The sequence below is a fragment of the Hyperolius riggenbachi genome, chromosome 1 (assembly GCF_040937935.1).
Source record: "Hyperolius riggenbachi isolate aHypRig1 chromosome 1, aHypRig1.pri, whole genome shotgun sequence".
Lineage (NCBI taxonomy): Eukaryota > Metazoa > Chordata > Amphibia > Anura > Hyperoliidae > Hyperolius > Hyperolius riggenbachi.
Window position 1 is genome coordinate 341976301 of NC_090646.1, and position 288358 is coordinate 342264658.

Consider the following 288358-nt stretch of genomic DNA (forward strand, 5'->3'; position numbering starts at 1 on the left):
GTGTTAACACTGGAGCGATGTGATTTTGTAAAAATCCCCCATAGCATTGCATTAGCAAGAGCCTTTAAAATCTCTAGCTTTTAAAAAGCTCTTCTGGTGTGCACCAGCCCTAAAAGCTCTTTTCTGAGTGCTTTTTGGCCATCAGAGCTTTCTGAGAGCTTATTAAAAAACCCTCCCATTGACTTACATTAAATTCACAGTAAAATTGTGTGATGGCCAAAAAGGGCTCCGAAAAGCGCTTATAGTGCGTCTGAGCCCTTAGGCCAGGGTCACACTTAGCAGAATTGCCAGCGTTTCCACTATAGAAAACATTGGAAAACTCATGCAATTCTGCTAAGTGTGACCCTGGCCTTAGGGCTGGTGTAAATAGCAGACTCTATTGCCAGGTCTCATCCCTGAGGACACGCCTCCTATCAATCCATGGGTCCCAGGTTTCATAAAAGATCTGAAGTTTATCAGTATCCACAGCATTCATTTTTTCTAACAGGTGTTTAGCGTCCAACGTATTCAAAGCAGGAATAATATCTAAAGTAGGTTTATACCACTGTGAGGCAAGGTAAACTTTGGCTGAAAGAAGTATATGCTGAATCAGTCAATGCTTTGGGTGTTTTGTTTTATCAGCCTTAAACCCATGTAAAAAGATTTTAGGATCTTTGTGGAAGCGGGTTTCGAAAATGAGCAAGTCCATACAAGCTATTTAACTGTATTTAAAAACCATTTTTTCCTATTCTAACTTTAAAATCCTGTTTTTCAAGAACTACATGGACTTTAAAGCAATCTAACATGTATGGGGGCATTGCTAATATTAGCCACTACAGCCGGGGGTATTTTTCATTGCAATTTCACCCTGAAATCTGCCGACGAATTTTCCAGAAATGGTACAGGCGGATTTTAATGTGACATACACGTCAGTATTGCGGGGGGAAAAGCGAATTCAAGTTCAGGAATTTCGCTTGCTCGTTCCTATGTATATTAACATTGAAGCACCCAAATATCTGAATGTGTTTAGATTTCTTGAAGAGTTCCAATGTAAGGTTATCGGAGAACTATAACATATGGCTTACTAAGCACTAATGAGTTTGCAGACCTTGTTTTGTGACAGCTCCAAGTATGCCAAGGGATGTTTGTCCTGTGTACAGTAAGCAATACAGGTTTGCAAAATACCTCTCCCTGTGTAACATAATAACACTAACCTTTCTGTTGGTCACAAGTTCACAGTGAGCAGTAAATACTTGTTATGGCCGTACATTCTTTGAGTACCCGTGTTCTGTATTTCCTTTTAAAAGTAACCTGAGGAGTGAGACCTATGGAAGCTGCCATACTTACTTCCTTGTCAGAATTATCATAGACATCTGATCTGCATGCTTGTTCAGGGTCTAAGGCTTTAAGTGTTAGAGGCAGAGGATCAGCAGGACAGCCAGGCAATGTGCATTATTTAAGGAAATAAACATGTCAGCCTCCATACCCCTCTCACATTGGGTTCCCTTTAAAAAATGTAGGTTGCCTAGCATTTGTGTTAACCTTTTGGCCTCTACCTATTCCAGGTCTCACCTGGAACATGCATGCAACTGGTGAAATCATTCTAGAGCGTTTGCTCTGCATATCCATTTTTTTCTTAAAAAACAAAGATTGCAATGATTACTTCCATTCTCCACTTACTTCAAGTGCACGCCTGAGATGAGAGGAGTATGGTGGCTGCCAATGTATTTCTTTTTTTGCTTGGTAGTTCTGATGATCTCTTTGGCTACAATTGTGTCTGAAACACACCCCTGAAACAAGCATACAGCAAGTCCAGTCAGACTTCAGTCAGAAAAATCTGATCTGCATGCTGCTGTTCCCCCTGCGCTAATAACGTTAAAATTGTTGTGCGCTCCCTGCTCACGGCAACTAGAACAGAGTTTAGTGCATCAGGCCCTTTGTGTTAAATGGACACTTAAGTGAGAAAATATAAAATTCAAAATTGGTAATGTATGTATACACTTATCCTAGAGAAAATGCACTGTAAATTATTCATACTCAATTACTTAGTCCTGTATAGTTGTCACTTACACTAGATGCTATAAACTGATTACTATTATTATTAACTAGATGATGGCCTGGCATTGCCCGGGTATGTAGTTGGCTCCGCCCACTTGTTGTAACCCTAACACAATTACTCAGTGACCTAGTTTGTGAGCTTCGCGGTCTTTGGCATCAATAATTTGCATTGAAATAAAACAAATCTGATTGGCTGTTTTTGGCTCCACCACCTTTTCTGAATTTGAATCAAAAGGAGAATTTAGATTTGCTTTTGTAGGCTCCACCCACTTTTCTGAATATTAATCCCAGTCACCCAGTGACCAATAGTGCAAAGTTTGAGAACCCTGCCATTAACAGTGTAAGAATGGCTGCAGTTTACATTTTCCCAGTGAAATTTGTATTTGTCTTGCCTACTTTTTGGTTATGGGGATAAAAAGTATCCTATATGTTATTCCTGGTAATGTACTGTGTGCATGCCAAATTTCATTCAAATCGGTTCAGCCATTATTGCGTGATTGAGTAACAAACATCCAAACTTTCTCATTTATAATATCAGTGAGATGTTTACACATATTTAAATTTCATAGTTTTGAACAATAGCAGACAATCCAGGGGATTCACTCAGCATCAGGTGGAATGATTTTTAAGGTGCTGCTGCTGCTGTGCATTTATTTTTTTTATATTGTTATTATTATTGATTGATTAATTTAGTGCTTTTATCTTCCGTAGCACTGTACAATATACTGTAATTGTAAGCTAGGGGGCATAAGATCAAAGTGCAACAGAATGACAATCCAAAATGTTCTACAAAAGAAAAACAGTAGTGTCAAGACACCATAGGTTAAAGAGCCCTGCCCTTTGTGAACCTAGAAGGCCACATAATAGCATATTGTAAATGGCAATATTATTTTAAAAATGCTGTGATGATCAAAAACATCATGATCATCATTAGGTAGCAGGCTGTGATTGTCTGAACAATAAGATTCTGTCTTATGCCTGAAATACACGGGTCGACCGGAGGCTCAATTAGCCGCCGGATCGACCCCAGCCACGTCCGCGCGGATCGATTACCCCTCGCACCCGCCGGCACTTCCTTATCAGCGCTCGATTCCCTGCCATTGTCCGCAGGTGGGAATCGAGCGGGCGGGGTCGAGCGGCTTGATCGGGCCAGCTGAATATTATCAGCTGGTCGGATCAGCTGGTCGATACACGGTACAGAAACGTACCGTGTATCACCAGCATTACAGACACATTTTATGCAAATTCTATTGGAATTAGGGCTAACCAAATACACTTCCTAATGATTTTGATTGCCCGAATTCCAAGCTGCTTACAATTTGCATTAACCCTTTCCAATCACCTGATGGACAGTGAATCATTCCCCCTAGCTCCTTCTGCTGGAGATAGTCCAACATGGCACTTAATGGCTGGCGCCAGGCATGTCCGACACTTTGATCCCCTTCGGCACCACACTGAATTGCGTAATTACATATTATGCAGGCGCTTATGCAGAGCAGAGCTACAGCACGTGACCTGCCGGTGGTCCTGCCCCCCCCCCCATATGCTGATTGATGGGTTGCCCCACCGCCTCTCCCTTGCACAGATCACTGAGATCACCCATGTCCCTCTGCATAGAGTGCTGGGGGCAGTGGCGTAGCAATAGGGGTTGTAGAGGTTGTGACTGCACCGGGGCCATAGGGGCCCCATGAGACCTTCCCTCACACACAGTATTAGCTCTCTATTTGTCCTGTGCTGGTAATAATTACTTCTATAGATGTTAAATAGTTGTAATAATTAACAAATTGTTCCCCATCCCCTTCTTGCACCTCTGACACTGTAGTTGCCATTGGCAGGTTTTGATGCACAGTATCAATTGTTATGTATAGAGTGTTTTGGGGTGGAGGCCGAAACGTCGTGTGTTTTATCTTTAGCTATGGGATAATAAATTAAGCATTTGCAAAAAATCCAGGTGGAGACCCAGTCTCTTTTCTTTTCTCGCAGTTTGGGGGTGGAGGGCAATGTAAAACTTGCACCAGGGCCCATAGCTCCTTAGCTACGCCACTGGCTGGGGGGAGGTGGGTGATCTCATAAATGGATTGGAAAGGGTTACATGTGAAATCAATCTAGAATAATTAGCATCTCATTGACCATCTGTAGAGAATAGGCCACGGGACTTGGGCAGTGTTTACATATTCTGATCCTGTGTCTGTCTTTTGATACTGTCACACTGTCACTAGGGGAAGGTAACAGATGAGTAAAATGTGCTTACAAATATATGGCAGGCTGCCTTAATATCTTGTGATTAATAGTACCTAGTCTGGCATGGGTCACAGCCCCATTTTATAGGAGCTCTCTGCCCACCAACAGTTTCAGGAGTGCCAGAGTAAGTGCAGCCTGGGACGTTCACCAATTTCACAAAGGCACTCCAGTCATTTATCAGTTGTGTTACGTTTATGTATTTCACTAGTGGAAACTTTTGTTTAACAGAACACTTATCCATAACTACACCATTAGATAAGTAAGATGTTCACTGTGTCACACAGAATAGGAAGGTGAATAATTGGAAGGACAGATGGAGGAATAGTAAATATTTATTTACCATAAAGGGGAAGTGAGTGTGGACTTTGGTCTCTCATTTACACTCGCAGCACTTACTGTGAGGCGTGTACACCAATGTGTTTTACACGCCTGTTTTTAGAGCAAAAGGACAACGGAAGTGAGAAGCTGCCATAATGTATTTCCTTTTAAACAATACCAGTTCACTGGCTGCCCTGTTGATCTATTTGGCTGCAGCTGTGTCTGAATAACACCAGAAGCAAGCATGCAGCTAATTCAGTCAGTTCTGACAATTTTGTCAAACACCAGATCTGCTGCATGCTTGTTCGGGGTCTATAACTAAAAATATTAAAGGCAGAGGATCAGCAGGATAGCTAGGCAACTGGTATTGCCTAAAAGGTAATACATATGGCAGCCTCCATATCCCTTTCACTATGGTTGTCCTTTAAGGCTCGTACACACACCCAACAAAGTGCACGGCCAGCACCATGACATGACTGACCCCACGACATAACGTTAACTTGACTTGTATTTTCTGCGCACCAACCAACTAAACAACCAACACACACATACTGTGTGCACAAGCAAAATGGTGGACTGCACAACATGGCTGCATTCAAAACAAGTACGTTGTTCAAATGACGTAGTACACACTTTGCCACCTGTACAATATCAGCCCATTAGTCGTATGAGTTGATCAGCTGGATGAATCGGGCAAACTGCCTGTTATCAGTCCCTCATCTAGTCGTTTGCCACATGTACATACACCTGATTGTCTTCCAACCGATCAAAATTAGACGACCATCAGGCAGTTTGGTTGAGCGTGTGTACGGGCCCTTAGACTATATATTCCCCTCCAGCAGTGCACTCTATGCCACAAAGTGATGGTGCTGGCCTACAGCCTACATACATCGCTAGAAGTGTGTTTTTTTGCTTGATGGCTTGCTGGAATCGTTCTTGTGTTGGTTGGATGGCAGGCAGTTTAATAATTCCCAGGCGCAGATCATGACACTGGCTGCAGAAGCTGCACACATGCACAGGCTGAAGACATTCTTAATAGTTGAGTTTATGTCTGTGCAGAAGACAAAGGGTTCACACATGGCTGTGTGACAATGAATTGTCCTTCGGTGTATAAACCCTTCTGTTACTTTATAGAAAGTTAGGATAAAGAGGCCCTCTATAAGAATCCTACTTATCAGTCCTAGAATATGTAATTTCATCTGAACAGTCTTCCTCCTAAGCTGAGCATGCAGCCACCCTTCCTTAGCCTGGTAGCCTGAGCGAGTGAGGAAGGCCACACACATAGCATGTGTAACTAAGGCCACAGTCTGCAAAGAGAATAGATTGAATGAGGAAATTGGTGAAAACTCATCAAAGCAGCTAGGCTTGCAGAGGATTCTTGTGGAGTTGCAAATGAAGTTCTTCTCTTCATCTTGCCATATTGTCCGACAACCAACTAGCAAAAGTCCACACCGAACGCAGAAGAGGACAACTAGGCAAACCCGACTTAAACGTGAGGTGAGCGATGAGGTTCCACTCAGCATGCAGGTGGCCGTTTCCACTTCCTGAAATGCTTCACTGGACATGGCCATGTTGGACTGTCTGGAAAAGAACATAACTATAAATATCATTAACAATATAACATTTTATTTTCTGGTTGAACTTGATGGACGTTTGTCTTTTTTTCAGCCCAAATAACTATGTAACTAAGAGCAATACTATAGACTAGATTAACTATTTGAAGGTAAACTCCAGGAAGGGTTGTGTGCCAGCCAGAAAGTAGAAAGGCATGATTCACAACTTTCTGAGGTGAGGAGGGTTACCTTTCAATGAAAATAAATATTTGGTTAAAAGGCCACAACTCCAGTCCTGTTTCCATAGGTGTGATTTTCTAAAGTAAGGGAAGTGCACAACAATGTAATCCCTCACCATAGTGCTGTTGTGATCACATAAGCACTAGTTAAAGAGGAACTGTGACCAAGGATTGAACTTCATACCAATCAGTAGCTGATACCCTTTTTCCAATGAGAAATCTTTTCCTTTTCTTGAATAGATAATCAGGGGGGTCTGTATGGCTGATATTGTGGTGAAACCCCTCCCATAGTGTGATGTTAGGACCTAGGGCCTGACAGTTTACTGGCTGTGAGCCTCATTGCATTGTGAGAAATAACGGCTTTTTCCAAATGCCAAGCAACCAGTATCTCCCTCTGTGCATATGTATATCTATAAAAAAAAACCTTTTAGCCTATCGTAATTGTCAGTGGGTGTGGTAATAGATAGTGGCAGTTGGTGCTGTCTAGTTTTTTTCATGTCTGTCAGTAGTAAAGATGATTACGTGAAGACTGATCGTGGATCAAACAATTTAAACAAATTACATGGCAAATATCAATGATTTCTTGATCTCTCTTCTATTTTTTTTAATGGCTCACTGTAATGTATTGATTTTTTTCCCCTTTTCGCTAAAATTCCTCTTTAAGTTGCAGTGGATACTGGAAAGAGCAAGTCAAGTTACGCTGCCCATCTCCCCTAGCAGGAAGTTTGAATAAGGCTGTTGTCCAAAGCATTGGAGGAGAAAAAAATGTGGACGGAGGCTTAGGTAGCTTTTGCAGAATGTTTCCCAATGTTATGAACCATCTGGGTTGGTATTACCCTAGAAACAGAGCTCCACCTCAGTGGGTTCTGTAGCCCCTAGCATATGCCAGCTTACACCCCTACAAACTATAACTGCATTATGCAGCACCTTAGCCCCAGGCTTCAGTTTGGACCACCATTATTATTTATATAGCCCTAACATCTTCTGCAGTGCTGTACAGAGTATATTGTTTTGTCACTTAATTTCCCTCCAAGGGTCTCACAATCTAATCCCTACCATAGTCCAATGTATGTATAGTGTAGTGTATGTATTGTAGTCTAGGGGCAATTTTAGGGGGAAGCCAATTAACCACTTCCCGACCGCCTAACGCACAGGGGCGGCCGGGAAGTGGAGTCCGCAAGGACCAGCTCACCCACAGAGGCGGCGGTCCTTGTAAGGGCATGGGCGGAGCGATCGTGTCATCCGTGACGCGATCCTCCGCCGGCGCCTGTCACCACTCACCCGCCGCAACATCCCGCCGGCCTTACGGAAGCGCCGGCGGGATGTTAACCCGACGATCGCCGCATACAAAGTGTATAATACACTTTGTAATGTTTACAAAGTGTATTATACAGGCTGCCTCCTGCCCTGGTGGTCCCAATGTCCGAGGGACCACCAGGGCAGGCTGCAGCCACCCTATGTCGCACCCAAGCACACTGATTTCTCCCCCCCCTGCCCCAGATCGCCCACAGCACCCCTCAGACCCCCCCCCCTGCCCACCCCCCAGACCCCTGTTTGCACCCAATCACCCCCCTAATCACCCATCAATCACTCCCTGTCACTATCTGTAAACGCTATTTTTTTTATCCCCCCCTGCCCCCTCCTGATCACCCCCCCACCCCTCAGATTCTCCCCAGACCCCCCCCCCTCCCTGTGTACTGTATGCATCTATCCCCCTGATCACCTATCAATCACCCATCAATCACCCCCTGTCACTGCCACACATCAATCACCCCCTAACCTGCCCCTTGCGGGTAATCTGATCACCCATCCACACCATTAGATCGCCCACAGATCCGACGTCAGATCACCTCCCAAGTGCAGTGTTTACATCTGTTATCTACCCTAAACACCCACTAATTACCCATCAATCACCCCCTATCACCACCTGTCACTGTTACCCATCAGATCAGACCCTAATCTGCCCCTTGCGGGCACCCAATCACCCGCCTACATGCTCAGATTGCCCTCAGACCCCCCTTATCAATTCGCCAGTGCAATATTTACATCTGTGCTTCCCTGTAATAACCCACTGATCACCTGTCAATCACCCATCAATCACCCCCTGTCACTGCCACCCATCAATCACCCCCTGGCACTGCCACCCATCAATTACCCCCTGTCACTGCCACTCATTAATCAGCCCCTAACCTGCCCCTTGCGGGCAATCTGATCACTCACCCACACCAATAGTTCGCCTGCAGATCCGACGTCAGATCACCTCCCAAGTGCAGTGTTTATATCTGTTCTCTACCCTAAACACCCACTAATTACCCATCAATCACCCCCTGTCACTGCTACCTATCAGATTAGACCCCTATCTGCCCCTAGGGCACTCAATCACCCGCCCACACCCTCAGAATGCCCTCAGGCCCCAGCCCTGATCACCTCGCCAGTGCATTGCTTGCATCTATTCCCCCCTCTAATCACACCTTGAGACACCCATCAATCACCTCCTGTCACCCCCCCTAGCACTCCTATCCATCAGATCAGGCCCAATACAACCTGTCATCTAAAAGGCCACCCTGCATATGACCGGTTCCACAAAATTCGCCCCCTCATAGACCACCTGTCATCAAAATTTGCAGATGCTTATACCCCTGAACAGTCATTTTTAGACATTTGGTTTCCATACTACTCACGGTTTTGGGCCCGTAAAATGCCAGGGCGGTATAGGAACCCCACAAACTGAACCCATTTTAGAAAAAAGACACCCCAATGTATTCTGTTAGGTGTATGACGAGTTCATAGAAGATTTTATTTTTTGTCAAAAGTTAGCGGAAATTGATTTTTTTTTCTTTCACAAAGTGTCATTTTTCACTAACTTGTGACAAAAAATAAAATCTTCTATGAACTCGCCATACACCTAACGGAATACCTTGGGGTGTCTTCTTTCTAAAATGGGGTCACTTGTGGGGTTCCTATACTGCCCTGGCATTTTAGGGGCCCTAAACCGTGAGGAGTAGTCTAGAAAACAAATGCCTCAAAATGACCTGTGATTAGGACGTTGGGCCCCTTAGCGCACCTAGGCTGCAAAAAAGTGTCACACATGTGGTATCGCCGTACTCAGGAGAAGTAGTATAATGTGTTTTGGGGTGTATTTTTACACATACCCATGCTGGGTGGGAGAAATCTCTCTGTAAATGGACAATTGTGTGTAAAAAAAATCAAACAATTGTCATTTACAGAGATATTTCTCCCACCCAGCATGGGTATGTGTAAAAATACACCCCAAAACACATTATACTACTTCTCCTGAGTACGGCAATACCACATGTGTAACACTTTTTTACACCCTAAGTACGCTAAGGGGCCCAAAGTCATTTGGTTTCAAGACTACTCCTCACGGTTTAGGGCCCCTAAAATGCCAGGGCAGTATAGGAACCCCACAAATGACCCCATTCTAGAAAGAAGACACCCAAACGTATTCCGTTAGGAGTATGGTGAGTTCATAGAAGATTTTATTTTTTGTCACAAGTTAGCGGAAATTGATTTCTATTGGTTTTTTTCACAAAGTGTCATTTTCCGCTAACTTGTGACAAAAAATAAAATCTTCTATGAACTCACCGTACTACTACCGGAATACCTTGGGGTGTCTTCTTTCTAAAATGGGGTCATTTGTGGGGTTCCTCTACTGTCCTGGCATTTTAGGGGCCCTAAACCTTGAGGAGTAGTCTTGAAACGAAATTTCTCAAAATGACCTGTGAAATCCTAAAGGTACTCATTGGACTTTGGGCCCCTTAGCGCAGTTAGGATGCAAAAAAGTGCCACACATGTGGTAACGCCGTACTCAGGAGAAGTAGTATAATGTGTTTTGGGGTGTATTTTTACACATACCCATGCTGAGTGGGAGAAAGATCTCTGTAAATGGACAATAGTGTGTAAAAAAAATAAAAAAATTGTCATTTACAGAGATATTTCTCCCACCCAGCATCGGTATGTGTAAAAATACACCCCAAAACACATTATACTACTTCTCCTGAGTACGGCAATACCACATGTGTGGCACTTTTTTGCAGCCTAACTGCGCTAAGGGGCCCAAAGTCCAATGAGCACCTTTAGGCTTTACAGGGGTGCTTACAAATTAGCACCCCCCAAAATGCGAGGACAGTAAACACACCCCACAAATGACCCCATTTTGGAAAGTAGACACTTCAAGGTATTCAGAAAGGGGCATGGTGAGTCCGTGGCAGATTTCATTTTTTTTTGTCGCAAGTTAGAAGAAATGGAAACTTTTTTTTTTTTGTCACAAAGTGTCATTTTCCGCTTACTTGTGACAAAAATTAATATCTTCTATGAACTCACTATGCCTCTCAGTGAATACTTTGGGATGTCTTCTTTCCAAAATGGGGTCATTTGGGGGGTATTTATACTATCCTGGGATTCTAGCCCCTCATGAAACATGTCAGGTGGTCAGAAAAGTCATAGATGCTTGAAAATGGGAAAATTCACTTTTTGCACCATAGTTTGTAAATGCTATAACTTTTACCCAAACCAATAAATATAGGCTGAATGGGTTTTTTTTATCAAAAACATGTTTGTCCACATTTTTTGCGCTGCATGTATACAGAAATTTTACTTTATTTGAAAAATGTCAGCACAGAAAGTTAAAAAAAATCATTTTTTTGCCAAAATTCATGTCTTTTTTGATGAATATAATAAAAAGTAAAAATCGCAGGAGCAATCAAATAGCACTAAAAGAAAGCTTTATTAGTGACAAGAAAAGGAGCCAAAATTCATTTAGGTGGTAGGTTGTATGAGCGAGCAATAAACCGTGAAAGCTGCAGTGGTCTGAATGGAAAAAAAGTGCCTGGTCCTTAAGGGGGGTAAAGCCCACGGTCCTCAAGTGGTTAACTTATCTGTATGTTTGTGGGAGGAAACTGGCGTGTCCAGAGGAAACCCATGCAGACACGGGAAGAACATACAAACTTTGTGCAGATAGTGCCCTAGCTGGGATTTGAACCTGGGAACTCAGCGCTGCAAGGCAAGAGAGCGCTAACCACTTGGCCACCGTACTGCCCAATGATAACAGTTCACCACCATGCACTCGTGGTTTTTGCTTAGTAAATGTGCATACGGCAGTTTTCGGGTACACACATTTACAAATCACACTGCTCCTGTCTTTCATCATCACTTCCTTTTTACATTATAGCTAAGCAATGTGATAATCTAAAGATTGAGGCCGGTTTTACATTTGAATAAAGCGTTTCAGTGCGATGCGCCACCCCTTCGCATCACACAGCGACACCAAAAAATCGATTCATATGACCCTGCGGTTGAGTGCGCCATCAGGGACATATGCAAAGCACCTCCCCGCCCCCCTGCACTCCGCTCGCACATCCCCGCACACCCTTCGCCACCCGTTGCCACCTCTTGCCCATTAATGTACTTCCTGCTGGACAGGAAGTACGTCACTAGGATTCCCGGCTTCCCCATCGTATTTGTGTCATTCTGCGCATGCGTGCCACACCGCTGGCAACAAATTGTTCTGCGTCACCCATTGACTTCCATTCCTTCCGCCACCACTGCATCGCACGGTAATGTGCTGCTGACTTTTGCAACTGGCCAGCAGCAAATCGGAAACTTCCAGTGCAAAGTGAGGTGGTTAGTGCATAGACTGCACTGTCTGATGTTTCCACTCATGCGCTGCGATTCACAGCTGAACTGCAGCACATGGTTGCCTGCATTTCGGGGTGATTCGGCCTGTGATCCCATTCAGTGTAATGAATAGGATAACAAACTCCGCCCACGTTGGAGTGACGCGCAATGCAGAGCCACGCTGAGCGCACGGCTCTGCATTACTTAAATGGAAACAAGCCCTGAGTGTAAACTTTAAACCTGATTGTAGTAGTTTAGTCTCTTACTTTGACCTATAAGTGATATATTGGAGGGGTAAAGAGGGATGCCATTTTCACATGACTCTATAATGGTTATTAAAAGATATTCTCCTTTGAAAGTCTCAGATCCATCATTTTGCATATGGTAAATTTCCAGTTAATTTCCCAATGCTGCATGCTAGTAGTTGGCAGAATACATCAATGAATGCACACAACCCATCAAGACTGTGTACTGGGGCTGGCAAGAGTGGTGCAGAGCTGCTGAATCTGGGATTTTCTGCAGAACAAGTACTTTACTGGCCTCACTGTAGCAGAGTTATGTGCAAATTACATTTCATGATCTCCAAACCAGCTATCATATCAGGCTTCTTGCACTTCATGTGAACAGTTTCTATACTGGTGTTCGAGATTAAATAATATACGTGGCTATAACAGTATTTTACTTTCTCCAATGAACTACATAAAAGTACAGTAAATAAGTAAAAATGAAGAGAGGAAAGTACCTGCTTCCAGTTTTTAAATTACACTAAAAACAGTGATATTAACTGCTTCTGGGACTTGCTCATTGAAATCTACCCCGTGTGTGGGTCAGCTTGTTATTTGGTCAAGTTATCTGTATATATTCTGGAGTTGTGTGAGGAAACTGAATCACACAGAGGATGTCACAAGCATGGAACGGGCATACGAACTCAATGCACATAGTGTGTCTGAGAATCGAATGTAGGCTCTCAGTGGCGCATCATGAGTGCAATCTACTGGGCCACACTGTGTATTGTGGACACTCTACTATTGTTTACAACTTATTGCTGTCCCCTCAAAGGAGTCTTCCAGTACTAAGTACACTTTAGGGGTTGATCACACTAAGGGCGTTTTCCCCTTTTCTCCAGCACAGCCGATTTTCTAAATCGCCTACAAAAAATGCCTGAGCAATGAATCTCTATGAGAAGGTTCATATCAGCATGTTTCGTCCGCTTTGCGGTCCACAAAGTGGTACCTGTACTATTTTTTGAGCGTTTTTGCTATAATGGAAGGTATAGGAAGAAAGCTAAACGCTCACAAAACCGCTTTATGTGGCGATTACATTCGCGTTTTTTAGAATAAATACATTGTATTTATTATTTTCTGGGTCAAAGTTCACTTCGTGACTTGCGCCAAGGAGTGAATGATAAAACCGCTCTGTAAAAGTGCTTAGAAAAGCGCTTTTACCAAAAACAGTAAAGCGCCAGGAGGGGAAAAACAAAACCGCCGCACAAAATCGCAAAACGCTTGCATTTGCTATTACAATTTTAGATGTGAACAAGGCCTAACTGTTGACCTTGTTTTTGCTGCAATACTTGTGAACAGATCGTATTAAAGAGAAATCGTAACCAAGAATTGAACTTCATCCCAAGCAGTAGCTGATACCCTTTTTCCAATGAGAAATCTTTACCTTTTCTCAAATAGATCATCGGTATGGTTGATATTGTGGTGAAACCCCTCCCACAGTGTGATAGTTTGATGTCATGACCAAAGTGCTGAGAGTTTGCTGTCTGTGAACTTCGTTGCATGGTGGGAAATAATGTCTTTTTCCAACTGCCAAGCAAGCAATATTTCCCTCTGTGCATAGAAGAACTTTCAGTAACGAACATTCCGCACAGATCACCTGGCAGAACTAAAGATGTCACCACCTGTGATACTTTTGAGGAAAGACTGTACAATGTGCACTGACTAAATAACTTGTGTGTGTGTGTATTTTTCTTCACAATGTAGTCTAGCTAATGACTATCTGAGAAATTTGATTTTGAAAGTTTAGTTTAGTAGACTGAGAGGATTATGGTCTCTTAAAAAAAATTCTGGAAAAATGTCAGGTATGAAATAGTTCAGTACATGAGAAAGAACAAAGATGAAATGTCACATCCTACATTGGCTAAGTGGGTATAGCACTCTCTCACCTTGCAATGCTAGAGTCACAGCCCGATGGTTCTCCTTGTATAAGGGCTCATTCCCACTATCGCGAATTCGCATTCGTTTTTCGCATGCAAATTCGCATAGCAATACAATTGAATGGGACTGTTTCCACTTGTCAGGATTCCTTTTTCTGTGCAGAAAAAATTCGCATGGCAGAGCCATCAGAATTCGCATACCGCATACCGCTATGCGAATCGCATACAATGTATTTAATAGGAAATTCGCATGCGAAGTCGCATAGAAACAATGGAAAAGCACACCAGCACTGCCATGGTTAAATTCTCATACATCGTCATCCATGCGAATTCGCATGAAAATTCGCATAGACCCGCATGCGAAATTCGCTTCCGCATGTGAATTTTTACCACGGCAATTCGCACTGCACAAGTGGAAATGCAGCCTAAGTATGGGTTTACTTCTGCAGCTAAGATATTGCTGGATTCATCAGCTTCCCTCAGATTTGCCCTAAACTGTAAAGTTCTGCCGGAAGTGTCTCAGCACTATATAAATATGTAATAATAGTAATTCCAAGACTTCGGGTGAAACTACTGCTCTAGCTAAGGTAAGGATTTATAGGGGTCAAATACACCACTGTAGACAATCTACTGTATAAGGCCTCTTTCACAGTGGGACGTTGTGTTTGATGCGACTTTAAGGTCGCATAACGTGCCCCTAATGCAATGCATTGAAAGACTATAACTTGGACGTTATAGTACATTCTTCAGCCCTGCGTTTGGTGTGTCGTTTTTGTCGTACAGTGATGTAACGAAAATGGCGCATGCGTTACTTTAAAAAAAAAACATTACTGAGCATGTGCAACACACATAACTCAGCAGATTTATTGCTAAACACACAGCATGCAGCACTTCTAAATATTGCTACACGTTACACACAACGCAACGAGTGCACCGTGAATGTTGCACAGACGTAGTATTGCTGTGCGCTAGTCCACATTAAAACATTTTCTAACGTGCGACTTTGACGTCGCACTGTGAAAGAGGGCTCAGGGTTGTTCACTTGTGACGCACCACACAATGGGCTCTATTCACAAAACTTCCATAAAAGACTTGTTTATCAACTGACTGATAAAAATAACCTTTCAGCACATTTACAAGCAAAATAATCACTCAAAGTAAGCTGTTCCTTATTAATTTAATATCATTATTACTTTTCTTACCTTAATTATATTATATTTTTGCTCTTTGGAAGCTTAAAGTGTGCCAGAGACGTCTGAAACGCAAGATTTGATACTTACCCGGGGCTTCCCCCAGCCCCATAAGCATGTCTGAGTCCCTCGCCGTCTGTTCAGCCGCAATCAGCCCCGGTAACTGGCTCAGGTGGGGACTTCTGCGCATGCGCGAACTTCCTGCACATGCGCGGAAGACCCCGACTGACACAACTGAGCCAGTTAACAGGGCTGATTGCAGCTGAACGAAGGCACCTGGGATGACGGCGAGGGACTCAGGCATGCTTTTGGGGCTGGAGGAAGCCCCAGGTAAGTATCAAATCTTGCGTTTCAGCTGTCTCTGGTTTCCTTTAAAAAAAGTAACGTAGATAATGTGAAAACAGAGGAAAACGGGTGAAAAAGCTTTGTGAATCAAGCCCATTGTGTGAGATCTGCATGCTAACATGAAAGTCAATTGAACTTATGTAACTTCACAGTCCAGAGAGCATTCCCACACGTTGCGATGTAACACGTCCATTACCATCTTAGCGGATGATGCACACGATTTCCCCTCGGGTTGTATAGTATTGTGGCTACCAACGTCCGCGTTATAAGTTAAGTCACCGTGCATGCAGTGTGGCAGGAAAAATGTATGAAATCGCATCCATTGCATAGTGTAAACAGGCCCTTAAAGAGAAACCGTAACCAAGGATTGAATCCCAATCATTCATCCCAATCAGTAGTTGATACCCCCTTTTCCATGAGAAATATTTTCCTTTTCTCAAACGGATCATCACGGGGCATTGTGGGAAATAACATATTTCCAACTGCCAAAAATGCATCATCTCTTCCCACAGAGATCACCTGCCAGCAGTAAAAATGTCCCCATGTGATAAATGTCAGAATGTAAATCAGGGAGAGGAAAGATTTTACAATGGGAAAACACTGACCACATCATTTATAAGTAATTGTAAAAATTAAGCACTTTTTTTCCATTACATTATTTTCACTGGAGTTCCTCTATAAGCCATGATAGTGAAGCAATATGTAATATTTCCATCATTTCTGTTACTGCTATTTATAAAACCAGTGTTTTAGCTTTTTTACTGGATTATCTCCCTGTCATTTATAAATAGGGGAAGGTTCTCCCTACCTGTAAAGAAGCCACAAGTGATATGGCTGGCTGAATTGCACAGTATTAGTTCTGCCATGGTAAGTCTAGTGCATATTATTATGGAGAAGCCATGTAATCATAAGATCACCAAATTGAATGAACAATGTTTCTGTCTAACATAAAAGGTCATGTATACCAGTATATAGTAATTCTTATGAATGTATTAATACATTATACAGTAATAAGATTTGTGCTCACCTGTGTATATAGAGTAGCCTTCTTGTGAGAGCTCCTACCACAGTGTGGTTTTCCGGCTTCTATTCCTCGGCTATCTAAAGGAATATTATTATCGGCTCTTGTTATGTCTTTTGTGTACATTGGCTGAAGCTGTGTGATTCCCAGTCTCTATGACACAGCTCTTCCTCTTTTCTACCCTGCACTTTTTGTTTACCCACAAACAGAAGCCGCAGTTGGGAGGGGTATGGGCACCAGTAAGCACAGATCCAGAAAGGTGGAGTTTATACTGGATCTCAAACCTACTCTCTGCTTGTTCACCAGGCTATTTGAAGCTATGGCACCTCCAGTCTACTTATAAAGAAGAAACAGACTAATCAGGGAGCAATTCTTCCTAAGGTTAAAGGGAACCTGTCACAGTCCACTTGTAAAGTGATACTATGGGGAAGCCAGTTAGATTTGGCCTGTGCTAGTGTGTGGTGACAATTTCCAAATAAGACAACAAACTGAATACACAGTACACACAAATGAATGTGCTAGTTCCTCTAGGGCAGGGGTGGCCAAACTTTGTAGGCGAAGGGCCATATCACTGTTCTTGAGAGTGCTAGGGGGCCGAACTAGTGCAATTAAGCACACTTTTTGCTGATTGCCGTTAGGTACACTATAATAATAATCCATATACCATGTGCAGTGAACACACTGCCAGCTGCTAATAAGTGGCTGTTAGCGCCCATTCACACTTAAAAGCACAAAACTTCGCTTAGCTCTATGTTTTGCACGGATGATTTTTCCACAATTTAACGCGGAAAAATCACTGGACAAATACACATTCTTAGAATGATTGCGATTAGTGCTTCTATATATGCTAATCGCGATCGCTCTTGAATCACCCAAAAATGCTGTAGGTAAAGCTGGCACAGTGGCAGCTGCTAATCAGTGGCTGTTACTGCTGCTGGGCCCTGACTGCATGGAATTAACAACTGTGGAGAGCTTTGGGGGCCGCCAGAAAGGGTTTGATAGGCTGCATTTGGCCATGCCTGCCCCAGGGAATTTAACCACTTCGATACACTAAAACGCCGCATATCGACAAATCGCCGCAAAAATCGGCCGCTCCCGCCGGTCATGCGCTCTGTCCCCGCCGCAGGCTGCTCTCTCTGAGCGCTGTGCGCCGGTCAGGAGCCGCTTCCATTGGCTCCTGACCCTGTCACTCAATGTAAGCCAATGGGATTGGCTTATAGTAATGACAGGGCTAGGATCCAATGAAAACGGCTCCTGCCCGGCTCACAGTGCTCTGCCGTCATAGAGGCGGCAGGGCAGCACATTGCGGTGTGTAGAAAGTGGCGGGAACGGGCAAAGGAACGCGCAGTGAATGGGACATAGGGCTTACTTCCGGTCAGAACCGCAGTGCCACCCGCCTGACATAGATTTGTACTGCGTCGGTCCGAAATTGGTTAAATAGGCTGAACAAAGGCAGGTTTTTTTTGTTTGTTTTTTTAAATATTATTATAGCATATACAGTACACCCTTATTAATGACTGCATTGATCAAGTAGCCCTTATTGCGGATAACATCATCTCTCGTACCCCTTGATGCATATACTGTACATTTGTTAGGAATAATCCGTAACTGTGTATAACAGCTCTGCAAACATGTCTTGATACTTTTAGGCTTCTTGCACACAGGGACTTTGCACGTTAGTGCAGCCTGTAACGCTCCCCCAACCAGGGGCGTAGCAATAGGGGGTGCAGCGGTAGCGACCGCATCGGGGCCCTTGGGCCAGAGGGGCCCCGAAGGGCCCTCCCTCAACTACAGTATTAGCTCTCTATTGGTCCTGTGCTCATAATAATCACTTCTATAGATACTTTGAATAGTGGTAATCATTAACAAACTGTTTCCCATCCCTTCCTTGCACCTCTGACTCTGTAGTTGCCATTGGCAGGTTTTGGTGCACTGTATCAATTGCTATGTATAGAGTGCTTGGGGGGCCCCATTGTAAAACTTGCATCGGGGCCCACAGCTCCTTAGCTACGCCACTGCCCCCAACTCACAGCAATGTAACACAAGTGGGCTGTTCACACTGCCCACGTTGCGTTACATTGTAACGCAGCAAAGTGCTGCATGCTGTGCGTTCTCCGCAGCTAAGCCGCGTTAGACTGTTTGCACATGCTCAGTCATGTTGGGGAGGAGGGGAGGGCGGCCGGGTACATGGCTAATTAATATTCACTGCACTCAGTGACGTGCAGTGTTTACTTCCTGGAGCGGCCCCTCTGTGCGGCGATTGGCCAGGCAGGACCACGTGATGCCGCATGCGTCCAAGAGTACGCATCACGGCATCACGGACGCCAGAGTGAGCTGCACAACGCGGTTCACTCCGACGTCCACACCAGAGAGCACCAGGCGTTGCGTTAGGGGCACGTTATGTGCCCTATAACGTCCCCTAAACGCAACGTCCTGATGTGTAACTAGCCTTAATTAGCTGTAAATGATCAGGTTTGCCTTTCTTTTTTATGATTTTTCATTTAATTAATCTCAAACCTAACTATAATGGACTGTAACCTAGTAAAAGTGTATATATTATCTGTGTATAATGTACAATATTTAATATTTTTATTTTATCTTTAAAGGGACCCTGAACAGACAAAAACAAAAGCATTCTGTACTGTAGTCTTGACAAAGGGGACCCCAAGGGGCCCCGAAATGACTCGTTGGTTGTGGAATGGTTTGTCACGTGTTTTGAATAAACAGGACATGGTACTTTAGAGTGTGCGGACCTTCTGGAATTTTTTGTGAAAAACAAAAAACAGGAATCTGAACTTACCTGGGGCTTCCTCCATCCCCCCCATAGCCCGTGAGGTCACTTGGCATCTGCTGGATCCCCTACCTTCTCCCGCTGGTGGCTCCAGTAGCGCACGACTTCGCCAGGAGTCGTGCACAACTGCGCATGCGCGGTCCACCCATGCGCCCGGCTTGATCACGTGATCGAGCCGGGTGCGTGGACAGGCCATGCATGCGCAGTTGCACACGACTCCCAGCGAAGTTGTACACTACCGGAGCCACCAGTCGGAGACTGGAGGTGACCAAGAGGATGCCGAGAGCCTCACGGGCTACGGGGGCTGAAGGAAGCCTCAGGTAAGTTCAGATTTCGGTTTTTTTTTTATTCGTTCAGGGTCCCTTTTAACATAAAATGGCAACATAATACACAGCACTGTACAATAGTGGGGGAAGATGATAGATCTGCATGCACAGAACTATAAGTTTTGACCCAGGAGAAGTTGTTTATTTCTGTTTAAGGCTAGATCCACACTTCGCCGTATGCACAACGGTGCATTTGCAGCATATCCTGAGCGGATACGCTGTCCCCGTTGCAGTGTCCTGTCCATCATCTTATTTACATCATGCACTGTTTTGCAGCCTGTCTGCCACCTTTCTAGTCCACCGCTGCTCAGCTCCACTGCACAGGACAAATGTGTGATATACAGATTGGAGCCCTGGCAGAAGCATCAGGTTACAATTTGAATGCAACAGACCAATGGCATTACTCCCTTAAACCAGGGAGGATTCTCATTGGTCCATGACTCCAATGATTGGACATAGGCTCTCCCAGCAGACTTCTGTGTGCCAGTGATGTCACTACGTGTTTCGCGTATCCACACCTAGTGGGAATGGACAATATCAGTTCCCCCAGGCTTTCATTGATTCTATTGCCATCCGCAGCATCTATAGTGTCACGAAAATGTGTGCAGTTTGTTGGTGAATTTTGTTTTTGCATTTTGTTGGGATTTTGCACTAAGCGTACCATAACAAACGGCCTGCTAAAACGTATGAATGTAAACAGTTCCTATACTTAACATAGGATCCACTTGAATGTCCATTCCTCTACTGATCTCCAATGTGTGAAATAGAGATGGCCCGAACGGTTCGCTTGCAAACTTCCGTTGTTCGCGATCGCACACACAAACTTTATAGCGGTTCGACCCGCCCCCTACACTACATCATTAGGGGAAACTTTGACCCTCTACATTACAGTCAGCAGGCACAGGGTAGCCAATCAGGCTACACTCCCTCCTGGAGCCCCCCACCCCCTTATAAAATGCAGGTAGCGTCAGCCATTTCACTCACTCGTGTGGCTGTAGTAATTAGGGAAGGGAGAGAACCTTGCTGCTGCTGACATAGGGAAAGCTTAGTTCGGCTCTTGTGTTAAGCTTGTTAGGTTGCTCCTTCTTGCTGATCTTATTGCTAAAAAGCACACCTCATCCTCAACAGCTCTTTTGAGAGCTAATGTTGTTCTTGTGATCTATTTTTGTGTGTGTGTGTGTGTGTGTGTGTGTGTGTGTCCCACAGACACTTGTGTTGCATATACAGCCCTGTCAGTCAGTCGCAGCTGCTGGTGGGACCTTGGCCCCTTGGTAATTCCTACTGTGCCACTGCCAGGCCCAGCACATTCAGTGACTACCTGTGTGTGTGACAGCTGCACATTTGTAATACCAATCACTGCATACCCACCTGTTGTTCAGTGCACCTACCTACCTACCTACGCACGCAGTGTCACTGCACCTGTTCACGGTACCTGTGTGTGTGTGACAGGTGCACATTTGTAATACCAATCACTGCATACCCACCTGCTGTTGTTCAGTGCACCAACCTACCTACATGAACGCACGCAGTGTCACTGCACCTGTTCACGGTACCTGTGTGTGTGTGTGTTTGTGTGTGTATGTGTGTGTGTATGACAGGTGCACATTTGTAATACCAATCACTGCATACCCACCTGTTGTTGTTCAGTGCATCTACCTACCTACGTGACCGCATGCAGTGTCACTGCACCTGTTCATGGTACCTGTGTGTGACAGGTGCACATTTGTTATACCAATCACTGCATACCCACCTGTTGTTGTTCAGTGCACCTACCTACCTACATGACCGCACGCAATGTCACTGCACCTGTTCACGGTACCTGTGTATGTGTGACAGGTGCACATTTGTAATACCAATCACTGCATGCCCACCTGTTGTTGTTCAGTTCACCTACCTACCTACGTGACCGCATGCAGTTTCACTGCACCTGTTCACGGTACCTGTGTGTGACAAGTGCACATTTGTAATACCAATCACTGCATACCCACCTGTTGTTGTTCAGTGCACCTACCTACCACTACCTATGTGAGCGCACGCAGTGTCACGGCACCTGTTCACGGTACATGTGTGTGTGTGTGTGTGACAGATGCACATTTGTAATACCAATCACTGCATACCCACCTGTTGTTGTTCAGTACACATACTTACATATGTGAGCGCACGCAGTTTCACTGCACCTGTCCACGGTACCTGTGTGTGTGTGTGACAGGTGCACATTTGTAATACCAATCACTGCATACCCACCTGTTGTTGTTCAGTGCACCTACCTACCTACGTGACCGCACGCAGTGTCACTGCACCTGTTCATGGTACCTGTGTGTGTGGCAGCTGCAAATTTGTAATACCAGTCATTGCATAATTGTTCACAGTACCTGTGTGACCGCACGCTGTGTAATATACCAGTTTGTGCATACCTGTTAACGGCACCTGTGTGACAGCTGCACATTGTATTATAATACCAGTCACTGCATACCTTTCACTGCACCTGTGTGACTGCACATTGTTTTAGTCAAGTCAGTGCATACCTTTCACTTCATCCCCCCCCGATATGGACAAAACAGGTAGAGGCAGAGGCAGACCCAGAGGCAGGCCACCCGGCAGGTCTGTTCGAGGTCATGCTGACGTGATTTTGTGCGGCCCTGGCGCAAAGTACAGTGCTCAGAAGAAGGCACGTCCCATCAACTCCAAAGATTGTCAGGATGTGGTTGACTATTTAACACAGAACACCTCATCTTCCGTAGCCACCAGCGCTAGAGATGGCCCGAACGGTTCGCCGGCGAATGGTTCCTGGTGAACTTCCGTAGTTCGCGATCGTGGCGAACCAGGAACTTTTCCGGAAGTTCGGCTCGCCCCCATAGTAGTCAACTTTGACCCTCTACACAGTCAGCAGGCACACTGTAGCCAATTAGGCTACACTCCCTCCTGGAGCCCCCCCCCCTTATAAAAGACAGGCAGCGTCAGGCATTGGACTCACTCGTGTGCCTGCAGTAATTAGGGAAGGGATAGCTGCTGCAGACTCTCATAGGGAAAGCTTAGTTAGGCTCTTGTAGACTTGTTAGCTTGCTTCTGGCTGATTATTGCTAAAAAAGCAGCCCTCAACAGCTCTTTTGAGAGCTAAGCTTGTTCTTGTGATCCATTTTTTTTTGTGAGGCCCACTTACATTATATACAGCCCTGTCAGTCAGTGTTACTGTGCCTGTGTGACAGGTGCACATGTAATACCCATCACTGCATATAGGTATATGCAGTGATGGGTATTACATGTGCACCTGTCACACAGGCACAGTAACACTAACTGACAGGGCTGTATATAAAGTGAACAACAGATAGTAGGTACTACCCGTTGTTCACTTCAGTGCACCCACCTACCTGCGTAAGCGCACGCAGTGTCACTGTGCCTGTCCGGTACCTGTCTGTGTGTGACAGGTGCACATTGTAATACCCATCACTGCATATACCTACTTCCTGTTGTTCACTTCAGTGCACCCACCTACCTACGTGAGCGCACGCAGTGTGATATACCACTCTGTGCATACCTGTTAACTGCACCTGTGTGACTGACTGCACATTGTATTAGTCAAGTCAGGCCACCTGGCAGGTCTGTTTGAGGTCACACTGTCGTGATGTTGTGCGGCCCGCGACCAAAGTACAGCGTTCAGAAGAAGGCACGTTCCATCAACCCCCACTATTGTCAGGACGTAGATGACTATTTAACACAGAACACCTCATCTTTCTCAGCTTCCGCACGGAAGCGTGACATATCTTCCTCCTCCTGCTCTGATTCTGGCACCACACTTAACACTCAGTCGGCCGCCACCACCAAAGTGCCATCACCCCAGGGCTCAGCGGTGTGGAAATTTTTGTGTGTGTCTGCCTCAGATGAGAGCAATGCCATCTGTACTCTCTGCCACTGAAAATTGAGCCATGGAAAGACCAAGCCCCGCGTAAGGACAACTACCTTACGAAGGCACATGATTACAAAGCACAAACTGCAATGGAATGACCACCTGAGGAAAAGCAGCACACAAAAGCAATTCCACACACCGCAGTGGAAAATATGCAATTATTTCTCAAAAACAAAATACCCAAACTGTACCGTGATGTTGAAAGGCAAGTGGTGTCATCCCTGGCACACAGCGTTGGGTCAAGGGTCCATCTGACCACGTGGTCTGCAAAGCATGGTCAGGCCTGCCCGAAGACTGTCAGTCCCCACACACAGCATCTCTGCCTGCACGCCGTGTGATTGCCTGCCCCAAGACTAAGTCGCTCCCTACACAGCATCCCTTCCTGCAAGCCGCTTGACTGCCTTCTCCGTCACCACCAACAGGGTCCAGGACTCCAGGTGGATTCCTGAATTTTTAAGGCCGCTACTACAACGGCCGATACAAAAAAAATTTCTGGTGCGTGTACATGCCTGCCTTATTTTTCTGGCTGCACCAACAAAACAAAAGGCATGTACATGTGCCAATTCCCCTTCGTGATCGTTACCTTGCCGCGGTGAAGGAGCTTGCCGCGGTGAAGGGGGGAGGGTGTCGGCACACCCACGATAATAAGGTCGTTGCTTTATTGTGGACAGACCAAATTTGATCAGCTGGACAGTCACTGTTCTGTCATTCAGCTACCTCAGCCCGGCGACCATATGGGCTTGAAAACCGCCATGGCCTGCACTCTCTCCATGGTGTGTACCAGTCCAGCAAGGCCGTCACTACACAAGCAGCTGTTTGCGGTGCGTTACACAGTGAGTTTGGTGTGTCAGTGTGAAGCAGTACACTAATTACACTACCTGATTGATGTATACACATGCAAGATGTTTTAAAGCACTTTATGCCCTTAAACGCTGCTTTGTGTCAAATCCAGATTTTTTTCCCTGGGACTTTTGGCATGTATCCCACTCCCCCATGCAAAAACTCAGATGTTAGACCCCTTGAAACATCACTTTTCTGGCCAGCATAAATGTTTCTAGTTTTCAAAGTTAGCCTCCCCATTGAAGTCTATTGCGGTTCGCGAAAGTTCGCGCGAACAGAACTTTTGCGGAAGTTCGTGTTTGAGGTTCGCAAACTGAAAATCGGAGGTTCGAGCCATCTCTAGTGTGAAATGGAAGATGTTTCCCTCCAGTGTGAGTCTAGTCTGATTTATTTTTATAAGGAATTTCCTTGTTGTGTGTTTTATTTAGATATGGTATAGATTGCATCTCTTCCTCACCCCAGGATATAGCCGATACCATATGTGCATACAATGCTGGTTATTTGAAAAGGGATCATGTAATGCGAGCCTCTGATGTAATTTGTGAGATCATGTGTTGGCCTTTGATTATGTTTTAACCACTTATCCATCGCCCGCCATGCGCGCTCCCACACATGTTCTCATTGCCGCCCGTACACTGATCCATGAATGGGAACACATGTTCCCATTCACCAGTGAAAGTTCCTGAGATCAGTGTTCACCAGCATCAGTCGGATGCCGGTGGTCATTGACAAAATGAAACTAAAAACATGTATAAAAGTGAAAAAAAAAACCCACAAAACACTTCCTGTGTACTGTTTACTGTACACAGGAATAAAATGGGGGGGACATCTACTGGCCAAGAAGTAAAAAGAAACCTACATACATTAAATTAAATCAAAATAAATAAAACCCCCATTAATTGATCCCTTACCCCCTCCCCTCTCATAAAATAAAACACGGGTGACATTTAAATTATGTCATGACATGTATGTTATGAGGGTACATTACTTTTATTTTTGCAAATAAGGGCTTGTAATTAGTTTTATGGTGTAAACAAACAAAAGTAAAAAAAATGCACCTTTATTTCCAAATAAAATATTGTTGGCATACAATAAACATAATTTAAACATTGTAGTAGCCAGGACAAATAAGCAAATAAAATGTGCGGCTTTTATCCACAGTAGCACGTTCTATTTTATTCTATTTTAAAACTATAATGTCTAAAAAATAAGAAGTAATTAATTTTTTCAATTTTTTTCTTATTATTTCTGTTAAAATGCACATAGAATGAAATAATTCTTAGCAAAAAGCACAATCCAAAGAAAGCCTAATTGGTGGCAAAAATCATTTCAGTATGATAAGTAGTGATAAAGTTACTAATAAATGAATGGGAGAAGCGCTGAAATGTAAAAATTGCTTTGGTCCATAAGGGGGACACCACCTGTAGTGGTCAAGTGGTTAAACTATTTAAAGGGACTCCAGGAGTGCCCGAATTTAAAAGAATACACTTACCTGGGGCTTCTTCCAGCTCACCAAGGGCGGCGAGGTCCCACGGCATCCTCCTGGCTCCTCTCCTTCAGCCTCCGCTGTCCCCCGTTACCGGCGACACCCGGGTCGGGTGTTGGGCCGGCTCTTCCTGGTTAACGCCGGCCGCTTCGCGTCATCACGGCGGCCGGCGTGACAGGTCTGCACATGCATGGAAAACCCGCACATGTGCAGAACTGTCACGCTGGCTGCCGTGGTTACGCGAAGTGGCCAGCATGATGACGCATTGCGTCATTAACCAGAAAGAGCCGACCCGGTTGTCGCTGGGTGACGCCGGTAACGGGGGCCGGCAGAGGCTGAAGGAGAGGAGCCAGGAGGACGCCACGGGACCTCTCCGCCTATGGTAAGCTGGAAGAAGCCTCAGGTAAGTGTATCCTTTTAAATTCGAGCACTCCTCGGGGTCCCTTTAACATGTAAGACCTGCCTTGCAGGCCATAGTGGGTGTGGTTTGGGGGTCAGTTGGGCATTAAAGTACCCCTGAATCAGGGAAAAATAATTTGAATGAAGCCCATGGTAGGCTAGATTACTTCCTCCTGAGTTTCTTGATGCTTCTTATTGTCTTTGGGGTCCCTCCTGTTCTCTATCCCCGGTCCTACAAGTATTCAACTGCATCCCTCCATCAAATACTTTTCTTGAAGTTTCCCCAAGCAGTGCCAAACAATTCAGAACTGTGCAGGTGCGAGCTCCGAACTGCTAGTGCACAGCTAAGGTAAGTTTTCTTACAAACTCGCGCATGCACACTCCAGAATCGATTTGTGCTGCTCGGAGGAACTTCCAGGAGGCTTGGGAGATAACAGGACCAACCACGGGGAACAGGAGGAACCCTGAGGGCAACAAGCAGCATCTGGAGATTCATGCTGGGCATACATGGGTCGATCCGGCGGCCGATTAGCCGCCGGATCAATCCCCGCTCATCCCCGTGGGCGCTCCTAATCAGCCGCTCGATTCCCCGCTATTGTCCGCCGGCGGGGATCGAGCGGGGAATCTATCCGGCAGGTCATCGGACCTGTCGGATATTATCAATCCAGCCAGCCATCAGGCTCGATTGATAAGCCTGCCCAGAATGCCGTGTATGCCCAGCATCAGGAGGAGGTAATCTATTCTAGCACACCACAGGCTTAATTCAGTAATTTATTTTTATTTTTTTGGCCTGATTCAGGGGTAGTTTAGGTTTTTGCTGTAAGGCAATTACACTTTGTGCTATTGCAGGCAGTTGTGCCACTATAGGCTCCTGGTACTGAGAGGCCCCCATTGAGCCCTGCTTCAGTCACTGCATTAGCTCTTCAATGGTGCTGTAGTGGCAATGATCACCTCTGTTTGTGCTTTGAATAGTGGTAATCATAAACATTCCTTTCCTCTGTTCACACCTCTCTCACACAGTGGCTGTCCATGGAATGCTGTTTTTCATGGTCTGTATCACGAGACCATTATATATACAGTACTGGCGGGAGGAAGATTTGCGCTAGGGCTAGTGGCTCTGTAGTTATGCCACTGAGCAGCGGCAAATGTTAGGGATACAGTTAAATCCTCAGCAAAATAAGACTGTTGGGTTCCATGAAAGTCTTATCCAAGATTAGTCCTATCCAAGATTTTACTGTAGGTGAGCCTTAAGCAAACTAGTACCATAATGGTGCAAATGTCCATATCATAGCCATTCTGTGCCACTGTTCTATGTTTGCATCTCGTTGACTCCAAAATTCTTTTCACCAATTTAGTAAATCTGCCTCTCATTTCTTTCAGTGTGTGTTTAATTCTTTAAAGTTACAGTAGTCTTCGGAGCTTGCTGATATGGCCCAGTCCAGCAGTCAGAATTTACACAGCTCAATATCGAGTGCACTTAAACTTCTGACCCAGCTACTCAACCGCAGGAAGCTTTTAAATGTTCTAAACATGTTCTACTCCAATGAATGTAGGAGCAAAACACCATGCTGGCCCTCCCCTGGAGCAATACAAGCTATGTCCTCAGCTATAGGAGCTAGAAACGAGCATAGAGAGACCCCTGTAAGCATGGGGGTCCCTCTCAATCCTGCCTACCATCTACTATGGCTATCAGCAGAGGGGCAAGGGTTTATGTTGCTATCAGATTGCCTTAATAAGTCATTGCTCAGATAGGACTGTAGGTGCAAAACACCATACTGGCCCTCCCGTGGAGCAATACAAGCCATGTCCTCAGCTATAGGAGCTAGAAATGAGAAGAGTGAGACCCTTGTGAGCATGGGGGTCTCCCTCAATCCTGCCTACCATCTACTATGGCTATCAGCAGAGGGGCCGGGGTTTATGTTGCTATCAGTTTAAATGAATAGCATTCATTGGCTGTTTTTCCTATATAATGTTTTATGATGCAAAATACGTCATTTTCTCCTTTATAACCACCAGAAAGGTAAATACACCTTTGAGTAAGCTTTGGACATACATACTGTTGTGTGTTCTTCTCTTATTCCCAGTGCCACTGATTGACCAACTACCGAAGCTGACTGTGATGTATGCATGTATTGTGTGATTGGAGTCTCGAGAAGAACCCACCATTGTTTTTTAAAACCTAACACCATGCTTGTTGGGTTTTATTTTGTTGTTTTTAATACCTGTGGCATGCTCAACACTGAAAAATACCACCAGCCATTGCATAGCTCCGCTGCTGCTAATTGGTTATGGTAATTGGTAAATTATGCAAGTGCCTGTCCTCTTTTCTCTGCAGTGGCTGGTAAACAGTAGGGAAACGAGGCCGCAACATGCTAAGGGAACATTATTTGTCATTCTTTGGCTTGTTAAACCATGAACAAAACATCACAAAACATCACAAGCATAAAATGTAATTGTTTCACCTTTAATAACTCCCCAACACAAAAAAAAATGGACTTACATCAATGATTTATGGGATGCAATGATGTGTCAGCTTGTTATTATATACAGGGTCTTCTAAAAAAATTAGCATATTGTGATAAAGTTCATTATTTTCTGTAATGTATTGATAAACATTAGACTTTCATATATTTTAGATTCAAATACACACAACTGAAGTAGTTCAAGTCTTTTATTGTTTTAATATTGATGATTTTGGCATACAGCTCATGAAAACTCAAATTTCCTATCTCAAAAAATTAGCATATTTGATCCAACCAATAAAAGAAAAGTGTTTTTAAAACAAAAAAAGTCAACCTTCAAATAATTATGTTCAGTTATGCACTCAATACTTGGTCGGGAATCCTTTTGCAGAAATGACTGCTTCAATGCGGCGTGGCATGGAGGCAATCAGCCTGTGGCACTGCTCAGGTGTTATGGAGGCCCAGGATGCTTCGATAGCGGCCTTAAGCTCATCCAGAGTGTTGGGTCTTGCGTCTCTCAACTTTCTCTTCACAATATCCCACAGATTCTCTATGGGGTTCAGGTCAGGAGAGTTGGCAGGTCAATTGAGTACAGTAATACCATGGTCAGTAAACCATTTACCAGTGGTTTTGGCACTGTGAGCAGGTGCCAGGTCGTGCTGAAAAATGAAATCTTCATCTCCATAAAGCTTTTCAGCAGATGGAAGCATGAAGTGCTCCAAAATCTCCTGATAGCTAGCTGCATTGACCCTGCCCTTGATAAAACACAGTGGATCAACACCAGCAGCTGACATGGCACCCCAGACCATCACTGACTGTGGGTACTTGACACTGGACTTCAGGCATTTTGGCATTTCCCTCTCCCCAGTCTTCCTCCAGACTCTGGCACCTTGATTTCTGAATTACATGTAAAAGTTGCTTTCATCTGAAAAAAGTACTTTGGACCACTGAGCAACAGTCCAGTGCTGCTTCTCTGTAGCCCAGGTCACTCGCTTCTGCCGCTGTTTCTGGTTCAAAAGTGGGTTCATGCTTCCATCTACTGAAAAGCTTTATGGAGATGAAGATTTCATTTTTCAGCACGACCGGGCACCTGCTCACAGTGCCAAAACCAATGGTAAATGGTTTACTGACCATGGTATTACTGTGCTCAATTGGCCTGCCAACTCTCCTGACCTGAACCCCATAGAGAATTTGTGGGATATTGTGAAGAGAAAGTTGAGAGACGCAAGACCCAACACTCTGGATGAGCTTAAGGCCGCTATCGAAGCATCCTGGGCTTCCATAACACCCGAGCAGTGCCACAGGCTGATTGCCTCCATGCCACGCCGCATTGAAGCAGTCATTTCTGCAAAAGGATTCCCGACCAGGTATTGAGTGCATAACTGATCATAATTATTTGAAGGTTGACTTTTTTTTGTTTTAAAAACACTTTTCTTTTATTGGTTGCATCAAATATGCTAATTTTTTGAGATAGGAAATTTGGGTTTTCATGAGCTGTATGCCAAAATCATCAATATTAAAACAATTAAAGGCTTGAACTACTTCAGTTGTGTGTATTTGAATCTAAAATATATGAAAGTCTAATCTTTATCAGTACATTAGAGAAAATAATGAACTTTATCACAATATGCTAATTTTTTGAGAAGACCTTGTATATCCACAATAATCCAACATGCATACAGACTGTTTCAGATTGGTTGACCCTCATCAGTGCATGGCATTGGTTAATGTGGCTCTATAGGACTTGAAACACCCAGAGTTACAGAGTACCCAGCAAGCTCATGGTGAACCAGAACTCCCAGGAGTGTGTAAGGGGCTACAAAGGACCAAAACGCTTTCTTACTAAAAACGCTATTAAAACAGAATAATTGCAAATGCCTTCTATTCTAAGAAGGCAAATTTTTGTATTGTATAGCGTAAGGGATTTTTGGTCCTTTTTAGCCCCTACACTCCAATGAGTTCTGGTTCACTATGAGCTTGCAGGGCAATCTGTAGCTAATACAAGAATAATGTTTAGCTTTTGTGCCACCTATTGGTTGAAATGAAATACTACATGCATAATTAGCAATTAGCAGTGCAACAGTTCAACTCCCGATCTATACTAAATCCTTTCAATACCAAAGTGTCCAGTGCACATAGCTCTTATGTTTCTAACTTGGAGAGTTCTCGGACTCAGTTAACTCCACTTTATTGTTCCAGTTCTCTCTCAATCCTGCAAAACATTAAGGCACTTAGATCCACATGATGATATTTTATAAAATGTGCTGATAATGAATGATCTGTGCAAAAGAAACCCTTCCAATGTTAAAGTGACACTGAAGCGAAAAAATAAATAAAATATAATGTATTGTATGTGTAGTAGGGGTAATTCATAGAACAAAGAAAAGTGTCTCATATTCTTATTTTCTGTTATATAACTTTTTAATATAACATTGCATCATTCTCTAATGTTTTCAGTTTTTCAAACTATACTCTGTATTTTAAACTATGAAACAGAGCAGGAAAGTGCAAAGGGTCATTAGCTCTGCAGTAAAACCTTACACAAACAAGAAACAGTGAGAGACAGATTGATAAGTTCTTCAGAATATAGCATTGCTCTCTGACTAAATTAAGGTGCATACACACATCAGACTATAGTCTTTGGAAAATGAAAGATCACAGACCAATCTTACCACCCTTCATGTAGTATGAGAGCCATACGCTACACATTCTTTTCTATGGAGCTGAACTCCACATCAGAAAAAAATCTTTGCAAGATGCTGCACACACAGATGCTGTACAGACACAAAAGATCAGTATCTGCAAAAGATCTGTTCCTGCCAAAAATCCATTCCTGCAAATTGCAATGATAGTCTATGATATCTGCAGATCATCATACACACATGATTTAACTGACATTCATCTGCAGATCAGATCCACCAGGATGGATTTTCAGATCTGCGGATGATTGCTTGATCTGCAGATGAATGTCAGTTAAATCATGTGTGTATGATGATCTGCAGATCTCATAGACTATCATTGCAATTTGCAGGAATGGATTTTTGGCAGGAACAGATCTTTTGCAGATACTGATCTTTTGTGTCTGTACAGCATCTGTGTGTGCAGCATCTTGCAAAGATTTTTTTCTGATGTGGAGTTCAGCTCCATAGAAAAGACTGTGTAGACTATCGCTCTCATACTACATGAAGGGTGGTAAGATTGGTCTGTGATCTTTCATTTTCCAAAGACTATAGTCTGATGTGTGTATGAGCCTTAAGTCGGAAAGCTCAGATAAACTCTTTTGCATGGATAGCAACTGAAGTTCTTAAAGAGACATTAAAGCAAAAAAAAATGATATAATGAATTGATTGTGTAGTACGGATAATTACTAGAAAATTAGTAGCAAAGAAAATATTCTCATTTTTATTTTCAGTTAGTTTTTTTATTCATAACATTGCATTATTCTCTAATATTTGCAGTTTATACACTACTCAGCATTCTAAATGATTTTTACAGAGCAGGCAAGTAAACTTTTGAACCCTGCAGGACCCTTCTCTGCAGAGAAAAAGAAAATACATTGACAGACACTTGAGATAATAAGCTTCAGAAGACAGAGCTCTCTGCGACTTTGAAAGTCTTGGCGCTCAATGGCTCTTTTGCATAGATAATAATTGGAGTTTCTTAACGCTTCCTGTACTGGAAACAATATTAGACTCCTGTCTCTGCTCCTAATGTTTTATTTATTAGCTGTACTACACATACAAATCATTTTATCATAATTTTTATTTTCACTTCAGTGTCTCTCTAACTCTTCCTGTACTGGAAATAATATGAGACTCATATCTTTGCTACTAATGTTCAATATCTTAGCTGTACTACACATACAAATTATCATATCATAAGTTTATTTTCACTTCAGATTCCCTTTAAGTAATATGTTCCTGAAGTCTATTTTAAGTGGTCTTTTATATTTTTTTTCATTTATTTAACCTCCTTGCCGGTTATCCCAAGCTCAGCTCGGGGTAACCTGCGCAGGAGGATATCTCAGGCCCCGCTGGGCCGATTTGCATAATTTTTTTTGTTACAAGCAGCTAGCACTTTGCTAGCTGCTTGTAACACCCGATTGCCGCCGCTCGCTGCTGATCCGCAGCTATCCGCAACATCGCGCCGCCCCCCCTCCAGACCCCTTGCGCAGCCTGGCCAATCAGGGCCAGGCTGCGCTGAGGGGTGGCCCGGGATTCCCTGTGACGTCCCGACGTCCATGACGTCGGTGACGTCATCCCGCCCCGTCGCCATGGCGACCGGGGAAGCCCTGCAGGAAATCCCGTTCTCAACGGGATTTCCTGCATACTCTGATTGCCGAAGGCGATCGGAGTGGGTAGGGGGATGCCGCTGCTCAGCGGCTATCATGTAGCGAGCCCTGGGCTCGCTACATGATTTTAAAAAAAAATTAAAAAAAAGTTCCACGCTGCCTCCTTGCCAGATTTTTTAGTCCGGCAAGGAGGTTAAAACCATACAGCACTTTACATGGCTGTCACAAGTACCTAAACAGGACCTAAACTCTTCCACAGGAGAGAAAGAAAACACAGAGAAACCCACGCTTCATGTATTTAGAGATAACAGCCTGTCTAATTCTCCCTTATCTGGAAGTAATGAGCCACTGTAATTTGAGCTGTCATCTCTTTCTGATATGTGCCATTCAGACAGGCTACCTGTAAATACAGGCGTTTCACCCTTTCTGTGCTACCAGCAAACCAGGTAGCAACTACACTGCAGCATCTCTGAAGGAGCTCTATAAGCTGTAACAAGGAACTGATTTTCTGCAAATGTTATTATGCTGTTGATTATCTTTTAGAGTAGAGAGGAGGACCTGGGTTACCTCTGCTTTAATTGTGCATACTACAATTAACTGATCCACTAAGATTGATTTTTAGATGTAAATAAACAATTTGTATGAATATTGTGCTTCTTTTATCTGTAAATCTAGCTTTCACCAAGCTATAGGAGGATGAGTGGACCATTATAGTTATTGTAGTTTTGGAAATGGTAATGGTGATTTACTAAGTAAATGTAAGTAAGTATTGTAAGTAAGTAAAAAACCTAGCATTCATACCTTTTATAAATCCAAAACTAGATGTGCACCATAAATACATATGGCCTGTGATGGCTGTCCAGAAAATTACCTTGTGCACTTCTGAGAACAGGTAACATTTGCTATGCACAGGTGCAACTCCATGGGGGGATCACCTTTCCACCACCCATCCTGAATGCTGGCAAGCACCTGCAGCTGACAGGTGGTGAATTCACTGCTTTTAGCTGCTTATGGAAAAGAGGTCAAAAGGGGTACATTTTTATCTCCTACCTATAACCATAAAGCATTAGCTGGTTAGGTAAAAATACACAAACTAATATATAATTTGAAATATAATTCTTTTTTTTCTATTCTTTTTTTCTTATCTGAATAAATCTTTACTACTTATTTTATTATTCTTCTGTAAATTTCTATCTTCTGCCATGTGCTGTATACTTATTTTTCTTTATATCTTCTGCAAATCTTCATAAATTCTTCTGTCTTGTTCTTTGTTGTTTTGTTCCTCTATTTTAATCTTGATTCCAGCACACCATACTCCTTCTGTCTTCACCACATCCCACTGCAAGACCGATCGGCCTGTTATTGGCTCATAGTGAGACATGATGTCAGGAAAGATGGCAAGCAGCTTGCTCCAATCAAGGTTACAGGATGAGGGAAGAATAAGAAAGAAGAATTTCTGAAGACTGACAGAAGATTTTATGATAAAATAAAGAGTATATTAAGAAGGAAGAAGTATACAGATAAAAAAGAAGAGAACAGAAGACTACAAATGAAAGTAAGAAATACGTTTTTTCTTTTTTTTTTTTTTACTTCATTTTAATAAAATATGTTTCAAATCTATATTTCTGTTGTTGTTTTTTTTATTTTTTTTACAGAACATTTTATTGTATATATGTTAGGGTAAAAAAAAATCCCATTTTCCTAATCCAGTTAAATACTGTAAATTGGTGAAAGCTACTATCTTGGGGTCGTTGTATTATTAACTAGTTGAGGACCGTGCTAATTGAAATCTACACCCTGTTTTGATGGCTATCTGGCTGCCATAGCGTAGATTTCAAAACACCGACGCCACACGTTCTTGCCGCTTTCATCGCTCCCGACGGTCTCGCCGCTGTCTTCCCGCCACAGCTCACTCGCTCTGCCATCTCTATAACGGCAGAGCCCTGTGAGCAGGTCAGAAGCTGATTTCATTGGCTCCTGACTCTGTCTATCAACGTAAGCAGCTCCCTTACATTGATAGGCAGGGACTGTCAGAATCCGCTCTGCTGGCCTTGATTCTTTGGACAGTTTGTTGGTTTTTTTATGCAGCCTGCATAGTTCAGTCCAAGGAAAAGAGGCCTTTTTGTCAGCTTGCAAGATTTGGGAGGCTTGCTGCTGTAGTGAATGATTTGCATTCACTTATCTTGCAATTTGCATTTCTGCTTCCCTTGAAGGCTTTCAGTATAAATGTCACTTCCTCCCAGAATTCCTTGCTCGTCATAGGTTCTGTTTTGTGAGACTGACCTTAGAGCCCCAGTCTCTTTGTATCTTGTTGTTAAAATATCCTAGTATAGTTAATTCTTGGGGAGTGCATTTTGCACTCCTACTAGTGCAGTCAGTTTTGTGTATTATTTGTACTGCCTAGTCTTGTCTTGTCCTGTCCTTGCGATTGCACTACCTCCAGCGGTGGCTGATAGTGAATCGTTCTGTCCTGTTCCTAGATCGCATTCACCCTAGCTCTAGAGGTTGTGGATCTCCCTTGTCTGCTACTGGTTACTCCTTCAATCTGTTTTGTCTGGAACGAATGCTTGCTGTTGTCTGGTGTTAGGCAACCGATTAGCAAGCGCTCCTGCTATCTGTTTGTCTTTGTTTTCCGTGTTCATTAGTTAGTCAGAGTTGGTACGTTTGCACTGTTGCGCTTCTCGTGCGGTGACCGTACAATTAACGCGCTTGTCACTGTTGCGCTTCTCGTGCGGTGACCGTGCTATTAACGCGCTTGTCACTGTTGCGCATAACTTGCAGTGACCGCGTTTAGTTCATTTGTTATTTTCCTTGGCGTTCGGATTGTAGTTCTTTTCTGTGTCTTCCTTTACTCAATTCATGCTCTGTCTTTGCTCAGTCTTGTGTTTCTGATAGCAATCGCCTCTCTTGCGATTGGCTTTCTCGCTCTGGTCTTTTCAGTTGTTATATGTCTACCGTTGCCGGGTGGCGACTAGATTGGAAGACATTCATATAGTCTGTCTCTGTTCTTGCTCTCTATTGAGTTGCTACCTTGTTTATGTTGCCCAGTGCTGCTTCACGTCGTGCAATTTCAATCTGGCATCTGTGGTTGTACAGAGGTCTTGTTCCTCTGTACTCCACAGCTCCACGTGCCTGGTTGGAATTCCCCTCTACAAAAGTATTTGCATCTACTGGGTAGTCTGCTTCTGTGATTGTGGGGATTCCCATCTGCTTCAGCGCACTTGACCCCAGATCATTACAGGGACAGGAGCCAGAGAAAGTGGCTCCTGACCAGCTCACAGGAACTCTTCCATAATAGAGACGGCAGAGTGGGTGACTAAAGTTCCCGGCGTGGACGGCGATTGCGGTGGGTATGTGCGGCTATTTGTCGGTATTTGTCGTTATTCCGCCGTTTGTTGTACCAGCAGTCTCTGGTCTTTAAGGGGGCAGAGACCGCTGGTACTTAGGGGACGTCCAGCTTCCCACATCGTTCCCCCATACTATCACCCCTACCTCTTCCTGGGCAGCAGAGCTGTGAAAGATATCCATGTCTTCAACAGTGGGAGCTCTGCACAGATGGAGGCGTTTACAGAACACTCCCAATGGACCATATGGGCTGCTATCACTTGGGGGAGCCCCATGTTGGTGAGCCATGAATTCCCTGAAAATATTAGTCTGTATGGAGGATAAGGGGGTGACAAGTCTTGGGGAGGGGAACTTTGACAATTTCTAAAGATTTTGTTTAATTTAAAATGAAAATAAAAATATGAAAAACATATTTTGCTCTACGGCCCTCTTTTAATACACTGCAGATGCATGTGCACAATGCTGTCAAAGGTGTGATTGCCAGTTGCACGCTAATTTAAAAAATGCGTGGCTGCATTAGCAGCGGGGCACAGCTCCAGAAGTGCTCATACTTTTGGGTTTCTGCTGCCACTTACCTCCTGCTTGAGTAGTGTCAGCAGCATTATGCTGAAGCATCGCAATGTGCAATCCTTAGTACCATGTATTAGGGTGTAAGTATACTAGCCATCTGCACGGAAGACCTGGTGGCAGCAGGGGGAAAGCCTCAGGTGTTACGTGTTGTCTGAGCACCATTGTGTTTTATTAATCCAAGCCAGATTAGTTGGATCTGTAATGTTTTCTTGGGTTATTCAGCTCAGGATATCTATAATATATCAGACCATATGCTTGAATATTCACCCAACATTGTCTGAGTGTCACTGATTCACAGGAATGCATTTGCAAAGTAGAAGATATCAGCGGATAGGGTTAGGTGGCTAGGGGTGCTCTGGGGGGAGGGGGGCTTAAGTGTTATATGTTGGTGGTTAAGGTTAAGCACCACCAGGTGAATTTTAAGGTTAGGCAGCACTGGGGGGGGGGGGGGGGGGGGTCTGTAGTTTTAGGCACCACAAGGGGGGTTTTAGGGTTAGGCAGAGTTGGTGGCGGTGGTGGAGAGAGGGCCCTAAGTGTTAGGCACTACTTGAGGGGTTTAGGGTTAGGCGCCACCAGGGGGATAGGTTAGAGCTAGGCATCGAGAAGGAGAGCCAGTTTTAGGATAAGGGTAGGTTACAGTAAAATATAAATAAAGATTACTGATATTCTACTAGCTGCTATCTCTAGTGCCCCCCCCCCCCCCCTTTTTTTTTTTTTTTTACCAGGGGCACATTTACATGTACGCCTTATTTGAACTGCTCAAAATGTACAATATTTAATGTTATTATGTGTTAAGTATTTATATATTATTTTGGACACAACAGATACATTTCTTTACTTTTTTCACAGACAACAATAAATTGTTATCTAAGCAGAAGGATTTTAACGACCGTTTCCCAGTCCTCTTCTACTGTTAATAAATGAAAAAATAGTCTGACCTCACCTAACAGCAGAGAAATCTGTGGAAGATGAGTACCTGTCAGTGGCAGCCTATTCCACTACTGTGTTATACATTTATTTTATAGTTCACTCACAAATGTGAATAACTGTCTGATGACAAAGCGTGTGGACTTGGTGGTTGGGAAGCAATGGGTGTAGCAAAAGACACCTTGTAATAAATAAACTGTATATATTTATGTAGGAGAAGAACAGAAAAAATAAAAATATGCTATTAAAATTCCCAAAAAGAAACCGACATACAAATTTCAATCCAATAAATAAGCAGATGAAGGGATATTAATAATGAAACAATACGCTATAGAGACAGCTATAGCAACACTGGGAGAGAGGAGGAGAAATATGTACAGGCAGAGAGGAGGGATTGAGCTTACAGGGAGGGGGAGGTGAGACGGGTGGAGGGAGAGATACAGAGGACGGATTCATGGAGGCAGCAGAGAATACCACATCTCTCAGCATCCTTCCTACACATCGCTGCATCCTAGCAGGTGAGCTAAAGCAGGTAGATGCTTCTACATTTTTAGACTGTGCACAGAAAGGATCGATGGTCTGAATAGAATGGCAGGGTATATTCATATATTGTTGTAGATTTTATTACGATGAGCTTGTCTGAAGCTCTGCCTGTAAAATCTCATCCATGGAAGAGGATGATGTCACATTCTTATCAGACAGCTACAGTAGACTCTGTAATGCAAAATAAAATATGTGGGGAAAATGATGGAAAATACAAGGTTTAGCTTAGTTTGGGAGTGGGTGGGCTTAGTGACGCTCTTATTGAACCAATTTATCTTGAGATTAAACAAAGAAATCGAGAGGTGAGGAAGGGGCCTCCAACAGACATAGCAATAGCGAGAGATGCTGCAGGGTCATGGCGCGCCACAAGAAAGCATTAGATAGCAGAGCATGGTCTGTGTGTTTATTTAGATGCGTGCCTCTCTGGTATGGGGCGTGCAGAATACAAGTCACCATGAAATGGCATGCATAACGGGGTACATATTAGCTGGAATGACAGACATCCAGCAACATAACATCCATCCGTTTCCAATGACGATGGAATGGCATACTTGGAAGTGTCTTGCAGATAATGAAGAAATCACTGAATAGGCTGAGAGCTATGAATACCAAACATGACAGTATAGCATCCTGTCACAAAGAAATAACAGATCATATGAATGTGTGAGAGAGCACAAATCTGTGGTGGCAGGTAATGGTATACGATTATCAGACACAAATTTTGAACTGCTCCCAGGTTACAGCATAGACAAGTCTAATGTCTATGTTAGGGCTGTATAATACAGCAGTTGTTGCTATGTGTAAAGTTGTTGCTATGGATGTAAAGTGTATGTAACATGTTTTTACATTTGTGGTACTTTTGTCTCCAGAATGAAGGCCCTGACAGATTCACTTTGGATTATACGTTGACAAGCTGATTTCTTCTGTCTACAATGGAGGTATGAGAGTATTGGGATCAATCAGAATGTTTTTGTTTAAGATCACCAAATTCATTGAGTTTTAATCTCATGTGCAAATGCTAAGACATTTCTACCATGTATTTAGGCCTTACAGTAATGTGATTTTACCGGTAATTTAAGGTTTGGAAGGGATTTCTCATATTTTTCAGTACAGTTGGACATAAGCATCATACATCAATCAGCCACAACATTAAAACTACGTTAAAGCGAAGTTAATTATATTGATTATCTCATGCAGTGGCATCTGCCAAGGGGTGGAATATATTAGGCAGCATGTAAACAGTCAGTTCTTGAAGGTGATACATTGGGGAAAAAAACAAAAAACAAAAAAGGAGAGCAATTTTGACAAGGGACAAATTGTGATGTCTAGATGACTAGGCCAGAGCGTCTCCAAAGTTGCAGGTCTTGTGTGGCATTCCCACTAAATATGGTCCAATGAAGGCCAACCGGTGAACTGGCAACAGGGTAAAGGGTGCCCAAGGCCCATTGATTCCCATGAGAAGTGAAGGCTAGCATGTCTAGTATGACCACACAGAACAGCTACTGTAGCACAAACTGGTGAAATGTGTAATGCTGTACATTAGAGAAAGTTGGAAGAACACAAAGCGATCTGATCTGCTGCTTCCATCTTGGTGGCAGATGCCATAGCATGGCTCCTGTTTGCAGTTTTGGATGCACAAGTGGAAACCACAACAACATTAGGCAGGTGTTTTGTTTTAATACTAAATAATAATAATACAGGTGGCAGCCTCCATCACTAATACTTTACTTTAGTGTTTCATAGTGTGTGTGTATGTGCGTGCCAGACTGTCCCCTGGACATGCATTAGGCCCTACACACCTAGCTAGGATGCAGAATTTACATTTGAACTATAAAAAGGACTTTGGGGTCAATAAAATTGTATTGGGCTGTTGTACTGTGCACACAAAATGCTACAGGGTTCTGCACACCACTGGATGCTTGATTCATTAAACTGCCATTAGATTTATCTCTCATTTGAGTGGCCATGCTAAAATATCTGCTTTATGTATTGTCTGATAAATCTGAGCATATCAGTTGATTTACTACAGAACAGGAGATTTCCAAGGTGTTGAATATTCAGTGAATCTACCAGTCTATAAAGACAAATAAGGTTGTACAGCAGAAAAACTGTAAACCTCTTTGACAGCAATACAGTACTGGTATCAGCAGGTGCCAGGTCAAGAAACTCACCCGCTAGCCCATAATTCTGTATTATTTTGAAACTCCACACCCTCTTCATTGGCAAGACCCCCATGGCCATTTTAATGTTTCCAAAGCAGTAGCCACCTCCACCTGCTTTGCACCTGGCACCTGCTGATACTATTATCACTGTCAAAGAGGTTTACATTATTAATGTATTGTTGATTTTACTGGAGGTCATCTTTGATTGTTTGAATTGGAATTATGTAGAGAGCCACCTCTCAAAATGTATGTACACATAGAGGTCAGAGTAGTGCAGGAAGGCAGTGACTTCCTGCTAAATCAACCAGCACACTGGGAATTCTGTCAGCATTGGGGAGTGCCAACACTCAAGGCATATATTGTAATGTACATAAACTCATACACAAACATGAATATATTAAATACATACACAACAATTTACGTGTGTGTGTGTGTGTGTGTGTGTGTGTGCGTGCGTGCGTGCGTGCGTGCGTGCGTGCGTGCGTGCGTGCGTGCGTGTGTGTGTGTGTGTGTGTGTGTGTGTGTGTGTGTGTACACCCACATGACATGCATTCACATCTGGCATGCATGTATACACTATACACAATCACATAGACTATAGACAAACATACAGTACTTACATACCCTGACACTCAGCACATACATATGTAATTGAAACACAGTACTACTGACTGCATCTCACATGCATACATTTTATCTCTTTTCTACTCCCGGCTAGTGCAATGTGTAGGCTTTCAGTCCCCTCCCCACAGCTATCAGCTTCCACCGTATTGTGCACCCTGAGAAGTAGGTGATGCTCAAGTCACATGCCTAGGTGGACCATGCCTAGAAATGGCACTGCTCTCTTGTCAGTAAGGCTCCTTTGGGATACACTTTACATATTGACTACAAGAGTAAATAGTAATAAAAACACTATTATAATTGAATAGAATACAGACTTGCTTGCAAAATAAAGTTCATTTTTACACTTTTTTTGATTTTCTAATATTGTGCTTCAGAGGTCTCTTTTCTCATGAAGACAATCCCCAGCCTCTTCTGTGTTGACTGAAGTTTCTTGAATGATGGTGATCCCTAGTATTTTCAGGGGTATTTTGGCTTGGTAAAAGTCCTCACTTATGAGACTTGGGGCCATATGCAATTCACTTTTTCACCTGAGTTTTCTCCTAGGTGATATTTTTAAACTTGTCAATAAAATGCCTTTTAAGCCACCAGAAAGCAAGAAAATACTCAAAATAACTTTGATTGTACCTTTTCACCCACTTTTTAGCACTTTTTTAGTTGAAAAGTGATGAAAAGTTATTTTAAATCGAAGATAAAAAATTATCTCCTAGGAGAAAAGTCAGGTGAAAAAGTGAATTGCATATGGGCCCTGGAGTTGTAATTGAAGATGTATCTCTGGTCTAACCTCGTACCACTTCCAGGTGTCAGGTCTAATTGACTTAGTGCAAAATGTTCACCACTCTTCTTCTTCTTGTGTACCATGGTGACATTAGCACTGCCTGGCACCAGATATTTTCTGTTATGAGCTTGTATTGCTTGCTTGAAGAAATTTGTAATCTTGCTTATGTCCTCTGTGATGCTTGAAGTATTTTTATAAGTATTTTTCCACATTGATTCTTGAGACGCAGTCTCCAGCATCTATCCTTTTTAAATTCTGGTGTCCAATTAATGTAATCCTTCTGGCCAGGATGATGCAGCTAGGTTTTTATTATTGGCAACAAAATATTTCTGATAAGCTTGCCAGGCTAATTATACACACCTCAGCAGGTTGCATTGGGATGATGTGGCTTGGTACATCATCAAGTAGGCAATTCAGCTTCCTATGCAAAATGAGAGATTTCCCCTCACTTCCTGTCCCTGAGACCTTCATGATGCATTGTGGTTTTCATATGTCAGCGAGTAGTCTCTGAAAAAGGAAATGCGGGGAAGCAAAAAAAAAACTTGTCAGTACTACTAAGGTTGCTTTTACACTTGGTGCGGTGCAATTGTGACCAGGACTGGCCCCACCACGACTCACCGCGCTCAGTGTGATAGCCCCATAGCGCTATCACTGCTTCTGCTGCGGGATGCAGTGTTTTTGGCATGCAGCAACACCGTAAGTGTAAAAGTGGCTTAACTTTTGCCTTTTGTACCAAAGATGTTTTTTGTTTGTTGCTGTCACTCTGGGGGAGATTTCCCCACTTTCTGTATGAAGTAGTGGTGTGTCACAGGAGACATTATCCAAAATGAAAGTGGTAGTGGCTGGAACAAATAATGAAGCAACACATGGAATGGTGGCAGCCAATGTAGGGAAGCATAGTTTTCCCCCTTTTTGAGAGAAAGGGTTTGAAGAGAGGTATGTCCTGGAATTGATTGGCTGATCTCATTTTTAAGTAGTTTTCTGTTTCATGCCAGCTGTCTGGTTGGGATTACAGAGTATGTAAACTCTTCAGAAGAGCTCTGTGGTGCCAGTTTTAAGCTGTAGGCACTCCCTCCCTACTTGTGAGCCTATTTTATGTCACACCTACGGGGGGGGGGGGGGGGAGGAGGAGGAGGTAACTGACTGCACTGAGGTGGTCAGCAAAATGTTACTTTAAGAATTACCGAGGAAAGTTGGCTTTGTAATTTTTTTTGAAAAACTTTAGCCCTAAACTGGTGTTTTGGTTTTTGTCGTTTTTACCATGTATCAAATATTTTGTCACATCAGGAAGAATAATTTAACACATGATGGTCAGGACTGCTGACTGAAAGTGGAACGACAGCTGTGAAGTCATAGTCACCGCCACACATTCACAGTGAGGACATTATTGCTGCAGGTGTTGCACAGAACTGCAATCACATGACAGACAATATGATCTCATAAACCCAATGCTTGCTGTGTGGTCCCAGATAACTTGCCTGTTTACAGCTGCAGTGAAGCATGCTTCACAGTATGCTTGGCATCACATGCATACCACATAATGTGACCTTTCCCCTCAATTGCAATGTGATTCTGTTGTACAATACAATGCCACAGTTTGAAACTAGCCTTTCGCTGTTCTTTCAGCAATACCTACTCTAACCCAGCAAGTTTTGCAAAAATTTGCAGATAAAAACCATACAATTTTTAATATACTTAGGTCTAGGTAGCAGAGCTACATATTAGGTTCTCCACTGTTCTCCAGCCCTGGTGAAACTTAAAGAGGAACTCCAGTGAAAATAATGTAATAAAAAAAGTGCTTCATTTTTTACAATAATTATGTATAAATGATGTAGTCAGTGTTTGCCCATTGTAAAATCTTTCCTCTCCCTGATTTACACTCTGACATTTATCACATGGTGACATTTTTACTGCTGGCAGGTGATGTCAGTGGAATGAGATGCTGCATGTTTTTTGGCAGTTGGAAACAGCTGTAAACAGCAGTTATTTCCCACAATGCAACAAGGCTCCCACAGTGTGATGTCATAACCATGGTCCTGACATTACACCATGGGAGGGGTTTCACCACAATATCAGCCATACAGAGCCCCCTGATGATCCGTTTGTGAAAAGGAAAAGATTTCTCATGGGAAAGGGAGTATCAGCTACATATTGGGATGAAATTTAATTCTTAGTTACGGTTTCTCTTTAAGCTATGTACACACATCCAATAACTGTTAGCTGAAACGGCCGTTAACAACCATTTCAGATGACGCTCCTTATGTGTGTACAGTGGCCACAGATCACTATTGCTCGGGCATTGTTTAGGATCCGTCCTCTTGGATCTTTAGTGACCCCGGATGCTCGAACATTACCTATCACAATGCTATTTTCAACCCGTGCCGATTGTCATCCCTCCGCCCCCTTCCATAGTAACAGAACACATCACTAGCCTCAAGGCTAAGGATGTGTCTGTACAGCATAATTTACCAAACTTGTGTGAGAATTGTCACCCATCGGGGATCGGGAAAGATCCTACGAGTGACAATTCTTGCATGTGTGTACTTAGTGTTAACTTAATGTGTCAGGGGAATCTGGGTCAGGTTTATCAAGTATGCAAGTAAAACAGAAGCACACCTGGTGCAAAGATGTTGCGGAAAATTAAAATTGGCCGCTCTGTGCACCTGCTCCACTTGCATAAATATATAATGAATACTAATAAGTAATATGTGCTGTATAAACACATAGCCACTGGTGTCAGTAACACTAGATAAGTAACATGCTTTAAACCCCAAATAAGCCTATAACTGAAAAAAAGAAAACTCAAAGCAATAATATTCATTAGTGCATAAAGGTTTGCAAACACTAGTTTTAGTATTTCTGGAACAGTTATGTTGGACAGGTGAAACTCGAAAAATTAGGATATTGTGCAAAAGTCTATTTATTTCAGTAATCCATCTGAAAGAGGGATTGTCAGCCACAAAATCAAATTCCTTTTACCTACTGCAGTGTGTTCTTTATGCAGCCTAGAACATGACTCTGCACTGAAATCTTTCTAATCTAATCAGAAAAGTTTCTACTGTAATAAATCTCATCTGTCAGCCTGGCTCTATTTGGTCCATTGCCAACGGGAAGCTTGTCATCACCCCTCCCGCATTCCTGCTCCTCACTGATTGGCTGAGGGCAGTTCAGTGTGAAGCTGTGTGAAATCTGATCTTGCTCTGCTCACATGTTTACAAAGCAAGCCGTTATGACAGAGCAGATTCTAGGAGAGAAAAAAAAGAGTAAGGAAGGAAATTACATCAGAATTAGCTTCAGTGAGAGGGAATCAAAATGGAAAATGCTTGAACCGAATTCCCTTTATTTACTATATAACATTCACTGAAATCAAAACGTGGACAGTATAATACATGTGTTATGTAAGTAGATCAAGTAGTTATCTATAGTAGTATGGCCATAGTATGGCTGACCATGCTGCTTTAAAAGGTGAAACTAATATATGAAATAGACTCATTACTTGCAAAGCAACATATTTAAAGCCATCATTTGTTATAATTTGATGATTATGGCTTACAGCTTATGAAAACCTCAAAATCAAAATCTCAGACCAGTAGGATATTGTGAAAATGTTCAATATTATAAGCTCAAAGTGTTAGACTCTAATCAGCTAATTAATCCAAAACACCTGCAAAGGGTTTCTATTTCATATATTAATTCCAGGTTTCAAGTTGAATGGACTTTTACACAATACAGTATTGTAACTTTTCAGGTTTCACCTGTATGGCTACCACAAAAATTACAGTGGTACAATATTTGGTTTAAAACACACACGCACGCGCGCACACACGCGCGCGCGCTATTGCAGCTTTGCTGTGAGCTTCAGCAGGTATTTCCTGCATGCAGGGCCGGATTTAAGCCAAGGCCACAGAGCTGGGACAAGGTCCTCCAGCACCCAAGGCTGAGACACCAAAGTGCGCCCCTCCATCCCTCCCACCCCAGCCGTCACACACTGATTGCTATTAGACTAAGAGGCGCCACAGGGCCCACAACCTCCCCAACACCTTAATATCTAGTTATCTGGCTTGCAGTCACTGCTATGTATCCCCTTTTCTTATTTCTTTCTGCTTCAAACACTATGAGGAATGACAGCTGAATGAATTGTGCGCCCCCTCCTACACTGCGCCCTGAGGCTGGAGCCTCTCCAGCCTATGCCTCGGCCCGGCCCTGCAAGGCCACATAGACTATGGCCTAGGGCACCACAGGATCAAGGGGTGGGTGGGCAGCAGGCTATACTAGGGTCACCTGGCTACCTAAACTGGAGGGAGGGGTGGTAATCAGGCTAACTAGAGGGATGGGGGGGGGGGAGAGGTCATCAGGCTATCTAAACTGGAGGCGGGGGAAGGATTATCCGGCTACCTATACTGGAGGTGTCGCGGGAAGGGTCATCTGGCTGTCTATAATAGCGGGAAGGGTCAATGGGCTACTTATACTGGAGGGAGGGGGAAGGGTCATCTGGATACCTAAATTGGAGGAGGGGACATCTGGCTACCTATACTGAAGGTAGGCGGCTGCTGACACTTGCCTTGGGCGGTAAAGAGTGCAAATCCAGCCTTGCCTGCATGGGATCCTTCAGACATTTCCTTCATGGGATCCTGCTTCCTGACTGTGTGCAACTTCATAGTGGCTATTAGGTGGCAAATGTATTACAGGCCTCCCTAGGTCATATGCAATTATAGTAAGGATTGCTAAAAGGTTAATAAAATAGCAGTCGTGTCATAATGGACAAATGCATTACCCAATGCTACGTATCCAGGTAGTCCTGGGTTTATTTCAAAAGATGCTACTGCAGTTGTGTGATCACTAATTTACTTGCCTTTTACCAATCTTCACAATGATCTGATAAGACACAGGTGAGGGTTTTAGGCTTTTTCCACCTAACGGCACACACTTTTTAAAGGGACTCCGAGCACCTCTCATAGGCATGCCTTTAAGCCAGGTGACTTCCAACAAAGTTATGATATGACCCCTCTGGAGGAGCCTCTTGCAATGGCCATGCATGTTACTTCCTCCTCCTGCTTCATTCAGTGACCCGGAAGTTATAACATAGTCAAGATGGCAGCTGTGATTTTTAAATTGAAATCAAACTAAAACTATTTGGAGTAGAATGGTGATTCATGCATCAAATAAAAAATGAGAGCACAAGCTACAGAAAGGTTTGCATCTTTAAGTACTTTGCAGTACTGGTCGGAGTTTTAAAGGCATACCCATGAGAGGTGCTCAGAGTCCCTTTAAAAAATTGAATCAAAATTTGCTAAACCACACAGTTTCTCCACAGCTCTTCAGCCATAGTAATGCTGGATACACACCATGCATTTCCGCATCGAATGCTTCCGTCGATACGCGTCGATTCGATTATTTCCGAGCATTTCCGAGCGCATTTCGATGATTTTTAGGTCGATTGCCATGTAAAGTATGACAAATCGACCTAACGATCCATCAAAACATGAATCGGACATGTCGAAAATAAACGAATCGATGCGTATCGACAGACGCATCGAACGCGGAAACGCATGGTGTGTATCCAGCATAAGTCAGGGCAAGAATCAGTCAACACTTCTTTGTATTTACCATAAAAAAGCAACTTTATTCCACACAGAACTCACCAATAATTTCAGTTATTCACCAATCCAACGGAAAAAAGTACAGGAGGTGCTCTGTCAGTTGTAAATGTTGTGATAGCTTGTTGTTGTATAATTCTCTGTACCGCATACAGAAAGGGACTCATAGCCTACGTGTAAGCCGATATAGCTGCATGAAATAACGATACACTGGCTTATGATTGCAGCCCATGAGATGATATTAGATCACATTTGTAGATGATTATGTTATGTATGCAACAACGAAAACTCTGCAGCTTGTCAATACATGCAGCTTAAAAAAAAATAGTTATCATATATCAAGCTGCTAGTGTTCTTTGTATATTCATCATTAAAGAGACACTGAAGGAAAAAAAAAATATGATATAATGAATTGGTTGTGTAGTACGGATAATTCCCGTACTAGAACATTAGTAGCAAAGAAAATATTCTCCTATTTTATTTTCAGTTATATATATATATATATATATATATATATATATATATATACTGTGTATATATATATATATATATATATATATATATATATATATATATATATATATATATATATATATATATATTTTATTTTTTTTATTTTATTTTTTTGTAACGTTGCATCATTCTCTAATATTTGCAGTTTACACACTACTTAGCATTCTAAATGATTTTACAGAGCAAGCTATTGAAGTTTTGAACTGTCCTCTGCAGAAGAAAAAAAATACAGTGCCAGACACTTGGGATAATAAGCTTCAGAAGACAGAGCTCTCTGCGACTTTGAAAGTCTTGGAGCTCAATGGCTCTTTTGCATAGATAACTGGAGTTTCTTAATTCTTCCTGTACTGGAAACAATATTAGACTTATGTCTGCTCCTATGTTTTATTTCTTAGCTGTACTACACATACAAATCATTATATCATCATTTTTTTTCCGCTTCAGTGTCTCTTTAATTGTAATGCATAACCTACCCATTTCCCTAATTCATCATGTAGTTTATCCAATGTTATATAAAAATGCATAGAAGACATACTTTGTCATGAAGCCTGTAAGGCTGGCTCATTCGTAGCCCTCAATGCTACTTGCTTTGCTATCTTGGGTCCAAGATCTCAAACGACCTAAAATGGGACAACAACACTGCCACTATTGTCAAGAAAGTGCAACATAGGATGTACCATCTACGGCAGCTGAAAAAGTTTGGCCTACCTCAAAATCTAATGGAGCAGTTCTACATTGCAATCATTGAATACACCATAACATCATCTATGACTGTATGGTTAGGCTCCTGCTCAGCATTAGAAAAGGGGAGGCTGCAGTGCATCATCCAATCAGCGGAAAGGATAATTGGCTGCAGCTTACCTCCCCTGCAGAATCTTTACACTAGCAGGTGAAGAAAGAGAGCGACCAAAATTGCCTCTGACCCATCTCACCCAGCTCACTCCATCTTCCAGCGCATGCCTTCAGGAGTAAGATTCCGGTCAATCGCTACCAAAACCTCTAGACACAGGAACAGCTTTTTTCCTCAAGCGGTAGCCATACTTAATGCTGAACCACGGTAGAGCTGCTAGGACTTGAAAGTAATCAGCACAGAACTGAAAATGAAAATTCTCACATTGCTTACTGCCACTATACTTATAATGTCCTTGACTTGTAATATATCCACTGTCTGTCCTTGTATTGTTTTTGTTTGTGTTTGTTAAGCAACTGCCAAGACAAATTCCTTGAAGGTGCAAACTTACTTGGCGAAAATAAATTGATTCTTATTTTTGATGTTTTGGCAGCAATGCTATAAATGACTGAGTTGCTGACCTGACACATGTAGTCAGTAAGGGCTGGTTCACACTACGTGCTCTTTTTAAGTGCCAGTTATTTATAAACGTCTTTCTAATGTAATGTTATGTGTGTGTTGTCACATTAGCAAGCGGTTTTCAAATCACTAAAAGCAACCAGCCCCAAGCCTTCTTTCACACACCGTTGATTGTGGCGCAACAGACAATATAATCACATTATTACATAATGCAAATATATTTTAATCAGGTTTTCACACTGGTACTTTTGCGGTGCGGTACAATGGAATAACGCGCTGCATGCAGTGCCTTACTGGTTGAAGTCTGTGGACTGCATGCTGTATGGGCTGCATGGTAGTGGTAGGCTATGATGCAACTTTATATGGCCACTGCAATCCTATTTATCAGTATGCATAACATTTACTGTAAAAGTAGCCTAAATCTGTGAAACAGCACAGAAAACAGTGTACTGCCACTGCTCCAACACAGAGGCTGATGCACAGGTGGGCAGGGGGCATGGCTGTGATCTCAAATTCTCAATTCTGATTTGCAAGTCCGATTTTCCCTGAATCCAATCAACAGAAAAACAGAGGAAAAAACACAGCATGCAGTAACGATTAAAAATCGGAATCGGATGTAAAAACCGATTAAAAATCGGAATTGCATGCAGTTTGCTGGGAGCCTAAAGAACATCTCCACTTTTCCTGAGGAAGAGACACATTCCATATCCAATAATCTCTATGTAATTCTCAGTTATCTTAACAGGCTGCATACACTGATGTACTTATGTTTATCCTGCTGTTTTTCCACCTCTCTGAACCCCTCTCCATATGCTTCATAGTGAATCACTGAGGCTGTTCCCACTTGAGCAGAGGAACGGACATTTTTTGTCTGTTCTCTGCTCTACAATGAATGGCTCCTATTTTATACACAGGAGACGTTCACACTTGTTATGATCTGTTGCTGTAAGTGGAAACCACACTTCCGTGCAGTTTGCTATAATCCCGGCCAGGCGTATACGTTCCCCTATATAGTATATGGGGGAGAGCATCGGCCTCGGGCTACAGGCGGACCACGGCAGACCATCAGCTCCTGCAGGCTACACGTGGTGTGGCACAAATGGGAACACATCCTATGAAAGCTGTCTTGCATTGCTGTCAGCTATTAGATAGTAGGGAAATATTACTACCCCCCAAATGCTGCGTACTTATGCCAGCATTCCCAAAGATGTGAGGATCACTTCATGCTTACACTTTCCTAAAAAGGTCTAGCAGCTAGTCACTGAGGCTAAAGGATAATGTTTATGGCATTCAGTTACAAATTATTGTGTATAAGGGTGATATTTGTTAGATAGCTTTTTGTACTAAATAGCCTCATATGGTGAGGTTTTTTTTCATGAAAATTACAGGGTTTTTTTTCAATCACTGCTAAAATAGCTTGGTTAGATTGTTGGCTCATCACTATTGCTGTACATGGACTTTTTGTTGTATGGCATATGGTTTTTCTCCGTGTCATTGTTGTCTTTCATATATAACGCTATTCCCATCTTCATAAAGTGACAACATTGGTGTTTGATGTAGCCAACATCCTGCATGCCTGGTACGGTGCATACTACATTTTCATTTCTGCCTCTTCTGTATTTGGTTACATTTCTAACATTAGGTGTGAGCATGCAGAGTCACAGCTGCAAATAATTTATCTATCATTTACTAGCAATGGCCCTCTCTGTAAATGCAAAGTGATCAATCAGTAGCCTAATGTTCATCAAGCACGTTAATGGTGCCATAAAGCCAGAGCAACACTGGCGAATTCTTAATAGACTTAAAGTGCTTATTCCTTTTGTGTTTCTGCACAGCGATTTGTTTAGCATTGGTGATATTGTAATGTTTAGGCACAAAACACCTAATGCTGGGGGTGCAACTGCTTTTGTGATAGTACTTTTGACATTTTACTAAACACAATTGCACAGACTGATTTCCACATGGCCGATCACTGCAATCCCAGAAGGTTAATCTTCTGCCAATGAAAATCAATATGTTTAGTTCCAAATGTGTTAAATGTAATTGTCTCACAGTTCCTTCCTTCCCCGATCACTGCAATCTAAAGACCTTGCTGTCACAATGCAGGTCCCCTCCCTTCTGACCCTTTGACTCCTCTGGAATGCAATTTGGTTTTTATTCCCATAGGAACCAGTTCATAAAATCAGATTTATTTTTTAAAAGAAATGAAAACCACATCTTTGACTATGTCATCGTTTATATTGAGACTGCCTATGATTGCAGATACAGAATACTTACATAATCCAATGAATGTTCCACCAGGAGTCATCGAAAATGTATTTGCTGTTTGCTGATATATGATATAAACTTAAAATAAGTTAAGATAGCAAAGGATTTTTTATGCTGGAGAAAAATATAATTTTTACGTGTACATACGGTATGTACACTGCTTCTCTGAAAATAAAACCTACCCCCCAAAATAGCTCTAGCATGACTTTTCAATATGCTCGAAATAGAAGTCCTACTCCAAAAATAAACCCTTCATAAAACGTCAATTTAAATAGACTCCAGGTCACTATGGTATACATGTAAAAAAGTAATAGCAATTGGTATTAAAATGCAGCAGGACCAAAGAAAGTAAACACCCCCAAAAGTTTTGCACTCAAAGACACCAGGAGACCCAAAACAATAAGGTTTAGCCAGTGGCTCTCTGTAAATGTAGATTGTTGCACATGGGAAAAGGAAATATTATCATTAGTTAATTATGAGAAATTCATGATGGAATTCAAGTTTAGAAAATCACGATAGTTACAGGATGTGATAGTATGACTATATATATATATATATATATATATATATATATATATATATATATATATATTTTTTATCTGCAGTTATATATATATATATATATATATATATATGTATATGTATATATACATATATATATATATATATATTCAATTATAATTGTAAATTGTTTCACATTGAAAAACAAGACATCCCTAACACATCTTTTGGAGTAAAAATCAATGTAAGACCTTGTCTAATATTTGGGGAAACCCAGTATACCCTAGATTCCTGCTTGTGGTAGCACCACCAAAACAGCAATATCTAACAAGCTACTGCAGCTGTGTCCTTAATGATTAATGATGTGACAGCACATATGATAAACCACAAAACAAGCCTTTATTTTTTTTCTTTGCTACTTTTTTTTTTTAGAGTATTTTTTACATTTTTGTTTAAACAAAACAATGCTGATTAAAATAATTAATGAAAACAGAGTAAGAAAAAAATAAAATCAAAAGGATGAAAAAAATTACACCGAAAATATGAATAATTGCTCATACAATTAACAATACTGGGGGGTAGGAGAGCAGCTGAACAAAAGGTAGCAAATTACATAAGGCAGCTAAGGGATATGGAGTGCGGCCGATGTGGACAGGGGTCCCAGGTTTTCTCAAATGGACTCCCAAAAGGATGAAGTAATCTTCTCCATTACAAAAATCGATTTGATATTGTTGACTATGTCACTTCTGGGGGAGGGCTGGCTGACCTTCAGGATTTGGCCAGCAGGGTTTTAGAACCACTTCAGAACTGGCCAAGTAACCTCACTGGTATTTACTTAAGGAGGTAAGGGACCTGTGAAATAGGTCTGCCCATGGGTCAGGATTGACCAGCACTCCCAGGACCTCAGACGCTAAGGAAAAACAAACACTCCAGAAACCAAAGACAAGCTAGCATTGCCACCAGCAATGTACCTGATCGGCTGGCAGCTGGCAACCCCTAAAAAAGAGATCTGTAGTTATCCATCCATAATGGAGAGGCCTTGCCTAATTCTAGTGTGCACAAAGTTGTGAAGCTGCGAAAACTTGAAGAAATCTGTGTAAGGATCTGGTATTTTTCAGCCACCTGAGACCATGACATACCGTAAATTTCTCATCAATTAGTAAATCAGCAATAGTAAGGACCTCCCTAGTTCTCCAAGCCAGCCAGTCTGATTTGTGTACCACTGGAGGGAAAAAAACAGTGACACAAGTGAGGGAAACCCCATGCGAATAACCCAATATCTTTATCAGAATTCTCTTACTACTCAGTGAGCTCTGGACAATACAGGAACCATTCTGGAGCTGGATACAAGGGTTGGGAGTCCATAGTAGGCAATTAGTGGGAAAAGGAAATATGCTCTCCTGCTCTAGATCAGAATGTTAGTGGCTCCCAAACCTCCCTGGAGGTATTGACACATTAAGAGCTGGTATTTGATTTGTGGATGCTTACCCATCCAAATACATTTCCAAAATAAGTTTTGACATACATCCAGGGCCGGATTTAGCACAAGGCAGGAGCCTAAAGGTGACAGTGTACTGAGAAGCGGCTGTTTTGGGTCACAAACCTGCACTCACCATCTTGGAGTCACCAAGCCCCTTAGCCAATCCAGCATTCAATCCTCTGCAGCGGTGATATCATGGAGGGTCTGGTATGGTGAATGCAGACACATTGGGCAGGAGAAGATGGAGGAGAGGTTATGGCTGGGCTGGCCAGGGACATAAGCAGCCAGCACACTTAGAATGTGCCTTGGTGGGCAAACCCATATTCACATCAGGGTATGCAGATTCAGTGTAGGGTGGAGTGTAGGGCACCAGACATTCTGTGTCTAGATGTGAATCCAGCACTGCATACATCATTATAGAATTATATCACTTTTACTGTTGAAGGGTAAATACCAATTAACAGCTGTTGCTTTACCGATTTTGTGTAATTAAAGCTGGTCATACACTTAGTAGATCGGGGAAACAGTCAGCATCTCTGATATTAATCATTATCTTCTTTTACCATCTTGCACTACTCAACATAAAATAACATCACAGTTATGTGAAAACGCTTATACAAACCATTTATCATGATCATGTTGTTTCAGATTTGTGTAAACTTACACTAGTAAAATGTTTTCTTTCTAGTATGTTGTGTAATTTTCATGCTCTGTCCAAAGTGCTGAAATTCAGTGTTTCTTATCTGCATTGCCTGTGCACAGCATTTTATAGTTCCTGGATTGGCTGTAATGGCTTGTTCTGTAACTGTATTAATATTTATCGGTCAAGCCGGAGCCTGGGAGGGAAAGTGCTGCTAAGCAAAATACAAGGATGTCTGTGAATAAGGGGAGGTGTCTCTGGCTGAGATGGTTTTATTGTTGATATAATGGACTCCTTGTTTTGCTGCCTGTGAAGACACATCTTTTCATTGCTAGTCAGAGGCGCTGAGCTGCCTGGGGAACACTGGCAGGATCTGTCCGTGGAAATATTCAGTAACCAGCACATATTTTCGCCAGACATTTATTAAGTCTTATAGTATTGAAGAAATGAGAAAAATGTCTGCCTCCCAAATGAGCACAACACCAAATAGCTGAAGAGGAACTGTTTTTATTTTTTAATGAACATCCTGTCACAGTGCACACTAAATAGCATGCATTTTGCATTTATGTAATTGTATGTTATCGTCTGACGTGAGCCCCGGGGGATTTTTCATATAAACAGCTAATTGGAGGATGTAATTTATTCCTGTATGTGCCCCAGATGGTCAGTTAACTAACGTTTCTGCCAGCTTTTTCTATGCTCCCCTTGCATGACTGATTCTACCTCACGCATCAGAAGAGCTGCAGGGTCACAAAGACATTGCCAGTCAGCCCAAGCTCTCCAAGGTGACTGGTTATGTAGCCGGATATTTCTGCATATTCCTCACAGCCCTCTTCCAATACAGCACTGGACTTCAGTAAAGTATTTTATGCAGAGTCAGTGTAATTGCTTTTCAGTTATTTAACCCTTTGCGGTTTAATTGTTTGGATTTATATAGACCCAACATCTTCCACAATGCTATACAGAGTATATTGTCTTGTCACTAACTGTCCTTCAGAGGGGCTCACAATCTAATCCCTGCCATAGCCATATGTCCATTGTTGTCAAAGGCCAATTTTAGAAGGAAGGCAAATAACTTACCTGTATTTTTTATGTAAACAAGTTAGGGGTCAGCGATAACCCTCGTTTTACCTACTTCATTGATTAGGGGGTAGCAATTTGCTTTCAAAAGAATAAATGAAGTAGAAAAAAATCACAAAATACATGCAAATTACAGCACTGGATTTTTATGAAAAACTTGTTAAAACCCGTGAGATTTATCTTAATAAAATATTTTTTCTTGGGGTCAGTGTTAGGTTTTACAATTTAATCCTATATGTAAATAGAGAAATATTTTAAAGGAGTTCTGGCTGACTTCCAACCAGAGTGGGGTAGTAATTTGGTTGTTCCTTTATTAAGGTTGTGATCAGATAGCCCCGCTAGCCTCTGTCATTGTATTAACCTGAACTTTGTTTTGGAGACATGTGGAGATGGAGGTAACTGTTTGATCTTAACAATGGGAAAGGGGTGCAAGAAAGAGGGGAATGATGCCCCTCTTCTAGAGTACGCCCCCTATTAAAAGCCATGAGGATATGTATTGGTCAGGTGGTAACGCTCTATGGATCCACCTTCCTGGCCCCCAATCTGCGTGGTGGAGTAAAGGGATAAAAAGGCTGATTGAGCTGTTTCTCTTTTAATAACAGTTTTACAAAATCATAATATTTGTAAAGTCCCATTTTTATCCAGTGCAAATGTATGAATGCATGAAGCAAATAACATTGCATTTTTTGGTTTATTGTTTGGGGCTGAATATTTAGTAGCAAAAAAAACCCTGTCTGCCCTTCAAAAATTATACCAAGATTGTGTTTGTGAGGCAAACCAGATACAGTATGTCTCGAAAAAGATTTGCACCTCAAAAATGAAAAAATAAAATAAAGACCTAGTACTGAGAGATGGTTATTCAGGTTGTACCGAAGTGGTTAAACAAATAACCCTATCACCCCCCCCCCCAAGAATTTTTTTTAGAAACACACAGTGACAATGAAACATACTTTTCATTGACTTTATGCTTTACTGTACTTCACTGTATGCGATCCAACGCAGAGACAGTGTGCACACCAGAGGGGAAGGGAGTGCTCCAAGACTCAGCGCAAATTGTTTCACTTTCATAGGGCTTTATTCACAAAGCGGTGCTAACCTACTTAGCACGTCTAAAGTCTTTAGACATGCAAAGTCTTATGCGTGCGCTAAGTCCCATAGGCTTTAATGGGCACTTCGCGCGGAGTGCAGTGCGCGCGCAAAGTTTTACGCGCATAAAGTTTTGCGCGCGAAAAGCTTGTTTATACGTGCTAAGGGGGTTTTCACAGGCGTGCTAACAGTTAGCACCGCTTTGTGAATCAAGCCCATAATGTGCACACCGCTGTCCTAATATGTTGCGTTCATGCTATTACAGGGAACACGGCCACTGTGAACATAGCCTTAGGGTGTATTCACACTATGCACACTTGTGAACTCACTGCTCATATGCTTGTGTGATGCAGAGATGTGAACTTGCCCACACATCTGTATGGTTGGTGAGTTCACAAGTGGTATTACTGCGTAACACAATGTGCAAAGTGTGAATGTACTATAAGAGTGGGTTCTAAAATCTTTGCACAGTGGGGAAGGAAATAGGACAGGTACATTTTAGCTAACAATTGACAGCATATATTTATGGCTTTCGTTGCATAATTGATTAACCCTTTCAAGACCAGAGCAAGCTTAGCATTTTAGCACTGTGCCAGTTTCACTAATAATCACTTTTTTAGTCTTTAAAACCACTTTAAGACCACGTCACGCCGATGGGCGTGAACGCGGTGGCTCCCCCAGGCGTAAAGTCCTGGGGGAGTGTTTTGCAGGGGATTGCACACGCTTATGTGCATACATCCCTGCTTGGATGACGGAGCTCCATTCCGCCTTCAGTTTCGTAGTGGCGATCGCTGCTCGGAGACTGTTAGATGGAAAAACCGCCATATTCTATGGCTGTACATCGCTGCGATCTAATGCAGCGCTGTACTGGGGACCGCCGTGTTACACGGCTGTCCCCTCCATTGGCTCAATGGTGATCCGCTGTCATAGGCTGAAGCCTATGACAGCGGATCACAGTGATTGGCTGGTGGGGAGAGGGAGGGAGCTCGGGAAAAAAAACACACACACATTTATTACAAAAATAATAAGAAAAATATTTACAATAAAATAAACATCCTTGGAGCGATCTTTTCCCTTGGAGCTCTGTTGGTGGGCAGAAAACAGGGGGGGCGGGGAGGAATCAGTTGCTTGCTGAGTTGTGCGGCCCTGCAGCGAGGGCAGAAAACGGGGGGGGGGGGGGGAGGAATCAGTTGTGTGCTGAGTTGTGCGGCCCTGCAGTGAGGCCTTAAAGCTGCAGTGGTCCATTTACAGAAAAATGGCCTAGTCTTTAGGGGGTGTTAACACTGTGGTCCTCAAGTGGTTAAGGTATAAATCTGAATTTGATTTTTCCTCAGACAAGCCTGTACTTTCTGTTAACAGAAAAAAAATTATATGAATATCTGTTTTCAGCCAAGCTAGCAATCAGAGAAAAGGGGGGATAACATAGATCCCATGTAAGTTTAAAAACAAAACTAGTACAGCCAAAATACGAGCCAATGTGCAGTTCCATTATTTCAAGGATTCGTTATTTTATTAAATGTATTCAATAATCTGAATTTTAAATCATTAATTTAGAAATACAGTAAGCAATTGTGGAATCTTTTCAGATGATATGTAGTTGTACTGCATTGCTTTACCTTGACAAAAAACATGTATGACAAATAAATGTTATGCTGCAAAAACTATACAAATTGTGTCCAGAAAACCACTGGGGAGTGGTAGGCATAATCGATTAAATGCTATTTCTTCTGACTTTGATGTAAATTGCATGCAGCTTGGAACTAGGCCAATAAAATGCAGATGTTGCAGATCTGAATCTGCCCAGCTCATCCAGTTTTCATTATATTTGTTTCTAAAGCCTTGCTCCCAAGCTACAGGGTTCTTGGCTGAGGCAGCCAGTCGAGGCCGTCTGTACTGAGAATCTAGCGTGTGTACAGTTGCCCCAGTGATCACTGAGAAATCCGGAGTGCCGGATGTTACGAGCGCAAGCTATGCACTCTGTTCTCCTCTTTAACTCTCCCACTCAAATCACTCTATCATGTGTGTGTGTGTGTGTGGGGGGGGGGGGTCTTTCATTCGACTGAATGGCAACTCATCCACTGTGCTTGTGCTTTATAGAATGCTCATGCAAGTGATTGCTCAGTTGCAACCATGTATCTGGTGTATGGGGATTTACTGTCACCCTTTCAGGTCTTTGTTCATCTAGGTCTGGTTGGAGGCACTCCAAACTGTAGAGGGAGCTGTAGTACTAGTTAACACAGGACTATGCAAGCAATGCAAACAATGTCAAAGTGGTGTTAAATTGCCAATAAAGTTCTCAATTGAGTACTCCAGCTTGGTTTCATACAGGAAGTTAGGCCTGGTACACACTTTCAATGTTGATTGACCAATCACTGACCAATTGTACCAACTCAATGTAATATGAGCTTACCTACACAATCTGCTCGTAGTATTCAACATCTGTTGGCCCTCATACTACATTGCGGTGGTAAAATTGATCAGTGATTGGCCGATCAGAATTGAAGGTGTGTACCAGGCTTACGTGTATCACTTACCCACTTTCTTAAGCCTGGTACACATCCAAATTTCATTAGCCAATAATTGGCCAATTTGACCACTTGCATGTAGTATGAGAGCTTACATACACAATGTGTTCACAGTATTCAACATTTGTTGGTGCTCATACTGCATGAAGGTGGTAAAATTGGTCAGTCATTGAACAATCAAAATTGTTTGTGTGTACCAGGCTTTAAAGATTGAATTATTTTAAAAACATCCCAACCTCTGTTGCCTCCCTTCTACTTCAACATTGTGTGAATATAGAAAGTCACTTTTTGGGTATTAAAATGTTTATTGCTAACCTTTTTTCAGTTTCCAAATTATTGTATTTGTAATTGAATTAAAAAAACCTGTAATTTTGTCCTGTACTTTATTTTTAGTAACATTGTTTTACATTGTTTGTGTTGATGATTATGATTGGCAGTTGTAAATGAATGAATTGTAGTGTTTTGGTAGTGGAGTCTGAAAAATAATGAACCAGTCATGACTTTTTCATAAGTATATTGATATCAATATACTGGTAATTCACTTCCTCATTTCAGGAAGATAGCAGGTTGAGAATGTGATTTTGGATCCTAGACATGTGTCCATTTGAGTTACTTGAAGTGTTATATCCATATGCTGAGTGCTCCAAATCCCCAGCTGGCTGGTAGCACAATTAAGGGCTGTTTAATTCAGGGGGATTCCACATATGCATTCCGGGTGCATAAGCATTCCCATTGTATATGCACTCCCACTGCTCTGGACATGGGTTTCTCTGAGATAAACTACCAGAAAATCTTGAAATATGGTTAGAAGCTACTAGAAAGAACATATGTCTCTCTGTTGAACCTTGCCAGTGTCTGATACTGTATGTGTTTGTCAGAAATGGAGGAAAATAAAATTTGTGAATTAGAACAATCACTGAGTCACCGACATTCGTTTTCACAGTATGTCACTTAGTAACAAGGCATGGAAAGTTTCTCCCGATCTCATCTCTTGTTGGAGATTATGTCAGAGACCAGGGATAGGTTGTTGCTATGATACTCCCTTCAGTGCTTCGAACAGTGATTGGTTGATATTGTGCACAATTTACATAAATGGGCTGTCCTGAATCCTGTATCCACAGACAGTGACATCATCGAGGCACTGTTGCAGAAATGATTAATTCTATCTCAGACTGAGGACCGTTGTGATTAACACGTTCTCTGCCACACAAAACCATACAGGAATTCATTGCTACACCGGTATAGCTCCTTAGACATGCTGTAATCTTTGTATAACAGTTTAGAAAAAAACAGGCAAGGCAACCGCAGAAGTGTTTTTCAGAGGTCTTCTAACTTTATGCCATGTGAAAATGCATCATTGTTAAGCAAATATAGAGTTGTAACGTGTTCTTTTAGCTAAATGATGACCAAGACCGGACTGCATTCTACATTTCTGCAGATCACCTAAAAAATAGCTGTTTCAAGGGTTACAACCTTGTTATAAATTGCAGACACACTGCATTTGCTTCACATTTAATACAGAGATTTTGCCCAAAGTTTCATATACCGGAAGCTGCTGTAATTCCTCATGATGTGCATGTGTTTGCAAGCCTATTTTTAAAGGTTGGTAATTAGTGTATCCCTAATCCATACAGGTGTGTGCGCGAGTTGGATTGGTCGGCTCTCCTGCCTCCTATGATCAGTTGGTCCGCCAGGTTGAGGACTTGAAGAAAGAGAACTCTCACCTGAGGAGGGAGCTGCAGGATAACAGCAGCCAGCTGAGCCGCCTTGAGCATGACACCTCGGACATGAAGGTAAGAGTGGAATGCTGCCCATGTGGGTGCCAGAGAAATGGACGCAGAAACACAAGAACTTGTAATTTTGTCCAACAAACTAGATTTCCTAGACAAATAATCGTTTGAAAAGTGCATACTACATGAGAGGAGCTACAAGATACTGTATGACTGGTACAGGACCATGGTCTTCCTACACAGTGGGTGGCTCATTAAATCAGATGTCTGCTTCAGAGCAGCAAGCAGAACAAACTCACTGCTGGAGGCATTTCTTTCAATAACAATTTAATTTGAAAAAAAATGCACATTACATGGGCACAGACAGGGCCCTCGCCTCCACTGGGGCAAAGGGGGAAATTCCCTCATGGTCCCCAAGTGCAACCGGTCCCCCCGCGCTGCCGGGAACCTCCTCCCCAATCGCCCCTCTTAACTCTATAAATCCCTGCATAGTAGCATTGACACTCGCCTGTACCAGGGTGCTTTTCCATCCATGCTCCCCATATTAATCCTCACTGGTTGCCTCTTCTCCAGGACCCATCACTTGTTATTGTTGTGAAGAAGATGGGAAGCATGAACAGAACAGCGTTTCTTGACAGGTGAGGTGCCATGCTGATCATACACAGAATCGGGAAGCACAGTAGAGTTGAGTGGGGGTGATCGGGAAATGGGGAGGGGGGTCCTGCAGTGCGGGGGACCCAGCACCACTCAGGGGCTGAATTTACTGCGGAGGAAATTGAGGGGCCTCAGCGTTACCTTTGCCCCAGGGCCCCTCTTCGGAGCTTGAACCAGCCCTGGACACAGATTAAAATGTGTGCTAACAAGTAACCCATATCACAAAAGAATGAGAATGGTCATACCTTTGAGACAAGTGCATCAAAATTCTCATTTTTAATTAGAGGGCACAGTTGTCTCTTTCACATAAATATGGCCATAGGGTTGTAGACTTTGCACATACACACTCTGGTTAGATACCTTGGTGTGTAAGGCCCGATTCACATTAGAAAAAAAATGAGCCAAACGGATCCTGATGGCTCTTGTGCACATTGGCAAACGGATTGTGAAATCCGATCACCGATGGATCGGATCGGTTTTCACTCCCTTTGCCAGCAAATACATACCTAATGTCAGCGGCAGAGGCTTCCTCTTCTTGCGCTGTGATTACACAGCGCGTCATGTGACTAGGAAGAAGACGAATGCCTGTACCGCCAGCCTTTAGGTATGTATAAGAGGCCTGGTTCACCCTCGCTCACCACCCACCTGGCTGCTGCACCCTCCCTCACCCTCCTGCCGCTCAGGTTCACGTTGCCACATCCCCCCATCCCCGGTGGAATGGTCCGTTTCTTCACTAGTGTGAAGAAACGTTCCATTCCCCTTTGCCCCAATGCAACAGCATTTTTTGGCCAGTTCCGCTCCGCTGGGCAGAAAGAATGGTCCGGAAAATTAGCGCCTGCAGCATTTTTTGGTCCGGGGAATGGAACGTACGGAACGTATCCGTACCAACGGACGCATGTGAACGATCCAATAGGTTAACATTGGATCCTTTCACATCCAATCTGTTTGTACAGTATACGTTCCGGTTACGTTCCGTAAAAAACGCAGATGTGAGCCAGGCCTAAGTCTAGACACCACCCCAGACTGGGTGAGACCAGATAATTTGTCAGACGCGGTGAGCAAGGCCTCAGGTTTTAGCGAATGCCTTTTTTCATCTCAGGCACCAACTGGAATGTAATAGAGAGTGTGAGTGCTAGAAAGCTTCAGTGTGTGATGAATTTAAAAAAAGTAAGCAGTTAATATCTGACAGAACCGACAGGTTTTGGACTAGTCCATCTCCTCATGGGGGATTCTCATGGTTCCTTTGTTTTCAAAAGCATTTCCTAAATGGTAGTTGCTAATTTAAACTGCTGTTCAGGAAATGCTTTTGAAAACAAAGAAAACCCTGAAAATCCCCCATTAGGAGATGGACTTGTTTGCATATTTACTGAATATTGTAAGTGAAAAAGTAGTGAACTCCTTCAGGAAAAAATGTTAACATCAACATCATGAGGATTGTGAGAATTGTGAGAATTACAAAAAAAATATTATATATTCACAACCATAAATACACAGCTACTTTTTATTTCATGGACTTTAAAACACAGAAAGAAATCTTAAGAAATTGTGGCATGTGCAAAAATAAACTTTTTTTCTGCCAAGTTCCTGATCTTAATTACCAAAATAGGTCATAATAGCCATTAGAAGTTATCACTATTATTATTTCTGATTTATATAGCAACACCAACACCATTACAAGTTGACGATAAGTGAAAATACAAATTATACTACATTGAACATCTGCCCTTGTAAATTGTAAACAATAAGGGTTAGTGTCACAGGAGCCCTAGTGGCTGACCGCACTTAGCCTTCTAAACGGTGCCAGCGCACAGATCGTGCGAACTCTGGTCGCAGTCAATGCGCAGGAACCGTTAAGAATTAGCCGCAGACAACTCAGAAGGGAGCCTGTGAGACACGGGTGATTACAACTTCACCCACTGGTTCAGAATAAACTGCCACCACCGCGGTTACCATGGGACCGTGGAGCCCACTAACTGACTGACTAGTCCTGCGAATAAAACGGTTAAACACACGGTATTCTGTCTAGCCAACAACAAACAAACAGTAGCGTATCTTCAGAGACCCGGGATCAGTTCTGTGCGTGCTGATAAGCAGGGTAGCGGACAGTGAATGACTTGGAGAAAGTCGTTTATTCACGCAATATAAATAATTAATATATACAGACAATTATTAAAATCACAATTATTAAAACAGTAATAGCCAGTATAAAAAATAAAAGAAGGGAGAAAAATACTTAGTTCCTGGAAAGATGTCCTTTTTGTGGGAAAAATCAGAGTTCTGGGTTTCAATCAGAGTTCAGAGTTCAGACCAGGTGGATGCCAGCATATCCTCAAGCTGGCACCTGATGAGTTCAAGATGTTTTCAGGGTGGAGGACACTGAGTTTGGCTCCTCTGCCATTCTTATGCCCCTGATTCAGTAGGAGGGAGTGAGGGCGGGGAGCCACACACCCCCTTAGAAGATGAGATGAGCCCTCCCCTTGTCCTGGGGACCAGAAATCATATCTACCCATATATGGGCTCTATCTCACAGAACCGTACAGGTCAGGGCAGATTTATTAACATTTTCAGGTCTGTCTCGATTTACCCAGCGCCCTGATACCAGACATGAGGGGTGGGACCCCTGTGGTATCATCAGGGCACTTTCAAACTGCCTCACTGGCAGTCCTTACCTCAGAATGTTCTGAAACTTCCTCAGAACCAGCACCGGGGCTCATGCTACACTTCCCCCACGTTTGGCGAAGCTGCCATCTCAGGAACCCCAGAAATATGACAGATCTGGGAAGTTATGGATATGCTATGAGACTCAGGTTATTCCCAGGCAAAGGCTCTTTGAAGTTTGGGGCAGCCAGCTAGGTGTCACCTCCCCTGCTGGGAGGGAGCCAGCGGGTCTGGCTTTTAGCCCAACTAGATTGCTTCTGCCATGGTGCTTGTCACCTTATACCTGATGGATGGGCCATCAGCACAGCTTGAAGCCAGGGACTCTCCGGGGCAGATTAGGCTCAGGCTCATTAGCATATCAAAAGAGCCATCCAGCCTTTAGGATGGTGCTCTCTCTCTGCTAAGAAAAGGACTTCAGCTGCCCCTACACACTCAACCCAGATTGTATCGATTTGAAGCGCAATCGATGCAGGGAATCGAGTGCGATCGCTTTTTCTTCACGGGCGGTTCCAGGACGCGCCTGCGGCCCCGCAACCGTCCGTGACAGCCCTCCCCCTTGTCTGCGGCTTAGCCATACATCCGCAAGATGTGTGGCGGCGCCGCTAACCTGGCTGACGGGCCTCGAGTTGCCGGTACGGTGGGAAAACCTATTGGAGCCTGTGGCTCGGTTCCCCTGGACCGGTCGCGGTCTGCTACCCTCAGGGTTGACCCGACATGGACCGTTCTGGACAGGGCGTTTGCGCTACTGCAGTCGGACGTGGTGTCTGCCAGGACTGCTGACAACGGGCAGTGGGTTGGTTAGGTCAACAGCCAGCCCACGCAGGGTTCCCCTGCTAAGTGGCTGTGGACCTAAGGGAACCCCGCGGGAATCCCTGGACCTTCCCAGCTCCTGACAGACGGCACATGCCCTGCAGTAGTTTGCTACATCCCTGTTCATCCGGGGCCAATAAAACTGGTTCCGAATACCGGCAAGTGTCTTGCGGACACCCGAGTGCCCTGTCAGAGGATTACCATGTGCGAATTTCAGCACATGTCCCCTGAACGCACTCGGGACCACAAGCCATTTGGTATTCACGTGGGATCTACCTGAAGGGGGCTGTACAGACTCACTGTACAGTCTCCCACCTTCCCAGTACACCTTGAAAGCGGCCCCGTCTGCGAGGGGCTCAGCGGCTTGCTGCCTGAGCACCTCCAGGCTTGGGTCACGTTGTAGTGCGGCTGAGAATACGGCGCTGTCAGTTTCAGCCAACTGGCTCATGTCACACGAGGCCAGCGGCTGAAAGGTCTCATCCCAGCGGTCAGAGGAGGGGGAGGAGGCCGGAACCCCCTCCACCTGTTCTGAGCTCGGGTTCTGAGCAGTGCAGCTGCGCGGTACTGCTAGCACAGGTACACTGTCAGAATGGCACAGACGGACATTACTCAAATCATCATTGCATGCAGTAATGACATTGACAGGTATAGACATTTTTTCATTACAGACAGGTTGTACAGTAAACTCAGGTACAGTTACAGCATCATCACAACAGACAGTCTGTACATCAAACTCAGGTGCCTTTGAAGCAGGCACTATTGAACCTGGTACCCTTGAACTGGGCACATTCAACCCGCCTCCCCCTGGTGCTCCCCCAAGTGTATAAAGTACCTGGTGGTGGGTGGAGAGTCCGTCTCCTTCCGTGAGCGACAAGGCGGTCGTGGCAGGTTCATAGTAGGACACAAGCTTGCCCAAATCAGTCCCCAGCAACACAGGGACTGGGAGATCCTTCATAACCCCAACAACCCTTTCGTGGATCCCTAATCCCCAATCCAGCTTCACTGTCGCGTGGGCTATGTGAAAAAGGGTGCCCTCTACTCCAGTAAGGGCAAGGGATCGGCTGGAGCTGATGCTCTCCTTTGGCACAAGGTGTGAGTGAACTAACGTGATGTCAGCTCCGGTGTCTCGAAATCCGGTGACAACTTTGCCATTCACTCTAACAAGTTGCTGCTGGTCGGTTCGGTCGCGGATTTCCTTTCCGCGGGCAAACAGGACAAAATCTGATGATCCAGGCTGTGGTTCGCTGGCGGGTTGCCTCTGCTGTGGGTGAGGTGCAGGTGATGCAGATGATCCAGGTGCTGGTGGTGTCTGTCTCCGCTCCGGGCAGTCAAATTTCATGTGTCCGGGCTGGCGGCAGTAGTGACAGGTGACCTCTCCAGGCGCTGCAGGCCTGGGCGCAGCAGCTGCGCTGGGTGGCCTCTGTGGCGGACAGCTCACAGGGGCAGGAGAGTCTGCCGAGGTATTGGACTGACCTCCTCTCCAGCTGGATGGGACAGTTCTGCGGGTATCAGCCACCCGGGTAGTTGCAAAAGTCTCAGCAAGGTCTGCAGCGACAGTGGCTGAAGCCGGCCTGCGTTCTAGCACAAACTGTCGTACATCAGCAGGGCAAATGTTCAGAAATTGTTCGAGGACTATCAAGTCCTCCAGGACGCCATAAGACCCTTTGGTGAGGCCTAGAGTCCATTGGCGTAGTGTGGTGAGCAAGCTGCTGACCACATCTCGGTACGAATCAGAAGACTTTTTCTGCCAGGCCCTGAACTTTTTCCGATAGGCTTCTGGCGTCAGCTGGTACTTAGTAATGATAGCGTCTTTTATAGCAGTATAATCATTATCCTTCTCCGCAGGCAATTCTGCGAAGGCATCAAGCGCTTTGTAGCGCAGCAAAGGTGTCAGATGTCTGGCCCACTGGTCTTGGGACAGACGATACTGACGGCATGCTTTTTCAAAAGACCGCAAAAACAAGTCAATGTCTGTGTCTTTTTCAATATTAGCAAATTTAAATTTTGCACTTACGGGTGGTGCAGCTCCTTCAGCAGGGAGGCTGGGCGGTGAACTCCGGCTGGCCTGTTGAACCTTTGCCATGTTGAGCTCATGTTGTCGTTGGCGTTCCCGCTCAGTGGCATCCCTCTCCGCGTGGCGTTCAGCAGCAGCAGCAGCATCAGCTTGCCGATCCCGTTCCTCCCGCATTTGGCGCTCTGTCCGCGCTTCTGCAGATTGGCGCTCCTCACGCATGTACTGCAGGTACTTGTCCAGGTCAGTGTCCATCAGCTTTTGTAATGCCTGCTGCATTAGCGGATCAGTACAAACGGACAGTCCAGTACTGGCCGGTTCCAGGCGAGTACTTTCAGAAACTCTGGGATTGGGGTCCATACTGACAGTCTCTGGCGTAACTGTTGCAACAGGGCCCGCAGGATGCTCAACCTCCGTATGCGCAGAATCTTCAGTCTCTGGTTCCCCTTGACTTGGGTCAGATGGGCTGGTATCCACTTCAGCGGACACCCCCGGCTCCCGCAGTTGCTGGGTATCCCATCTGGACAAGTCTGCTATCAGGTCCTGTTGTTTCCTGCGGCCGACGTCAATGCCTCTCGCTTGGCAAAGATTTTGCAGGTCCGACAGGCACATGTTCTGGTAGTTCCCGGACATTTCCATGCCAAATAAAATAAAACTTTTGGGGAGGGGTACTGGCTACACAGTCTCTCTGTATATATAAAAAATATATTGCCTTCCAGCTACACCAACGAATTAGTTCATTTCTCGATAGCGCTAGCGCTATCGTAGATACTTTCAGCACAACACAGGTCCCAACCGCTGCCTAACACTGTCACAGGAGCCCTAGTGGCTGACCGCACTTAGCCTTCTAAACGGTGCCAGCGCACAGATCGTGCGAACTCTGGTCGCAGTCAATGCGCAGGAACCGTTAAGAATTAGCCGCAGACAACTCAGAAGGGAGCCTGTGAGACACGGGTGATTACAACTTCACCCACTGGTTCAGAGTAAACTGCCACCACCGCGGTTACCATGGGACCGTGGAGCCCACTAACTGACTGGCTAGTCCTGCGAATAAAACGGTTAAACACACGGTATTCTGTCTAGCCAACAACAAACAAACAGTAGCGTATCTTCAGAGACCCGGGATCAGTTCTGTGTGTGCTGATAAGCAGGGTAGCGGACAGTGAATGACTTGGAGAAAGTCGTTTATTCACGCAATATAAATAATTAATATATACAGACAATTATTAAAATCACAATTATTAAGACAGTAATAGCCAGTATAAAAATAAAAGAAGGGAGAAAAATACTTAGTTCCTGGAAAGATGTCCTTTTTGTGGGAAAAATCAGAGTTCTGGGTTTCAATCAGAGTTCAGAGTTCAGACCAGGTGGATGCCAGCATATCCTCAAGCTGGCACCTGATGAGTTCAAGATGTTTTCAGGGTGGAGGACACTGAGTTTGGCTCCTCTGCCATTCTTATGCCCCTGATTCAGTAGGAGGGAGTGAGGGCGGGGAGCCACACACCCCCTTAGAAGATGAGATGAGCCCTCCCCTTGTCCTGGGGACCAGAAATCATATCTACCCATATATGGGCTCTATCTCACAGAACCGTACAGGTCAGGGCAGATTTATTAACATTTTCAGGTCTGTCTCGATTTACCCAGCGCCCTGATACCAGACATGAGGGGTGGGACCCCTGTGGTATCATCAGGGCACTTTCAAACTGCCTCACTGGCAGTCCTTACCTCAGAATGTTCTGAAACTTCCTCAGAACCAGCACCGGGGCTCATGCTACACTTCCCCCACGTTTGGCGAAGCTGCCATCTCAGGAACCCCAGAAATATGACAGATCTGGGAAGTTATGGATATGCTATGAGACTCAGGTTATTCCCAGGCAAAGGCTCTTTGAAGTTTGGGGCAGCCAGCTAGGTGTCACCTCCCCTGCTGGGAGGGAGCCAGCGGGTCTGGCTTTTAGCCCAACTAGATTGCTTCTGCCATGGTGCTTGTCACCTTATACCTGATGGATGGGCCATCAGCACAGCTTGAAGCCAGGGACTCTCCGGGGCAGATTAGGCTCAGGCTCATTAGCATATCAAAAGAGCCATCCAGCCTTTAGGATGGTGCTCTCTCTCTGCTAAGAAAAGGACTTCAGCTGCCCCTACACACTCAACCCAGATTGTATCGATTTGAAGCGCAATCGATGCAGGGAATCGAGTGCGATCGCTTTTTCTTCACGGGCGGTTCCAGGACGCGCCTGCGGCCCCGCAACCGTCCGTGACAGTTAGTGACAACAATATGCAGTCTGTAGAGTGCTGCAGAAGATGTCAGCACTATATAAACACTACTAGATATAAGCCCGCCTGTGTAAAATGGTCGCTAGGGCTCAACCACGACCCCTTCACGCCGCAACACCCGCACGCACGACACAATGCGTGCACACATGCCCTCTCCCCTGCACCCGTACTCCTGTACTGTCCCAAGTCCGGCCACATGCCGCACATGCGCACAGGCAAAAACGCACCGACACAGGGACACAGGAGGACGCAGGGACAGGGAGATTATTATATAGGATATAATAATAAAGGAAATATTTATTTCCTTTAAAACAATACGAGTTGCCTGGCAGTTCTGACCATATTTCTGTTCAGTAGTGTCTAAATCACACACCTGAAACAAGCATGCAGCAAATCTTGTCAGATTTTTGTCAGAAAAATCTGATCTGCATGGTTGTTCAGGGTCTATGGCTAAACTTATTAGTTGCAGTGGATCAGCATGACAGCCAGGCAATGTGCATTGTTTAAACAAATATATATATCAGCCTCTATATGTCTCACCTTATATTCTCTTTAACCCCCCTCCCATAGCATACCCCACCTAAAACCAGGCTGTTTTTCTACTACAAATCATAAAATGCAGTCACAAACACAGTGCAAGCTCATCACGATTTTTAAATGTTCCAGCATGCAATTCACTGCTTTTTTTTCTGTGATTCTCTGTGTTTTGAATTTTTTATATGCGCAATTGCATTTTGCTGTGTCCACTGGATTGGCTACAAAAATAATTTCTACACATGCACAAATGCTTAAGGCAAAATTGGATCTAAATTGAATCACAAAATGTGTACCCGTAATTAATAGTTGCATTATAATGCATAAAACAAGCTGTAAAGTTTGTACAGTAGATCGCTCAGAAATAGCCTTATCAGTCCACCGACAGACTGTACACACGCTGTACTGTCTGCTGAAAACACGCCCAGCAGAAGGTGACGATGGACCCGTCGTTGCCTTTGATCAGGCGTGTGTACGGACCTTAAAGGGACAAGCTTTATATGAGCTGGAAGCATGTGCCTTACTGCATACTATAGGCTATTCTGCTGAAATCTTGTCTACCATCTCCTGGTGCAAGGTGGTACACCAGGTAAACAAACGATAAATGGAAGATATTCATTCAAACAGTGAAGAGGCGGCACACAAACGGCTTTGCTATTTAAAGCGTATATTGGTGGTGGAGCAACACTACATGTTACGAACCATCGCGGTTCTTCATCAGGTGTAAAATGAAACCAAATGTAATCCACATATTTATACAAGTTCAAAGCCACACCCCTTAGCCCGGGGGCGTGGTGATCTTAACTAGACAAAGACCACACCTAGCTATCACAATTACACTCCAACTCCTCATTTCACCACTTATCAGATAGAACAATCAATCAAAAAATGTTTACAAAAATTCACATTATTACACATTAGCATCTCTGTAATTCTACACACAGTAACACATTAGGGGAACTCCAAAATATGGCTACCCATTACACAAATATTATAACTGACCGTGATCCCAGGGCACTCCACTAGGGCTACCCGTGAACTCCGACCTAAAAAAAGAAAGGCAAAAGGCTGTAACTATAGTCACTACCACTAAAATCCATCATACATATATACAAGATATTCATTCTTTACCTGATCTGCTGCAAATTGTATGGTGTATATCTAGCAATGGGCAGCAGCTTAATGAAAGTCTGTCAGCAGGATGCTCAGAATTGCCTCCCCAAAATAAAATGCCTACTCCTGATTCTGAAGACCACATGCATATACAGTATTTATAGGGCAGAATACTCTGTAATCTGCATAGCAATGATTGTTTCTGATTACTAACACGTCTTCATCATGCTGGAGTGTTTTGTTTGGGGTTTTTAGCCTTATAATTCTTCTTCTTATTATTATTATTATTTAGTATTTATATAGCACCGACATCTTCCGCAGCGCTGTACAGAGTATATAGTCTAGTCACGAACTGTCCCTCAGAGGGGCTCACAATCTAGTCCCTACTATAGGCATATGTCTATGTATGTATCGTGTAGTGTATATATTGTAGTCTAGGGCCAATTTAGGGGAAGCCAATTAACTTATCTGTATGTTTTTTGAGATGTGGGAGGAAACCGGAGTGCCCGGAGGAAACCCACACAGACACGGGGAGAACATACAAACTCCTTGCAGATGTTGACCTGGCTGGGAATCGAACCAGGGACCCAGCGATGCAAGGCGAGAGCGCTAACCACTACGCCACCGTGCTGCTCATGAAGCAATGCTTGCTATTAATGAGCACTTAGTAGACTGGTAGATCATGCAGGATACATTACTTTTTCCACAACCATTAAGCATGAAAAACAAATAGCACAAAAAAGCTATTACTGGTTACAGAGTAAAGCAGTAGTCTTCATCTGAAAATGGCAAAGCACTTGTGTGAATTATGTATGAGTGAATACATAATCAGAAAGTGCACTTATCTCTAATGATATGACTGATGTGAAAGAACATGCCTTTACCTGTAACCGTTGAGATTTTCATACATGAATTTTCTGACGATGATTACTTTACTAAGTGACCTATTTAAAAGAATTAAGACTGTCCATTTGATTCTTTAATGGGAAATACTCTTTTCTTTTACTCTTTCACTAGACTTATGTTTATAGAGGTGTTCAAACATGCAAAATAGCTGTGCTTATCCTACACAGACAATATATATATAGGGCTAAATGAGGTGCAAAGCGATGTGGCCAAATCATTGCAAAGCAAAAAGTTGCCATATTTTCATGAAAATAATATCAAAATGAAATTCCTTGCACCTTCATTTGTGTTAACTTATGGGCATGGTTGTGCTGTAGAATTTGTTAACCTAATTTCCCTTCCTTTTAACTATAGTCATCTGGTACAGAATGGCTGATAGTGGAAGCTTTCCTTTGTGCCAAAGCCCTCAGCAATCAGCATAAACATGCATTACTATTATTATTGATTTATAAAGCGCCAACATATTCTGTGGCGCTGTACAAATTAAGAAACCAGCAAGGGGTACAAAATAATACAGACAATGGCATACACCAATATACAAAATACAGAGTTGGTACAGAATCAGTATAAAGTACATAATCAGAAATAACAGTGACAGAATTAATATGAATAAATCCAAAACACAACAGGGTGAGAGAGCCCTGCCCTTGCAAACTTACAATCTAAAGGAATAGGGGGGAAACAAGAGGTAGTGTAGTATACGATATTCATATCTAGAGGCAGTGTGTTTTAGGTTATCTGGTAGGAAGTACAACTTACCGGTAGCCAGAGGTCAAAAGGTGAACTGGCCTAAGGTAGAGCATATGCTTGACAGAAAAGTGAGATTTGAGGGCATGTTTAAAGATATGAAAGGTTGGGGAGTGATGGATTTGTTGTGGCAAAGGATTCCAGAGGAGGGGTGAAGTATGTGCAAAATCTTGTATACGTGAATGTGAGGAGGTTATTCTAGAGGTGGACGATGGACAGTTATGTGCAGATCTGAGATTACGATTGGGTTGGTATCTGGAAACTAGTGAGGAGATGTACAGGGGAGATATCATGGAGAGCTTTGTAAATTAGAGTTAAGAGTTTGAACTGGATCCTCTGGTTAATTGTTAGCCAATGAAGAGCTCGGCAGAGAGGAGCAGCAGAGGAAGAGCGGGAAAAAAGATGAATAAGACGAGACAGCTGAGTTCAGTACGGTGCATCTGCCATAGAAGTCATTCTTATTCTCTGCAAATGATTAACTGTACAGTGTACCATGTAATATACTGTTGATCATTAAAGGTATAATCTGAATCAATGTTTGTTGGTTTAATGTCTGCATACCTACAGTCCTGGCCAAAAGTTTTGAGACTGTCAAAAATAATAGTTTTCGCAAAGTTTGCTGCTAAACTGCTTTTAGATCTTTGCTTCAGTTGTTTATGTGATGTACTGAAATATAATTATAAGCACTTCATATGTTTCAAAGGCTTGTATTGACAATTACCTGAGATTTATGCAAAGAGTCAGTATTTTAGTCAGTATTCTTTTTTCAGGACCTCTGCAATTCGACTGGGCATGTTCTCAATCAACTTCTGGGCCAAATCCTGACTGATAGCAACCCATTCTTTCATAATCATTTCTTTGAGTTTCTCAGAATTAGTTGGTTTTTGTTTGTCCACCCGCCTCTTGAGGAATGACCACAAGTTCTCAATGGGATTAAGATCTGGGGAGTTTTCAGGCCATGGACCCAAAATTGTAACATTTTGGTCCCCGAGCCATTTAATTATCACTTTTGTCTCATGTCACGGTGCTCCAACGTGCTGGAGAATGCATTGTTCTTCATCAAACTGTTGTTGGATTGTTGGAAGAAGTTGCTTTTGGAGGGTGTTTTGGTACCATTATTTATTCATGGATGTGTTTTTTGGCAAAATTGTGAATGAGCCCTTCTATGAGAAGAAACCCCACACATGGTTTCAAAATGCTTTACTGTTGGCATGACACAGGACTGATGGTAGCACTCGCCTTTTCTTCTCCTGACAATGCTTTATCCAGATGCCCTAAACAATCGGAAAGGGGCTTCATCGGAGAATATGACTTTGCCCCAGTCCTCAGCAATCCATTCACCATGCTTTCTGCAGAAGATCAATCTGTCCTTGATGTTTTTTTGGTAGAGAAGTGGCTTCTTTGCTGCCCTCCTTGACACCAGGCCATCCAAAAGTCTTTGCCTCACTGTGCATGCAGATGCGCTCACACCTGCCTGCTGCCATTCCTGAGAAACCTCTGCCCTGGTTGCACTCCCGCAGCTGAGTTAGGAGACGATCCTGGCGCTTGCTGGACTTTCTTGGATGCCCTGAAGCCTTCTTAACAAGAATTGAACCTCTTTCCTTGAAGTTCTTGATGATCCTATACATTTTTGATTTAGGTGCAATCTTAGTAGCCACAATATCCTTGCCTGTGAAGCCATTTTTATGCAATGCAATGATGGCTGCATGCGTTTCTATGCTGGTCACCATGGTTAACAATAGAAGATCAATGACTTCAAGCATCACCCTCCTTTTTAACATGTCACGTCTGCCATTCTAACCCAATCAGCCTGACATAATGATCTCCAGCCTTGTGCTTGTCAACATTCTCACCTGAGTTAACAAGACGATTACTGAAATGATCTCAGCAGGTCCTTTAATGACAGCAATGAAATGCAGTGGAAAGGTTTTTTTGGGATTCAGTCAATATTCATGGCAAAGAAGGACGATGCAATGCATCCAAACACTCTTCATAACATTCTGGAGTATATGCAAATTCCTATTATAAAAATTTAAGCACCAACTTTTCTAACTTCCAATATTTTTGACAGTCTCAAAACTTTTGGCCAGAACTGTACTAATCTATGATGATGTTTCCAAAAATTCTTTGATAATATTAGTGCCCTTGTAGAATTAACCACTTGAAGACCGTGGGCTTACACCCTAGTGACCAGGCTAGTTTTTAACAACTAGGCCACTGTAAGGCCTTTTAGCTGCAGGGCCGCTCAACTCAGCACACAAGTGATTCCCCCCCCCCCTTTTCTGCCCACCAACAGAGCTCTCTGTTGGAGGGCTGTGATTGCTCCCTGGATGTTTATTTATTTTTTATAAGTATATAGATATATATTTTTAAATAACTATTACTGTTTTTTTTTACTTTTTCCTACCCGCCCCTCCCTCCCCCAACCAGCCAATTACAGCGATCGACTGTCATAGGCATTAGCCTATAAGAGCCGATCGCTCCTGAAACTCTCAGGGGGACAGCCATGTCACATGGCTGTCCCCAGTACAGCGCTGCCGTGGATCGCAGTGGTGTACACAATAAATAGATGCCGCTTCGCCATCTAACAGTCTCCTAGCAGCGACCTGAGCGGAGATGCGCATGCATTGACGAGTGCAATCTCCTGCAAAACCCCGCCTCGGAACTTGATGCCAATTGCCATTTGCCGGTTCTGGGGTGCCAATGTGTTCACACCCATTGGCATGACGCGATCGTAAAGAAGTTAAATTATATATGTGTAGCAGCTGCGTCTGCGTGCTTTGAAGATATGACATGGTAGACACTGTTTGTAATAAGGGTGAATATTTCTGAAAACTCAAATAAAATTTGTTATAAAAAAAAAGAAGTTAAATTATACTCATGTTTTTATTTCAATAACAGAGGTTTCTTAAAGAGAATCTGTATTGTTAAAATCGCACAAAAGTAAACATACCAGTGCGTTAGGGGACATCTCCAATTACCCTCTGTCACAATTTCGCTGCTCCTCGCCGCATTAAAAGTGGTTAAAAACAGTTTTAAAAAGTTTGTTTATAAACAAACAAAATGGCCACCAAAACAGGAAGTAGATTGATGTACAGTATGTCCACACATAGAAAATACATCCATACACAAGCAGGCTGTATACAGCCATCCTTTTGAATCTCAAGAGATCATTTGTGTGTTTCTTTCCCCCTGCAGCTATCTTCCACTGAAGTGTCAGGCTATTTCTTCCTGCAGAGTGCAGACAGCTGTGCCTGTATGTAATTCCTCAGTATGTGAAAGCCCAGCCAGCTCAGAGGACGATTTATCCAGCTTGTAAAAGATAATAGAACAGAGAGAAGCTGCACTAATCTAAATATCACACAGGCAGTGTGCAGAGAGGGGCCTGGATGGGGGAGTTCATAGCAGAACCACAACACTGAAGAACTTGGCAGCCTTCCAGACACAGGCCTGACAAGTCTGACAAGAGAGAGATAAGTTGATTTATTACAGAGATGGTGATAGTAGAACGTGCTGCAGTAAGCCAGAACACATTTAAATAGCTTTTTGAACTTGTAGGATGATAAAAAAACAGGATGCAATTTTTGTTACGGAGTCTCTTTAAAGGATTCGCTTTTGTTAGCAATGTTTCTTTAAACAGATCCTGACCATACTGACTCAACTTCCAAACTTTTTCATAATATAGGAAAACATTGGGCATGAGGCATTTTTTGTAGCCATGATTAAGGGGCTGATTGTGATCGTATCCTACTCACCAGCAAGTTCCGTGACTTTCTCCATATAAGGAGCTGTGAACCGCTTGGGCTATGCACTCCTTGGTGTGCAGACTGCTCCCATTTTTTATTTGTGCAACACTGTGCACCTACCTGTGCAAGCTCAGTTTGTTAAAAGTTGTATTTACAAAAATTAAGAATAAGAGAACTTGAAAAAAAAGAGAGAGAGACCCCTACCAAGCCTTACTTACCCTTTTACCATGTTAGTTGGGTGGCCCAGAAGCCTAGCCCCCTAACCAATACCAATTCTCATGGCTTTAATCATAGCAGAAGAACCTTGCAAGGCTGCAGCAACACCCCCATCCCACCTTGCAAAACACTTGGGGCTTGATTCACAAAGCGGTGTGCTAAACAGTTAGCACGTGAAATGCTTTTCGCGGACTTTTGCGTGTGCAAAGTCCGCAATTGCGCAAATCGCGGCACTTTGCGCTCGTGCTAAACAGTTTCACCGCTTTGTGAATCAATTTGTTACACAGCTAGAGTCATACAACTCTCCCCCATCCATGTGTGCCCAAATAGGAAGTGTAACAATGTGACTAACTTATCATGCCGTCTGGTTACCACCGTAAGGGAGTATTCAAATTGCTAACCCCACTCAAGTAAATATGTAAAGAGGGTCTTTTAGAAGACCTGTTTACAATAAAAGGTTAAAGAGCAGTTCTATTATTTTATTTTCTTCTCAAAGTGAAATGTCACCTCTGTTGATTAATAGACAGTCCCTTTTGGTTCAGGATTAATGTTTTATTTCAAGCTACATACCTTGATTCTGAGCACAAATTCATCCAGCCTCTCCACATTGCTCCTGGCCAACCAACCCACATAGATGAAGTGGTTAATAAAGTTTGGGGGAAGTGAGGTATGCTATGCTGATTTATTTTAGTATTAGAAAAATAAACATTAGCACAATATTTATTATACACTGTAAGCTTGCAGGAATGTTTTATAAACTTTTTATATGACGTATTTGTCAGAATTCTTTCCTGTTCATGAACTTAAGCAGGCCATTTTTGTCTTCAGACGAACTTTCTATTACAGGAATTCAAAAATTCCATACTTAGCAAGCTCTTAAATTAACTTTTGTCTACTTAATTCCTTTCATCAAGAGACAGAATTGGCCTAATTTATGAAGAACTTGGTAATCCGTGACTGGCAAAAAATCGTGATTGCGGCTTTACTTAAGAAAAACAAGCTAAATGTATGTGTGCTATGGCAGTGCGGCAGTAGCTGCAGTCAATGCCAGCCTATAGCTGGTGATGCTCCTGGGATACTTTATAAATATTTTGTCTTTACAAAATGTCTGAAATTTTTTTTAACACCCCTGAAAACTAAAATTATTACATGATCAGGAGTAAAATAAAGTACATATCAAGCTATAATAATAAAAAAAAAATCACCTGGTCCTAACCAGGCGCACATGTGTTCCCATCATGTTTGACTTGGGCACAGGGAGAAGTCGAGATATGGTTCTTCCTGCACCCAAATTACATAGATTTAAAGTGAAGCCAAATAATGGCGCTGTGCAGGTAACAAAGGTGCGCCAAGATGACCTGCTTCAATTACCAGGTCTTACAATTAGGTACGTACTGCCTAAGATGAACAGCAAAATGTTATATTACACTGTGCTATTATTTATTTTACAAAGGCTAAGGGCTTGATTCACAAAAGAGTGCTAACTGATAGCACGGCCGTTTTCGTGCAAATTTTCACATTTCGCGAGATCGTAAATTTTCATTTGCGCGCGAAAATTCACGGCCGCAAAAATTCACGCGAAAACGGCCGTGCTATCAGTTAGCACTCTTTTGTGAATCAAGCCCTAAATCAAAATGCAGGTACAGCATGTGAACACTTCCATAGGAAATAAGAGGGTAAGAAGCAGCCAGATGTTACCTGTGGAATTTAGCACGCCTATGTCTCCCGCATTTTAAGAGTAAGAAGAATGACAGCATTCTAAACTCATAACATCCATTCAATAAATATGTTTGACAGAGTTCACAAATATGTTATTCAGTTATGATTTATTTATCACATATTTGAGTAAATTCACATTATTTTTGCAGCGTGCGTGAGTGCATTGAAGGTTCCTTAATACAAATCTTTTGGTTACGTCCTGAAGCCAGGAGATTTACAACTAGTAGTGTGAGACTGACTGCTTTTCTCCTTGACGTTCTGCTGACTCCTTCAAAATCCCTGTTACTTCACCCAATAAGTATGTCCCTAAAGAACTTACCAGAGTTTACCAATATGTTCGTATTGCAGCAAAGGGGCAATTCCTTCAAACTGGAAGTTCCCAGCTAGAACTGACGCTCGATGTACATATGGATAGGATAATGATAGATGATCAAGTCTTTTTTTGCACCATATACTTCAGTTATATTTACATATCTTTGGGATGAATGTATTATGCTCTGTAGTAAAATAACAGGGATATACACTATGACTAAGCCAGAAGGTAACACTTCAAATGGGTATCTACAGTATATATGAAGACATTTTCCAATCTGATTTCTTTTAAAGTCATTGGAACTTGTTTTATGGTTGGTCTAAGAACTATGTTGTTGTAAACACTGACTCAGTGGCTGCACTATCTTTAATATTTTTTTGCATGATACATTATACTGTGATGAAAGTTTTATTCCATTTGTTGGTAAACTCTGTTACAGCAAAAAAAAAAGAAAAGAAAGGAACATGCATAAGCAAGAGAACGGACAAGTTTATCAGATGTTATTTTTATTACATACATTTATTTTGCCCACTTTAGGAGGTTCTGAAGCATCTTCAAGATAAGCTTGAACAGGATACTGGATCATCAGGGAGTCACTGTGATGTACTGGACCAGACTAAAGGTGACAAGAATCTGTCTGCTACAATTGTTTGCTGGATAAGACATCACATGAATTTATTTAATTGGGCAGCTTCACAGTAGACCCTACCTCTGGACTGTCAGTGGCCCTCTTCATACTTTTTTCTACTTCCTTTCAAGATGTGGTTTGTAGTGATGATAAAATAGACAGTGGAAGATGTCCCAGGTTTCTTTTCTATGCATTTGTAATGTTTGTTACTAAACGCACCGTACACACTGCTGACTTATGTCGTCCATCGGGGATCAGGAGCTGATCCCCTTGGGCGACATCGCTGGGCTGGCTTGTATAGACGCATGTCAGCTGCGTAGCTGATGATGTATTTTGTTGCTATGTGGGGGGCAGAGGGATGAGCATGCATGACATCAGGCAGTGGTCAGGGGAGCTGCATTTTCAAAGCGTTAGCTGTCCGTCAGGTTAGTTTATCCGCTTGTGCAGTAGGTCGGCCAGGGGGCATGTACACACGCCTGATTATCGGCTGAGGTGGTGGCGTTGTTATCGGCCACTTCAACCAACTTTAATCAAGCCTTTAATATGCCTTCAGGCATTCAAGGGCTGTCAGATCATGTCTGTACAATTCAAACACCCTCAATATACTTCATCTAGTTGTCACTGGTTTTAGAAAAAAAAATGTATTGTTTGATGTTATCAGTGTTCTATGCATTAACCAGGTATGTGTTTGTGTTTGCAGCACAGGAAAAGATGATGATGGTCTAAAAAACAATAGTAATATAAAGAGCTTACTGCCATCTAAATTGGTTCAACCTAGATTGGATACTATAATCTCATGTCTGGGAATGCCATGTTGAAGTAACTGCAGAAAATATTTTATTATTAGAGTATTATTGTCACCAAATACAGTGGGATGCAAAAGTTTGGGCAACCTTGATAATTGTTATGATTTTCTTGTATAAATCGTTGGTTGTTACGATAAAAAATGTCAGTTAAATATATTATGTAGGAGACACACACAGTGATATTTGAGAAGTGAAATGAAGTGTATTGGATTTACAGAAAATGCACAATAATTGTTTAAACAAAATTAGGCAGGGCGCCACAAAAAGTAAATGAAATCAATATTTAGTAGATCCTCCTTTTGCAGAAATTACAGCCTCTAAACGCTTCCTGTAAGTTCCAATGATAGCCTGGATTCTGGATGAAGGTATTTTGGGCCATTCCTCTTTACAAAACATCTCTAGTTCATTCAGGTTTGATGACTTACGAGCATGGACAGCTCTCTTTAACTCACACTACAGATTTTCAATTCTATTCAGGTCTGGGGACTGAGATGGCCATTCCAGAATGTTGTACTTGTTCCTCTGCATGAATGCCTTAGTGGATTTTGAGCAGTGTTTAGGGTCGTTGTCTTGTTGAAAGATCCAGCCCCCGCGCAGCTTTAGCTTTGTCACTGATTCCTGGACATTGGTCTCCAGAATCTGCTGATACTGAATGGAATCCATGCGTCCCTCAACTTTGACAAGATTCCCAGTCCCTGCACTGGCCACACGGCCCCACAGCATGATGGAACCGCCACCATATTTTACTGTAGGTAGCAGGTGTTTTTCTTGCAATGCTGTGTTGTTTTTCCTCCATGCATAACACCCCTTGTTATGTCCAAATAACTCAATTTTAGTTTCATCAGTCCACAGCACCTTATTCCAAAATGAAGCTGGCTTGTCCAAATGTGCTTTAGCATACCTCAAGCGGCTCTGTTTGTGCTGTGGACAGCCTCCGCATCACTCTTGCATACAGCATCTCCTTGTGTAAAATGCGCCGAATGGTTGAACAATGCAGTCACTCCATCTGCAGTAAGCTGATGTTGTGGGTCTTTGGTGCTGATCTGTGGGTTGACTCTGACTGTACTCACCATTCGTCGCTTCTGTTTATCCAAGATTTTTCTTGGTCTGCCACATCGAGCCTTAACTTGAACTGAGCCTGTGGTCTTCCATTTCCTCAAACTGTGGAAACTGACAGCTGAAATCTCTGAGACAGCTTTCTGTATCCTTCCCCTAAACCATGATGGGGAACAATCTTTGTCTTCGAGTCAGTTGAGAGATGTTTTGAGACCCCCAAGTTGCTACTCTTCAGAGAAAATTGAAAGATGAGGGAAACTTACAAATGACCCCCTTAAATACTCTTTCTTATAATTGGATTCACCTGTGCATGTAGTTTAGAGGTCACTGAGCTTACCAAGCCAATTTGAGTTCCAGTAATTAGTTCTAAAGGTTTTGGAATCAATAGAATGACAACAGTGCCCAAATTTATGCACCTGCCTAATTTTATTTAAACAATTATTGTGCACTTTCTGTAAATCCAATAAACTTCATTTCACTTCTCAAATATCACTGTGTGTGTCTCCTATATGATATATTTAACTGACATTTTTTATCATAACAACCAACGATTTATACAGGAAAATCATGACGATTAACAAGGTTGCCCAAACTTTCGAACCCCACTGTACTTCCTCCCACATTCACAGATTGTTTAGTGCAATAAGAGATATTATGCAGCTATATAGCACTGACATTTTCCATAGCACTTTACAGTGTCCATAGTCATGTCAGTACTGACTCAGAGGGTCCCACCTGAAGCTGGGTGCTGTCACAGCGCTAGTGCTATGCTGCATGCCCCATACAAGAGTAATTCGGAGATCCAGCGATCGCCAGACCCCAAATTACATCTCCTTCTGAGTTGCTATAACTTGGAGGGGGAAAAGTATTTAGCACCACTGGGGACTTGAGTGGCAGCAGGGTGAGCCATTATTCAGCTCACCCTGCGCCCAGCCCACCTGTGGCGCCATAATATGTACGCCCATCTAATCCCTACCATAGTCATACTGATGCTCCTACTGTAATCAGTTTAAAGGAACCAAACAACTTACTTGTATGTCTTTGGAATGCAGGAGGAAACTCTAGTGCCTGGAGGAAACTCGAGCAAACGTGTGGAGAACATATCAATTCCATGGAACTAACATCCTGGCTAAGATTTGAACTTAGTACCCTAGCACTGTAAGGTGTGCTAACCACTACACCACTAAGAATTTAGACTATTTGAGCACCATTATCGATTTTATTGGCAATAAAATCAATCGGTCATACTGTATTTAGCAACAATACATCAGTCACTTATGTGAATATTATATGTCTAATTGATTGGCAAGTTTATTTAATCAAAAATGGAAGAAAATGGTGTTTTTGTTTTATTCATCCAAGGAGATGTCCACGTTTTGTACAATCAGTATGCATCCAGTGGTCCTCCTGATGCCTCAGTGATCAGGAGTCGATCTTGTATGGCACCACCAGTACAACCCGATACACCTCAAAAGAAAGGAAAGGTGGAAAGTCGTTCAAATGGAGCTTTAAGAGCCGAGCTGGAGAAGGAAAGGTGAGAAGAATGTCTATTATCTGAAACCCACTACAAGCTAAAAAATGATGAGCACAAACTGATATAAAATTAATTTAGAAAAGTAATTTATCTTAAAAAAAATGTTTGTGTCTAATAATGGATATTGATATTTACATTACGGTTAATAAATTAATAAATAGTTGGACCAAATGTTAATCTGTACTCGAAGCAGGTAGTTAAATTCCTTAACAATCTCATGGGATGTCCAGTAGTGTGCGACTCCACACTGTGTCTCCTGAGTACATTTCCTGACACCTTAATGCACTAAACTCCTGCTACTTGATCTAATGCATATCGCATGTAAGTTGTTGACCAGACACTGGATCACTGCAACAGTGCCTAGCTGCGCTGATCTAATTAAAGCTGTAAACCTGGGCATCCCACTGCGCAATGTGGTCTAGCACCGTACAGGTACCATTACCCCCCCCAAAAAAAAACGATCCGTCTGCGTTCAGTGGCATCCATTTTGACAACTTGAATGGAAGTCTGGATCTTGCAGGATTTTCACGGACCCAGATCGTTTCCTGATACACGGAGGGGTAGGCGAAAATCTATGGCAAAACGGATCCCCCTCTACACAAGCATCTTTGGACACAGAAACGGATCCGTTTTCTGTGTCCCAGCCCTGCCTGTGAGTGGGTTGGGGGCCACCATGCTGGAGGGGGTAGCAGCCAGGACAGGGGGTTGCAGCGGGCGGCGGGGAGGGGAGTCGCCCCCCTCCCTCACCTGGGTCCCCCCTTCCCCGCTCCACCTCCAGCTAGTTTCTATTTAAAATGATTTAAAAATCAAAGTATTAAAGCAAGAGGCTGGCGGGGAACTTACTCACTTCCTTGCGTTCCACTGCTCGCTGCGTCACTTCCTGTATACCGTCCAATGAAGTGCAGAGGGCGGCAATACAGGAAGTGACGCGGCGAGCAGTGGAACGCAAGGAAGTAAGTTCCCTGCTCGCCTCTTGCTTTATACATTGATTTTTTAAATGATTTTCAACAGAAACTAGCTGGAGGGGGAGCGGGGAAGGGGGACCCAGGGGGGGGGACCCCCCTCTCCGCCACCCGCTACAACCTCCCGTCCTGGCCCCCCCACCCACAGCCAGGGCTGGGGATACGTTTCCACGGACTGGAAATGTAGGCTGCAAAAAGGTCTTTTTTAAAGAAAACAGGGAGGAAAAAAATTGTTTACAAAAACAGGATGGTTTGAAATAGATCCGATCTGGAACGGACAAGTGTGGACCTAGCCTTACTCTTTTTTGATTAGTACTTGCTTATTTTAAAGGTGCACTCATTTCAATGTTCGTATATGACCTATTGTTTATTATATTGCTCCTTTTGTAAATGTCAGTATTGTTGTTGTTGTTGTTGTTGTGTTTGTTCAACTGTTCACACATTGTTCATGTTGACCAAGGCTTTATTGCATTACTGTGTGAAAACTGTATGCATTAATATGTTCTGCTACATTTGTTTTAATAAAGCTTGGCTTTAAAAAATAGTTGGAACATGTTTTAAATATTCTATCTATCTATCTATCTATCTATCTATCTATCTATCTATCTATCTATCTCATTCAAATGTGATCTTCAGGATTTATCTCACATTCTAGAGGCTGTAAATGTTAGTGCATTCTTAATTGAGTTCAGAGAGTCTTGTCTCATTATTACTACAGGGTGAGCTTTGTATAGATATTTCAGTCAGAGAGGTGAGAGTGACGTTGCTTCTCACTGTTTTCTCAATCCATGCTGAAAAAACACAGCTACTACAAAATTATATGTCTAAAAAAAGAATACAGCATTGAAGGATACCTGAAGTATGATGTACAGTATATGGAGGCAGCCATATTTATTTCATTGCCTGGCTGTCCTGCTGATCCTCTGCCTCTAATGCTGGATACACACTATGCGTTTCCGCGTGCGACGCGGCCGTCAATACGCGTCGATTCGATCATTTCCGAACATTTCCGAACGAATTTCGATGATTTTTAGGTCGAATGCCATGTAAAGTATGGCAAATCGACCTAATGATCCATCGAAGCTTGAATCGGACATGTCGGAAATAATCGAATCGACGCGTATCGACGGCCGCGTCGCACGCGGAAACGCATAGTGTGTATCCAGCATAATACTTGTAGCCATAGACCTTGTCCAAGCATTCAGATCAAATGTTCCTGACTGAAATCTGATTGGATTATTCGCAAACTTGTATTAAGTGTGTGCTTCAGCCAAAGAGATCAGCAGGACAGCCAGGCAATTGGAATTGTTTAAAAGGCGGGGCAGGGGCCCTGTATGGCTGATAATTGTGGTAAAACCTCTCCCACAATCTTTGGCCCTGACAGTTTCCTGTCGGTGAGCCTTGTTGCATTCTGGGAAATAAAAGCTGTTTCCAAACAACCAGTAACTCCCTCTGTGCATATGTATATCTATAAAAAAGAAAATCCTTTTTTGCCTATCACATTATTAGGGGGTGTGGTTATAGACAATGGTAGTTGGTGCTGTTTTTTCTTTTCATGTCTGTCAGTAGTAAAGATGAAGACGTGCAGGCTGATTGTGTGGATCAAACAATATGAACAAATTACATGGCAAATATCAATCATTTGTTGATCTCTCTTTTATTTTTTAACTTTTCACTTTGCGATGTATTGATTTATCTTTTTCCCCCTTTTTGGTACAGTTCCTCTTTAAGTATAGCTTTGCTGTTTTTAAAAGACACCTAAGCCGAAAGGGATAAGGAGGACGCCATATTAATTTCCTTTTAAACAATACCAGTTGCCTGCCTGTCCTGCTGATTCTCTGCTTTTAATACTTTTAGCCAAGAACCATGAACAAGCATGCACATCAGATATTTCTGACTAAAGTCCAACTTAATCTAGTCCAGGGGTGTCAAACTCAAAAACAACATGGGCCAAATCTGAACACTGGGACCAAGTCATGGGCTGACCTCAATGTCTAGTAACCACCTCCCTTAGAAAGATGGCTAATGGCATCCTCCCTCCCCAATACAGTTCCCTAGTGTTTCTGGTGTTTAGTGGTCCTCCCTTCCTCCACTATGCAGTTCCCTGGTGTCTAGTGGCCCAATCTCCCTCCCGTATACTGTTCCCTCGTGCATATTGCTTTCCCCCTCCTTCCCCCCATATAGAGTGGGTCAAACATAATGCAATGTGGGGACACCACTTGGGGGCCAAATCTGATGGCTCTGCGGGCCAAACTTGGCCTCCGGGCCAAAGCTTGACATGTATGATCTAGTCGGACTTCAGTTGCAAGCTGTATGCGTGTTTCAGGTATGTGATTCAGATACTAAAGCAGCCAAAGAGATCAGCAGGACAGCCAGGCAACTGGAAAGGTTTATAAGGAAATAAATATGGCAGCTTCTATATCCCTATTAGTTCAGGTGTCCTTTAAATTATGATTCCACTTTTGTTGCAAAATAAGCAATCTATTCAGTTCAGATATACATGTATAGCACTCGCATGACGTCTAGGAGCGTAGGGAGGCTGGGAGCGATGACGCGGGGAAGATGGGGCTCTAGACGTGCGCAGCCACACTAGGATCACCACTTTGAATTTAGCACGTACATAGTTTGCATAGCCGCTAGTGAGGCTGCACAGGTCTATAGAGTTGGGCCGAACGGTTCGCCGGCGAACGTGGTTCGCGCGAACGTAGGTGGTTCGCGTGCGGGTACCGCACGCGAACCTTTTGCGGAAGAAGTTCGGTTCGCCCCATAATGCACTGAGGGTCAACTTTGACCCTCTACATCACAGTCAGCAGGCCCAGTGTAGCCAATTAGGCTACACTAGCCCCTGGAGCCCCACCCCCCCTTATATAAGGCAGGCAGCGGCGGCCATTACGGCCACTCGTGTGCCTGCATTAGTGAGAGTAGGGCGAGCTGCTGCAGTCTCTCATATAGGGAAAGATTAGTTAAGCTTAACTTCTTCCTGGCTGCATACCTGTTCTGTTCAGTGAGCCCTCAGCCCACTGCATACCTGTACTGTGATCCTGCCACTGCATACCTGTACTGTGATCCTGCCACTGCATACCTGTTCAGTGATCCTGCCACTGCATACCTGTTCAGTGATCCTGCCACTGCATACCTATTCTGTTCAGTGAGCCCTCAGCCCACTGCATACCTGTACTGTGATCCTGCCACTCCATACCTGTTCAGTGATCCTGCCACTGCATACCTGTTCTGTTCAGTGAGCCCTCAGCCCACTGCATACCTGTACTGTGATCCTGCCACTGCATACCTGTTCAGTGATCCTGCCACTGCATACCTGTTCAGTGATCCTGCCACTGCATACCTGTTCTGTTCAGTGAGCCCTCAGCCCACTGCATACCTGTACTGTGATCCTGCCACTCCATACCTGTTCAGTGATCCTGCCACTGCATACCTGTTCTGTTCAGTGAGCCCTCAGCCCACTGCATACCTGTACTGTGATCCTGCCACTCCATACCTGTTCAGTGATCCTGCCACTGCATACCTGTTCAGTGATCCTGCCACTGCATACCTGTTCTGTGAACCCGCCACTGTATACCTGTTCTGTTCAGTGGACCCGCCACTGTATACCTGTTCTGTGAACCCGCCACTGTATACCTGTTCTGTTCAGTGGACCCGCCACTGTATACCTGTTCTGTTCAGTGGACCCGCCACTGTATACCTGTTCTGTTCAGTGGACCCGCCACTGTATACCTGTTCAGTGAACCCGCCACTGCATACCTGTTGTGTTCAGTGAACCTGCCACTGCATACCTGTTGTGTTCAGTGAACCTGCCACTGCATACCTGTTCTGTGAACCCGCCACTGTATACCTGTTCTGTTCAGTGGACCCGCCACTGTATACCTGTTCAGTGAACCCGCCACTGTATACCTGTTCTGTTCAGTGGACCCGCCACTGTATACCTGTTTAGTGAACACGCCACTGCATACCTATTGTGTTCAGTGATCCTGCCACTGCATACCTGTTCTGTGAACCCGCCACTGTATACCTGTTCTGTTCAGTGGACCCGCCACTGTATACCTGTTCTGTGAACCCGCCACTGTATACCTGTTCTGTTCAGTGGACCCGCCACTGTATACCTGTTCTGTTCAGTGGACCCGCCACTGTATACCTGTTCTGTTCAGTGGACCCGCCACTGTATACCTGTTTAGTGAACACGCCACTGCATACCTATTGTGTTCAGTGATCCTGCCACTGCATACCTGTTCTGTGAACCCGCCACTGTATACCTGTTCTGTTCAGTGGACCCGCCACTGTATACCTGTTCTGTGAACCCGCCACTGTATACCTGTTCTGTTCAGTGGACCCGCCACTGTATACCTGTTCTGTTCAGTGGACCCGCCACTGTATACCTGTTCTGTTCAGTGGACCCGCCACTGTATACCTGTTCTGTTCAGTGGACCCGCCACTGTATACCTGTTCTGTGAACCCGCCACTGTATACCTGTTCTGTTCAGTGGACCCGCCACTGTATACCTGTTTAGTGAACACGCCACTGCATACCTATTGTGTTCAGTGATCCTGCCACTGCATACCTGTTCTGTGAACCCGCCACTGTATACCTGTTCTGTTCAGTGGACCCGCCACTGTATACCTGTTCTGTTCAGTGGACCCGCCACTGTATACCTGTTCTGTTCAGTGGACCCGCCACTGTATACCTGTTCTGTTCAGTGGACCCGCCACTGTATACCTGTTTAGTGAACACGCCACTGCATACCTATTGTGTTCAGTGATCCTGCCACTGCATACCTGTTCTGTGAACCCGCCACTGTATACCTGTTCTGTTCAGTGGACCCGCCACTGTATACCTGTTCTGTTCAGTGGACCCGCCACTGTATACCTGTTCTGTTCAGTGGACCCGCCACTGTATACCTGTTCTGTTCAGTGGACCCGCCACTGTATACCTGTTCTGTGAACCCGCCACTGTATACCTGTTCTGTTCAGTGGACCCGCCACTGTATACCTGTTCTGTGAACCCGCCACTGTATACCTGTTCTGTTCAGTGGACCCGCCACTGTATACCTGTTCTGTTCAGTGGACCCGCCACTGTATACCTGTTCTGTTCAGTGGACCCGCCACTGTATACCTGTTCTGTTCAGTGGACCCGCCACTGTATACCTGTTCTGTGAACCCGCCACTGTATACCTGTTCTGTTCAGTGGACCCGCCACTGTATACCTGTTTAGTGAACATGCCACTGCATACCTATTGTGTTCAGTGATCCTGCCACTGCATACCTGTTCTGTGAACCCGCCACTGTATACCTGTTCTGTTCAGTGAACCCACCGCATCAGTGCGCATACCTGTGCAGTTAAGTGAACCCACCTACCTACGTGAGTGCACGCAGTGTGATATACCACTCCGTGCATACCCAATATGGACAAAACAGGTAGAGGAAGAGGAAGAGGTAGTGGCAGAGGCAGAGGAAGGCCACCCGGCAGGTCTGCGCGAGGTCGTGTAAATGTAATTTCGTGTGGACCTGGCCCACAGTACAGTGCTCGGAAGAAGGCACGTCCCATCACCTCCCAAGATTGTCAGGACGTGGTTGAGTATTTAGCGACACAGAACACCTCATCTTGCTCAGCCACCAGCGCTACTACTAGCACCACTTCCGCTGCATTTGACACTTCGCAAGAATTATTTAGTGTTGAAATCACTGATGCACAGCCATTGTTGTTACAGCCAGATGAATTTTCACCAGCTAATATGTCTGAATTACGCGGCAACACTATGGATGTAACGTGTCAGGAGGATGAAGGACCTACTGATGGTGCAAGTTTGGATTTGTCTGAGGCAAGCGAAGCTGGGCAGGATGACTACGATGATGACGGTAATAGGGATCCTCTGTATGTTCCCAATAGAGGAGATGAAGAGGGGGACAGTTCAGAGGGGGCGTCAGAGAGTAGTAGGAGGAGAGAAGTTGCTGAAAGAAGCTGGGGCAGCTCTTCGTCAGAAACAGCTGGTGGCAGAGTCCGGCACCATGTATCGCCACCTATGTACAGCCAGCCAACTTGCCCTTCAGCATCAGCTGCTGAGGTCCCCATAGTGCCCACATCCCAGGGTGGCTCAGCGGTGTGGAAATTTTTTAATGTGTGTGCCTCAGATCGGACCAAAGCCATCTGTTCGCTCTGCCAACAAAAATTGAGCCGTGGAAAGGCCAACACTCACGTAGGGACAAGTGCCTTACGAAGGCACCTGGAGAAAAGGCACAAACAGCAATGGGATGGCCACCTGAGCAAAAGCAGCAGCAGCACACAAAAGAAAAGTCACCCTCCTTCTCCTCTTCCTCCTTCAGGTGCATCATCTGCTTCTGCCGCTTTCTCCTTTGCACCTTCACAGGCACCCTCCTCCACTCCGCCTCTGCCCTTGAGCGGTTCCTGCTCCTCTGCCCACAGCAGCAGTCAGGTGTCTGTGAAGGAAATGTTTGAGCGGAAGAAGCCACTTTTGGCCAGTCACCCCCTTGCCCGGCGTCTGACAGCTGGCGTGGCGGAACTGTTAGCTCGCCAGCTGTTACCATACCGGCTGGTGGACTCTGAGGCCTTCCGTAAATTTGTGGCCATCGGAACACCGCAGTGGAAGATGCGAGGCCGCACTTATTTTTCGAGAAAGGCCATACCCCAACTGCACCGTGAAGTTGAGAGGCAAGTGGTGTCATCTCTTGCGAAGAGCGTTGGGTCAAGGGTACACCTGACCACGGATGGCTGGTCTGCCAAGCACGGGCAGGGCCGCTACATTACCTACACAGCCCATTGGGTGAACCTGGTGGTGAACGATGGCAAGCAGAAAGCGGCGGACCAAATTGTGACACCTCCACGGCTTGCAGGCAGGCCTCCTGCCACCTCCTCTCTTCCTGCTACATGCTCTTCGCTGTCCTCCTCCTCCTCCTTGGCTGAGTGGCAGTTCTCCTCTCCAGCTACACAGCCCCAGCTCCGCAGGGCCTATGCTGCATGCCAGGTACGACGGTGTCACGCCATCTTAGACATGGCTTGTCTCAAAGCGGAGAGTCACACTGGAGCAGCTCTCCTGGCTGCTCTTAAGAAACAGGTGGATGAGTGGCTGACCCCGCACCACCTGGAGATGTGGTGTGCGACAACGGCAGCAACGTGGTGTGCGACAACGGCAGCAATCTGCTTGCCGCTTTGCATATGGGGAAGCTGACACACATACCCTGCATGGCACATGTCATGAATCTAGTGGTTCAAAGATTTGTGGCAAAGTACCCTGGCTTAGCGGATGTCCTGAAGCAGGCCAGGAAGTTCTGTGGGCATTTGAGGCGCTCTTACACAGCCATGGCACGATTTGCAGAAATTCAGCGTAAAAACAACATGCCGGTGAGACGCCTCATTTGCGATAGCCCCACTCGCTGGAACTCGACCCTGCTCATGTTCTCCCGCCTGCTAGAACAGAAGAAAGCCGTCACCCAGTACCTCTACAACTGGAGTAGAACGAAACAGTCTGGGAAGATGGGGATGTTCTGGCCCGACAACTGGACACTGATGAAAAATGCATGCAGGCTCATGCGGCCGTTTGAGGAGGTGACCAACCTGGTGAGCCGCAGTGAGGGCACCATCAGCGACTTAATTCCCTACGCGTACTTCTTGGAGCGTGCTGTGCGTAGAGTGGCGGATGAAGCTGCGAATGAGCGTGACCAGGAACCGTTACGGCAGGAACAGGCATGGGACCAATTTTCATCAGACCCAGCTGTTTCCTCAACACCTGCGGCAGCACAGAGGGGGGAGGAGGAGGAAGAAGAGAGGTCGTGTGCAGAAGACGAGTCAGACTCAGAGGATGATGAGCAAGGTGTTTCTTTGGGGGAGGAGGAGGAGGAGGAGGAGGGGACAGCGGCAGGAGAACAACCGCAGCAGGCGTCGCAGGGGGCTTGTGCTGCTCAACCTTCCCGTGGTATTGTTCGCGGCTGGGGGGAGGAGGTTGACTTACCTGACGTCACTGAGGAAGAGCAAGAGGAGATGGAGGGTACTGGATCCGACTTTGTGCAGATGTCGTCTTTTATGCTGTCCTGCCTGTTGAGGGACCCCCGTATAAAAAACCTCAAGGGGAATGAGCTGTACTGGGTGGCCACACTACTAGACCCTCGGTACAGGCACAAAGTGGCGGACCTGTTACCAACTCACCGGAAGGTGGAAAGGATGCAGCATATGCAGAACCAGCTGTCAACTATGCTTTACAATGCCTTTAAGGGTGATGTGACGGCACAACGCCAGCAAGGTACCACTGCCACTAATCCTCCTCCCGTGTCCACGCAGTCAAAGACAGGACGCTCCAGCGATCTCATGGTGATGTCGGACATGCGGACGTTCTTTAGTCCAACGCCTCGCCGTAGCCCTTCCGGATCCACCCTCCACCAACGCCTCGACCGGCAGGTAGCCGACTACCTGGCCTTAAGTGTGGATGTAGACACTGCTGTGAACAGCGATGAGGAACCCTTGAACTACTGGGTGCGCAGGCTTGACCTGTGGCCAGAGCTGTCCCAATTTGCCATCCAACTTCTCTCCTGCCCTGCCGCAAGCGTCCTCTCAGAAAGGACCTTCAGCGCAGCTGGAGGCATTGTCACAGAGAAGAGAAGTCGCCTAAGTCACAAAAGTGTTAAGTACCTCACCTTTATCAAAATGAATGAGGCATGGATCCCGGAGGGCTGCTGCCCGCCCCAAGACTAAGTCAGTCCCCGCACACACAGCATCTCTGCCTGCACGCCGTGTGACTGGCTGCCTGGCCTGCCCCAAAAAGACTAAGTCGCTCCCAGTCCCTCCACACAGCATGTCTGCCTGCAGGCCGCTTCACTACCTTCTCCGCCACCACCAACAGGGTCCGGGACTCCAGGCGGATTGCTGAATTTTTTAGGCCGCTGCTAGCAGCGGCCGCTGTAATAATTTTTATGGTGCGTGTACATGACTGCCTAATTTTTCTGGCTGCACTGAGGGCAGCTGCAACAACAAAAGAAAAGGCATGTACATGCGCCCATTCCCCTTCGTGATCATTACCTTGCCGTGGTGAAGGGGCTTGCGTATCACAATGAAGCAATGACCGGCGCCTAGATGAGTGTCTCGGGGGGCACACAAAAGATAATAAGGTCGTTGCTTCATTGTGGTCAGACCAAATTTGATCAGCTGGACAGTCACTGTTCTGTCATTCAGCTACATCAGCCAGGCCGACCATATGGGCTGTAAAGCCACAAAAACCTGCACTCTCGCCATGGTGCGCACCAGTCCAGCACGGCCGTCACTAGTACAAACAGCTGTTTGCGGTGCGTTACACGGTGAGTTTGGTGTGTCAGTGTGAAGCAGTACCTTAATTACACTACCTGATTGATGTATACACATGCAAGATGTTTTAAAGCACTTTAGGCCTGTCATTTAGCATTCAATGTGATTTCTGCCCTTAAAACGCTGCTTTGCGTCAAATCCAGATTTTTCCCGGGGACTTTTGGCGTGTATCCCACTCCGCCATGCCCCCCTCCAGGTGTTAGACCCCTTGAAACATCTTTTCCATCACTTTTGTGGCCAGCATAATTATTTTTTTTTTTCAAAGTTCGCATCCCCATTGAAGTCTATTGCGGTTCGCGAACTTTAACGCGAACCGAACGTTCCGCGAAAGTTCGCGAACCCGGTTCGCGAACCTAAAATCGGAGGTTCGGCCCAACTCTACAGGTCTAGAGCCCCGTCTTCCCCGTGTCATTGCTGCCAGCCTCCCTACACTCTCCTAGGCGTCATGCAATCGCTAAATTTAAAGCGGCAATCCTTATCTATATCAGATAGGGCGTCCCTGGGCAGGGTCGGGTCTGCTCCGGAGCCTCGGACAGCATAATAAAACTATGTAAAGTGAAACGGAGGGTGCAGGCTGTCTGCCATAACAACTGCAGTGTTAAAGAGATACCTAACTTTTTTTTTTTCATATCTCGCATCGTAAGTCCTAATGTAATTTTGGCTCCAGCTATTTGTGGCACCCAAATGACACACTGGGCAATTAACATTGCGGTCTTTAACACGCCCAAATTACCAGATGCCCTGCATTACCTGCTTTGTTTTCAAAGTGCATTAGCTGTTTGGAAGGATTGGGGAGGGGGGGGGGGGGGGTGCTGATAACAATTTATAATTTAATCTGGTTAATCCTGGAGTGGAGTGAACACAACTTGAAGTTGTGCTGTGTCTTGTGTTAGTGCCTGTTCGTTTCTAATGAAAAATAATTATGATCTGTGCAGGGATGGTCAGTGCAATGCATATTGTTCCAAGTTGATGCTGGATTGTGCAGATTCTGTATGCAACTTTCTATAGCTTTGAAAATGGACTCATGAAATGAAGCCAAGATTTAATGTAGTTGTCCATTTTCAAGCTAAATACGTTTGCACTCAAAACTGCTCTGCTGTCTCCACTGAAAAATACCGCCAGGATAGCGACAATCTGCTTGTCACTAGCCTGCTATCTACCTGAGCTTGTCAATCAGCTTGTCCTCCATAACATGCCCCCCCCCCCCCCCCTGCCTCTGCTAGCTTCCTCCAAACGGAAGCTGAGATGCGACCCAGGAAGATTGTCGTTAGCCAGTAGGTATTTTTCGGGGCCGGTGATTGGGGCCGATCCAGAACGACACAAAGGCATGTCAATGTGCATGTGTGTCTTATTAAGATTTCATAAATCCACCTCGGGTTCTCTTTAAGTATTCATTAAATTTTCATTATTCCATGTAGACAATGATCACTCAACTCTTTGGCCAGCTGGGAAAGACTTTGAAAGTAGCAGATGTATTTGTCTGGTTAAAATTACGGTACTTTCTTGCTTTTGTGGCCTACAAGAAATAGTCCAATATTACTACTATTAGTTTGTTTGGAAAACCATCTACTCACAGCTTCTAATTTATATGTAATGATTTGTCTTATTAGGTCTCTGCTGTTGGTAGAAATTGACAAAGAAGAAAAAGAGAAACTCTGGTATTTCTCCCAGCTTCAAAGTTTGTCCAAACGATTGGAGGAACTGCCTCAGGTTGAGACGGTAAGTTGCATGCAGGGGCGTAGCAATAGGGGGTGCAGAGGTTGCAACCGCATCGGGGCCCTTGGGCCAGAGGGGCCCCAAAGGGGGCCTCCCGCAACTGCAGTATTAGCTCTCTATTGGTCCTGTGCTCATAATAATCACTTCTATAAATACTTTGAATAGTGGTAATCATTAATAAACTGTTCCCCATCCCCTTCTTGCACCTCTGACACTGTAATTGCCATTGGCAGGTTTTGGTGTGTATAGAGTGCTTGAAGGGCCCCATTGTAAAACTTGCATTGGGGTCCAGAGCTCCTTAGCTATGCCACTGGTTGCATGGATAACCTATACATAAATATATTTGTAAAATTTTATTTTTTCTGTATTCTGGTTTCATTCAGTTTGAATATGTGACAACTGTTCCTGGTTTCCAAGGACAGTACCAAGTTTTTTAAATTCCATCCTAGAGGAGATCTCTCTTTTATAAATAAAGTTACCACTTTGACAGTCACGACTATAAAGCACCAATTATCTCTGTCACATACTTAATTCAATGTCCTCCAGTGCTGCTATGGTTTTGACTCTTAATATATTTATTCTGAACAAAATTAGCATGTACCTCTCCCTCCACCCATGTGACTGCTCGCAGTGAGGAGGAATGTTGTAAATGTTACGGCCAGAACCCGAAGTTTGGCCACTTCTAGTTCTGGCCGGCCACTTCGGGTTCTGGCCGGCCAATGTGCGAAGTGGCCGCTGCGCTGCGGCCAATGTGAGGAATGGAATGATTCATGTAACATGCATGTATCTTCTGGCCGCAGTGCAGCGGCCAAATGTATCGCAACCTAGTTAATTTAATGAAATTAAGCCGGTGGCAATGAGACAGATGAAGCCGCCGGCTTTTGCTCTGCCCCTCTCAACCCCCCCGCCTCTCTCTCCTTTTCTTATTATGGGCAGCACTCGTGTCCCCCTCCAGAGTCGTTCGTCTCGCCAGGGAAAGCAGAGCGGGGAGGCTGCAGACATTGCTTCTGCCAGCAACTGCTCTGCAAGAACGGCAGGCTTCCCTGCTGCGACGAACGACTCTGGAGGGGACACGCGTGTCTCCGCCGGCTGCCCATAATAAGAGAAGGAGAGAGAGGCAGAGAAAAAGCCGGCGGCTTCATCTGCTACATTGCCGCCGGCTTAATTTCATTAAAATAACTAAGTTGCGATACGTTGGGCCACTGCGCTGGGGCCAGCAGATACATTAATGTTACATGATTCATTCCCATTTCTCACATTGGTCGCAGCGCAGCGGCCACTTCGCACATTGGCCGGCCAGAACCTGAAGTGGCCGGCCAGAACTAGAGGTGGCCAAACTTCGGGTTCTGGCCGTAACATATACATAAGAGGTAGTCAGTATCCTATGGTGCCAGTTCCTAACCCTAATGGCCACCTAATTCCCTTGAATTTAGGTTTGCTTTAGGCAGGTTCACACTTTTCATTGAGGAAAACTAAATGTGCTTTCACATTTAAATTTGAGTTTGTATACAATTTTTTTTCAGAATCGCGAATGAAAGTCAATGGGAATTTGCGTGTGATGTGCAAATGTATGCTGCAAGAAGTACATTTTTTTCACACATGAAAATATAAACACGAATATTCAAATTTTAGAAAAAATTGAATTTCCATTGACTTTCATTGGATGTGCGGCAAATGTGTTTTCGCACAAAATGCATACAAATTTTAAGTGTGAACCCCTTCTTAAAGCACACCTGAAGTGAGAGGGATATGGAGGCTGACATATTTATTTCCTTTTAAACAAAATTCTTTGTCTGGCTATTCTGATGATTCTCTGCCTCTAATAGTTGTTAGCCATAGATCCTGAAGCAGCATGTAGAGCAGGTGTTTCTGACTGAGGTCTGACTGGATTAGCAGTGTCTTTGCTTCAGGCCTGTGATACAGACACTACTTCTGCATGTTTAGTCTGGCCCCCAGTTTGGCCCTATATACAGCAAGGATGAGTTGCTTTTATGCTTACATCAAAACATACAGTCATGAGAAAAAGAGTCCCCTCTTTCCATTCAAAGGTTTTACATATTAGGGAGTAACAAAAACATCATCTGGTCCATAGAATATTAAAGCATTTCTTAACAAAAATGCAGCCAAAATTGAGAAGCCATGTGTGAAAAATGAAGTAACACCCCATGATTCAACAGCTGGTAGATAATAATTTATGCATAATTTAATGTAACCATATTCTGTACAACTTTAAGTCAGTCTCACATGTCATTATGGGGGAATTTTAGCCAACTCTTATTTACAACATTGCTCCAGATCATTGAGGATTTGTGGATAATTATCTCTGCAAAGCACTCTTAAAGAGGAACTCCAGTGAAAATAATGTAATAAAAAAAGTGCTTCATTTTTACAATAATTATGTATAAATGATTTAGTCAGTGTTTGCCCATTGTAAAATCTTTCCTCTCCCTGATTTACATTCTGACATTTATCACATGGTGACATTTTACTGCTGGCAGGTGATCTCTGTGGAAGCAGATGCTGCTTGCTTTTTTGGCAGTTGGAAACAGCTGTAAACAGTTGTTATTTCCCACAATACAACAAGGCTCCTACAGTGTGATGTCAGAACCATGGTCCTGACATCTCACTGTGGGAGGGGTTTCACCACAATATCAGCCATACAGAGCACCCTGATGCTCCATTTGCGAAAAGGAAAAGATTACTCATGGGAAAGGGGGTATCAGCTACTGATTGGAATGAAGTTCAATTCTAGGTTACGGTTTCTCTTTAAAGAGACAAAGTAGGCAGTTAAAATCTGACAGAACCGACAACAGGTTTTGGGCCAGTCCATCTCCTCGTGTGGGATTCTCAGAGTTTTCTTTGTTTTCAACAGCGTTTCCTGAATAGCAGTTGCAAAGTCTAACTGACAAAATAGTGTGCAAGTGTTTAGGGAGGCCGACTGGTATCTTACTATTTTGGCAGTTAAACTGCTTTTCAGGAAATGCTGTTGAAAACAAACAAACCCATGAGAATCCCCCATGAGGAGATGAACTGGCCCAAAACCTGTCGGTTCTGTCAGATTTTAACTGCTGACTTTTTTCGAGATAGTGGTCCTTTAAGGTCCCAACACAACATTTCATTCAGGTTGAGGTCTGCTCATTGCAACATCTCATTCTTTTCTTTTTGAGCCAATCTGTTGTAGATTTGTTGGTGTGCTTGTGATATTTGTCCTGTTGCATGATCCAGTTTTAACCAAGGTTTAGATGCCACATAGATTGCCTCACATTTGACTTTATTACACTTTGGTATACAAAGAAGTCCATGCTCAACTCCATAACTGCAAGTAGCCCAGGTTCTGTGGCTGAAAATTGGACCAAATCACCACCTCTCCACCATCATGCTTGTTGGTATGAGGTGTTTGTGTTGATATGCTGTGCTTGTTGTGTTTGTTTTTTGCCACACATAACACTGTGCATTTTTAAAAACCACTTAACGACCGCCTAACGCCCATAGGCGTCGGCGGGTTGTTAGTGGTATAGCATGTTTCCATGCCAGTTCACGGAGGGTGTCTCCGTGAACAGCCAGAGAGCTGCCGATCGCGGCTCGCCGGCAAAATGTAAACACGCGGGGAAGAAATCCCGCAGTTTACATCACACGGTGCTGCTGCGCAGCAGCGCCGTGACGTAGATCGGCGATCCCCAGCCTCTGATTGGCCGGGGATCGCCGGCATCTGATAGGCAGAAGCCTATCCTATCAGGCGCAGGACGGATATCTGTCCTGCGCCACTCAGAGGGTAGGGGAGAGGGAGGGAAAGCCAGGGAGGGCGGAAAGCGCTCCGGAGGGGGTCTTTGAAGAGCCCCCCCCCGGAAAGTGCGGGTAGCCGGCGGCGATCAGACCCCCCCAGCAGGACATCCCCCTAGTGGGGAAAAAAGGGGGGAAGTCTGATCGCCCTGGCTATTTCCTGATCGGTGCTGCGGGCTGGAGAGTCCACGCAGCACCGATCAGAAGAAAATCCCCTGGTCCTTAATTAAGCCAAACATCACCACTCGTCTCAAGGAAATTGCTCCTGAAGCCTTGTGGTTTTTTAAGATGTAGCTTTGCAAACCATGTACTGCCATGTTTTTTTAGAGAGCAGAAGCTTCCTCTTGGCAACCCTTCCAAACAACCCGTACTTATCAGGCTTTTTTTTTCTAATTGCACTGTCATGATCTTTAAGATTTAAAATTCAATATAAGGTCTGAAGAGTATGACATGTAGCTCCTAGGTTATTTGCAATTACTTAGAGCATTGCGTGGTCTGACCTTCAGGTGAAATTTCTGGGATATTCACTCCTGGCAAGACTGACAGCTGTTTTAAATGTTGTTCACTTGTGAATGATCTTTATCATTGTAGAATGATGTAATTCATATTGTTTGGAAATGGCCTTATAACCCTTTCTCAGACACATGGGCAGCAAAAATTGCTTTTCTAAGAGCATTTTTGGTGTCTTTCCTCCATTGTGTTAACATTAGGGAAAAAAGTATGTCCTAGTAAAATTAGAAGTTTACATAATAACCCTCAGCAAATACCCTGAAATTTGTACAGTCATTATCTCTGCCACTTCTGATCATCACTTCTGTTCTCAGTTTTCCCTGCAGATTGACCTGATCCGGCAGCAGCTGGAGTTTGAGTCTCAGCACCTGCGCTGTGTGTTAGAAGAAAGATTTGGTACAGCAGATGAGATGGTGCAAAGAGCACAGGTAAGAAATAACATGAGATAAAACATAATCCACATCAAAGGGGAAGCAATGACATAACTAAAAATCATGGAGCCGCAAAGCTTTGCTGGGTCCCCTACAACTTGGCATTCCTGAGCACTGACACCTTCACCTGCTCCATGGATATGAGTGGAAAACTACAAAGTACACTAACTTGCTATATTCACCACATTGGATTAGGCAGAGTCACAGGATAGAGTAAAATAGAAAAATTACAAAAAAAAATTGTAAACGCATTAAGGAGGACCACCTGGGTTCCCTCTGCTTCAGGGCTTCATATCAGTAACTATGGTGGCTGTAGCTATTGCTATGCTATACTGCTAGGTAGGGTTGCAACGGTATGAAATATGACAGTATGATAACCATCTCAAAAAATACCACAGTATGACGGTATCACGGTATACTGTATTACACAATTATTATTACTGGTATCATTACAATTACCCTTATAAAAATGAAAAAAAAGGTCAACGTTGAACAAACACTTTATTAAAGTAAACCCGAGCCGAAGCTTAGGTTCAAAATCCAATACTTACTCTAAAAAGAGGGAAGCCTCAGGATGCTATTGAGGCATCCTTCGCTTGTCTGAAGCCCCCTGTTTGCAGAGCACGGCCCCCTTCACCTCTAGGCTCCTCTTCCTAAATCATGACCATGTGAGCCTGCATACACAGTAACACGGAGCCCGCTGATCAGGTTTACTGCGCATGGGCGGGCTTGGTCGGCTATTGCGCAACCATGATCCAGGAAGAGGAGCTGCACGGCCCTGATGTGTGTATATATATATATATACATATACACATTGTGTGTGTGTGTGTGTGTGTGTGTGTGTGTGTGTGTGTGTGTGTGTGTGTGTGTGTGTGTGTGTGTGTGTGTGTGTGTGTGTGTGTGTGTGTGTGTTACGGCCAGAACCCTAAATTTTGCTACTTCGGGATCTGGACGGCTAACACCCAAACTGGCCAGCTACTGGTGCCCCCAGTATAGGTGCCCCAATATAGGCTAGGGCAGCATGGTGACATAGTGGTTAGCTCTCTCATCTTGCAGCGCTGTGTCCCCAGTTTGAATCCCAGGTAGGGCACTATCGGCACGTTTATATGTACTCCCCGTGTCTGACTTCCTCCAGCGCTCTAGTTTCCTCCAACATCGCAAAAACATACAGATAAGTTAATTGGCTTCCCCCCTAAATTGGCTTTAGTCTATGATACATACACTACACATGTATCTACACATATTTAGACATATGACTATGATAGGGATTAGATTGTGAGCCCCTGAGGGACAGTTAAGTGACAAGACAATATACTCTGTACAGCGCTGCAGAAGATGTCAGCGCTATATAAATACTAAATAATAGGCTAGCCAGGTAGGTGCCTCCAGTATAGGTAGCTAGTATAGTTGCCTCCAGTATAGGTAGCCAGCATAGTTGCCCCCAGTAGAGGTGCCTCCAGTATAGGTAGCTAGTATAGTTGCCTCCAGTATAGGTAGCTAGTATAGTTGCCCCCAGTATAGGTATTGGTGCCTCCAGTATAGGTAGCCAGTATAGGTGCCTCCAGTATAGGTAGCTAGTAAAGTTGCCCCAGTATAGGTATAGGTGACTCCAGTATAGATAGCCAGTATAGTTGCCCCCAGTATATGCTAGGTGCCTCCAGTATAGGTAGCCAGTATAGTCTAGGTGCCTCCAGTATAGGTAGCTAGTATACTTGCCACCAGTATATGGATAGGTGCCTCCAGTATAGGTATCTGGTATAGTTGCCCCCAGTATAGGTATAGGTGCCTCGTGTATAGGTGCAGCGGTGGAGGAGAGCGGGCAGTAACAACTCACCTTCGTTCAGTCACATGCGCATCTATCTCCTTCCTCCCAGGCGTTGTTGCATTAATAACAGCGCCCCCTGTGATGACATGACATGCAGGAACGGATCTAGACCAAGTTGTGCCTGGGGCAAGGTCAGGTTTTGGCACTCAAACTGCCATTCCCCATCCAAATTTTGCCGCCTTTTTAAGAATTCAACAAACTGCGCCTGGGGCAAGATACCCCTTGCCCCCTCCCCTAGATCCGTCCCTGATGACATGCGGCTACGTCATCACAGGGGGCGCTGTTACCAACGTGACTTTGCCTGGGAGGAAGGAGATAGATGCGCATGTGGCTGAAGGAAGGTGAGTTATTACTGTCCGCTCTTCCCAGCCGCTGCATCCACTCTCTCTACCCACCCCTGTGCCCGCTCTCCCCCCGCCTCTGCCTCAACCCCTAAAACCGGTAAAACGGAATTGTTCATGGTATGATTACCATGCGCCATTAAACCGCGGCAACCCTACTGCTAGGCAGTGGCTGGATAGTGTACTAGCTAAAGCCCCATCTACACCATGGGGCATTGTAGCGATCCGGCGGCTCGATTAGCCGCCGGATCGCCTCTTCCGCGTGCCCGCCGCGTCCCCGCTCGCCACGCGTGCCCCGCATTCGATTCCCCGCTCGTGCCCGCTCGTCCCCGCCGGCGCCGCTTATCTCCCGCACGATTCCCTGCCATTGTCCCCTCGCGGGGATCGAGCAGGGAATCGGCGGTGCGGAGATCCGTCCTGTCGGATCTTATCAATCGAGCCGCATCAGCGGCTCGATTGATAAGGAGCATCGCGGCCGCATCTACTCGTGTAGATGCGGCTTAAGGGCTCTGCCTCTGACACAGAAGACCACATCTTGTCTCTTTGTGTTCAGCAAACCAGCACCTATTTAGGCAAGACTCCCTAACACTGCTACTGCCTATAGAGCACACCTTAGTGGCTGCAGCACTGGCGCTTTGAGTCTGACAGGAGAAAAGTGAGATATAAATGTTCTGTGTTTGTATGTGTCTTGTGTATGCTGCCCCCTTAGCAACTATATGGAAGGTAAAATAATATCTTCACTAAATTATATATATAAACGCATATTACTGAGCAGCCATCTTCTGCCATATTAGGCTTTCTATTCTCAGGAATCTATAACTCTGTTAGTTTTCTCTGCTGTAACTTTACAAGCTTACCTTGGCAGGAGGTCTTGCTGAGCACAAGTAAACCTGAAAACATGGCCTACATTTGTTATGCCTCGTCTGATGTTAAATGTCCAGAACCCCATCTCATTGTTAATAACCGGTTCACATGGACGTTTGTACGGCGTTTACCTCCAGCCGCTATGCTCATTGTTAAGCACTGCCGGAAGCCACTGAAAGCTGTTTGCACAATGGATGTGAGTGAGACGCTGAATGGTCAGCAAGGCCAGGCCGAGGCAGAGGCGAGAGAGGCTCCAGCTTCAGAGCGCAGTCTAGGAGGGGGGGGGGGGCACAACTCACTCAGTTATCATTCCCCTATTGTGTTTGAAGCAAAGAGAAATAAGAAAAGGGGATACATGGTAGTGACTGCAAGCCAGATAACTCGAGATTAAGGTGTTGGGGGCCCTGGGGCGCCTCTTAGTCTAATAGCAATCAGTGTGTGATGGCTGAGGTGGGAGGGATGGAGGGGCGCACTTTGTTGTCTCAGCTTTTGGTGCTGGAGGACCGTGTCTCGGCTTTGATGGCCAGTTAAGACGCCTGTCTGAACTGGTCATAATGTCTGAAAAAAACACATCACTAAGGGGGTGCAGGCAAGCAACTGTAATGCACTAATTATTCAGCAAATTCCATCTTGGAAGGTCCATTTCTATAGAAAAGATGACTACACTGTTATGTTGGGACATAAATACTATTTGGCACAGTATAATTATATATATATAGTATCATAAAGCAAAACATGACAAATGCCAGCCTTTTATCTTAAATGATGAATCAAAGGAGCAGCAATATCCAATATATAGCCCACAGTAAATGGCAGAATGCAATATTCCAGTAAAATCACTTTGCAGACCCCTGCAGTCTATTCAGTAATAGTTGTGTGGTCTCATTAGATATACTAATTAAGCTGCCAAACTGATGGAGAATGGAATTTATTGACTGACTTGAGAGATAAAATGGTTTGAGTCGGGCCTGTGAGTCCAGAGGGAAAAGGCTGAGATGAGAGAATGAGACTGAAGTGAGCACAGATTTAGTCATCAGGGTCACTTACTAAGGAGTACCATTTACAGTATGCCTCATATAGACTAGCATTCAGGTAATATCCCATCAGAGTCCATCAACACTAATATCTGTTGAGCACTCTCAGCAAGACCTGACTAATGTTTTTATTATTGCTAGTGCTTATAGTTATTACCTTTTTATATAGTTCAATTCCCCACAGCTCTGGCCATAATTTTGATTAGCCTGATGACATTTCCCCTCTTCCAATACAGCAACAATAATAATCCTATATAATAGAACCCCTGTGTCCCTGCGTCCTCCTTTGTCCCTGTTTTCGTATTTCCAAACCTGACCGTTTGCTGTCTGTGCACCTCATTGCATTGCGGGAAATAACAGCTTTTTCCAACTGCCAAGCAAGCTACATCTCCCTGTGTGCATAGACTTCAGACAGCGGTGGGGGACATTGGCATTGCACGCGGGGGTATCGGCTGTGGCCTAGCGCCCGTTTTTTTTTTTACGGACGGGCTTTTTTACTAGTATAACATAAAATGCTTCCAAATGCCTGAATCTAACTGAAAAACTGAGGTGGTCACATGACTGCCGCTGCTCCTTTTCGCCTGTAAGTGTTAAGCAGAGACTCCTGAGGGGGTCATTCGAATCATAACTTCCACTCTACCTTAACCTCAAAGGTCGGGATGTTTTCTGACATGTCAGCCATGCAGATCCTTCTGTGCTGTGATTGAGAGTGGTGAGAGACTGACAGCTTGGCCACACTTCCCAGAATGCAGCACAGCTCAGCCTTATCTGCACAAGGAGACAACAAAGACCCATTCTGGCCACAAAACTGTCAATCTCTACATGTTCTCACTCACCAGAAATATAGACCTTATGATAATGTCTATATATGCAATTTTAATTTTCAGGGTATACACAATATTTCAACGTTGCAAATTTTCAGAACACTTGCCGCAATTGGGGAAGTTTGGAAATGAAATATAAACGCTGAAATTATGCACACAAAACAACTTCCGGGTTAGATAAATAGGGTGCTCACCTTATTCAAAGTGTATGCAATAGTATAAAGGATACAAAATCTGCTCACAGTAGACCAGTCCTCCTGTACCACCATCTGACCTCACTCGCTTCAGAACTGCCCAACTGGTTTCATCCTTTCCAAGTTTCTTCAGGGTCTTTGAAGTGTGGAGGAGTCTGGTGTGGGTGCTTAGAAACATCAACTCCCATAAAAACTGTATTTAAATCTTGAGAATATGTAAACATTTGATAGTAACTAAAAACACGTTTCAAACAACACCAGAATCCATTCTTGCATTTTACAAAAAGCTTCAGACTAAGCCAAGAGGACATCTAGTGGACAAACATCTTATTGCACCTTCAAGATAAATGTAATGTAAAAATGCATACAAGTATATTTAAATATAAAGAGTTGAAAATAGGTCCAATTATTAAGAAATGTATAGATAAGGCCAAGGTGTGGACTAAATTAATGCTGTCACCAGTTTCACGGATCAATTAATCAAAATGATTCTTGTGCCTCAGCTACGTTATGGTCTACACAATTCCCCTATTTGGATTAAATCAAAGACGTTTAAGGCCATTAACACTATATTTAGATTAGAGAGATTATGTGGAACAAAAAAGAGCACAAATTAAGTTTGAGGCCCTTCAACACAGTAAAGATCAGTGGGATTGGCGATACCAAATACATGGTGTTATTTCTTGGCAGCCCAGTCTCAGCACCTGGTGGAATGAGGGGATCAGTCCCTGGGAGACTCGGGTAGGTCCCTTACAGAACATGTCACCCCCAAATTTAGTTGGTTCCTCGAGGTGGGTAAATTTATCTCCTCAGCTACTCCCTTCCCTACTTTGACTATGATCCAAAAAGTTTGGCTTAAGCTTAGAGTCCTTCAGAAGGAAACCAGGTATATGGAGTACACCCCATTGTGGGATAATTTTCCTAAGCTATCTTCTCTCCCATTTAGGAGGGTTTGGGCTACTAGGGTTTTTTTTCTGGTCTCTAAGGTTTTCCAGGGGGTACACTTAAATCATTTTCTGAATTAAATCAGAAATTCTCCTTGGGTAATAAGGCCTTTTATCAATAATTACAATTTTGCCACACTATCCATGCACAGAGTTTGAAGGGTACTGTGTGGAATCTGGCCCCAGCCCCTTTTTTCAACCAAATTTTTAACACTATGGTTTGTAAGACGTTTATTTTGGTTGCATATAAAGAAGTACCTGGCTGGGATTCTAACTGCTAACCACTATACCACTGTGCTGCCCAAATGTTGAAAAGAAGAATAAAACATTTCTCCTAGGAGAAAACTTGTGTTTCAGGTGTTTGAATGAAGAGAGGAAAAGACAATTGGAACGGGATAAGAGATCTAAAGGCATATATGAAAGACGAGAAGAGATGAGGAATGAGATGGGAAGGAATAGGTTCTGGGAAACCAGCAGTAAACAAATACTTGGAGTTTATAGAGAACAGCTTTTGTAAGGTTAAAGAAGTGAAAATGGTGGGTGACAGAAGAAACAGGTAAAATGGGCGCATAGTGCACCTGGTACTTTGGGAGCTGTTATAGGCTGCTATGCAATTAGCAGCTATAGCAGGGCTCATTGAGTAATTTGGGCACCAGAGTTAGTCTATAGGCAAACTCTTGATATCGGCAGAGTGACTATATACACTATGTAAAGTGCTGCGAAAGATGCCAGCATTATATAAATAATCAATAATAATAACTGCATCAGAAGTTTATTAAGTTTCAAATGGCATCTTATGCAGCATTCTAAAATTAATTAGGAAGCCTACAGCTGCTTGCAGCTACAAAAAACAGCCACACCAAAGGCAGTAAGTGGAAGACAATAAGTATAACACTTGTACTAGATTGAAAAGCATTCACCTCCAGGCAGTACAAACTGCAAACACATTCAGTAGAGAGAACATGGTACTTGATGCATGTACGTGCTTTATTTAAAAATTGTGTAATACATTCAAGAAGAGGGAGGCAGACACATGGCCAACCATTGTTTCACCTTCTGCTTCTTCTGAGCCAAAGTTTGCACCAAGCGCTCCCCTTGTTGGGGTTTTTGAGAGCAGGTTCTGGTAACATCACCACGGGACCGCCCTCTATACTCTGTGCAGACTACAATTGCCATCTCAACCTACCTGTACTAGGTAGTCAGCCAAACAGTGCACTGAAAACAGAGTGCCTGCTGATTTCTTTTTTTTCCCCTCTTTCTTTGCAACGTGCAAACATTGTGTGCAGTGTGCTCATCCATAACAGCCAATTACATAACAGCATATAAGAGTCATATGAGGAAAAAGATGAAATGTTAATGGTTACTATGGGTTAGTGCACTCTACATCCTGTCATTCTACTGTGCACCACCTCACTGAATAATCCAAATAATAGCTGTTTCTGTGGCAGTCTGCCGATACTATTGAGTTGTTGCTAGGAAACAAGATTTTTTTTTTCTGGAGTCTCAAAGGCTTGTGGCTGACCCACTGCACGGTCACCGAGTGTGGAAATTACATGTACACACAGGCATCTAATGACATATGGGTGGAATTTATTGTGTTATATAGCTCAGCTTTCCACATATTAACAGTGACCATCACTGCTTATATCTTATAGCAACATGTCTTTCTCTCATGCTCTCTCTTTCCTGGTCAAGTACAATACATAAGACATTAAGCATTTGTGGTGACACTAGAGGCATTTAATCTACCTAGGAATGTGTGCAGAGAGCAGAGGCTGTCCCAGCATATTAATCACATAAATGCTCAAAGAGCCAAGAAGACTAGATACACGCTATGGAGCAGACAGGCTACTCATAGCTTTAATGTACATCCTTGTAATTCAATGCCTTAGGCAAAAATACTACACAAGCAAAGACATAAGACGCAGCCATGCGGACACTTGTCAATTTGGGAAGAACAGTTCTGTGCTATGTATGCCTAGCTGACTCACAAAATCCGTGTTCACATCCCAAGAGACACTTGTCTATATTATTAGACTCATCATCATCACAATAACTATCTTACAGATTTGATAACTTGGTGGCAGGGGCTTCAGTACAAATGATGGGGCTCCCCAGCAAGACTTTGTTGGGGTTCCCCAATGTTAATACCCCCATCCCCACCCCACAATGGTGACCAGTACAACCTGGGCGCCATGTGCTGGGAGTCATATGACAAAACAGCATGGAGTGGGTGTGGGTTCCTACTGCAGATATACTAAATGCGGCTGCCCAGGCAGAGGAGCTGTGGGTAGTGGGAAGGGGATTGAGGCACCGATTCCACCCTCTCTCACAAAGTACTGTACCTCCTGGTGGGCACAGGAGCTCTTCAGATATCCAATGGCTCAGTGAGATTCTTGGTGTTAAACAGCAGAGGTATATGATGACGATTACAGGCTAATTACTTTGATTTTATGTGTGTATAAAACACTATAGTGCCCATAACACAGTGTTTCTAACAGAAACTGGAAAATACTAGTCTACGCATATGGCAATTTTATAATGAAAGAGGGATATCCCGTTAAACTGCATTATCTGATAAGCCATTACTAATTTTAACTATCCTTGTTTTATTAGATTCGGGCCTCTCGTCTAGAACAGATTGAGGAGCAACTGGAAGACATGCCACAAACTGAAAGCAGAGAACAAGTTATACAGGTATACTGCGATATCACTTGAAAGACTGCTCATATTATATCAGTGTGCAGAACGCTTTAAACTTGACAGAAAGGATTAACATACAGACGTACTGTGATCTAAACACTGTAGTTTGATTTGGAAAGATCAGGTTTCTACAAATATCAGCTTAGGGAGGGTTCACACTTGCGATGTGCAGGAACCATGGACAAAATTTCCCTGCACATTGCATGCATTCATCTCCATTACAACGTGCATGGTTAAACAACATGGTGCATGCAGCAAGCTTCTTTTTCACACGTGGGAACCGCAATTAAATGTGAATAAGCCCCATAATTAACATGGTTGTCACATGTAACGTGATTTTGCATGCCGAGAACTCACATGCGATCCTCCTAAAGTGTGAGCCATGCCTTGGTGTCCAAACTAGGAAAAAGAAAGTTAGGTAGCTAGTCAGACAGACAGAGACAATTATAGAATAAGTATCAATGTGCTTGCAGTGAATGTAACAATAGTCCTTGTGATCCCCGGGGAGGGCCTGGGGGCTACGTTTGCAGAGTAAGCACAGGGAGCACTGTAATATTTACCTGTCAATGCTGCGTTGTGTCTCCTCCACTCAGCAGCTGCACGTTCTTTGCTGCCCTCCTTTGGCTCCCGATCATGTGACTTGATCAGGACCTAGAGGAGTGGCTACCGTGAGAAAGAGGACTTCCGAAGCAGCGTGGTCAGGTAAATATATCTACAAAGCTCTGCTGTGCTTACTCTGCCAAGCGGGGGAATGAAAGGTAGGAGGACATGATTCTACAGGGGGGCCCATGATCATTTTGCCTGCGGAGGGGCCTGGGGGGCTGTTGTTGGCTCTTGTGTGTGCAAATCAATTGCATAATATTATTTATTTTTTCCACAGCCTTGCACAAACCTTGCGCTTGCAGACAAAATTCCAGAAAACCTTTCACAGCTGGAAGACAACTCAGGGCAAACAGAAAGCAAGGTAAATATGCTGTAGACATGTCAGTAAGCACATTGCCAGGGATAACTAATATTGTAATAATGCTTGGGTTAGCATGGAAAATGACTAATGATATCTATTCTGGCATAGGTGGAAGTGGTGTTCTGGCTTTTGTCCATGTTGGCTACACGCGACAAAGATGACATGTCACGTACTCTGTTGGCCATGTCCAGCTCACAAGACAGCTGTCAGGCCATGCGCAGATCAGGCTGCCTCCCATTGCTACTCCAAATTTTGCATGACAGCGAACGAGATGGAAGGACACAGGAATTTCAAAATTTCAAGGATGCGAGAATGAGAGCCAATGCTGCCCTCCACAATGTGATCTTCTCTCAGCCAGATGAGGGACAGGCCAAGAAAGAAATGAGAGTCCTCCACATTCTTGAGCAGATACGGTCTTACACAGAAACTTGCTGGGATTGGATGCTTAGCCATGAGAAGAAAGATGGAGCTCATGACAGTAGCCCAGGTACGTCACAGGAACTGAAAAATAAATGAAAGGTACTCACTGCTGTTGCAGCATGTTTTATACACATATTTATTGTAGATGTGATGTGATTTAAATATTATATATGTGATGTGGTACAATCATTTCAGAAATGTTCTTGAGATTAAAATCTTTAATTAAAAAGTAATGGATTGTCAGAATGTGTTCGTATCTAATATGAAATAGCACTTTTAATACTGTACTTCAAATGCCTTCTGGTGTTCTGAGTGTTCAATGTGGATCCCCAGTGTGTCCCACTGAACTAATGTTCAATGTATATATGGAACTTTAAAGTTTCACAATAGCATCACCATAGCAACAAATTTTTATCCAGTGGATTGCAAAGATGAGTTACTAATCAATTAGGTTAGGAGGATGATAATAAGTTATCCTGCAGTGAACACCAAACCACCTACTGTCATATCCAGAAAGTAAGGATTCTATAATGCAAGCGTTTTAAACCTTTTTAGCCAAGGTGCCCCACTGCAGGTCCTTGACAGGCTCAGGGTCCCTTGAGGAAGTGATTTTTCATGGGGTAGGCAGACTTTACTGTGCAAACGATAAATTTACTGCCTCTAATGGACTTATTAACCACTTGAGGACCACAGTGGTAAACCCCCCTAAAGACCAGGCACATTTTTTCTGAAATGGCCACTGCAGCTTTAAGGCCAAGCTTAACCTATCAATGCTTCCCAAATTCTGTCCCAACATTTCTCAGTGTTTTGCTGGCTTTGGGTGGCTGCATGTTGTGTGGATCCTACTTTGTACTGCTTGCAGTTCACAGAAGCTTTGGCCACTGAGAATGACTGGGACCACCAATGGCTGTTGGCAAAGATTTTGGGCCCACTTTAGTCTGCCCACAGATGTTGAGGTGACGTGGTTCTCCTGGCAGATTTGAGGGCCACTTGGACCTGATGACGTAGATTTTGTGCCAATGGTGGTGGCTGCATAGGTCAGTGGTGCCTGTTGAAATATATTTTGAAGCTAATGATATTTGCTGTTCTTATTAAAAATCCTCAGCACTCCACAGCCACAAATGAGACAAAGCCTCCACCATCACCCTTATGGTACATGACTCACCGAGTCTGCTGGGCTACCCTTACAGCAGCCAAATTACACCTGCGGAGCATTCAACAGGCTTTCCTTGCCATTCGACCACTCCTGGTTACTGCTGGCTCCTCCTCTTGTCATATGCAAACATTGCACTCTACCTCAGGGCAATAATACTCGTCATAGCACAATATGCTTCTAAAAACCATAAAATTTAATTACATGGTATAACAAGCATAGAGTTTTGCCAGCAGCAGTGGCGTAGCTAAGGAGCTGTGAGCCCCGATGCAAGTTTTACATGGGGCCCCCCAAGCACTCTATACATAACAATTGATACGGCACACCAAAATCTGCCAATGGCAACTACAGTGTCTGAGGTGCAAGGAGGGGATGGGGAGCTGTTTGCTAATGATTACCACTATTCAAAGCATCTATAGAAGTGATTATTATGAGCACAGGACCAATAGAGAGCTAATACTGCAGTTGAGGGAGGGCCCTTCGGGGCCCCTCTGGCCCAAAGGCCCCGATGCGATCGCAACCTCTGCAACCCCTATTGCTACGCCCCTGGCCAGCAGGCTCTCCCCCTTGCTGTTTCCCGGTCTAACCGCGCAGCCGTGACCCCACTGTCCTCCAGCCTGTTATTCCAATGTGCCTCAGTTCATCTAGGAGGCCGTCTGAGACTCTTCTCTTTATGCTTGTTATACCATGCAACTAAACGTGAGTGGACAATTTGAATAAATGTTATGGTTTTTATAAGCATATTTCGCTATGAGTATTATTGCTCTGAAGTAAAGTGCAACATTTGCATATGACAAGAGGTGGAGCCAGCAGTAACCAGGAGTGGTCGAATGGCAAGGGGAGCCTGTTGAATGCCCCGCAGGTGTAATCTGGCTGCTGTAAGGGTAGCCCAGCAGACTCGGTGAGTCGTGCACCAGAAGGGTGATGGTGGAAACTTTGTCTCATTTGTGCCTGTTGAGCGCTGAGGTTGTTCAATAAGAACTGTGAATATTGAAGGGGATACTCAGCAAAAGAAACATAAGCGAACCAGTCATTTTTTTTTGAAGGACTGTATAAAATGTGCACCTGAGATTTTATTAATGTGATTGTGGAATTGACAATTACTGATTGGGCCTGTTTATGTGTGTCTGCTAGCCAATTTCTTAGGGATCTCACTGGGATTAGAAAGGGTGTTAGAGGCTTTTGTAGTTAACCCCTACCACATTGTGATTTTGTCTATAAATGATATTTGCTGACAGAAATTTTGGGGCCCGCTATGGCTACTGGCAAACTTGGGGAAATGATGGTGGATGCTTACAGTGGTAGGGGGACAAAGCTTTCTGCTAACAAAGACGATGGAAGATAAGAGGTGCACAATGAATGCTAATGGAGCAGGGGGGGCATGGAGGCTACTGGTAGAGAGGTAGGCCCTAGATAACATCTGACAGAGATGGAAGACCAATGTCCCTGGTGACTGGTGGTGGAAATGGAGTCATGCTTCATTACTCACCAGATTACCACCACAACACTGCACATGTTCCCCAGCTTGTTGTTCTAAGAGCATGAACCTTCTCATCTCTGTTTTCCTGTTCTCAATAATTCATGAAGTCGACTTCATGGTGAAGATGGAATTGGGGACAAGTTCCTAGTGTGTGAAAGGAGGGTCTGGAGCAGGAGAAGGGGGAAGCCAGACCATTGAGGGAGGGTACAGAAGCAGCCAACGGGGAAGTTGCAGTGCTCTAAAGACACCAAAACTAGTTCACAGATGCCTGCCATATTTATCCATGATCTTTCAAGTACCCCCAACAGGTGCTGATGTACCCCTAGTGGTATAGGTAGAGAAACACTGCTTTGGTGTATTTGCACAACATGTAATGTATTGTTTCCACAAGTAAACAATACCATTCATATGTTTCAAACACCAATGCCAATCCAAAGATGTTATATTTACCACTTAATTCCAAGTCCTTTACAGCATTCTTGCCCTGGGTGTCATCCATCCTCCAAACAGTGTGGTTTCTGGCTCTTCCTCTGGTCTGCCCCTACATATACGCAGTGCAAGTCATAGACCTGTGACCCAGGTGGGAGAAGTGAGTGGCCACAGGACTGTCATGAAGCAGGGATTATTTAAACTCTGTCCAGAGAGCACTTGGGCTGTTTGCTCTGAACAGCAAAGGTGTCCATAAAGACCTTGCTTGCCACCTGCCAGTCCACAATCATCTTACTAGCTGCCCAAATCCTTATCAGCTACCCAGGTCCTGCCTTTACCCAAATCCTGACCTACCACTTACCCAGATCCTGTCCTACATGCTACTTACCCCAATCTGCCAACCTACAGTCCTGATCTCAGCCTGCACTGCCCTTTAACTTAGTCAGACATTCATCAGAGCACCTGATTTGCATACTAGTTTTGGATCAGTGATTTTAAGTATTAAAGGCAGCAGAAAAGCAGGACAGTCAGGCAAATGGCAATTGCTGTTCATTAAAGGGTGACTGTAAAGAGATGTGTGTATGCAAATTGTGGACTCTGTACGTTCACTAATCTAAGGAATGCTTGGATTGATACCTGTGTTGGGAGCAAACTGGCTGGTATTGATTGCAATAAGTAATAAAGTACCTTTTTTGCATAAACACTGAAGAGTCTCTATTCATTGGATATGACTAGGTAAAATTTAATGGCAGATAGACTTTATTATTATTATTATTTTTTATTTATATAGCGCCAACATATTCCGCAGCGCTTTACAAAGCACAATAAGACGACAAGGGGAACATAGATACAACTAACATATGTACAGCAGAGTTCCAAGCAGCACAAATATTGTTACAAAGCAGTAAACATTAGGAGGATGACCCTGCCCTTGTGAGCTTACACTCTAATGGGTGGTGGGGGACACACTAGGTTAGGGGGTGGAGGATGGATGTAGCAGTGACCTTTTGCCTCTGATTACAATGTGACAGATAAGGGCTATAGAATGTTATAAGCTTGTCTGAAAAGGTGTGTTTTAAGAGTGCGTTTGAAGATGCCCAGGTTTGGAGCATGACGTACAGGCTGTGGAAGAGAGTTCCAGATAAGGGATGATGCTCGTGTAAAGTCCTGGATGCGAGCATGAGAGGAGGTGCTCAGATTAGAGGCCAGGAGAATTTCTTGGGAGGAGCGAAGGTTGCGGGAGGGACAATATCTTGAGATTAGTGAGGAGATGTATGGAGGAGACAACCAGTGGAGGGCTTTGTATGTTAGAGTCAGGAGTTTGAACTGGATCCTCTCGGTAATGGGTAACCAGTGGAGAGAGCGGCACAGTGGGGCTGCATCAGAAGAGCGTGTGGAAAGGTGAATGAGGCGGGTTGCTGAATTTAGAAGGAATTGGAGAGGTGCTAGCCTGTTTTTTGGTAGACCACAGAGCAGGGTGTTGCAGTAGTCTAGGCGGGAGATGATTAACCGCTTGCCGCCCGCGTCACGCCAGTAGGCGTGGCCCCGCGGCAGCCCCAGGACCAGCTAACGCCAATTGGCGGAAAGTCCTGGGGCAGCAGTTTACGGGAGATCGCGCGCACGGTGCGCGCGCATCTCCCGCTTGGTGGGCGGAGCTGAGCTCCCTCTTCAGTCTCCGAGCGGCGATCGCCGCTCGGGAGACTGTTACACGGCGAAACCGCCGTGTATTTACATGTGCAGCGCTGCGATCAGCAGCAGCGCTGCACTGGGGACAGCCGTGTGACACGGCTGTCCCCATGGGGGACAAGAGAGCGATCGGCTCTCATAGGCAGAAGCCTATGACAGCCGATCGCCGTGATTGGCCGGCAGGGGGGAGGGAGGGGATTTGTAATAAAAAAAAAAGAAAATGGCAAAAAATATTAAAAAAACAAACAAACAAATATTTATAAAAAAAAAATAAACACAGGGGGGGGCGATCAGACCTCACCAACAGAGAGCTCTGTTGGTGGGGAGAAAAGGGGGGGGGATCACTTGTGTGCAGAGCTTGGCCTTAAAGCTGCAGTGGCCAATTATGGTAAAATTAGGCTGGTCACTAGGGGGGTTTACCACCATGGTCCTCAAGAGGTTAAGGCATGAACAAGCATTTTGGTGGCCTCTTGTGTGAGGAAGGGACGGATACGGAATATATTTTTGAGCTAGAAATAGCAGGTGGTGGTCAATGAGGCAATGTGAGGTTTAAAGGAGAGCTCTGAGTCAAGTATAACCCCCAAGCAGCGGGCCTTAGTGGTTGAGGTTATTGGGGTGTTATCTACAGTTATGGTTGCAATTGGTGGGGCTGTAGATAGTGATGGTGGAAAAATCACAATTTCCGTTTTAGTCATGTTGAGTTTGAGGAAGCGGGAGGATATGAATGCAGAAACGGCACGTAGACAGTCGGGGATTCTAGATAGTAGTGATGACAGATCAGGAGCTGAGAGATAGATTTGGGTGTCATCCGCATAGAGGTGATACTGGAAGCCAAAAGAGTTAATTAGTTGTCCCAGGCCACGAGTGTAGATTGAGAAAAGAAGTGGCCCAACAACAGAGCCTTGAGGTACACCAACAGACAGTGGGTGTGGAGAGGAAATGGTGTTAGAGAAGGATACAGTGTAAGAGCGTCCAGAGAGATAAGAGGAGATCCAGGAATGTGCTTGTCCCTTGATTCCTAAAGATGACAGGGGGCTTGATTCACAAAGCGGTACTAACTGTTAGCAAGCCTGTGAAATCCCCCTTAGCATGTCTAAACCAGCTTTTTGCGCGCAAAAGTTTATGCGCGTAAAACTTTACGCGCGTAAAACTTTACGCTCGCACTGCACAGAGCGCAGGGCGCTCCGCGCGAAGTGCCCATTAACGCCAATGGGACTTAGCGCGCGCTTAGGACTTTGCGCGTGCTTAGGACTTTGCGCGCGATCTGATTGAGAAATCCGGTGCTTACCTACTTAGCACCCTGGTTAACACGTCTAAAGACTTTAGACGTGCTAAGTAGGTTAGCACTGCTTTGTGAATCAAGCCCGGTGTCTGCAGGAGCAGAGCATGATCAACTGTGTCAAAGGCAGAGGAAAGGTCAAGGAGTATTAGAATGGAGAACTGGCCTTTGGATTTAGCTACCAGTAGGTCATTAACAACTTTCGTGAGGACAGTTTCAGTGGAATAGTGTGTGCGGAATCCAGATTGAAAGGGGTCAAGTAATGAGTTGGTAAAGAGAAAGGCAGACAATTCTGAATAGATGTGACATTCCAGCAGTTTAGAAGCAAAGGGGAGGAGCGAGACAGGACGGTAATTGGATAGAGAAGTTGGATCTATTTCATTTTCTTCTTATTCACTTAAAGGTGCGTACACACGCCGGACTGGAAGCAACGACGGGTCTGTCGTTACCTCCCGCTGGGTGGGCGTGCCAACGACAGTCCGGCGTGTGTACGCACTGTCGGCTGACTGATACGGCTGCTTCTGAGCTATCCACCCGGCGGATCGCTCAGAAGCAGCCGTATCAGTCCGCCGACAGTGCGTACACACGCCGGACTGTCGTTGGCACGCCCACCCAGCGGGAGGTAACGACGGACCCGTCGTTGCCTCCAGTCCGGCGTGTGTACGCACCTTAACTCTAAGGCATTGTTTCAAGGAAGATTGTTAGAATGGATCAGTTATTTTTAAAGGTCCTTTTCTTTTATCCAGATAAACATGCAAAAAGAGAATTGTATTTCAATGTTCTGTATTGTAGCTCCTGTGCCTGTGGAACCACAGATCTGCCAAGCAAGTTGTGCCATAATGAAACTATCATTTGATGAGGAATATAGAAGAGCAATGAATGAACTAGGTAAAACGCATATTAGGCATTTATTACTTTCTACACTCACTCCATAACCCATTCATAACTCAGTGAGGTGGTACATTAGTAATGGTGAGATGTTTTCTGTTTCTCATCAGAGTAGATGCAGGCTTATGTCGAGGCATGCAGTCTAAGGCAAGCTTAACTCTTGCCTACCATAAGGGGATAATGAATTTGGTTGCATGACTCCTCCCAGGTTATGACCTTAATATCTAAAACCACTGGTGACAGCTGACATGTTAGCAGGAAACTAGGTGAAGCACCAACATATAAGACAGGTATCCTAAATAGACAACCAGTAAATGTGGTGAAAGAGTTAGAATGCAAACAGAACCATGGAAAAGTCAGCAGTACATCTGAAAACAGCAGATATGCATTCAGAATGCAGGAAATCTACAAACCCATTAAATCAGAATTTAAACTTGCTACTTAGTGACATCAAAGGCATTCTGCCAGTATAACTTTCTATTTTTAACCAAGACAGCGCACCTTGGAAAGGCATATTAAGCCTAAGATTAAACAGATTCAACAAGCAATTGAAGGTCTCCCATAAGTAAAAGCTTTTAGAGAGGAGTGACACTCCTTGGCTGTTTAAAAAATGTAATAAGAATGTGAAATCAAGTGTGGATTATGAAAAAAAGTAACCCAAGATCCTTCTTCAGATCACAGTCTACCTAGTTAGGGAAGTACTGCATACTTAAATAGCCTTTTTTTATGCAAAACAACCACTTAGTAATATAAATATTGATGTTTTGTGGAGTTTATGATGCTCCACAACCTTATCTTTTGGAGAACATGATGCCTACTTCAGAACACTTATCTCAGTCTGTGTGTGGTCATCAATGAGCTTTCAGTAATGGATCACTAGATCAAGACATTGTGGGATCTGGCAGAAGTCACCCTTGCCATGGTGGAGGTGAATATTAATGTTTTCTCGCTAAAATCTACTTTTGGTGAAAAAGCAGATGTAAAAGCTTGTTTTTTTTTATTTTCAGGAAACATTTTTTTTTTTAATTAACCACTTGAGGACCTAGCCTTTACCCCCCCCCCCCCCTCCCTTCCTTAAGGACCAGTGCTGTTTTTTCAGATCTGTGCTGGGTGGGCTCTACAGCCCCCAGCACAGATCAAATGACAGGCAGAGTGACCAGACCGCCCCCCTTTTTTCCCCACTAGGGGGATGATGTGCTGGGGGGGTCTGATCGCTCCTGCATGCGTGTGGGTGGGGGGGGGGGGGGCACCTCAAAGCCCCCTCTACCGCAGGATTCCCCCTCTCCCTCTCCTCCCTCCCTGCCCGAGAGATCGGAGGCTGCACAGGAATGGATCTGTCCTGTGCAGCCTCTAACAGGCTCCCCGCTGATCTACTACAACGCTGCTACTGTAGCAGCGTTGTAAAAATGTAAACAAAGCGGATTATTTCCGCTTGTGTTTACATTTAGCCTGCGAGCTGCGATCGGCAGCCCGCGGGCTATTCACGGAGCCCCCCGCCGTGAAATGACAATTAGCCTGCAGTCGCTGGTCCTGCAGCTACCACTTTGCCGACGCGCGTTATGAGTGCGCAGTCGGCAAGTGGTTAAGTAATGTAAGCAACCAGAGTGACATGGTTTTTAATGAATTCCCTATCGTACATAAATCCCAAAGACATTTTGTATGGACTTCAGGTCATGCCAGTTTCATGCTATCCCCTTAGCTCTAAAAACCCAAAGACATCACTACTGATTTTCCAAAATAATTTATCCAGTCTGGTACAAATATCATCTCCCTGTATATATGCTATTGTGCTGTCATTATGTCAAGACATTGGACCTGATTTGTTTTTGCCATGGTAAGTGGCAGTGCTCAGCAACGCAGGACAATTCCTGATAAAAGAATTTAGAAAAATTGGAAGTCCATGGGCATATCCATTGCACTGAGTGGCTAAAGCCCACTCATTGTGGTCGTATTTACTGGCTATTACAATGCGGTTTAATCAACGGGTAAAATAATCACCAGCACATAAGCTCACCAATAGTACACAATACACTAAATGTAGTGACTTACACTGCATGGCAATATGCCTATGCAACTGTACAATGTATTGTGCCCAGAGAGGATTGTTCTGGAATATCAACAGGTTGGGATGGAACTGCAAGTTCAGGTCTGGTCCCTGGACCTGCATAATTCAAATTAGAGACAAAATAGCATGTGCTCACACAATTGAATTATATACCTGATATCAAGTGCTAGGAGCAGGTGTGACCATGTGATTCAACATTGCAAGCAAAATGAATCTTCTGCACACTATGTGTTAGTTGAAAATTATCACTGCACAAAAATAGGGACTCAACGACATGGACTGTCTGTATACTTCTGCTCAAAAACAGGGACTTAATAAAAATAGTGTAAGCTGATAAGCTCAAATTTGCGCAAAAACAGGGACTATGTATCAAAGGAGAAGCTTACACTGGGCCATCAAAACCAATGTATCGTTAGCAAGTCAGATCATTTTACTCTCAAAGCAGGTAAACTTAAGAAAGAGTGTCTATGAGAATTCAATAACACAGTATGGGAGACCTTACCATAGAATGCATTGAAATTACCAGAAATAATTCAAATTGAGTTTGGCACCCATTCAGGAAATGGGTCTTGAAATAGCAGTGCAATCTGTAAGCCTGTGGAATGCACAGGAACAGAAGCTGACATGGGAAGAGCAGGTACCATTACATTTGGAGGTGATGGAGTGGTTGACTCTGAGGTGGAGTCAGATTCAAAACTACCTGTATAAACATGGATATTGTAATGATCATAGAGTAGTAGGGATGTCTCAGCACCCTAGAGGAAAAGACACAGGAGACAAAAAAATGGGAGCCCAACAGTGAAATATGTTTTCATATACGGGATATCAACAGGTAAGGTAACTGTACTACTCACAAAGGCGGGTTGCAGAGGGGCAACCGACCACAAGAAGCAGGTGGAGACAACAAACCCAACTCCACTCGGGGTTAGCGCAGCCGGACCTGGGTGTGGTCTCTCTCCTTGGTAAAAATGACAGATTATTGCTATGGTTTAAACCATGTGTGGTCTGTCTAGACCCGTCCAACAGGGTATGTTGGGGGGTATGCAAAAGCACAATTTGGGTAAAGAGGTGCACCAGTGTGAATGAAATGGATTAAAAACAAGATAAAATCGAAAAAAAGTAGGTGGCTTACCTCAATGACGAGATCTTTGTAAAGACAAAGAGATATTTGTTTAGCACAGGCAACGGGAGGCTCCCTTTGCTGATCCGCTTTTTGCAATTGGCACTGTTATTAGCCTGAGGAAGCGGGCTTAGACCCATGAAATGTGTTGCCTGTGCTAAACAAATATCTCTTTGTCTATACAAAGCTCTTGTCATTGAGGTAAGCCACCTCATGTTTTTCATTTTATCTTATTTTTAATCCAATTTTATTCACACTGGGGCGCCTCTTGATCAATCTTATCATATTTTTCTTGGATCTGCAGAGCCAAATGATGCAGAATATTGCCCCCTACAATAAATTTGATTTGACTTTTGTAGGTTCCACTAGGACATTTCTATCATTATTATTATTATTTATTGTATTTATAAAGCACCAACATATTATGCAGCGCAGAACAATAGATAAATAGGGAGATTTAAAACGAGGTACAGGATACAAGATCATGCTAGTGACTTTATGTCTTGGAGACCACATAGATCGAGTCCAAGTCAGTCCGCAGGAAGAGTACCCGATGAAGGGGGTTCATGATTAAGTTGGATAGCATGTTTTGATGTCATTGGTGACAACTGTTGAACATAAGAGAATTCAGATTAAGCATTAATACACAAGGCAGAAAATAGTACTGATCAGCTCATTGCCAAAGGCAGACAGCAGAGCTATCTAATGAATGGTGAAATAGGTCATCAGGAAAGACTACAGACAAGCCTGGTTCAAGATGGAGCATAAGCATAAGACAAGGGCAGATATATCAGCGCAATCAAGAGCAAGCCAGACTCACAACTGGAGGCTGTCGTGTGAGGGAGGAGAAGATAGTAGTATAGTCCTAGAGCAGCTAAGTGGGACACACTAACTTACAATAATGTAATCCATATAGCATGCTTCTCAGGCAACATCACTCTCCCTGTTATCATATCCTTCTCATCCAGTCATCCTTACCACCTAATACTGCATTGATGCAGCCCTGCCTGAGAAGTCTGTGTGTCTGGTGCTTTCCATAGGTGGTCTGCAGGCAATTGCAGAGCTCTTAGAGGTAGACTATCAGATGCACAGAATGACCAGTGATCCCCTCAGCTTGGCACTGAGACGGTATGCAGGAATGGCACTCACTAATCTCACATTCGGGGATGTGGTAAACAAGGTGAGAGACAAATTATTTCTTCATGTATTGTGAACTGAGTACTATAATGAAAAACATTTATGAAAGTGTCATAAATAAGTTGATCAGTATACAGTGGGTTGAACCCCATTCATGTTGCAGAATTTCCCTTTGCTTTCAGGTGTACAGTAAAAAATAAAAGCTGGAAATATGGTTTCTTGTATTATTGACCAGGTTTTTTTTACCATTAATTTTTGACACTTTCATAACTTGGCTGTAAATTGATCAAACTGTGTTATAGCTATGTCATGTTTTGTGTTTTACATGTATAAGGTAAACAACGCTGTGAGACTTTATAAATAGAGGGAAAGAACTCTTGCGTCTTTGCAAATGAATGCTTCTCAGCCCACCACCCTTACCCAACATTCATATGCAACTAAATCTAAATATTGTATTTACTGATCTTGTTCAGTGGACATGTGATGACTTCTGTAGTTTCTGTAGTTACCTGCATGTGAGAGCAGAATGCTGCGCTCCAGGTCTGAGCATGTATGTATGCAGCTTTCTCCAGCTCCACACTGCAGCTCACAACCTCAGCATGTTGAGACTGTGATTCATTCTGGCGGGAACTGTAGGAAGAGACCAGGCCATCCAGCAGAGGATCGGAGCATCCCAGGAGGATGGCAAGAGAACCAACTGCCTAAAGGGGGCTAAAGGAATCCCCAGGAAGATTAAATGCTTTTATTTTTTCATTATTTTTGTCTTAGGATTCCTTTAAGTAATTTTTACAGTGCATGTGCATGATTTTGAGGGCTAAGAGCCAGATAATTCAAACAAAAATAAAATTCTGTATTGAAAATTCTTTATTATTGCGGCTCTGCTTGCGTGTATTGTTGCAGAGCTTTAGGCATGTTAGAAAGGCTATCCTGCATGTATAAATACACTTACATCTCTGTGTGTGCTCAGACCCACTCAGTAAGCATCATGAGAGATGCCACAGCCTGATTAGACCATTGGCATATACAGTACACTAGCACCACAATTGCTGGTAATGAAAATTCACTAGTGTGGAATCGTGTTGAGCACCCTTTGATTTCAACAGAAACTGGCCAAGAATGATTTTAATGGACTAGATACTGTAAGTGGAATGAAATAAAAAAAAAAAAAAAATACCCAGGGACAATGATTAATGTTTCAATTTCATTAGACAAAAGTGAACGTTTTGCAAACTAAATTTAAACTGACACTGAAGCGGAAAAAAAATTATGATATTATGATTTGTATGTGTAGTACAGCTAAGAAATGAAACATTAAGATCAGATACATCAGTCTAATTGTTTCCAGTACAGGAAGAGTTGAGAAACTCCAGTTGTTATCTCTATGCAAACAAGCCATTCAGCTCTCCGACTAAGTTAGTCATGGGGAGGGCTGTTATCTGACTTTTATTATCTCAACTGTTCCTGGACTATTTACTTTTCCTCTGCTAGAGGAGAGGTCATTAGTTCACAGACTGCTCTGAAAGACTCATTTTGAATGCTGAGTGTTGTGTAATCTGCACATATTATAGAATGATGCAATGTTAGAAAAAACACTATATACCTGAAAATAAAAGTATGAGAATATTTTCTTTGCTGCTAATCTTCTAGTAATTATTCATAGTACACAACCAATTCACTATATCATATTTTTTTTCACTTCAGTGTCTCTTTAACTACTTCCCGACCGCCGTATAGACAAATGGCGGCCGGGAAGTAGACGCCGCAAGGAGCGCCGTATTGACAAAATGTGGCGGTCCTTGTTTGGGCATGGGCGGAGCGATTGTGTCATCCGTGTCGCGATCCTCCGCCTCCGCCTGTCGCCGCTCACTCGCCGCAACATCCCGCCGGCCATACGGAAGCGCCGGCGGGATGTTAACCCGACGATCGCCGCATACAAAGTGTATAATACACTTTGTAATGTTTACAAAGTGTATTATACAGGCTGCCTCCTGCCCTGGTGGTCCCAGTGTCCGAGGGACCACCAGGGCAGGCTGCAGCCACCCTAGTCTGCACCAAGCACACTGATTTTCTCCCCCCCCCTCCCCAGATCGCCCACAGCACCCATCAGACCCCCCCCTGCCTACCCCCCAGACCCCTGTTTGCACCCAATCACCCCCCTAATCACCCATCAATCACTCCCTGTCACTATCTGTCAACGCCATTTTTTTTTATACCCCCCCCCCTGCCCCCTGCTCCCTCCTGATCACCCCCCCACCCCTCAGATTCTCCCCAGACCCCCCCCCAGACCCCCCCCCCATGTACTGTATGCATCTATCCCCCCTGATCACCTGTCAATCACCTGTCAATCACCTGTCAATCACCTGTCAATCACCCATCAATCACCCCCTGTCACTGCCACCCATCAATCAGCCCCTAACCTGCCCCTTGCGGGCAATCTGATCACCCCCCCACACCAATAGATCGCCCGCAGATCCGACATTAGATCACCTCCCAAATCCATTGTTTACATCTATTCTCTCCTCTAAACACCCACTAATTACCCATCAATCACCCATCAATCACCCCCTATCACCACCTGTCACTTTTACCTATCAGATCAGACCCTAATCTGCCCCTTGCGGGCACCCAATCACCCGCCCACACGCTCAGATTGCCCTCAGACCCCCCCTTATCAATTCACCAGTGCATTCATTACATCTGTTCTTCCCTGTAATAACCCACTGATCACCTGTCAATCACCTGCCAATCACCTATCACCCATCAATCACCCCCTGTCACCACCTGTCACTGCCACCCATCAATCAGCCCCTAACCTGCCCCTTGCGGGCAATCTGATCACCCACCCACACCATTAGATCGCCCGCAAACCCGCCGTCAGATTACCTCCCAAATGTATTGTTTACATCTGTTATCTTCTCTAAACACCCACTAATTACCCATCAATCACCCATCAATCACCCCCTATCACTGTTAGCTATCAGATCAGACCCTAATCTGCCCCTTGCGGGCACCCAATCACCCGCCTACACGCTCAGATTACCCTCAGACCCCCCCTTATCAATTCGCCAGGGCATTATTTACATCTATCCTTCCCTGTAATAACCCACTGATCACCTGTCAATCACCTGCCAATCACCTATCACCCATCAATCACCCCCTGTCACTGCCACCCAACAATCGGCCCCTAACCTGCCCCTTGCGGGCAATCTGATTACCCACCCACACCAATAGATCGCCCGCAGATCCGACATCAGATCACCACCCAAGCGCAGCGTTTACATCTATTCTCTCCTCTAAACACCCACTAATTACCCATCAATCACCCCCTATCACCACCTGTCACTGTTACCCATCAGATCAGACCCTAATCTGCCCCTTGCGGGCACCCAATCACCCGCCTACACGCTCAGATTGCCCTCAGACCCCCCCCCCCCCCTTATCAATTCGCCAGTGCAATATTTACATCTGTTCTCCCCTGTAATAACCCACTGATTACCTGTCAATCACCTGTCAATCACCTATCAATCACCCATCAATCAAACCTGTCACTGCCACCCATCAATCACCCCCTGTCACTGCCACCCATCAATCACCCGCTGTCACTGCCACCCATCAATCAGCCCCTAACCTGCCCCTTGCGGGCAATCTGATCACCCACCCACACCAATAGATCGCCCGCAGATCCGACGTCCGATCACCTCCCAAGTGCAGTGTTTACATCTGTTCTCTACCCTAAACACCCACTAATTACCCATCAATCACCCCCTGTCACTGCTACCTATCAGATTAGACCCCTATCTGCCCTTAGGGCACTCAATCACCCTCAGAATGCCCTCAGACCCCAGCCCTGATCACCTCGCCAGTGCATTGCTTGCATCTATTCCCCCCTCTAATCACACCTTGAGACACCCATCAATCACCTCCTGTCACCCCCTAGCACACCTACCCATCAGATCAGGCCCTAATTTGCCCCGTGTGGGCTCCTGATCACTCGGCCAAACCCTCAGATCCCCCTCAGACCCCTTTCCGATCACCTCCCCAGTGCATTGATTGCATCTATTTTCCCCTCTAACCACCCCCTGAGACACCCATCAATCACCTCCTGTCACCCCCCTAGCACTCCTATCCATCAGATCAGGCCCAATACAACCTGTCATCTAAAAGGCCACCCTGCTTATGACCGGTTCCACAAAATTCGCCCCCTCATAGACCACCTGTCATCAAAATTTGCAGATGCTTATACCCCTGAACAGTCATTTTGAGACATTTGGTTTCCAGACTACTCACGGTTTTGGGCCCGTAAAATGCCAGGGCGGTATAGGAACCCCACAAGTGTCCCCATTTTAGAAAAAAAGACACCCCAAGGTATTCTGTTAGGTGTATGACGAGTTCATAGAAGATTTTATTTTTTGTCAAAAGTTAGCGGAAATTGATTTTTATTGGTTTTTTTCCACAAATTGTCACTTTCCGCTAACTTTTGACAAAAAATAAAATCTTCTATGAACTCGTCATACACCTAACAGAATACCTTGGGGTGTCTTCTTTCTAAAATGGGGTCACTTGTGGGGTTCCTATACTGCCCTGGCATTTTAGGGGCCCTAAACCGCGAGGAGTAGTCTAGAAAACAAATGCCTCAAAATGACCTGTGAATAGGACGTTGGGCCCCTTAGCGCACCTAGGCTGCAAAAAAGTGTCACACATGTGGTATCGCCGTATTCAGGAGAAGTAGTATAATGTGTTTTGGGGTGTATTTTTACACATACCCATGCTGGGTGGGAGAAATCTCTCTGTAAATGGACAATTGTGTGTAAAAAAAATCAAAAGATTGTCATTTACAGAGATATTTCTTCCACCCAGCATGGGTATGTGTAAAAATACACCCCAAAACACATTATACTACTTCTCCTGAGTACGGCGGTACCACATGTGTGGCACTTTTTTTACACCCTAAGGGCTTGATTCACAAAGCGGTGCTAACCTACTTAGCACGTCTAAAGTCTTTAGACACGCTAACCAGGGTGCTAAGTAGGTTAGCACCGGATTTCTCAATCAGATCGCGCGCTAACTTCGCGCGCGTAAAGTTTTACGCGCGCAAAGTTTTTACGCGCGCTAAGTCCCATAGGCTTTAATGGGCACTTCGCGCGGTGCGCCCTGCGCTCTGTGCAGTACGCGCGTAAAGTTTTACGCGCATAAAGTTTTGCGCGCGTAAAGTTTTATGCGCGAAAAGCTTGTTTAGACGTGCTAAGGGGGTTTTCACAGGCGTGCTAACAGTTAGCACCGCTTTGTGAATCAAGCCCTAAGTGCGCTAAGGGGCCCAAAGTCCAATGAGTACCTTTAGGATTTCACAGGTCATTTTGCGACATTTGCTTTCAAGACTACTCCTCACGGTTTAGGGCCCCTAAAATGCCAGGGCAGTATAGGAACCCCACAAATGACCCCATTTTAGAAAGAAGACACCCCAAGGTATTCTGTTAGGACTATGGTGAGTTCATAGAAGATTTTATTTTTTGTCACAAGTTAGCGGAAAATGACACTTTGTGAAAAAAACCAATACAAATCAATTTCCGCTAACTTGTGACAAAAAAATAAAATCTTCTATGAACTCACCATACTCCTAACGGAATACCTTAGGGTGTCTTCTTTCTAAAATGGGGTCATTTGTGGGGTTCCTATACTGCCCTGGCATTTTAGGGGCCCTAAACCGTGAGGAGTCGTCTTGAAAGCAAATGTCGCAAAATGACCTGTGAAATCCTAAAAGTACTCATTGGACTTTGGGCCCCTTAGCGCGGTTAGGGTGCAAAAAAGTGCCACACATGTGGTATTGCCGTACTCAGGAGAAGTAGTATAATGTGTTTTGGGGTGTATTTTTACACATACCCATGCTGAGTGGGAGAAATCTCTCTGTAAATGGACAATTGTGTGTAAAAAAAATTAACAAATTGTCATTTACAGAGATATTTCTCCCACCCAGCATGGGTATGTGTAAAAATACACCCCAAAACACATTATACTACTTCTCCTGAGTATGGCAATACCACATGTGTGGCACTTTTTTGCAGCCTAACTGCGCTAAGGGGTCCAAAGTCCAATGAGCACCTTTAGGCTTTACAGGGGTGCTTACGATTTAGCACCCCCCAAAATGTCAGGACAGTAAACACACCCCACAAATGACCCCATTTTGGAAAGTAGACCCTTCAAGGTATTCAGAGAGGGGCATGGTGAGTCCGTGGCAGATTTCATTTTTTTTTTGTCGCAAGTTAGAAGAAATGGAAACTTTTTTTTTTTTTTTTTTTTTGTCACAAAGTGTCATTTTCCGCTTACTTGTGACAAAAAATAATATCTTCTATGAACTCACTATGCCTCTCAGTGAATACTTTGGGATGTCTTCTTTCCAAAATGGGTTCATTTGGGGGGGTATTTATACTATCCTGGAATTCTAGCCCCTCATGAAACATGACAGGGGGTCAGAAAAGTCATAGATGCTTGAAAATGGGAAAATTCACTTTTTGCACCATAGTTTGTAAACACTATAACTTTTACCCAAACCAATAAATATACACTGAATGGGTTTTTTTTTATCCAAAACATGTTTGTCCATATTTTTCGCGCTGCATGTATACAGAAATTTTACTTTATTTGAAAAATGTCAGCACAGAAAGTTAAAAAAATCATTTTTTTGCAAAAATTCATGTCTTTTTTGATGAATATAATAAAAAGTAAAAATCGCAGGAGCAATCAAATAGCACCAAAAGAAAGCTTTATTAGGGCTGGTGCACACCGAGCGGCTTTTTGGGCGTTTTCAGATCTGCTTGCGGCTGCGGATCTGCTTGGTCAATGTATCTCAATGGGGTGGTGCACACCAGAGCGGCAGGCGTTTTGCAGAAACGAAAAATGCCTGGGTGAGGCATTTTTTGGATTTCGGATGCGTTTCTGCCTCAATGTTAAGTATAGGAAAAACGCAAACCGCTCTGAAAAACGCCTGTTCAGAGCGGTTTTGCAGGCGTTTTTGTTACAGAAGCTGTTCAGTAACAGCTTTACTGTAACAATATATGAAATCTACTATACTGAAAACCGCAGCAGCAATCCGCAAAACGCTAGCAAAACGCCTCATAAAAATAAAAAAAAGCGTTTAAAAATCTGCTAGCATTTTGCGGATCTGCTAGCGGGTTTTGGTGTGCACCAGCCCTGTGTGACAAGAAAAGGAGCCAAAATTCATTTAGGTGGTAGGTTGTATGAGCGAGCAATAAACCGTGAAAGCTGCAGTGGTCTGAATGGAAAAAAAGTGGCCGGTCCTTAAGGGGTAGAAAGCCCTAGGTCCTCAAGTGGTTAAAGGACAACTATTTAAATGCTTACATTCACCTCGTTAGTGGTATTCAATGAAAAGCAACAAATGGGTTGCACAAAGCCCTAAATCATCATCTGTGCAGCACCAATCCCTATAGAAATCACAGAGAAAAGGAAGAAAAAATAGAATCCAACTGGAAAGGTGCAAACCAGATAAATTAATATTTGTTAATTACTTATTTAGAATCAAAAATCATATGGAGGAAACGCCTAAAGAGCTATTCGTCCCATGCAAGTTTTCTATTTGCCCCCTTAAGCACTTGACACATCTTTTATTTCTCTGTGCCAATTAAATAAATGTATCAGCCAACATGTCCCTCTCAGTTTAGGTCCCCTTTAAGAAAAAGTAATGTTTGTTGGATACCCAATGCTATTGGAAATAGCACATTTACACTGAGGCGAGAAGGACTATCAGAGGAAAACTGATTGGCCACTGCGATGACGACAAAGATGGTGATTGTCTATGAAAGGTGTCAGCTTCTAGACTGCAAATAAAGAGAGCAATAACAGAGCAGCAAAAGGGCTCCGGAGACCTCATTCTGGCACTCTTTTGGGAGGGAAATTTTGCTTTCTATGTTGGGCATTAATACTTTTTATATTAAGCTAAAGTGCAAAATCTACTGATTTCTCTGCAGCAGACTAGAAACTTGGAGGTTTGCCACTTTCTGAAATCCTCTTATAAACAACATAAGCACTGTTGTCTAGCGTTCCTGGTACAGCAGTGATATCTGATCCTTCAAACTGTTGGGGCAGATTTGCAGGCATAATATGACCACGGTCTGATGAACTGAGAATTGCACAAAACAGTTTGGCTGAATGCTCGTTTTTATAGCAGAGCAAAGGGATGCAGGGTACAGTTAGCGCTGATACTGGCCTATTAGAGGGCTAACATTAGCAAGTGGGCAAGGCACTACAAACCATCCAATCACTCCTGGTCCAGTTGCACTTGTTGGTGTTTTCAAGAAATCTTCAGAGTGATAAAATGCATCTGATCTGTCTGAAGACAGATGGACCATGCATCTGTTATCTCTTGTTTGTAGATACCTTCAGACATGATGGGCTTCTTTTTTTAAAGCAGCAGTACGGCATATCACTTACCTTACAATAAAATATGTTTGTACATGCATTGTACAATACAATTTGATTCATTAAAGGGAAGGGCCAAGAAAAATAAAAAAAATGAGTTTCACTTACCTGGGGCTTCTACCAGCCCCATGCAGCCATCCTGTGCCCTCGTAGTCACTCACTGCTGCTCCAGTCCCCCGCTGGCAGCTTACCGACCTCGGAGGTCGGCGGGACGCATTGCGTACATTTTTACGCATTCCCGCTAATGCAGGAACATAACACATACATTTTTACGCATTACTAGTTCAACGCGTACATTTTTACGCATTGAACCAGTAACACATAAAAATGTATGTGCTAATGTTCCTGCACTAGCGAGAATGCGTAAAAATGTACGCAATGCGGCCCGCTGACCTCCGAGGTCGGCAAGCTGCCAGCGGGGGACTGGAGCAGCAGTGAGTGACTACGAGGGCACAGGATGGCTGCATGGGGCTGGTAGAAGCCCCAGGTAAGTGAAACTCATTTTTTTATTTTGCTTGGACCTTCCCTTTAAAGAATAACTGAACTGAGAATTATGTAAAAAATTAAAGCGTTGGGTTCCTTTAACTTTTTACTGCTGTCTTTGTGCTCCAATGTTAATCCTGTTCGCCATTCCAGTGTGGTTTATTATTCAATTGGCTGGGCAGTTCAGTCCTTTCCTTTTGAACGCCCCACATCTTTTTTTTTTCTCACAATTAAAGATTTTATTGAAAAAGAGCAAGTATGTTGCACAATCAGGAAGAACAGAAAAAACCCAGCATCAATTAACTATAAATCATCAACTCAGTTTTGTAATATTTGCAACAAATAGAACAAGTTATGCTGAAATATACAAGTAACAGATACAAGACCTCGTAATCAAGTTACAAAAATTTAGTAGATATAGTCATACAGCAAAATACCACACCCAGTGCCAAAAAAAACAAAAGAGGAGATGTAGAGTCTATAGAAGGAGAGGAGGCTACAGTTTAATTAAACATCCATAATTTGCTTATATTCATCTGAACATTGGAATTTAACCCACAATGCCCATGTAAAGGTTTGTTTCTCAGCCTTATCTTTGATCTGGGAAACCAGTCCCTCCATGACCTCGACAGAGTCTACTTTTCTAAGCTAATGCCTGAACGATGGCGCTTCAGATTTTTTCCAGAACACTGAGATCAGAGCTCTGGCTGCATTTATCAGATGAATCTTGAGAGATTTTTTTGTACGGCCCAATAGAGTCTGGCGTGTCATGGAGTAGGAGGGTACTGGGAGCAAACACAATTTTCTCGGTAGTAATATGTTCAGTGATTTTGTGTACCTGGTTCCAGTAGCATTGAATTTGAGGACATGACCAGAAAATGTAAAGAAGAGAGCCGTTTGTAGACCCACATCTCCAGCATAGGTTTGGGGTTGTTGGAAACATTTTGTGTAACGTTATAGGGGTTCTGTACCACCTAGTTAAAAGTTTGTAGCCCGTCTCCTGAGCATTGACACTCATGGATCTCTTATTCCCCACATCTATGAATGAGAATTTTTGTACTGAGCATGCACAATTTTTTAATCACACATGCCCATTTAACATGAACGAGTGCATTGCCAATGCGCATGCATGAGTTTGAGTTCCTGAGCTGTGCATTCTTAGTAAAAGGAATCATAATCACTGTTGCACAATGGAAAGAAGACATGCACAAGTGCTTCCTTTCACTGGTCATGCGCGATTTGAGAGTCTGAACAGACCCATGTCAAATGCACTCATTCATTGCCGCATACTGTTCCAGCATCAAGGATAAAGATGCTGGAACAGGGAAAAGAGGGGAAAATGTCAGCCAGAGGTAGGTTGTAATTGTTTCATTTCACTTACAGGAACACCATACTTTATGTAATTTTAGGATTAATTTTCGGTTTGAGTGTGCTCTAAATAGGGAAAAATGTTAGATATTAACAAGCATTTATACATTTGTGAAGCATTTCCCTTGCAATGACAACTCCTAGTTCCTGAGGCTCCCGTGAGATTTGAGTAAAACCACTTGTGTGTGAAACTGGCCATGATATATGACTAGTGTTGGACTGCATGCTATTTTAAGATAAATTATAATTTTAGGTATTTATAATTTTAGGTATTTATAAAACATGTCCTGTATATGATTAAATTAGAAGTTTTAACTGAAATCTTTAACAGTCCTAATCGCCAAATCTTGTCTTCTTACAGGCTACTTTGTGCTCTCGGCGTGGCTGCATGCAGGCAATTGTAGCACATTTAGCCTCAGAGAGTGAGGAACTTCAACAGGTAAGAAAGTCTACTCTGTAACATATTTTTAAAAGCACTTCAGGAATTAGTATGAAGACTCACTCTATAACCTGCATGTATTACAGGTGGCTTCAAGCATCCTAAGGAATTTGTCCTGGCGGGCAGATATGAACAGCAAGAAGAATCTACGTGAAGTGGGCAGTGTTATTAGTTTAATGCAGTGTGCATTGCGTGCCAACAAGGTAAATGGAACAAAGCATAAAATAATGCATCATACAATCAGTCAATTATCTACAGATTGATATTGTGCCAAACTGAAAGCTAATTTAAAGCACAGCTTAAAGTGTACCTGAAGGGAAAAAAGTGCCCCATACTTACCCAAGTAGTGAGAAACTACAGATCCAGAGGCTTTACTGTCCCTCTCCACCTCACTGTTCCAGCACTGGGAACTCCCCAAAGCTTGTCGACAAGGGATTCATAACGGAGCTTAGCCACACTGAGCAGGCAAAGACGGCTCATGCTTCATAGTTGAAAATGGCACGTGGCGCCGTTACCATGGAGATGCGATGCAGGAAGTAAATATTAACTCCCGCTAATCGCTCGCTCGCGACTGTGAAGGGAGGGAGGGGTAGAGAAAGAAATCTGGCAGGATATTGGCAGGCCAGAAGAACAGTGCACGCGGTCCAGATCCGGCCTGTGGGCTATAGTTTGCCCAGCGCTGCTCTAGAGGCTTCCCTCTACAGAGGTATTAAAATTTTGAATCTGTGGATCTCACAGGTTTGCTTTAAAGGATATGATTAAGGTCCCAGCAGGGTAAGAAATGCGTCAGCTCCTGTGCTGCCATGTTCCTTATTGTATTTAATTGATATTCAATAAAGGAATCAATTTCATCATATGGAAGGAGTGCAGAAATTCGTTTATGTTGCTTTAAAGGATACTTAACCCGTGGTAAAGGTACCTAAGGTGAGCACAGAAGTATGTTCAGACAGGCAATTTTCAGACAGGAGGCGGCAGGCTTGCGGGGAAGAGGAGAGAATGGGAGGGTGATAAGAGAGCAAGCCTGCCGCCTTATGTGTAAACATTTGGCTTTGGCCAAAATGTCTTATTTATAACAAATCTTTTTACATTAAAGTTTTTTTGTTTTTTTTTATTCTTCAGGAATCCACACTTAAAAGCGTACTGAGTGCCTTGTGGAATCTGTCTGCCCACAGCACTGAAAATAAGGCATCTGTCTGCTTGGTTGAAGGGTCACTTGGGTTTTTGGTGAGCACATTAACCTACAAATGTCAGAGTAACTCCTTGTCCATCATAGAGAGTGGAGGAGGAATTCTGAGGAACGTGTCCAGTCTCATAGCCACCCGTGATGATTACAGGTAAACATTCCTATCCACACAAATTACCTTCTCATTGCACTTCCTACATCTTCTACCTCTGCCTTCATTGTCACATTACGGCAGCGTTGCCCAAAGTGTGTGATATGCACCAAATCTATGTTACGGATAATACCCAGTAGGACTTTGTATCTAACACATTACGGTCAATTCACTAAGCATTACTACATTCGGTAATGCAGAAAACAGGAGATTTTACCGAACATATGTTCGAACACCAAATCACTAAACCTATTACCGTGTGTGCATGAAAAAGAGAACCCTCTCTCTAAATATGTCTAACCTTAACCTCAACCCTGCTGATGCCTAACCCTAAATCCATCCCTTGATGCCTATGCTTATCCAATCCCCTCCCCACGCCTAACCTTTAAACCCTTCCACTCCTAACCTTAACCCCCCCATGCCTAACCTTTAAACCCTTCCTACGGACACCTAAAGTAAACTACCCCCGCAGCAATTCCGCTGCAAAAAAATGTTACATATTGTCTGTGCCATAGGCACCAATACAAAACATTTTTCATTGCCGATGGCCCCGCTGCCCAGTGTATGTACCTGCAATTATAAACTAAACTTGCTTTTATTACTGGGAAACTGAGCAACCACAGGGATGTTACAGGTTTCAGTGAGTGATTAGTGCCATGACACAGGCGACCAAGTGTCCACTTACAACACAGCGGTGTCCAATGCCATCTAGCAGGTAGCTTGTTGACCAGTGGATTAGGAACAGAACTTTAGGCTGTTTTTTTCGGGTTGATAGTAAAGAACCTGACCCAAAAGGAGCTAGATTGGAGGGTGCGACGTGGCACCAAAATGTTGGCATGGAGCTCCATGATTTGTAGTCACAAGTGATTCATGCAATGTTAAAGAAAACCCGAGGTGGGGTTCTGACAATGCTATCCACATACAGAGGCTGGGTCTGCTTATATTGCCCAGCCTCTGTTACCATCCAGATCCCCCCTAAGTTCCCCCTGCACTCTGCTATCACCCATAAATCACAGCCGCGCTGTGCGGACTGTGTTTACATCTGTACTGTCAGTCTGCGTGCTCCCCCGCCTCCTGCATAGCTCCGGTCCCCGCCCGCGTCCCTTCCCTCCAATCAGCTGGGAGGGAAGGGGCACGGGCGGGGACCGGAGCTATGCAGGAGGCGGGGGAGCACGCAGACTGACAGTACAGAGGTAAACACAGCCCTCTGTGACACACTGCGTGTTGGCAGCGCGGCTGTGATTTATCTGGATAGCAACAGAGGCTGGGCAGTATAGGCAGACCCAGCCTCTGTATGTGGATAGCATTGTCAGAACCCCACCTCGGGTTCTCTTTAAAGCAGGTTGAGAAAGTGCTGCAATAAGTTGGTGATGCAAGCTACAGAACATTAAAAACTAAAGCCTTGCACACACGTAACAGGCATAATGCTTGGAGCTTCCTCCCTCGGGTAACATTCTGTTGCTGTGCAGGACAGAGGAGGGCTGACAGAGCAGCGCACAAGGAGCATGTCACAGTGGGAGGAGTAAGTGGGGAGAACAATGCTCTTAGCCATCCACTGAGCCAGTCTCTGGCAGAGGCATCGGGGGGCCTCAGGGGCGGCTGTACACATGCTAGGTTCTCAGCAGAGGTGGTCATTGTAGGCCACCTCAGCTGAGTTTCACCTATCATGTGTACACAGCTTTACTTACCTCTGACAATTCACAAGAGACTTGATGACATGTCAGTAAATCAGGAGTTTAGAAGAGTTGAGTCACAAAAGAAAAGTGTTATACCATTTTCATTTACTAAAGAGAAAATAAATGCATGCTATTCATGCACACAGATCAGGATGCTTGTGTAGGTGTTCACAAAGTACTTCCTTGCTACTGCTATGCTGCTGCTGATGGTAACACTACACACATGATAAATACCAGGCTAGTCTGCTGTGGGAATGTATTTACTGCATGCAGAGTTGACATTTAAACAATTTTCTGACATTCTTTTTAAGGAAAGTGTTTATAAAACATTCCTACATTTTGCTTTTTTTGTTACTGTGGGTAACAAACGAAGCATGTACCCCAAGTTTTAATAAGTCCATATCCCTCATACAGGCTGGTATTTTACAGGAAATATGAGTTAGTCAAAAATTATGCTCAGTGGGAAAGTATGTATGTATTAAATAGGTTCAAAAGTTTATGAAGTAACTGCAATGTAGAGGTGACAATAAGGAAGTTAAGAGTCAACGCATGATTTGCATGCCTTTGAATGCTTTATCAAGTTTGTTTTCTACCAGTTGATTGATGATAGCCTGCTGTTCCTGTGTACTACTACTGCTTGCCTCATAGCCGTAGCTAAAGAGCTGTGGGCCCCGGTGCAAGTTTTACATGGGGCCCCCCCAAGCACTCTATACATAACAATTGATACGGCGCACCAAAACCTGCCAAGGACAACCCCAGTGTCAGAAGTGCAAGAAGGGGATGGGGAACAGTGTGTTAAGGATTACTACTATTCAAAGCATCTATAGAAGTGATTATTACCAGCACAGGACCAATAGAGAGCTAATACTGTGATAGAGGGTGGACCCTTCGGGGCCCCTCTGGCCCAAGGGCCCCGATGCGGTCGCTACCTCTGCACCCCCTATTGCTACGCCCCTGGCTTGCCTATTATTTAGGAGATGCTGGCAGCATTAAGCTGAAGGATTGCAATGTGTAATCCCTCATATTAGCAACTCAGGCTCTAAGTGACCAGGCTTTAGGACACCTTCTATACAAACATAACTAAAACACACAACTGTCGTGACCATCTTTATTGGTTCAGATCAGAGTAAAGCCTAGTACACACATGCAATTTTGATTGACCAATCATTGGTCAATTTTACCACCTCCATGTAGTATGAGGGCCAACAGATTTTCAATTCTATGAACAGGTTGTATAGGTAAACCCTCATACTACATATAGGTGGTAAAATTGACCAATGATTGGTAAATCAAAATTGCATGTGTGTACTAGGCTTAAAGGTGAGATACATGGATCAGCAGATTGAAGATCAGCACAAATCATCAGCTGGCTTATTGATTGCAGAGCAGGCTATAGATGGTACAGACTATTTTCTGCTGAAACACAGCCTAGTGTCCCTTTTAGCAAATCATTTTCAGCCAGAAATTCCATGTGGAGATTATACAATGGTGAATAAAGAAAGTCCATTCACTGCTGGGCAATGCTGCCATACATTTGTGACACTAAGGGCGGGTTTCCACTTGTAAATGATGCGAATGCGGCTACGTAGCCGCATTGCATCACTTCCGCATCTCCCGATGCTGAAGTCCATGGGGGAGATGGGACGCGGCTGCGGGCGGATGCGGCCGTGCGATAATCTGCAGCATGCTGCAGATTTTCAAATCGCACCGCTCCACACAACAAGCACGCAGTGGAAACTCTTCCACTGGCGTGCATGTGTTTCAGGACACCTGCGGTGCTATACAGCTATGTAGCCGCATCGCACCGCTCCTAGTGGAAACGGGCCCTATGGCCTCTTTAAAGTTACACTATACTCTGAAAAACTGATGCGTTTAAACTTTCCAAAGTACTGCATTGTTAAAAAGCTTTCAGTTAAACCGTGTATAGTGGAAACTGTGCCATAGGAAAACATGGACCTTACTTTGAAAATCTGTTGTCCTTTCCGCTATAACTGAAAGCAACTGATAAAGTGTACAGGACCCTTATCCAACCTTCACCTGAAACAAACTGTGCACCATCAGTAGACCAAAATATCATATGTGTGTATCTTATGAAGTGCTGAGAGAGAGATAAGTGACCATACTAGGAACCTTTAGTATGGCAGTCCATAGAATGTACTGGCCCTTCCTATAGTATGCCCATTTCATATCCAGCCAGCAACAACTAGCACAGTGATATATTCTGTGGCTCACCTCCTGAGATGCCCACAGTCTGCTCCACCTGGCATCCTTGTTTCATTGCTGCTGTCCTCCCTGCGTCAGACACATGATCATTTAGTCAATGTCCCTAAAGAGTACTACACTTTGCTGTGTCCCAGCCCTCTGACCTGTCACATGCATTCCAGGTTTGAATATAAGAATTGCTTTCATATTAAAATACATAGGAATATTAATCTTTAAAAAAAAGAAGAGGTCGATTTTACTAGTAGAAAGTACTTTGGCTAGGCAACAAAGCACAAAACTACCTAACTGAAGCTGCTTCAAATAACATACGTACTGTGTAGCATTACCACATCAACAGTGCAGTTTGCCTACTAGGGATCTGTCCAGCAAGTTCGCAAAGTGGATTGAAAATCTAGCTACAGATATGACTACCTGGACCATCCCCATCTCACTTGACCTGCTAAGGCTCAGTAAAAGCAGCCAGAGGTGTTGAGGTGATGAGGCTGCAAACACTAAAAACCTTACTGGCAGAATCTCTACAGGATCTCTCATAAGTCCTACCCTTTATGAAAATGATATAATTCTGTAGATTTAATCCAGTCATTATGCTTTGCTGTTTGACAGCCTCTCCTGTTTTCTAGACTTAGTCATTTTTAAAGTTCAAGATAAAACTTATGGAAGTATCTCATTTCTTTTTATGCTCCTAAAGGTGGCCATACACTGGTCGATTTGCCATCAGATCGACCAACAGATAGATCCCTCTCTGATCGAATCTGATCAGAGAGGGATTGTATGGCTGCCTTTACTGCAAACAGATTGTGAATCGATTTCAGCATGAAACCGATCACCATCTGTGAAGCTGCCACCGCCCCCCCTGCATACATTACCTGATCCGGTCGGCGTGAGTCCCCTGGTCTCCGCTGTCTTCTTCTCCGCGCTCGCCTCCAGCTTCACTGAACTTCCTGCCAGGGGAAGTTTTAACAGTAGAGGGCACTCTACTGTTTAAACTTCCTGATGGGACAGGAAGTGAAGACAGCTGGAACCCAGAGCCCAGCAGAGAAGAAGACAGCGGAGACCAGGGGACTCGCACCGGCGGAGCAGGTAACGTATTGCCGCTAGCGTCGGTCGTTGGGCATTCGAACACCGCTATCGATGCACTCCCAACCCGCCGGCGATCGAGCAAAATCTTCCGCACGGACGGCTCGACGGGAATGATTGATTTCAGACGGAAATTGATCCTTCTGTCAGCGTTTGTGCAACTATTTCACAGCAGATTCGACCACAGTGATCATATCTGCTGTATATCGGCGGGAAAATCGTTAGGTGTATGGGCCCCTTTAGTAATATTTCTGGGCAGTATACTGTTATCTTCCTCTCCCTTGACTATTCTATTACAAGTTTAACAATTTTCCTGTGTCTATAATGTACGATGATGTTGAAGTAAACCTCCAAATATTACTTGATTTTGACCTTAAATGCAGATTATAGTAAATATGTCCACATTAGATTGAGATTGTTTAATAATATATCATAGTCTTTGTTCAGCTGCTATAATGCCAGAGAACAAGGCTTTCTGCCTAAGTTTGCATCCTGCAGTATGAATGAACATTTACTACTACGCAGAGGTCTTATAGGTGCTGAATTCATTTATTAAGCTGCCTAAATATCTCCCCATCTATGGCGTGAGGACAGCTCTGTGCAAATGCTATGACATCTTTGGCAGTGTTTGCTTTACCAATATCATCCTATTTCCAGTGTGCTAGTAACAATGCAAAATTAATTTGGTTTTCAGATTAAATAATGTAAAAGCTAGTTAAGTCATTTAAACATAATTTACAGCAATCTAGTATGTATGTGAAGACCAAAGATCAAACTACAACTATTTAGAAGGGAAATTATTTACAAACACTTGACTATACACCTTTATTAAATATCATCAACCATTTTAAAATTGCTTTTTCCATCAAATAGTTAAAACACTCCAATTTTGTCATGTGCTGCAGAGTATGAAGTCTGTATTTGGCTGTATTAGTTGGTTAGTCATTATTGGCATCATAGCAACTTTGCCTATGAACAGAAAGTTAATTGATTTAGGACAACAACAATATTCTAGTATTAACATTGGTATAAATCTTTGTCTCTTGTTTTACAGACAGATTCTACGTGATCACAACTGTCTACAGACCTTGCTGCAGCACCTGAAGTCTCACAGCCTGACGATCGTTAGCAATGCATGTGGAACTTTGTGGAATCTGTCTGCAAGATGTCCACAAGACCAAGAATTACTTTGGGATTTGGGAGCTGTTAGTATGCTGCGCAATCTCATCCATTCCAAACACAAGATGATTGCCATGGGTAGTGCAGCAGCTCTGAGAAACCTGCTTGCACATCGACCACCAAAGTACAAGGATGCATCTGTTGTTTCACCAGGATCCTGCATGCCTTCCCTATACATGAGAAAGCAGAAAGCTTTAGAAGCGGAGCTTGATGCAAAGCACTTGGCTGAAACCTTTGATTCCATGGATAAACAAGGACTAAAACCTCAAGCCATTAAGGGCCCATTGCGGCATATAGAGAGTTTGGTAAAGGATTATGCTTCTGATTCTGGATGCTTTGATGATGATGAAATACCAAACACATCTATCAGTGCTGAGACAGGGAATTCCTCCATGCTCTCCATGTATTTAAATTCCTCATTTACTCAGGGCCAGATAGTTCCAAGAACTGGATCACTGAGGAAGGGGCTAGATCCAGAGAAAGGTGATTGCAATAAACAAGATCTGAAGAAACTGCAGGATGATACCTCTGTTGCTGACAAACTAGTTAGTTGTACACAGGCAAAAATAGAACGATTAGTGGAAGACATCTCCACAATGCACACATCTTCTGATGACAGCTTCAGCCTTAGCTCTGAAGATCATTGTGTTGACTGGGCTTATGGCTCTGATGAGCTTCATGAAGGCAGGGCTCAGTCTTGTTCTCCTTGCAGATTTTCAGATAACACTGGCTTAGCAAGGCGAGAAAATCTAAGCAGGGCTCAAGCTCTCCTTAGGCTTAAGACAGCATACACAAGTCTATCCAATGATAGTCTAAACAGTGGAAGCACAAGCGATGGTTACTGTCCCAAAGAACACATGAAACCATGCAGCAGAACTGCATTCATGGACTGCAAGGAAGAGCTGCAAAGATATCAAAAGCGCCCTAGTCGTCTTGATCTAAAAAATGTATTGTGTATCAAGCCAGAAAAAAATCACTCCATGGATAGTCAAGTTGTGCATGAGAAAAACACAGATGAGCAGAGGGAGCTAAATGATTCTAGAAAAAGACATATACCCACCCCTAGACTAAAGAGCATGGACAGCATTGAACACAAGGAAGAACCTACCATAGATGATTCCAACAAGCTACCTACAGAGTCTTCAGTGCATACTATAAAGCTTTCTCCAAGTTATAAGCATATATCTGGACTTGATAGTTTACCAAAAAATGTAACAGGATTTCCTGGAAACATTTTGCATCAGACACTTTCTGCAAAAAAGACAGCTTGGCTGTTGCCATCACAGCCCTCTGATACAATTTCAAAAGCTTTAGAAAAAGCCTCTGCTCATTCCTCCTCAACTGGAGAGCAAGAATCACTGCAAAAATATGCAGTAGAAGGGACTCCAATATGTTTTTCTAGATGTAGTTCCCTCTCTTCCTTATCTTCTGGAGACAACCTCTTGGATGGTCCAAGTCGAAGTGAAAATGAAATAGACAGTGACTCTTCCTTGGAAATTCTTGAGGTAGAGGCTGGTCAAATGGATTATGAGAAAGGACCGCAAGGCAGACAGAAGATGATGGATCAAAATGAAGGTTTCCTTAGTTCTTCTCATCCTATTGCTGTTCCCCTAACAAAGCCAGAAAAACACTTTCTACGAGACCTGTCACCTTCCAGGAATGAAGATGCAACACCATCAAGTTCATCAGAAAATTACATACAAGAGACACCCCTTGTGATGAGTCGGTGCAGCTCAGTGAGTTCTTTAGGAAGTTTTGAGAGTCCTTCAATTGCAAGCTCAATTCAAAGTGATCCATGCAGTGAAATGATTAGTGGAACAATAAGCCCAAGTGAATTGCCAGACAGCCCTGGACAGACCATGCCACCTAGCAGAAGCAAAACACCAAACTTTGACCCTCTTAACCATCTGGAAAAGGAGGCCAGTCAATTCAATATCCAGTGGGAAAATAATGTGAAGAAATTCATGGAGATAACTGATTTCAAGGAAAGGTTTCAGATTCCAAGAGACATTGATTCTATGATTTACTTTACAGTGGAGAAACCAACAGAAAACTTCTCATGTGCTTCTAGTTTAAGTGATTTGCCCTTGCATGAACATTATATTCAAAAGGATGTAGAACTTAAACTAATTCCACCTTTGCCTGAGAAAAATAATTTGAATTTTGTAGCACATGAAAAACATGGTGAGAATCGTGAAGAAAGAATCCTGGGATTTATGAAGAAATCAGAGATTGATCTTGTTTCAGATGATGATATCGACATTTTGAAAGAGTGCATACATTCCGCCATGCCCCCAAAGCTTCATAAAATGAAAACATCAGTTCTTTCTGGACGTCTTGTGAATGCTAAGACCAACAAAACAGTTCAGCTACCGGTATATATGTTGGTTCCTGCTCACACCCAAATGGCAGGAAATAAAAACTTCTCTTCCAAAAAGGATTTCCTTAATGATGACTCTTCTTTCACAGATTCGGCAGAAGGAACACCTGTGAACTTCTCCAGTACAGCTTCTCTTAGTGATGAAACTCTGCAGTTCTCATTAAAAGAAAGTCAAGAACTTAGACACAGGCCAAGTAGCCGAATGGACATGAGAGATTTTGGAGCCATATTAAACAGTCATCATCATCATCATCATCAGAGAGAGGAAAGAATGATGTTTTCCAATGAACATAATGCAGGCCTATCAAAGACTAACAGCAAAGCCAGTAGAGCATTGAGTGCTGCTTATATATTGAAAGAACATAAAAAATTAGATGGTAAAAGATCCATTCAAGCATGCCATAAAAATGTTTCCAACTTTACTGGAAGTGAAGAAAGAGTACCTTGCTTAGGTGGTCATGCAAAATTAGATATAAAGCAAGAAGAGAACGATCATAGAAATTTTGCTTTCCAATCATTCTGTCATACTACACCGACAGAGGAAGCAGTTTACTGCTTCTTTGAGGATGATGTTAACTTAGTAAATTCAAGTAAAGAGTCACCAAGGAGAAAAAATGAACCATCTAAATCGCCACGAAAACAATGTCAATACTCTGGAACAACAAACCGTGAGGCAAAAGAACTTAAACATGTAAGTAAAGGAAACATGTCTATTGCTAAGTTCAGTAATTTCATAGAAGATGAACCTATGCCTTGTTATTCTTTAAGTTCTTCAATGAGCTCCCTCAGTGACATAGAGCCAGTCAGCTGCCAGAGTAAGTTGGATACATCAAACAAACATCCAACTAGGCCACAAGCCTGGGCATGTATTAACCTTCCCCTAAAAAGAGACTCCTCGGCTAGCCATACATCAGATGAAGAGAAATGCATTTCAGTGTTGCCTAGAAGAAGAAAGCTGTCATCTCGCAAAAGAAAGCACAAACTTAAAAACCATGAGAACAAAGGAGGAGTAAAACACACCACAGCTGAAGATAAAAAACAAGACAGTTCAGATATGTCTGATCTAGACAATGCTGACTGGGAAGCCATCAAAGAAGGTGCTAACTCCATTGTTAGATGGATACACCAAGCTACAGCCTCTATTTCCAGAGAATCATCAACCATTTCTAGAGGTCAATCTTCTGACTCCCTTATTTCTAGCCCATCTGTCTCAGCCAGGAGGAGTTTATATGGACAGTACAAGCAAAACAGAGATAGGTCTCTGAGTTCCAAAACTACAGGATCAAGTCAGCGATCTAGTAGTAGTGATGGGCTTACAAATAACAAAGGGAAACAAGTGGTTAATGCAAGCCAAAAGCAAACTTCTAATATCCCTATGGTCTTCCGTGGAAGGACAGTGATTTACATGCCAGCACAGGAAAAATCAGTAGCTGGCAAGCAATCATATCCAAATAATGAACCTCAGGAAGTCACTAAATTCCCTAATTCTATGCGCTCTCGAAGTCTCCATCGTTTAGGAAAATCTGCAGATCTAGGAGGGGAAATGACTCTTCCAAAAAGAAGTGCAACACCCCCAGCTCGTATCAATTCTGCACCCCCCTGCAACTCCACCAGGAATTCCACTCCAACTCGAAAAGCACAATCTCCAGTGAACACACCTTCTCCTAAGTCAAAGGGGGTCAGGAATTCTCAGACTCCAGGCAACAAAACTCAAAAGTCTCCTGTAAGAATTCCATATATGAGAAAACCAAGTCCCCGAAATCCACCTGGTACATCTCCACTAGCTTTAGAGTCTATTACTGTAAGTCCTCGTCAAAGTCCGAGCAAACGGCCCATTGCTCAAAATAATCGTCTCAATCAAGTCAGAAATGACACTGAGAAATCTGGAATCTTTCGTCAATTAACTTTCATCAAAGAAACTTCAGGAGGCATAAGGCGTCAGCATTCTGACGTGTCTACATCACAGAGACAGCACAGAGCTCCACCCCAAAGCAATGGTGCTTTGAATGCTGTTTTTCTTTGTTCTTCACGTTGTGAGGAACTCAAAGTTCATAAAGGTCCCAAACCTAAATCTCCTTCATCTCCAAACCACCCACCACGAAGAACAAGCTCTGAAAGTCCATCTCGTCTACCAGTCCGAAATATGCCACCTCCACCAGAACCTTTCAAGCGTTACTCATCTTCACCTCACATTAATCTTCCATGGTCCAGAGTAGAAGGAAAATCAGGTCACAACATCTCAAAAAATGAAGATAAAAGAGTTCCAAGGATTGATGCTTCTCCTGGCTCAAGGAGAGCCACTTGGCGAAGGATTAGGGATGAAGATATCCCTCATATTTTAAGAAGCACTTTGCCTGCTTGTGCTCTGCCACTTACTGAGGAGCCCAGTGAGCCTCAAAGAAAAACAAGTGATGCTGTAGTTCAGACAGAGGACATCGCTATAGCCAAAATGAACTCAAGCACCTCACCCACAATTGAAAGCAGAAACAGGCATAGCATGAACTTAACAGTGATGCCAGAGTTAGCGAAGGGAACACCACCTGTTGTAAACTTACCCACAAGCAGACATAGTTCCCCAAGTAGGGCAGCCAGAGTTACTCCATTTAACTATGTGCCGAGCCCTATTGTAACGGTTACAGAGGAAGCAGCAGGTAAGATAACCACTGAAACCATTGAGTGATTAAAGAGAAAAGAAACAAGTTTTGTCATCGAGTTGTGTATCCCAGCCACACAAAATTAAAAGGCTGAGATCTGCTTTGGAGGACCTGGATACTTTTTAGCTTCCTCAGTGATCTCCTGCTGAACCACAAAATGTGCGCACCCTGAAAATAAAACATACATCCGTTATAGCGCCATCTTTTGGAGGTGATTTCAACATAGACTTTTGACAAAGACAACTTTGGCACTTTATGGATACTGACAAGTCTGCATTAGTTCTTTTACGGGCAATAAAACAATGATCTGCCATGTCAGCTGTGTATTGAGAGGCTTATTTCTGAGGCTCTACTACAGGAGAAAAGCTCCCGTCATATTTTAAATGCTGCCAGATCTAAGATGTTCATACTAATTTAGTATGTCAGATGTTTGGGAGATCAAGATACATTTTACATTACTCGCAAGATGAAATTGTAAAGCCATTGAGTTAAAATATTACATTGTATTGAAGTTTACTACAACCATACCCGATGGCAAACCCGAAGGCCAAACCTAAAAAAATATTGAAATAAAGCCTTAATCTGTGTACAGGCTGCATGACTTTACACACTTTAAAACGCCCTCACTTTACGTAACCATAGCACAGCTTAAAAATATAATGGGAAGCATAAGAGAATGGCAGAAAAAATACTTGCTCCGATCCTGCAGACCAGCAATGGACTCATAAAAGCTTCAGCAATCCCTTTTTGTATTGCCAAATGAAATGTATTTACTTTGAACAACTCTCAAATTGAGTAACTGGAAATTAATGTTCCCAAGGATACTGAACTTTGTACATTTGAAACATGTTTTGCTTGATTTTGCCATTTTATGGTACACAAACAGGTATCCCACGTGCCAAGCTTTTTAAAATTTAATTTTTCACTTGTAGGGATCCAGAGTCTATATTTAAAGGGTCACGACTAGAGTGCATTGTCAGACTTTTACATCTGAAATTCAAAACTGTTCACTTCCTTTGTGCTAACAAGGACAACAATCAAATGTACCAACCACATCTGATCTGCAATAAATATTAATATTGTATATGTGTATGCAATATTATTCCCTGCTTTTGACTAAGTACAGGAAATGTGCAGAAAGGAAATTGGCAAGGATCCATTTGTAGTGCTAGCACAGAGTAGCAGCTTTGCATTTAATTATTTTAGCTTTATTTTATTGGTAGTAGAAATGTCAATTTTGTTTATTCTATATGAAATGTAAAAATAAAGTTGCAGTTTATGAAAACTTCTGTGTTTGCAGCTTTTTTTTATTTTTTTACTGTATTTAGTCACATTAAAATAAGCTATTTATTTGATGCACATATATAAAAATCACAGGCAATTGTTTCAGGGTAACAGAGGCAGTCATGGAAATTTGGGCACAGAGCATGTCTAATAAATTTGGGCACCACCATATGGGTAATGTAAAACACAGCTAATATTGGCTATAACAGTAAATTTTGGTGCCAGAGTCACCCAATATAGTTGCTATGGGGCCCGCTATTTATACCCGCAGTTTGTAAACGCTATTTTATTAGGAGACTGCGGCACTCACATTAAATGTTATAGCCGCTATTAGCAGTGTTTTACATGGGCACCTATGGCGGTGCCCATTAGTGTTTGGTATAGATGAGGATGATTAGTGTTAGGAGTCGGTGGGAGGTGGTTAGGCATAGATAGGGGAGGTTTAATGTTAGGCATAGATAGGGGCTGGTTAGTGTTAGAAGTACAAGATACAAGAAGGATTTATTCGCCAAGTGCAGGGGTACCGTACTCGGGATTGCTTGTGGTATACATGGCTAAGGCAAAGTACACGTCAACAGTTGTCTATATTACATATATGGCTACAAATACACAAGCTAACAAGATTAACAATACATTTACCGTTATACATGCTAGCTGCGTTAGCAAGATAACCTTGACGGAGTCCAAGCAGCATTAACAAGTGCGATGACATAATTGTGCTAGTGAGAGTTCGATGCAGACGATAAGGCAGAAGAGCAGCACCTAAGGCAAGCATGCTGATTGTGGACTAGGAGGGAATAGTCAGGCGTCTGTGTTGTTGAGCAGTAGAACAGCCGGGTGGAAGAAGGAGTTTCTGCGCCTGGTAGTCTTGGATTGGATGGTTCGGAAGTGCCAGCCAGGTGGGAAAGGCTCAAAGAAGCGGCTGCCAGGATGGGAGGGGTCGCAGGAGATCCTGATGGCCTTCTTCCTCATCCTAGCCGTGTGGAGGAGATCCAGAGGTGGTAGGGGCAATCCGATGATCCTCTCCTCTAGGTGGGGGTGGTTAGGCATAGATAGGGGAGGGTTAATGTTAGGCATAGATAGGGGCCGGTTAGTATTAGAAGTAGGTGGGGGGTGGTTAGGCATAGATAGGGGCCGGTTAGTGTTAGAAGTAGGTGGGGGGTGGTTAGGCATAGATAGGGGAGGGATAATGTTGGGCATAGATAGGGGCGGACTAGTGTTAGAAGTAGGTGGGGGTGGTTAGGCATAGATAGGGGAGTGTTTATGTTAGGCATAGATAGGGGCCGGCTAGTGTTAGAAGTAGGTGGGGGGTGGTTAAGTATAGATAGGGGCCGTTTAGTGTTAGAAGTAGGTGGGGGGTGGTTAGGCATATTTAGGAGAGAGTTAATGTTAGGCATAGATAGGGGCTGGTTAGTGTTAGAAGTAGGTGGGGGTGGTTAGGCATAGATAGGGGAGAGTTAGGTGAGGGGTGGTAAGAGTTAGAAGTAATTTCAGGGTGATTAGGGTTAGGCATCGATAGCAGAGGGTTCAAGTTAGAGTTACAGTACAGTGGGTAATAGTAGAATATCGGTAAAATAACAGATATGCTATTGCCGTTATTTCAAACCTATAAGCAGATGTCAACATTACTAGGGCTAGCTGTTGCAAGAAGAAAGACAGCTCACTTTTTTAACAATTCAGCTTTACTTAGCATATAGCTCAAACAGACTCAACGCATTGTCTAAGAGAAACTGACAACATGTTGTGTGCGCACCAGGTGTGTGCCCAGAAATTTCTCAAAAAAGTTCAAATGTTGGAGGATTCCTTTTTTTCACCTCCACTGGGAGGTGTGTTGATTTGTGGATGTGTCAATATGAGCCCTATCCTATTCACTTTTTCTCCTACATTTTCTCCTAGATGATATTTTCACATCCTATCAATAAAATGCTATTTAACTATTGTCGCCTTTTGGACGCGACTTTCACGTCCAAAAGGCTGTTGAGCGCCTTGTTCCCATTCATCGATCTAAGTCCCTGGTTGAAAAAACTACGGCTTCTTTTCAGAGGCCGCGGTCTTTCTGAAAAAAAAATAATGTCATCTTTGTAGTTCCTGTGAGCACAGGATAGAAAAAACTAAAATCTCACTGTGGCCATCTTGTGGCCAAATAGTAAAACTACATGCACATACATTTGTATTGCAAATAGAAACAATAAATTACATTTAAAATTAACTGTTTACCTCCCACACCCAAAAAATACCCAAATAAAATTTTTAACGAAAGAAAAAAAAAATCACAATTAAAAAAAAGAAATAGTTACCCAAGGGTCTGAACTTATTAATATGCATGTGAAGAGGGTATACAACTAATATTGTTTTAAATTATAAGCTTGTAAATAGTGATGCATGTAAAACTAAAAAGATGCACCTTTATTTCCAAATAAAATATTGACGCCATACATTGTGATAGGGACATAATTTAAATGGTGTAAAGACCGGGACAAATGGGCAAATAAAATACGTGGGTTTTAGTCATGGTAGCATGAATTATTTTAAAGCTATAATGGCTGAAAACTGAGAAATAATGATTTTTTTCCATTTTTTTCTTAATATTCCTGTGAAAATTCATTTAGAAAAAAATAATTATTTTGCAAAATGTACCACCCAAAGAAAGCCTAATTGGTGGCGGATAAAACAAGATATAGATCAATTCATTGTGATAAAGTTATTGGTGAGTGACTGGGAGGTGAAAATTTGTTCGATGCAGAAGGTGAAAAACAACTGAAGGCTGAAGTGGTTAAGCCACCAGTAAGAAAATACTCAGAATTATTTTGACAGTACTTTTTCACCTACTTTTTGTTATTTTTTCAACTGCAGAGTACTGGTAATTTTTTTTTTAATTTTTAATTTGAAAATGAAAAATTATCTCCTAGGAGAAAACTTAGGAGAAAAACAAATGAATTGGATCAAGCCCTCTGACATGTAGTTAAAAACAACAGTTGAATGTGTGGAAAAAGTTTTTTTCACATCTGCTCAAGAGATTCTACGCATAGTCATGCTTCTGCTGTTTTTTGATGCATATGGTATGATCCTACTACACTGTGGTTCCCCAATGGACCATTATTTAATAGTGACTGATATGTGCACAGCCTGAAAGCCCATTTGGGTGAAGCCATGAGGAACAAAATACTAGGGCCCATATGCAATTCACTTTTTCACCTGAGTTATCGCCTAGGTAATATATTCACAACTTGTCATAAAATGCCCTTCAAGCCACCACAGCAAGCAAGAAAATACTCAAAATAAATTTGATATCCCCTTTTCACCAACTTTTGGGTACTTCATAAAAACTGAGCATATTATGCCTAGTAAAATGGTTAATTTGCATATATTCAGCAGTGTTGCTCTGGGAGACATCTCGAGCTCACTCCAACCTGAATTATCGCAAATTCTTTCTGTTTTAGGAAAGCAAACTTTTGTTATGCCTAGTAAAAGAAAGGAAAAACACAATCGAGAGCCACAATAGTGTATTATTGATGATAAAGGAATGCTAAGGTAGCAGCAATAAGAAATATACTCACAAGTATGGGTTGCCGGGTTTGGGCAACCACTTATGGGGATATTAGGCCTGTCCCCACTCAGGCTAAAAAGTCGCTCTCTGTAGAAGGAAAGAGTTCACCCATCCACCAGGTGTACTTGGCTACACAACTTCTGAGTTACGCGTTGCATTTGTTCTGGAGTACGAATTAAATCTTGTATAAACCATACATAGTGGTTGTGTTTAGTTTTGGGGAGGTAAGTCCACCCTTGCCCCCCAACTTTTATCTGTTTTTACCTATGATCAATTTTTACTCTGCTGGCACCTCTGTTTCCATTGCAAATATTATGCCTAGTACACTCAATGAGATTTTCAGGCAGATTTCCTGCCAGATCGATTATTTTCAATGTGTCTGATCTGATTTTGATCGATTTTCCAATCCATTTACTGCTCACTTTTACAGAAAATCAATCAGAAAATCGAAATCAGATCGGGCATGTTGAAAATAATCAATCTGGCAGAAAATCTCATTGTGTGTACTAAGCATTAGTGAGACAAGACCTGTCTTTAGTAAAGCCATGCTAATGAGCTGAAATGAGATTATTCCGTGATATAAAATCTTGTATAGCTTCTCTTAGAATACCTTCAAACACAACTGATTTTAACCTTAAAGGTCTATAGTTTCCCAGTTCTGATCCTGGCAATGCATTCCACATCTTATTCACTCTTACTATAATGAACCCTTTCCTAAATAAATGGCTAAAACGTTTTTCCTCCATGCGCAGATCATGTCCTCTAGTCCTTTGTGAAGGCCTAGGGACGGAAAGCTCATCCGCCAAGCTTTTATATTTCCCTCTGATGTATTTATACATGTTAATGGATCCCCTCTAAGGTGTCTTTTCTTGTGTAGTACCTACTACAAGTGGTCCCAGGAACAACTGTGAACCAGCAATATGGTCATGGGTGCAGGTTGGTGTACCTATTACATAGCCGCCGGTAGATTTCGGCGCTGGGAGAAAGCCAACAAACGGCTTACCCTGCTCCCGCACAAGTCCCGGCAACGTTAATTACTATTCCCCCTCCAGGCTGCTATGGATAGTTGGGGACAGGCTATTGCTGGCAGCCGAATTACAGTATTTTTGCAGTGATTTGTGCTCCGTCTTCTGACAATGCCCAAATCACTCACTGAGCGTTGCTATAGCCGTAATTCCTATTACGGCCTATGGTGGCGCCGGCTGCATCCAAATCTCCTGTGCTGTTTTTATGGCACTTCTGCAGGATGTATGTGGTAAGAGAAGGCAGGTCTATCTAGTCCAATTCCACAGGATAGCCAATGTAGCATAAGTTGCGCAAAAAATAAAGCGTGCTGGCCATAAGAGAAATATATCAGAACAGTTTTCTGTGTACTGTATATACTCGCATATAAGCCGACCCCCAACTTTTACCTAAAAAAACAGGGGAAAATGATTGACCCCCATATAAGCTGGGAGTAGAAAATGCTGGATTGGTGCAAGCCGCGTGATCCCCCCAGTGTGTCCTAGTATAGCTAGTATAGTGCCCAGTATGGGTAGGTAGTGCCTCAGTATAGCTAGTATAGTGCCCAGTATGGGTAGGTAGTGCCTCAGTATAGCTAGTATAGTGTCCAGAATGTGTAGGAAGTGCTTAGTATAGCTAGTATAGTGCCCCGGTATAGCGAGTATAGTGCCCCAGTAGAGCTAGTAAAGTGCACAGTATAGCTAGTATAGTGACCCAGTATTGGTAGGTAGTGCCCCAGTAGAGCTAGTAAAGTGCCCAGTATAGCCAGTCAAGTGCCCAGTTTAGCGATCCCCCCCGCTGCTGCTGCTATTACCTGTTCAGCCGGCGGCCGCTTCCTCTAATCCGGGTGCCCCTCTCGCTCTGCGATCCCATCATGCGTATCATTGTATCACAGCAGCGCGCCCGGCGCTGCTGCTGTGACGAGGCAGGAGAGAGCGGTTCCCCTGGTAACGGCGATACACAGCACCGTTACCAGGGGAACCGCTCTCTCCTGCCTCGTCACAGCAGCAGCGCTGAGCGTGCTGCTGTGATACACTGATACGCATGATGGAGAGCAGAGCGAGAGGGGCACCCGGATTAGAGGAAGCGGCCGCCGGCTAAACAGATAATAGCAGCAGCGGGCGGAGGGCCGCGGACCACCACCCAAGACTCGCATACAAGCCGACCCCCCAACTTTTGGCCCCCTTTTTGGGGGTCAAAAATTTGGCTTGTATGCGAGTATATACGGTATGTGCCTGTCAGCGATATTACCCATGCTGACATCTATTCACTGCCAATAGCAAGTACAGTGGGTGTATGAGCATCAGAACCGAATCATGGAACAATGAAATAGGGTAGGCTAGCATGGCAAGTCGTACCTCCAAAAGCCCCACATCTCAATCCAGTCATCCATCTTTAGAATTTGCCAGAAAAATGAATCTGATCTATGAAGCCCCACTCACAACAGGACCGATATACTACTAATGTCTTGGGGTCAAATACAACAGGACATCTATTTTCTGAGATCTTGTGGAGTCCAGGCCTCTGTAGTTCACAGCTGGTTGGCAGTACGTTTCTCAATTTATCATCAGGCATTGCACTGCAATCGGCCTCCATCATTAAATTAAAAAAAAGCTTTATTCATTGCAGAAACACATGTAGACCAAGTGTGAGTAATCAGTTATTTCACAGGATAGGTAACGGGGGCAGTCATATAGAAATACTTGTAGTACACTGTAGCAACACACACCACTCGGCACTCAGTGCTATTTCTTGAAGGAGGACAGAGAGAAAAGCAAGCCTGCATAGGTCCTTTTAAACTTCACCTCTGCGTCTTCTATAGCAACATATACACAAAAGCAAAGGAACGTGCAGCCGGTACAGTCACTTGGGGAAAAGTCTATATACATAAAGTACATCAAAGCAAGCCGGGCAACTGTATCCTTGTTCCGCTTTCTTATTTATTGTGTCCTGATGCCAAACATATACATGCATGCAAACAATCTTGATACATCAAACCTGGTGCAGGTATCAGCGCTGAGGTGTACCAGGGTGTGGGTGACCAGGGTGAGGGGACTGCACTACGCCGTTTCGCGCCTGACTGGCGCTTGTTCACGTGCTCATGTCCTGTGTTCAAAGGAGCGCCGTGCGGCTTCCTGTATATATCTTGGGAAGCCGCGCCTCAGGCGCTGCTGATTGGTTAGTGGAGCTGATGTTGCTAAGGGTCGGGGGTGAGAGGGGCGGGGTCACGCCGGCCAGCGGCGAAGAGTGATGATGCGCTGCATGGACGCGAAGAGCGTAAGCAGCGTTCAGGTTGCTATGGCAACCAATGTTTACATTCCATGCGGCTTACGTGTAGTGCAAGTGGGAAGCCTTGAACATTGTTGTGCAACATATAAAACATTTTCAAAACATTTAAAACGTTGTTGTTCATTCAGTGTTCACATCTAAAGTGATCTGTGCTAAATCAACAAAAGTGCATAAGTGGTATTTCTGCCAATTCTGTGAAGCAAAATGTAAGCATGCCTGTAGCATAAAGTGAAAATCATTTTATCATAATCACCTTTACTTGTACCCACCAGGTTAAAATCACCTCTTTATTGCTTATTCTAATAAAACCTCTATAAAAAACCCAAACCCTTTAACCACCCTGGCGTTCTGATAAGATCGCCAGGGAGGCTGCGGGAGGGTTTTTTTTTTATAAAAAAAAAACTATTTCATGCAGCCAACTGAAAGTTGGCTGCATGAATGCCCACTAGATGGCGCTCCGGAGGCGTTCTTCCGATCGCCTCCGGCGCCCAGAATAAACAAGGAAGGCCGCAATGAGCGGCCTTCCTTGTTTTGCTTAGATCGTCGCCATAGCGACGAGCGGAGTGACGTCATCGACGTCAGCCGACGTCCTGACGTCTGCCGCCTCCGATCCAGCCCTTAGCGCTGGCCGGAACTATTTGTTCCGGCTGCGCAGGGCTCGGGCGGCTGGGGGGACCCTCTTTCGCCGCTGCTCGCGGCGAATCGCCGCAGAGCGGCGGCGATCGGGCAGCACACGCGGCTGGCAAAGTGCCGGCTGCGTGTGCTGCACTTTATTTCATGCAAATCGGCCCAGCAGGGCCTGAGCGGCAGCCTCCGGCGGTGATGGACGAGCTGAGCTCGTCCATACCGCCAGGCTGGTTAAAAAAGACTGGGGTGGTGTTACTGTCCTGAGGGGAGACCTTAGAGATATATTATCTTCTAATTTATTTTACTGGACGTCCACATCCATAGTTAAAAATCCCAGGCAGGCATCCATTTATTCTACCTGCCTGGGTCTATGGTTTTGTTAGTCAAGGGGAGGGCCACGCAGGAGCTCCGTGGAGAAGCGGGAGTATTCCCATGGGGTACTCATTCACACTCATTATGGGGCTGCAGGGTCAACTTTCCCCAAAATTACAAAAAGAAGTGCAGGTGTGCAAGGATTAAGTATACTGGATCCATGTTGTAAGTCAGAACTGCAATCTGGGCATTTTATATAAATGGTGTGTATGGATACACCTTGTACATATCATGGATGGTGCGTGTGCTTGTATTGCAAGGGTCACTGTGGGGGTCCGCCCCCCTCTTTCCACGCATTACTGCTTCACGCTGTGAAAGATCCGTTTATTAATGGATCTACGGTGCTTATTGCACTTTTTTAGTTTTTGGGTCCTATGTACTAGGACTGTCAAACTATTAGCCCAGACTCGTTGTGACATTAAACAGGATATCGGTGCGAAGAGAAATAAGGAAGAAGGGGAAAAAGAGGAGAAGAGGGTTACCCATTGGGAAGAACAAGGACCATAAGCCACCAGGACCAGAATTCAGGGTCCCAAGAAGGTCAGAGGCTAGAACAGACCAGTGAAAGTCTGAGGGAAGACAAGAATCTACTGGAGCCCAATTACAAAAGATCCTGCAACCAAAGAGGGGAAGAAGAAGGGAGAACTATCCAGTTTGCAGCATAGGTGCAGGTCCGCGCACAAGGATCCCACAACCAATTAAGGAAAGGAACGGTAAAGAAGTGCCAGACCCATCGATGGAAAGGTAAGCTTATGGATCAAGGAAGCAAGCTAATTCCAGCCTATCATTGAGACCTATTGGTCCCATTGCCTCCGTACGTAGAATCACCCGCGACTCTCGCCGAGTCAACTCACGATCCCGATCTCCACCTCTCCTGGAGGGGCTGACATGCAGGAGACCCGCAAATCTCAAGCATTTAGCATTGCCTCCATGCGCTTCCCTTATGTGCTCGATGAGTCGAGGGCACCCCTTCCCGGATTTGATAGACTTGAAGTGCTCGTTTATTCTCTCTTTGAGGGGTCTAGTGGTTTTGCCTACATAATAAAAATCACATGGGCAAAAGACCACATAAGATACAAATTTTGTTAGGCAGGTGATGAAAGCCCGTACTTCCCACTGTACTCCTCCCAGACGGTAATTAATACCTTCCCGCATATAGGGGCAATATCTACACTTTCCACACTTATAGTTGCCTTTGGGGCGACTAAGGCTCAGCCAGTTTGGTACTGGACATGAACGAAATTCGCTCCGGGTTAGAATATCACCTAGCGTGGGGGCCCTTCTATAAGCTATTCTGGGGGGATCTGGGAACACTCTCTGGAGGGTAGGGTCTCTTGCAATCAAAGACCAGTTTTTTTTAACTATCTTGGTTAATTTTTTGGCCATGGGAGTGTAATCAAACGTTAGAGTAAAGGGACCTCTCTCTGCACTTTTAAGGGTTCTGGAGAGGAGGGAGGATCTATCTCTGCCTCTAGCTCTATCTCTGGCTTTCGCGAGGAGTTCTTTATCATAATTTCGTGCCTCTAATCTTGCGGTCAACTCCTGCGACTGCTCCTCGAATGAATCCAGGTTGGTATTGTTTCGTCTGAGGCGCAGGTACTGGCCGTATGGCAGGGATGTCTTGACGTGCTCTGGGTGAAAGCTACTTCTGTGCAACAAAGAGTTCACAGCCGTAGCTTTCCTGTATCCCTCGCATATCAATCTATCTCCATCCGGCTTGATCCTTAGATCTAAAAAATATCTCTAAGGTCTCCCCTCAGGACAGTAACACCACCCCAGTCTTTTTTAAAGGGTTTGGGTTTTTTATAGAGGTTTTATTAGAATAAGCAATAAAGAGGTGATTTTAACCTGGTGGGTACAAGTAAAGGTGATTATGATAAAATGATTTTCACTTTATGCTACAGGCATGCTTACATTTTGCTTCACAGAATTGGCAGAAATACCACTTATGCACTTTTGTTGATTTAGCACAGATCACTTTAGATGTGAACACTGAATGAACAACAACGTTTTAAATGTTTTGAAAATGTTTTATATGTTGCACAACAATGTTCAAGGCTTCCCACTTGCACTACACGTAAGCCGCATGGAATGTAAACATTGGTTGCCATAGCAACCTGAACGCTGCTTACGCTCTTCGCGTCCATGCAGCGCATCATCACTCTTCGCCGCTGGCCGGCGTGACCCCGCCCCTCTCACCCCCGACCCTTAGCAACATCAGCTCCACTAACCAATCAGCAGCGCCTGAGGCGCGGCTTCCCAAGATATATACAGGAAGCCGCACGGCGCTCCTTTGAACACAGGACACGAGCACGTGAACAAGCGCCAGTCAGGCGCGAAACGGCGTAGTGCAGTCCCCTCACCCTGGTCACCCACACCCTGGTACACCTCAGCGCTGATACCTGCACCAGGTTTGATGTATCAAGATTGTTTGCATGCATGTATATGTTTGGCATCAGGACACAATAAATAAGAAAGCGGAACAAGGATACAGTTGCCCGGCTTGCTTTGATGTACTTTAGTCATATAGAAATGTCCAGGTGGGCTGACAGTCAGGTGTGAACAAGTAAAGTAAAAAGCCCTAATCTGGAGCCAACTCACCTACAGGGCCGGTGTTACCATAGAGGCAAATGGGGCAATTGCCCCAGAGCATGTAGGGGCCCCCAAGGCATCTCCATCCCATCTTAACTGTTGCTCCCTGGGGCGTCTGCAGAGTCTTTGATAGAGCAGCATCTCACCTGTGCTGGTGGGTCGGTGAAACACTACACTGCCAAAGACTCTGCAGGGGCCCCAGGGAGACCAGTTAAGTTGGGTGGTAATTGGGAAGGAGGGCCAGCAAGCTCAGGGGCCCAGGAGGGAAATTTGTTGCAAAAAAAGGCCCCTAATGCCGCTTCTTGGTTGAGAGGTCCCCAGATGTATTTTGGCCCGGGACCCCACTCTTACTCGAACCGGCCCTGCTCACCTACAGCATTAAGGATTTATCAAATGACCTTGCTTATGTAAAAAAAAAAAAGCATTTCATGGAAATAGAATTATAAAATAATCTGAATTTAAAATAAAATGAAACATTTTTGCACTATAAAAATAGAAAGTTGCAGCTGCATGCTGTCAGCAGTAGCCAGGTCCACGTTGGCAACAGCCTGCAGTCCCCTAGGACATTACTCCCTCCCTCTGCAGTTAGATAGTTCACATGATCAACAGCATTGCTGGTAGGGGAGGTGGCAAGCACTAGTGTGGGTACCACCACAGCCACACCTCTATAGTGTCTGATAACCAGTACATTGGCTTTTATACTGGAAACACACAATGCAATTTTCGCATCTGATAGACTGATCGCTTGATGATTTCTCCAGCATGTTAAACCTGCTTCAGGTTGTTTCACATGCTGAGATGTGTAAATGAGATGAAATAATTCTGAGTTGATGCAAGAATATGCTAATTTTGTATGTAGCGTGAGAAAGTGGATTTTGATTGATCCATTTTCAAGCTGCAACATTAGCATACCATTTGCATAATTCCATGTCAACTTGGAATTATTTCCCCATACCTAGTGTAAATAAATAATTTTCTTTTTGAAAAGTCTGTATTAGACAGCATACCGTACATACTAGAGTATAAGCTGACCCGAGCATAAGCCGACCCCCCAACTTTTACCTTAAAAAACTGGAAAAAAATGTTGGACCCAAGTATAAACCAGGGTCTACAAAAGCCACAACACCACATAGTCCTGTATCTAAAACTTGATATAGGAATGCAAGGATTCTCACCACTCAGTAGACACGGTCTCTGTATGCCTTCCAAGGCTACAACTCGAGATGAGGTTAGCTGAGACCTCCCATGGAAAAGTGGTGTCTCCCTCAGATATTGCACCACTGTGCATATAAGGAGGGCACTGTGAGTAGTGACTCGAGTATAAGCCGAGACCCCCACTTTTGGGCCACTTTTTTTGGCCCAAAAATTAGGCTCATACACGAGTATATACAGTAATCAATATTTGTTGTTTTTAATGTGCTTTCAACTAATTACAATAGTCTAAACAAGACTAACATAACAAAAATACGTGCTAAAAATAGTGCTGTATATTTTACACATTGTATGCATGAGAAATTTAAACCTTGAGCCATTTGTAGGTAGGGGATTATCTTTAAACAATTTGACGTACATTTAACAATAACAAGCCTGCGGTGTCTGTTTCTCTCTCCTGTTCCCAGTAGTCATTGTTATTCTTATACCTATACAACTGTCCGCCACTGGAGTTGGCTTGATCCAGATGTGGCTTCCTTTGTGCCGATCCTTTCCTCCTTGCCAAAACTCCACACTATTCCTTATTGTGCAGGTGCTACAAATTACAGGCTTGGAGCGCCAACCTGGAAATTATCCCAGGGTTTAACTTGGAGAAATACATTTTGTAAAATAAAAAAAAATAAAAAAAGACTTTTTCTATATGAAAAAAGCAGGTATAGCATCTTATAATTACACAGTAAAACCCCTTTATAGTAAGCTCCAAGGGACCAGGCAGAGTACCGTAGTTCACTATATGGGAAGTTTACTTCCAGTTTGCTTTCAGTATACCATAAGATTGTTATAGTAAACTCAACAACGGGCAATACTTTCAATAGCCGCGCAGGTAGTGACGTATCGCTACCAAAATACTTCCCCAGTGCAACCTCTACTACGTTAATTAACGGGGGGGATCATTAAGACACGCTAATGTATTAGCATGCAGAAGAGGATTTTACTTGCACTGTATCAGCGCATTAGTAATTATGAATTGACCCCAAGAAGTAACACAAAATTGCAATTATACTCTTAAGGTAATCATATATCTAGTGATTTTGGAGAGACAGATATCCATTGGAGAGAGAGAGATCTGTTGGCCACCATATACCGCAGACCGATTTCAGAGTAATTTCAGCATAAAATCTTGTGGGAATTAACCTTGTGATGTCACCACCAGCCGCTGTCCTCCCCAGCGTATACTTTACCTGCCGCTGTCCTCCTACTTCCTTCTGCATTTGTTTCCGCCATTATAGCACGTGGGGCGCGTGTGTGACTTTGCATATACACCCCATGTAGTACATGCCTAGCTAGGCTAGCAGGTAGTGTGGCAGGTAAAGTATAACTGCATGGGGCGCTGTCATTTGCGATTATCACATGCCATTACCGCCACACACGTGATCAAGCATGTCAGCCCGAGAATTTCCAGTATGTCCAATTAATACATGCTACCAATTTTGGGCCAAAATTGGTTGCATCGTCGATTAAGCATTCTCATGGCGGCACTGATTTTCACCCAATTCCATTATAATTATCAAATTGCTTGGTTGATCAGCTGCCAAGTCGAGTAATCAATGGACATCTTAATAGTATACAGTATAATCTCATAGTAAACTCCAAGGGACCAGGAAAAGTGGTTTACTATATCAGAAATTGTTCTTAGAAATGGTCCAGCATGCTCTGGCCTCTGGTACATTCTCAGCTTTAAAGGAGAAACTCTGTCCTCCCATTGGAGGTACAGTACAAGCACTTACAGTTTTGGTGGGCTACAAGGTTAAGTATGCCTTAAAGAGGAACTCCAGTGAAAATAACGCAATGAATAAAAAGTGCTTAATTTTTTTACAATCATTATGTATAAATTTTCTCTCCCCAATTTACATTCTGACAATTATACTGCTGGTAGATGTTGTCACTGGAAGTAGCTGCTGCTTGCTTTTTTGGCAGTGAGAAACCGCTGTTATTTCCCACAATGCAACAAGGCTCCCACAGTGTGATGTCAGCACCATGGTCCTGACATCACACTGTGGGAGGGGTTTTAACATAATATCAACTATACAGAGCCCCCTGATGATCCATTTGAGAAAAGTAAAAGATTTCTCATGGGAAACGGGTATCAGCTACTGATTTTGATGAAGTTCAATCCTTGGTCACGGTTTATCTTTAAAGGTGGCCACACACACACACCATACAACTAAAATATCTGTTCAATTTAAGAATTGCAATACATTTTTCTGACTGATTAACCACTTGAGGACCTAGGGCAGTGGTTCCCAACCCATACATGTGTCGCGGCAGCTTTGGGTATGTGTCGCGGCTCTCTCGGAGGGGAGCAGCGCAGTGGAGGGAGAGCTGTGGGCAGCAGCGGAGAAGGGGGCCATTTCCCCCCCTTCTCTCACCTTAGGGTGCTCTGCCTCCCTCACTCTCCCCTCCGATACTAACTGTGGTGGCGCTTGGCAGTGGGCGGGACTTACCTTCCGTGTCGCTCCAAGCGCCGGCCGGAAGTTCTGGTTCTGCAGCCGCTGCTCTGGATCAGGCCAGAGTAGTGGCAAATCATCCCGCACCGGCGACGAGATGAGACCAGACGGGACAGAGACACGGAAGGTAAGTTCCGCCCCTCTGCCAGACACCACACTTTGTTCCGGAGGAGAGAGCGAGGGAGGGAGAGCACCCTGAGAGCACCCCTCGCTCTCTCCTCCTGGGGGGGGGGGCTACATATACTGGGCAAATATTCCCTGGCTACATATACTGGGGACATATACCGGGGAAATATACACCTGCCCACATATACTGGGGACATATACACCTGCCTACATATACTGGGGACATATACCCCTGCCTACATATACTGGGGACATATACCTCTGGCTACATATACTGGGGAAATATACCCCTGGCTACATATACTGGGGACATATACCCCTGGCTACATATACTGGGGACATATACCCCTGGCTACATATACTGGGGACATATACCCCTGGCTACATATACTGGGGACATATACCTCTGGCTACATATACTGGGGACATATACACCTGCCTACATATACTGGGGACATATACCTCTGGCTACATATACTGGGGACATATACCCCTGGCTACATATACTGGGGACATATACCTCTGGCTACATACACTGGGGACATATACCCCTGCCTACATATACTGGGGACATATACCCCTGGCTACATATACTGGGGACATATACCCCTGGCTACATATACTGGGGACATATACACCTGCCTACATATACTGGGGACATATACACCTGCCTACATATACTGGGGACATATACACCTGCCTGCATATACTGGGCACATATACCCCTGCCTACATATACTGAGCACATATACCCCTGGCTACATATACTGAGCACATATACCCCTGGCTACATATACTGGGCACATACACCCCTGGCTACATATACTGGGGACATATACCCCTGGCTACATATCCTGGGTACATATACCCCTGCCTACATATACTGGGCACATATACCCCTGGCTACATATACTGGGCACATATATCCCTGGCTACATATACTGGGCACATATATCCCTGGCTACATATACTGGGCACATATATCCCTGGCTACATATACTGGGGACAACTGGCTGTTTGCCATTATGTGCATTTACTGGTGAAAAGCTGTCTCTTATTATGTGCATTTACTGGTGAAAAGAGGTCTCTTATTATGTGCATTTACTGGGGAAACGCTGTCTCTCATTACGTGCATTTACTGGTGAAAGGCTGTCTGGTATTACCTGCATTTACTGGTGAAACGCTGTCTCTTATGTGCATTTAGTGGGGAAACGCTGTCTCTCATTACATGCATTCAGTCTACGTGTCACGGAGATCTGAACGTTTGGTTTGATGTGTCACGACTCCAAAAAGGTTGGGAACCACTGACCTAGGGCTTTCTACCCCTTAAGGACCGGCCACTTTTTTTCCATTCAGACCACTGCAGCTTTCACGGTTTATTGCTCGCTCATACAACCTACCACCTAAATGAATTTTGGCTCCTTTTCTTCTCACTAATAAAGCTTTCTTTTGGTGCTATTTGATTGCTGATGCGATTTTTACTTTTTATTATATTCATCAAAAAAGACATGAATTTTGGCAAAAAAATGATTTTTTTTAACTTTCTGTGCTGACATTTTTCAAATAAAGTAAAATTTCTGTATACATGCAGCGCGAAAAATGTGGACAAACATGTTTTTAATTAAAAAAAACCCATTCAGCCTATATTTATTGGTTTGGGTAAAAGTTATAGCGTTTACAAACTATGGTGCAAAAAGTGAATTTTCCCATTTTCCAGCATCTCTGCCTTTTCTGACCACCTGTCATGTTTCATGAGGGGCTAGAATTCCAGGATAGTATAAATACCCCCCAAATGACCCCATTTTGGAAAGAAGACATCCCAAAGTATTCACTGAGAGGCATAGTGAGTTCATAGAAGATATTATTTTTTGTCACAAGTAAGCGGAAAATGACACTTTGTGACCAAAAAAAAAAAAAAGTTTCCATTTCTTCTAACTTGCGACAAAAAAAAATGAAACCTGCCACGGACTCACTATGCTCCTCTCTGAATACCTTAAAGTGTCTACTTTCCAAAATGGGGTCATTTGTGGGGTGTGTTTACTGTCCTGACATTTTGGGGGGTGCTAAATTGTAAGCACCCCTGTAAAGCCTAAAGGTGCTCATTGGACTTTGGGCCCCTTAGCGCAGTTAGGCTGCAAAAAAGTGCCACACATGTGGTATTGCCGTACTCAGGAGAAGTAGTATAATGTGTTTTGGGGTGTATTTTTACACATACCCATGCTGGGTGGGAGAAATATCTCTGTAAATGACAATTGTTTGATTTTTTTTACACACAATTGTCCATTTACAGAGAGATTTCTCCCACCCAGCATGGGTATGTGTAAAAATACACCCCAAAACACATTATACTACTTCTCCTGAGTACGGCGATACCACATGTGTGGCACTTTTTTGCACCCTAACTGCGCTAAGGGGCCCAAAGTCCAATGAGTACTTTTAGGATTTCACAGGTCATTTTGAGAAATTTCATTTCAAGACTACTCCTCACGGTTTAGGGCCCCTAAAATGCCAGGACAGTATAGGAACCCCACAAATGACCCCATTTTAGAAGGAAGACACCCCAAGGTATTCCGTTAGAAGTACGGTGAGTTCATAGAAGATTTTATTTTTTGTCACAAGTTGGCGGAAAATGACACTTTGTGAAAAAAACCTATAAAAATCAATTTCCGCTAACTTGTGACAAAAAATAAAATCTTCTATGAACTCACCGTACTACTATCGGAATACCTTAGGGTGTCTTCTTTCTAAAATGGGGTCATTTGTGGGGTTCCTATACTGCCCTGGCATTTTAGGGGCCCTAAACCATGAAGAGTAGTCTTGAAACAAAATTTCTCAAAATGACCTGTGAAATCCTAAAGGTACTCATTGGACTTTGGGCCCCTTAGCGCAGTTAGGGTGCAAAAAAGTGCCACACATGTGGTATCGCCGTACTCGGGAGAAGTAGTACAATGTGTTTTGGGGTGTATTTTTACACATACCCATGCTGGGTGGGAGAAATAACTCTGTAAATGGACAATTGTGTGTAAAAAAAAATCCAAAGATTGTCATTTACAGAGGTATTTCTCCCACCCAGCATGGGTATGTGTAAAAATACACCCCAAAACACATTATACTACTTCTCCTGACTACGGCGATACCACATGTGTGACACTTTTTTGCAGCCTAGGTGCGCTAAGGGGCCCAACGTCCTATTCACAGGTCATTTTGAGGCATTTGTTTTGTAGACTACTCCTCACGGTTTAGGGCCCCTAAAATGCCAGGGCAGTATAGGAACCCCACAAGTGACCCCATTTTAGAAAGAAGACACCCCAAGGTATTCCGTTAGGAGTATGGTGAGTTCATAGAAGATTTTATTTTTTGTCACAAGTTAGTGAAAAATGACACTTTGTGAAAAAAAAACAATAAAAATCAATTTCCACTAACTTTTGACCAAAAATAAAATCTTCTATGAACTCGTCATACACCTAACAGAATACCTTGGGGTGTCTTTTTTTCTAAAATGGGGTCACTTGTGGGGTTCCTATACTGCCCTGGCATTTTACGGGCCCAAAACCGTGAGTAGTCTGGAAACCAAATGTCTCAAAATTACTGTTCAGGGGTATAAGCATCTGCAAATTTTGATGACAGGTGGTCTATGAGGGGGCGAATTTTCTGGAACCGGTCATAAGCAGGGTGGCCTTTTAGATGACAAGTTGTATTGGGCCTGATCTGATGGATAGGAGTGCTAGGGGGGTGACAGGAGGTGATTGAGGGTGTCTCAGGGGGTGGTTAGAGGGGAAAATAGATGCAATTAATGCACTGGGGAGGTGATCGGAAGGGGGTCTGAGGGGGATCTGAGGGTTTGGCCGAGTGATCAGGAGCCCACACGAGGCAAATTAGGGCCTGATCTGATGGGTAGGTGTGCTAGGGGAAGACAGGAGGTGATTGATGGGTGTCTCAAGGTGTGATTAGAGGGGGGAATAGATGCAAGCAATGCACTGGCGAGGTGATCAGGGCTGGGGTCTGAGGGCGTTCTAAGGGTGTGGGCGGGTGATTGAGTGCCCTAGGGGCAGATAGGGGTCTAATCTGATAGGTAGCAGTGACAGGGGGTGATTGATGGGTAATTAGTGGGTGTTTAGGGTAGAGAACAGATGTAAACACTGCACTTGGGAGGTGATCGGACGTCGGATCTGCGGGCGATCTATTGGTGTGGGTGGGTGATCAGATTGCCCGCTAGGGGCAGGTTAGGGGCTGATTGATTGGTGGCAGTGACAGGGGGTGATTGATGGGTGGCAGTGACAGGGGGTGATTGATGGGTGATTGATAGGTGATTGACAGGTGATTGACAGGTAATCAGTGGGTTATTACAGGGAAGAAGAGATGTAAATATTGCACTGGCGAATTGATAAGGGGGGGTCTGAGGGCAATCTGAGCGTGTAGGCGGGTGATTGGGTGCCCGCAAGGGGCAGATTAGGGTCTGATCTGATGGGTAACAGTGACAGGTGGTGATAGGGGGTGATTGATGGGTAATTAGTGGGTGTTTAGAGGAGAGAATAGATGTAAACACTGCGCTTGGGTGGTGATCTGATGTCGGATCTGCGGGCGATCTATTGGTGTGGGTGGGTGATCAGATTGCCCGCAAGGGGCAGGTTAGGGGCTGATTGATGGGTGGCAGTGACAGGGGTGATTGATGGGTGGCAGTGACAGGGGGTGATTGATGGGTGATTGACAGGTGATTGATAGGTGATCAGTGGGTTATTACAGGGAAGGACAGATGTAAATAATGCCCTGGCGAATTGATAAGGGGGGGTCTGAGGGCAATCTGAGCGTGTAGGCGGGTGATTGGGTGCCCGCAAGGGGCAGATTAGGGTCTGATCTGATGGGTAACAGTGACAGGTGGTGATAGGGGGTGATTGATGGGTGATTGATGGGTAATTAGTGGGTGTTTAGAGGAGAGAATAGATGTAAACACTGCGCTTGGGTGGTGATCTGATGTCGGATCTGCGGGCGATCTATTGGTGTGGGTGGGTGATCAGATTGCCCGCAAGGGGCAGGTTAGGGGCTGATTGATGGGTGGCAGTGACAGGGGGTGATTGATGGGTGATTGACAGGTGATCAGGGGGATAGATGCATACAGTACACGGGGGGGTGTAAACATGGGTCTGGGGGTGGGCAGGGGGGGGGGGGTCTGAGGGGTGCTGTGGGCGATCAGGGGGCAGGGGGGGGGGGGTAAAATCAGTGTGCTTGGTGCAGACTAGGGTGGCTGCAGCCTGCCCTGGTGGTCCCTCGGACACTGGGACCACCAGGGCAGGAGGCAGCCTGTATAATACACTTTGTAAACATTACAAAGTGTATTATACACTTTGTATGCGGCGATCGTCGGTTTTACATCCCGCCGGCGCTTCCGTATGGCCGGCGGGATGTTGCGGCGGGTGAGCGGCGTCAGGCGGAGGCGGAGGATCGCGTCACGGATGACGCGATCGCTCCGCCCATGCCCCTACAAGGACCGCCGCCATTTGTCTATACAGCGGTCCTTGCGGGGTGCACTTCCCGGCCGCCATTTGTCAATACGGCGGTCGGGAAGTGGTTAAAACATTTCAAAAATATGATCAATGTACCACACACATACAGTATGTTAAATTTTTCCCCAATTATGATAAAAGTGATTGGAAACTGAAAAAATTGCTAGTGTGTATATTAATACATTGACAATCACACACCATACAAGCTTTAGAAAAATTTCCAGCATTCTGGATCGAAATTTGATCAGATTTTTCATTTGAGTGAAAAAACAAAAACTTTTTTTTTTTTCCGGGAGATCCAATCATATTTATCGAATTGCCGTAAAATTGGATAATTTTATTGCATTGTGTGTGGCCACCTTTAGGCTGCATAGCCAGGCTGGACACATTCCTGGTACAGTATCCAGGGCTCCTTAAAAATTGCAGCCATCACTGAATAGAAGCAGTCACTCGCTTCCTGAAAGTGGGCGAGACTTGCAGCACATCATGCAAAACGTTCTGCTCACACTTGAGCCATGCAGCCAGTCATGATAAGCCACTCGCATCTATAATGCTAGTGTCTCCGATACCTCCGCAGACGGGACTTAGCACTCTCCTTTGTTTTGCATCAGAGACCCACTCTACAAGTGAGAGCTGGTGCACACCAAGAGCACTTCGGAGTGCTTTTAAGAATGCTAGCGCTTTGAAAATCCCTTGGCTAATGTATTTGAATCAGATGGATCACACCAGAGCAATGTGATTTTCTCCCAAACACAAACTCAGGTCCTGCAGAATTTCTGTGCTTTTTTAAAGCAGATCCGAGATGAAAAACTAACTATAACAAGTAAATTGTCTATATATCTTATCTAAAGTTTAGATAGTTTACACAGCAAATCTAGGTATAAACAGCTTCAATAGTTTATGATTATTTATTCCTGTGATACAATGAGGGCAGCCATGTTCTGTTTGTCACAGGCTGAGGGCTGGAGATGCCATTAGCTTGCCTGTGTGTAATGTGACAAATTCAGTTCCCTCTCCTCCTCCCCTCTGCCTCTGAAATCTCTGGCTCGTAACCTCCTCCTGCCCAGACTGAGCTCCCATAAGCCCTTGCCACAGTGCCAAGGAACGCTAAAAAGCTGTGAGCGAGGCTTGTTTAGTTTATAGGGAAATAGAGTATTAAAACAAAACAAAAAAGTATTTGGCTTGATGAATGCCCTTTAACCACTTGAGGACCCACCCTTTACCCCCCCTTAAGGACCAGCGCTGTTTTAGCTGATCTGTGCTGGGTGGGCTCTGCAGCCCCCAGCACAGATCAGGGTGTATGCTGAGCGATCAGATCGCCCCCCTTTTCTCCCCCCCTATGGGGATGATGTGCAGGGGGGGTCTGATCGCTCCTGCTGGCTGTATTGTTGCGGGGGGGGGGGGGGGCACCTCAAAGCCCCCCTCCGCGGCGAAATTCCGCTTCTCCCTCTCCTACCTTGCCCCCTGGTGATCGGGTCACATGGCGGCGATACCCGGCCGCTGATTGGCCGGGGATCGCCGATCTGCCTTACGGCGCTGCTGCTGCGCAGCGCCGTACAATGTAAACAAAGGAGACATACGTCTCCTACGTTTACATTTAGTCTGCGAGCCGCAATCAGCGGCTCGCAGGCTATTCACAGAGACCCGCTCCGTGATCTGACAGGAAACGGCCGCTCGCGCGAGCGGCCTTTCCTGATTAACTAGGGAGGCACCTGGCGACGCAGAACTGCGTCGCTGGTCCTCCAGCTACCACTTTGCCGCCGCACGGTATGAGTGTGCGGTCGGCAAGTGGTTAAACTACAGTATATGAAAGGAACACAATTATGCAATGAGTAAAAGTTTATCTCGGATCCACTTTAAGTGTAGTCAATATGAATCAAAGAGGTGTAGGTGGGCACCAAATGCTTACTGAGGACGGTCACTATAAGGCTGCTCCTATGATGAATGTGCTCACATGACCCAGCAATCAATCAGTGGGATGAGAAGAAGAACAGTCGGAGCACCAACTCATGCACATAGGGATTTAATGGCAGTGGAATAGGCATACAGGCATTCCAGCAAGGTTACAAAAGAGAGATACAGGCCTGTATCTCTCTCTTTTGTAACCTTGCTGGAATGCCTGTATGCCTATACGACTGCCATTAAATCCCTATGTGCATGAGTTGGTGCTCCGACTGTTCTTCTCATCCCACCACTTTAAGTGTAGGAAAGTGGAAAATTACTTTAAAGAGCACTAGAACAGAGCGATTTTCCAAGCATTTTTGTTCCAGAAGCTATTTAGTTCTAGCTCTACTGTAACAAAAAATAAAAACCGCTACACCAAAACGCTGGAAAAATCGCTAGGCACTAGAAAATTGCTAGGCACATGCCTAGAATGGCTCTGAAAAATCACTTAAAAAAGCAGCGTGTTTGCGATTACCCTAGCGCTTTTTGGTGTGCACTAGCCCTAAAAGTAGCCTGCACTCCGCTACACATGCCACTAGGAGCGCCAAAAGAAGAGATACCCAGGAGTGTGTACAATCCCACTGTGACAATACTTCATTGGTGATTGCAAACTGAAAGTGTAAACGCTGCATCCTCTTGTTTACATTTACATTATTCCCCAGGCTTCTTATTTGTACAATACTATACATCCAGGGCTGGTGCCATTCTTCTTATCTTACTAATGTTATCAGGCATCAACTCACCTAGGGGCCAAAAACCATGTTTACTATAACAGAAGTGTTATTATATCCAGGTTTACTATACCAGATGTTGCTCCCACAGACTTAAGGTACCAATAGACTTGACGATTATGGGCAAATTCGACAAAGAGACAAATTTATCTCTAATGGAATCTGATTAGAGATACGTGTCTCTTTGTTGATTTCAGCATGAAATCTTTAGGGAATTGGCTGAGTCCGCACCGCCGCTGCTCCCAATGTAAAATGTGCCCCCATGTGTGCATTTATACGTTACCTGTCCTGTAGCAGCCTTTGCGCTGTGTCAGTAATCCTCCAGGAGGCTCTCCGTACACGCCACTGGCGCATAGCATCTGACGTCAGACACTATGCACCAGTAGCGTGGTCGGAGAGCCGCCCGGAGGTTACGGACACTGCGCGGAGGCTGCTACAGGATATGTAACGTATAAATGCACACACCGAACACATTTATACATTGCAACTATTGCGGTGGGGATTTCGTCGTCTCGTCGCTAGTTCTGGAAACCGCCGCAATACCGCCGCGCACCTGTCCAACCAACTTCGGCCCAAATCAACCATCGGTCGGGCATGCACTTGGCAGCACCAATTTTCATCTAATTCAATTAGAATAATCGAATTGGATGGCCGATTGGCCGTCAAGTCGCCTGATGTATGGCCACCTTTATAATAGAGATTGGCTGGGACCTGAAAAGGTAGTTTACTACACCCAAGTTTATTAAAACGAGATTAAACTGAAATGTCACTGAAAGGAATACACGTCACTGAAGCTAAATTATAACATTGCCCTTGCTGGACAAAACTATCACATTGTCTTGTAATTAAGTCATTACTGAGCAAAGAAAGCAGAAAACATTCTCTGCTTCTCCTTGGATACAGCAGAAGCCTTTCTGCTTTGTTTACTGAAGTTGAACACAGTCCATTAACCAATTTTTCCACCAGTACAGTATATCTACATTTTCTGTGACTTCATCCAAGCCACGAGGATGTAGATATACGATCTGCACTGGTGGCACATCTGCGCACGATAGGGCGTGCTCCTGTGCGCATCCTCAGCATTTTAAGCTGCATCACTAATTTGTCGAAGGTAAAATATGTTTCCTTATCCAACTACCTTGTAAACCAGTCCCTGCTTGATGACATAATCAAGCCGGGACTCGTGTATGGGGCAGTACGGAGGTGGTTGTAAAGCTGAACACAGAGGATGCCGCAGCAGGATCATCACTGGAACAGAGAAAGGCGAGTCAGGCTTACTGCGCATGCTTTTTTTTTTTTTTTTTTTTTTTTACAGATCTTTGCACTGAGAGGGAGGCTGCCTAATAATGGGGGAAGAGGGGCTTCAAATCTGCCAATCTGGGGGGGGGGGGGGGATCCTGGTTATGGGGGCACATCTAGCTTTCCATACTCTGGAGGGGGGACCAAATAAACGAGTAGATCTAGCTATTTATAAAGGGAGGGAGCTAACACCAGTGGCACAGCTGGCTAGCTATACAAGGGGGGGGGGGGGGGGGGCGCAACCTAATGTCAGAGGCACATCTAAACCTAATACGTGACAGAAAGTTTTGTGCCAAATGGGATAAATAGCCAAATAAAATGTGTGTTTTCTACAGTAGCGCTTTTTATTTTTTAAACTGGGATTGGTAATACTGAGAAATAATGTAATTTTTCCCCAACAAAATGCATAGAGTACAAAATTGTTATTGAGAAAAAAATGCTACTTAAAGTTTGCCCAAAAAAAAATAAAAAAATATATATATGGATTTTCCCGTTCATTGATCTCCGGGCGAGCGGCCGGCGGCGTGTTTACCAGCGGGATTGCGCGCTACAGCGAGCGGGAGCGTGGGCAGCGGCGGGAGCGCGGAAAGTACGCATTTCTCTGTCCCTGGTGGTGAAAGGACAGAAAAAGGGATAGAGAAATGCGTACGCGTGGGGGTAAAGTGGTTAACATTATTTTGGTATGTACCCAATTTGAAAGCCTGTGCTTATCAAGTAGTCTTTGGAATAGTAAAGATTATCTCAAGTACCCCTTGATATTGTAGGGATTATCTTAAAGTGAACCAGAGACGAAGCACCCTTATGTATTTTACCATAGAAATCAGTGGGAACATTAGAGAAAACATTTACCATGCTCTCTGTTCCATCCTCACTGCTAAAAGTGTCTGTTATCTAGCTGAGATAAGAATCCCGGACTGAGCATTGAGTCTGGCTTTGCTATAATGACTCAGCTAAAATGATTCCTGAGCAAAGCCAGCAGGGGGCAGGCTTGGACTTGAAGACAGCAAAGAACACAGTCTCAGCTATAATTATTCTGTAGCAAAGCCAGACCGACTGCTTAGTCGGGATTCTTATCTTAGAGGTGATAACATGCAAATTAAACAGAGAACAATGTAACAAAGAGCAGATTAGGTGTTTACTGTCATGTTCCCACTGATTTGTAAGGTAAAATACAAGAGGATGCTTCATCTCTGGTTCTCTTTAAAGAAGCACTATAGCAAAAAATTGTAAAATTTAAAATATTTGCAAACATATACAAATAAGAAGTACTTTTTTTTCACAGTAAAATAAGTCATAAATTACTTTTCTCCTATGTTGCTGTCACTTACAGTAAGGGCTGGTTCAGACGGACGTTTGGAGGCGTTGCGTTTGCTGGCGTCGCGTTCAGCAGCGTTCGTGTGCGTTTGGATGTGGTCGCGTTTTTTCTTCCCCTAGGGGGACATTAGCCGTCGCGGTTAACCTCCCCTGGAAGCTACATGTAGCTTTCAGGGGCTCCTTGAACGCCAGGGAAAATCGGGACCCAAACGCCGCGTTTGTGTAAACGCGCTTGAAAGCTTGGTACAAACGCTCCCATTCGCTTGAATGGGAGCGTTTAACACCAAGCCCTGAACGCTGGCTGTAAACGCTCTGCAAGCGTCCGTCTGAACCAGCCCTTAGTTGTAGAAATCTAACAGAAGCAACAGGTTTTGGACTAGTCCATCTCTTCATAGGGGATTCTCAGGGATTTATTTTCAAAAGCACTTAGTGAATGGCAGTTACTCTGTCCAACTGCCCCAAAACTGTGTAGCGAGCAGGGAAGCTGGCCAGCATCATTCTTGCACGGGTGTGCTAAACAGTTAGCAAGTGAAGTGCCGTTCGCTGACTTTTGCGCGCGCAAAGTGCCGCGATTGCGGACTTTTGCGCGTGCAATTTGCAGCACTTTGCGCGCGCAAAAGTCCGCGAACGGCATTTCACGTGCTAACTGTTTAGCACACCCGTGCTAAATAGTTTGCACGGCTTTGTGAATCAAGCCCATAGACTAGTCCAAAACCTGTCACTTCTATCAGATTTTTACTACCTACTGTAAGTGACTGTAAGTGACAGCAACATAGAAGAAAAGTAATTTACGGCTCATTTTACTCTGGAAAAAACGTACTTCTTATTTGTCTATGTTTGCACATATTTTAAATTTTACAATTTTTCGGCATAGTGCCCTATTAAGTACTCCTTGATATCGTAGTGATCATTTTAAAATACCCCTTGACAATATATTTTATAGTAGAGCACAGTTATTTTTAAATAGTTTCCAGGCATTTACTATTGCTTTTAATTAGCTAAAATGCTAATGAGGTGTTGTAGTTTATATAGGATTATCATTTTCTAAAATTAAAGGCTCATACACACATCAGACTATAGTCTTTGGAAAATGAAAGATCACAGACTAATCTTACCACCCTTCATGTAGTATGAGAGCCATACCTACACAGTCTTTTCTATGGAGCTGAACTCCACATCAGAAAAAAATCTTTGCAAGATGCTGCACACACAGATGCTGTACAGACACACAAGATCAGTATCTGCAAAAGATCTGTTCCTGCAAAAGATCAGTTCCTGCAAATTGCATTCATAGTCTGAGATCTGCAGATCATCATACACACCTTGTTTAACAGACATTCATCTGCAGATCAGATCCACCAGGATGGATTTTCAGATCTGCAGATGATTGTCTGATCTGCAGATGAATGTCAGTTAAACAAGGGGCTCGATTCACAAAGCGGTGCAAAGTGTTAGCACCATGGTGAAAAGGCCCTTATCACGCCTAAAGTCACTTTAGGCATGATAAGAAGAAACTCGCGCGAAGTTGCCGCGCGTACGCGCGTAAGTGCGCGCGCAACACCCGACGCTTCGCGCGAAGCTCCCATTAAACCCTATGGGACTTTGCGCGCGCTCTCACGCGCATACGCGCGAACGCGCTTACGCGCGGTAACTTCGCGCGAAGAGCAGGAAAAATCGGTGATAACTCAGTGGTGAAAAGGTCATCACGCCTAAAGTCTTTTAGGCGTGATAACTGGGTTATCACCGCTTTGTGAATCGAGCCCAAGGTGTGTATGAGGATCTGCAGATATCATACACTATGAATGCATTTTGCAGGTACGGATCTTTTGCAGGAACAGATCTTTTGCAGACACTGATCTTTTGTGTCTGTACAGCATCTTGTGTGCAGTATCTTGCAAAGATTTCTATCTGATGAGGAGTTCAGCTCCATAGCATAGACTGTGTAGGTATGGCTCCCATACTACATGAAGGGTGGTAAGATTGGTCTGTGATCTTTCATTTTCCAAAGACTATGGTCTGATGTGTGTATGCACCTTAACTTTGTTAAACTTGATTAACTACATCAAGCCCAAATACCCCATTGTCCCATCAGAAGTACCCACCGGGAAATCTTCCTAGTCTTACTCGTTTTCCTTATTTGACTCTTTTCTTTTCACCTCTTAAGATTTTGGCTTATGTTGGCTATGCCTTTTTTTCCTGGTCCACGTGGATAGTGGGGAATGATGTAATTCGGCTTCCATCTGTTGCTGGCAGCGGGAATTAGTGTTTTAAAAGTAACTTCAGGTCCCTCTTCTGAGGGCGCCGAATTTACTCACTGTGCGCCACTATAGACGTAATTCCTATTACGGCTGCGCCAACATCTCCTGCACTGGATTCAACGTGCTCGGCTCACCTTACCATTGTAATGTTGTGATCTTTGCTATATGATAGAGTGAATCACACAACTTTTGTGAGTTTTGTTCATAAAGCCAGGATAATACACTCCCAGTACCAATACTGGTACTTCTAACACCAATACTGACTGTTTCATTATGGCCTGGCTATGTTTATGTTAAGATGTACCTGGCTATGGCATTTATATGCTTTTTGTATGTTCGTCTTTCTCTCAATAAAATATTTTATTACAAAATGAAGTACCCACTGGGGTACAGTCTCTTTACTGATGTGTAGGATGCCTTAATGCGTCTCTGTACAATTCTAGCCTCAAAATATATAGAATTTCCCCCTTTTAAGGGTAGAAACTACATAAAAATAAAAATCTTCTTTTATTATACTTTAATATATGTGTGTGATACCTAACTATCTCAGCCCTATATCTGAGTCTTCGTGATTGCTTGCACAAAACTTTGGCTTTTTTTTTTTTTTTTATATATAAATAAATAAATAATGAAAAATAAATAAAATAAAATAAAAAAACTCAATCTTCATGATTGCACCTTGTATTATCTTTCTATGACATAAACTGTTCCTTATATTTGTATTTAAAAAACTTGTAAAAAAACAAACAAAGAAGAAAAAAAATGTTCACTTGCCGTGTTTTACTATAAAGGCGGGGGTGAGCGCGCTCTGTATGAGACTTTGTTTATCAACTCCTGCAGCTTCTCCCTGACAAGTTCCTGAGCTCTGTGTATTTTTTTTTTTTTCTGGTAGATGCTTAAACACGGAGCATTTTCATCTGGCGTTGAAATTCAACTTCTTATTATGACGATAGAATGAACTTTATCTAGCCTAATAGCTTGGTGAAAAGTCATGTAGGATTGCCTCTTTTTTTTTTTTTTTCCTTCCAGCTTTCAGCTGAAAAATATCTGTAACACTTGTTGTCTCCTTCGAGCTGTGAGTTGCTCAGATATTTTGTTTTGTCTTCGTATACAGTTCTGATAATGCGCCCTCTAACACAGTAGAAGACACAGTGAAGAATGAATAACAATTCAGTTATGAAGTCCGCTGCATTCAGTCTTGTAAAGAGTCATTGCATTATATGTTCGCTTGACGAAAAACTATGAATTTGCTTGAACATAATATATGTGCTTGTCCGTTATAAAGTACTGTATTTCTCATAAAAGTGTCTTGTAAAAAAAAAAAACCAAACAAAAACTGTTTCTCCTCTTCTTGAGGGATACGGCATGTTACTGTTACTAGAATCCTTTATTGCGCACAATCTTCTTTTAGTGTCGCATAGTGCAGCTATGAACTATAAACATTGTCCGTATATCTCTATTGTTTTCTCTGTATTCTGTGATCTCAACGGTATGTTGTATAGAAAAAGATGCTAAAATCCTCCAGCTTGAATCTCTCGTCAGAGATATATAGGGATGTGTATGTAGCTCTTTTCTTCTCAGATAAAAATAACTTCACCCGTTATTTATTAAAGTATTCTATAGACTGTAGCATGAGTGTGCTTGTAAAAAAATCTCCTCTCTGAGATTAAAAAGCATAAGAATTCTTCCTTCTTTGCTTCAGATTATGGTTGCAGTTTACATTTCTGACCATATATATATAAAAAAGTTTGCTAGCTTATTTCCCGGGTAAAATGCACAATGATCTATACTTCCATCAAGTGAATATGTAATTCCAGGGTAACTGTTAACACATCTGGGGTGCCATCTGTCAAATATCTGATCGATATCTGCTTAAAATGATTACCAACTCAGTAAAGGACCAGCCTTTAAAGCGTCATAACCAAAATTAGACAGAAGTGGGTGCGTGCTCACTATAAACAGAATATTTATAGGTTAACAGTTTTACCTCTGAAAGAAAAACGCAACACTCAGCTGTTGAATTTTATAAAATTATCTTGTTAAGAAAAATAGATAAAGCATTTATATACAGGAATATACATCTCTCCAGTTGTTGTCAATTCATCCAAAAAATACATTTTCATCCAAAAATACATTTTCAAAGTTCCTTTAGTTAAACCAGTCCATTTCAATATAGCAAATATTCTGCTGTAGCTTTTATCCTTCATCTATAATTGTTGTCTCGAGATTGAACAGTGTATGTTACACACAATATAGCTTTATCCTTAAAAGATGATATATGAAGTTCTATTCTTATATAAAGAACTTAAGTAGATATATCTTAATCCTTCAAAGCTTGTTAATTGCTTCTAAGCTTGCAACTGCGTTTAAATAGTACAACTTATAGCATAGAAAAAAGTTATCCAAAACTCAAAAAACTGCTGAAGTTTAAAAAGACAAGTCTTTAACTTTTGCATAGACTAATTGTCAAAGAATTCACCAAGAATAATTGCATATTACCTCTCTTGGGTTTCAGAATCACAATGGAAGGCAGTCTCTTGCTAGGCCTCAATCATCTCAGTAGAGTTTCAGGCTTGATGCTCTAATGTGCTAGCCTGCTAGGCCTATTTATTGTAATTTTTCCAATATGGCGTCGGGGTAGGGGATTTTACATGAAGTCATGTTCTTTTTATAACATTTACCTCACCCTTTATTTTTAGATAGAGATATCTAGATGCCCCTTATGGTTGTAAGTGGTAGTAGCAGGCACAAGAGATTCCTCCTGTTATAAGTGGTAATGGCCGACACAAGGCTTATGGCCTAACTGCTTTTATACAATCTGAAATAAAGTGTATATTAGTGATCAGCATATTAGATATGTGTGAAAACTATGTGATTAACATCTTGCGTATAAAATAGGCTTAGCTTAAGCAGTGTATATCTTGACCTTAGACGGTTAAATTTACTAACACAACAATACTACATAACGTGAACATTTCTTCAATACTATCTCACTTTTAACCTTGTAGGAATAAACAGCTCACTTCCAATAATAACATTGAAAAGTACACAATCTAATTTTGATTTTGCCTGTACTCACTAATCTTGAAATTCACTCAATTTATCTGCAAACCATTTAACATTTGTATACGATTTGGGCAAGAGGGATGATCAGTTCTCTGCATTAATATGAGATTCTGACACTTGATATCGTAGTGATCATTTTAAAATACCCCTTGACAATATATTTTATAGTAGAGCACAGTTATTTTTAAATAGTTTCCAGGCATTTACTATTGCTTTTAATTAGCTAAAATGCTAATGAGGTGTTGTAGTTTATATAGGATTATCATTTTCTAAAATTAAAGGCTCATACACACATCAGACTATAGTCTTTGGAAAATGAAAGATCACAGACTAATCTTACCACCCTTCATGTAGTATGAGAGCCATACCTACACAGTCTTTTCTATGGAGCTGAACTCCACATCAGAAAAAAATCTTTGCAAGATGCTGCACACACAGATGCTGTACAGACACACAAGATCAGTATCTGCAAAAGATCTGTTCCTGCAAAAGATCAGTTCCTGCAAATTGCATTCATAGTCTGAGATCTGTAGATCATCATACACACCTTGTTTAACAGACATTCATCTGCAGATCAGATCCACCAGGATGGATTTTCAGATCTGCAGATGATTGTCTGATCTGCAGATGAATGTCAGTTAAACAAGGTGTGTATGAGGATCTGCAGATATCATACACTATGAATGCATTTTGCAGGTACGGATCTTTTGCAGGAACAGATCTTTTGCAGACACTGATCTTTTGTGTCTGTACAGCATCTTGTGTGCAGTATCTTGCAAAGATTTCTATCTGATGAGGAGTTCAGCTCCATAGCATAGACTGTGTAGGTATGGCTCCCATACTACATGAAGGGTGGTAAGATTGGTCTGTGATCTTTCATTTTCCAAAGACTATGGTCTGATGTGTGTATGCACCTTAACTTTGTTAAACTTGATTAACTACATCAAGCCCAAATACCCCATTGTCCCATCAGAAGTACCCACCGGGAAATCTTCCTAGTCTTACTCGTTTTCCTTATTTGACTCTTTTCTTTTCACCTCTTAAGATTTTGGCTTATGTTGGCTATGCCTTTTTTTCCTGGTCCACGTGGATAGTGGGGAATGATGTAATTCGGCTTCCATCTGTTGCTGGCAGCGGGAATTAGTGTTTTAAAAGTAACTTCAGGTCCCTCTTCTGAGGGCGCCGAATTTACTCACTGTGCGCCACTATAGACGTAATTCCTATTACGGCTGCGCCAACATCTCCTGCACTGGATTCAACGTGCTCGGCTCACCTTACCATTGTAATGTTGTGATCTTTGCTATATGATAGAGTGAATCACACAACTTTTGTGAGTTTTGTTCATAAAGCCAGGATAATACACTCCCAGTACCAATACTGGTACTTCTAACACCAATACTGACTGTTTCATTATGGCCTGGCTATGTTTATGTTAAGATGTACCTGGCTATGGCATTTATATGCTTTTTGTATGTTCGTTTTTCTCTCAATAAAATATTTTATTACAAAATGAAGTACCCACTGGGGTAGGTATGTGTACCACTGATTGAGAACCTAGGCTCCAGGAGAAAGCGGAAAGAAGAATGTAAAAATGAACGGATTAATACTGTACTATGAACCAGCCATACGATACTAGGAAGAAAAACAATAGTTACTCACGAGTAACGTTCTTTCTAGTGATCCTCTGGGACAAGACTCCGAGATATCCACGCCCCTTCAGGAAATATTTCAATCCCTCCCCTATAAGAGAAAGGCCATGAGACTCCCACCTCAGTATTAAATAACTGTCTAGAACCATTCCTTTCTCTCACGTAATCTCCGAACTAATTCATACATATGCACACATCAATTAGATTAGACCCCATATAGGGTGGGACTCTTGTCCCAGAAGATCAGAAAGAACGTTACCTGGTGAGTAACTATTGTTTTTTTTTTTAAAGATTCTTTATTTCAACATATAAAGGACAAATTACAACATATAACAGAGATTTGTTTGGCTTATTTCAACCCGCACAAATACATAGGCTCAACAGTAAGCATCATCATAGTGGTATCAGATACAACATAGCTGCCTACCCCTATATTGTGCTAAAGTTTATGAACCATCTAGTTCTAAAGAAGATCTTTGAAATTTGGTGTCCCGGCGCCCCTAAGGGATCATACAACCGGGCACCTGCTATAATCACAGTGGACGGTTCCCTTATATTTTCCCTTGAGAGCTTTGAGGCAGGGCATATCCTGCTACATTCTATTCTTAGTACAGAAATAAGAAAAAGAAAAACAAGAAGAAGAGAGAAGAAGAGAGGACAAGAGAGAAAAGAGTGAGAAGAAAGGAGATGAGGAGGTTTCGGTGGACCGGGGGAAGGCACAGACACTGTGCCGGGGGACATCCATGACACCTGAAGGAAGAGTCAGGGGAGTGACAGTAGAAGGAGCTAGCTTGACATGAGGGTAGTAAATTGAGGAGACTCCTTAAATTCAAACCACCAGAACCACGTTTTCCAGAATTGTTCTGACTTGTCATATATAGTGGCTGTCAGGTCTTCCATCTGACTAATTCTGTCCACCTCTTTCAGCCAGTCCCGTATAACAGACTTCCAACATCTGGCGATCAACGCTTTAGCGGCGTTTACTAGATGTCTAGTGAGGGATTTCTTATACTTTTTAATAGCCCATGAATTGTGATGGAGAAGAAAAAATTCTGGGGAGTCTGGTGGTAAGAAATCCGTCAGAGCATGTATCTGTATGCATACATCCTGCCAGAAATTGGCGAGACGTGAGCAGGACCAGAAAATGTGCAACAGGGTGCCTGGGTCTTGTCCACATCTCCAACAAGTTGGGGAGGTGGAGGGGTACATCGGGTGGAGTCTCGATGGCGTGAGATACCAGCGTGTAAAGATTTTATATCCCGCTTCCTGACTACTTGATGATATCGAAGATTTGTGGGCGAAAAGTAAAATCTTTTCCCATTGCTTTGTTGAAAAGGAAATGTTAAGGTCAGCTTCCCATTTCAGTTTCAAATCCGCGGATGGCTCATCTGCATCATTAAGTAGTGAGTACATAAGAGAGATAGTTCCTCTAATCGGCCCTGAGCCCCTGCAGGTTTGCTCAAATAGAGTGAGGGGTCTTCCCAGCTCAGCCCTGGAACCCTGTTGCAGTAGGAAATGTTTGAACTGGGTCCAACTCCAATGGTCCAGTGTTTGGGAACTCAGTGCGATCTTTAATTTTGGCAGAGGGACCCATTCCCCTTCATGGATAAGGTGGTAAGCGCATATTGGGTGGACATTGCGCCAGGAAGGATAGCTCCGGGGATGAAGGCCCAGAGGAAATGTTGGGTTATTGAGGATAGGCAGAAGCGGCGACGGCCAAGGGGAGACCAATCTACCAGATCTATATTTAGCTAAGACCTTAAGAGTATGGGTAACTAGCGCAGCTGCAGGGTCAAGTGTCCGCCTCGACTGGGTTTGCCACGGAATCTGGCTAAGACTATCTCCTGCTAGCTCCTCCTCCACCCCACCCATCTTTTCTGGTTGGCGTGTCTATGCCAATCAATGATTTTTATTAGAACTGCAGAGGCATAATATAGTGTGGGGTTTGGGATTTCTTTAGGTGCGGTTTGCAGCGCATATCTCAGTCTAGATTTTCGATCTCTCCATATAAATTTAGAGAATTCCCGTGTTAGTTGTTTAAAATATAATGCCGGGATGTGTATAGGAAGTGTCTGAAATAGGTATAATAAACGAGGCATGATTGTCATTTTGATTATGCACGCCCTCCCGAACCAGGAGAAATGAGGTTTATCCCATTTTTGTAGGTCTGATTTAATTCGACTTAGGGCGGGGATAAAGTTGGCAGTTATCAAATCTTTCGGGTGAGGGGTGATATATGTGCCCAGATATTTAAGAGCTGTAGATGGCCATTTAAATGGGAAATTGGTTCGTAGGGTGTCCTTTAATGTGTTCGGGAGCAGAACCCCCATTGCTTCGCTTTTATCGTAGTTAATTGAAAGATTAGAGAGTCGACCATATTCTTGAAATTCACATAACAAATTTGGTAAGGAGATATGCGGATTTGTGAGGAAAAAAAGCATATCATCCGCATATGCTGCGACTTTATGGGAGGATTTCTTAAAGGACTTACGAGGCGAAATGCTTAAAAAAAGTTATGTACCTCATTGCTAAAGCAGACCTCAGGGCAGACGAACAGCACCTTCCTTTTCACGATCAGGTGCTTTATCAGGCTAATCCAGGTTACATTGCAGCTCCTGACCCTCCACAGGGTCGCCCTAGCAGAATCGCCGCTTTAAAAATCCAACTCCTGCGCAGCTCGCATAGCCGTGGCCGCGCAGGATTACAGCCCCGCTCGTGTCCGCCCTCACTCCGTGCGCTCTACTATACGTCATGTGGGCGGCTCCACATGACCACCCACATGACGAACTACACTGCCAGCCAGCCGCGCCCCCTCAGCAGAGAATACAAGCGCTGAACGAGTGAGTACCTGCTCGTTCAGCGCTTGTATTCTCTGCTGAGGGGGCGCGGCTGGCTGGAAGTGTAGTTCGTCATGTGGGTGGTCATGTGGAGCCGCCCACATGACGTATAGTAGAGCGCACGGAGTGAGGGCGGACACGAGCGGGGCTGTAATCCTGTGCGGCCACGGCTATGCGAGCTGCGCAGGAGTTGGATTTTTAAAGCGGCGATTCTGCTAGGGCGACCCTGTGGAGGGTCGGGAGCTGCAATGTAACCTGGATTAGCCTGATAAAGCACCTGATCGTGAAAAGGAAGGTGCTGTTCGTCTGCCTTGAGGTCTGCTTTAGCAATGAGGTACATAACATTTTTTAAGCAATTCGCCTCGTAAGTCCTTTAAGGGATACTCCTTGAATATCTGGATTGGCTCTAACTGTGCATAAGAAGGGTTCGAGAGAGAGTGCAAAAATCAGCGGGGAAAGGGGGCAACCCTGCCTCGTTCCATTGCGTATGTCAAAACTTTCGGATAACACTCCATTTGCTTTTACTTTTGCATTAGGTAAAGAGTAAAGGGACATTATGCGTCTGCACATTTTAGTGGATAGGCCTATGTGCTTCAGAGTGCCCTCTATAAAGTCCCAGTCCACCCTATCAAAAGCTTTTTCAGCGTCAGAGTAACTATTGTTTTATCCAGTGATCCTCTGAGACAAGACTCCAAGACGATAAGCAAGAAATCAAACCTCAGGGTGGGTAGCAGCCTTTAAAACTTTACTACCAAAGGCTTGCTTGTTGATCCGATAACACATCCAGTTTATAGTGTTTAACAAAAGTGTTAAAACTTGACCACGTTGCAGCCTTGCATATTTGCTTCGGGGTTGCACCTGAATTATGTGCCCAGGAAGATGCCACTGCTCTGGTTAAATGTGCCGTGAAGGACAATGGAAGTTCCAAGTCCAACAAAGAATAAGACATAGTAATAACTTTCTTAATCCATCTAGAAATGGCAGATTTGGATGCTGCACCACCTTTATTTTTGCCCCCAAACAAAATAAACAAAGAATCAGACTTCTTAAATTCTAAAGTAACTTTAATATAGTGTGGAATACATCTTCTAACATCTATTAGATCCAACTCTTTATCTTTCTTTTTGTCCCCCCTGAACATTTAAAGAAGGAATGACAATAGATTGGGACCTATGGTATTTGGACACCACCTTGGGAAGAAACCCCGGATCAGTGTGTAACACTAATCTGTCTCCTAGGTCTTGAAAATATGGAGGTTTACAGGATAACTCTTGTATCTCACTGACCCTCCTTGCTGTAGATATGGCTGTAAGAAACACTGATTTAATGTTTAAATGCAATAAATCACTGTGATTTAGTAGTTCAAATGGAGGACCGGATAACCCTTTTAATACCAAGGGCAAGTCCCAAGATGACACGTTAGGTGCCTTAACCAGTACTTGGTAGTAAGATTTTTCAAAGCTATCAGTAAACAAGTCATCCAAGGCTAGCTTTTTATCTGTCATGGCTGCCAAAGCTGATACCTGCACCTTTAATGCGCTAACCGACAATCCTTTCTCCCAACCTTCCTGCAAAAAATCCAACAAAGCTGGAATAGAAAAAAAAGAGTTATGAGACAAAGAATCTAACCAATGAAAAAACGTCTTCCAATAAAAGGTACATACTTCTGGTAGAATCCTTTCTGCTCTTTAACGTTTGAATAGCTTTACTGGAAAGCCCTCTACTCCTAAGCCATTCTACCTCAGGATCCAGGCTGCTAGTTTTAGCCTTTCCACCTATCGGATGACAAAGCTTTCCCTGGTATAGTAGATCCTTTCTGTATGGTAGCTTTAGAGGAGGCTCCCTTGTTAACTTTTTTTAAGATTGGGAACCAACTCCTTTTTGGCCACACTGGGGCTATCAAAATTAACGGAGCCTTGTTTTCTCTCCATTTCTTGATGACTAACGGAATGAGAGGCAGAGGAGGAAATGCAAAAGCCAGCGGAAAGTCCCATACTTGGGAAAACGCATCTATCCCCCAAGGGTCGTCCCTTGGATTTATCGAGTAAAATTTTGGCAGCAGAGCATTCTGTTTTGCCGCAAAAAGGTCAATCGACAGAACACCCCAGACATCTAATCAGAGCAAAAACTTTTCTGTTCAGAGACCATTCTCCTGGCAGCAGAGCATTTCTGCTCAACTTGTCTGCATCTAAATTCTGAAGACCCTTTAGATGAAGAGCCTTCAGAGACAGCACGTTTCCTTGAGCCCAAGTACAGATTTCCTCTGCCTCCTTTTGCAACCATTCCGACCTTGTGCCCCCTTGCTTATGTAGGCCACAGTTGTGGAATTGTCTGACCTTACCATGACGTTTGTCTTTCAGAAGACTTTAAATTAGGGCAATCTTTACTGCCCTCAATTCTCTCCGATTGGACGAAAACTTTCTCTCCTCCTGACACCATTGTCCCTGAAAGGCCTGGTGCTCCACATGAGCCCCCCACCCCCATGGACTGGCATCTGTTGTAATTCTTACGTCTTTGGGGTACTGCCATAGATTCCCGTGTCAAATTTTCCTTTTGCAGCCACCATTCTAAATCCCTGACCACTGCCAAAGGAAGCACCACCTCCCGGTCTAACTTCCGCTGAGATCTGTCCCAGTTCTTCAATAGGAATGTCTAAAGAACTCTTAGGTGTGGCTAAGGTCCACTGAACCGCTGGAGGGGTGGATGACATAAGTCCCAGAGTCCTCATGATAACTCTTAAGGATACTTTTGGGCTCTGTTGCAGACAGGTTATTTCGTTCATAACCTTGTCTATTTTCTCCTGTGGTAAGAACATCTTTTGTACTGTAGTATCTACAATCATCCCTAGAAACTTTAGACTTTGGGTTGGCATCAAAATGGACTGAAATCTCTAGCTGTGCCTCCCAAAGCTCCACTGAATCGGCAAAAATCAAAATATCGTCGAGATTAAAAAAACAAAAAAAAACAAAACACCTGGATAGATTGCTCCCAAAGCGGGACTAACGGTTTCGCCATAATCTTCGTAAAAATGTGGGAAGCCAAACTGATCCCGAAGGGAAGGCAGGTAAATTGGATGTGACACAGAGTGCCTTCTAGAGATATGGCAAATTGAGGTATTTTTGTGAGTATGGGTGAATGGGAACATGCCAGTAAGCATCCTGCAGATCCAGATTGATCATGAAAGAATCTGCTTCCAACAGATTTCTGATAGAATGTATCGATTCCATCCTGAATCTTTTGTACTTGAACAAAGGATTGAGTTTCCTTAGTTTGAAAATTAACCGAAATTTCCCCGACGGTTCTTTCACCAGAAACACGGAAGAGTAGAACCCCCTTCCCTGCTCCAACCGAGAAACTGGAATGATCACATTCTGATCTATCATGTCCCTCAGAATCCAAGATAATGCCTGCGACATTAAGAGATCTTCCAGTTTTTGCTATCATAAATCGAACTCTATTCGATAACCCATCCTCACAATTGAGCAAATGTATGGGCTGACGACTGATTTTCTCCACGCATTGCTGAATTTTTTCAGTTGTCCTCCCACCTGATAGTCATTGGGATTTTTTATTATCCTGGGGTTTGAAAAGAAAACTTCCCTTCCCATTCTTATTGAAAGACCATCCTTTTTTTTTGGTTTGTCCTTGATTACGTGGCCTACGAAAAGGACGTTTGTTAGGCTGTGTAGCCTTCTTTGGAAAGACCTTTTTACTAGAGGTCCTTTCCAAAGTAGCGTCCAATTCTGGTCCAAATAGTAGATTCCCTGTAAAGGGGACTGAACATAACCTGGATTTTGAAGTAATACTTCCTTCCCAGGTCTTGAGCCACACTGACCTTCTGGTAACATTTTCTAATCCAGCAGCTCTAGCAGTGTATTTGATACCTTCCGCTGATGCATCTGCTAGATAACTAGTGCCTTTAAAAAGCAATTCTAAGGCTTCTAAAAGTTCTTCTTTAGAAGCTCCCTCCTGAATTTTGGTTCTAAATTGATCCAACCACAACAACATAGTTGATGTGGTTGGATAGATTGATACACATGTATAAGCTATAGTCGGCCTAAAGATAGCCAAAATAGTTTCCCACGAACGTTTTGAAAAGGCATCCATTTTCCGATCTAACGGATCCTTTAAGGAACCCAAATCTTCAAAAGCCAATTCTCCTTCTTTAACCATCTGAGAAAATAGCGGATCTAATCTAGGGCATTTACCCCATACATAGACTTCCTCTTTACTAAACGGAAATCTCCTTTTTATTCTTTTAGAAAAAAAGTTTTTTTTAAACAGGTTCATTCCACTCCTTAAGGATAGACTGACGAAATGACTTATGAACAGGAAAGACAATGCCTTCGTTATCTTGCCAACCTTCTTAACCAGTTCACCCCCAAGGGTTTTTACTCTAACGGCCCAGAGCAATTTTCACTTGTCAGTGCTCCTCCCTTTTATTCCCTAATAACTTTGTTACTACTAATCACAAGTAAATGATCTATACCTCGTTTTTTTCGCCACCATTTAGGCTTTCTGTGGGTAGTACATATTGTTAAGAATTTTTTTATTCTAAATGCGTTTTAATGAGAATAAAGAAAAAAAAATGATTATTTCTTAGTTTTCAGCCATTATAGTTTTAAAATTAAACATTCTCCTGTGGATAAAACAAACACATTTTATTAGCCCAGTTGTCCCGATTATTAAACCATTTAAATTATGTCCCTATCACAATGTATGGCGGCAGTATATTATTTTGAAATATAGGTGTTATTTTTCTGTTCTGGTTTGTTTTTTTTGTTCTGGCCATAATTACAAGCCCCTATGTAATAAATTAAAATTAATTTTCCCCCATAAAATATAGATTAAAAAAAGCTGAGTCCCTAAGGCAACTATTTATTTATTTATTTTAAGCTGATTTTTTTTTTTACAAGTATTTGTTTTTTTTGGGGGGGGGGGGGGGGAGGGTTGGAAGTGTAATTTTATTACTCATGTGTATGTACTTGTAAATGTGTGTATTTTGTACGTGCAATATACTTTTTGGCCACAAGATGGCACTAGTGAACACATTATAGGAAGTGTTCATTTTTTATTTATTTATTTTTTACACTTTGTTACATTTCCTGTTTTTGTGAATGGATGTAGCCACTGTTTGCGGTCACGTCCATTCACTGCGATTGGGTGGAGGACCGTTCGGTCGTCTTCCCCAATCACTCAGCACGGGATCCCGACGGAAACGGCGGGGGTAGTGGCGCGCACACGGGAACGGATGGGACCGCGCGACGTATTAAAACGTCATGTTGCCATTAACTACTTCCCGACCGCCGTATAGACAAATGGCGGCCGGGAAGCAGACGCCGCAAGGACCGCCGTATTGACAAATGGCGGCGGTCCTTGTTTGGGCATGGGCGGAGCGATCGCGTCATCCGTGACGCGATCCTCCGCCTCCGCCTGTCGCCGCTCACTCGCCGCAACATCCCGCCGGCCATACGGAAGCGCCGGCGGGATGTTAACCCGACGATCGCCGCATACAAAGTGTATAATACACTTTGTAATGTTTACAAAGTGTATTATACAGGCTGCCTCCTGCCCTGGTGGTCCCAATGTCCGAGGGACCACCAGGGCAGGCTGCAGCCACCCTAGTCTGCACCAAGCACACTGATTTTCTCCCCCCCCCCCGCCCCAGATCGCCCACAGCACCCATCAGACCCCCCCCTGCCCACCCCTCAGACCCCTGTTTGCACCCAATCACCCCCCTAATCACCCATCAATCACTCCCTGTCACTATCTGTCAACGCTATTTTTTTTTTATACCCCCCCCCCCCTGCCCCCTGCTCCCTCCTGATCACCCCCCCCACCCCCCAGATTCTCCCCAGACCCCCCCCCCCAGACCCCCCCCCATGCACTGTATGCATCTATCCCCCCTGATCACCTGTCAATCACCTGTCAATCACCCGTCAATCACCCATCAACCACCCCCTGTCACTGCCACCCATCAATCAGCCCCTAACCTGCCCCTTGCGGGCAATCTGATCACCCCCCCACACCAATAGATCGCCCGCAGATCCGACATCAGATCACCTCCCAAATCCATTGTTTACATCTATTCTCTCCTCTAAACACACACTAATTACCCATCAATCACCCATCAATCACCCCCTATCACCACCTGTCACTTTTACCTATCAGATCAGACCCTAATCTGCCCCTTGCGGGCACCCAATCACCCGCCCACACGCTCAGATTGCCCTCAGACCCCCCCTTATCAATTCACCAGTGCATTCATTACATCTGTTCTTCCCTGTAATAACCCACTGATCACCTGTCAATCACCTATCACCCATCAATCACCCCCTGTCACTGCCACCCATCAATCAGCCCCTAACCTGCCCCTTGCGGGCAATCTGATCACCCACCCACACCATTAGATCGCCCGCAAACCCGCCGTCAGATTACCTCCCAAATGTATTGTTTACATCTGTTATCTTCTCTAAACACCCACTAATTACCCATCAATCACCCATCAATCACCCCCTATCACTGTTACCTATCAGATCAGACCCTAATCTGCCCCTTGCGGGCACCCAATCACCCGCCTACACGCTCAGATTACCCTCAGACCCCCCCCTTATCAATTCGCCAGGGCATTATTTACATCTATCCTTCCCTGTAATAACCCACTGATCACCTGTCAATCACCTGCCAATCACCCATCAATCACCCCCTGTCACTGCCACCCAACAATCAGCCCCTAACCTGCCCCTTGCGGGCAATCTGATTACCCACCCACACCAATAGATCGCCCGCAGATCCGACATCAGATCACCACCCAAGCGCAGCGTTTACTCTCCTCTAAACACCCACTAATTACCCATCAATCACCCATCAATCACCCCCTATCACCACCTGTCACTGTTACCCATCAGATCAGACCCTAATCTGCCCCTTGCGGGCACCCAATCACCCGCCTACACGCTCAGATTACCCTCAGACCCCCCCTTATCAATTCGCCAGTGCAATATTTACATCTGTTCTCCCCTGTAATAACCCACTGATTACCTGTCAATCACCTGTCAATCACCTATCAATCACCCATCAATCACCCCCTGTCACTGCCACCCATCAATCACCCCCTGTCACTGCCACCCATCAATCACCCACTGTCACTGCCACCCATCAATCAGCCCCTAACCTGCCCCTTGCGGGCAATCTGATCACCCACCCACACCAATAGATCGCTCGCAGATCCGACGTCCGATCACCTCCCAAGTGCAGTGTTTACATCTGTTCTCTACCCTAAACACCCACTAATTACCCATCAATCACCCCCTGTCACTGCTACCTATCAGATTAGACCCCTATCTGCCCCTAGGGCACTCAATCACCCGCCCACACCCTCAGAATGCCCTCAGACCCCAGCCCTGATCACCTCGCCAGTGCATTGCTTGCATCTATTCCCCCCTCTAATCACACCTTGAGACACCCATCAATCACCTCCTGTCACCCCCTAGCACACCTACCTATCAGATCAGGCCCTAATTTGCCCCGTGTGGGCTCCTGATCACTCGGCCAAACCCTCAGATCCCCCTCAGACCCCCTTCCGATCACCTCCCCAGTGCATTGATTGCATCTATTTTCCCCTCTAACCACCCCCTGAGACACCCATCAATCACCTCCTGTCACCCCCCTAGCACTCCTATCCATCAGATCAGGCCCAATACAACCTGTCATCTAAAAGGCCACCCTGCTTATGACCGGTTCCACAAAATTCGCCCCCTCATAGACCACCTGTCATCAAAATTTGCAGATGCTTATACCCCTGAACAGTCATTTTGAGACATTTGGTTTCCAGACTACTCACGGTTTTGGGCCCGTAAAATGCCAGGGCGGTATAGGAACCCCACAAGTGTCCCCATTTTAGAAAAAAAGACACCCCAAGGTATTCTGTTAGGTGTATGACGAGTTCATAGAAGATTTTATTTTTTGTCAAAAGTTAGCGGAAATTGATTTTTATTGTTTTTTTTCCACAAAGTGTCATTTTCCGCTAACTTTTGACAAAAAAATAAAATCTTCTATGAACTCGTCATACACCTAACAGAATACCTTGGGGTGTCTTCTTTCTAAAATGGGGTCACTTGTGGGGTTCCTATACTGCCCTGGCATTTTAGGGTCCCTAAACCGCGAGGAGTAGTCTAGAAAACAAATGCCTCAAAATGACCTGTGAATAGGACGTTGGGCCCCTTAGCGCACCTAGGCTGCAAAAAAGTGTCACACATGTGGTACCGCCGTACTCAGGAAAAGTAGTATAATGTGTTTTGGGGTGTATTTTTACACATACCTATGCTGGGTGGGAGAAATTTCTATGTAAATGGACAATTGTGTGTAAAAAAAACCAAACAATTGTCATTTACAGAGATATTTCTCCCACTTAGCATGGGTATGTGTAAAAATACACCCCAAAACGCATTATACTACTTCTCCTGAGTACGGCGGTACCACATGTGTGGCACTTTTTTACACCCTAAGTACGCTAAGGGGCCCAAAGTCCAATGAGTACCTTTAGGATTTCACAGGTCATTTTGCGACATTTGGTTTCAAGACTACTCCTCACGGTTTAGGGCCCCTAAAATGCCAGGGCAGTATAGGAACCCCACAAATGACCCCATTCTAGAAAGAAGACACCCAAAGGTATTCCGTACGGAGTATGGTGAGTTCATAGAAGATTTTATTTTTTGTCACAAGTTAGCGGAAAATGACACTTTGTGAAAAAAAACTATTAAAATCAATTTCCACTAACTTGTGACAAAAAAATAAAAACTTCTATGAACTCACCATACTCCTAACGGAATACCTTGGGGTGTCTTCCTTCTAAAATGGGGTCATTAGTGGGGTTCCTATACTGCCCTGGCATTTTAGGGGCCCTAAACCGCGAGGAGTAGTCTTGAAACAAAAATGACCTGTGAAATCCTAAAGGTACTCATTGGACTTTGGGCCCCTTAGTGCAGTTAGGGTGCAAAAAAGTGCCACACATGTGGTATCGCCGTACTCGGGAGAAGTAGTATAATGTGTTTTGGGGTGTATTTTTACACATACCCATGCTGGGTGGGAGAAATACCTCTGTAAATGACAATCTTTTGATTTTTTTTACACACAATTGTCCATTTACAGAGGTATTTCTCCCACCCAGCATGGGTATGTGTAAAAATACACCCCAAAACACATTGTACTACTTCTCCCGAGTATGGCGATACCACATGTGTGGCACTTTTTTGCACCCTAACTGCGCTAAAGGGCCTAAAGTCCAATGAGTACCTTTAGGATTTCACAGGTCATTTTTGAGAAATTTCGTTTCAAGACTACTCCTCACGGTTTAGGGCCCCTAAAATGCCAGGGCAGTATAGGAACCCCACAAATGACCCCATTTTAGAAAGAAGACACCCCAAGGTATTCCGTTAGTAGTATGACGAGTTCATAGAAGATTTTATTTTTTGTCAAAAGTTAGCGGAAATTGATTTTTATTGTTTTTTTTCCACAAAGTGTCATTTTCCGCTAACTTTTGACAAAAAAATAAAATCTTCTATGAACTCACCATACTCCTAACGGAATACCTTGGGGTGTCTTCTTTCTAAAATAGGGTCATTTGTGGGGTTCCTATACTGCCCTGGCATTTTAGGGGCCCTAAACCGTGAGGAGTAGTCTTGAAACGAAATTTCTCAAAATGACCTGTGAAATCCTAAAGGTACTCATTGGACTTTGGACCCTTTAGCGCAGTTAGGGTGCAAAAAAGTGCCACACATGTGGTATCGCCGTACTCAGGAGAAGTAGTATAATGTGTTTTGTGGTGTATTTTTACACATACCCATGCTGAGTGGGAGAAAGATCTCTGTAAATGGACAATTGTGTGTAAAAAAAATTAACAAATTGTCATTTACAGAGATATTTCTCCCACCCAGCATGGGTATGTGTAAAAATACACCCCAAAACACATTATACTACTTCTCCTGAGTACGGCAATACCACATGTGTGGCACTTTTTTGCAGCCTAACTGCGCTAAGGGGTCCAAAGTCCAATGAGCACCTTTAGGCTTTACAGGGGTGCTTACAATTTAGCACCCCCCAAAATGTCAGGACAGTAAACACACCCCACAAATGACCCCATTTTGGAAAGTAGACCCTTCAAGGTATTCAGAGAGGGGCATGGTGAGTCCGTGGCAGATTTCATTTTTTTATGTCGCAAGTTAGAAGAAATGGAAACTTTTTTTTTTTTTTTTTTTTCTCACAAAGTGTCATTTTCCGCTTACTTGTGACAAAAAATAATATCTTCTATGAACTCACTATGCCTCTCAGTGAATACTTTGGGATGTCTTCTTTCCAAAATGGGGTCATTTGGGGGGTATTTATACTATCCTGGAATTCTAGCCCCTCATGAAACATGACAGGGGGTCAGAAAAGTCAGAGATGCTTGAAAATGGGAAAATTCACTTTTTGCACCAGAGTTTGTAAACGCTATAACTTTTACCCAAACCAATAAATATACACTGAATGGGTTTTTTTTTATCAAAAACATGTTTGTCCACATTTTTCGCGCTGCATGTATACAGAAATTTTACTTTATTTGAAAAATGTCAGCACAGAAAGTTAAAAAAATCATTTTTTTGCCAAAATTCATGTCTTTTTTGATGAATATAATAAAAAGTAAAAATCGCAGGAGCAATCAAATAGCAGCAAAAGAAAGCTTTATTAGTGACAAGAAAAGGAGCCAAAATTCATTTAGGTGGTAGGTTGTATGAGCGAGCAATAAACCGTGAAAGCTGCAGTGGTCTGAATGGAAAAAAAGTGGCCGGTCCTTAAGGGGTAGAAAGCCCTAGGTCCTCAAGTGGTTAATAGGGTAAAGCATGACGTTTTAATACGTTAGGATGCCACTAAATGGCTAGGTTTATCATAAGGAGTCAATGAATCTAAATTTCCTTTATCTGTAAAGTATCTATAATTGCATCAATAAGGCCCTGTATCTTCTACTTTAAAACTTAAATTTGGATGGAGCTTCTTTAAATTATTCTGCACTATCCTGAGAATCCGAACCTACCTCCCCCTCTGAAGTAGAGAAGACTGCTGCTACAGGAGCTTCTGGTTTATTAGATTGACCCTTCGTTTCAGCTAAAGAGGATTTAAACTGTTTAATCGTATCTGCCATTTCCTGTCTAAATGCTTTTATAGTGTCTTTTACAGAAAGGCCAACGTCTGCTAAAACCTTCTTTGGGCAGGGTTTGAAGAGTGTCTTTTCCCATTCAGTTGGCAAGCATGCATTGCATACTGGGCATTTTTTCTTTGATCCATCTTTTGCCTGCAAAATAGAGATGGGCCGAACGGTTCGCCGGCGAACGATTCCAGGCGAACTTTGGTGGTTCGCGTTCGCAGAGAACCGGGAACTTTTTTTCAAAGTTCGGTTCGCCCATAGACTTTAATGGCCGCCGACTTTAAAGGGACTCCGAGCAGTGCAAAAACTATGGAAAGATGCATATCATTTTAAAGCTCTCGTTCTCCTCTTTCCAATGATATATGAACCGCCGCCCTACGCCTTTTAGTTTTCGCTATTTTTGCGATTGAAATTGCCGCGGCCGTGATTTCAATCGCGAAAATAGAGAAAACTAAAAGGCGTAGGGCGACGATTTAGGTGTCGCTAGAAAAAGGAGGAAGAGAGCTTTAAAATGATATCCATCTTTCCATAGTTACTTGTATTACACAGGGTGACTTTTTCTGCTGAATGGAGCTGCTGACACTTTGGAAAGTGTCGTTCTGTGTATTACAATGTAACTATGGAAAGATGGATAACATTTTAAAGCTCTCTTTCTCCTCTTTCTGTCGACACCTTAATCGTCGCCCTACGCCTTTTAGTTTTCTCTATTTTCGCGATTGAAATCACGGCCGCTGCAATTTCAATCGCGAAAATAGCGAAAACTAAAAGGCGCAGGGCGGCGGTTTATATATCATTGGAAAGTGGAGAAAGAGAGCTTTAAAATGATATGCATCTTTCCATACTTTCTACACTGCTCGGAGTCCCTTTAACGGTTAATAGCAAACCTTACATGGTAGAAACACCAAACTTGTTGGGAATGTTAAGTGGAATAGTGGGAACGAGATGAAAACATTTTTTTTCAAAAAGACCTTATACTTTTTGAGAAAATCAATTTTAAAGTTTCAAAGTAAAATGAGCCGATTCATAAAAAAAATGAACTGATTCATTAAAAAGAACCAGATGATTCAAGAACCGTTAGTACAGCAGAGAATGCGTCCTGAGCAGGACGTGAAGCTGCGGCTCGCTGCTGTCTCTCCCCACCTGCCTGCACCTGTCACCCTCACCTAGCCTGGCACCCAGTGCACCCATGGGTGCCAGGCTAGGTGAGAGTGACAGGTGAGGAGGTGGGGAGAGACAGCAGGAGCCGGCAGCTATGCGTCCAAAAGGAGGCATTCTCTGCTATGTGGGAGGCGTCGGAGATCTTCAATCAACATAATTGAAGATCGCAACATAAGAGGATACAGTTCGTTGGATCGTTTACCGTGGATATTGGCGTGGGAAAACTTTTTTAAAGGTACAGGTAAGTATTTATGGTTAATTTAGAATAATAAAATACTTTTCTCGTGGTTGTTTTTATTTCATTTAACCTTTTGTGGAAATGGGTAAAGGGTACTTTGTACCCCTATACTCATTTCTCCTGGGAAGGGGGTGGGCATCTGGGGTCCCCTTCTTAAAGGGGACTCCCAGATGCCACCATGAACCCCCCCCCCCCAGGGAGTCGTCGCCCCCACCTCCTCCTGGGGCACTGGAGGTGGGGAAGAGCCCCTTGTCCATGGATTGGACAAGGGCTCCGGGGGGGGGGGGGGGGAGAGGAGGGGAAGGCTTGGCTGCCCCCCCCCCCTGGAGCCCCCCCATACCATGGACCATGCGGGCTGGTATAGCTCAGGGTGTGAAGCCCCAGTCGGCCAGGGCTCCGCATTCTGGCTATCCCAGCCTGCATGGGGGACAAGGGGTTACAGAGGCTCAGGAGGGGGGACCTAACGTCATTTTTTTTTTCATTTATTTCCCACACTCAGCACATAAAAATAATAATAAAAAAAAAATTAACAAAAATAAATATATATATATATATATATATATACATACACATATATATATATATATATATTTTTTTTAAAGGACTTACGAGGCCACAAGTATGAAAAAAGTTAAATACCATTTCATAATCCAGATCCATGGAGGACGCCATCTGCGCTACGTTCATTCCGCCATGGCACCCGCAGTAATACTGGCCCCGGTCGGGTCCCGACCCCTCCAAACGGGTCGGGTTCTCATTCCCCCTCAATATGGCCGCCACAGATTGCCGCGGCTGCGCAGTCCGCATAGATGCGATTGTGCGGCTCTAGGTCCTCCTCCCGATGCGTCCGATGTATGCACGCATATTGATGATGCGGCAGGAGGAGGCCCTAGAGCTGCGCAGGTGCAATCGCGGCTGTGCGGACTGCGCAGCCGTGGCAATCTGTGGCGGCCATATTGAGTGGGGAATGAGAACCCGACCTGTTCGGAGGGGTCGGGAGTCGGGACTCGACCGAGGCCGGTATTACTGCGGGAGCCATGGGGGAATGAACGGGAGGGCGCGGATGGCGTCCTCCATGGATCTGGATTATGAAAAGGTATTTAACTTTTTTCACATTTGTGGCCTCGGAAGTCCTTTAAATATTGTTTCCCGCTATCTTTTTAACATATCCTGCAAATTTGGTGTTGCTACGATGTAAGGGGCCTTTGCTATTAACTGCTAAAGTCGGCGGGTGATGATAACCAACCAGAATTATAGGGTTGCAAAAGTGCTGAATTCTGCCATAGGCTTCCATTAGGCTCCCTATTTCACTTTCAAAAATCTCAAATCTTTTCAAAGGGCAATTGCTCAGCAGTGGCAAATTTTCTAGCATTGTAGGAACTGTTAGGGGGATTATAACTGGTGAGTTTCGGGCCCCTAGGCCAAAGAGGTCATAGCCTAGGGTCACAAAAACCTGTTTATTTGGGCAATTTCAATGGAGGAGATCCTGGCGTACATAAATCGCAGCCATGGCCGTTAGCAACGTCTGAATTTCACGAAATGTCTCATGCAGGTAGAAGACATATTGTTAGACTTGGATTCCAAAGATGGGGTCCCTACATCTCTGCAAACCAGAGTTACAGGGGTGCAAAAGTAGTAAAATCCCCCATAGGCTTTCATTGGCTCCCTATTTCACTTTCCAAAATCTCACATCTTTTCAAAGGGCAATGGCTCAGCAGTACCAAATTTTCTAGCATTGTAGGGACTCTTAGGGGGATCATGACTGGTGAGTTTTGCCACTGCTGAGCCATTGCCCTTAAAAATGGTGTGAGATTTTGGAACGGTAAATAGGAGGCCCAATGAAAGCCTATGGTGGATTTTACCACATTTGCACCCCTGTAACTCTGGTTTGCACAGATGTAGGGACCCCATCTTTGGAATCCAAGTCTAACAATATGTCTTCTACCTGCATGAGACATTTCGTGAAATTCAGACGTTGCTAACGGCCATGGCTGCGATTTATGTACGTCAGAATCACTACCATTGAAATTGCCCAAATAAACAGGTTTTTGTGACCCTAGGCTATGACCTCTTCGGCCTAGGGGCCCGAAACTCACTAGTTATGATCCCCCTAACAGTTCCTACAATGCTAGAAAATTTGCCCCTGCTGAGCAATTGCCCTTTGAAAAGATGTGAGATTTTGGAAAGTGAAATAGGGAGTTAATGAAAGCCTATGGGGGATTTTACTACTTTTGCACCCCTGTAACTCTGGTTTGCACAGATGTAGGGACCCCATCTTTGGAATCCAAGTCTAACAATATGTCTTCTACCTGCATGAGACATTTCGTGAAATTCAGACGTTGCTAACGGCCATGGCTGCGATTTATGTACGTCAGAATCACTACCATTGAAATTGCCCAAATAAACAGGTTTTTGTGACCCTAGGCTATGACCTCTTCGGCCTAGGGGCCCGAAACTCACTAGTTATGATCCCCCTAACAGTTCCTACAATGCTAGAAAATTTGCCCCTGCTGAGCAATTGCCCTTTGAAAAGATGTGAGATTTTGGAAAGTGAAATAGGGAGTTAATGAAAGCCTATGGGGGATTTTACTACTTTTGCACCCCTGTAACTCTGGTTTGCAGAGATGTAGGGACCCCATCTTTGGAATACAAGTCTAACAATATGTCTTCTACCTGCATGAGACATTTCGTGAAATTCAGACGTTGCTAACGGCCATGGCTGCGATTTATGTACGTCAGAATCACTACCATTGAAATTGCCCAAATAAACAGGTTTTTGTGACCCTAGGCTATGACCTCTTTGGCCTAGGGGCCCGAAACTCACCAGTTATGATCCCCCTAACAGTTCCTACAATGCTAGAAATTTGCCACTGCCGAGCAATTGCCCTTTGAAAAGATTTGAGATTTTTGAAAGTGAAATAGGGAGCCTAATGGAAGCCTATGGGGGATTTTACTACTTTTGCACCCCTGTAACTCTGGTTTGCAGAGATGTAGGGACCCCATCTTTGGAATCCAAGTCTAACAATATGTCTTCTACCTGCATGAGACATTTCGTGAAATTCAGACGTTGCTAATGGCCATGGCTGCGATTTATGTACGCCAGAATCACTACCATTGAAATTGCCCAAATAAACAGGTTTTTGTGACCCTAGGCTATGACCTCTTTGGCCTAGGGGCCCGAAACTCACCAGTTATGATCCCCCTAACAGTTCCTACAATGCTAGAAATTTGCCACTGCCGAGCAATTGCCCTTTGAAAAGATTTGAGATTTTTGAAAGTGAAATAGGGAGCCTAATGGAAGCCTATGGGGGATTTTACTACTTTTGCACCCCTGTAACTCTGGTTTGCAGAGATGTAGGGACCCCATCTTTGGAATCCAAGTCTAACAATATGTCTTCTACCTGCATGAGACATTTCGTGAAATTCAGACGTTGCTAATGGCCATGGCTGCGATTTATGTACGCCAGAATCACTACCATTGAAATTGCCCAAATAAACAGGTTTTTGTGACCCTAGGCTATGACCTCTTTGGCCTAGGGGCCCGAAACTCACCAGTTATGATCCCCCTAACAGTTCCTACAATGCTAGAAAATTTGCCCTGCTGAGCAATTGCCCTTTGAAAAGATTTGAGATTTTTGAAAGTGAAATAGGCAGCCTAATGGAAGCCTATGGCAGAATTTAGCACTTTTGCACCCCTATAATTCTGGTTGGTTATCATCATCACCCGCCGACTTTAGCAGTTAATAGCAAAGGCCCCTTACATCCTAGCAACACCAAATTTGCAGGATATGTTAAAAAGATAGCGGGAAACAATATTTAAAGGACTTCCGAGGCCACAAATGTGAAAAAAAGTTAAATACCTTTTCATAATCCAGATCCATGCGCCCTCCCGTTCATTCCCCCATGGCTCCTGCAGTAATACTGGCCCCGGTCGGGTCCCGACCCCTCCGAACAGGTCGGGTTCTCATTCCCCACTCAATATGGCCACCACAGATTGCCGCGGCTGCGCAGTCCGCACAGCCGCGATTGCACCTGCGCAGCTCTAGGGCCTCCTCCTGCCACGTCATCAATATGCGTGCATACATCGGACGCATCGGGAGGAGGACCTAGAGCTGCGCAGCCGCAATCGCATCTATGCGGACTGCGCAGCCGCGGCAATCTGTGGCGGCCATATTGAGGGGGGGAATGAGAACCCGACCCGTTTCGAGGGGTCGGGACCCGACCGGGGCCGGTATTACTGCGGGTGCCATGGCGGAATGAAAGGGGGGGGGGGGGCAGATGGCGTCCTCCATGGATCTGGATTATGAAATGGTATTTAACTTTTTTCATACTTGTGGCCTCGTTAAGTCCTTTAAAAAATATATATATATTTTTATGTGCTGAGTGTGGGAAATAAATGAAAAAAAAATGCCGTGGAGCTCCCCCCTCCCGAGCCTCTGTAACCCATTGTCCCCCATGCAGGCTGGGATAGCTAGAATGTGGAGCCCCGGCCGACTGGGGCTTCGCACCCTGAGCTATACCAGCCCGCATGGTCCATGGTATGGGGGGCTCCGGGGGGGAGGGGCAGCCAAGCCTTCCCCCCAGAGCCCTTGTCCAATCCATGGACAAGGGGCTCTTCCCCACCTCCAGTGCCCCAGGAGGAGGTGGGGGCGACGACTCCCTGGGGAGGGGTTCATGGTGGCATCTGGGAGTCCCCTTTAAGAAGGTGACCCCAGATGCCCACCCCCTCCCAGGAGAAATGAGTATAGAGGTACAAAGTACCCCTTACCCATTTCCACAAAGGGTTAAATGAAATAAAAAGACAACCACGAAAAAAGTCCTTTAATTTTCTTAATTAACCAGAAATACTTACCTGTACCTTTAAAAAAAAATTCCCGCGGCAATATCCTCGGTAAATGATCCAACGAACTGTATCCTCTTATGTTGCGATCTTCTATTAGGTTGATTGAAGATCTCCGAAGCCCCCTACCCACATAGCAGAGAATGCGTCCAAAAGTCCTTTTGGACGCATAGCTGCTAGCTCCCGCTGTCTCTCCCCACCTGCCTGCCTGCATCTGTCAACCACCACCTAGGCTGGCACCCAGTACACCCATGGGTGCCAGCCTAGGTGGGGGTTGACAGTTGCAGGCAGGTGGGGAGAGACAGCAGCGGGAGCCAGCAGCTTCACGTCCTTCCGAGGACGCATTCTCTGCTATACTAACGGCTCCTGAATGAGTCGGATCTTTTTAATGAATCGGTTCTTTTTTTATGAATCGACTTTTTTTTTTACTTTAAAATCGATTTTCTCAAAAACTATAAGGTTTTTTTGAAAAAAAAATGTTGTCCTCTTATTCCCACTGTTCTCCTTAACATTTTCTGCAAGTTTGGTGTTTCTAGCTTTTAAAGCGGCTTTGCTATTAACTGCTAAAGTCGGCGGGCGCTTATTTTTTCCCACGGTCAGGAGTTACTTTAAAGGGAAGGTTCAGGAAGGGTGGGTAAAAAATCAATTTCCTCTTACCTGGGGCTTCCTCCAGCCCGTGGCAGGCAGGAGGTGCCCTCGCCGCCGCTCCCGGTGGTCTCCGGTGGCCGACCCGACCTGGCCGGCTGCCAGGTCGGGCTCTTCTGCGCTCCAAGGCCCGGAACTTCTGCGTCCCACGCCGGCGCTCTGACGTCATCGGACGTCCTCCGAGCTCTACTGCGCAGAACTACTGCGCATGCGCAGTAGAGCCCGGAGGACGTCCGATGACGTCAGCGCGCCGGCATGGGACGCAGAAGTTTCAGGCCTTGGAGCGCAGAAGAGCCCGACCTGGCAGCCGGGCTGGCCAGGTCGGGTCGGCCACCGGGAGCCTGCGGAGCGGCGGCGAGGGCACCTCCTGCCTGCCACGGGCTGGAGGAAGCCCCAGGTAAGTGGAAATTGATTTGGATTTTTTACCCACCCTCCCTGAACCTTTCCTTTAAAATTGATTTTCTCAAAAACTATAAGGTATTTTTGAAAAAAAATGTCCCCTCTTGCAGTCACTGAAAGATCTCAGGTGTTAGACACCTTGAAACATCTTTTCCATCACTTTTCTGGCCAGCAGAAATGTTTCTAGTTTTCAAAGTTCGCCTCCCCATTGAAGTCTATTGCGGTTCGCGGACGTTCCTGCAAACCGAACCTTCCACGGCAGTTTGCGAACCTTAAATCGGAGGTTCGGCCCATCACTACTGCAAAATAGGATCCAGAAAAAAAACCCTATTAGTATGGGATGAGGTCACCCAGATTTCCACTAAGTATTGTTATTCAATAAAAATACCTTAGATGATCCAGCCACTTCCTCCCCCAGAGCCACCAACATTGCTACTGTCCTGTCCGCTCACCAGTGAGTGTTAGAGGCAGCCGCCGCGTCCTTCCGGCTCCCTTTATGCTAAGCCCCACCCTGGTTTCCGCTGGAAGGGACGTCAGCGGTAGCCGCGCGAGGCTATTAGACTCCCTTCGCAACAGACCCAGTGGATCTTTTGTTCCACTGTCCCTTGTCTCCAGCTGCGTGCGAGACAGCCAAACAGCCACTTCTGACCAGAACAGAGGGATCGAGGACGCCCTCTCACTTTCTCCCTTCCTGGAAAGGAGCAAATACGAGGCAAGGTAAGAAACCTTGGCACTGCCAGACCGACCAACTCAGCCTCGGCAACCCCCTACAAGGCTCCCCAGGCCCTAAGACTTGATTCACCTGAGGGAAAGAAAACATCCTTCGCCGCACAGGAAATATTTCAAACTGAGGTGGGAGTCTCACGGCTTTTCTCTTATAGGGGAGGGATTGAAATATTTCCTGAAGGGGCGTGGATATCTCGAAGTTTTGTCCCAGAGGATCACTGGATAAAACTCATGAGTAGATACATACTCTTTCTACTTACATAGCATATGTATTCTACTCAGGGCTGTGGAGTCGGAGTCGTGCAATTTTGGGTGCCTGGAGTCGGAGTCGGGAAAAAATGCTCCGACTCCTAATGAATTTGTAACTGTAATTAAAATAGAAAATATGATAAAATGTTCTATTTCTCAGATAATAGTCATTAAGAATAATGTATATATACAGTATATATACAGTAATAGCTGTGCTTAGTCCACAAAAATGAAATAAACCAATCATAATTAGTTACTTGTGCTGCTTCAATCAAGCAATCCCCGTATTTTTAAGGTCAGATATACATATCTGATTGTGACTGTATATATGATATGTACACAGGAATCTCATATATACTAAATAACATCTATGCTGTAAGAATAAAGCCTGATGTGTAGCTGTGTCACTAATAGAGATGGTCCATGAGATGGAAATAATTCTGCACTGATGCTGATTTATGCAAATGTATGCACTCCCTTTGCTGATGAAATCAAATAATTTGATATGTTAAAATTTGGTTTGGTGACTACAAATTAAAGGGTACCTGAGACAGATGAAAAAGTTTTATACATACCTGGGGCTTCCTGCAGCCCCCTTCAGGCTAATCAGTCCCTCGCTGTCCTCCACCACCCGGATCTTCTGCTATGAGTCCTGGTAATTCAGCCAGTCAGCGCTGTCCGGCCGCATGCCGCTCCCACAGCCAGGAACATTCTGCACCTGCGCAATAGTGCTGCACAGGTGTAGTATGCTCCTGGCGGCGGAGTGTGTGTATGCGCACTACGCCCGACTGGCTCAAGTACCTGGACTCATAGCAGAAGATCCAGGTGGTGGAGGAGGACAACGAGGGACTGATTATCCTGAAGGCGGCTGGAGAAAGCCCCAGGTCTGTATAAAACTTTAATTTCATCTGTCTCAGGTTTACTTTGTTACATAGTACTATACTCTACATATGCACTCCCCACAGAGCTGCAGGGAATCCACTGAGAATGCTGTGCACATTGAACACAGAGGTGTTGTCTGTCACCCATAAACTTTGTTCAGATTGTGCATGAAGAATGTGTAATAGAGGAAGAATCTCCTCATTCCCCTGCAGAGCACCTGCACATCATTCTTACATGTACCCACACTTACATTGCCTAGGGCCTGATAGATGTTCTTTGTTCCGGCCTGTACCTTTTACAAGTACTCTTACCAAGGACTAGTTTTAGTCTATGACTAAAGGGAATAAATATGGCAGTCTCCATATCCTTCTCATTTCAGTTGTCTTGTAAAATTCCTAAGCGTTGGCAGTTAAGAGACGAATTTCATGTTACATACCTTTAATCAACAAAATTGTAATATGCAAATTAGAGGAGTCGGAGTCGAGGAGTCGGTGGAATCCTAAACTGAGGAGTCGGAGTCGGTGGATTTTTGGACCGACTCCACAGCCCTGATTCTACTGTTCACATTTTTATTTCAGTGAAATTTATATTAGTAAAAGAGAAACCAGTTTCAGGCTTTTTCCATTTTTACTGACTGACTGAAGCTAATCTTGACATTTCCTACCTTATTTTTTTTTCTCTTAGAAACTGCATTGTCATATTTAGCTTGCCTTCTAAATACTGTACATGTAAGCAGAGCATACATTTCAGCAGTTTCTCCCTTTTCAGCCTTGTGTCACACTGAACTGCTCTCAGACAATCAGTGAGGAGCAGGAATATGTGTTTTCTCAGACAGATAAAAGTGTTTTCCCTAATTTATTTCCTGGAAGTAAATAGGGCTATTTTTTCCCCACGTCCATGGCAGACTGCAGGGGGAATAATAATCGCCGCTGGGAATTTTGCAGGGTCAGGGTGAGACGCTTTTCGTCTTCACCGTGCACCCATATTTCCCAGCACCAATTTTGCATTTATGCAATTGCGTTAGGATCCAACAGAACACAACAAATGCAGCGTGAAAGCTGCCACAATAGCAACACTTTTACAATATGAGAAAGCAATACGGTAAATTGCAAATTAATATTTAAAAAAAAAGTGTAGCACTTATATAGGTACAATTCCTCTTCATTTCTAATACAGGGTATGTTATGTGAAAAGCGTTTGTAAAGGATAATGTTCTTACTACCCCAGATTACTGGTTTCACTTTCAAAGAAACTTTTAGGGATAAGTCTGAATCATTTGCTGTCAGTTATAACGCATAGATGTAAACTGATCAATATGGAAACAGGGAAAATTCCTTATCAGTCGTGCGTTAAATTATAGTTGACAGCAACTGATTTAGTGCAACCCAGCCAAAACCATGAACGGTGAGGTTCACACAATTTCTGCAGGTGTAAAACTGCTACTCATGAAAAAAGGTTCATACAAATGAGGAACAGTCATCAATGAGATTTCACACATTGCTTTTGCATAAAATATATATAAAACACATATCACAAAAAGAAAATGGCAGAGCAATACTTATATGACTTATATCTGTACATGCATTTAAAACTATGTAACATTTTTTTAAAATAGCTTTCCTTTAACTGCTTTCGGACAGTGGTGATTAAAATCTACGTCCCGTTTGGAGGCGGTTATTCCTGCCAAGACATAGCTTTCACCAGGGCTGTGGAGTCGGAGTCGGGCAATTTTGGGTGCCTGGAGTCGGGAAAAAATGCACCGACTCCGACTCCTAATGAATTTGTAACTGTAATTAAAATAGAAAATATGATAAAATGTTCTATTTCTCAGATAATAGTCATTAAAAATAATGTATATATACAGTAATAGCTGTGCTTAGTCCACAAAAATGAAATAAACCAATCAAAATTAGTTACTTGTGCTGCTTCAATAAAGCAGTCCCCGTATTTTTAAGGTCAGATATACATATCTGATTGTGACTGTATATATGATGTGTACACAGGAATCTCTTATATATACTAAATAACATCTATGCTGTAAGAATAAAGCCTGATGTGTAGCTGTGTCACTAAGAGATGGTCAACGAGATGGAAATAATTCTGCATTGATGCTGATTTATGCAAATGTATGCACTCCCTTTGCTGATGAAATCAAATAATTTGATATGTTGTTAAAATTTGGTTTGGTGACTACAAATTAAAGGGTAACTGAGATGGATGAAAAGTAAAGTTTTATACATACCTGGGGCTTCCTCCAGCCCCCTTCAGGCTAATCAGTCCCTCGCTGTCCTCCTCCGCCACCTGGATCTTCTGCTACGAGTCCTGGTAATTCAGCCAGTCAGCGCTGTCCGGCCGCATGCCGCTCCCACAGCCAGGAACATTCTGCACCTGCGCAATAGTGCTGCACAGGTGTAGTATGCTCCTGGCGGCGGAGTGTGTGCATGCGCACTACACCAGACTGGCTCAAGTACCTGGACTCATAGCAGAAGATCCAGGTGGTGGAGGAGGACAACGAGGGACTGATTATCCTGAAGGCGGCTGGAGGAAGCCCCAGGTATGTATAAAACTTTAATTTCATCTGTCTCAGGTTTACTTTGTTACACAGTAGTACTATACTCTACATATGCACTCCCCACAGAGCTGCAGGGAATCCACTGAGAATGCTGTGCACATTGAACACAGAGGTGTTGTCTGTTTACAATCTCCTCATTCCCCTGCAGAGTACCTGCACATCATTCTTACATGTACCCACACTTACATTGCCTAGGGCCTGATAGATGTTCTTTGTTCCGGTTTGTACCTTTTACAAGTACTCTTACCAAGGACTAGTTTTAGTCTAAAGGGAATAAATATAGTAGTCTACATATCCTTCTCACTTCAGTTGTCTTGAAAAATTCCTAAGCGTTGGCAGTTAAGAGACGAATTTCAGGTTACATACTTTTAATCAACAAAATTGTAATATGCAAATTAGAGGAGTCGGAGGAATCCTAAGCTGAGGAGTCGGAGTATTTTTGGACCGACTCCACAGCCCTGGCTTTCACTCACCACCGCTGCGTGCTCTCACCGCTCACACTGTTATGCCTACCAGGGCGTAGCTTTCACTCACCACCGCTGCGTACTCTCACCGCTCACACCGTTATGCCTACCAGGACGTAGCTTTCACTCACCACCGCTGCGTGCTCTCACCGCTCACACTGTTATGCCTACCAGGACGTAGCTTTCACTCACCACCGCTGCGTGCTCTCACCGCTCACACTGTTATGCCTACCAGGACGTAGCTTTCACTCACCACCGCTGCGTGCTCTCACCGCTCACACTGTTATGCCTACCAGGACGCAGCTTTCACTCACCACCGCTGCGTGCTCTCACCGCTCACACTGTTATGCCTACCAGGGTGTAGCTTTCACTCACCACCGCTGCGTGCTCTCACCGCTCACACTGTTATGCCTACCAGGGCGTAGCTTTCACTCACCACCGCTGCGTGCTCTCACCACTCACACTTATGCCTACCAGGACGTAGCTTTCACTCACCGCCGCTGCGTGCTCTCACCGCTCCCTCCCGCCGCAGCTCACTCACCCTGTTGTCGGTGTGACAGCAGAGCTCCATGAGCCGGTCAGGGGCCAATTTCATTAGCTCTTGACCCTGTCATCAATGTGAGCCTATCTCAGGAGTCAATGAAATTGGCTCCAAACTGGCTCACAGAGCTCTGACAACATAGAAGACAGCAGAGTGGGTGGGCTGAGGCGACAGATGTGCGGTGTGAACGGCAGTAGCAGTGATTCAGTGCGTCGATTTGCTTGTATGTGCCGGATCTCTGGTGCAAGCGGTCTCTGGTCCTTAAGGGGGCAGAGACCGCTTGTACTGAAGGGGTACCAGAGGCAGAATGTAGTTACTAAACAGGACACAGAGGCATGTACCCACAATATTTATCTACCTCTGTGCCCCTCAGTTGGCTGCACTTCCCCCCAGAAACTTCTGCCACGCAGCTTGTCCTATCTGTGAGAGAGGAAGAGGCGTCCTTAACTGAAATCGCACTAACTCAGCACACCCATCTCAGCTTCTGGAACAATCTTCCCGAGGCTGATTTGACATACAGGCGTGGCCGGAAAAAAGAAATGCACGAGAGGACCAAATGATCACGCCCAGAGCTTGGGTCAGCACGCAAGCGGCGATCGCAAACATGCAGTGACCTGTAAGTACTTTCGGGTTGCAGCCATTTTGGATTTGAAATTTATTTTTTAAGTCTAGAAATGAGAGTGTAGCAGTGGAGAGCCACAGAAAGCAGCACATCATGATTCGGAGGTTGACAGGACTTCGGTAATTTACTGTATGTTTTTAGATCCACCTCGGGAATGCTGTCAAGTGGACCCAAATTAAAAATACAAGATTTCAGAAATAAAATCTATTTTCTAAATTATAATAATAAATAGCAGCCTTTTTTCAGCTGCATGATGACAAATATAAAATATTTTACATTTATTAGAGGAACCCCTCCCTTCCTTTCATATTGCCAGGACAGAATCCGGCAAACTGGAGGAGTAGGTAGTGTCCGGCAAAAGAGGAATTGCTAATGGCTGCCCCCAGTATAATCCTAGTTATAAGAGAAGGGTGAAAAGCATGCATTGAAATGCTAATAGGCTTGAAGGAGAGTTTATTTATCTTTGTATGTGTCAGAGTGGTGCAACTAAATATTTTGAGTTAAAAAATGTTTGGTTAGGGTCCGCTTTAGTATTTTCAGACAAATTTTAGGAAGACCGAGTATAAAGCAATAAGACTCATGTCAACGGGGTGTCCTGACATTTACAGTGTCTATGAGTTGCTTTCTAAAAAACTTGCTGCTGTAGCTAAGACCTTTGAGAATCTTTAAAAGATCTGGCTTTTGGCTATTCTGCACATCAGTATATATTGGTACTATTCGAGTACCATTTTGTTCTATAAAGTTCACAAGACACATATTAGAGACCCATCTGCACCAGGAATCTCCCAGAGAGTGAGTGGACAATACAAGGAAAGATACCCTGCTAGATTCAATCACAGTGCTAGCTGCTGAAATGGCTTGTACTCCAGCTGGTTGATCGCGATGCTCAACAAAGCCATGGTAGCCATTCTGTTCCAGAATACTGGCAATATCCAAAGCCACTTCAGTATCATGTGCACTGTGCCATATGGAGAACTCATATGTGAAAGGTAACGTGCACATATCTCATGCAGCAATACAAGGCCAATGCAGCCTTCTGTTATCACAAAGGAGAAATGTCCTCTAGTAGCAGTTAGCATGTTTTAGAGCTTTTGATGTATATTCTGAAGAACAGTAGCGGTTCAAAAGAAACAAGGTTCTTTATTATTCACATGGCTGCCTCTCTAAGTTGTTCAAAGACACGTCCAAGTTTAACCCCAGAAGATCTCAAAGTCTCACATCGTTCCTCAAGCTCAACCTGGGCTTCCTTCAACTTGTTGTTTAATTGAACATATGAGCAGCTCTGCAAGTACTGCTTTTCTCCTTCACTGGAGGCATCATGAGTAGATATTAAAGAGTCTGTGACAAAATAGAATACAAAAATAAATCCATTTACATCTAAAAATGACAATTTCAGTTTTAAATACATACATATACAAAAGACTTATCTCTCAAAGCTCTGTAAAGCAATACACGCTCTGAAGTATTAATGGCTGTTAAACAGCACCCCGGCTGAAGCTCCGCTACAAAACTAGATGCTTACCTTGAGAGGGAAGCCTCAGGATCCTATTGAGGCTTCCCTCACTACTCCATTATCCCCAGTTGCCTAGCGCACCCCCTGAAAGATTAGTGCTAAGACATCGCATTGGGGCAGCTCTTGTTCCTGTATCATGGCCGCGCAATAGCTGATCAAGCCTGCCCGCGCAGTAAGCCAGACCCGTAGCCTCCTTGCTACTGCGTGGCCATGATTTAGGAAGAGGAGTTGCACGGCCCCGACGCTCTGCAACAGGGGGCTTCAGACGAGCAAATAAGATACTTACCCTGCAGTGAGGGAAGCTTCAGAATCCTATGGAGGCTTCCCTCTCTTCAGGGTAAGTATCCGATTTTGAATCCGGGTTCACTTTAACCTTCTGGGCATTACGGACGAGCCAAGCTCGTCCAGTAATGCCGCGGTGGATTGCTCATAATTTTTTTTTTTAAACACGCAGCTAGCACTTTGCCAGCTGCGTGTTTTCCCGCTCGCCGCCGATGTGCCGCGAAAGAGGGCCCCCCCTTTCCCCCCCTGCAGACCCCTTGCGCAGCCTGGCTAATCTCGCCAGGCTGCGCTATGGGGTGGATCGGGACTCCCCCTGACGTCAATGACATCAGTCCAATCGTCGCTGGGGGAAGCCCTAAGGGAATTCCTGTTCAGAACGGGATTTCCTGATGGGTATTAAAGGGAACCTTAACTGAGAGTGATATGGATGTTCCCTGTTAAACAATACCAGTTGCCTGGCAGTCCATCTGATCTCTGTGACTGCAATAGTGGCTGAATCACACCCTGAAACAAGCATGCAGCTAATCCAATCTGACTTCAGTCAGAGCACCTGATCTGCATGCTTGTTGAGGGGCTGTGGCTAAAAGTATTAGAGACACAGGATCAGCAGGCGATTCAGGCAACTGGTATTATTTTAAAAGGAAAAATCCATATCCTTCTCAGTTTAGGTTCCCTTTAACACCAGCGGCGATCGGAAAGGTGGGAGGGAGAGAGCAGGGAGCGGTGAATCATGTAGCTAGCGCTAGGCTAGCTACATGAAAAAAAAAATTAGGTAAAGAAAAAACCCTCCCGCGGCTGTGCACCGCACGTAATCAAAACGCCAGGGAGGTTAAGTATGTAATGAAGAGGCAGAAGAGTAACAGCACACAATTCAAATAGTTAGGCAGGGAGTAATTAAGTTCAGGTGGCGGGTAAGGTTAGGCACCAGGGGAGGGGTGCTTGGCTTGTTGTTTAAGGTTAGGCAGCAGGGGGAGTGGTTAGGCAACACCATGTGGCATCAGAACCATAATACCTTCTGCTGAGCGCTCTCTGGACAGACGCACCTACCCTTTAGATTGTAAGCTTTTGGTAGAGCCCTCCACACTAGTGTTTCAACTTGATCATGCATCCCCACTGTTGGGTACCCCCTCTTATGGACTAAAATACTCGGACCACATGGGGGAACACAGGTAGGCAACATGGAAACAACCAATCATTACACTGACCACATAGGGGGGCACCGGAACAGCCATTGGCTGCCCTTATGTGGTTAGTGTAACTAAAACAGTTGATCTGTACTACAGACCTTGAACTATTGTTACCAGATATTCAACCTGTATCATCCTGTTTCTTGTTCTGTGCTCCTTGCAGTGTTCTCCCCAGGCTTTTTTAGCTGGGCGCTCTACCCGGCTAGTTTTGGTTAGCACCCGGCTGTTATCAACTCACCTCCTCCTATGCGTTAAGCAGAGTTGCACACAGAAGTACCTGCTCTGCATTCTCTCATCTTGCCCCACCCAGCTACATTTTCATGCCACCCGGCTACTTTTTCATGCCACCCGGCTACTTTTTCATGCCACCCGGCTGGAAAAGATTTCTGGGGAGAACACTGTCCTTGTATGTCCTACCTTGTATGTTAACTATCTATTGTACAGCGCTGCATAATAGGTTACCACTTTATAAATAAAAATAATAATAATGTGTGAGATTAAGTATTGGTATAGAATTAAGTAGTATATAAATATTACCAATATTTTACTATATAAGCGAAGTAGTAGAATATCAGTCAATTTACCAAAAGTCTACTACCAGCTATTTTTCCAATGGGCGCTTTTATCCAATGTATTCTAATAAAACAAAGTGCCTAGACAGATTCCTGAAAACATGCACACCAGAAGTTAAAAAAAAAGTGATCTTGCACTTTAAGAAATAAACTAGACTTCTCACATTTTCTAGAGATGGTTTCCATCATACCATCAACATTCCTGCTGATAGAAATACTTACCATCAGTGGGTTCACACACAAATACAGGATCAGAAGCTACAGCGCTATGAATATCTTCCAGAATCTGCTCTACAGTAGGTGGCTCTGGTCGAGACGGGAGAACAATACGCTTTTTGACCCTAGATGTCATCTTGAGAGGGTCTCATTCATGAAATTGCTGCAATAAAGAAAAACACACAGTATAACATAAAGATCTTTAAGATATGTTAATAAAAAACATCTTATCAAAGCACATAGCAAAAACATCCACTCCGATAGGAACAACTAAAATTCAAGTAATTACATAAGTATAGTGGGCACAGAGTTGGTGGTTTAAATGGAGAGGGCTTACTAATTTAAATCTGGTAAGCACTGGAGAACATAAGTAATGCTGCAAATACTAACGATTTCTAGATCTATTAAAAATTCTCCTCTTTATGTGAGCATTGTGCTAGATAGAGCAATGTTACGACATTGTTGAGTTGCCGTTGTTGTATGTTTTCGTACCGATATTAAAAATCAATTAAAATATTTAAAAAAAAAATTCTCCTTCCTGCATCTCAAATTTCAGTTACAACAGTCAATAGCAAAGTTGAATGACTGTAATGTACACTCAAATACAGCAGCAATCTTTTTCATGTAATAGAAACAGACTACTTTAAAAAGATTAAGAGCTTGGTACAGTTGTGTGTTAGTGCATGCAAAAGCACAATTTCCCCCCTTCCACCCCCCCCCAAAAAAGTGTTTAGCGAAATGTGATCATTGCATGCGATGCCTTCCTCATTTTGGGGGCAAGTGTAGGGGTGGTGTGTTTTTTGCTTGAGCTTGGCTCCTCCACGAGAGGCCTGAGAGCCTGAGGCAGGGGTCACACCTGCTTAGAATCACACCAGTTTTCTGCAATGTGAAAGCGCATAATGGTTCCCAATGAACAATTGCAGTGAAGAGGGATCAATGTGTGTTATCCCGCAGCAAAAAATAAATAAAACGGCACTGCTGCATTTTTGCACACATCACATGCGATTCCCTATTGCCGTCACTGGGCTGCCCAACCAAGAATGCAAATTCGTTCGCGGAAAAATGCTGCCGGTTTTCTCCGGGCTCAAGTGTGACTTTACCCTGAGGATTCTGAGCAGTTTCAAGCACTGCATTGTTCTGGCAGCTGAGAGGCTGAACTGCTCGACAATTGAGCAGTCTACCCATCCGTGAAAAAGAGGGCTAAGCCTCAAACATGTTAGATCAAACTCAGCTGAGGCAGCCAATAACGACCGACTCTTCTAAGAATACAGGATGTGCACAGCAGCCCCTGCCCCCCAGCGGATCACTTTGCTTGAGCACATTGTTCTCCCCACTCACCATGCTCCTGTGTGACTTCAAACATGCACAGCTCTCTCAGGCCTCTGCACCCCCCTCCCCCACACAGTAAGAGAACACATTGCTAGCCAACAGGCTAGCAAAGCAACTGTACAGCCTCGGGATCCACCGGGTCCTGATCCCCGCCGGGAAACATGCCTCATATGTGTGTATGAGGCCTTAGGTCCTGTTTCCACGGAAACCGGGCCATAGGGAGTAATGGAGCCGCAGGCCGAATCACTTGCGCTAGTGATTCGGACAGCTTTTCCATCCGAATCTGTGCGAATCCCATAGCCGTGCATGGCACAGCTCATGGGATTCGTCAGCGTAACCGCAGATCTGGAAGTGCTGCGGTGGAAACGGGCCCTTCCAGTTGATCCCCATAATCCAAGTCTTTAGAGCTGTCCCAATCATAAACTAAACATCTTGATGAACAAGCGACAGACACAGGCATTGTCCTCACACTTATATCATACATACCATTCCACTTCTCCCCAGTGAACAGTGCAACTGTGACACAGGCAAACATAAATCATTGGACAAGTCTTTATGCAATTTAACGTTGATGGAAATATTTATCTTACCTTGCAGCTATTGCTATTATCTGCAGCCTTAGCAAAAGTACTTTGTTAGCACTATAGTACAGCTGCTATGAGATGACTCAGAAACCTACATGTTGTCGCAGAGTAATTGGCTGCATAGGTAAAAAAGTTGTGTTGCTCATTTTCCATAATCAGGACTAATCCACTGCTTTACAGCAAACTGACATTTTCCATTACCAGTTTCTGGTCGTTTTACATATGCAGGTCCAGGGAAAGTAACATCAGACAGTTTACTCCCATTAATTGTTTTCACAGGTGTAAAGAGGAAAATCTCATTTCCTTCACACTCCTAGGAGTTCTGGTTCAGAAGGAGCTTGCTGGACAATCTTTTCCTATACACTCAGCAATGCCACATAAAGGACAACAGGGAACTCAAACCGCTCTGAGGGTAGACGGTTTAAAAGACAGCTATAGTGATAGGTATATGGATGCTGACATATTTATTTCCTTTTAAAACACAACCAGTTCCCTGGCAGCCTTGCTCATCTATTTGGCTGCAGTAGTGGCCGAATTACACCAGGAACAAGCATGCAGTTAATCTTGTCAGATTTTATTGTCAGAAACACTTGATCTGCTGCATGCTTCTTCAGGGGCTATGGCTAAAATTCTGGGAGCTAGTCTACTTTAGGGGACCCACCGCAAATCCCCATAGAGAATTTGAGCTGCGCTGAAAACGGAAAGAATTTCCGCTTTCAGCTCGTACAAAACCCCTTAAGTCATATATGTACGGATAGCTGAGAATCAGCTCTAACGAATGGTGCCACTTTCGGTGGGGAAAAAACGAAACTCACTCTGTACGAGGCGCCGAACGCCCGCTATCGCGGCTCTATCGGCCATCTTACTTCTGTGCTGGTAATATTTTTCTCTCTCCTCATTGGAGGGATTGTTAGCTGGGGGCGTGCCAGAACAAAACAAGCAGCTACCGGCTACAGTTCCCGGCCAGGCAGGTAGTTGCCATGCTGTGGATGTATGGACACTGCAGCCCGCTGCTCATTGTGGCTCTCACTATTCGTGTCAGTTCTCATATAACTATGCTGCTGACAGTGTAGTATTGTTATACTGCTTTATGTAAACAAGTATATCCAGCTCGGGGAATAGTCAACTTTAGGGGACCCACCTTAGACAAATTTACCTCAGTGATATACCATTACAAAGCTCAGAAACAGTTCGTGGACCAATGGGAGCTAGTCTACATGTAGTCACGCCCCCCCCAGCACCAGCATTTCTCCAATCAGGATGAAGCACACATCAAAGCAAATGGCTGCTACAAACGGAAGCGCGGCGTTTCGGGGCTATTTATTTCTCCACTATGTATCACAGCCTGAAAAGGTTAAGATATTTCGATAGAGGAGATCCCGAGCTTTCTAACGATATAGCACATGTGGGGGTAGTGGCTGCGGGAAGGCGGACATTCGTTGCAGTATACACGGAGGTCAATTTGTCTATGGGGATTTGCGGTGGGTCCCCTAAAGTAGACTAGCTCCAAATTCTGCAGAATAGCCAGGTAACGGGTATTGAAATACATATGGCAGCCTACATATTCTACATATATCTCTCCCTACAGTTGTCCTTAAAGGGGAACTGAAGTAAGAGGTATACGGAGGCTGCCATATTTATTTCCTTTTAATCAATACCAGTTGACTGGCAGCCCTGCTGGTCTATTTATCTGCAGTAGTATCTGAATAACACCAGAAACAAGCATGCAGCTAGTCTTGTCAGATCTGACTTTTAAGTCTGAAACACCTGATCTGCTGCATGCTTGTTCAGGGGCTATGGCTAATAGTATTAGAGGGAGAGGATCAGCAGGGCTGCCAGGCAACTGGTATTGATTAAAAGGAAATAAATATGGCAGCCTCCGTATACCTCTTACTAAAGTTCCCCTTTAAAGCATTCGAACAGCCTTAAAATTGTACCTATATACCCAACTATTACATCTCACTTTCCACGGAACCAGTTGCACTGTACTAAACCACCCAGAGCGTGGAGAAAACAAGCACAGGTAAATAAATAAATGCGATAATAAATACAATAAAATCACCAGCGAGTACAGCTGACCAACTGATCACAGGCGTCCACCTCTCTACACCAACAGTCAGTGGCGCCTCCGCACGTCACTTCCGGGTACTTCTATACAAACACTTCTCTCGTAGCTCCTTCCCTCGGTGTTCCGGTGATCTGTCACAAATAGCTCCCCGTCAGAAGCAGCTACTTATAAAACAGCGCATGTGCGGCTAAATGGAAAGGGGGGGAGAGATGGTAATCAGATTTCGCTACTGTACAGACCTTCTCTGACATGACAGATGTGATAAAGGATTATGCGTCCTATTTTTTCCCGCCTTTTGTTGCTTCACAAGAGTGGAAAAAATTGCGATCGCACTGCGCATGCGCGGCGGCTATCTTAATTTTGCGCTGTAATAGGACAAGTGCCCCCATATTGAATAATTGCCCTTAGCACGTTTTCTTGCGTTGTGGCTCATAATATAATATAACTGAATTTAAAAAATGCATTTTTAACTGGGTTGGAGCACGGCAATGCTGGAATACTTTATGTAATATATAATACATCTACTGTCCTAAGTACAGGATTATTTAAAAAAAAATATCTCTAACAACATATATAAACCGTAAACCAACTTATAATAAAATACAAATAAAAATGCAAATAAATAAATTATGAGTATGAGGCAAATGTAGCATTGTGGGGAGATTTACTGCTATCTTTAGGTAAAAAAAATAATAATTACAACTTATGGTTATGAATTTGCTATAAAGCAATCCATGCATCCATGGATATATTTGGTACTTTGCATGCAAAAAAAATAACTCTCAACCCTCTTTGAAAGTACTTAACCTCCTTAGCAGTGGCGTAGTCAGAGATCATTGGGCCTCATTAGCAAAACTTTCATGTAAGCACTCTTAAGAGAGCTACCCATCTTAACATCACACCTGATCTCTGCACCTAGGGTTGCCAGGTCGGCTGATGGAGAAAACCGGACAGGGGGTGGAGTTAGGGGTGGAGTTCGGGGCGGAGTCAGAAGCGCACTTTTATGTAGAGTGGGGCTAAGCAATGGGCTTTTTTAAAAAATTTTTTATAGTATTTATATCGCACTGACATCTTCTGCAGCACATTACAGAGTACATAGCCATGTCACTAACTGTCCTCACCAGTAGTACTGGTCCAGTGCACATAAGAGACAGTTTTTCACCAGTAACTGCACATAAGAGACAGCTTTTCACCAGTAAATGCACATTATAAGAGACACCTTTTCGCCAGTAAATGCACATAATAAGAGACAGCTTTTCCCCAGTAAATGCACAAGAGACAGCTTTTCACCAGTAAATGCACATAATAAGACACAGGTTTTCACCAGTAAATGCACATAATAAGAGACAGCTTTTCACCAGTAAATGCACAAAAGAGACAGCTTTTCACCACTAAATGCACATAATGACAAACAGCCAGTGTTCCCAGTATATGTAGCCAGGGATATATGTGCCCAGTATATGTAGCCAGGGGGTATATATGTCCCAGTATATGTAGGCAGGGGTGTAAATGTCCCAGTATACGTAGGCAGGGGTATATATGTCCCAGTATATGTAGCCAGGGGGTATATGTGCCCAGAATAGGTAGCCAGGGGGTATATGTGCCCAGAATAGGTAGCCAGGAGCTATATGTTCCCAGAATAGGTAGCCAGGGGCTATATGTGCCCAGAATAGGTAGCCAGGGGCTATATGTGCCCGGAATAGGTAGCCAGGGGCTATATGTGCCCGGAATAGGTAGCCAGGGGGTATATGTGCCCAGAATAGGTAGCCAGGGGCTATATGTGCCCGGAATAGGTAGCCAGGGGCTATATGTGCCCAGAATAGGTAGCCAGGTGCCCCCCGCCCCCCCTGCAGGAGGAGAACAGTGCAGCAGAGAGAGAGCTGGGAGCAGCGGTGGAGAAGGGGGGCAATCTCCCCCCCCTTCCCTCACCTTAGGGTGCTCTCTCTCCCCCGCTGTCTCCTCCAATATGATGTGCAGGCTGGCGGGTGGCTGCGGGCGGAACTTACCTCTGTGTTGCAGGCGCCGGAAGTTCGGGTCCCGCAGCCGCTGAGATTCGACTCAAAAAAGATCCGGATCAAAGATCCGAATCATTCATGAGCCGGACAACACTATTTAGACTGATTAGTGTTGTCCGGCTCATGAATGATTCGGATCTTTTTTGAGTCGAATCTCAGCGGCTGCGGGACCCGAACGTCCGGCGCTGGAGCGACACAGAGGTAAGTTCCGCCTGCAGCCACTCGCCAGCCTGCACATCATCCTGGAGGAGACAGCGGGGGAGAGAGAGCATCCTAAGGTGAGGGAAGGGGGGGGGGGAGATTGCCCCCCCTTCTCCACCGCTGCTCCCAGCTCTCCCTCTGCTGCGCTGTTCTCCTCCTGCGCTGCGGGGGGGGGGGGGGGGGGGGCTCTAAACCGGACAACTTAATTGTCCGGTTTAGCATGCCTTTTTGCACCGGACACAGCGCACAAAAACCGGACTGTCCGGTGTAAAACCGGACACCTGGCAACCCTATCTGCACCTAGGGAGACTATCCAGCTCCTGCCATACACTGGCTACCTATATTGAGGCACCCATTCCTGGCTAGCTATACTGGAGGCTCCTATACCTGGCTACCATACAGGAGGAGTGAGGGAGTGGGGCACATCTTGCTACCATACTGGGGTGGAAGGGGCAGGTCCGAATTCCACATCGGGGGCCTGAGATCTGTAGCTACTCCACTGACAGAATATTTTAAATGATAGCACATCTTTTAATCATGTACAAGCAATTCCTATTACTGGGCATGCTGCATGTGCAGTTTGTGAACTCCTGCATGCCCAGTGGAAATGTAGTTATTCACATCTACTGGGTCACAGCTACTACCCATACATGCCCAGTGCATATGCCCAGTGCATATACGCCTGTCTGCAGACCTCACTGGTCTACAGGATTTGGCTGCCCTGTAAGGGCCTACAAAGACGATTCCCTACCTAATACCTAAACCCCCCTGTTAAGTGCCTAAGACTATTCTGGAAACCTGGCACCTAATAAATAACACTGATTGTTGAAGCCAATCGTCTACAGATCGGCTAAAACTATTAAAGGAAACCTAAGACATACTAAGTAGCAGCATTTATACCTACCTGGGGCTTCCTCTAGTCACATGTACTGCCTCAATGTCCTCTCGGATGGCTCCATTACTCTACAATCTTCCCTGGTAACAGGGACCAGTCACGCTGCACTATGCATCCTGACACTGGTGAGCGTTCTGTACAGGTAAGTTCTGTACAGGTATGACAGTCCAGGTACAGAACGCTCTTGCGATTCATACGCAGTGCTGCACGACTGACGCGACTGGACCCTACTACCAAGGAAGAGTGTAAAAGAAAGGAGGACGGAGAGGTAGCCCATGGAGTACATGGGGCTGGAGATAGCCCCAGGTAAGTATAAATGCCTGGGCAGGAAGTGATCAGCGAAGTGGAGGAGATTTCATCAGTTTTTACATGCTCTAATTTTAAAGTGTTTTTGACAGAGAGGAATTGTTAGTGTCTGGTCACCAAACGGAGAGCAGCTGTGGAAGGTGGCTGGAGCTGGAAGGTGAAACCTATTGCCAGGACATATATGTGTTTGATGCTGTCCGTTGGTCGGGGCAGCTACCAGATTAGGTGAGGGCGGTCCCTGCTGGTGGCAGGCACAATTGAATATTGTTTTTTTTGCCATGGCCCCATACATAGTACGGAAACAGATGGGAGTCTGGATTTGGTTGGTGGTGGGATTTTGAGCTACTATAAGCAGCCTACACAATGTGAGCCTGGCCCATATGCAATTCCTTTTTTTCACCCGAGTTATCTCCTAGGAGATAATTTCAATACATTTCATCCTCTCTGTAAACTAACTTTTCAGCATTTTACAATTTAAAAAGTACCTAAAAGTTGATGAAAAAGTGCTATCTAATTTATTTTGAGTATTTTCTTGCTTGCTGGTGACTTAAAAGACATTTTATGACAAGGTGTAAAAATATTACCTAGGAGAAAACTCAGGAGAAAAAGTGAATAGCATATGGGCCCCTGTCTCTTTTTGAGCACATGTGAGAAACATCCAACCAGGATCCCCTGGAAAAACCAGGGAGCAGATTGCCAGTAGGATTCAGGATATACTTGTGGAACGGTCTGTGGGTAACACAGGTGAGCACATTTCCTGTTAGTGGCGGGTATATGAAGGTGGTGACCTCATAATGCAAACATGCATATGCATTATACGCAATGAGACTTCTTTTCACATACATGTGAGAAATATATTCAGCCAGGACTTTCCGGATAAACGGCCAGCAGATTGCCAGAGTGTGATTTAATGCATGCTTGTGGTGCTGTCTGTCAGTCAGGGCAGCTGCGGCTACACAAGGTGAGCACGTTTCCTGCTTGTGGCAGGCTCACAAGTACATGTGGTGACCTCTTAAGAACGACACGGCGCTGTTTTTGTGGTAAGATCCCTGAAACATGTACAGTATATGAAGCCTACATTATGAACTCTTTTCTTTTTGCTTTTTGAGGTTATATACAGCTGACACAGAATGTAGGCTTTACTTTGGGCCGTCCCCAGAAGGTTAATGTACTTTGTGAGCATAGTATGGCACCTGCCAGAAGCCTCAAGTTCCGATCTCCTTTGTCCAAATGACATTCGTCAAGAAGCATTGTGGCTTGTAAAAAGTGATGTAGTTAGGGATGATCAGATGCAAATATTTCTGAGTTTCTGCAAATGTATGCAATTTTCTAATGCAAATATATGCAGTTTGAAAATGGACCAATCACTTTTTAACCCAGGTTTAAATTTATTTGTCCATTTTGAAGCTGCATATATTTGTATAAATGTCCATAAACTCAGAAATATTTGCACCTCATTGATCATCCCTACTAAGGAGCTATGGTCCCCAATGCAAGTTTTACATCAGACCATCTCAAGAAGTACATTCAAAAATGGGGCAGTCAAATTTGGGTGCAGGGTGAAGCCAAAAGTCAGCTCACCCTGCTATAGCTATTCTGCAAACTATTTTCTAAACAATTTCCCTATTTTTTCCAATAATTGTTTAGGCATTCATTTTACAGGGGAAAAAATAGGCTTAAATTAAAAAATTACACATTTTTTTCATGCTTCACGTGTCATAATTTTGACACAAGTGCCACAGTTTTTAAACCCATCAAAATACATTATTTGGCTCATCCCAGTTAAAATGATACCTTATATGCCATATTTTATCAATAGTTGAGCATGTACCATTATCACAAGCCTGTGCATCTGTAGTGATTGCATGCAATCGCTAGGGCGCACAGTTTGGGGACCCCAATGCTGTACAGATACATTGGTAGGCAATAGCACAGCAATGCATCTATACAGCATCGGGTCCCCAAATTGTCCTAGTGATCGCATCCGATTGCTACAAGCTGAAAACCATTACAGGTGTCCACGAATCTTTAAAAAAAAAAACCTGACTCAGGTTCTATACTTACCTGGGGCTACTTTAAAGTGGACCCAAATTAAAAATACAAGATTTCAGAAATGAAATCGCTTTTCTAAATTATAATAATAAATAGCAGCCTTTTTTCAGCTGCATGATGACAAATATAAAATATTTTACATTTATTGGAGGAACCCCTCCCTTCCTTTCAAATTGCCAGGACAGAATCCGGCAGACTGGTGGAGTAGATGGTGTCCAGCAAAGGAGGAATTGCTAATGGCTGCCACCTGTATAACCCTAGTTATGAAAAGAGAAGGGTGAAAAGCAGGCACTGAAATGCTCATAGGCTTGAAGGAGTGTTTATTTATATTTGTATGTGTCAGAGTGGTGCAACTAAATATTTTGAATTTAAAAAAATGTTTGGTTTGGGTCCGCTTTAAGCCCCTTGAGGCCGCTCAGTCCCTCGCCACCTCCCCGGGTTACCTCTGCCCCCCGCAGTATGGCCGAGTTACGCTTCATTGTGCATGCGAGGTCTGGCCGTGCACACTCCTCATTGCCGGGAGCATTCTGCACCTGTGCAAGCGCAGAACACTCCCAGCCGCGGGAGCATGACGGGGAGCGCATGTGGCCAGATTGCACATGTGCAACAAAGAGCGACTTGGCCAGGCATTCAGGCCGTATAGCTGGGGACAGGAGCCACCCAGGGAGATGGCGAGGGCCTGAGCTGCCTCAAGAGGGCACAAGGAGTTAATTAGTTAGGTAAGGGTTAACACTTCAGTACAGGGGAGGAAAACAAAAAACGCTGTAATGTGACACTGTCACATTAAATAAACTCCCCATACACACACTTTTTTTTTTGTTACTTTTCATGAATGATTGCTAATGTATGTTTGCACAAGCAGGTGCATGAGTGGCTTCAGCAGCTTTTAGTGCAGGACAGGAGTCTCACATTCAGGAATCTTTAGTATAGCTAATTAGGATGTGAGATTCACATCAGAGAATTTAAAGTGTGAATTACGGTAATACAATTCACACACTATTTCAGGGTATAACTGCCACCACCTCTGTTACCATGGGACAGAGGAACCCACTGACTGGCTGATTCTAGACCTGCAAATAAGACGGTTAAACACCCTCTATGTTATCTGGCTATCCACAATAGTAGCGACTCTTCAGAAGCCAGGGTTCAGTTTTGTGTTGCTGAATAATAGGTGTAGCCGAACAAATAAATGACGTTGGCGTCGTTTATTATAAAAGCAATATAAATTAAAATATACAGAAAATTGTTAAAATTAACAATTATAGAGACAAATAATAGCGCAGTATGAAAATAAAAAGGGAGAGAAAATACGGATACTTAAGTTCATGCGGAAGTATGTCCTTCTGGGAAAAGAAATGCAAAGTCCTTGGTTTCAGAATCATAGGCCTTTAGGCATATTTTGTAATCCAAGCAGATGTTACAGTTCCAAGATGGGTGCTGGGTGGTCCTCTTCCCAGCAGCAGGTCTAGTTGTAATCCAGATGGTGTTAAGATGGAGGACTGAAGTCCGCCTGCTGGCAATGTGCTTTTGATGAAGCTGGTTTGGGGGTGTGGCAACGCCTGCCCCCTCTGAATTACCCACTAATGACAGCCCACCTCCTCCTAGGGGAACTTTGAGCTTAAATTGTAAAACACTAACTTATAAACGATAAATGTCATATTTAGGCAGACAGCGGATTCATAATTGTCAGAAAATACCGATTAAAGTGGTTTAAAACTCTGACAAAATTTTCCTCAAAAATTTGTTTTCCTACTTTTTATAACCCATACAATTATCATATTTGCTTTTGTGCACAAGTATTAATATTCATTTAGATATTATAACTTCCCAAAGTTCAGTTAATTTACTTTGAAAGCTGCTGGTGCATTTTATTTATAACTGTTGTCATTCTGTTGTAAATGCTGCCAGCAGTTATTTGTGATCTGTTTTTCACTTCAGCACTCATCAGCTGAAGTCCTGCACAGCCAGAGAATGTTTACATAAATGTATCAAGTAAAGAATGTGTACACAAGATAAGATTATAAGCAGCTCAGATGCTGGTTCTCCCTGCAGAAGAAAGAGTCAGCCCTGTGATGTAACCCTTTGAATGCTGTTTTACTAAAAATAAAAAAATAAAAAAAACAAACATTGTGTTAGTATATTATTTGCTGTAAATAATCTTTTAGAGCAAAGAAGAAATTCTGGGTTGTATTCCGCTTTAATATGATATTTTGCATGAGTGCATTAGGCTGTCCTGTCCCCAAGAAGGGTCGTACACCAATAACCGGATGGGTTATTGTTATGAATTTTATATCAGCACATTGGGCAGATTTTAATGAATAAGACTATATGAATTTCATAGCTGTGCTCTAGACGGGTTTCATTTAACAGATAGACATCATAAACCACATGCATTTAAATCTGTTCCCCAGTGGTGCCACTGTGTGAGTTCTTCAGTGGACCCCTGTGGAGCTAGCTTCCTTTGACTTCCCCTGGATGAAAGCCACCTGTTGGTGTGTTAATTATCATCTAAGCTTGACCAGTTAGAACAACCTTTGAGTATTACACCCGGATTCCAGTTAGGGTTTCACACCTCTGGCTAATTAACAAGTCACAGGCAAAAGGCTTCATGAACAGACTTCCTCTAGCAGCTATGAAAGCTAGATTTCCAAAAGAAGCCCCCTTGGACATCAATTGTTGATCTCGCAACGACAATCGGTTCAGAAAACCGATTGCATTTTCTGATCTCACGGCTCTTCCGTGACACCTCCCCCCAAGGGTAGAGGCTTCAGCCAGGCATCCACAAGATGTGTGGCGTTGCCGCTAATCTGGCTGATGGGTCTCGAGCTGCCGTTACAGCGGGATAACACATTGGAGCTTGCAGCTTGGTCGCTGACCGCTACCCTCAGGTTTGACCCGACATGGACCTTTCTGGACAGGGCTTTTGCGCCACCGCGTTCGGATGTGGCATCTGCCAGGAGTGCTGACAACGGGCAGTAGGTTGGGTAGGTCAACAGCCAGCCCACACAGGGGTTCCTTGCTAAGTGGCTGTGGATATAAGGGAACCCCGCGGGAATCCCTGGACCTTCCCAGCTCCCGACAGACGGCACATGCCTTGCAGTATTTTGTTACATCCCTGTTCATCCTGTGCCAATAAAACTGTTTCCGAATACAGGCAAGTGTCTTGCGGACCCCCATGTGCCTGGCCAGAGGGTCGTCATGTGCGGAGAGCAGCACATGCCCCCTGAATGCACTTGGTACCACAAGCCACTTGGTATTTGCATGTGATCTACCAGCGGTGGGTTTCACAGACTCGCTGTATCATTTCCCACCTTCCCAATACACCTTGAAAGCAATCCCATCTGCGAGGGGCTCAGAGGCTTGCTGCCTGAGCGCCTCCAGGCTTGGGTCACTTTGTAGCACTGCTGTGAATACAGCAGTGTCAGTTTCAGCCAGCTGGCTCATGTCACATGAAGTCAGCGGCTGAAAGTTCCCACTGCTGGGGTCAGCACTGAACGAAGAGTCTGGCACTGAGCCCACAACCCTTGCAGCACTTTCAGTTTCAGCCAGCTGGTTCATGTCACATGAGGCCAGCAGCTGAAAGTTCTCATCACTGGGGTCAGTACTGAACGAGGAGTTTGCCACTGAGCCCACAACCCTTGCAGCACTCTGGGTGACTGCTAGTACAGGCACAGCATTAGCATTACAATAATTGATATTCTTCACATCATTGGCACAGGCATTAATGACAGTGACAGGTACAGTAACATTTTCATCACAGACAGTTTGTACATTAAACACAGGTACCTTTGACTCAGGTACTACTGAACCCGGTACCCTTGAACTGGGCACATTCAACCCATCTCCTCCTGGTGCTCCCCCCAGTGTGTATAGTACCTGGTGGTGGGCGGAGAGTCAGTCTCCTTCCGTGAGCGTCAAGGCGGTTGCGGCAGGTTCGTAATAGGACACAAGCTTGCCCAAATCAGTCCCCAATAACACAGGGACCGGGAGATCATCCACAACCCCAACAACCCTTTCTTGAACCCCCACCCCCCAGTCGAGTTTCTCTCTCGCTTGGGCTATGTGTAAAAGGGCGCACTTCACTCCAGTAAGGGCAAGGGATCGGTTGGAGCTGATGCTCTCCTTTGGCACAAGGTGTGAGTGAACTAACGTGATGTCTGCTCCGGTGTCTCGGAATCCGGTGACAATCTTGTCGTTCACTCTAACAGGCTGCTGCTGGTCGGTTCAGTCTCAGATTTCCTTTCCGCGGGCAAACAAAACAAAATCTGATGATCCAGGCTGTGGTTCGCTGGCTGGGTGCATCTGCCGTGGTACAGGTGATCCTGGTGTCTGCCTCCACTCAGGACAGTCGAATTTCATGTGTCCGGGCTTGCGGCAGTAGTGACAGGTGACCCCCTCAGGTGCGGCATGCCTGGGCGCCGCAGCTGCACTGGGTGGCCTCTGTGGCAGATGGCTCACAGGGGCAGGAGGGTCTGCCAGGGTATTGGGCTGATCTCTCCAGCTAGATGGTGCAGTTCTGCGTGTGTCAGGCACCCGGGTAGTCACAAAGGTTTTAGCGAGGTCTGCTGCGACAGTCGCTGACTCAGGCTTCCGTTCCAGCACAAACTGTCGTACATCAGCAGGGCAACTGTTCAGAAACTGTCCTAGGACTATCAAGTCATCCAGGAGATCATAAGACCCTTTGGTGAGGCCTAGAATCCACTGGCGGAGTGTGGTGAGTAAGCTGCTGACCACATCTCGATAAGAGTCAGTAGATTTTTTTCTGCCAGGACCTGAACTTTTTGCGATAGGCTTCTCGAATCAGCTGATATTTAGTAATAATAGCATCTTTTATAGCTGCATAATCATTATCTTTTTCCACAAGTAACTCCGCAAAAGCATCAAGCGCTTTGTAGCGCAGCAAGGGTGTCAGATGTCTGGCCCACTGGTCTGGGGGACAGACGATACTGACGGCATGTTTTTTCAAAAGATCGCAAAAACAAGTCAATGTCAGTGTCTTTTTCAATAGTAGCAAATTTAAATTTTGCACTTATAGGGGATGCGGCTCCTTCAGCAGGGAGGCTGGGCGATGAACTCCTAGTGGCCTGTTGCACTTTTGCAATGTTCAGTTCATGCTGACGCTGGTGCTCCCGCTCAGCGGCATCCCTCTCCACCTGGCGTTCCGCCGCAGCGGCTTGGCGCTCCTCACGTGCCTCTGCAGCTTGGCGCTCCTCTCGCGCTTCCAAGTACTGCAGGTACGTCTCTGGGTCAGTGTCCATTAGTTTTTGTAATGCCTGCTGCATAGAGGATCAGCACGAATGGACAGTCCAGTACTGGCCAGTTCCGGGCGAGTACTTGGAGAAGCTCCGAGACTGAGGTCCATACGGACAGTCTCCTGCATAACTGTTGCAGCAGGGCCCACAGGATGCTCAACCTCTGTACGCATAGGATCTTCAGTCTCTGGTTCCCCTCGACTTGAGTCAAATGGGCTGGTGTCCTCCTCAGTGGACACATCCCGCTCCCGCAGTTGCTGGGTATCCCATTGAAACAAGTCTGTTTTCATGTCCTGTTTGTTCTTGCGGAAGGTGTCAATGCCCCGCGATTGACAAAGATTTTCAAGATCTGCTAGACACTTGTTCTTGTAGATCCAGGACATTTTCACGCCAAATAAAATAAAACTTTTGGGGAGGGGTACTGGCTACACAGTCTCTCTGTATATATAAAAAAATATATTGCATTCAGCTACAACACCAACGAATTAGTTTGTTTCTCGACAGGGCTAATTTGATAGCGCTATCTGAGATACTTTCAGCACAACACAGATCCCAAACGCTGCCAAACACTGCCACAAGCGCCCTAGTGGCCGGACCACACAATGCCTTCTAAACGGTTTCAGCACACAGACCATGCAATCTGTGGTCGCAATCGGTGCGCAGAAACCACTGGGATTTTGGCAGCAGACCGACTAGAAGGGAGCCTGTGAATTACGGTAATACAATTCACACACTATTTCAGGGTATAACTGCCACCACCTCTGTTACCATGGGACAGAGGAACCCACTGACTGGCTGATTCTAGACCTGCAAATAAAACGGTTAAAAACCCTCTATGTTATCTGGCTATCCACAATAGTAGCGACTCTTCAGAAGCCAGGGTTCAGCATTGTGTTGCTGAATAATAGGTGTAGCCGAACAAATAAATGACGTTGGCGTCGTTTATTATAAAAGCAATATAAATAATTAAAATATACAGAAAATCGTTAAACAATTATAGAGACAAATAATAGCGCAGTATGAAAATAAAAAGGGAGAGAAAATACGGATACTTAAGTTCATGCGGAAGTATGTCCTTCTGGGAAAATAAATGCAAAGTCCTTGGTTTCAGAATCATAGGCCTTTAGGCATATTTTGTAATCCAAGCAGATGTTACAGTTCCAAAATGACTGCTGGGTGGTCCTCTTCCCAGCAGCAGGTCTAGTTGTAATCCAGATGATGTTTAGATGGAGGACAGAAGTCCGTCTGCTGGCAATGTGCTTTTGATGAAGCTGGTTTGGGGGTGTGGCAACGCCTGCCCCCTCTGAATTACCCACTAATGACAGCCCACCTCCTCTAGGGGAATTTTGAGCTTAAATTGTAAAACACTGTAACTTATAAACAATAAATGTCATATTTAGGCAGACAGCGGATTCATAATTGTTAGAAAATACCGATTAACCTCCCTGGCGTTCTATTAAGATCGCCAGCGCGGCTGCGGGAGGGTTTTTTTTTTAATAAAAAAAACAAAACTATTACATGCAGCCAACTGAAAGTTGGCGACATGAAAGCCCACTAGAGGGCACTCCTAATACATACTTCTGATCGCCTCCGGCGATCAGAAGTAATAAGGAAGGCCGCAATGAGCAACCTTCCTTGTTTCACTTTCCTCGTCGCCATGGCAACGAGCAGAGTGACGTCATGGACGTCAGCCGACGTCTGCCGCCTCCGATCCAGCCCGTAGCGCTGGCCGGAACTGTTTGTTCCGGCTGCGCTGGGCTCGGGCGGCTGGGGAGACCCTCTTTCGCCGCTGTGGCGGCGATCAGGTAGCACACGTGGCTGGCAAAGTGCCGGCTGCATGTGCTCCTTTTTATTTGAAACAAATCAGCCCAGCAGGGCCTAAGCGGCACCCTCCGGCGGTAATGGACGAGCTGAGCTCGTCCAGACCGCTAAGGAGGTTAATATGACATCTTGCATGAGTGCGTTAGACTGTCCTGTCCCTGAGAAGGGTCGTACACCAATAACCAGACGAGTAATTGTTATGAATTTTCTATCAGCACATTGGGCAGATTTTTACGAATAAGACTATATGAATTTCATAGCTGTGCTCTACACAGTTTTCATTTAACAGACAGAAATCATAAACCACATGCATTTAACTCTGTTCCCCAGTGGTGCCACTGTGTCTGAGTTCTTCAGTGGACCCCTGTGGAGCTAGCTTCCTTTGGCTTCCCCTGGATGAAAGACACCTTTTGGTGTGTTAATTATCATCTAAGTGTGACCAGCTAGAACAACCTTTGAGTATTACACCAGGATTCCAGTTAGGGTTTCACACCTCTGACTAATTAACAAGTCACAGGCAAAAGGCTTCTTGAACAGACTTCCTCTAGCAGCTATGAAAGCTAGATTTCCAAAAGAAGCCCCCCTAGACATCAAATGTTGATATGGCAATGCAACGACAATCGGTTCAGGAAACCAATTGCGATTGCGTTTTCTGGTCTCACGGCTCTTCCGTGACAGAAGGCTCTGAGTCCTTTATAGCCTTCCTGTTCCTCCCATGGTCCCCACACTTCAGCACTGGATTCCCAGTTAGTCTGCACTCTGGCTCCCAAAGATTGCCAAAGCCTTCCACAGCGGCTGAAATGAGCAGTCTCTGGGGGACATTTATCAAGAGTGTCTGAGACAAAATATTGGTAGGTTTTTATAAATCCATACAGAACTGTCTCAGACATCTTAAAAAATAAGTAGATAGTGCAGTTTCCTTCTAAAACTGTTGTAAAATAGGAGGATTTAGGAAGGTCTCTAAGGGCTGGTGCACACCAGAGCGGTTCTGGAGCATTTTTTAAACCGCTTGCAGGGGGCTGCACATTTTTTAGATTTCTGAGGCGTTTCTGCCTTAATGTTAAAGTATAGGTAAGTGGAAAACCGCTCTGAAAAATGCTAGATCAGAGCGGTTTTCCAGGCGTTTTTGTTACAAAAGCTGTTCCGTAACAGCTTTACTGTAACAATATTTGTAATCTGCTACACAAAACCGCTAGGCATGTTTAGAAAACGTCTCTAAACATGCCTAGAACTGCTCTGAAATCTGCTTCAAACCCTCAAGCTTTTTGCAGATCTGCTAGAGGTTTTTGGCGTGCACTGGACCTAAGACAGTTCAGTGTTTGTGAGGGAGATAACCAATACATCAGCTGTATTGATACTGGTAGGCTCTGAGGAGGAATTCAGCAGGGAGGAGGAGCCCTTCACAAATCAAGCCTAGCCTGCACACTGCACAAGCTGTGTAAAACTGCTATTAAAGCGGTTTAACACCCAGCATTACAACTTTGCTTTAAAAGATTGCTTACAGCTTACAAACTATTATGCCAGATTTTTTTTTAAGCAGAAATTCACTGAATGGGTTAAACATGACATTTTAGTGTTGGATTTAACTAGGAATCCGCATCCGTTCTTATCTTTTAGTTACAAATGTATCTTTATTTGGAATACAAATAGACCTTTGAAAAGCCTGCGGGGAAGCCCTCTTTGTTCTCTCAGAGCAGTGTTTGTTTGTTACATTGTAGATAGATACATTTGTAACTAAACATGCAAGCACGGAGGAGGATTTCTAGCTAAATTCAGCACTAAAATGTCATGTTTAATCCATTCAATGAATTTCTGCTAAAAAAAAAAATCTGCTTTAAAAGATTGCTTACAGCTTATAAACTATTATGCCAAAGTTGAAATGCTGGGTGTTAGACCGCTTTAAGCACTTCTCTCCAGGTGGCTGGATAGTGTAATGGTTAAGGGCTCTGCCTCTGACACAGGAGACCTGGGTTTGAATCTCGGCTCTGCCTGTTCAGTAAGTCAGCACCTATTCAGTAGGAGGCCTTGGGCAAGACTCCCTAACACTTCTACTGCCTATAGAGCGCATCCTAGTGGCTGCAGCTCTGGCGCTTTGAGTCCGCAAGGAGAAAAGCGCGATATAAATGTTCTGTGTTTATTTTTGTTTAATCTGCAGCAGTTTAGGGACGGATTTGCACTTCTCTTAACTGTAGTGCAGCTCTAGAAATCTGTGCTAAACTGTTGCTATTACGTAGGATTTAATGCTGGGTACACACGGTACAATTTTTCGCTCGATAAGATTGATCCGATAGAGAATATCCAGCATGTCTGATATTCCTGCCGATCGATTTTGCGCTTCACTCCTCATAGAAGTGAATGGAAATACATAAGAAAAACGAGCGGAAGAAGAATAGAGTGGAAAAAACAATCGGGCGGAAAATCGTACCGTGTGTACCCAGCATTAGAAGTTTCTTATCATGCAGAACAGTTCCCCTACTGGTTAGAACAGTTTAAGAAGAAAAAAAAAACTAATCAGTAATGCTTTGATAAATTTGGACCTCTGACCCATCAGTCAGAGACTGCTAAGGGGAGATCCAGCACTGGAATGTGGGGACTGTAGGAGGAGCAGGAAGGCTCTAGGACCCAGAGCGTTCCTCTCTCAGGGGAGTAGCTTTTCGTTTTTTTAACTTTGCTTCAGACTTACTTTAAGACAAATTACACTGAGCTCTTAAGTACTCTATATAGTATAATCTCATATTAAACTCCAAGGGACCAAAAAACGTGTTTTACTATATCAGAAGTTTACTTTATCAGAAATTGTCCTAGAAATGGCCCAGCATGCCCTGGAAAATTCTCTGCTCTAGAGGCCCAACTCTGTCCTCCCATTGGAGTTACAGTACAAGCTTTTGCACATTGTTGGACTATAAGGTTAAAGCGGATCCGAGATGAAAAATAACCATAACAAGTAACTAGTCTATATAGCTTATCTAAAGTTTAGAAACTTTAGATATAACAGGAGTTGTATTATATGTGGGTTTACTACATCAGGTGTTGCTCCCATAGACTTATAATGGACATTGGCCAGAACCTGGAGAGGTAGTTCACTATACCCGAAAGTTTACTATACCAGAGATTATTATAACGAGATTATACCAAATACCAGTACCAAAACCAGCTGCAATGTCAGAGAGGTGTAAGCAAGGGAGGGGAAGTCTGTTAACCCTCTGGGCGATACAATTAGATCGCCCAGGAGGGGGTGCAGCATTTTTTAAAAATTTTTAAATCATGTAGCGGCTCGCTACATGATAGCCGCTGCGCAGCGGCATCCCCCCACCCACTCCGATCGCCTTCGGCGATCCGAGTTAGCAGGAAATCCCGTTCAGAACGGGATTTCCTGCTGGGCTTCCCCGGTCGCCATGGCGACCGGGCGGGATGACGTCACCGACGTCGTAGGGAGTCCCGGTCCACCCCTCAGCGCTGCCCGGCCCTGATTGGCCAGGCTGCGCAAGAGGTCGGGGAGGGGGGCTGCGCGGCACGCGGCGGATCAGTGGCGAGCGGAAGTTACACGCAGCTAGCAAAGTGCTAGCTGCGTGTAACAAAAAAAAAAAAAATTATGCAAATCGGCCCACCAGGGCCGGAGAACTCCTCCTGCGCGACATACCCCGAGCTCAGCTCGGGATTATCGCCCAGGAGGTTAATGATTACCACTATTCACAGTACATAAAGAAATAATTAGCAGCATAGCACCAATGAAGTTAATACAAGGGTTGAAGGAGGGCCCTCTGATCCCAATGCGGTGGTTACCTCTGCATCAGTTATTGCTACACCACTACTTATCAATATGTGCCTCCCCAGTCTGACTTTTTTTTTCTTATATTTTTCTAACACTGGAGTTTTCCTTGCTCTCCTCCCATTAAAGTGAGTGTAAAGGAACCCCCCCCCCCCCCCCCCCTCCCTGCAGAGAGTATCACATGTTGCATATATTTTATGATCATGTTCAAAGTCCAAAACAAGGAACGGTTCTTAAAGAGAAACCATGACCAAGAATTGAACTTCATCCCAATCAGTAGCGGATGCCCCCTTTTACATGAGAAACCTGTTCCTTTGCACAAACGGATCATCAGGGTGCTCTGTATGGCTGATATTGTGGTGAAACCCCTCCCACAGGAAATTGTGAGGACCATGGTCCTGGTAGTTTCCTGCCTGTGAACCTCATTGCATTGTGGGAAATAACTGTTTCCAACTGCAATAAAAAAGCAAGCTGCATCTCCTTCCAGTCACATCATCTGCCAGCAGTAAAAAGGTCATCGTGATAAACGTCAGAATGTAAAGCTGGGAGAGGAAAGATTTTACAATAAGCAAACACTTCCTAAATCATGTATACATAATTATTGTAAAAAGGAAGCCCTTTATTGCATTATTTTCACTGGAGTTCCTCTTTAAAGGACAACCGATGTGGCATGATGAGATGGACATGTGTATGTACAGTGCCCAGCACACAAATTACTATGCTGTGTCCCTCTTTTCATTCTGTCTGAAAAAGTCAATTAAAAATCAGGTATGCAAGTAACAGTTTCTGTCTGGGTCGGACTATAGCATAACCCTCACTGATAAGCAATTACAGCCATAAAACACTTTTAGTGTCAGTAAACACTGTCAGTAAATGGCTTCTGAGAGCAGGAAAGTGATAAAAAGGGTCAATGGTTCATAGATTTGGGCTCTGACACACTTCAATGAAGGGGTCATTGAGCAAAGACCATGAAACAGTAAAAACTAGATTGGAATATCTAAAAAAAAAAAGTTATTTTAAGAGGATAGATACTATTGTTTCATTTTCACCTTAGACGTCCTTTAAGAGCAATGCTAAAGCCCAAGCAAATTTTGATAGTAAAAAAAAGAATGCTTCTCACACAGCACGTTAATTCAGCAGGATTCTTAAGGTAGCCATACATTGGTCGATTTACCATCAGATTCGACCAACAGATAGATCCCTCTCTGATCAGAGAGGGATCGTATGGCTACCTTTACTGCAAACAGATTGTGAACTGATTTCAGCCTGAAACCGTTCACAATCTGTTGTGGTGGTGCTGCCGCTCCCCCAGGCCCCCCGCATACATTACCTGCTCCGCCGGCGCGACTGCCCCCGGTCACTGCTGCTCCGTCTCCGCTCTGGTCTCCAGGTCCGGCATGCTTTACTTCTTCCTGCCCGGCAGGAAGTTTAAACAGTAGAGCGCCCTCTACTGTTAAAACTTCCTGCCGGGCAGGAGGAAGTGAAGCATGCTGGACCCAGAGACCAGACCAGAGCGGAGACGGAGCAGCGGTGACCGGGGGCAGTCGCGCCGGCGGAGCAGGTAATGTATTGCCGCTCTATTGCATCGGTCATCGGGCACTCGAACGCCGCTAGCGACGCACTCCCTACCCGCGGGCGATCAACGGTAATTTTCCGCACGGAGCGATCGGACGAAATGGATCAAAATTCGGCGTGTAGCGGTAAACGATGTGACAGCAGATTCGATCCCAGTGATTGAATCTGCTGTCGATCTGGCGGGAATCGGCCTAGTGTATGGCCAGCTTTACAGCCAAACCTGCTTCTTGTTGTGTCACCGATTTACAGCTCTTTTGTTCGCTGGTTGAACTCTTTGGACGTATGTCTTTTTTCAAAGCAAATAACTATGTAACTATGAATGTCAACCTACAAATGTTCAGCAAAAGCACTTGCTTCTTCGGTCTAAAAGAAACCCCAAACAAACCACACACACAAACCCCAAAATTCTATCTTTCCCTCATCTTCCTGCTAAAATTTCTCTCTGAAAAAGAGGTTCCTAGAAAGGTGCCAAAAAAACAAACATATACATATTTTTTTTTCACCATAAGTCACTTTTATATGACTCCACATCAGCTTAGAAATAGATCATCTTATCTCAGCCAGCCCAAGCCATGGTTTAGGTACAAAGGGTAATTGTAGACATGAAAAGATTTGCATAAGTACACTGCTACCCATCCCTGTAACCTAAAATTGTTTAATTCATTTTCAAAAAGAAAGTACCAGTGATTCTTGGTCAGGACACATTTTAAACAGGGCCAGTAAAAATCAGAAAGTTCCACTGGAAGGGACGTACTAAGAGCCCTCCCGAATTCGGAATTTATGTATGTACTTGTTTATGTATGTACTTGTCATCTTGGTGCCAGAGTAAAAAATGTGTGTGTCTTCGATAAAAAAAAAGTAAAAGTCTGATGTTTAATACAAAAGACTGCACCATGCTACCCTCAGTCTCAGTATCTGGTCTAAAGGTAGCCATACATCTAGTGATGATGGGCAGATTTGACCAAGAGCCAAGTTTCTCTCTGGTAGAATCTGATTAGAGAGATCTGTCGGCTGACTATACACTGCAGGCAGATTTCAGCATCAAAATCTCTCATGAGCTCACTGCCCACCAGTGTATAAAAGTACCCACGTGGCATCACACACGGCACATGTGTGCCATGCGCCAGTGGGGTGTATACCACTGATGGAAGATCGGTGGATTCCGAAGACAGATGGACACCGCATGGTGGGTAACAAGGGACAGGTAATAGATCAATGTGCACACATGGGATACATTTATACATTGAGGGAACAGCGCCAGTGTGGTTAAGGCTAATCTTTCAGCATGAGAAAGGTTATCATGTAAAGCTGAATAAAAACTTGACAGAGGCAGTGCAGGTTGGTTTCAACTAGTCTAATAAAAGTCTCCAGTGTGGAAGCTGGTGGGTGGAGACTTTTTGCTGTGCACCTCCTTATAGGACACCTGATGTGAGAGGGATATGCAATCTGTCATATGTACAGTATTTCCTTTTAAATAATACCAGTTGCTTGGCTGTCCTGCTGATCTCTGGCTGCAATAGTGTGAATCACACACCAGAAACAAGGATGTGGCAAATCCAGTCACATTTCAGTCAGGGACATCAAATCTGCATGTTTGCTCAGAGTCTATGGCTCAAAGTATTGAAGGCAAAGTATCAGCTGGACAGCCATGCAATTTGCATGGTTTCAAAGGAAATAAAAAAATGGCAGCCTCCATATCCTGTCACTTCAGGTGTGCTTTAAGTACAATTCTGTAGGAGAAAAAAAAAAGTTGTTTGGGCCAAAGACAAAGTGAAATTGGGAACTTCAAGAAGCTATTACAGCATGTGCCATTATGGGGTATAAACTACATACTCTTGCATCCCATGTGTTAAGAAATTGATTTATCTATTTTTGCTTAAAGTGGTCTATCTAATGTTTCTGACTTATATCTGGTTCTGATCTGTTTATATCTGGTTTTATTGATTTTTTTTTCTTTGTTTTTTGCAATCATATTAAACATGAAGGCAGAAACATGAACACCACTCTATGCATCAAGTTAAAAAAAAGTCATCAGGAAAAAAAAAAAAAAAAAAAGCCTCCCCCCGCCCCCCCTGGGGCTTCCTCCAGCCCCTTCCAGCTGATATGTCCCACGCCGCAGCTCAGCTGCCAGCCCGGTCTCCCTGCCGGTGCAGAGGCCGACCTCTAGTGTGCCTGCGCAAGTGCCGCTGTCAAGTCCATTTTGTCCACAGTGTACTGCACACAGACAGTAGTTCTGCGCCTGCGCAGTACACCAGACAACGTGGCTTGATTGAGAGCAGCGCTTGCGCAGGCACAGTAGAGTACCTCGAGGTCACCCTCTGCACCGGCGGGGACCCAGGGCCGGCTATGAGAAACTATGCGGTCATTCTAGTAAAAAAAAAACAAAAAAAAAAAAAGTTTCCCATCCTCAGTACACTTCCTGTAAGCATACATATTTCGTTTATAGGACGCATTAAAAAAGACTGAGGCCACATTGTGGCCAAATAGTAAAACTACATCTAAAAGCATTTTTTAAAATGCAAAGACCTATTTTTACATTTTAAATTAACCCCTTACCTTCCACACCCTAACTTTTTTTTTTTGTAAAAATATAAAATAAATAAAATTACCATTAAAACAAATACATAAGTAGTTTTCTTAGCTGAACTTTAATATGAATGTCAAGAGGGTATATTACTGTTACTTTATAAATGATGGGCTTGTTATTAGTGATGGACACGAAACTGAAAAAAATGCATCTTTATTTTCAAATAAAATATTAGCGTCAGACATTGTGATAGGGACATAATTTAAATGGTGTAATAACCGGTACAAAAGGGCAAATAAATTATGTGGAATTTAATTACGGTAGCATGCATTATTTAAAAAACTATAATGGCTAAAAAAAACTGAACTGGATTTTTTTTCCAATTTTTTCCCATTAAAAACATTTAGAATAAAATAATTCTTGGCATAATGTAACACCAAAGCGCATGGTGTTTACCCTGCATAAGGGTAAGATGGACTTGATGTAATCAGTTTGGATACTCTTGCTTACTGGATATGGTCAATGAGATGCAAATAATGCATTGTATGAAAAAGTCATGAAGTCTGAAATTGGACTTCCTTTTGTTCTGACTTGCCCATTGGATTAGACCAATTACAAGCTTCAGACAATGTGCAAAGACTGCTTGCAAGCTGGAATTACAAGGATCTTCCGGACCATCTCTTCTGGATACTGTAGATTGGGCTCAGGTCACTAGCAGTTTACCAAAATGTGGCCTACTTTGCAGATTGCTTCACACCGATAGAAATGGTGAAATGGAAGATGAGATAGAAGTAGTGTTGTAGCCATTCTTGTCTTGCAGGTCCCAAATAACATCCCCATGAAGTTTGCTGGCTCTCCCACTCCTCAATAATATACTAGTAGGTTAACTGGCTTTACCCAAAATGCGGGCCTAGGGTGCGATAGGGTAGTTACTAGACAAAACATTTATATCATGCTTTTCTCCTGGTGGACTCAAAGAGCTTCAGTGCTGCAGCCACTTAGGGCGTGCTTCATGGGTGACCAGGATCATTAGGGAGCCTTGTCCAAATACGCTTTACCATTTTATGTGCTGGCTTGAGCCAGGATTCAAACCCAGGTCAAAGGCTCAAACGGGAAAGCAGCACTGCACAACGTCCGCGTGTTGCGTTGCATACAGTGAAACATAGTAAATGAAAAGTATGCGTCACTGTCACTTAGACAGGTTCATTGTGGTAGAATGCAGTGCATTACTGCAAATGTATGCATTAACTGTGAATATGGCATAAGTTGTGCATTGCAGTGTGACCATCAGTGCTGGAAAGAGTCTGTTATGCCACACTGCAATAAGCCACTTAAAGTAACCTTATATTATTGACCCCATTATTTCAGTTAACTTTTATTGTAAATCAAAAACATGGCCATTATACTAGGTTTGTGATTTTGTTGGTATGTAGACACAGTAAACGGCGATGCTTCCTGCTTAATCAGGAGGATGAGCATTTAGACAAATTAGTACCAGTAATATTAGTAAAACTGCCTTTTGCGTATCCTGGCAATTTAAAACAAACTGCTGCAAACTGAAATGAAAAGATGATTTTTAATATCAATAAATTACAAAGTCACTTGTGTAGCAGTGATATGCCAGAAATATTTCAACAAAAAGTGGCAATTCAGCTTGAAAACAAAAACACGAACAAAAAACCAAATCCATCAGTGACATTTCTGGCTAAACAAAGATGTTAAACAGTACATTAGACTGCAACAAAGTGTTACTGTAGCAAATCCACCAATACTAATGTGACAGTGTTTTAAAGAGACACTTTAAAAATGTGAGTATTTGGTTAGAAATGGTTAATGAGATGCAATTAGATTTAAGTTGATATGGTTTTGTGCAAATTTTCCATAAAAAAAAGGAATGCCGTTTGAGGCCAAGGCTAGATTCAATTTGGTCCATTGTCATTTGTATTTAAAGAAAAAACAAAATGTACCCAATCCAAGGCAACTCAGAATTATTTGCATCTCATTAAACATCCCTAGGAATGGTCCCTAGTGCACATTAATGACCTGAAGATGGGTTAACCTCACACTGCAATAGAGACAGCAGATCCGTTTACATCAAACGCATATAAAGGGATCCTACAGTATCCTTACCATAGGATCTACCAACATGTCCACTGCTCTGCGATGCAGTTAACAAAATGATTTTCAGAGCAGTGTGAACAAGCCCTTAGTGCAGAATCAGAACGGATGGATTGATTTGGTATTCGGTTACCTACTTACAATATTTCTGCAAAGAACCAACAGGAAAGTTACTTCAGCTCACTGTGTGCTTAGGCTGGGTTCACAAATTCAATGTGTACAGTTTCTTTCCAGTCATGTGTCCTCAGTTTGCCAACCTTTTTCCATTAAAATGGATATAAACTGATGGACTGGAATGGAACTGTACACATTGTTTGTGTGAACCCAGTCTTAAAGTGACCCTAAACTGAGAAGGATATGGATTTTTCCTTTTAAAATACCATTTCCCTGACTCTCCTGCTGATCCTGTGTCTCTAATACTTTTAGCCACAGCCACTGAACAAGCATGCAGGTCAGGTGCTCTGACTGAAGTCAGACTGGATTAGCTGCATGCTCGTTTCAGGTCTGTGATTCAGCCACCACTGCAGCCAAAGATATCAGGACTGCCAGGCAACTGGTATTTAAAAAAAAATAAAACAAAAACATCCATATCCTTCTCAGTTTAGGTTCCCTTTAAGCCTCATACCCACCAGGCAATACTTGCGGCAATGTTATCCAACAGCGGGCAACATAATTTAACATAAGCATGTTAAACAATGTTGCCCTCCATGGCGATCGCGCATAGTAAAGCGATGGACACGGCATATCGGATCTTGAAGATCCGACGACTCCGCACAAAGTACTGCAATCACTTACTACCCGTTCACGTCTGTCGTGTAATGTCGCAAGCAGGAACAGGCATAGCTTAACTACAGTCATCAAGTGACGTCGCTGGACCCATCAGGTGGGGTATGAAGCTTAACTCACAAACTATAATGCTGCTAAGTTCTAGGCAGATTTGTCAGGTGTACTGTCAAAATTTAGTATTTTCTTGCTTGCTGGTGGCTTAAAATGCATTTTATTTATAATGTGGAAAAAAAAAAAAAAATCAGCTAGGAGTAAACTTGAGAAAAAGTGAATTGGATCAGGCCCAAAAGGTATTTAAAGAAGTCATCAGCCAAATACTGCTGCCCCCTTTTTATACTCATCTTGGGCTTCCTCCAGCCCCTTGCAGCCGGCATGCCCCACGCCGCATCTCTGTTCGCAGCCGCTGGCCCGAGGTACCCGCCGGTGCAGAGGCCGACCTCCTCTACTGCGCCTGTGTGAGTGCTGCTGTCAATAAAGTCCACATTGTCCGCAGTGTACTGCGCAGGAGCAGTAGTTCTGCGCCTGCGCATTACACTGCGGACAACTTGGACTTGATTGACAGCGACGCTCGCACAGGCGCAGTAAGGACAACCTTGAGGTCGGCCTCTGCACTGGCGGGAACCCCAGGCCGGCAGCTGTGAGCGGAACTGTGGTGTAAGACATGTCGACTGCAAGGAGCTGGAGGAAGACCAAGATAAGTATATAAGGGGGTAGAAGTATCTGGCAGATGACTCCTTTAAGTGATGTTACATAAACCAGAATCTAATTTACCAAAGAGCTCACTTCAAAACATTAACCATGTACAGCAATAAAGCAAAATGAAAGCAAACCTAAACATTTATATAAATTAGTCCAAAATAGATCACAGTGACAAGAGTAGTTTGTAAAGTTTTACCTTATAAACATGACAGCTTTACATATTCCATTGAACACTTGGACATTGTAGTTCATTAATTTACAGACAGCACAGTAGGGGGATGGATACTATATTATTACACTGAAAAAGTGTAAAAATGACCCCAACAAATCAGAACTTCAAGTAGAATTGTCAATCACTGAATTAGTACAGAAGCAAAAGGGGAAAATAAATGTAAACCACTTCCAGAGACACTGTAGCTGATTTATAAAGACCAATTCAGAGAAAACAAAAGTATAGCAATTGTTCAACAATAACCAATCAGAATTTGGGGGTTTTTAAGAGCCAAAACTTGCTTAGTTAGGCCACTTTTCCACAAAGTTTTGAACTGTGTGCTCAGCAAGCAGTTGCCAGGCAGCAGTGAGCAGTTGCCAGGCAGCAGCAAGAAGTTGTGAGCGTTTGAGCGGCATTGCACTGTCTAACAGTCCATGGAAAAGAGGACTTACTCTGGTCAACTGCACCACTTCTGCCCTAGTTTTCCTTGCACTGGTCTTGATAAATTCGACTGTATATGTTCATTATGGGGTCTAAATGTTTATCATTTTAAACACCATTCCTATTGTGACTTTGAAATGCGTAGGGCTGCTTCCTTTTTGTGACATACTGTAACTGTTAAAGATGTTGAAAAGTTTAAAATAAAACTGCTTCATTTCAGGTCACTAGGTGTTATGCTTCAGTATACAACTGTAGCATGATGCAACTGTAGAGGGACACATGGCCACACTGGAGTAGGGATAGAATTTTCCATGTAATAGGAGAGAAGAAATTAAAGGAGTTGTAAAGATATCAGCCCAACAAACTGTTCTCATGAGTTTACATCAGCCATTACTTGTCCTTTTCTCTTTCCAGGGAGTGGATTACTGCTGCATGGGCTGCTGAATGGAAAAAAAAAAAAAATAAAGTCATTCAACAGGTACATGTATACTTTATGTTGACAAAGCACCTACAGTGAAGGTGCAGAAAAAGCGCTTTCCAGTGTGCACACCCTCTACAGCAAACACCACAGAGCTAATATAAATAAGACAGTATAAAGCTGGCCATACGCTGATATTTTTTTTCCCATACATTTCTTGTTGATTTGCTCAAAACTGCTAGAAGTCAAACAAACATGCCGACCCGATCGAATAATCCGATAGATTTCGGCTATTTGCACCAGGTGGAAGATGTCTACTGTTCAGCAGCATATCGACAGCTCACAGCATTGAACTGCAACGCTGCAATTAGATTGATATGCTACAATCTATTAAAAATCTCTGTGAAGGGTAAGGCTCATCGGTCTAGGGACGTTAGAAAGGTGAAGTTACTCATGTCCCTAGTACTCATTTGGTATTAATGTTAATAGCATAAAAGCCTTTTACCTATTTTGTCCACGTACTGATAAGTTATATAAGCTTTATCAGTTGTACAAATACGTCTTCTTTCTATACTGATTGACATAATACTGGATTTTTGTGATTTGTAGGTTGTAAAACTTCAATACAATTTTAAAAAAAATAAAATAAAAAAATAATAGCTCTGTGCAGTATGTGAAGAGACTCAATCCAGTAGATCACTCTCTGATCAGATTATGACCTATCTTTCGGCCATATCAACCAGTGTATGGCCAGCTTAATCCTTTTGACAAACATCAAATGTAACCACTACACTAAAATAACACTACAGTGAAATGTGGTTAGTAAGGATTGAAAATTAGGAAGCACCTCTAACCCCAAGCATTTCTGAAATCTGACTAGAAACTACTGCAATGGATGAAGCATTCTGGCCTGCCCAGGTCCAGGCAGGGGAAATCAAACAAAAAAAAAAAATTACGGTTGATGGTGGATGTACACTTCAGGATTTAACTGTTATTGTGGCTTATAAAGTTTTAAATAAATAATTTAAATTCAAGTTTCCCCAACTATTCAACTGCATTAAATTTGCATACAAGTCAAAATTTGCATCTTTTTGAAAATCGATTCAGAAACCAGTGTTTTGACTAAGGGCGCCTTCACAATGCACCAGTTACAGTGCTATGCAGACAGACAATATCTGGTTCAATGCAATTATATATTATAGCAACCTAGAAAACCAGCCCCATTCCAGGCCTGCTTCTCCTTTGCGTTGAGATAATTGTCATGAAATCCACACATTTGCCCATTTGTCCTGGTTATTGTAACGTTAAAATTATATCCCTAGTACAATGTATGGTGACAATACTTTATTTGGAAATAAGGTACATTTTTCAGTTTTACACCCATCGCTAATTTTTAACCCATAAATTTATAATAATGTGCCCTCTTGACATACATATTTTTTTTAATCCCTAAAGTCAGTAGGTGTAATTTTACTATTTGGCCACTAGATGTCCCCGCTGAGCAAATCCCCATGTACAAGTACGCTACACAGGAAACAATGTGTTGCTACATTGTAACTAGGGAAGTGATGCAGGCTTCAATGGAAGCCTGCATCACAGGTGGCCTACGGGGAGATTGACCTCCTTGCCGGTCTAAAAAATCCAGCAAGGAGGCAGCGCCGCACTTTATTATTTTTTTTTTCTAAATCATGTAGTGAGCCCAGGGCTCGCTACATGATGGCCGCTGAATGGCGGCATCCCCCCACCCACTCCGATCGCCTTCGGCGATCAGAGTATGCAGGAAATCCCGTTGAGAACGGGATTTCCTGCAGGGCTTCCCCGGTCGCCATGGCGACGAGACGGGATGACGTCACCAACGTCATGGACGTCGGAACGTCACAGGGAATCCCAGGCCACCCCTCAGCGCTGCCTGGCCCTGATTGGCCAGGCTGCGCAAGGGGTCTGGAGGGGGGGGGGGGAGGGCGGCACGACGTTGCGGATAGCGGCGGATCGGGTGTTACAAGCAGCTAGCAAAGTGCTAGCTGCTTGTAACAAAAAAAAAAAAAAAAAAAAAAAAAAAAATTATGCAAATCGGCCCAGCGGGGCCCGAGAAATCCTCCTGCGCAGGTTACCCCGAGCTGAGCTCAGGATAACCGGCAAGGAGGTTAACCCTCCTGGCGGTTTGTCAAAATCCGCCAGGGGGCAGCAAATACGTTTTTAAAAAAAAATTTTCTTCTTCATGTAGCGAGACGGCGATCGGAGATCAAGAGATCCCGTTCAAAGAACGGGATCTCTTGGAGGGCTTCCCCCGTCGCCATGGCGACGGGGCGGGATGACGTCACCAACGTCATTGACGTCGTGACGTCAAAGGGGACTCCGATCCACCCCACGGCGCTGCCTGGCACTGATTGGCCAGGCAGCGCACAGGGTCTGGGGGGGGGGGGGGGCGACTGCGGCGACACGTATAGCGGCGGATTGGCGGCGATCGGGCACTGCACGCAGCTAGCAAAGTGCTAGCTGCGTGCAGCAAAAAAAAAAAAAAAATTATGCAAATCGGCCCAGCGGGGCCTGAGCGGTGCCTCCCGGGGGCATAGCCCGTGCTCAGCACAGGCTTACCGCCAGGGAGGTTAATGAATGTGAACTTCGTTCCCATTCATAAATCTAACGATTGGCGGCAGAAATCAGGGGCTCTATTGAAGTATAAACATTGTTTTTGAACAAAAACCGTATATTCTTGGCGGACATGTACGGATTGGCACAGGGGACTTTTGTCCCCTGCAGCCAATCCCCCCGATTCCAGCAACATCGCGATCGCAGGCATTTGCCACACATGGCAGCCTCCCTACAGTAGTAGTCCTATAAAGAGAACCTGAACCAAAGCACGGGTTCAGAAACAAGCCTCTGGGTCCTTAAAGAGAGCCTGATGTGGACTCGTGGGAAGGCTACCCGATCTGGAGGGGCTGAGCGGATCAGGTAGACTCCAAAACCGCTGCTCCTGTGGGCCTCTCATTCACAGCGTGCAGGGAGGCAGCGGAGCACGGCCAGGAACCCTGCAGGAACGCCCCTGGTGGTTGTTTCGAACAGTGAATCTCTCTCCAACATATTTACCTCAGGGGGGCTATAGTGTGGCAGTGGGGTGGGGGGGAAGAGAGGCATGTCATGAGACAGAACATACCTCTGTGTCCCATCAGCCCCTTAAAAAAAAACAAAAAACAAAAAAAAACACACCTCAGGTTCGCTTTAACCTCCCTGGCGTTCTATTAAGATCGCCAGGGCGGCTGCAGGTTTTAAAAAAAACAAAAAACTATTACATGCAGCCAACTGAAAGTTGGCTGCATGAAAGCCCACTAGAGGGCGCTCCCGATGCGTACTTCTGATCGCCTCCGGCGATCAGAAGTAACAAGGAAGGCCGCAATGAGCAGCCGTCCTTGTTTCGCTTTCCTCGTCACTATGGCGACGAGCGGAGTGACGTCAGCCGCCTCCGATCCAGCCCTTAGCGCTGGCTGGAACTGTTTGTTCCGGCTGCGCTGGGCTCGGGCGGCTGGGGGGACCCTCTTTCGCCGCTGCACGCGGCGGATCGGCAATCAGGTAGCACATGCGGCTGGCAAAGTTCCGGCTGTGTGTGCTCCTTTTTATTTGAATAAAATCAGCCCAGCAGGGCCTGAGCGGCACCCTCCGGCGGTAATGGACGAGCTGAGCTCGCCCAGACCGCTAAGGAGGTTAATAGAGGCTTCCCTCATTCCACCCCCCGACGCTCACCGGGGAGCTCCTACTGATCGGGTCCATGCTCCGATGCTGGCCTACTGTTCAGGTGCAACCGTACTCATGCAGGAGTAGTACAGCCGCACACTTGAAGAGGAACCTGACCCAAATGAGATTACAGACAATCCCTTATTCCTTATCGGGAATCTTTGGAGAGTCTGCACTCACTGACGGGGGACCGGAGGAGGCAGGGGGAAGCCTCATTAGGATCCAGAGGCTTCTTAAGCTTTTAATTGTTCGAAGGAGAAATGTACATGCATTTTTTACACTGTATTTCCATTTCAAGACTCTGGCAATAGGGTTGGGGGACTGTAGGAAGGTTTATCAATTTTAAGTTTACCATGAGGTATGGTCAGTGGGATGCAGACTCTTATTTGCATCTCCATGACCATCCCCCACTGTGGAAGCAGCTCTGCATTTCTGTAAAATGGAATGCTCAATGACATGTGTAAAAGGTGGTTAGGATTTACATTTCACCATAATTGTGGGAGGGATTGGTTGGGGACCCTGGCGCTCATGGACACCGCCAACTGCTAATAGGTTAACTATGCACAACTGAAAATGAATATAAAAAAAAAAGTTCAGGTTTGCCCTATGATTTAAGGATTTTTCCTTCTATAAAACTGATGCGCTATTTAACCACTTCACCACTGAGGGGTTTTACCAGGGGTGTGAAGTCGGTCCAAAACTCCACCGACTCCGACTCTTCTAATTTGCATATTACAATTTTGTTGATTAACAGTATGCAACATGAAATTTGTCTCTTAACTGCCAACGCTTAGGAATTTTACAAGACAACTGAAGTGAGGTGGTTATGTAGACTATTATATTTATTCCCTTTAGACTAAAACTAGTCCTTGGTAAGAGTACTTGTAAAAGGTACAAACCGGAACAAAGAACATCCATCAGGCCCTAGGCAATGTAACCGTGGGTACATGTAAGAATGATGTGCAGGTACTCTGCAGGGGAATGAGGAGATTCTTCCTCTATTACACATTCTTCATGCACAATCTGAACCAGGTTTATGGGTGATAGACAACACCTCTGTTCAATGTGCACAACATTCTCAGTGGATTCCCTGCAGCTCTGCGGGGAGTGCATATGTAGAGTATAGTACTACTGTGTAACAAAGTAAACCTGAGACAGATGAAATTAAAGTTTTATACATACATGGAGCTTCCTCCAGCCCCCTTCAGGCTAATCAGTCCCTCGCTGTCCTCCGCCACCTGGATCTTCTGCTATGAGTCCAGGTACTTGAACCAGTCTGGTGTAGTGCGCATGCACACACTCTGCCGCCGGGAGCGTACTACACCTGCGCAGCACTATTGCGCAGGTGCAGAATGCTCCTGGCTGTGGAAGCGGCACGTAGCCAGACTGTGCTGACTGGCTGAATTACCAGGACTCATAGCAGAAGATCCAGTTGGTGGAGGTGGACAACGAGGGACTGATTAGCCTGAAGGGGGCTGGAAGAAGCCCCAGGTATGTATAACACTTTTCTTTTCATCCGTCTCAGGTACCCTTTAATTTGTAGTCACCAAACCAAATTTTAACATATCAAATTATTTTATTTCATGAGCAAAGAGAGTGCATACATTTGCATAAACCAGCATCAACGCAGAATTATTTCCATCTCATTGACCATCTCTATTAGTGACACGGCTACACATCAGGCTTTATACTTACAGCATAGATGTTATTTAGTATATATAAGATTCCTGTGTACACATCATATATACTGTACAGTCACAATCAGATATGTATATCTGACTTTAAAAATACGGTGACTGCTTTATTGAGGCAGCACAAGTAACTATTTTTGATTGGTTTATTTCATTTTTGTGGACTAAGCACAGCTATTACTGTATAAATATACATTATTTTTAATGACCATTATCTGAGAAATAGAACATTTTATCATATTTTCTATTTTAATTAGTTACAAATTTATTAGGAGTCGGAGTCTGCATTTTTTTCCCGACTAAGCACCCAAAATTGCTCCGACTTAGACTCCACAGCCCTGGGTTTTACCCCTTGAACACCAGAGCAATTTTCACCTTTCAGCACTCCTTTCATTCGTCTATAACTATCATTACTTATACCAATGAAATAAACTATATCTTGTTTTTTCCGTCACCAATTAGGCTTTCTTTAGGTGGGACATTATGCCAAGAATTATTTTATTCTAAATGTGTTTTAATGGGAAAATAGGAAAAAATTTCAGTTTTCGGCCATTATAGTTTTTAAATAATGCATGCTACTGTAATTAAAACCCATGAAACGTATTTGTCCATTTGTCCCGGTTATAAAACCGTTTAAATTATGTCCCTATCACAATGTTTGGCGCCAATATTTTATTTGGAAATAAAGGTGCATTTTTTTTTCAGTTTTGCATAATTACAAGCCCGTAGTTTATAAAGTAACAGTGTTATACCCTCTTGACATAAATATTTAAAAAAAAAAAGTTCAGTCCCTAAGGTAACAATTTTTTTTGTGTGTATTTTTTGTATTTTTTTGTTTTAATTACAAAAAGAAAAAAAAAATTGGGGAGTGTGGGAGGTAATTAGTTAATTTATTATGTAAAACGAATGTATTTGTATATGTAAAATGCTTTAGGGTGACTTCCGGTTCCGGCGCCTGGATGAGCGGACGCTAAGAGCGGAGCTCCGAGAGCAAGACCCAGAGAAGCGAAGAAGCACCAGATAAAGTGCCCCTAAAGTGCTCACCTGCCAAACTGGGAGGCTCACGGAAGAAATCTGGCAAGACAAACAGGCCGATGGATCGCTACCTGCTGCCAGCGGAGGAGAAACGCAGTAAGCGGGGAAGCCGCTCGCCTACACCCAAGATGGCCACCGGACACAAACAGCATGAGGAGACGTCCCGGAGCTCTCCACACTCACAGCAGTCGCAGGAGTGGGAACAAGCCAAGACGAGAGACAGGGACTGGGACACAGAGTCGGAAGACCAGCAGGGTGAGTTGGATGGCAACATAGACCCAGCACATTTGCACAGCCTAGCTACCGCCGTAGTGCAGAAGCTCACTCCAGATCTGCAGGCCATGATACACGCAGCCATGACCCAGTCCCTGCAAAAAGTACATAAAGACATCCCAGCTCAAGCAAACAGAATTAAGCAGGTGGAGCAGCGTACTTCATCTTTAGAAGATAAACACATAATATACAAAACAGATTAAAAAGCTCGAGACAGAAAACACCTACATGAAGGATAAACTACAAGATCTGGAAAACAGATCGAGGAGAAGCAATGTGAGAGTAGTGGGTCTGCCTGAATAACATACAGCAGCCACATTAATGCAATTTTGCGCTGAAACAATACCACAGTTGCTAGGCCTACCTACGTCTTACAAAGTGGAGCGAGCTCATCGAGTAGGCCCGCCGAGAGACGGATCTAAAAGCAAAGGCCCAAGGATAATAATGGTCAAGTATCTTGATTACGCAGATAAGGATCTTATAATGCGCACCTACAGACAACTCCAGCAACCTCTCACACACCAGGGCGCCACACTCCGTCTCTTTAACGATTACTCAATTGAGATATCCAAACTAAGGCAAGGCTTTACAAATGCATGCTCTCAGTGCATCAAGCGACAGTGGAAGTTCGCATTACTCTACCCTGCCATCCTGAGAGTAACAGATGGCGCCGGGAAACAACATATCTTTAAAAGCCCAGAGGAGGCAGAGAAATATCTGACAACCACAGCACATCTAGCAGCCAGCCAAGACCAAGGCACATCAGCAGGAGCTGACAACACATAGGAAGGAGAGTAACTTTATAAAAAGTGTTTATCTTAAAATGGAGGGGCACTGTTTTCTTGAGTAAGTCTGCTTCACAAGAGTCTGTGAAGAAGAAAGACGATGGAAAGCTACTTCACTCACCAGGAAAAAAGTGAAGTCACTTATATGGTTAAATTGGGGATGTTTTGTTTTGAAAATTATATTATTACTTACCTTAAAGGTGGCTATATAGGGGGGGAAGGGTTAAAAGGGAATGGGGAACTCTCTGCTGCGCACTTAGGCGGAAAAAGATAACATGCAGGATTAGGGTTTGTGAGCCGACTCCGTACTCATTCTCACTGGCACAATGTCTCTAAAAATAATTTCATGGAATATCAAAGGAATGCGTACCCCAGCCAAACGATCACAAGTGCTGAGACACTTAAAGAAATTACATGCAGACATTGCACTCCTACAGGAGACACACCTAAATACCTTAAGTGCAAAATTCCTAAAAAAAAAGGATGGGTGGGAGAAGTATATTGTGCTGCCGCAGATGACAGGAAAGCAGGTGTAATAACACTAGTCCATAAGAGACTAGTCCAGAAAGTAATAAATTCAAACGCAGATGCCAAAGGGAGATGGGTACAGACTTGGATCCAAAAAGGCTCGGAAACTACTGAGATAGATAGAGATAGATAGATAGATATTGTATATGCTCCCAATGACGATAACGCTTCTTTTTTACAGGAACTAAATCATAATATTACAATAATGAATACTAGCAATGTCATAATAGGAGGTGATTACAATGCAGTATTAGACCTACAGGAGGATAGAAGAGCAGGAAAAAAGATCCAGGGGTTATATAGAAAGAAAGCTGAACATTTCAGCAATTTTGCAGAGGAGTTGAACTTGCTGGACTCCTGGAGGATATTGCATCCAAGTGAGAAACAATTTACATTTTATTCACAGCCCCATGACATGTGATCACGCTTGGACTACATACTAGTATCCCCTAGCATATTTAAGAAGACGCTGACAGCCGAAATACATGACATGGTCATATCAGACCATACCCCAATATCAATAGAGATTCGAGAACTCATTCCTAGGGGCACAGACATCTTATGGAGATTTCCAACGCAATTGTATGAAAACGAAGAATTCAAAGCCCTGATAAAAAACTGGTGGATGCAGTATTCTGAGGAGAATAAATCCAGCATAGACAACCCTTATCTGTTCTGGGAGGCAGCGAAGCCTGTGATGAGAGGTCACATCATTTCACACTTAGCGGGTAAAAAGAAACAAGCAAACATAGCCTACATGGAAGCTGTAAAAAAAGTTAGAGAAACAAGTAAAAAATTCCAAAAAACACCCAACCGATATAAATAGGAAAAATTGGCTAAGCACAAAAGCAGAAGTAAACAGGTGGATGGCAGAGAAAGAAAAATTAAATCAATCTCACCAGGCCCTTAGATTCCATAGACTAGGAAACAAAATGGGGAGGTTGCTAAGTAACTTAGTCAGAGGAGCTAGACACCCAACGCAGATACAGGCTCTAAAATCAAAACAGGGAGAGATAACTAATGATCCTAAGAGAATAAATGAAATATTCCAACAATTTTACACAGATCTCTATAGAGACAAAGGGGACCCCTTAGATAAAAACAAAGTACAAAAATTATTAAAAGAGGCAGACCTACCACAAATAAAAGAAGACGACATTTACGAATTAAATAAAGAAATAACCCAATCAGAAATTATGGAGACCATAAAGGGACTATCAAATGGGAAATCACCAGGCCCGGATGGGCTGAGCTCAGAATACTACAAACTTCTTAAGGAGGAAGTAGCCCCACATCTTCACACATTATTCAATAAAATATTAAAAACAGGCAATCTCCCAAACACAGCAAATAACGCGTACATAAAAGTACTGCCAAAGAAGGCAAGGATCTAAAACAGCCAGAGGCATATAGACCTATTTCTTTAATGAACCAAGACCTCAAATTGTTAACAAAAATAATGGCAGATAGATTGGCCAATATCCTCCCCACATTAATAGGAAAACACCAGGCAGGATTTATCAAATATAGATCAGCAGTAGCAAATGTTAGAAAAGTATTGACAGTCTTGGATTATACCAAATTGTACCCAAAAACGTCAAAAGATTACGCCCTACTATTGTTGGACGCCAAAAAGGCGTTTGACAATGTAAGATGGCAATGGCTGCAAAACATCCTATCTAACATGAAATTCTCAGGATCATTCATAACACTCATCGAGGCGTTACAGAAGTCACCAACCTTACAAATATACACAACCGGAATTTTATCCCCAAGAATTTCTTTACAAAAAGGGACAAGGCAGGGGTGCCCATTGTCACCCCTGCTCTTCAACCTAGCAATAGAACCCATGGCAAAAATCCTCCATAAAAGAATTAAAGGCATCAAGGTGGGAACAGTAGAACTGAAACAAATGCTATTTGCCGATGACAATCTTATTTTATGGCCAAACTCCAAGAACAAATTGAAATGGTGTTTGACTTAATTAAAGAAATAGGGGAACTGAGTGGATTTAAGGTTAACCAGAATAAAAGTGAGCTGTTGATGCTCTCATCACAGGCTTCGTATGATAGGCAACTTAAGGAAACGGGGGTGAAAATTAGCACAAAAGTTAAATATCTGGGAATTAACTTTACAAGGGATCCCGCTTCAGTATACGATTTAAACTACCTTCCCCTGATACAGAAGTTAAAACAGATGATGTCCTGGAATTCGCTACCAATCAATATTATGGGCAGAGTAGCCTTAATTAAATCGGTGATCTTCGGCCGAATACTATACCCATTACAGACGATACCCCTACTCCTTAAGCATAAACATGTGAAAGAATTGGAGAGGGCGATGTCACACTTCATCTGGTCAGGTAAAAAACCTCGAATTGCCCTTCATAAGATACAGTTTCCAAAAGAGAAAGCAGGCCTGGGCCTACCAACCTTACGAAGATATAATCTGGCTTGTATATGCCGACATATTAGAGATTGGTTATGCGATTCCAGTGTGTTCTCGCAGCTATCTTACATACAAAATACAATCACCTGCCACAGAAAATCAGACAAAGTGGGATAATGAGGGATACTTGGGTGACATGGAAAGAAATTCGCAAACTATATAAAATGCCTGTACAAATATCAAAATATATGCCACTTTGGGGACACCCAGGATTTCCAGCAAGTCTAGCACATGAGGGGGTTTGGGATATGGGAAGATAAAGGTATAAATAAATTTGGTCACCTATTCAATCTCGACACAGGGAAATGGAAATCTTTCATAGAGCTGAGGCGAGAGTTCAACATACCACGATCCCATTTCTTGTTCTATGCACAAATTAAGTCATATTTACAGACAACAGTAGCGGATCTCTCTCAGGTAGCAAAACCCAACAAATTTGATAGCTTCTTAAAACCAAAGACACATGGCCTACCTTTATCACAGATTCAACAACAATTACAAGAAAAACAACAAGGAACCCTAGCGCGAACACACTTCAAAAAGTGGCTGAAAGAGATAACAGACATAGAACTACCACAAAAGATAATAGAAGGATACCAAGTATATAGACAATATATCATAAATGAAAGCTGGAGAGAATCCCACTTTAAAATGCTGCACAGAGCAAAATATGCTTTCGATATTAAGTACAAGACGCCGCCACAAAATTACAAAGCATGCTGCCCAAAATGCCAACTTCCTAACGCTGGCCTCTTCCATTGTCTATGGGACTGTAGCATAATAACTGAGTTCTGGACGAAAATTCAATTATTAATCAACCAAATGTGTGGGAAAAACATTCCAATCATACCCCAGACTTTTCTGTTCCACTACGAAGAACAACCAGAAAGCAGCGAGAGAGGGGGGAGTACACAACAGGGTAGCCATCTATCCCCTCTAGGACATATCGTCTTGGCAGCAGCCAAGAAGGCTATATATAACAAGTGGATATACCCATCGTACCCAACAACGTGGGATGTGGAACAGGAGCTCCTACATTTATACAACTTGGACAGAAACTACACCCTACAACACAAGGGAAAATTTACAAAATCCTTCTTCAAAAAATGGAAAAAGTATATAATATATACATACAATACAGAGGAGATCCAAAGTATGGTGAAACCCTTTCGCTACACGGAATGGTATGCAACTATGGACTTACTAAACAAGCTGGGACCACTCAAGATAGCATCATAAAGGCCAAACATATTAGACTAACCTATATTAATAAAATATTATGGACCACAAACTCAAGAAATACATGGAAGGGAACAGTGGCAGCAGAGAGAGGGGGAGGGGGGTAACAGACAGGGGAAAGGGGGACTAGGGAGGGCTTTAAGGTTGTTATGTTTGCTTAGCTAAATTGTCACGGCACAAACTTTAAGTTGTCTACACATAAGATGTATCTATGCAAAATATGTAGTGAGTGTACGGAAGAACTTGAGGCATTAGACATGTTGGCCTGGAGCCTTAATGCCCCAAAATGTTTTGTTTTTATGAAAACATAAAAAGCAAATAAAATGTTTAAAAAAAAAAATGCTTTAGGGTGTAGTTTTACTATTTGGCCACAAGATGGCCACAGTTAAGGACGCTTACAGGAAGCACTACGAGGCTGGGAGAATCACAATGATCGCTCGGTTTCTCAAAGAAGCAGCAGATCATTGCGGGGGCTTAGATCAACGAGCGGGAATGGATTTTCCCGTTCATTGATCTCCGGGCGAGGGCGTGCACGAGTGGCGGGAGCGCATGCACAAGCGGCAGTAGCGCGGACAGCGGCGGTAGCGCGGAAGGTTCGGATTTCTCCGTCCCTTGGTTTTTTTTTTTTTGGGGGGGGGGGGGGGGGGGGGGGAAGGGACGGAGAAATCCGTACCGCAGGGGGTAAAGTGGTTAATATAAAAACAAGTTTATCCAATAATATGGACCAACACTTTTAGATCTGTCAGAGCATGCTGGGAATTTTTGTAGAAGTGAGGTAAAAAAGTAAAAAGTGATGAACAGCCTGGTGTGCTTATGTGATATATATTTAAAAAAAAAAAAAATTATATGTATTTCTATTTCAACATACCACCATCATACTGTGTCTATGCCAGATTTGGGTAACAATTCTCAATTTTATTGATATCTAAAAAATAATTTAAAAATTTGAAGAAAAAAAAAAAGCTTTTTTCTATTTTTGCTGTCAATTGGATCTCTCGCTCGAATAGGTTTTGAAGCGAAAACTGCATGGTGTGTACCAGGCCCAAGGCCATACTCAAAATCAGTTTATATTTGTTTACATACACAGTTGCTCAGGTTTATAGCGGTGCCTTGTAGGGTCCAGCTCTGTCCCTATTTCAAGGAGATAAGGGAAACATGCTCTTGCTGCTGGTATAAGTGTTTGTCAGTTTGCCATGTTACTGCAATAAGAGCTTCCAATAAAATAAGAGACCACTGCACTTTCTTTGGAAGCTGGAGTTTTGTTTTTTTATAAACATTTTATTTGGTTTTTAAGAAAATTACAGAAAATAACAGGTGTAAAAGCCTGCGATCCATCCCGGGTAAGTGCTTGGGACACAATAGCATCAGAGATAGGGATAAGGACCATGCAATTTACCCTCCTACTAAATACAACCCTTTCCCCTAGACTTCTAACGCCACCCCCCTCCCCATGGTCAATCTCTCATCCCTATATGGGTCAAAAAGTGAAAATTATTGCCTTATTTCAGGAAATGTGTACAAGCGTTTATTTCTCAAATGTATTAATTGGCCTAGTTTAACTAGTCTTTTTTCCCAATCAAGAAAACCCCCATGAGATAGGCTGGCCGGAAAGCCAGGATGGCCTCAGAATGGCATGAATTCAGTAATTGAGTAAAAAACACCTTTAATTGAGTTTAAAAACACCTTTTCATGTTGCGATTGTGTCGCACATTAGTTTGCTGCGCTTCACCTGAATAGGGAGAGTTGTAAACTTGCTATGTAAAAGCCCTGTGAGGGACCAAGGTTCCGCACAAGCTGCTTCCAGATTATAATTGGAATACACATTGGTACCATTTATCCGATCTCTGGAATGTCTTATCATACATGTGATGTGAGTTTGTGAAGGGCAATTCTGCGTTTCCGGCCTACCCATAGAAAGTCCATAAAGGCTTTAATTCCTTAATGTCCATATGCTTTATTAATATAGGCAGGGTCTGTAGGGGATATAATAGACGTCCAAAGCTCACTGACTTGATTAACCACTTGCCGACCGCGCACTCATAATAATCCGCTTTGTTTACATTGTACGGCGCTGCTGCGCAGCAGCGCCGTAAGGCAAATCGGCGATCCCCGGCCAATCAGCGGCCGGGGATCGCCGCCATGTGACAGGGGACAGCCTGGCTGCACAGGACGGATAGAGTCCTGTGCAGCCCAGATTGCCAGGGGGGACAGAGATGAGAGGGAGGGGGGGAATTTTGCCGCGGAGGGGGGCTTTGAGGTGCCCCCCGCAACACCCAGGCAGGCAGGAGCGATCAGACCCCCCCAGCACATCATCCCCCTAGTGGGGAAAAAAGGGGGGCGATCTGGTCGCTCTGCCTGCACCCTGATCTGTGCTGGGGCTGCACAGCCCACCCAGCACAGATCAGCTAAAACAGCGCTGGTCCTTAAGGGGGGGTAAAGGGTGGGTCCTCAAGTGGTTAAGGCTGCACGTCCCATTAAATTTATTGGTAATTTCATCCAGCTTTGAAGTTGGCGTTTGATGTCCGATATGAAGGGTGAGTAATTGATGGAATAAAGTAGGTCCGGATTTTTGTGGAAGTTTACACCTAAATATTTTATTTGGGAGCAGAGTTTTAAGGGATAACGGTTTTGGGAAGAAAGGGGAGCCCTCCCGGATAAGTACATAATCGCACACTTATCTTGAACCCACTAGCTTCCCCTATCTTGTTTATCAATATGAAAACCGGTATTCAGCTTTGTGGCAGGCTCTGACATGAAGACTAGAATGTTGTCTGCAAAAAGTGCTTGTGACAGTACCTCTTCCCCTACCTTTATCCCTTTTGTGCCTCTAGGATACGTGCTAGTGGATCTAATGCTAGATTGAATAGTAATGGAGATAGGGGACAGCCCTGTCTCGTACCTTTTTGTAGTTGAAATCTGTTTGAGAGAAAGCCTGTGGTATAGATTTGGGCACAGGGGTTAGTTTGCATTGCTTTAAGAAGGTTTCGAAAAGGGTCCTGTGATGTTTAGCTTGTTCAGTACTGCTTCTAACCACCCCCAATTGAAATTATCGAATGCCTTTTCTGCGTCGATTAATAACACTGCATAATTTTTACAGGTTTCTGGGTAAGCTTTTGCATAGTCTTGTGCTAGGAGGAGCTTTCGTATATTTGAGACTGCTGACCTATGTCTTATAAAGCCCGTCTGGTGGGTAGTAACTAGTTTTGGCATTAGATCTGCCAAACAATCCGCCATTATTTTAGATAATATTTTTGAGTCCAGGTTAATTAGTGATATGGGGCGGTACGAGCCAGGGGACAGGGGATCCTTACCAGGTTTGGAAAGTAGCTTAATACTAGGCAAGATTGGATGATGTTGGGTAGGTACCTGTCATTAGGATATGGTTATAGAGTCGGGTCAATAGGGGGGCAAGGTCCGACGTCAATATTTTAAAGTATGTTTAATAGTGTAGAGAACCTCATTTATTGTTATCTCTGCATTGAGAAACTCTAGGTCTTCGTCACTCAATTTTGGAAGTTTCAAATTATTACGTTTTTCCAGACCCAGTGATTGCCGGTCCTGGCTAACCCCGCTTTGATAGAGTTCCTGGTAAAAGGCTTTAAAAATGGAATTGATTGTTTTGGGATCATGTGATATCTGACCGACTCATTGCGTAGTCCCGAGATCACTGTATATTGATAAGATGGTTTTGAGAGTCGCGAAAGGAGAGTACCCATTTTATTTCAATACTTGTGAAAATAAAGATTTTTATGTTTTTAGATATTTGCCTATTTTTGAGGCAATTATCCGTGCTACCCCTAGCACGCATCCATAACAATTTATTTTCTAGGGATCGGTTGTCAAAAAATGCTTTATGCGCTTTACGAAGATGATCAATTGATTTGAAGTACTGTATATTAGACTGCTTTTTCCTGCCTGCCACATAGCTGATTATCTTGCCCCTCATTACTGGTTTAGAGGCTTCCAAAAATAGGGTAATATCCTTTTGGTGTTCAGCATTAGTCTCATTGTACTCCCATAACCACTGCTGAAGCATTGCTTTAAACCCCTCATCCTCGTATAAATATGCCGGGAACTTCCATAAAATGTCTGTTCCTCTTGGCATTATAGGAATTACTGAGAGCTGTACAGGGGCATGATCGGAAATCATCAATTCTAAAATTTCAGCCGATTCTATCTGGTGTGAAAAAGTTAATTTCACTGGCGTAATCAGAGAATATCTTCAATTTTAATTTTTGTGGTACCACTTATTTGGGAGTTACCTGACCTATCTTCCTTTATATCCATTAGTGAATTAAAATCTCCTTGTATTAATTTAACTGGGTTTGTGGAAAGTGTGCTAGCCAGAAGGTCCGCAAAGAATGGCTTATCCTCTGTTGTGGGGGCATATACATTTATTACATTATATTCCTCACATTGGACCAGCAGTCGAATCCTCACCCATCTGCCATTTTCCTCATTGCTATGTTCTAATACCTCTCCTTGAAAATTCTTATGGATTAGAATCATAACCCCAGATTTTCTCCCCTGTGCCGGTGACCCAAAAATCTGCCCTACCCACAATTTTTGGAGTCATTTTTATGTAGATTTACACAAGAACATTAATTAGTGCTTGCAAAACACAAATATGCCATACAAGCCCCAGAACAGAGGATAGATGACCTCAGAATTTTGTATGCCGATACAGGACCTAGTAAATATTTATGCATGATAAAGTTGATTCTGAGGTCAGTCTAAAGATCATTTCAGTCTTGAGGGAGTGGCACAACTAATCATTGCACAGCAATAAGAGTGTGTCAACATTAAGTTTTTTTTAAGCTACCATACCCAGCCTTTTTCGGTGAAACCACTCCAAGTTTCTGAACGTAACATTTTTTGGGGCCTTCTCCTTAACACGGATCTAGTCAAAAAGAATGTATTGTAGTCTTATTGGTCTACGCACACAATACATCACATGCCCAAGTACTCTGCTGCCATCTCCAGGCCACAATTTGAGAACATCCTGTGCTTCAGTGCCAATACAACCTGTCATCTAAGAGGCCACCCTGCTTATGACCGGTTCCCACAAAATTTGGCCCCTCAGACCACGTCATCAAAATTTGCAGATGCCTATACCCCTGAACAGTCATTTTGAGGCATTTGGTTTCCAGACTACTCACGGTTTTGGGCCCCTAAAATGCCAGGGCAGTTTAGGAACCCTACAAGTGACCCCATTATAGAAAGAATACACCCCAAGGTATTCCATTAGGTGTATGATGAGTTCATAGAAGATTTTATTTTGTGTCCCAAGTTAGCGGCAATTGATTTTTATTGTTTTTTTCACAAACTTGTGACAAAAAATAAAATCTTCTATGAACTCACCATACTCCTAACAAAATACCTTGGGTTGTGTAGTCTTTCTAAAATGGGGTCACTTGTGGGGTTCCTAAACTGCCCTGCCATTTTAGGGGCCCTAAACCATGAGGAGTAGTCTGGAAACCAAATGCCTCAAAATGACCTGTAAAATCCTAAAGGTACGCATAGGACTTTGGGCCCCTTAGCACAACTAGGCTGCAAAAAAAGTGTCACACGTGGTATCGCCGTACTCAGGAGAAGTAGTAGAATGTGTTTTGGGGTGTATTTTTACACATACCCATGCTGGGTGGGAGGAATATCTCTGTAAATGGACAATTGTGTGTAAAACAAAATTCTAAAAAATTGTCATTTACAGAGATATTTCTCCCACCCAGCATGGGTATGTGTAAAAATACACCCCAAAACACATTATACTACTACTTCTGAGTACGGCGATACCACGTGTGACTTTTTGCAGCCTAGGTGCGCTAAGGGGCCCAAAGTCCTATGAGCACCTTTAGGCTTTACAGGGGTGCTTAAAATTTAGCACCCCCGCAAAATGCCAGGACAGTAAACATTCCCCACAATGACCCCATTTTGGAAAGTAGACACACCAAAGTATTCAGAGGGGCATGGTGAGTCCGTGACAGATTTCATTTTTTTGTCACAAAGTGTCATTTTCCGCTAACTTGTGACAAAAAATAAAATCTTCTATGAACTCACCATGCCTCTCCGTGAATACTTTGGGATGTCTTCTTTCCAAAATGGGGTCATTTGGGGGGTATTTATACGATCCTGGAATTCTAGCACCTCATGAAACATGACAGGTGCTCAGAAAAGTCAGCGATGCTTCAAAATGGGAAAATTCACTTTTTGCACCATAGTTTGTAAACGCTATAAATTTTTACCCAAACCAATAAATATACACTTATTGGATTTTTCTTTTACCAAAGACATGTAGCACAATAAATGTGTACAAAAATGTATATAGAAATTTTACTTTATTTGAAAAAGGTCAGCACAAAAAGTTAAAAAAAAATTTTTGGGAAAAAATTCATGTCTTTGACGAATATAATATTAAAAACTAAAAATCACAGCAATCAAATAGCACCAAAGGAAAGCTGTAATAGTGACAAGAAAAGGAGGAAAAATTCATTTAGGTGGTAGGTTGTATGACTGAGCAATAAACCGTTAAAGCTGCAGTGGTCTGAATGGGGAGGAGAAAGAAAAAAAAAAAAAAAAAAAAAGGCTCGGGCTATGCCGCCGGAAGACACCGCTCAGGCCCCGCTGGGCCGATCTGCATAATTTTTTTCCGCTACACGCAGCTAGCACTTTGCTAGCTGCATGTGCAATCCGATCGCCGCCGCTCTCCGCCGATCTGCCGCGCCGCAAGGCCCCTCTCCCCCCCCCTCCCAAGACCCCGTGCGCTGCCTGGCCACTCAGTGCCAGGCAGCGCTGAGGGGTGGATCTGAGTCCCCTTTGACGTCACGACGTCGGTGACGTCATCCCGCCCATCACCATGGCGACGCCCTCCAGGAGATCCCGTTGTGTATGCACAATCCCGTTGTGTATGGACAACGACCTTGTCTCGCTACATGATATATTAAAAAAAAAAAAAAAAACACACAAAAAAAAACGGCTGTGCTGCCCCCTGGCGGATTTTAATAAACCGCCAGGAGGGTTAAGTGAGTCATTAGGGGAAAAAGGCTAAAATAAGTGGTACTTACTGGGGGCTTCCTCCAGCTCCAAGGACGTCCCTCGCCGCAGCTCTGCCCGCAGCCGTTCGCCGCAGGTCCATCCCGGTCCTTGATGTCAGAGCGACCTCCAGGTCGCTCTGTACTGCGCCTGCGTGAGCGGCGCCATCACCGCCACGTGGGCCGGAGCGGGCTGCGCAGGCGCAGTAGTACTGTGCAACTTTTTCAAATGGGGGTTCTAAACTAACCCACCTTTATTTTACTCATATAAAGACTTCTCAGAATGCTTCATCTAATAAGCAGCTTTGAGGAATTCACTAAAAAGGGCATTACAGGAAGCAACAGCAGCAAAGTACACTGGGTTAAAATTCTACAGGAACTAGAAGACTGTGCTTTCTTACATTCTTAAACTACTGGGTGGAAGCTAGAAAACCAAGATGTGCTAACAGTCAGGAAACCTGCCAAGAACTATTGCTAGGAAGAGAGCTCAGTTTGGAATAAGCCCATATCATGCATACACACAGGCATTCACAGTATAGTGGTAAACAAGCAGAAAAAAAAAATCCGTTTTATTCACCTGGCGCTTCTACCAGTCCCCTACAGCCGTCCTGTGCCCTCAGAGTCACTCACAGATCCTCCTGTCCCCCGCCACCAGCTAGTTTTGTTTCCGCCAAGACAGGCTGCCTGCACAGGCCTGGCCACGCGCATCCTTCGCATTCCCGTCTGCAATAGCGTCTTGCACTATTGCAGACAGGAATGCAAAGGCTACGCGTGGCCAGGCCTGTCAGTGAAATGAAACTAGCTGGCGGCGGGGACTGGAGGATCTGTGAGTGACGGCGAGGGCACGGGACTGCTGCAAGGGGCTGGTAGAAGCCCCAGGTGAGTAAAACTTTTTTACCCTGGCTTAAGTATCCCTTTAAAATCAAATTTCAGCCAATCTGATCCAATATCTCACTGCTGATAATCTTTGTACTGCTCGCTTCACTACAAACTAAAGCAGCCTTGGTTTTGTACCATTCTGCTTGCTGCCCACATTGAATGGGCAAAACTGTGGAGTAGTGCACAGCACTCTTGCCTTGCAGCACTGGGTCCCTGGTTCGAATCCCACCAAGGCACTATCTGCAAGGGATGTGTATGTTCTAATGTCTGTGTGGGTTTCTGTCAGGAAAAGCATAGATAGGTTAATTTGGTTTCCGCCTTAAATTGGCCCTAGACTACAATGAACATAGAACTATGTTAGGGATTAGATTGTGAGCTCCTCTGAGGGACATGAATATGTACTCTAAAGCACACACATACAATTTTTATATTATTTATAATAAACCCCCACAGTATGGATTCCCAACCAGTTATTAATTTTCAAGATTATCGAACATCAAAGGCTCTTAATTTTCAATAAGATTGAGGCCAGCTTCACACTGTGTGCTGGCTTTATTATTGCGGTGCGATGCAAGGGTCCCATCGCACCGCCAAAAATCAACATTAAGGGATTTCCATGTTAATGCACAATGATCCCATCTGGCAGCAGGAAGTGAGGCTCACTTCCCGTGGCCAAAAAGACGAATTGCGCGGAAGTGTATTGACAAAATACGCTTACGCGCAAGTGAATACGTGCGGTGAACAGTATTAAATTTGTGTGGCACCACGGTCTTACATGACTTTCAGTTCAACGCACATAGCCACGTAAGATGCCCTCACGGCGGGCATCAAAAATGTCACTTCCACTGGGGCGCATCCTATCACAAAGGTATGAAAGGCTCCACAGACTTTCATTGGTGCAGCATTGGAATGCAATAAAGCAGGCCAACACACCGCGCCAGTGCGAAAGGGACATTAGTGTTTTTATTGGAATCCCAATGTATTAAAAATATGGCAATGTAAGAAAAAAAATCCCCATCTACGTGTAATCTTCTGCAAAAGCATATGACAAGGTATGTAGAATATCTATACAGTAGAATCTCTCTATAGTAAGCCTCTGGCTATATAGTAAACTCAGTCCTCAGGTCCTGGCCATGCGCCTGTATGAATACCGTATATATTCGCATATAAAGCAGACTCGTATATAAGCTGAGGTACCCACTTTCCCCCCATAAACCAGGAAAAAGTGATTGACTTGCATATAAGCCCCCCCCCCCCCCCGGATAAATAACCAGATGGTCCCCCAATAAGAGGCATCCCAATATCCAGTAAAAAAAAAAAAAAAAAAAAAAAGTCAGATATGCTCCCTGTATGAGACAGCCCCCTCCCTATAGCCAAATAGACCCCCAGTACGATTCAGCCCCCCTCCACATAGCCAGATGTGCATCCATGTCTCTGCTGATTGCCCCTCACATCTGCTTAGCTCCCAGCCTGTTCTAGACACAAATCCTGACAACCAGGGACATTGCCCAAGACAAATCGTCCACACCCTGGAGTCTTAAATGTTGCTAACAGAAGTAAGGGCTCGTTTCCACTATCGCGAATCTGCATGCGTCCAACGCATGCAGATCCGCACATGTAATACAAGTGGATGGGCCTGTTTCCACTGTAGCGTTGTTGAGGTGCGTTTTTTTCAGCGTGAAAAAAACGCACAAAAGAGCCAACGATTTCGCCTGCGTCGGGAATCCGTGCGAATCGCCGCTAATGTATTTAATAGTAAAAACGCATGCGTTTGTTACATGCGTTTTTACCCGCGATTTCGCGTGCGATTTCGCACCTTTTTCAATTTTATTTAGCCCTGGCAGTGTCATGGTTAATTTCGCATGGCACCCTGCCATGCGAAATCGCAGGCGAAATCGCGGGTAAAAACGCATGTGGAAACGCATCCGCATGCGTTTTTACAAGCGTCGGAATGCGGCCGAAATCGCGTCGCAACAGTGGAAACAAGCCCTTAGAGATTTTCCCCATGGCAGATTATAATTCACATCAGACAAAGAGCAAGTCAGTAAGGTGAAGCTGGACTCACCAGGGCACTACGTGTTAAAGGATACCCCAACTGAAATGTGACATAATGAGATAGACGTGTATGTACAGTGCCTAGTACACAAATAACTATGCGGTGTTCCTTTTTTTCTTTCTCTGCCTGAAAGAGTTTAAAAATAAGGTATGCAAGTGGCTGACACAGTTCTGACTCAGACAGGAAGTGACTACAGTGTGACCCTCACTGATAAGAAATTACAACTATAAAACACTTTCCTAGCAGAAAATGGCTTCTGAGAGCAAGAAAGAGATAAAAAAGGGGAATTTCTTATCAGTGAGGGTCACTGTCACGAAACAGCCGTGAGAAACGAGAACGCCATCGGTTTATTGCGCCGATTGCCCTTGATTGTAGTCGGGCCAGCAATTAGAGACTGACATTCCTGGTTTTTTTAAATAGGCAGTTTTTTTCCCCTGTTAGCAGCTGGCAGGAAGACTGGCCCTGTGACTTGCTGATTAAGCCAGAGGGGTAACATTTAGATGTTAATTAGCCAGCAAAGAGCTCACCTCTGCCCCTTTTGGGAAAGACAGGATGAGCTCACAGCAGGGGGCTATTCAAAAATCTGCTCTGCCCAGACCGGCCGGAGCCATATAAGACCCAATAAGAAAGCATGGAGTTTAGGATTTTGAGCATGTTTAAGCAATACCGTTCAGGTGAGAAATGTGAAAGTTATATCATTCTGCTGGTCCGGATCTTGTGAGTATTTTGATATTAAATTTGGGCCACTGGCATAACCAGAACTCTGGGAATTCCACCGTTTTTTAACCGGGCATGCAAACATGCCCAAGTTTGATATATTAATCGGTAGGTTCTGGGGATCGATAATATGCAAGTATTATTTGTGTGCCGGCCGCGTAGGTCGGCCTAGGGAATATGTCAGGATTATGAGGTTGCTGAAGCCCTGCCCAGATGTGATTACCATAGTCCGGCCCGGGGGCCGACTCTGGAAGCCCACCTCTGAACTCAGCTCCATTAAAAGTGAATGAGCTGCCTGGGCAAATTATTCCTCCATTTCACATCTTCCTGAACACACGGCCACCGTGAGGAACAAGTGGTGGCCATCTTGCCGGAACTGAACAAAGGACATCCTCCATTTTGTTTGGATTTTAAATCTTGCTGAACTTTACTCTGAAACAAAGAACTTTGAGAACTTGAAACAGTTTTACTTGGACTTGATGATTTTCCCACAAAAGGACATATTTCCGCAAACCCTAAGTATTTTCTCCCTTTTTATTTCATACTGGCTATTACGGTTTTAATAATTGTTGATTTTAATAATTGTCTGTATATATAAATTTATATTGCGTGAATAAAAGACTTTATCAAAGTCATTCACTGTTCCGCTACCCTGCTTTTCAGCCATACACAGAAACTGAACTCAGACCTCTGGAGAGACGCTACTACTATTGTTTGTTGTTGGCTAGACAGAATAGAGTGTTTAACCGTTTTTATCTGCAGGATCAGTCAGGCAGTCGGGTCCACGGGCCCCTACCCGTGGTGGTGGCAGGTATATCCTGAATCGTGTGTGAGTTGTAATTACCCGTATCTCACAGGCTCCCTTCTGGTTTGTCTGCGGCTAATTCTTAACGGGTCCTGCGCATTGACTGCAACCAGAGTTCGCGCGATCTGTGCGCTGGCACCGTTTAGAAGGCCAATTGCGGTCTGACCACCAGTGCTCCTGTGACAGTCACACTGTAGTCACTTCCTGTCTGAGTCAGAACTGAGTCAGCCACTTGCATACCTTATTTTTAAACTCTTTCAGGCAGAGAAAGAAAAAAAAGGAACACTGCATAGTTATTTGTGTACTAGGCACTGTACATACACATGTCTATCTCATTATGTCACATTTCAGTTGGGGTATCCTTTAACTACAGGATCTGCAAAGCTGCAAGCAGAGTAACTGCTCCTCGAGACCCACAGCCCACACATGGCATGAATATTTGCTTCCATCTCCTCTGCAGGTGTCATCTCTGTGTTGTAGTGTTGTCCGGATCATGAACGATTCGGATCTTTGATCCGAATCTATTTTGTGAGTCGAATCATCCGAATCATCAAAATGAGTGATTTGGATGGCAAAAGGGGCGGGGCCAGGAGCGACACACCCCCTCTCAGCGGGCAGCGGGGTCCTGGAAGCAGAGCTGAGATGGATCGCTCTGTTGGATGGGAGGCAGCCTTGCAGGGAGACAGGTAGATGAGAGAGAGGGGACATGGGTGCCACTGCCAGATATGTGTAGAGCACACATACTGGCTATAACGTGCTGCTGATTATAGGCTGTCTGTTCCGTAGTTGTGCACAGTGAAGACATTGGAAGCTTTTGGCTCAGCTCAGCACAGCTCAGTAACTTTGCAGGCACTGTGATTGCAGCGCAATATGATCCTCCCAGACTCTGCTCTAAACAGCTGCACTTTACTTCTGGGAATGCTTTGGGGAATGCCTTCTTTCACTGTGCGACGTTTGCATTCAAAGTACACAGATGAGCATATAGGTGAAATACATGTAAAGGATATGATTGCAGCATGTGGGTATTGTGTGCAAGCAAACATTTCTGCTCTCTGCTCGTCCCTCCTCCCTTCTCTGTCCACTCCCTGCCCTCTGTCCAACTTCTCCCCTTCTCTGTGTCCACCCCCTCCCCTTCTCCTGTCCACAGCAGGGAAAGACCTGTCCTGCTATTCATTTCACCCCCGAATGCTTCGGTAGTAAAATGATCCGAGATTCAGATCAAAGATCCGGATCTTTTCAATGATCCGATTTGAATCATCCGGATCATTAAAAAGATCCGAACTTCCCATCTCTACTGTGTTGTGCACTACATGAGCTTCCTGACTGCATGTCTTCCGCATATGCCCAGTAGATGGCAGCAAAGCATGCAGGGAGATGTAGTCTCTTGAAGACTTACCGTATATCTGCTTGTAACTTTCACTATTTACTTCTCTCCCTCCCGACATATTGAAGCAGGGAAATGTAGCTTCTTGTATTTTCAATGCTGCATTCTCCGTGGCAAGGCTGTGCTGTTATGTACCGATACTTGTGTTTATGTGACAGGCGGCCACACGCTGTGATTATGCTCAGAGATGTATACTGCCGTGGCTGCAGCACACTATCAGAGCTTCATGATAGCGAGCTGCAGCCATGTCCGTATACACCTCTGAGCATAATCACAGTGTGTAGCCGCCTGTCCCATAAACAGATGCATCGGAGCATACTAGGGCAGCTGTGCCACGGAGGATGGAACATTGAGAATACAGTGAGAGTACATTTCCTGGCTGCAGCGTGTCGGGAGGGAGGGAAGTAGAGACAGCGGGAGATACATGTAAAGGATTCCTGCTCTCTACAATGCTGCACGCTCAGGGGCACATCAGCCTCTTCACAGCCGCACTTACTCTGCTGCGGGACATAGGGGGGCAGACAGCGGGGGTGCACAGCCACCTGACTCTCATACAAGCCGAGACCCCCACTTTTGGGCCACTTTTTTGGGGGTCAAAAATTCGGCTTGTATGCGAGTATAAACGGTACATGTAGGACAAATTCTGCTATAGTAAACTACTTGGCCGGGTCCCTGGATGTTTACTATAAAGGGATTCTACTGCATTACACATTGGTTTGTGTGGTGGACTTTGATATATACTTTAAAGTAAGGTATGATGGCTGAACTGGGAAGGACAGACAATGCCTACAGCATGTATAAGAAAAATCGACATTTCCACTAGACATGATCAAAACCCATTCAAGGCATGATCAAACAACTGCCATTCACAGCAGGATAACTCACGCACATGAGAATAACCAAGCAGGTCAGGGTGACCGAAAAACTACTCGGAAAGCAAAGGGGACCATCAATCCCTGCCATGCACTCATGAGGACTAAGTCTGAAACAGGCTGTCTGCATGTTGGGTTGATGTGGCTCTGTAAATTTTATAAGCTATAGGCTTGCAATACACCAACGGTTCTGGATGCCAGCCTGGCTTAAGGGGCATAAAAAGATAATTTGCATGTTCAGTAATTATGCATGGGGGAGACCACAGTCCCTCACTCAAAGCTGAATTATCGCAAATACCTTCCGTTTAACCACTTAAGGACCAGGGGTGTTTTGTTACATCCGTGCTGCGTGGGCTCTCCAGCAGGGGGGGGCGGGGTGCAGCTGGAGGGGGGGGGGGGGTCTGAACGCCGACGCTCTGTGGCCGAGCGGGGGGGGGGGGGGGGCCCTCTGCCTCCCCGAGTTATGCTTAGAGCTGTCAGAGTATTGCAATGCCCCATGGGACTTGGCACTCCAGCTGTGGTGGAACTACAAGGGTAGCCATCACTGCACTAGAGCTAGAAGAGTCAAATGTCATTTGGAGCTATTAATTAGAACCTGCATTAAGAGGCGGGGAGAAGGAAAAGTAAAAACCTTTAATGAACTACAAAATTTAGAATCCCTTAAAAATTTAGTGACGTGATGCTGTTAAACTAAAACAAGCCATCAGGATATAGGCAAGGCCAAACTGAGCTCTCATGATAAGTACATACAGATGTGCTGGGAAGAGCCTGCTGCTTTCCCTCAGGACCCAGAAGAGATTTGCTGATTGCTAGGGTCTGCAGGACTACACCATAAAAAAAAAACACAAAAAAAAACAAAACAAAAAAAACAAAAAAAACAAATGAGGAAACAAACAAAAATTTAGATTACATTATAGCTTCTAAAAACATTAAACTTAGAACATACCTTGTCTGGTGACATTTTCTGCTGCATTCAAAGCCTGGCCACCTAGGTCAGTAACCACACCATCTACAGTGCGATGGTGCTTTAGGAAGAATGGTCGGATAAAACGGGTGTAAAGAATCTGGGAGCCATTCCAGGAGAAAGGAGCCATACACCATAGCAGGAATGCACACTGCAAAAATGGACACATGCTATATTCAGCACCAAACGGCAGGAAACATTTACATCTTTCATATGAATTAAAGTATGCAAGGCTTGCCATGACAACACACACAAAGCACTGTGGGGTAAAACCCCCTAAACTGAATATCCAGGGTGCCATCTTGACATTTATAATCTAAAATTATCCTTCTCTGGGCTGATGCACACAGAGCTTTTCTGAGCATTTTGAAAAGCGCTTGGCTAATGTATGTGAATGGGATGGAGCACACCTGAGTGATGTGCTTTTTTCCCCGAACACAAACGCGGGTCCTGCAGTATTTTTGCCGATTTCAGCCTCAATGTTAAGTGGAAAATCGCTCTTAAAAAAGCACTTTATCAGAGTGATTTTCAATGCGTTTGTTACAGATGCTGTTCAGTTACAGCTCTACTGTAACATAAAAAACGCTACACCAAAACGCTCCAAAAATCACTAGGCATGCTTAGAAAATTGCTAGGGACATGCCTAAAATGGCCCTTAAAACAAACAAAAAAAAAAAAACCTTCAACACTAAGCATTTGCTTTTACGCTGGCGCTTTTTGGTGTGCACTGGCCCTTCCTCCTGGTTTTCCTGCTGATTTTTTGACTGCACTGTTGTCTCAGGCACATATTTGCAAACCATATAGTCTGAACACCATAATTACATACTTTTTCCCCATTCTTTGGTATTCTAGAAAAAGTATAAGAATCAACTCAACAAAAAAAAAAAAAAAAAAAAAAAAAGAATGAAACATTTCAAAAGACGACTTTTTGCTTCAAGTTTCCATAAACACTGGCTTGCATGCACTCACTGCTGTATGTACATTTTTTTATGGAACCTGTTAAAATGCTGTATAACGGCATCTTTGTATATAACATTTGCAGGAATTGCTTTTGTAAATAAATGGGATAGGGTGTCCTTCCACTCCAAAGGCTCAATAAACTTGCATTGTGAGTTGTGAAACTCCAGTGGGCAGGCACTGTTATGACCATAGCCTTGGAGTGTCACAGCTTAGGTGGTTATTTAGTGGTGGTATATGGTACGATAATAGAGGTGGAAATAGGGACAGATCATTGTTGCAAAATAAAGGCAAGATGGATGAGATTAGCCACGATTAGTCCAAGAGGGTTAAATGACCATTTTAGTCTAAAATGTTTTTTGGGACTTCTACCATTTTGGTTTCTCTGTTCACTTTTCCTCTAGAACCTGGAGTGTATAGGACTCCATCGGTTGGTGGGTGGTAGGCATAAAGGGACTAGTCTTATCTCTGGAGTTTGTGAGTTACTGCCTATCTATGACCTCCAGTATAACTGTACTCTCCTCTGCCACAGTGGCCATTAAAGTCAATGAGCGATGAAAGTGCTTTGGGCACCACAGTAATGCAGAACCTGCGGTGTATTACTTTTCTACTTCCAGAAGTCGGTGTTATTTTTTTTCCGTTGGATGCACCACAGCTGTAACGTTCACTACGACCATTTCAACTGCAGTGCAATTATTCCAACTTGCACTGCATTAGTGTAAAAGGATCCTCAACGTTACTGGCATGGACACTAATCTATATGCTACAAAGCATTGTGATAGCTGCAATTTAATTTACTGCTCGCCCACTCTATTCCATAGAAGGAGAAAGCCCCACCCCCATCCCAGATTAACAGTATAAAAATTTTCACAAGAGGGGGCCCAGAGGCCACACTCCAGCTCTGTAGCCCACCCCCAGCACTGATCACATAAGATTCCCTCCCCTCTCCAGGAATCTCACACAGTGTAAGTGGACCTGAACTCAGAACTTCTCTCCGCTCTAAAAGATACACAACAACATAATAACCTTTACATAAAAACATGTATTTGTTACAGCTGATACAAATCCTAAAATAAATCTGCAGTTTCTACTTCCTGATACATGGAAGCAGACATATGGTTTACAGCCTGTGCTTTCAAATGAACTCATCTGGGCATAGGCAGTCATGTGACACAGGAAAGGATCAGATTACAAGTTGTGATTATACACAAATGAGGGGGAATTAGGCTAAACTCTCTAAACACATACAGGGTGCATTTCTCTATGTTTTCTTCTGTCCTGTGTAAGGGTTCAGGTCCACTTTAAAGGACTGTTTAAAGGTAAAATGAAAGGCGCGGTGAATAGGGAGGGAAAATTAGATGCTTACCGCCTCTTGTTCCCAGCTGTCACCCGCCGGTCTTCTCCAATAGATGCCGGTGTCCTGTCAAATCTTCTGACCTCTAACCCGGACATACTGCGCCGCGCATGTGCAGTATGTCCTTTCTTCACACTTCTGCCGGCGCATAATTTTGGCAGAAGCAAGTTCACTCCCCTGGCTCCTCCTTCCGTGGAGTGCAAGTTGCTATGAAGGAGGAACCAGGGGAGTGAACTTGCTTCTGCCGAAATTATGCGCCGGGCAGAAGTGTGAAGAAAGGACATACTGCACGTGCGCAGCACAGTATGTCCGAGTTAGAGGTCAGGAGAGTCGACGGGACACTGGCATCTACTGGAGAAGACCGGCGGCTGACTGTGGGGAACAAGAGAGGCGGTAAATATCCAATTTTTCCTTCCTAGCCACCGCACCTTTCATTTTACCACAACTAAGTAACAGTGCTGGAAGATGTAAACCCTCCTTGTGAAAAAAAAACAAAACCCACAACTGAGTTATGGAATGGGGGCAGGGCCTTCATACGTTATGGTGTGGTCGAGCGGGTGAGAAAATTAGATTGCAGCTATCCCAATGCATTACAGCAAATAGAGGTAAAAGTCTCCCTGCCACTAAGGTTAAGTTACACTGGAGTTTCACTTTCAGGGACCAGAGCAGCACTGTACCCAAGACGTTCAGCAAGTTCAATTCAATGTAAGCATGTGTCACAGCTCACATGAAACCACTTTTTGTAATACACTAGAATCCAGATTGAAATCATGTATAAAAATGTCAGGTTGCATAATAGCTCAGCTGGACTTTACACTAGGTAAACTACGCATGGGGTTTTATTACAGCAGAGAATTACTTCACGATGACTCAGCTGTGAAATAGGATATTTAACCATATTGCATTTTTATTGCAATTTAAAGATATAAGGATTCAGTACATGTTTTTCCAACTCCAGGTACCCAATAACGGCGTGTGAATCCACAGCCCTGGATTTCTGTATAGTCTTCTGTTTAAAGGAAAAATGAAGTGAGAGGAATATGGAGGCTGCCATATTTTTGGCCATTTAAACCATAGGTTCTCAACATGTGGTACGCGTACCCCAGGGGGTACTTCTGATGGTTCCAGGGGGTACTCAGGCTTGATATACTTAAAGCGGAATATAACCCTGCATTTCAACTTTGCTCTAAAATATTATTTACAGCATATTATATGCAAAAAGCATTTTTTTTTACTAGACCAGCATTGGAAGGGTTAAACACAGAGGTTTAAAGGGCATGGAGAGATATGCAGAAGTTCAGATAGATACATTTTATTTAGTTACATGTATCTATTGATAAACAGTTACACACTCTTTGGCTGTCGTCCAAGCTCCTTCTCAGTGAGAGAGATGAGTCACATTCAACACTTAGATACATTATGTAAACAAAATGTATCTATTTCAGCTTCATGTGTCTGCAGAAATCTAAAGGAACTTTAAAGCCCTGTGTGACCCTTCCAATGCTGGTCTAGTAAAAAAATAAATAAATAAATAAAAAATGCTTGTTGCATATAATATACTGTAAATAATGTTTTAGAGCAAAGTTGAAATGCAGGGTTATATTCCGCTTTAACCAAGAACAACAAATTTAGAGTTTTAGAAAAACTATAAATCTTAAACAAAGCCAAATTAGTATTTTAGCTAATTAAAAGCCATAGTAAATGTTTGTAAATTGTTTAGAACCAATTATCATGTACTACGATTCAATATAGATTTGTCAAGGGGTACTTGTGATAATGTTTACTATGCTAGGGGGTACTTCGTGAGTTCAGGGTTTCAAAAGGGGTACATACCAATAAAATGTTGAGAAACACTGATTTAAACAATACCAGATGCCTGGCAGAAACAAACATGCAGCTAATCTTGTCAGATCTGACAATGTCAGAAACACCTGATCTGCTGCATGCTTGTTCAGGGTCTATCGCTAAAGCTAAATCTACACGCAGCGATCCGGCGGCTCCATTAGCCGCCGGATCGCCTCTTCCACGTCCCCGCTCGCCGGATTCGATACCCGCTCCGCTTATCTTCCGCTCGATTCCCTGCCATTGTCCCCTCGCGGGGAACGAGCAGGGAATCGGCGGTAGCAAGATCCGACCTGTCGGATCTTATCAATCGAGCCGCATCAGCGGAGCCTCGGAGCCTCATCTACGCGTGTAGATGAGGCTTTAAAGTATTAAGCCTGTACACACCATGCAATTTCCCATCAGATAGATGGGTCGAATAGATAATTTCCATCAGGTCTGATCTGATCTGATTTCCGATCGATTTGCACAGAAGTGATCAGAAAAATGATTGGATCTGTCATAAATTATCGAACCATCTGATGGGAAATTGCATGGTGTGTACCAGACATTACAGGCAGAGGTACAGCAGGATATCCAGGCAACTAGTACTGTATTGCTTAAGGCATTTACAGCTAACCGCCGACGGATCAATAGCACTTTTTAAAGAGCTAATGCAATGTTAACAATATGGCAGTGATCTCACTGCAAAACACGGTACAAGCAGCTTTTTTTTTTTTTTTTTTTTTTTTTTGAACAATTGCAATGTATTTCAATTGGGTTCGCTGAAAAAAAATAAATAAAAATGCAAAAATGTCCAGTGATTTTTACACGTTAATCACATCAAAATCACTGGCGCTAAAATGCTAGCGCTAATCGCTCGCCTTTTGTGTTTGTAAGTGAGGACGTGCCCTAAAAAGGAAATAAATATGGCAATTAATTATACATAAAATTTCAAAGCGCTATAGCTAATACACATATAAAACAGTCCCAATGAGTATGCTATCACCAGACTTATGTAAGTCCTCCAAAGTCAAGACATTGATGCTCAGCACTGAGCAACAATGTAAAGAAACATGGCAGCCTCCATAGCCCTCTTGCTTCAGTTATACTTAAGTCAACTTACACTATATACATACACACAATTGCTGCTGCACGGGGGGCAGTAGTGGCTTCCTGCTCTGGCGGAAATAGCGGACCCGATCGGGCTCAGTCCCCAAGCTAATCCACAGGCCGACAAAGAGATCTCCAGGAGTCCCAATGCTGGCTCTTCTCTACTGTGGAGGACGGGGAAGCATCTTTAGTATCCAGATGCCTCCCCCTCCAGAGGTAGGTACACCCTAGAGCAGGACTTTTCACTAAATTGTACCACTTTTATCGCTGGCAAATATTTCAGTACCACCAGTGTGCTTGCAGAGTAGAACGGACCCAATCGGATCAGCTGTTTCCAGAGTCGCTTCTGTGTATGTCGATAAGGAGCTCTTCAGGGGGTCCCAGCGCTGGATCCTTTCTACTGAGGAGGAAGGGGGAAGCCTCTTTAGGATCCAGAGCAATATAGGTAGCCTCACACCACCACCAGAGAGCTGAGCAGTGACTCACCACAAAATTCAGCCTTCCCTCACCCGCTCCTCACTGTGCTGCCCAGTGGAATGCTTCAGACCTCAGATCAGCGGTAGCCTGGCTGCGGGAAAAGAGACAGCCAGGCAAACGGTGCACAGTGACGGAGAGTATGTTACAGGAAATGGCCAGTGATGTCTGGTCTTTTCTCTGCTGATCTGAGGTCTGAAGTATACCACAGGGCAGCACAGCGAGAAGTGAGTGACGGGGAGCTAATCTTTTTGGAGGCAGGAAGGAAACAAAATAAGCCACAGGCATGCAATAAAGTGGCAGGCAAACCTGGTGTGCACCACCTGGCCAACAGCAAAGTACCACTGGTTTTTTTTTCACTACAGGTTAACATGAATTTTCACTTTAAGCTGAAAGGAATAAATAAAATGGTAGCTTCTATTAGAGTCTTTTCACACAAGTGATTGTGTGAAAGTAATGATTACACATAAACATCAAATGTACAAGAGGTCTTCTTACCTTTCCTAGATAATAAAATGGAAACCAGAAGAGGAATATGTCAGAGAAAAACTCCACTACACTGAACACACCATAAACCACCCAGTATGTGAGCCATGTTGTGTCATCTTTTTTGTCTGGGCTTTCAATGGCCTTAATCCTAGGGAAGACAAAGCAATTACATTATACGTGGTTCTAAAAACAGAAGATATACAGAACATCAGATGTAAATAAAGCGATGTACAGAAGCTAGATGAAACCGAGTTGAGGCAGGCAATGATGACTGCTGTCCCCCATATACTCCCCCCATTCAAACAAGCACTGGGCGGGAGCACGGTTCTACCCTCTCACTCCTCCCAGTCCCCCACCCCACATGCCTGAGCAATTTGGTAGCCTCCAGGTGTCCAGTCAGTAGCCTCCACTAGTGACGTCCCCACTGGGCGACATGCCTCATAGGTGTGTGCCATGCTTAAAGTCACTTTGAACAAAAAAGTAAGAAACTTATGTTAGTAGGGGGAAGCCTCTGGATGGTCCAGAGGCTTCCCTGTACCATCCAGAGGCTTCCCTGATCTTGCAGAGCTACTCCGTTCCTGTGCTGGGACCCATTATGCTATATTCAACATTAACATTGACTATTGCTCACTCGTGGCCACGTTCCCTTCTGTGTATGAGTGTGACTGCACTGTGCAGGTGCACGGAGGTTTTCTTCTATGTACATAAGTGGCACCACATGGCGTACGTAGAGTGGAATGTGGCCATAAAAAGGTCAGGGCCGGCAGTGGAGGGGGTCCCGGATATCAGGAAAGCGTCTGAAGTACCCAGAAGCTTTTTTCCTACTGATGCCAGTATTAAAAAATTTTCAAAAACAAGGAAGAATGAAAAAAATAAGATAAAAATATAAATAAAAAGAGGAAAAAAAACAAACAAAAAAAAAAAAAAAAACACTTCATGTTGACTTTAAACCACTTGCCGATGGGCGGCAGCAAAGTGGACGCCGAAAGGACCGCAATACGCCCATGGGCGTTGCGTCCTTTTGGCATGCCGGGGGAGCGATCGAGTCACTGGTGACGCACGCTTCCCCCGGCAACTGGCTCCGCCCACCCGCGACGACAACCCGCCGGCCGTTCGGAAGCGCCAGCGGGTTGTTAACTCCACGATCGCCGCTACAAAGTGTATAATACAGGCTGCCTCCTGCCCTGGTGGTCCCAGTGTCCGAGGGACCACCAGGGCAGGCTGCAGCCACCCTAGTCTGCACTCAAGCACACTGATCCCCCCCCCCTCCCTCTGATCGCCCACAGCACCACTCAGACCCCCCCCCCCTGCCCACCCCCCAGATCACTGTTTGCACCCAATCACTCATCAATCACTCCCTGCCGCTATCTGTCAACGGTTTTTTTTTTTGGTCCTAACTGCCCCCTGGGGGCTCCTGATCACCCCCCCCCCTCAGATTCTCCCCAGACCCCCCCCCCCCCATATGTACTGTATGCATCTGTCCCCCCTGTAATAACCCACTGATCACCTGTCAATCGCCCATCAATAACCCCCTGTCACTGCCACCCATCAATCAGCCCCTAACCTGCCCCTTGCGGGCAATCTGATCCCCCACCCACACCATCAGATCGACCGCAAACCTGTCATCAGATCACCTCCCAAGTGCATTGTTTACATCTTTCTCTTCTCTAAACACCCACTAATTACCCATCAATCACCCCCTATCACCACTTGTCACTGTTACCCATCAGATTAGACCCTAATCTGCCCCTTGCGGGCACCCAATCAACCGCCCACACGCTCAGATTGCCCTCAGACCCCCCCTTATCAATTCGCCAGTGCATTATTTACATCTGTTCTTCCCTGTAATAACCCACTGATCATCCGTCAATCACCCATCAATCACCCCGTCACTGCCACCCATCAGCCCCTAACCTGCCCCTTGCAGGCAATCTGATCACCCACCCACACCATCAGATTGCCCGCAAACCCGCCGTCAGATCACCTCACAAGTGCATTGTTTACATCTGTTCTCTCCTCTAAACACCCACTAATTACCCATCAATCCCACCCGTCACTGCTACCCATCAGATCAGACCCCTATCTGCCCCTAGGGCACCCAATTACCCGCCCACACCCTCAGACCCCAGCCCTGATCACCTTACCAGTGCATTGCTTGCATCTATTCCCCCCTCTAATCACACCTTGAGACACCCATCAACCACCTCCTGTCACCCCCTAACACACTTATCAGATCAGGCCCTAATTTGCCACGTGTGGGCTCATGATCACTCGGCCAAACCCTCAGATCACCTCCCCAGTGCATTGATTGCATATATTTCCCCCTCTAATCACCCCCTGAGACACCCAATCAATCACCTCCTGTCACCCCCTAGCACTCCTATCCATCAGATCAGGCCCAATACAACCTGTCATCTAAGAGGCCACCGGTTCCACAAAATTTGCCCCCCATAGACCACCTGTCATCAAAATTTGCAGATGCTTATACTCCTGAACAGTCATTTTGAGGCATTTGGTTTCCAGACTACTCCTCACGGTTTTGGGCCCCTAAAATGCCAGGGCAGTATAGGAACCCCACAAGTGACCCCATTTTAGAAAAAAAAGACACCCCAAGGTATTCTGTTAGGTGTATGACGAGTTCATAGAAGATTTTATTTTTTGTCAAAAGTTTGCGGAAATTGATTTTTATTGTTTTTTTTTCACAAAGTGTTATTTTCCACTAACTTGTGACACAAAAATAAAATCTTCTATGAACTCACCATACACCTAACGGAATACCTTGGGGTGTCTTCTTTATAAAATGTAGTCACTTGTGGGGTTCCTATACTGCCCTGGCATTTTAGGGGGCCCTAAACCGTGAGTAGTTTAGAAACCAATTGCCTCAAAATGACCCGTGAATAGGACGTTGGGCCCCTTAGCGCACCTAGGCTGCAAAAAAGTGTCACACATGTATCGCCGTACTCAGGAGAAGTAGTATAATGTGTTTTGGGGTGTATTTTTACACATACCCATGCTGGGTGGGGGAAATATCTCTGTAAATGACTTTTTTTTTTACACACACACACACACACACACACACTACTTCTGAGTACGGCAATACCACGTGTGACACTTTTTTGCAGTCTATGTGCGCTAAGGGGCCCAATGTCCTATTCACAGGTCATTTTGAGGCATTTGCTTTCCAGACTACTCAAGTTTAGGGCCCCTAAAATGCCAGGGCAGTGTAGGAACCCCACAAGTGACCCCATTTTAGGAAGAAGACACCCCAAGGTATTCCGTTAGTAGTATGGTGAGTTCATAGAAGTTTTTATTTTTGTGTCGCAAGTTAGTGAAAAATGACACTTTGTGAAAAAAAATAATAATCAATTTCCGCTAACTTGTGACAAAATAAAAAAAAATTCTATAAACTCAACATACTACTAATGGAATAGCTTGGGGTGTCTTCTTTCTAAAATGGGGTCACTTGTGGGGTTCCTATACTGCCCTGGCATTTTAGGGGTCCTAAACCGTGAGGCGTAGTCTTAAAACCAAATGTCTCAAAACGAACTGTGAAATCCTAAAGGTACTCATTGGACTTTGGGTCCCTTAGCGCAGTTAGGGTGCAAAAAAGTGCCACACATGTGGTATCGCTGTACTCGGGAGTAGTATAATGTGTTTTGGGGTGTATTTTTACACATACCCATGCTGGGTGGGAGAAATCGCTCTGTAAATGAACAGTGTGTAATAAAGTGTGTAATAAAAAAAAAAATCAAAACATTGTCATTTACAGAGATATTTCTCCCACCCAGCATGGGTTTGTGTAAAAATACACCCCAAAACACATTATACTACTTCTAAGTACGGCAATACCACATGTGTGGCACTTTTTTGCACCCTAACTGCGCTAAGAGGCCCAAAGTCCAATAAGCACCTTTAGGCTTTACAGGGGTGCTTACAATTTAGCACCCCCCCAAAATGCCAGGACAGTAAACACACCCCACAAATGACCCCATTTTGGAAAGTAGACACTTCAAGGTATTCAGAGAGGGGCATGGTGAGTCCAGGGCAGATTTCATTTTTTTTTTTGTCACAAGTTAGCAGAAATGGAAACTTTTTTTTTTTGTCTCAAAATGTCATTTTCCGCAAACTTGTGACAAAAATAAAATCTTCTATGAACTCACCATGCCTCTCAGTGAATACTTTGGGATGTCTTTTCAAAATGGGGTCATTTGGGGGGGGGGGGGGGGGGATATTTATACTATCCTGGAATTTTAGCACCTCATGAAACATGATAGGTGCTCAGAAAAGTCAGCGATGCTTCAAAATGTATACAGAAATTTTACTTTGATAAATTTTATCACAGAAAGTTAAAAAAAAAAATCTTTTTGACAAAATTCATGTCTTTTTAGATGAATAAAATAAAAAGTAAAACTCGCAGCAGCAATCAAATAGCACCAAAAGAAAGCTGTATTAGTGACAAGAAAAGGAGGGAAAATTCATTTAGATAGTAGGTTGTATAACCGAGCAATAAACCGTGAAAGCTGCAGTGGTCTCTATGGAAAAAAAAAGGCTCTGGTCCTTAAAGTGAACCTTAAGCCAGGAAAAAAAAAAAAGAAAAAAAAAAAAAGAAAAAAAAAAAAAAAATATGAGTTTTACTCACCTGGGGCTTCTACCAGCCCCCTGCAGCAGTCCTGTGCCCTCGCAGCCACTCACTAATCCTCTGGTCCCCTGCTGCCAGCTAGTTTTGTTTTTGCCGACAGGCCCGTCAGGACTGGCCCCGCGTAGCTTTTTCCGCATTCCCGACTGTAATTCGCCAGGAGAGTACTGTTCAGGCTGCTCCCAGCCATGGGGCACTCGCGTGGCCATACTGACTGATTGACAGATTTCCGGGGACCCATAGCGGAGGATCTAGGTAGCGGAGTAGGATGGCGAGGGACCGATCAGCCTGAAAGGAGCTTGAGGAAGCCCCAGGTATATATAAATTTCTAATTTTCATTCATCTCAGATCCCCTCCCTTTCAGTACTTGTCTAACTAAAGCTGGCCATACACATTTAGATTTCCACCCAATGTTCCAAAACAATAGCACAGCACATGAAAATCTAACAAACCACAGCACTGCACTTTGATGCATGCAACGCCATCAATCTACCGCCGCTCCTGCCTGACCTAGATTTTCCAATGTGTACAATACTTTCAATCGATTTTTGGTCAAAATTGAACGAAAATGTTATTGCATTTTAAGAGAATCTGTTCCCATTCAGTCAAATCAGAGAACTAATTGGCAGGGAATCAAATGGGAAAATTGATGTGTGTACATGGGCACTTTTAGGTTACATTCACAGTAGCAGTGCAAGTTATCTACGTGTTGCATACAGTGAAGCACACAGTCAATGAAATGTATGCTTCACTCTTAACATGTGCGTTTAGCAGTAATGTATTGGGATGCCGCAACACACTGGCTGCACTGTGAACATCGCATAGAGAAGTCTGTTGCTCACATTGAACAGACTTAGATGACATTCTCAGGCTACATTAGGCCTCTGCTGCTGCCAGATAATGAAATGCATCAAGATTGAGGCTTTGTTCACATCTAAAATCGTAATAGCTGACACCAGCGATTTTCAATTTCTTGCGTGTTTTTTTTCCCCCTCCTCCCGGGGCATACCTGCGCGCTTCGATTTTGTGTACATCGCTTTTCAAAGTGCTTTTGCAGAGCGATTTGTTTTTTCACTTCATGATGCAAGTCAGGAAGTGAACTCTTTGACCCGGAAACAAACAAATACATTGGCTATCATTCGTAAAGCATTTCCGCATGTGGAAATGCTTAAAACAGCTGACTTTACCGAACACTCAGCAAGTTGGCATTCATAAAGCCTCTTTCCGCATGAAAAACTGACACTACCGAGCAGAGTGATAAATCACCGCTTTGTGCAGTGATTATCAGAACAAATGTAACAAAATGTTAATTCATGAAGATCACCGCAAGCGGTGTGAGGCCGGGAAGTACCGCTGCCTCTGATGTGGCGATACCAATGTAAGTGAATGGAGACACACAGACCTCCCAGGCAGCTGCAGCAGAGCGGAACACGGAGAAATGTATCAACTCGGCAGCTTCCGTGTCTCCGCAACCCTTCCGCCTGCCTACCGCCAGTCTAGTTCGGGGAATCTCCGCATTGCTATCGCACCTGGATACATTTTTATGAATGCCCACCCAGAAGTCTAAAATACCGGCAGCGGTGTTTTCCCGCATTGATTCTCCTTACCGACAGCTCCTTCATGAATGATACCCAATGTATTTATTCATCAAAGCACGAACGCAATCGCCGCACAAAGCGATTTTGTGAGCGTGTTGCACTTTTCCTATACCTTCCATTGCAGCAAAATCGCCCTAAAAATGGTACAGGCAGTGTTTTGCTGAGCGGATCGGAAACAAACCCCTCATATGTGAACTCTCTCTTAGGCCACGTTCACATCATGAGACGCAGATGGCCGTGCGTTCTGAACGCAACGCGTACGAATGCACGCCATCTGCGTGTCTATGCGTTGTGTGGCTGATCCCATTCACTAAAAGTGAATGGGTCAGCTGCGCGGTTTAATAAAAAGTGTGCAGCATGCGTTCCCGGACCGCATGCAGTGTGAACATCAGACAGTGCAGTCCATGCACTGTCTGATGTCGTGCGTGTCTGCCTCCTGCACTCGTTGCTGAAATCTGGACGGCAACACGTGCAGTGTGAACGGGGCCTTAGGGAATCATTGCATAAACGCTTTCAGGGCAATTTTGCAAAAATAGTGAAAAAGCCCTAGGTGTGAACAAGCCCTAAAAAGTGGTGTGGATTGGCAAACTACCTGAGTTATTGAGCTCTTTTCTTTCAATGTCTATGTAGATTTTCATTTTTTAGATGTTTTGATGTTTAAATACCCACAGCCAGGCACAATAATACTTACGAAGTGTAAGCAGGATATACAAAGCCGATTAAATTGCAGAGCAGAGAAGCCCCATAGCCAAACACCAGGTACAAGCCCAGGGAGCAGATGGAGCCTAAAGAGACAAGAATAATTAAAGTTTAAAGCAAGGCACCAGCTACATATTTACTATAACTATAGCTGGAAGAGTTAACCAACTTGTGGATCATATCACAGAGCTCTTTCATTTGACAAACATGTATTTTATTCATCACCATCCCATATGTAAGCATTTGTTAAACAAATAAAGCAGCTTTAGAAACAGTGCAGAGTGGCAGTAATAATCCTCCTGTAGCTAGCACAGTAAGCAGCAACAGCTCACATGATTAGTGTCACCCTCACCAGACAATCACCTCCCCCCTCCCCAGATACCTTTGGCAATCCTTATCAGTAATGATCAGTCTTCCTGACCCAGACAAGTACAAGAAACATGATCATTACACTAGCTGCATTTCTGAATGTCAGCACAAGCAATTGTCAGTTTGAGTAGTCAGCAATCTGAACCCAGTGAAACAAAATTTAGGAAAGTCATCTATAAAGATAGTTGCAAAGACAATACGGAGCAGACCGAGCTGTTGCTATTGCAACCACATAAGTTTTATCATTTAAAAGGTAAAGATTTTGTCTGATACAGCTCTACCTTTACTTGTTTTCTTCATAACCATCTGGGCAAATTGGACCTACGAACAAGATTATAGATCTATAGGGGCAAAAGAGCCCTGTATTACAGCTGCAAGGATTGGCAGGTGTCAGAGACAATAACTCACCTGCTCACCCACAAACAACTCCCTCCCTCAGCAAGACTGCTGCAGCCATTTTTATCAAAAGTCTTCTGAAGCTGTGGCCACCCTCACCTGCGTAGCCACAGTTCGGCCTAGGCTGCCAACCTGGGGGTGGGATGAGACGACACATGTGAGGGTGGCCACAGCTCTTAGGCCTCGTTCAGACTATACGCGCTGCCGTCCGCATTTTGGCAGCGCGTACAGTGTGCGACACGCAAGAACGGTAGAAGGGCATAGACAGCCCTTCTACCGTTCCCATCATATGCGCTGCGTGGCAGCGCGATTGCGCTATCGCGTGCTGCACGCATTTTTGGGAATCGCAGCGCAGATCCCATTCATTGTAATGAATGGGATCTGCAGCGCAGCGCATAGGAGCGCAGATGGCGTGCGATCGGACGCGTTGCGTTCCAATCGCACAGCCATCTGCGCTAAATGATGTGAACGAGGCCTTAAAAGACTTCAGAGAAAAAAAAAAAAAAGCCATGGCAGTTTTGCCAATGGAGGGGGCAGAGCTTGATCTGGAATCATTCACAGACAAGCAGGTAAGTTATTGCCGCTGACGCCTGCCAAATCCTGGAAGCATTAACAGAGTACAGTACTCTCTAAGGCAGGCTTTCTCAACCAGGGTTCCCTGGAACCCCAGGGTTCCTTGAGGACTTGGCATTTTACACCCCATTATGGGGAAGTATAATAGAGCACACTATAATAGGTGGTACTGTAACAAGAAGCACTAAATTGAGGGGTCTGGAGGCAGTATAATGAGTGACATTGTAATGGGGAGGGGGGGGGGGGTAGTGAAATTAACAGCCTAACCTACTTTTAAAGACCATGCATCTTGAAAAATAAATGTAGGGGTTCCTCGAGACCAAAAAAATTGTTGTTTGCAGGAGTTCCTTGAGATCCAAAAGTTATTTGCAGGGTTCCTCCAAGGTAAAAAAGGTTGAGAAAGGCTGCTCTAAGGTATACACAAGCATGTCACTTATCCCTCTCCAAAAGTCACCAGAGTATGAACGGTTTGCTTTTAACTTATGGGTACTTGAATAGATAAGTTAATAAGTTGACTTTCTTGTAGATTTGTGATCTTTGCACAGGGTTAATCACATTCAGAAAGGAATGGCAACTTGATTTGTTGCCAAATAATCATAAGATTAACAAACAAAAACACACACAAACCCCAATGATGGAGACTTATGCTGGTTACACACGTTACGATTTTTCCATGCAATCGATGGATCCGACTGATAAAATGCCTCACATCCGATATTACTCCCGATCGATTCTGCGCTCAATTTCTCATACAAGTGAATGCAAAAACATAAGAAAAACAAGCAAAAATAAGAGAATCGAGCATATAATCTAGTGCAGAATCAAGCAGAAAACCGGTCGGGTGGGAAAATCGTACCGTGTGTAACCAGCATAACACTTATGCAGGTAATACACCCAAATTATTATTTTTTTTTTAGCAGATAGATGGCTCCATAGATAATTTCCAATAGGTCCAATCTGATTTCAATCATTTTTCTGATTGACTTCCTCACAGAAGTGAAAGGAAATCAAACAGAAAAATCAATCGTAAAGTAAATTTGACACAAAAAAAAACTGTGTATACCCAGCATTATAGCCATAAACCCTGAACAAACATAGGCAGATCTGGGGTTTCTGAAAGGCTGAACCACAAATTCTATGAGAAACTAAATGTCAGTTTTAAGATAAAACTTTTGATTGCGATGAGGAACTGGCCTACTGTTCGTTCAATGGGTCAGGTAAGTTTACCCAAGTTTTATCGTGCACTGTATTATCCTCGAGCGATGATAAAATATTACAACGGGGCAGCCATGAGCCCCCGCCGTGTGATGAGCCCCCGCCGTGTGATAAGCCCTCACAGCTTAGCGCCAGTCCTGCTCCGCTCACCAGTGGCTAAGTAATCTCTCTTGACACCGGTCTTCTCCTCCACCTTCCCTAGAAGTCTGGCTACGAAGTTGTCACCGTGCAGGTAGCTGGTCAAGCGCTCCCGCAGCGACGGCATGGCGACAACGACCTTTCCCCACGGCAGTGTGCCTCAGGCTAGCTGGACCCGGCCTGTACGTCACTAGGCTGGCGGCCAATCACTGGCAAAGGGGCGTGTCAGTAGCAGGTGTCAGCCGGTGACAGGAGTGGACTTTACATGCAGGATCACTACAGATGGAAAACCTGATATTCATCGCATGCTGAGACGTGTAGTTCCTCTGCCACTGTTGGGCGTAAATAGTTCCAGGTGCAACTGATAATATATACTTATGTCCTATATTTGTTTTATGGCTACTTTATTCGATCACGCTAATGAGCTAGCATGTGTCCCGCTATGGCAGCTCCACCCCTCCTGTCTCCGCCCACCGAGCTCAGTAGCGGCTTGTGCGGTGTGCGGGCTACGTCGTTTGATGGTTGGCTGTTGGGAGGATCTGCTATACTGATAGTCAGACTCAGAGGGGAGAGGAGATGGGGAGCAGAGCCTGGGCAGCCTTCATCCTGAGTGTAGGCATGCCCTGTCTCCTTGCCGTGCGAGTGTACACAAATAGCTGGGCAGTGCAGGTCCCAGAGGGCCCCCAGGAGGCTGAGGCAATCGCTAGGAAGTTTGACTTTATCAACCTTGGACAGGTGATTAACACTTTCAGCATAAATCACTGGCTAGTGGCTACTATACCTGCGTTCAGTCGCCTAGGGCTCTATTCACAAAACCTCTCATAAGTGACTTATCACTTAATTGATAAAAATAGCTTTTCAGCACATTTACAAACACAATTATCACTCAAAGTAAGTTCCTGATTAATTTCATTTCAATATTACTTTTCATACCTTAATTATATGTTTTCTCTTTGGGAGCTTAAAAAGGTAATATAGGTAAGTTGAAAACAGAGAATGGGTAAAAAAGCTTTGTGAATCATGTGTGACAAAAGCTTCACAGATGTGATCCCTCTGGGCTCATTCACACTACATAACACATGCACAAATGCAATTTCATGCATTTCAGACACATGGATGGAGTGTGCCAACGCAGACATTGGCGGCTTCAACATGATTGAACTCAACAGGTAAAAGCATGCGTTGTGCCCTAAGATTTTCCTTGCCATGCTACAACTTAACACACGGGAACATACAGTGCAGCAATGGGAACAGTAACACGAGTCTATGGACTTTCATATTACCGTGGGCATTTCACGCTATGGGTATCATTCATGAAGGAGCTGTCGGTAAGGAGAATCAATGGGTATCATTCATAAAGAGGCTGTCGGTAAGGGGAATCGATGCGGAAAAACACCGCTGGCGGTGTTTTAGACTTCTGGGTGGGCATTCATAAAGAAGTATCCATGTGCGGAAGCAGTGCGGAGATTCCCCGAGCTAAGCTGGCGGTAGGCAGGCGGTAGGCTTGCGGAGACACGGAAGCTCCTGAGTTGATACATTTCTCCGTGTTCCGCTCTGCTGCAGCTACCTGGGAGGTCTGTGTGTCTCCATTCACTTACATTGTTATCGCCACATCAGAGGGAGCGGTACTTCCCGACCTTACACCGCTGGCGGTATTCTTTATGAATTAACATTTTGATACATTTGTTCCGATAATCACCGCACAAGGCGGTGATTTATCACTCTGCTCGGTAGTGTCATTTTTTCATGCGGAAAGAGCCTTTATGAATGCTGATTTTGCCGAGTGGTCGGTAAAGTCAGCTGTTTTTAGCATTTCCGCATGCGGAAATGCTTTATGAATGATAGCCAATGCGGGAAAACACCGCTGCCGGTATTTTAGACTTCTGGGTGGGCATTCATAAAAATGTATCCAGGTGCGATAGCAGTGCGGAGATTCCCCGAACTAGGCTGGCGGTAGGCAGGCGGAGACACAGGAAGCAGCCGAGTTGATACATTTCTCCGTGTTCCGCTCTACTGCAGCTGCCTGGGAGGTCTGTGTCTCCATTAACTTTACATTAGTATCGCCACATGAGAGGGAGCGGTATTTCCCGTCCACATACCGCTTGCGTAATTCTTTATGAATTACCATTTTGTTACATTTGTTCCGATAATCACTGCACAGGGCGGTGATTTATCATTCTGCTCGGTAGTGTCAGTTTTTCATGCGGAAATAGGCTTTATGAATGCCGAACTTGCTGAGTGTTCGGTAAAGTCAGCTGTTTTAAGCATTTCCGCATGCGGAAATGCTTTATGAATGATAGCCTTAATGCGATGTGTCACGACTGACAGTAGTGTGAATGAGCCCTTAGTCAGGTTCAAACTTTATTTTTGGAAGGTAGGCAGGGATCACAATTGCTGGCAGGCTCACAGTTGAATGCATGGAAAATAAGCACTTTGGGCTCTATTCACAAAACCATGTGCGGTAACTCTTTTTTGGGTGAAAAATTACCTCTAGTGATAATTCACTAAAAATAGTGAAAAAAGTGAGTATTCACTAAAAATGTACCAAGTGTGATAAATGTTTGATAAAAGTGCGGTAAAACAGGTGATAAAACTGTCAGTAATATGTACGGAAATAAAGCTTGTTTGACCACTGTAGGGCAGCCCATATGCTTGCCACCCATTATACAGAGACGACCCAGGAAAGCCAGTCACATTTAAAGTGGGACCTCAACTCTTGCACAGGACAGAAGGAAAACATATAGAAATGCACCCTGTATGTATATAATTTAGCCTGTCTAATTCCCCCTCATCTGTGAATAATCACAACTATAATTTGAGCTCTCAGCTGTGCCAGCTGGCTGCCTCAGCAGAGCAGCTAATGTGTAAACACAGGATGTTAACCCTATGTCTGCTTCCATGAAAGCAGGAAGTACATACACTGGAAATTGTTTGCTGGATTTGTATCAGCTGTAACAAAGAAATGTTTTTCTTTAAAGGTAATTATGCTGTTGCTTATCTTTTAGAGCAGAGATGAATTTCCTCCTCGGCATCTATTAAATCATCTAAAAGACTGTACTAGGTCTGAAAGTGCGCCTTGAGATTAGACACACTCGTCTTTTCTGCCTTCTATGTAAAACTGACATAAACTCGAGCAAAAAAAAGCTCAAAAGGCTCCATCCTGAACGGAGCAGTGCTTTTCAGCGCTGCTAGCTTTGGGCGCAGCCAGCGCCGCCATAGACTGTAATGGGAATCAGTCTATAGCGGCGCTCAATGAGGAAGGTCGGCTCCGTCAGAAGACGGAGCCGAAGTTGTTTAAAAAACACAATAATTCGGCCTCCAGCAATAGCTGGAAGCCGAATTATTTCATTCCCCCACCATCCATGTCGGCCTGGAGGGGGAATAGTAATTAAAACGCCCCGGACTTGTGCAGAAGCAGGACCAGCCATTTAACAGCTGGATCCTGCGCCCAAGTCTACCAGCGCCGTATTCAAATGTACGCATCCTGAAGGCCAAAAACAGAGAAGTGATAATTATCACCTACCATTTGTAGGTGATAAAAACATCCTTAATTAACACCAACTTTTCAATTGAGAATCTCAAATTGGAGATAAATTTGAGGTAATTACCACACTTTTACCTCACTTTTACCGCATGAGGTAAAAAAAAATTGTGAATTTGAAAATGGAGATATTTTGGTCGGTGTTTATCACTACCTAATTTAACTCATGCGGTAACTCATTGAGAATAGAGCCCATTGTGCACATTTTTGGACACCATATGCATTAGTATGTGATAGGATTTTGTTTTCCACAGCATCTAAGCTTAAAAAAAATGGAGAAAATGTCCAGGGCATCTGGAAATATGGAACTGGCTGCCAGGTTTCTTTTTCCTGCTTGCAAAAATTTGCATTAACTATGAATGGGTCCAATGATTTACATGGCCTGTTATAATGCTAATTTGCATTTGCATGGAAACACAAGCAGATCAGATAAGTGTGACCCCTAGCACAGCCAGAGTATGTATTTGCTATGATCCATTATCAACCAGAGATGTCACCTTGAATTACTAATTTATTTTTTTTTATTTACTAGAACTGGTGTGGCTGAAATAGAACTTTGCATGGGCTAGCCGCTAGTCTGTTTATAAGGGCTCTTTCATATTACCATGATGTTTGTGTTGTTTGGTTGAAGACAGGTGCTGGACACTGTTGGCCTGCTATACTGGAGTACATTCGAAATCGGTGCCGTTAGACTTGGGCGCAGGATACAGCGATATATGGCTAATCCTGCTTCTGCACAAGTTCGGGCCGTTTTAATTACTATTCCCCCTCCAGGCCGCCATGGATAGTGGGGGAATGAAATCATTCGGCTTCCAGCGATTGCTGGAGGCCAAATTATTGTGTTTTTTAAGCAACTTCGGCTCCGTCTTCTGACGGGTGCGACGTTACTCACTGAGCGCCGCTATAGACTGATTCCCATTACAGTCTATGGCGGCGCTGGCTGTGCCCAAATCTAGCAGCGCTGAAAAGCACTGCTCCGCTATACTGGGCCAAAGGCAAATGACACCCCTCCAGCTAAGTAGGGCCTGAAGAAAGTGGAGTAACTGCATCATACTGGTCTGCAAAGCAGCTGTGATGTGCAGAGTACCACAGACTGTTGTGACGTCAGAAGCTGTGATTGGCTTCATTTTATTGATTGGGGATTAGATCACATTTCCCTGTGCATTGTGAGGCATTACAATTTATCTGTGGTAAGTTGTTTTTATTTTGTATTAAAAGAAAAAAAAAAAAAAAAAAAAAAAAAACTTGCAGAAAATATGCACTGTGATGCCCCTATAAACCACGTGCATGTGTGCTCGTATGCAAGGGTGTATTAAATATTGGATTTAGAGGTAATATTTAAAATGGTGTAGCCTTAAGGCTAGCAACTAACATTGAATGCCCCTATCACTCCTGCAAGAAAACAAAATCTCTGTAAGTATAATGGTTAAGGGCTTTGCCTTTGACACAAGAGACCAAGGTTCAAATCTCGGCTCTGCCTGTTCAGTAAGCCAGCAGCTATTCAGTAAAGGTGGCCATACACTGGTCGATTTGCCATCAGATTCGACCAAAAGATAGATCCCTCTCTGATCGAATCTGATCAGAGAGGGATCGTATGTCCACCTTACTGCAAACAGATTGTGAATCGATTTCAGCCTGAAACCGATCACAATCTGTGGTGATGCCGCCCCCCCTGCATACATTACCTGCTCCGGCTGGCGCGAGTCCCCCTGTCCACCGCTGTCTTCTTCTCCGCCTGGTCCCGGCATCTTCGCATCGGCTCCTGGCTGGCATCTTCTCCCATCGGCATCCGCGTATAACTTTCTGTCACTCCAGTGACAGCAGAAGTTCAAATTGAGCGCCCTCTATTTGTACTTCCGCTGTCACTGCATTGACACAGGAAGTTATACACGGATGCTGGTGATGCGGAGAAGATGCCAGCCGGGAGGTGACAGCGGGACTCGCGCCGGCGGAGCAGGTAATGTATATTGCGTCGGTCGTCGGGCATTCAAACGCGCTATCGACACGCTCCAGACCCGAGAAAAATCTTCCGCACGGATGGATCGATGGGAGTCGACGGGAACGATGGATTTTGGATGGAAATCCATCGTTCTGTCAACAGTGTGCGCGGCGATTTCACCGTCGTTTTGATCACTGTGATCGAAACGGCCGTATTTCGGCGGGAAAATCGTTAGGTGTATGGGCCCCTTAAGGAGTTCTTTGGGTGAGATTCCCTAACACTGCTACTGCCTATAGAGCACGTCCCAGTGGCTGCAGCTCTGGCGCTTTGACTCCGCCAGGAGAAAAGCGTGATATAAATATTATTTGTCTTGTCAGACCTGTTGCCCGTCACTATGGTGGTCCTCCTCGCCAGACCTGCTGCTAATGGTGGTGCTTTTTTTTTTTTTTTTTTTTTTTTTTTCAATAACCCATAGGCCTGGAACCCACTAGTAGTACATTACTAAGCGCTTGTGATCTGAAAAGCTCCTGCTAATTTAACCTCCCTGGCGGTCTATTAAAACCGCCAGGAGGCAGCGCAGCACATTACAATTTTTTTTTTTTTAAATCATGTAACTAGCCTAGCGCTAGCTACATGATAGCCGCTGTGCAGCGGCCACCCCCCTGCCCTTCCGATCGCCTCCGGCGATCAGAGCAAACAGGAAATCCCGTCCAGAACGGGATTTCCTGTTTGACTTCCCCCGTCGCCATGGTGACGATCGGGATGATGTCAGAGGGAGTCCCGATCCACCCCTCAGCGCTGCCTGGCACTGATTGGCCATGCTGCGCACGGGGGGTGGGCGGCGCGGCGGCGATCGGTATGTACACGGAGCTAGCAAAGTGCTAGCTGCTTGTACCAAAAAAAAAATGTACCGGTATGCAAATCGGCCCACCAGGGCCTGAGAAATCCTCCGCGGCGGCATAGCCCGAACACAATTCAGGATTACCGCCAGGGAGGTTAATGTTGGTGTGGTCCCACTAGAGGGATGTGATTTTATAAAAGTCACCCATTAGCAAGAGCTTTTCAAGTCACTAGTGCTTAGAAAATGCTGCTAGTGGGTTTGAGCCCTAAGGCCTGAGACCCACTAGCAGCTCTTTTCCAAACGCTTGTGATTTGAAAAGCTCTCGCTAATGTAATGCTATGGGTGTAATCCCACTTGAGGGATTTGATTTTCTAAAAATCCTCCATAGCATTACCTTAGCAAGAGCGTTTAAAATCACTAGAATCAATTAGAAATGCGCGGCTAGTGGGTTCCAGGCCTAAGAGAGCAGTGGGGCAACACTCACACTCATGCCAATCCTGTTGCCACTGATGGTGTACATTTTGATAAACTGCTGAGTACATGAGTGCTTCTTTTGACCTTTCTACTTCCCCTGCTGGTGGTACAAGGAATTGGGTTAATGGTAAGATGAATGCAGCATGCTTTCAGAAAATACTGAAAGAAAATTTGCACAAGTCATCCCCGAAGCTGCACATGGTAAACACATGGACTTTCCAACATGACAAACACAAAGCCAAATTGACCCATCATTGGCTACATATGAAAAAAGGAAAAGGTTCTAGAGTGGCCATCACATTGAGCCACTTTGAGAGGGGGGGGGGTCTCAAATGTGCAGTTCATGTAAGGCAGCCCAAGAATATACCCGAACTGGAGGTTTTTTTTTGTCAGGAAGAATGAGTAGCTTTACCATCTGACAAGGTTAGGTCTTCCTTCCACAACTACTACATACTACAAGCCATAATTGGTGCTAAAAGGGGAATACACAGTATAAGAACTTAGTGTATATAAACTTTTAAACAGTATTTTCTAAATTGTTATGTTCTATTTATGATTGTGTTATTTTGAGATGCCTTATAGTTTAATTTGAAACATATTAAAAGTTAAATAGATGTATTTTGCCTGATTGTTCATGGTTTCCTTAAAGGGTACTTAAAGTTATAGTAAGATGCCCAGTTTAACTTACCTGGGCTTCTTCCAGCCCCTGTAGTCGTCCTTGTCCCTCGCCATCATTCCACTCTGAACACTTCAGCAGCGGTGCACCTCTGAAAGCTGGCTGACTGAGCAACTGCGATTTTTACAAACTGTGCAAGTGCAGAACTCTCCTGACCATGGGAGTGATATTGAGAGGGCTTTTGGAGGGGACAGCTGCTGAATGGAAAAAAGCAGAACGACTGGGAATGGCCAGGATGACTACAGGGGGTTGGCAGAAGCCCAGATAAGAGAGCCTATGCACCTTACTGTCACTTTACATTTAAAAAATCTGCCAGGATTTGTAGACCTGTGAGCACAACTGTATGTGCACCTTGGCTTTACATACCTCTGCACATTGTTCGGTCCTCTGCTCGCTAACCCTGGTCCCTATAGTGTTACACATGGTACAACTTTCCAGCAGATAGACGAGTCAAAGGTATTATTTTCAACATGTCCATTCTGCTCTCAATCGATAACGGTACAGGTTTTCAGAACATTACTGCACAAAATTGGTCCCATTATCAATCGTGAGCATATCTGATATGTCAGAAATAATCGTTTTGACTCATCGGTCTGCTGGGAAGTTTTATCATGTGTACCAGCCAGCCAGTACCAGTGTGTACCAATCAATGTTGCTGATGGGGAAGGGCCTGATCCCTTGGGTAACATTGCAGGGCAGAGGCTGTGTAGACACGTTATTCGGTTGCAAGCAAGAGACGTGTTCTGCTCTATGTGGGGTGACGTCACATGGTGGGTGGGGTAAGTGAGGAGAACAATGCTCTCGGCTGACGCTCGGCCAAAGTGATCCAACAAGACAGATCGCTGGTTGAGAGCGGTCGGGGGCAGCTATACACACAATTAATTCTCGGCAGAGGCAGTCATTATTGGCTACCTTGGCAGAGCTTCACCTAACGTGTGTACAGAGCTTTTGTGTATTTAATCAAAAAAGAATGATAGACAATCTTGAGTGTCAAAGTATCATAGACTTTCCACAAGCAGGCATCAACAAGGGGTTAACGATTAATACGGTCCATATAGATGCCATCACAGGTTTTTTTTTTTTCTTTTTTTATATATATCTTCTCTAACGAATCTCTTAAGGTGGCCATTAACTATGCGATTCTTTAGACGATCGATCAATCAGAAACGATTGTTTGGACCCACTAACGGAAGTATAGTGGCTACCCAGTTTAATCAGATTA

General features: G+C 44.0%; 5 protein-coding genes and 1 long non-coding RNA gene across 16 annotated transcripts in view; 2 read left to right on the forward strand and 4 right to left on the reverse strand.

Moving 5' to 3' along the window:
• Positions 1-4594: 4594 nt before the first annotated feature.
• Positions 4595-16901, reverse strand: LOC137549719 (gap junction beta-1 protein-like). Its single transcript, XM_068271222.1, has 2 exons — positions 16749-16901; positions 4595-6177 (listed from the first exon to the last, which is right to left on the reverse strand). The coding sequence occupies exon 2, from the start codon at positions 6165-6167 to the stop codon at positions 5490-5492; it is 678 nt and encodes a 225-aa protein (XP_068127323.1). The 5' UTR covers positions 6168-6177; positions 16749-16901; the 3' UTR covers positions 4595-5489.
• A 21610-nt stretch (positions 16902-38511) lies between these two features.
• APC2 (APC regulator of WNT signaling pathway 2) lies at positions 38512-145204 on the forward strand. Of its 3 annotated transcripts, none has more exons than XM_068234008.1 (16): positions 38512-38615; positions 39496-39564; positions 60821-60979; positions 79155-79239; positions 82470-82641; positions 94532-94640; positions 99242-99355; positions 108001-108081; positions 108968-109051; positions 109160-109538; positions 116291-116386; positions 120612-120751; positions 131351-131428; positions 131515-131631; positions 132548-132762; positions 138793-145204. In XM_068234008.1, exons 2-16 carry the CDS (start codon positions 39559-39561, stop codon positions 143975-143977), a joined length of 7020 nt encoding a protein of 2339 aa, XP_068090109.1. In that variant the 5' UTR covers positions 38512-38615; positions 39496-39558; the 3' UTR covers positions 143978-145204. The 3 variants fall into 3 exon arrangements, with proteins under 3 accessions (XP_068090109.1, XP_068090108.1, XP_068090110.1); XM_068234007.1 differs by having other exon boundaries at positions 38512-38601; XM_068234009.1 differs by lacking the exon at positions 38512-38615 and adding an exon at positions 39255-39317.
• LOC137511819 (uncharacterized) lies at positions 82259-103746 on the reverse strand. Its single transcript, XR_011020514.1, has 3 exons — positions 103580-103746; positions 99185-99300; positions 82259-82627 (listed from the first exon to the last, which is right to left on the reverse strand). It is a non-coding gene; the product is annotated as an uncharacterized lncRNA (long non-coding RNA).
• Positions 145205-205683: 60479 nt separating the features above from the next.
• C1H19orf25 (chromosome 1 C19orf25 homolog) lies at positions 205684-212464 on the reverse strand. Of its 2 annotated transcripts, none has more exons than XM_068234011.1 (3): positions 212298-212464; positions 208340-208496; positions 205684-205901 (listed from the first exon to the last, which is right to left on the reverse strand). In XM_068234011.1, the coding sequence occupies exons 2-3, from the start codon at positions 208467-208469 to the stop codon at positions 205711-205713; spliced, it is 321 nt and encodes a 106-aa protein (XP_068090112.1). In that variant the 5' UTR covers positions 208470-208496; positions 212298-212464; the 3' UTR covers positions 205684-205710. The 2 variants fall into 2 exon arrangements, with proteins under 2 accessions (XP_068090112.1, XP_068090111.1); XM_068234010.1 differs by having other exon boundaries at positions 212309-212459.
• Positions 212465-236508: 24044 nt separating this feature from the next.
• On the reverse strand, positions 236509-280031 carry REEP6 (receptor accessory protein 6). 4 transcript variants are annotated; one of them, XM_068234018.1, is made up of 6 exons: positions 279678-280031; positions 276967-277060; positions 270051-270189; positions 263816-263984; positions 263620-263693; positions 236509-237419 (listed from the first exon to the last, which is right to left on the reverse strand). In XM_068234018.1, the coding sequence occupies exons 1-6, from the start codon at positions 279790-279792 to the stop codon at positions 237405-237407; spliced, it is 606 nt and encodes a 201-aa protein (XP_068090119.1). In that variant the 5' UTR covers positions 279793-280031; the 3' UTR covers positions 236509-237404. The 4 variants fall into 4 exon arrangements, with proteins under 4 accessions (XP_068090119.1, XP_068090118.1, XP_068090121.1 ...); XM_068234017.1 differs by having other exon boundaries at positions 236509-237422; positions 279678-280029; XM_068234020.1 differs by lacking the exon at positions 263620-263693 and having other exon boundaries at positions 279678-280023.
• PCSK4 (proprotein convertase subtilisin/kexin type 4) overlaps positions 279865-288358 on the forward strand; it is a 117219-nt gene continuing 108725 nt past the window's right edge. For 3 of the 5 annotated variants that reach the window (XM_068234012.1, XM_068234013.1, XM_068234014.1), the window contains exon 1: positions 280173-280400. In XM_068234012.1, coding sequence (XP_068090113.1) covers positions 280242-280400 — 159 coding nt within the window. In that variant the 5' untranslated portion in view covers positions 280173-280241. Of the gene's footprint in view, positions 280021-280172; positions 280401-288358 lie in introns of those variants that run through there. The other 2 variants (XM_068234016.1, XM_068234015.1) reach the window with 2 other exon arrangements.

Coding starts and splice junctions, on each gene's coding strand:
- C1H19orf25 (XM_068234011.1), bottom strand. CDS start 208,469: ATGACATCTAGGGTCAAAAAGCGTATTGTTCTCCCGTCTCGACCAGAG. Junction 205,902..208,339: donor TGTGTGTGAACCCACTGATG/GTAAGTATTTCT, acceptor ATTTTGTCACAG/ACTCTTTAATATCTACTCAT.
- LOC137549719 (XM_068271222.1), bottom strand. CDS start 6,167: ATGGCCATGTCCAGTGAAGCATTTCAGGAAGTGGAAACGGCCACCTGC.
- APC2 (XM_068234008.1), top strand. Junction 109,539..116,290: donor AGCTCATGACAGTAGCCCAG/GTACGTCACAGG, acceptor TCTGTATTGTAG/CTCCTGTGCCTGTGGAACCA. Junction 131,632..132,547: donor GTGCATTGCGTGCCAACAAG/GTAAATGGAACA, acceptor TTTATTCTTCAG/GAATCCACACTTAAAAGCGT.
- REEP6 (XM_068234017.1), bottom strand. CDS start 279,792: ATGCCGTCGCTGCGGGAGCGCTTGACCAGCTACCTGCACGGTGACAAC. Junction 270,190..276,966: donor GTATATCCTGCTTACACTTC/GTAAGTATTATT, acceptor TGTCTTCCCTAG/GATTAAGGCCATTGAAAGCC. Junction 263,985..270,050: donor CATTTTATTATCTAGGAAAG/GTAAGAAGACCT, acceptor CCATTTTTGCAG/TGTGCATTCCTGCTATGGTG.